Genomic DNA, 246,060 nt, shown 5'->3' on the forward strand with positions numbered 1-246,060 from the left:
GAAAGAATAAATCATGCAAAAAGTATGTGGAATATACCAACTGGATAAAAGATCAATGTTCTCCAGGACTGACAAAAAAATGCTTATATCTACTCTGTTAGACTGATAAGCAAATAGAGGTAGTAAGTAATAGAGCAATTAAGGTATGGTACATTTATAAACAAAGTGGCAACAGTGTTTGGGCAACATAGACTAACACATATGAATGTGACATAATGCTCCTGCAGTAATATACCTGTAGGTATCTGAATAAATGTAAAAATCAATGACAATAGGTATCATCAAGCAAATGCAGATTAATGGCTTAAACTGATTCATTGTTGACACGACAAATTAAAAGCATAATGAATGGAGGAAATTCCAGAATATTTAGCTGGCCAGTATGGGTCAACATACCTTTCATTCACTGTATCTGTAGCTTGCTCTTCTTCTAGAGAGCAGGGAAAAAAATAATACATAGTTTAGTAGTGCAGTTTGATAATTTATTTTAAAATAATGAGATTGCAGCCACTTTAAGAGTACAGCAAGAAGAGATGCTTTCATATTTTCTGAATTTCAAAATGCATGAATCTAATCATTTCAAAAATAGTCTATAACATTATTCTACAGCTTGAGACTATTAGGATTCTCAGGGGCTTGTACTAAATAATTCAATATTCCTCATAACAAAGTGGATAGCAAAGCTTAGGATCCATTTGAGCAAATATGTGAGCTGCTGCACAAATGAATGTGAGGTATGTATATGGGTGGGTCGGTGGGTGTGAGAGGGAGAGAGGGAGAGAAAGATGAAAAGACAGAGAAAGAAAAATAGTGTGCAGAAGGAAGGATAGTTGACTTACAGAAATGTTAAAAAGAGAAGCCGAAAAAACTGACATTCCATTTTAATTTGCTAAAGAAACTCAAAATATTAGAGTAAATAGGTCATGAGAGGAAATGTATGAAAATAATGTATTAAGTAATGGGGATGGGAGTATGGTAGTCCATAAAAGTTTTTGTTACAAAAAGACAAAACTGAGATTTAGTGGCAGAGTTTTTCTTACTTAGCACGGGCATTAAGATTTTGACCCCACTGGGGAGTTCCTGTCGTGGCGCAGTTGTTAACGAATCCGACTAGGAACCATGAGGTTGCGGGTTCGATCCCTGGTCTCGCTCAGTGGGTTAAGGATCCTGCATTGCCATGAGCTCTGATATAGGTCGCAGACTGGTGTAGGCCGGCAGCTAGAGCTCTGATTAGACCCCTAGCCTGGGAACCTCCATATGCCGCAGGTGTGGCCCTAGAAAACACACACACACACACACACACACACACACACACACACACACAAGGACTTTTGACCCCATTGTATTGGGGTTGCAGGAGTTATTTTAGAGTCCCTGTCATCCAGCCAGTACAATATACTGCACCTAGAATTTTGAGCAATTCTAGTTAGGCTCTTTCAGCCAAGATGAATTTATGGGCAACTAACATACAAAAAATATATTAGAATAGCTGTTCTATTTTTTCTTTCTTTTTTTTTTTTTCTTTGGCCTTCCCTGCAGCATGCAGAAATTTCCAGGCCAGGGATGGAACCTGAGCCACAGCAGTGACCGGAGCTACCGCACTGACAATGCCAGATCCTTAACCTGCTGCACCACATGGGAACTCACTGCTGTGCTATTCTTAACCTGCCGAGCCACAGTGAAAACCCTTTCCACCACGTCTATCACAAGAGATTGGGTATAGTTCCCTGTTGCTATACAATAGGACCTCATTACTTATCCATTCTCAATGTAAAGTTTGCATCTACTGACCCCAAACTCCCAGTCCATCCCACTTCTCCTCTTTGTTTCTTTTTGTAGATAGGATCGCCTGTGCCATATTTTAGATTCCATAGATAAATGATATCATATGGTATTTGTATTTTTCTTTCTGACTTACTTCACTTAGTATGAGAATCTCTAGTTCCATTCATGTTGCTGAAAATGGCATTAGATTGTCTTTTTTATGGCTGAGTATTATTCCATGGTAAATTTGTAGCACATCTTCTTTATCCATTCCTCTGAAGATGGACATTTATGTTGTTTCCATGTCTTGGCTATTGTGAATATTGCTGTAATGAACACAGGGGTGCATGTATCTTTTTGAATTATAGTTTTGTCTGGATGTATGCCCAGGAGTGGGATTGCTGGAGCATATGGTCATTCTATATTTAGTTTTCTGAGGAAACTCCACCTACAAATTTACATGCCCACTGATAATGTAGGATGGTTCCCTTTTTTCCACATCCTCTCACCACTGTGCTATTTTTAAAGAAACAGGAAGTAGGGGGAGGATACATTTAGTTGTCTTATCAAATGAACACACAAAGCCGAACAGTTACTTCATGGTTTTCTGGAATTCAAATAAAATAAACTGTTGAGAATATTTTTGGCATGTCTTACAGTAAAGATAATGACTTCAACTGTGTAATTTATTTATACTGTATTTGCACTGTGCTGCCAATGTCACAAATCACTTATGTTTTTATTCCACCTTAATGAAGGGAGTGTAATATATGTATATATCAAATGAATCTATTTCAGTATTATCCACATGGCTCATTTCATTCATAAAGTATGGAAAAAATGTAAATAATAATTTTCCGCAACTAGTAAGCTCGTTGATTATTCCTAATAAAAGGTAAAGTTGTTACAGATTGCAAGTCCATGTGCCTGATGCACAGTGAGGCCAAACAATACCAAAATGTTGGAGTTTGGAGCAAGGATAGGCGTTGTTACAGCACCATTCAAGAAGACATGTGATTCATGCCTTAAAACCCCCAACTCTTCAAAGGCTTTCAGCAAGGCCCTTTTATATAAAAGGTGAGGGAGGGGCCTTAGCTGTTGCAAACTTCTTGGCGTAGGATCTTTTTTCTTTCAGGTGTCCATGTAGGTCAAGTCATAGTCAGGTCAAAAGGTTCCTATAAAACTCCTTCAAAACAAATGTTATTCTCTGTTCTGAGGTAAGCAGTATCATTAACCCTTCATCTTACTTGTCCAAGGTGCAAGCTGGTTGCCCTGCCCAGAAGTGATCATCCAGCACCCAGTCTGGGTCCTCCCACCAATTCCCAGGCCCAGCCGAAGAGATATCTCAATGAGGGGTGCTCTCTAGGCCAGGTCCCCAGACCCTACCCAGCTGTCATCACCGAGGGAGCAAGGTGCCAGGACCCTGCCAGCTCTTAGGCTCCTTAGGCCAAGCAAACCACAGCTGGGTCTCACGGACTGGGATGCAGGGAGACTGCCACTGCCATTAGGGCACAGAGGTGCAGCCTGGGCCCAGCCAGTGGGTGGCTGTGGCCAGTGCTCTGGAGCTCAGCAGGACACTGACCTCAACCTGTTCCTGGGCCCCCTACCTCACCTACTGACCTGAGGCTAGAGGGTGGGGAGGCTCCCTGCTTCTCACTGCACTCTGCCACAAGGACACTGCCTGACCCACTGTTGGTCAAGTGTGACCTCTAAAAGTACCACACTAATGCAGTCACTATAATGTGCTAATGATCTTGCACTAACCGCCACCCATACACCCACAGCTATGCACCCACCCTGCCCCTATTACAAAGTTATTAAAATTAATTTGGAAACCATTTAGTATTGGCTTTTGTACCAAAAATGTATGGACAGGAAACAGAAGAGTTATTTCTCAAATCTTATGGAACATAAAAATAACTTGAACTTTCTAAACTGCAAATTACTAACTACCAGCACTAAGAAATTCTGATTCAGGGAGTTCCCATCATGGCTCAGCAGTTAACGAACCTGACTAGCATCCATGAGGGCACGGGTTCAATCCCTGGCCTTGCTCAGTGGGTTAAAGATCCGGTGTTTCTGTGAGCTGTGGTGTAGTTTGCAGATGTGGCTGGGATTCCACATTGCTGTGAATGTGGTGTAGGCTGGAGGCTACAGCTCCGATTCGACCCCTAGTCTGAGAACCTCTGTATGTGGTGGGTAGGGCCCTAAAAAAAGACAAAAAAAAGAGAGAGAGAGAGAAAGAAAAGAAAAGAAAAGTTCTGATTCAGGAGATCCAGGTTATGGTTCTATCTTCTTCACCATTAAAAAGTATTCCAGGTAATTTTGATGTGAGTTTCCCAGTGTAGAAGTTAGTTTGTTATATGTAGTTAATTTGATCAGTTTTTCCTACCAGTCAAGACTTTCTAGGCCCCAGAATTGATTCTCTGGCCTGATTTTCTGTTTAAAATATGTATGTATAAGCTTATACATAATCTTTTAAAAAGAGTAGTTTTAGGTTCAGCAAAGTTGAGAGGAAAGTGCAGAAAACTCCCATATCCCCGCTGCCCCATGCAGGCAGAGCCTCCCACATCAACATCCTGCACCAGAGCAGTGTGTTTGTTATAAACAAACTAACTTTTATACAACCAAAATTTACAGTTTACTTTAGGTTATGTTCTTGGTGTCATAATTCTATGTGTCTGACAAAGGTATAGTGACATGTATCATTTACTATAATATACAAAATAGTTTCACTGTCCTAAAAATCTCCTGTGTTCTTCCTCTTTGTCCTTCTCTCCCCCCAAATTCCTGGCAACCGCTGACACTGTCACTGTTTCCATAATTTTGCCTTTTCCAGAATGTCATATAGTTGGAAGCACAGAGCGCGTGTAGCCTTTTCAGACTGGCTTCTTTCACTTAATAACAAGCTTTTTTTTTTTTTTTTTTTTTTTTTTTTTTTTTTTTTTTGCTTTTTAGGGCCACACCTGAGGCATGTGGAAGTTCCCGGACTAGGGGTCAAATTGGAGCTGTAGCCACCAACTTATACCACAGCTCACAGTGACGTCGAATCCTTAACCCACTCATTGAGGCCCAGGATTGAACCCACATCCTCATGTTACTAGTCGGGTTTGTTACCACTGAGCCACAATGGATACTCCTAATAACAAGCATTTAAAGTTTTGTGTGTGTGTGTCTTGATAGCTCATTTCCTTTTAGCACTGAATAACATTGTGTTATCTAGATGTGCCACAGTTTGTTTACCTAGTCACCTACTGGAGGACTTCTTAGTTATTTCCAAATGTTGGCGATTATGAATAAGGTTGCTCTAGTCATCTGTGTGCAGGTTTCTGTGCAGAAATCAGTTTTCAACTCTGTTGAGCAAATACCAAAGAATGTGATTGCTGGATTGTACCGTAAGAGTATGTTTAGTTTTATAAGAAACTGCCTAACTGTCTTTGAAGATGGCTGTTTTCCCATCAGCAGTGAATGGGAATTCCTATTGCTCTACATCCTTGCCAGCAATTGGTATCTTCAGTGTTCTGGATTTTCTCCATTCTAATACGTCAGCAGTGGCATCTCATTGTCTTAATTTGCAGTTTCCTGACGACATGATGTTGATCATCTTTTCACCTGCTCATTTGCTCTCTGTGTGTCTTCCTAGGTAATGTATCTTCTAAGGTCTTTGGCCCATTTTTTAATTGAGTTGTCTTGTTTCTTATTGCTGAGTTTTAAGAGTTTTTTGTTTAGCTTGGATAACAATTTCTTAACAAATATGGCTTTTCCAAATATTTTCTCCCAGTCTGTGGATTGCCTTCTCATTCTGTTAAAGGTCATATCATTTATAGCATTTATATTTAATATGTTTGCTGTCTTATGGATGAGAATTATGCCTCATTCTTTTTTAGTTTCTTAGCTGAGTGTCTGGTACATGGTAGAATGTTTAAGGAATGAATGATTGTGTCTTTGAAGTGTCAGCTATTCCTTTGCTATTCAAAAGGTGGCCTTCAAATCAGCAAGATAGGCACCTCTTGGGAGTCATTAGAAATGAAGAATCTCAAGCTTAACCTACTAAATAAGAATCTACTAAATAAAAATCACTCAGGTGGTTTATGAAGCTTGCGATCACTTAGCTTTTATGAACCCACATCTCCCTACCAGCAGCCAAGAATAGCAAGAAGTCAAATCACATTCTTAAGACAGACTCTTATTTGAAAAATTCTCTTTCAGACCTAAACAGAAAGACATCTCCACCCAGCTCAGAAATTAAAAATAGCAAGTGAGAAAGAAAACTCTACCCTAATACATTTGTGATGAACTTGAGAGCACAGGAACTAAAAAATTCTGTGCCTAAAAATCAAGTTATAGGTTCAAAAGCAAGTTTGGGAAACTGTTCTTTCTTTCTTTATGTATGTATTTTTATTTATTTATTTATTTATTTATTTATTTATTTATTTATTTGTCTTTTTGCCATTTCTTGGGCTGCTCCTGTGGCATATGGAGGTTCCCAGGCTCAGGGTTGAATCGGAGCTGTAGCCGCTGGCCTACGCCAGAGCCACAGCAATGCAGGATCCGAGCCGCATCTGCAACCTACACCACAGCTCACGGCAATGCCGGATCCTTAATCCACTGAGCAAAGCCAGGGATCAAACCCGCAACCTCATGGTTCCTGGTTGGATTCGTTAACCATGACGGGAACTCCAGGGAAACTGTTCTTTAAAGCCAGGGCCTAGGAGTTCCTGTCATGGCTCAGTGGTTAATGAATCTGACTAGTATCCGTGAGGATGCGGGTTCAATCCCTGGCCTTGCTCAGTGGGTCAAGGATCCAGCATTGCACTGAGCTGTGGTGTAGGTCACAGACTCAGCTCGGAACCTGCGTTGCTGTGGCTGGTGGCTACAGCTCCAATTTGACCCTTAGCTGTGAACCTTCATATGCCACTGGTGTGGTCCTAAAAGGGGAAAAAAAAAAAAAGTAATACAGATCCACCTTTTAGTATTTAATATATAAGTAACGTGCCTTAGGCACATATGTATTAAGAAATATGTAGCAAGAATCAAAAAACTCCACAAAAAAACAAACAACCTTAAAAATTCTACTAAGGACTTCTGCCTTGAGCACCAATAGAGAAACCTGTACTAGACTAGCTCTTACATAGTAAAAAATTATAACTGAGCAGATATTGGTCAATAGAATAAAAAGCTATGAATCCCAAAAAGACAGAAAAAGCAAGAATTGAGCCTTATGATTTTCTGATCTTAAGGTAGTTTTCAGTCTGTAACACAGGGTGGTGTAACCCAATCTGAGCATGGCGGTTTCACTGATTTAAGGCAGCAGAGATTGATGTTTGGGACATCTGTAGAGGCTGGGAATTGTGAGGCAAGGTTTGGAAGAGGAAAGAGTTGTGTAGAAAACAAGCTCCAGAAATCCAAAAAAGTTTTCCTCAGCTCTATGGTTGAATATTAAGTATGAGGCTCCATAAGGTCATGCCAAGGACAAATCCTGGAGAGTTTTGGGTGGAAATCATGCATTTTTGAAACATAATAATTCTGACCCACCAAATAGAAATAGCTTGCTGAATAGCCCCAGAATTCAAATGAGATCCGGCCAAAAATTTAAACCTAGAGTAAGGGCTATCCTAGTTCCACACCAATAACACTTTAAAGCCAGCCCCAAAGTGTCGAGCTGATCAGCCAGTAAACTAACTCCCTGCTAAGAACAAACTTAAACATTTTTTCAAGGAAGCCAAAACAAATTTGAAACTCAACAAGGTAATATTGACAACATTATATGTATGATAAATAATTACTAACATGTAAAGAAGCAAGAAAATGGGGACAACAACCAAAAAGGAAAAAAAAGTCACAGTAGAAATAGATACAGAGCTCTCTTTAGCTGGATTTAGCTGCTAAGGCCTTTAAAACTCTCTCTCTCTCTCTGTGTATATGTGTGTGTGAGAGAGAGATAGAGGTTATGTTATAATATACTTAAGGATTTAAGGGAAAAAAATGAGCACTTACAGTGAGTAAATGGAGAATTTAGTCTCCATTTATAGTCTCAGTGAGACTGAGACAGAAAAGATATATTTGAATAATCATCAGTTTTTTCTAAATTTGATGAAATACATTAACACTTATGTCTAATAATCTCTCAAACCCCAAGCAAGACAAACAAATAAACAAAAAAACTACGCTTAGGCACATCATGGCCAAATTGCTGAAAACCAAATATAAAGGTAAAAATCATGTGAGCTGGAAGCAGTCAGGAAAAAAAAGCCATGTTAGTTGATCCTGCTGTAGCAAAACAAGATCTGTGGCATCTCTGCAGTGCGAGGACACAGGTTTGGCACAGCCAGATGGGTTAAAGGATCTGGTGTTGCCAAAGCTGTGGCATAGGTTGCAGCTGTGACTTGGATCTGATCCCTGGTTGAGGAACCCCATGAGCTGTGCGGAGGCCAAAAAAAAAAAAAAAAAAAAAGTCATGTTATAATCAAGGAGTCAATAAAAATGACCATTGACTATTGACCAAAAATGATGGAATGTAGTTTTTGAAGTACTGGAAGAAAAAAAAAAACTCAACTCACAGTTCTATATTAAGGAGTTCCCATTGTGGCACAGCAGAAACGAATCCAGCTAGGAACCATGAGGTTGTGGGTTCGATCCCTGGCCTTGATCAGTGGGTTAAGGATCGGTGTTTCAGTGAGCTGTGGTGCAGGTCACAGACGAAGCTTGGATTTGGCATTTCTGTGGCTCTGGCTTGGGCCAGCAGCAACAGCTCCGATTAGACCGCTATCCTGGGAACCTGTTGCCTCGGGTGTGGCCCTAAAAAGACAAAAGACAAAAAAAAAAAAAAAAAGATTCAGATAAGCAAGAGCCAAAAGAACTTGTCACCAAAGGAAAGGCATCACTGAAATGTTAGAAAACATTCAGACTAAAGGAAAATGGTACCAGATGGAAACTTGATTTCTCACAATAGAATGAAAAGTGTCAAAAATAGAAAATATGTGGATAAATATAAAACACATTTAAAATCCTAGTTTTAATTTCTCTAAAAGATAATTGACTGTTTACAGAAAAAAAATAATAATGTATTAAGGACTTTATAGAATATGTAGAAGTAGGAGTTCCCGTCGTGGCTCAGTGGTTAACAAATCCAACTAGGAACCATGAGGTTTCGGTTTGATCCCTGGCCTTGCTCAGTGGGTTAAGGATCTGGCATTGCTGTGAGCTGTGGTGTAGGTTGCAGACATGGCTCAGATCCTGCATTGCTGTGGTTCTGGCGTAGGCTGGTGGCTTCAGCTCCGATTCGACCCCTTGCCTGGGAACCTCCATATGCTGCAGGAGCGGCCCTAGATAAGGCGAAAAGACAAAAAAAAAAAAAAAAAAAAAAAAAAAAAGGAATATGCAGAAGTAAAATACATGGCAATAATATCCCAGAGAATGGGAGAATAGTAAACGAAAGTGTGGTAGACGGTGTAAGTTAAGGATGCAAATTGAAATCCCTGGAGCAAATACTAAATTTTTATTTAAAAGGATTATAGCTAAAGAGCCAATAAAAAGATAAAAATAGAACGTTAAAATAAACACACAGTAGAAATCAGGAAAGAGGGAAAATAGGATGGAAAACCCATAAGCCAAATTAAAAATATTAAAGTTATCTTAAGCTCGATCATATAAGTAATTTCATTAAAAACAAATGAACTATAAATTTCAATTCCTAGAAATCATCAGGTTGAAGAACAAAAGCAAGACTCAAGACTCTTATGTTGTTTAGACATAAGTACACAGACAGATTAAAAGTAAAAGGGTAGAGAATGATAAATCACACAAACATCAACCATAAGAAAGCTGAAGAGAATCATGTGGACTGTGGAGGGCTGGCAGCATGTCTATGGAGCTGGCCGGGAATCAGATGTGCCCTGCGGTCAGTGAATGAGCCGGTGCAGCAGGCGGTGGAGCAGCGGTTGCCGAACTCCTGGCCATCCAGCCCGGGCTCGTAGCGGTCAGCGGGACCAAGCCTGCAGACATGGTGATGGAGGTCCACAGTCATGGCCAGCGCACTTACAGGGAGAACTACTTTCAGGAACTGCTCAAAAAAGCCTCAAACCCTAAAATTCTGTCTTCGTGTCCTGAGATCAAATGGCACTTCATTGGCCACCTACAGAAACAAAATGTCAACAAATTGATAGTTGTCCTCAATCTTTTCATGCTGGAAATGGTTGGTCCTAAGAAGCTGGCTGACAAAGTGAACAGCTGGTGGCAGAAAAGAGGTTCTCCTGAAAGGTCAGAAGTCACGGTCCAGGTAACACCAGTGGAGCAGAAAGCAAAGGTGGCCTGCTCCCTTCAGAGACAACGGCCATGGTGGAACATGTAAAAGTCAAGTGCCCCAACCTGGAGTTCATGGGGCTGATGCCCATCGGAGGCTTTGGACGTAATCTTAGTCAAGGACCAAATCTGGACTTCCAGGTGTTATTGTCCCCCTCAGGGGGAGCTGTGTCAGAAGCCGAAGGATCGCTGTTGTGGCACAGTTTCATCCCTAGCCCCAGGAACTCCACATGCCGTGGGCATGGCCGAAACAAAAACAAAACTTGGTTACTGATGCCTATCATCACCAAAGTCAGAGAGAATCCCCTTTGTCATCCATTTCAATAGAAACTTGCCAACTCCATACACACTCCAATGAGTAGTCATCTCTGCTTCTCTGGGGTCACCATGGCTTCTGCCCCCAGTTTCCACCCCACTCAGTAAACATTGGTCTCTACTCTGGAATAAGCATTCCAGGGTACTTCAGGAACTGGCTCAAGTTAATCTTCCAAACACACATTGTGGCTGATGAGAGTTGTGTCATTGGCCACCCCTGTGGTGTTGACCCTGAAAATTACTGGTCAACCTACAAAATCAGGGCCTTGGGCCTTTCTGACATCCTCCTCGAGAGGTGGGACTTCTTGCTTCTCCCCCTGGGCTCTGCACTGATGGAAACTGAATGATGGGATTCCTCTGCCACCATAGTCCTCATTGTGGTGACTGCTCATCAAGACCAGTGATTCTCATAGTTCCCCAAAAATGAGAGTTCTTCCAAGCCAGTTGAGGCTCACAGTTTCAACAAGGCCTGGCTCTGAGCTTCCTGTTCCCAGGGAGTAAGTACTTTTTAGGCACATTTACAGCTTCCCCTCCCCACCGTATTTTTAAGCCAGGACTTTGCAACCCTCAATTGTTAGTAGAGTAGCAAGGTCTTCAAAAACCAGAAAGCACAATTCTCAGAGAGTAACGACTGATGACTGTAGTCTGGGCCATCTTTTGTTTTCTAGATGGGTTTTTCTTATTCATCCAAGCCCCAGTCTTTAATTTTATGAAACAACTTCTGGAACACAATACTGCTGCTGAATGTAGTTTTGTAAAACTCAAACCATTGTCATTCCTGTGCTGTTTGAATCAAAGCTAGAGTGTGGTATTTCAGAGTCTCTTAAATAAAAAATGTCAGCTTGAATTATGCCATCTGCGCCAGTTAAAAAAAAAAAAAAGCTGAAGAAGTATATTAGTATCATTGAGGGTAGAACTCAAGGAGTTTATCAGAGTTAAAGGATATTTCATAGTAATATGAGAGTCAAGAACTCAAGAAAAAAATGACAATTCTAAATGTGAATGGATTAATAAAAGTGCTTCAAAATACATGAAAGAAAAACTGAGAAATACATATGGGGAGTAATTAGACAAAGCCACAATTTAAACCCCAGTTGAGAAACTTTGGAATAGATAATCGATCAATGGAACAGGAGAGAGCCCATATGTAAAACATACATTTATGAAAATAAATGTTTTACAAAGATGCCAAAACTATTCAAAGGAGAAAAGAATATATTTTTTAAATAAATGGTGCTAGATAAGTGGATGTGCATAACGAATAAAATAAATCTCAATTCTTACTCCACCTCACATAAAAGAAGGAATTCTAGATGGGTCAAAACTTAGAAGTAGAAGATAAAACTAAAAAGGTTATAAAATAAAACTTCTTTATGACCTTTGGTAGGCAAAGATATCTTAGATTGGACACAGATAGCACTAATCATAAAATTAGAATAGATAAATTTCACCAAAACTTGAACCTTCTGTTTGCCAATGGAAGTGGAGAAAAACTGAATTAGAATGAGTACACATTTGCATATTTGAAGCAAAAGATGAGAGAAGCCTTGAGGGAAACTGAGTTTTGAGGACATAGTAAAGATGTGCATCTCCAGAAGATTTATACTCAAGTCCCAGAAATTTGTAGATTTTTAGACTCTTCGCCATTAGGCTCTATTCTCCAATTTAAATGATATCTGAGGACAATGGCTTTCAGTTCAGAAGGACATTTCCAATGAGATCGGGGTTCCTGTCATGGCGCAGTGGAAACGAATCTAACTACGAACAATGAGGTTGAGGGTTCGATCCCTGGCCTTGCTCAGTGGGTTAAGGATCTGGCATTGGCCATGAGCTGTGGTATAGGTCGCAGATGTGGCTTGGATCTGGCGTTGCTGTGTCTGTGGTGTAGACCGGCAGCTAAAGCTCCGATTAGACCCCTAGTGTGGGAAAATCCATATGCTGTGGGTATGGCCGCAAAAAGACCAAAAAAAAAAAAAAAAATTCCACTGAGATCTCACTATCTCACTTTGATAAATTCACACACTGCCCATGAACAGCAATCAGAATGGGAGAGTTTTTCCTACTTTCAGTTGGGTTTTAGAATCCCATTGGCTCTGCCATTTGTCCTTGGTTAAGGAGATGGCTATTTTATCTTGCCCTGCCTGATAGCTTCAGTCTCTCTGATTTGCATATCCAAAGCCACAGCTCTACTCTTCTTGCCCACATAGCACACTGTATGGGTAAATATATCTAGCGAGACAAGAAGTGTTTGTTTTGTAATGATCTGGATTTGACTGAAGATTCTCAGTAACTTTGCCATGGCTATCTTCTCTGCCCTGGTTGGTAAATAGGTTCTTCTAGGTTCTTAATAGATGTTCTCACTAAATAAATGTTGTTATGTATAGGAATCTATTTTGTCAAAGTTTTTCATTAAACCTTCATGTTTCTCTCAGATCATTGGGCTTTTGAGCTTTCTCTCTCTCTCTCTTTCTTTTTTTTTTTTTTTTTTTTTTTGTCTTTTTAGGGCTGTACCCTTGGCATATGAAGGTTCCCAGGCTAGGGGCTGAATCAGAATCAGAGCTGTAGCTGCCATCCTACACTACAACCACAGCAACATCAGATCCAAGCCATGTCTGCAACCTACACTACAGCTCACGGCACTGCTGGATTCTTAACCCACTGAGGAAGGCCAGGGATCAAATCCGAATCCTCGTGGATGCTAGTCGGGTTCATTAACCGCTGAGCCACGAAGGGAACTCTCTGTCCTAAGTCTTGTCTTCCCTTAATGTCTTAGTCCTGTTTCACACTCCAGACTTATATCCCTACAAACCTATCTCCAGGTTAACCTATCCATCTAGGTATGTGTTGGGAAAAAGCTGATTCAACATGTTAGGGCTATGCCTCTGGCTGACAGAGTAATGAGGTGCCTAGAAAGGACTCTGGAAAAAAAAATTAAGAGAATAAATGAAATCCTTACTGCTAAAAATAAAAACTAAGGTATTATTGGACCTCCTATATCTCTAGCACTATAAAAGCTATGGTGGGTCTTAACTGCCATGCTACCAGTTTGGAATATATTTAATAGACATTAGGGAAACCATTGATGTTTTGTGAACAAGGAATTTACCTTAACCTTTCTGAGTACCAACTTTTCAGATGAAAAATGAATATCAAGATATACAAAAAATGATTTATAGAGCTACCCTTCTTATTGTGCCCATGACAATCATTTGTAATCTATGTGACATTCTAAGAAGCCAGTTCTGTTGATAAGAGTTTGTTGTCAAGACAAAAGCTATATGCCATAGCAGGGCTGGATGTTCATTTACTTTTCTCCTAAAGCTTGCATTCCAAGTCTTTGATTCTATAACAAGCCTGAGAAAGGACATAAAAGATGGGTAATTTGTGATTTCTGCCTTGAAGGAACATGCACTTTGGTTGGGAATATTCCTGAAGGGAATGTTCTTGTTTCCTCGCAGAACGAATGCAGAAACGAGATGGAAATTGAGAAAGTAAAGTGAAGATTTATGTAAGTGAGAAATATACCTTTTAAAGAGAAGTGGGCAGAGAGGCGAGCAGCTGCCCTGTTTCTTTGGCAGGCCTATTATGAGGGGCATTCAAATGAGGTGGTGGAATATTCACTGGGAAGGAGAGATTCGGGTCTCCTATTCCCTGATTTTCATTTCAGCTCCACATTTCCAAAGGGAGGAGGGATTTTTGTCATTATTTAACTTTGATTGGAAGTGTCATGGCCTCCATGCATGATGGGTACTTCTCATCTGCATGGCTAATTTTATTGTAATAAGGGCATAATGAGCAACAGGTTAAATTCAGAGGCTGGAGATTCATGCCCTTTTCCTCCTTTCTTTACTTCCAGGGCACTTACTGCAAAATGTGTGGTTTCCTGTCAGTCTGGAGGTTCCTGCAAGGACCCCGCTGTTTACATGATATGTGGTTTGCTTCCAGATAAGCTAGAGACTTCGGAGCAGTCAGGCAAGAGGTGGTACCAGGGTCTTACGTCTATTCCTGGCTCACAACTCCAACAGTAGCAAAGATTCATTCTCAATCTAGTAGATTTCTCACTCTGAATGTGTAGCATAATCTACAATTTATGCTACTAAAGGTTTAGTTGAAAGCCTAGCACGCAGAAATTCTGTCAGAGAAAATACTATATTGTTCCATGCTTAATGTTACCATCTCTGAGTGATTCATAACCATATTAAAAGTAAAATACTCGATGCTGTGTTAGTGGCTTGTTGTGAGAAACAAAATATTGCCTGCCATATCTGTAAACTAAGGATGTCACCGTTATCAGCATTGCAGCCTTCTCTAAGCCAGTGAGCCCTGAGGGAACTCAGGAAGGAAACAAAGAATACCTGCCATCTAGCAGCCATCAGACAGCAGCCACTCCCCAAACTGCACCCATAGGAAACTCAGGATGTGAAAACACAGGATACTGGCCCCAAATAGCTGGGGTGCTTATCAGGAACGATTCCAGTAAGGGAATCAGAAACAGAAAAGCATCAACTTCCTTAACTTGAGATACCTAGTTTTCTGTTATTAACGCTAATATTTTATGCCTACTAACTGCCTTTTGTTGGTAAACAACAATATATCCTAGCTCCCCCATCACATCCTTGGAGCATTTTTCTCAAGGTTACTTGAGATGCTGCCGCCCCAGCTTAAGTCCTCATTTTGCCCCAAATAAAACTTAACTCCTAACTTTTAATTTCTGGGTATATGTTTAAAGTTAAGAGCTGTTTTCTCTTCTACATGATGTCTCCCTGTTCTTGGATGTTGATTTAATTTTATTTCTTAGGCATCTGGAATATTTCTTTAAGTATTTTATTCCAGTAAGGTAAGTTCATATATTTTTTAGTCCATCCATAACTGAGAGTGTATTTATCCTACCATTACATATAACTTCACTGAATACAAAATTCTTGATATTTTTTTCAAAGTGGCAGAGCTCCTTTTTTAGTACATGTGCTGCCAAAGTGAGCATATAGCTACTTTTTAAATTTTATTCTGATATTGAGCATTACAGAAACAAATCTGTTTAAATATGATTTTCTTTCATTTTGGGTAACTTGTGTATTTGTTTTTTTTTTTTTTTTCTTCAGTAGATAATTGCAGAAATTATTTTGGTGTCCTTGAAATTCTGAATTTCAAATAGCATAGATCCAAATTTTTCTTTCTTTTTTTTATATATATAATGATTTTTACTTTTTTCCATTATAGCTGGTTTACAGTGTTCTGTCAGTTTTCTACTGTACAGCATGGTGACCCAGTCCTCTGGTCTCCCAGGCCTCCCCTGAGACTTAAAAAGTCTGGCTCAAATGGGAAGGTGAAGGAAATGTGAAGATATAGAAACAAAGAATAGCTAACAGGGTGAGAAACTGGTGACAATTTAGACTATAAACACGATACATAACAGACTCACCGAACTCCCAGTTACCTGAAAGTTATAGATAAAGCCTTTTACACCTTCCTAAGTTGCTTTTATAGGAAGTAGACCCCCACAAGATGAAAACTGCTGGCTGCAATCATGTAGACCCCAGATCAATTGAAACCAGATGATTGGTGATTCTTGAAATTTCATCTTGATGCCAACCAATTCAAGAATTTTGTACAAACTGCTCACAGGTTCAATCCCTGGCCCAGCACAGTAGGTTAAGGATCTGGCATAGGTTGCAGCTGTTTGGCATAGGTTTGGATTAAATCACTGGACTGGGAAATTCCATATGCCCTGGGTGAGGAAAAAAAAAAAAAAAAAATCAACCAACCAAACAAAAAAACCTTTCCCTGAAAGGTGTTGGGAAGTTTAGGTCTTTTAAGCACTAGCTGCTTGAAGTCCTTGCTTGGTGTCCTGCAGTAAATGCTGTACTTTCCTCCACCACAACCTGTTGTCAGCAGATTGGCTTTGCTGCACACAGGGAGCAGACCCAAGTTTAGTTCAGTAATGATTTTGTCACTCCAAATAGGATGGCATACCAGCTTCTGGCCAGTGGTGGCTCTTGGATCCAATACAGCAGCTGCCTGGGCACCTACGCCTCAGGGACAGCCCAGAGGACTGGCCACTGACCAGGTGTAGCTGGACCATGGTGCTTTCAATTCTGTGAAGGAAACAAGGCTCTGGTTTTTGTCTGTCTCTGCTCATGAACACAACAGATATTTGGGAGTTGACAGTCTCAGTGGAGGAAGGTAAATTGCTTTGGTATGAACAACAAAAGACTCTCTCCACCCTCGGCTTTTCCTCCCCAGAATAAGCCCATTTGTTTTGCATTGGTGTGGGGTACCCTGTTGGAGACAGGAATAGTTGTTGGGTTTTTATCCTGTTTATTAACAAGTTCTTTGTTTCTAGGATGCTAGCATTCACTTTTGTGGGTGCCATTTGTATTTTGTCCTTTTTGTTTTTAAAGGATAGAAAACATGCCCTCTGGGGCACATTCTGAAAAAAATGTTCTCATTATAGCTATGAGCCTATGACTGAGGAAAAAAAAAAGATTAAAAAAAGTTTGTTTGTTTGTTTGTTTGAATGGCTGCACCTGTGGCATGTGCAAGTTCCTGGGCCAGAGATTGAGTCCAAGCCAGATCTGTGACCTACACCAGATACTTTAGCCTACTGTGCTGGACTGGGGGTCAAAATCACACCTCTGCAGTAACCCAGGGTGCTGCAGCCAGATTCTTAACCTACTGTGCCACAGCAGAAATTCCAAAAAATTATTTTTTTAGCACTGTGTGGCCACAATATTCTTTAGACCCCACAGTAAATTGGCTCAGATGAAACTCTTGAAATTCCAATTTTTTTTTTTTTTTTTTTTGCATATGCAGTTAGAGACAGCTGGCTTAATAAATTTTTTTTTCAGAATTCTGACCCTGAGACAACAAAAATATTCCTAGAAAAAAAATTGGAAGTTACAACTCTTTATCATGTCCCTTTAAAAAAAAAATGTATTTATTTATTTTGCTTTTTTTAGGGCTGCACCCCCAGCATGTGGAAGTTTCCAGCCTAGAGTCTAATCAGAGCTACAGCTGTCAGCCTATGCCACAGCTCATGGGCAACTCTGGATCCCTGACCCACTGTGGGAGGCCAAGGATGGAACCGCATCCTTTTAGATACTAGTCAGGTTCATTTCCGCTGTGCCACAACAGGAACTCCTATCATGTCCTTGAAATGCAAACACAGCCGACATTGCCTGAGACCATGACCTTCAGTTAATTAGCAGAACTTTAAACCAAAAGTAGAAAAGGGGGGGAGAAGCTTTTTTTTTTTTTTTAACTTAAGTGAAATAAGTAAATTTAACTTATTCCAACTGTTATTTTTGGTTTCACATTTGCTGGGTAAATTGCCAGGACTAGTAAAGATTCTCTATCTTTCCGTTTGCATGTTGTTTCTAATTGAAAAGAGAGATGGAGTTCCCGTAGTGGTGCAGCAGAAACGAATCCAACTAGGAACCATGAAGTTGAGGGTTCAATACCTGGCCTTGCTCAATGGATTAAGGATCCGGTGTTGGCTGTGAGCTGTGGTGTAGGTTGCAGATGCTGCTCAGATTTGGTGGTGTTGTGGCTGTAGTGTAGAACAATGACCACAACTCTGATTTGATCCCTGGCCTGGAAAACTCCATATGCCCTAAAAAGACATAAAATAAATAAATAAATTAATTAAAAAAATACAACCTGAAAGTTGAGAGTTAAGTTTTATTTAGGGTGAAATTAGGACTTAAACCTGGGAGGCAGCATCTCAGGTAGCCCTGAGAAACCCCTCTGAGGGGCAAGGGAGGATGCTAGGATATATGAATTTTTGCAACAAAGGGAAGGTAGTAGGAACAAAAGATTTACAGATAATAGGTTTTACAGAAAACCTGTTTCTATGGGAAGAAGTAAAGGTCTGGGCTTACTGGAATTATTCCTTTTATATGCACCCCAGCTGTGGGCTGGTTTTCTTTGTTTCTTCCCTGACTTCCCTGAGGGCTCACTGGCCCGCTCTTGAGATTGGCTGTTCTTAAAGTCGTCTTGCCCATTAACTACAGCCCAGGAGGCAGTATTTCAGAACTAAGAGGGGAGGAAAGAGGGAATACCAAGATATAAGTCATAGGAGTTCCCATCGTGGCTCAGTGGTTAGTGAACCTAACTAGCATCTATGAGGTCGGGGTTCAATCCCTGGCCTCTCTCAGTGGGTGAAGGATCAGGCATTGCAGTGAGCTATGGTGTAGGTCACAGATGAGGCTCAGATCCCACATTGCTGTGGCTCTTGCTTAGACTGGTGGCTACAGCTTCGATAGGATCCCCAGCCTGGAAACCTCCATATGATACTGGTGCAGCCCTAAAAAGATAAAAAGACCAAAAAAAAAAAAAAAAAAGAAAGAAAGAAAAGTCATAAAGATGAAGGGGGATGTGTCTGCAGCCATGCACATATTTTTCAGAGGTTTGCTGCTGGTCTCATGAAGGTCACCACTAGTCACAGATATTAGTCAACATTGACAGATTTTAGTGTTTTTCTAGATATGAGGAGATGCAAGAAATGGGCTCATAAAATATTCTTCTAAAAGTATCTGACTATCTGAAGACCTGTTCTTCCAGTTTTCCCAGAGCACAGAGTGCCTCTCTCCTGGTCTCCACCTGAGCTCCACTCAGGGGGTGCTGTGGGGTCCGTAGCAGGGGCGGCTCATGGTTTACTCCACGTAGAGGCTGATGGCAAGTGCCAATCTTCAGTTCACAAGATAAATGGGATAAAACCTTTTGAATGAACTTTTTAGGAATAATTATGTTTTAGAAATATTGACTTAAAAATAGCTTTTTCCAGATTTTGGTAACTTGAAAATTTAGAGTTTAAATTAGGATAAATGATAAGAATTCATGTATGTCTGAATCATTTTGAAAATAAAATGCTAAAACATTTGCTGCTAGACAAGTCTACTTTCTTTTTCCTTCTTATGAGACAAAAATTAAAAACGTTTGGGTTTATTAGACACATGTCCTGTACCACATTAAAAAGAGAAATTATGCTCTGAGAAAATGTATGTTTTTAGAAGTTATGGAATATGTTATTAAGTTTATTAATCAGGAAATACTGGTATAACAAACCATCAATTACTTGGTTCTTATGCTGGAGATTAAGATTTTTAAGGGTTAAAAATTATAATATATATATTTAAAGCTATGAAAATAATAAGGAAAGCATTTCAGTGTGTAAAGAAAGTAGGATATATGTTGTCAATGATAGAAAGTATAAAGAATGGAAATATATTTGTTTAAGGGGAAAAGAAAGAGAGTAATTTTGTCCTAGAGTGGGTTGTTTCTGGATGAGGAAATAAATGGGACAAACTAAGATGGATTCAGAAAGTGATGGGTGATTTGTAGAAAAGGAAATTTAAGAAAAGAAGTTTGTGTTTGGGCAAGATTGACTAAGATTAGATTGAATTTAATTAATTGAATTTTTTTACTAACCATAATCTGGTACAAGACTGAGTTTGGTTTTCTCTCTCTGTTAAGAGAATAAAGTTTTCTTGGGATGTTGCTTCTGACAACAGGTTGTGTGAGTTTCTTTGCCTTTAAGTAATCTGTATTTGTTTTTGAAATCTTTTATCACTTTGGTTAAGTGAATAAGTGTTGTTTCACTGTGACCACTTTTTGATATTTTTGACTAGCTTCCCAATTATCAAATTCTAATTAAAATTCTTTTGACATCCAGCTAAATTTGGGATGTTTCAGAGAGCCCCTGGGGCATTTCAGAAAAAATGTTCAACTAACTAGGATTATTTGGTAGGTTAAATTACATAGAAAGTATTATCAAATAATAATTGTAAACATTCTTAGGTTATACTGTATAGGTAAACACCATTAGTATAAATGTTCTAAAAATTACATAGGTTCCTGAAGCTTGAATATTTCCTGGTACTATGTAATTAGTTATATTTCTAGTTATTATCTTGAAATGTTATTTGTCACAGTAACCTGGTTAAGCTCATTTATGACATACGTTGTAATCATATCTGTAGCTGTGCCTTTAGAAGTGTTCTGTCATTCAGAGACTGTTAGCGTTTCGCTCTGATGCTTTTGCAACAAAGGCTTCATCTTCCAGAAGAGGCATAAAAAGGACTTTTCAACAAGTACAGGTTTCCGATAACTTTCAGATCAGACAGCTGAACTGGGTAAGAAATTTAAAAATTCCAGTGGAAACACTGATGGTTTCATAAAACTGTTAACAAAAAAGATTACACGGGACTGAGTGAAATGATAAATATGGTTATAATTTTATGCACTTTCCATAACATATTACTGGATTTAAATCTGTATTTTCCAGATATAAGGAAACCTTTCCCCTTAAGCTGATTATGATTTATAACAACTTGGTAAATTATACTTTTGTAAGTAGAATTGAAATATTTATCTTTTCTCTCTGACCCCTCCAAAAAATGAAAACTCTTATGTTTTCAGCAGTATTTTCAGGTAAATAAAGAAGGTCCCCTCCTGATCGATGCAAGAATTTCAAGTTATTTGGGGACCTCGAGAAGAGAGGAATTCACCCAAATCTATAGATGTTGCATATGGAATCTGTGACATGTGCTTGGCATGACTTTCCTGGTCTTGAGAGGCCTTCTAAAAGTTCAGTCTGAGAGTCCTTTGAAAAGTTCCAGCATAGCCAAGTTAAAAGAGCCTATGTGGTCAATTAACCAGGCTTATTTTGGAAACAAGTTAGTCTGAATTTAGCAATGATGGCAAATATATTGATTATGCTTTATGCAATCAAAGATTTGTAATCAAAGGGAGAAAACAATGTAGGAAATTTTCACATATTGAGGTATGGGGAAATCATTCTGGCTTATACTTTAGGCTAACTAAAGCAGCCTATTTTTGGCCCATTAAACATACATTGTACAGCTGCTCTAACCATTAAATGAAAAAATACATTTAAAAACAGAATGGAGTAACTATTGTTCAAATATCTAAAATAGAGCTAGGTGGCCATTGTAAACATTGTTTTAGATATATTTTTGTATTACTAAAATCTTGGATTTTCTAATCCATATCAGACTTAATGACATCAACAGCCATTCCCAAACAGTATCTGATAGCAGCTGCCAACTACAACCTCATGGCTTCAAGTTTTCCTCTTGTAAATATGAAATCTTTTCTGACTTTAGGAATAGTAGCTGCAGATGAGACAGCTCACACTATACTAGACAATAAAATTACTTTAGGATTTCCTGCTGTGGATCAGAGGGTTGAGAAACCCTGTGTCCATGAGGATGCGAGTTAGATCCCCGACCTTGCTCAGTGGTTTAAGGATCCAGTGTGGCCGCAGCTGCAGTGTAGGTCACAGATGCGGCTCTGATTGACATTGCTGTGGCTGTGGCATAGGCTGGCAGCTGCAGCTCTGATTCTCAACCCCTAGCCTGGGAATTTCCATATGCTGCAGATGTAGACCTAAAAAAGAAAGAGAGATAAATTACTTTAAATAAAATTTTAACAGAGAGAGAGACAGAGAGACAGATGGAGAGAGGGAGAGAAGGCATATGTATAGCTCTTGTTATTAATATTTCTGGAAGAGTTAAAATCAAAATACAGAATAATTCAAAAGGCTATTTTGTTACTGGATTATGTACACTCCCAAACTTATTTTCCTGGTTGCTATCTAAAATAGGAGGACTTGGAGTTCCTGCTGTGGTGCAGTTGATCAAAGGATCAACTGCAGTGGCTTGGATTGCTGCAGAGGTGTGGGTTCAATCCCTAGATCAGTGGGATTGCCACAGCCATCACACAGGTAGCAGCTGAGGCCAGGATTCAATCCCTGGCCTGAGAATTTCCATGTGCCTCTGGTACAGACAAGGAAAAAAAAAAATAGGAGGACTCTTTTGGGCAGTATTATAAGGGTGCATTTTGATCATTATCCTAATTGTAATATGTCTACTAACTTTCAAATATTTGTCCAGGTGCAATCAAAGAGAGATAATGATTCAGTAAGTCCACTTCTGGGTACATAATTGAAGGAAACAAAGTCAGTGTCTCAAATAGATAACTGCCCTCCCACATTCACTACAGTATTATCCATAATAACCAAGAGATAGAAACAATTTAAGTGTACATAAATAGGTGAATAGATAAAGAAAACATTATATGTATAAAATATACCAAACAACATGAGTGAGCCTAGAAGGCATTATGCTAAGTGAAAGAAGCCAGATAGAGAAAGACAAGTACAGTGTGAAATCACTTTTATGAGGAATCTAAAAAGTAGAACTCTTAGAAACAGAGAGTAGCATGGTAGTTGCTAGGGGCAAAGGGTGAGGGGGGGGGACCTGGAGAGCTATTGATGAAAGGATACAAAATTTCACTTATAAGATGAATAAGTTCTGGGACTCTGAGGTACAGAATGGTGACTGTTGCTGAAACTCAGCCTCTGTCCACAGTGCCAAATAGAAAAGCAGAGACAGTTCTGGATGAAAGGGGAAAAAAAGCTTTATTGCTTTGCCAGGCAAAGCTAATGCCCTATAGACTGTGCCATCCTTTGAGAGAATAGGAGGTGATCTTACAGCTTTGAAGTGGAAAATGGGGTCACAGATAAGGATCAGAGTAGATGCAAGTTTTCATTCTTCCTCAGAGTTGGTGTTGAGTGGCCCTGGAACTGGTTCTGGTGGTCTTCCTTTCTGGAATAAAGAATGCTTTATCAAGTAGTTAACATCTTTCATTTGTTGGGGGTCAGAGATGTTGCTATGTGTATCTCTTGAGGAGGAACCAGGACTCTGCCCTAAGGCTGCACTACTGTTTCTGGACTTTTCTTCACTTGTCTCTGCATCCCCTCCTTTCCCTGATGAGCAGCTGTTTGAACTTGCCCTTTGGAACTCAGGGAAGGTCAAGGAGGCTGAATGAGACCTATTTGCTAAAAACAAGAAATGGGGGACAGAGAAAGTATTGTTGTGCCCAGGAGCACCACAGGGCCCTGTTTAGTTTTATAACTAGAGTTAATAATACTGCATTGTATACTTGAAATTTGCTGAGAGAATAAATTCCAAGTGTTCTGATCACACACGCACACAGTATCCACACAAGATAACGGTTGTTTTAATTAACTTGATTGTGATAATTCTTTCATAAATTATACATATACCAAATTAACACATTATATCCCTTAAATTCATACAATTTTGTTTTTCAGGAGTTCGTATCATGGCTCAGTGGAAACAACTCTGTCTAGCATCTATGAGGATGAAGGTTTGATCCCTGATCTTGCTCAGTGGGTTAAGGATCTGGCATTGCTGTGAACTGTGGTGAAGATTGCGGATGCAGCTTGGATCTGGTGTTGCTATGGCTGTGGTGTAGGTTGGAAGCTACAGCTCCAATTCGACCCCTAGCCTGGGACCCTCCATATGCCACAGGTGCAGCCCTAAAAAGAAAAAGAAAAAAATTTGTTTGTCAATTATGCCTCAATAAAGTTTGGGGAAGGTATTGTTATCAGTAACCCCAACTTTATTTTCCCAGGCATTAAAAACAGCTGACTGTCACACTCACAAGACATCACTGTATTTTGGCTGTTTGTCATTGTTAAATTGTTGGATAAACTTTTATACTTTGAATCATGCATAAATGGAAAGAAGAGTAATCTTACTAGTTACAGTAATAAAAACAGCTTTAGTGGACATTTTCATCATAGAGCAAAATATCTTTCTGAGAAGCTGCTCTCACTATGAACATAATTTTGACTCTTCCTTTTGTCTTAACTGAGAACTGCAGAACTTTGGGCATACAGCAACTCTGCCCAAGCCTCTGATCTAAGAGATTAGTCAAACTGTAGCATGGCTCCTGCATCTTAAGGCCATGTCCTTAGCCTCACACCAGCCACCCTGAAAAAGCTCAATGCTGCCAGAATTTACTCTGTGTGCCACGCTAACCTTGGTGGTAAGTAGATATGCCTCTGAACCTCTTCTCAGAGCAATTGCTTTAGAAAACTTGAAATTCTAAATTCTTCCTCTGACCTTTATATATGTTAATTTATCTTTAAAACTATTTTTGTCAAAGACCTGAGAACCATCTATTTGAAATGCAAACATTCAAGTAGAGAACTCACTCTTATTCTCAGTCCCTGTCTAGTGTCTGATTTTGATGGTGACCTGGCCCTGCCTTTAACCTCTGCCTCTTGTCTCAAAGATAGAAGTTTGTTTCTCCTTTGTGTAAGCACCAATTAACAGACCCAGAGGGCCAGGTTGCAAGGACCAACCTCACTTAATATCCTTCAGAGCCTTTCCTCATACCTTAAACTTGTCTCCAGCCCTTTGTTTCAGTGAAGTTTAGTTGATGCTGAATCCTCTTCCCTATCACAGTAGTTATTGAATAAAATCTATCTTCACCACTTTAACTAGTGTCTGGCCTTATTTATCTTTAACAGCATCATCTTTACAGTATGAATTTAATGTGGATTTATTACCAAACCAAACTTAGGTCCTCTCAACCCACATGCAATAAAACCTATCTACTGACACTGGTTGCGGTGAAGGAAAGTTCAGTGTTTATTACAAGGCCAAGCAAGAAGCATGAGTGGTCAATGTTGAAAAGGCCTGAACTCTCAGATGGCTTTCAGGAAAGGATTTTATCGACAGGGTGATGGAGATGGTTATGAGGGTATGTGGACATTCTTCTGATGAGGTCATCAGGAGTTAACATCATCAACTGCCTGGTTCCAACTTGTCTAGGATCTAAGTTAACTTATTCCACCTATAGGGGTTTTGGTATCATAAATACAGCTCAAGGATATTGTGGGACTTCAAGGTCTCTTTGAGGAGATAGAACTCAAAGCCTCTGGCCATGACAAGAATTACCAGACCCTTATCATCACCCCACCCATCTCCTGTGTAAAGTTCCCTCTCCCACCTTGAGTAAGATATCCTACTCCTTCCTACCCCTACTAGGAAAGGTATGTATCCCACTCCTCATCCTGCACCTAGAGGGGCCTTATATGCTTCCAACAAAACAGTAAGACTCCTCTTCCCCAACCAATCAACAGGTCAGCAGGTGTATCAAGGTGCCTCTTCTCCCTGGGCTAAAAAAACAGACACAACCATGCACCTGGGTTGGCTCTCCTAGATCATCAGGAAGTTATCTGCTGTGCCATCAGCAGCTCTCATCTTAAACTCCTCTCTCTGCCTTGGGCCAGCTCTCCCTGATCATCATGAAGTCATCCTGCTGTACTAGCAGCATCTCATCTCAATAAACTTTTCTTTCTCTTCACCTTGTTATGGTGGGAAAGTCTTTTTCTCACCTGCATGCACAGAACACAAAAGATATTATCTATAGCTCAGAATATTATCTATAGGTCTTGAGGGGGAACTGAAAGTCTTGACTTTGTTTAATGGCCAAATTTGTTGTCAAAACTTGGCCTCTGTCCACACCAGTGCTGAATAGATATGTGAAGAAAGAGTTTGGAGGGAAAGAAAAAAAATAGCTTTATTGCTTTGTCAGGCAAAGGAGGCCACAGCAAGCTAATGCCCTAAAGACTGTGCCCTTCCTTCAGGAGAGAATAGGAAATGGTTTTACAGGTTTGGAGTAGAAAATAGGGCCACAGGTAAGGATCAGGGTAGATGTAAGCTTTCATTCATCAAATTTGGAGTTTAGTGGCCCCAGGAGTGGTTCTAGTGGTCCCCCTCTCTGGTTTTCATTTGTTGGGAGTTTTAGTTTTTCAGAAAAACTCAAAGATATTGTTATATATTCCTTGAAGAGGAAACTTGACCCTGTGCCAAGGCTGCACTATTGCTTCTTGTCTGTTCCTCCCTGATCTCTGCATCTCCCCTCAACTTTTTGAACCTGCCCTTTGGAACTCAGGGAAGGTCCTGGAGGCTGAAGTTTATTCACTAAAAACAAGAAATGGGAGACACTGAAAGCCTTGTGGCCAGGAGTCCTACAGGGTCCTGCTCAGTTTCAAAACTATTATTATTTTTTCTTGTTGACTGTTTTTCTTTGCTTTTGCATTTTCTCACTTCTCTAATTAAACTCATTCTAGGGCTGCTCTCATGGCATATGGAGATTCCCAGGCTAGGGGTCTAATCAGAGCTGTAGTCACCAGCCTACACCACAGCCGCAGCAATGCAGGAACCGAGCCACTTCTGCAAGGTACACCACAGCTCATGGCAGTGCTGGATCCTTAACCCACTAAGCGAGGCCAGGGATCAAACCTGCAACGTCATGGTTCCTAGTTGGATTCATTAACCACTGCGCCAAGACGGGAACTCCATGACTTATATCTTGATATTTCCCCTTTCCTCCCCCCTTAGCCACTAGTGTCCTATCTTAAAAAAATCTATTTCTTGCCTATCACTTTTCCTCTTACTGAATTCCTTTGCACTGAGACAAAAAGAACCTGAGAATTAGTAAGTCTAGATGCTAGGAGAGTGACTCAAATTAGAAGAAATTATACAGTGAAATATAAAATGCAAAAAAAAAAAACCAACCCATAAGTGACAGGTTGGTAAAGGATTGGGGCAATATAATGATTAATTTTAATCTCATATATCAATTTGTCTAGGCAATGATACTCAGGTGTTTGATCAAATATTAATTTAAAACTTTCTAGAGTTCCTATTGTGGCTCAGCAGGTTAAGGACAAATTGTCTCTGTGAGGATGGAGGTTGAAACCCTGGCCTCAGTGCCTTAAGGATTTGGCATTGCCACAAGCTGCAATGTAGGTCAAAGATGCAGCTTGGATCTGGCATTGCTGTTGTTGTGGCATAGGCCAGCAGCTATAGCTCTGATTTGACCCCTGGCCAGGGAACTTCCATATGCCTCAGGTACAGCCATAAAAAGAAAAAAAAAGTTTCTGTGAAGGTCTTTTCTAGATAAGATTAATATTTAATCAGTAGACTTTGAGTTAATTAGATTGCCCTCCATAATGTGAGAGTGGGCCTCATTCATTCAGTTGAAGACCCTAATAAAAAAAGACTGACCTCCCCAGAAGAGGGATTCCAATACCAGATGGCTTTGGACAAAACTGCAATGCCAACTCTTCCCTAGGTCTCCAGCTTGGCAGCTCACCCTGGAGATTTTGGACTTGTCAGCCTCCCCAACTGTGTGAGCCAATTCTGTGTGTGTGTGTGTGTCTCTCTCTAACAGAACCAATAGGAGATATATATCTATGTATTCCTCATATAGGTCTGTTTCTCTAGAGATCCCTGACTAATACAGGCAAATTTCCAAAAATAAATTACTTTTCCCCTTTAATTAAGTTTCTGCTTCACTTGAGGAAAAATATAGTTGGTTGTTTTAAAACAACAACAACAACAAAGAGTTGCTGTCATGGCGCAGCAGAAACGAATCAGACTAGGAACCATGACGTTTTGGGTTTGATCCCTGGCCTTGCTCATTGGGTTAAGGATCTGGCATTGCTCTGAGCTGTGCTGTAGGTTGTAGATGTGGCTCGGATCCCAAGTTGCTGTGACTGTGGCGTAGGCCAGCAGCTGAAGTTCTGATTCGACCCCTAGCCTGGGAACCTCCATATGCCTCTGGTGCAGCCCTAAAAAAAAAAAAAACCAAAAAGCAAACCCCACTCAATATTGCTTTTTAATATCTTAAGCTGGAAGTTTAAAATCCTTGATTTTTTAGGCCTATTCAACTATAATGCTAGTCTATCATAATTATATAAATAATCTTATTTTCATTTCCTATTTTTTTTCATGAAGGAAAAAATTAAATATTTTTATATGTCCAAAGAATTTATTTTTGCCTGGGCTAAGTCCCATTGACTTATTTCCTGGCTTTACATATTTCCCTTTTCATTTGAGAATTAAGCTATAGTTAGAACTCAACCTTGCTCTGATAATCTTGAGGGAGTGGAAAATGACATAAGCCAAATAAACTTGAAAACAGAAACTGCCTCCATGAATTATGATGGATAGTTTCTGGAAGAGAAGAAATCACTCTCTGAGAAAACTAAGCATGTCCTGGGATCCCACACATCCCCAAAGTAATGATGACTCTTTGCCAATGGAACTAGGATCCTTCAAACATCTCCACTATTCATCTCTTCATTTATGCAACAAAATAATACCGACTTTAAACTTGGACGATGTTAAGATGGGCCACCTAGTTTTAAGGAGGTTAGATTCCAAGAGAGGAGGAGAGATATGGTGACAAATTAGCATTATAGCGCTAGAGGTAGAGTGATGGAAGCACTCATAATATATAGCAAATGTATTTATTGGAGATGAATTCTTTCATCTTAATGTGGAAATAAAGAAATGCCGCCAAAGGTTTTATTCCAAGGTTATCTCTGATTAGGGCTTTGGAACAATTGTTCAAAAGGAATGGCTGCTAAAACACTCAAACAATACAAGTTTCTTGCGACTTTTTTTTTTTTTTCCACCAGAACTTTTTTTTTTTTTTTTTTTGCTTTTTAGTGCTGCATCCATGGCATATGGAGGTTTCCGGGCCAGGGGTCGAATCACAGCTACAGCTGCTGGCCTACACCACAGCCATAGCAATGTGGGATCCGAGCCACATCTATGACCTATACCACAGCTCACAGAAATGCCAGATCCTTAAACCACTGAGTGAGGCCAGAGATCAAACCTGCAAACTCATGGTTCCAAGTCAGATTCCTTCCTGCTGCGCCCCGATGGGAACTCTTGTTTTGCTGCCAGAACTTTAAAAATTCTGCTTTAACTGGTGAGCTCCCACACTTGCCCTTACTAAATCTGTGTGAATCCAACTTCTCCCATGTTATACACTCGTCACTTCATCAACAATATTTATAAATTATTTTCAGTTTCCTCTTTAACGCTTTTTTAGAGTTCTCAAGCCAATTATGTGTTTGAGAAATAGATGGAATAGAGATGCTATTGCTGCCCCACCCAAGTTGCCTTCCCAGCAGTTACAGTACAGGCTGTTATGGGTGTGGACAGTTAATGGCTCACAGCTGCCTACCTACCCAGCCACTTGCTTGGAGAATTACCCTCTTTATTGCTTTGCCAGGCAAAGGAGGCCACATCAGGCTATGCCTCAAAACTCTGTCCTGATTTGAGAAGGGATAGCAAGGGGTTTTATAGGTTTAGCTCGAAAGACAGGGTTATTTGTTTATTTATTCACTTTTTAGGGCCGCACCCATGGCTTATGGAAGTTCCCAGGCCAGGGGTCAAATCTGAGTTACAGCTGCAGGCCTACGCTACAGATCCAAGCTGAGTCTACAACCTACACCACAGCTCAAGGCAATGCCAGTTCCTTAACCCACTGAGGGATTGAACCGGCATCCTCATGGATCCTATTTGGGTTCATTAAGTGCTGAGCCATGAAGGGAACTCCAAGACAGGGTTATTGATTAAGGTGTCTACATTATTTTCGCTGTGTAGATCATTTCAGAGTCACCAAGTCCAATGTCAGCAATGGTTTCTGGTGGTTTTCGAGGTTATTATTCCTTGACATTTTTTCAGGAAGGAAAATTGCTTAGAAGGAAGGGGTGTTAGGGAGTGTTCCAATTACAAAAGAAAGTGCTAGGTGCAATATAACTCTAACTAGAAAGTAAATATTAGTTAAGTTAGTGGGCCAAGGCGGGGCATAACATAATGGAGACTCTTTTCACTAGTTTTATTTTGTAGCTGTAACAAAATTTCCTAATCATTAACTCTTGAGTCAGCCTTTTGAGACTGAGGGGAGGCCTAGGAGGCAAAAGGAAAAGTCTTTTACTTCAACACACAGGGACGCAGGGGCTTATACAAGGCTTTATCACCTGTTGGGGAGATTACCAACGCCTCCACCACAGCCTGCATTCAATGACTGGCTAGTTGATACCAGGTCTGATAGAATAGCCCCTTACTTCAAAAGGGAACAACTCTGTGGTGCAGTTTATGTTCTGTGCACCATCAACTCCGGAGATTCAGCCACCTGAAGTCCTGTTTACCCCTTTCTACTTCCCTCTTCTGCTCCACACTCCTCTTAGAAATTCATTCTGAAGAGTACTTCCTCAATAAATCTTGTGATAAGAATCCCTTTCTTGTAGTTCCCTTCGTGTCTCAGTGGTTAACAAACCCGACTAGGATCGATGAGGATGTGGGTTTGATCCCTGGTCTCACTCGTTGTGTTAAGGATCCAATGTTGCCGTGAGCTGTGATGTAGGTCAAAGACATGGCTTAGATCCCATGCTGCTATAGCTGTGGCATAGGTGAGCAGCTGTAGTTCTGATTCGACCCCTAGCCTGGGAATTTCCATATGCCATGGGTGCTGCTCTTAAAAAAAAAAAAAAAAAAAAAAAAAAGAGTTCTTTTCTTAGGCTCTATTCCTAGAAGATCCAGCCTAACCCGGTTAATGTCATAATTGATGGCTATGTGTTTTATTTATTTTTATAGAGGAGCAGGATGAAGGGGAAGAACAACTCATGATTGTAGTTTAGGAAGGAAGTAGACATATAAATCCATATTCTCTTTTTATTGGTGGACCCTTAAGAAAGAAGATGGTAGGCAGCACTAATTCCCTGAAAATCGCAGGAGACAGAAAAGGTGCAGCAAAAGGCCTGAAGGCAAAACTGGAAGGGTGGAAAGATACATAGAGAGAGGAAACTAATATACGGGGAAATTTACTTATTGGAAAAGCATGACTAGAGAGATTATTCGGTAGTTATCACCATAACCTGAGTATTTGACTCGGACATTATGAAAAGTGGTACCCTCATGATGCCCTCAAATTTGCCCAGTTTTAGTTGGTCTTGCTGCATGTGAACCTGCAATTACTCATTCCTAGTAAGCATTAAGCAACACAGAATTCCAGAAAGCATTAAGAGATAATGTCTCTGATAAAGAAAATGATGGAGGAGGGAGTTTTGATTTCTACTAGCTCCAATAACAGTCTTCTCTAGCTCCAGTGAATGAGGCAGGTTATTCCTGGGGGTTAATTGTAGGCTGTGGAGGATTTTAAAAAGCCAGATTGTCTGACAGCTTTAGCAATATCTGATATATGGTAACGACTCTGTAGAAAGGCTAAAGGAGATTGGTTTGCCATTTTAGGTCTTGCTAATGATTTCTTTTCAATCTCAATTTCAGATTCAACCAAACACCATGGCATTCTCATGCATGTGAAACCCAGTATGTGTTTTCGGTTTGGCATAGAAATACTTGAATGTGCTTACATATCGTCATAATCTAATAAAATGAGATTAGACTTGGTAATCATTGGCAATTTAGGCCACCATCCTCCTGAAATTGTGAGAATTGCCTCCTTAGAGGATGCTCAGGAGGCCCTACAGTCTATGGTCACCTTTATAACAACTAAATTGTGGTTGATAGCTGATGCTAAAATTCAAAGCTCAGTCCAATGAGAATTATGTGGCCTGGAGCAACTAGCAACTATTCTTCAAACTGTGAGAAATAAATTGTCACTCAGAGACAACATTCATAAGCAAGAATATCAGAGGCAAGAAGGAATGGCTACTCAGGTTTGGGCAAAAATCATATTCCTCAGCTAGAAAACTTATTAGACCTAATTAACAAATCACCAAAAGAAATCTGAATTTCCTGAGTTTCTGAACAGAAAACAGGTGTTTAAAATTTTACAGAGGGCAGCAGCATAGAAAGCCTCATTCAATTCTTATGAAGCAATACTTATGAACCTTTCAGATGATATTGGAGACCTTTATAACCACAATTTATACACAGTTAGAGCTTTTGGCAGAAATCAAATGCACTACTTAATGGATACCTCTCAAGTTTTAGATTCAAAAACTGGCCTTTTGAAAAACAAATGATAGCTTATTACTTGGCCTTTTTTAAAACTGTCTTTACCATAGACAGTCATCAACTCATTTGAGGCCAATAATTTGGATCATATCATGGATGATGTGGAGAGACTGACCAGGAGGGAACAAACCCAGCAGCCTGAATCATAAAGTGGAAGTGATATACTTAAGAGCATGCTGAGAGGGAGTGTCTGGGAGTGTTCAGCTCATAGAAGAGGGTGTTTATTATTGCTTATAGGAACAACGATAGGGGCTCTGAGGACCTCCCCAGCCCCATACTTGTCTGAACCTTAGGATTTTTCTCCTAGTTGAGGCAAAGTCTTGTTCACTGGCCTTGTTCACTGCACATTGATTGGCATTCCTGGGTTGGGAGCCATGTTGCTGTGGAAATCAGCAGAAATGTGAAGAGGGTAACCCCCGAGGGAAGAAGGCAACACAAATCTGCACAATGGACAGAGCCGGGGGTTGTCTATCAAACATTAGAAGTGGAGTAAAGCTCCAATCCTAGGCAATTGTTGGATAATTACAAACTCTGGCTGAAGATAGTGGCCTTGCTCTATTGTCAAGGTATATAAGACCTACATGAATGAACATAAGGAAAATCCCTGTGTGAGGAAATTAATTTTTGAATTCCCTCTAGAAATTTAGAGGAAAAAAATAAAGTGAGTCACTATGGTAATTGAAAAACCCCAGTTGCTTGCTCAGAAGGGCACTGGGAGACTAAAATGGTTGCCTTAATCACATCACTAGCTAGAAGTTACCCTGAAATGAATGGTCATAAAGGAGCTCAGGTCATGTGATGATGGGTTTACAGAGTACTTTTGTACTTGCTGACTCAAGTGGTTAGAAACTTTGTCCAAAAAAGAAATTCTTTGAAATGGCTCAGGTAAGATTGCTTGAGGTTAAGGGTGTGTGCATAGCTGGAAAATGGATTGCATTCTATCATTGCTGGTAGATCCAGGGAGCTACAACTGGGTTTCAAATGGGATTGAGACTATACTGCAATGGGTTTGCTTATCTTGTAATAGAAGCAACTTTGGAGAAAATTAAAGGTCTATAAGAGGAAATTATCCATAGATTTGGCTCAGCTGGATACATTTCTTTTGATTAAGTTACATATATTTCTTCTACCAATGTACAGAAATGAACAAAGAAAAATAATATTTCATGGCTATATGATATTTCTTTTCATTCTTAGAGCAGTGGTTTCATTGCAAAATTGGAATGGAATTTGAAACCCTTGTCCCTGTTGGATTATTCAAATGAATGAATATGAGGGGATGTAAAGTAAGGGCTCCACTGGCACTATTTCTAAGATCTGGAGATGGAAGTGATGAGTACGGGAGAATGTAATTATAACATTTTATAAATCACACTTCAATAATAGTTTTGCTTGATGTGGTAGATTATATTGTTCAGCAAATATTCATGCCTTCCCCTAACTTATACGGAAGGAGGACATTTAATCCATTGACGTTGGACTTGACCATGTGATTTTCTTTTGCAATCAACGGAATATGGGAAAAAAATTTCCCATCTCACAGAATTTTTCTATTTCGCTTATCTGGTGATATCAGGTCTGGGTTTAAGTGTACATGTTCCCAAGAAAGGTGATATCAATAAATAAGACACAATGTCAATGCTATTAATTTTGACAGTGTGTATTCCCCAAGGTACTTTTGGGTAGATTATAACTTCATCCTACATAACAAAATTTGGGCTAACTATAAATATGATTTCATTTCCAAGCAGCAGGACTAGTCTTATATTTCTTTACCTTTTAAATACCATGATGTTGGGAACAGATGTTAAAAAATTGGTGACATAAGTTTTTCCCAACTTCATTCTTCCTTATAAGAAAACCAAGAGCAGCTCTCTATACACAAGACACCAAGAGGAGTTCCTGCTGAGGCACAGTGGGTTAAGGATCCAGCGTTGTCTCTATGGTGGTGCAGGTTCGATCCCTGGCCTGGGGAATTCCATATGCCGTGCATATGGAAAAAAAAAAACAACAACAAAAAACAAATAAACAAACCCACCCCCCTAAATCACAGAGACCTAGAAGGGCCACATTACAAGGGTAAGAGAAGTGGTTACACTCTGACCACATCTCCCCTCCCTTGGTCTGGCACTAAACCAGAAATCAAATAGGTATTTTGAAGAGATTACCTCTGACTCCATGTTCATTGAAGCATTATTTACAATAGCAAGACGCAAAACAACCTAAGTTTCCACCATTGGATGAATGGACAAAAGTGTGGTATGCCTATATGATGGGATATTCTTCAGCCATAAAAGATGGAAATATTGCCATTTGCAACAACATGGATGAAACTTTAGGGCACCGTGTTAAGTAAAATAAGTCAGACAAAGAAAGATAACTGCTATATGATCTCACTTACATGTGGAACCTAAAAACAAACAAGCAAACAAACAAAAAAGTGAACTCATAGAAACCAAGAACAGATTGGTGGCTGCCAGGTGGAAGGGGATAGGGTTGAGGAAATGAGTGAAGGCAGTCAAATGTGTAGATACCAGGAAATCATGCAGTCGTGCTATTTCCATTAGCGCATTTCAGAGCAAGAAAATAATACTCTTAACTATATCTCTCAGAGCCAGCACTGGCTGGTGTTGGGAGGATATAATGCATAGATCTCTTTTATTAAGTAAAACTTTCCTGGAAGCCACTCAGCAGAGTTCCTCATAGCTGGTGGCACAAATAAGCACTGTGGCTATTACTTAGTGTGAAAGACCTGGGGGAACACAACTGCCTCTTCAATTGGGAGTGTTGAGGGAAATGGGAGTTGAAGATGGCTCTGGGTTTACCTCATCAGCAGCATCTTCCACTGGGGGTGAACAGAGTGAAGGTCGGATTTTATTTTATTTTATTTTATTTTATTTTATTTTATTTTATTTTATTTTATTTTATTTTATTTATTTATTTATTTATTTATTTTGCTTTTTAGGGCTGCACCCGCAGCATATGGAAGTTCCCAGGCTAGAGGTTGAATCAGAGCTATAGTTACTGGCCTACACCACAGCTCATAGCAATGTTGGATCCTTAACCCACTGAGAGAGGCCAGGGATTGAACCCAAGTCCTCGTGGATACTAGTCGGGTTCGTTACCACTGAGCCATGATGGGAACTCCCAGATTTCTATTTTTGAATCGTTGTTATATCTATAGAGTGGAATCTGGGCAAAAAAAGGTAGGGTTCTAGAGCAAGGGAAATTAGTTAGTAGGCTTTAGGGAGAGGAAAGGGGATGAAGGTTGAAACCAAACCTATGGGTCAGGCACCAAGGAGGAGGTAATATACGCAAGATAAAATGGAGGTATGACATGGTCACTAGATGGGAGAAATTAGGAAGAGGAAGAAATTACTTTCAGGATCTGGCCAGGGTGAGTATTGATGCTAGAGGAAGAGAAGAATTTCAAGTATGGAGATGATTGATTTGGTTTTTTTGTGTCTGTCTAATTCCACATATTTTGCATCGTCTGCTTTTTATGCCTCTTTTAATTTTGGACTCTCTTGTCCTAAACTAAAATGTCTCTGAAATATGACAACTGTGACATTTATTTAATTCCAAATTTTATAACTGTTGTGCCATGGAAAGAAGCTATGGGCAGATCTTAGAATTTCAAGGCTCACATTCACTTATGAAATTCCTGTTTTGAGCCTCCAACTTACTACATCCCAGAAAAATCCTATAGGAGTCAAATGAGATAATTTTGGAAAAAAATTCTTTTTTTTTTTTTTTTTTTTGTAAGTTGTAAAACATCATTTGCATACACACCATTGCAAGAGATTATTCTGAACAGACTGGCTTTGTTTTGTTTTGTTTTGTTTGTTTGTTTTTGTCTTTTTAGGGCCACACCCTCAGCATATGGAGGTTCCCAGGCTAGGGGTCCAATCGACGATGTAGCCGCTGGCCTATATCACAGCCACAGCGACACAAGATCTGAGCCATATCTGAGACCTATGCTACAGCTCACTGCAATGCCAGATCCTTAACCCAGTGAGTGAGGCCATGGATTGAATCCATGTCCTTATGGATGCTAGTCGGGTTCATTAACTGCTGAGCACAAGGGAACTCCTGGACAGATTGATTGTCTAATGAGAACCTAATATCTGATTCTTCTGTTTTTGAAAAAGGAAAAATGAATTTTTACTTCTGAATTGGTTCTCACTTTGGATCTGCCTGGCTGTGGACAGGCTCATTCTAATCTACTCTCCTGCTCCTGGTGGTGGGGCAGGCCTGGATTCTATGAGGGAGGTTGATCATTTTTATAACTGTGTTAGATTTTCTTCTTTTAAGCATACTAATTATGCTTTTTTTTTTTTTAAAGAGCTCTATTTAGCTTGCTCTATTAGCTCTAATTTTCCATCGTTTGTTCTTTCATCCACTGACCTTATGTTTTGGCTTCCTCAAATATCTTGTTATTCCAGATTGTTTATTCTTCTTGTAGTGGAATTTTATTTTTGATTATCTGGTGGTACATGTTTAAGCACCCTGTCAAGACACTGTTATGCAGAAAGTTCGGGGAAAGCATGGAATACTAACAGAATGGTACCTCAGTGTCTATGCTTTCTGAGTGTAGGTGCTCAGCATTTCTCCCAGGCACCGAAGTTCCATGGACATTGTTTATTGTTGGTCCTCTCTAACTGAATCATTCCCATGCCTTCCCTTTTAAGCAGTCACTCCTTAAAAGGAATGAGTCAGCAGGGCAGAGTTGATCAGCTCTCCTGCTTCTAAGGGCCACCTCATTTACTGCCTTTGACACACATCATTCTCTGGGTATGGAGTTTCCTGGTATCCATTCCATATTTTCAGTAGCTTATTTAAGCATGTTTGAGGTTGTGGCTTTTAATCAGTTCAATCTATATAATTTTTGTCTTTTAGTGAATCCTCCCAGTTATTTTTCTCTTAGAGATGGTTCCTTTGTCTTCTTTTCAAGTTCAGTGATGGTGCACATACTTAAACACATACTATATGTTTTTTTTTTTTTTTGATGGGTATTTATATTTTTGCCATTGTTGTTGTAACAAATGACCACAACTTGGTAGCTTAAAGAGATAGGAATGTCTTTTCTTACAGTTTTGGAAGTCATGAGTCTGAAATCAACTTTAGTGGGTCAGTATCAAGGTATGAGAAAAGCTGTGCTTCCTCTGGAAGCTCTAGGAGCAATCTGGTTCTCGCCTCTTCCAGATTTTGTTGGCTCCTGGCAACCCTTGGCTTGCGGCTACATCACTTTAATCTCTGCTTCCATGATTTACATGGCCCCTTCCTCTTCTGTCTATGTCAGATCTCCTTCTACCTCCTTCTTATAAGGATACATGGGATTGCATTTAGGGTCCACCTAGATCACCCAGAATAATATCCCCATCTCAAGACCCTTAACCTTATCACACATATAAAGATCCTTTTCCCTTTTTTTTTTTTTTTTTTTTTGTCTTCTTAGGGCCACACTTGTGACATACGGAGGTTCCCATGATAGGGGTTGAATTGGAGCTGTAGCTGCAAGCCTGCACCACAGCCACAGTAATGCACGATCCGAGCTGCATCTGCAACCTACACAACAGCTCATGGCAACGCTGGATCCTTAACCCACTGAGCAAGGCCAGGGATCAAACCCGAGACCTCATGGATATTTGTTGGGTTCGTTAACCACTGAGCCACAATGGGAACTCCTTTTTTCTAAATAAAGTAGTATTTACAGGGTCTGGAGATTAGTACCTGATACCTTTGGGAGCCATTTTTAGGCTATCTATTCACATTTGCTCCTAACTCTCTTTCTGCACAGAAGGATAACATATATATGTGTATGCATGTATATATTCTACAAATTACATGGTTCATACAGATATAGATTTATACATACATTTGTCTGAACATTTAAAAAGATTTCCAGGGTGTTTCCATTTTGGCTTCATGGTAACGAACCTGACTAGTACCCATGAGGTTGTGGGTTCAATCCATGGTCTCACTCAGTGGGTTAAGGATCTGGCATTGCTGTGAGCTGTGGTGTAGGTTGCAGATGTGGCTCGGATGTGGCAATGCTGTGGCTGTGGCGTAGGCCTGCAGCTGCAGCTCCAATTCAACCCCTAGCCTGGGAACTTCCATATGCCATGGGTGCAGCCCCAAAAGACAAATAAAAATAATAATAATAATGTAAAATAAAATTAAAAAAAAGATTTCCATAGGTGATAGTTTTTATCCCAGAGGTATCAACCTACTCCATATTAAATAATAGGTAAATTTGATATAATGCATAATAAAAAACCTTTAAAATCCAGAATGCACAAAGTACTGCACAGTTTGATCACTAAGTCAGTTAATTGATAAGCAAACCTCACAGAACAGTTTCACTGTCAGCCAAGGCCACAAACACCGTGTAAAACACAACTGCCAACATCAACTGACACTACTTGAAAGGTGTATAAAACTGCTAAATCAGACCATGTTTTTCTTCAATCATCTTAAAATAATGCATATTGTGAAAGTTCAGAATTCTAAGAATCCTCAGGAGTAGCTTAGGCTAATTAATATACAGTAAATCATGCAAGGAGTGGAAAGAAAGGCTCATTCTTTTGGCAGGGGAAAAGAAAGTAGGAGAAAAACAATTTATCTTGAAAAGGGCAAGGACCCAATGCACACATGAAAGCTCTGCTGCTTAGTGTGGATCTTTGGCAATGTCCTTAAATAATTTTGTAAACAGTTGGTTTGTTTTGCTTTTAGAAAAAAAGTGGTGATAGCAAGTCTGAACGTAGTATATGCATATGTGTGTACATAGACACACATATATGAATATATTTTTTAAAAGTCTTTAAATAATTGGTTGATCTGCAAGCCCAATTGAAAGCTACTGAAGAACAAGGGGCTGGTGGAATTTAGGCCTCTATTCCTCCTAATAGAGGAAGGGGCTGAGAAAGTATTTGATTTGGTTTGGTTTGCTTTGGATGGTTTTGGTATATACCACAAGATTGTGAAGGATAAAGAGTACCCTGTTCTTTGTTGTCATAGTACTTAGCATAGGCCCTGCCAACTCAATAAATTCAACAAATATTTTTGCAGGAGTAAAGCAAATGAATACAGAGCACCAAGGAGATTCATGACAGAGGGTCTTTTGGGGGCAGTAACCACATCTCTTTCATCTCACTATTTCTACTTTCTACCACAGTGGATTCTCAAAAGGTGATTGTAAAGTTCTCTTGTAGTGCAGCAGGTTAAGGATCTGGCATTGTTACAGTTTGCTGCTGTGGCTCAGGTTTGATCCCTGGCCCAGGAATTTCCACTTGCTGTGGGCATGGCCCAATCCCTGCTCCCCCCGCCCCACCCCCTGCCAAAAGTGGTTGTAGATTTGTATTAGGTATATTTGGGTGGCTCAGTTATTCTTTGTTATGGGACATCGGGCCATTTATAAGAAAAGTGTTCTCAGAGTTCCCGTGGTGGTGCAGTGGTAAAAAACCTGACTAGTATCCATGAGGATGTAGGTTTGATCCCTGGCTTTGCTCAGTGGGTTAAGGATATGACATTGCTGTGAGCTGTGGTGTAGGTTGCAGACTCAGTTTGGATCTGGCATTGCTGTGGCTGTGGTGTAGGCCTGCAGCTGCAGCTCCAATTTGACCGCTAGCCTGGGAACGTCCATATGTCATGGTTGTGTCCCTAAAAAGACAAAAAAAAAAGAAAGAAAAGAAAGAGAGAAAGAAAGAAAGAAAGAAAGGAAGGAAGGAAGGAAGGAAGGAAGGAAGGAAGGAAGGAAGAAAGAAAGAGAAAGAAAGAAAGAAAGAAAGAAAGAAAGAAAGAAAGAAAGAAAGAAAGAAAGAAAGAAAGAAAGAAAGGAAGAAAGAAAGGAAGAAAGAAAGAAAGAAACAAAAGAAAGAAAGAATGTTCTCATGGAAGTTTCCAGGTTTAATCCAAGTAATTTTCCCTTAACTGTCCAAGCATCTGTCTTTTGTCCTCCGCACACAAGGACCACCTGCAAAATGCATGGAAACCATGTGGCTCCAACATACTTAGTATATCCTTTCTACAGGAGTTAAAACCCTAACTCACATAAGTAGGATGTCCATGGAAACTCAATTGAACTGAGAAGAATTTTTACTGGCTGAGGCCAGCAAGGGTTGAGAGATACCATGGCCATCGCAGAAATAAATACTTCTATCATTTACTATGTTGTTCTTACCAGCATAATTCATTAATGTGGATAAGAATTTGAATGACTCTTGCAAAGTTGTGGAAGGAATGAAAAGAAAAAGTATAGAGAAGGGGAAGGATGAAAAATTGATACTAGGAAAATAAATCTATTCTTTTTCAAACTAATGAAAGATCTCAAAAGCTTAAAATTGTGTAGTAGTTCCCCTAACACTATCTCATCTTTTTTTTATAGATGCTTAAATTATGAGATTTAGTGAAAAAGTTAATCTTTTTTGGGGGGCCACACCCAAGGCATGTGGAAATTCCTGGACAAGGGGTTGAACCTGCATTACAGCAGTGACCCATGCTGCCAGAGTGACCACACTGGATCCTTAACCTGCTGTGCCACAAGGGAACTCCTGAAAAAGTAATCTTGGGAGTTCCCATGATGGCTCAGCAGTAATGAACCCGACTAATATCCATGAGGATGAGGGTTTGATCCCTCGCCTCACTCAGTGGGTTCAGGATCCTGCATTGCTGTGGCTGTGGAGTAGACTGGAAGCTCCAACTCCAGTTTTACCCCTAGCCTGGGAACCTCCATATTCTGCAGGTGCAGCCCTAAAAAAAAAAAAAAAAAAAAAGAAGAAAAGAAAAAAGAAAGAAAAAGGTAATCTTAGCTGTTTTTCTCTACTAGAGGGTTATTTGGTTTTGTTTTGGCTGAGCCTGCAGCATATAGAAATTCTCAGGCCAGGGAATGAACCCAAGCCACAGGAGCAACCCAAGCCACTATAGTGAAAACACTGGGTCCTTAACCTGCTGCACCACAAGAGAACTCCTCTAACCAGTGGGTTTGTCAGAGGTTATAAGAGGCCAACTTAGGAGCATCTGAAAATATTAAAAAAGGAATAAAAAGTGTGTTATCTATATTTTAGTCGACTATAATAAATTTAGAAATTACTGTCATTGACTTCATGGAAGTCTCGGATGGTTTATTTCTGAATTTTATTCATTTATTTCTTGTTTTCCTCAGCTCTACCTGCATTATATTCTGAAAGCTAGCACTGTCTTGGGAACTTCCTGGAGATCCATGAGGAAGGTGATGCTCTCTGATTCTTAATCATTGCTAGGTAATCTTGTATTATTTTTCTCCCCTTCTCCCTCTGGTATTTTGAACTTCTATGGGAATATGGATGGGTTTTTAATCCATTCATTTTCCATGGCATTCAGTGGTACCTTTCTGTGTCATCTTTCATGTGTGAGAGATTATCTCCTGTATTTTTTGTTGATTTCCTCTTGATAATTTCTTTCTCTTAATTCATCATTTTTAAATCTCCTTTAGACTGCTGTTGGATCTCCAGAATTTATTCTTTTTTTTTTTCCTGTTTCCCTAAGACTTTTCACCTCCTTTTTTCTTCTCTTCAGAGATCACCAATCTTTTCATTGACTTTTTGTTTTGCTGGCTAATCATACTTTTAATTTCCAAGAGGTCTTTCAGGATAATTGGTTTTTCTTTTTTCACGGTCTCCCTATGCTTCTTTTATGTAAATAATAATGTCTCAAATATCTCTACATACACTAACTCAACTTTTGCCTGATTTTAAATTTCCTTTGTTCCCTAAATCATTTCTCTTCTTTCTAAGTTAAACTATTAGAGTTTGTTTACCTTTGTTTTTATCTTGATTTTTCTTTCATGTTCCAACTTCCTGAAATAGTTGGCAGAAATTCAGGACTCTTGGCTGCTCTGGGAATGTAGGTGGAGCTTATCAACTGAGTCTGTGTTGTGGAAACAAAAAGAAAGCAGGCCAATGATGTTTCTGGACGCTCAGTGCCCCACGGAGAGGTCTTTGCTCTGGAGGAACTGATGTCCAAATACTCTGCCTTAGGTAATCTCAGAAAATTTATTATTTCCTTGTGGAAGTATTCCTTGTGTGTGTGTGTTTCTTTTCTGTCACCTAGGGTGCAAATGACTGGCTGCTCATGAAGTCTGCATGTGGTTGGCAAAATTAGAGAACGTAGTATGAGGTAATTAGCCTGGATTTAGAGTTTCAATTAGACAACTTCTGTGTCTGGACTGCAAGTCTGTCCAGAGTTCTGCCTCAGGATTCATTGCACTCCTCTCTTCAGGAGCATCTCTCTTCTGACACACTTTCTCCATCCTGCATTGTTTTTTGCTCCTACATTCATTTTTCATCTTTCATAATTTTGTTAAAACATCCTGGCTTTTAACACAAGCTCACCCTTTCTCCTTCTTTTGGTTGCATATCTATAATGTTTTGAGCTATTTTGTTATCATTTCTGTGGGATTTTCAGGGGGCAGAAGAGATAAGCATGTGTGGAAAGTCTTTTGTGTTGATGTAGAAGTCTGTAATTAAGTTTCTCTGAAACCGTAACACTTGGGAAAATATCAATACGATTGTACATGGAGGAGTTCCTGTTGTGGCTCAGTGGTTAACGAATCCGACTTAGAACCATGAGGTTGCGGGTTCTATCCCTGGCCTTGCTCAGTGGTTTAAGGATCCAGCGTTGCTGTGAGCTGTGGTGTAGGTCGCAGACGTGGCTCAGATCCTGCCGTTGCTGTGGCTCTGGCGTAGGCCGGTGGCTACAGCTCCGATTCAACCCCTAGCCTGGGAACCTCCATAGGCTGCAGGAGTGGCCCAAGAAATGGCAAAAAGACAAAAAAAAATTGTACATGGATACTGCACATGTACATGGATATTGATGACTTCAAAAGAGGGGCAAAGTATCATGTTTAGAGACACCTGCTTAATATATACTATTTTAAAAAGCATGACTTTATCACCATGATATAAATGTTTCATTGAATATGTGATTTATCAATATAAAGATTTTCTTCTATACTGTTTGGCATTGTGAATCTGCAAATTGGTTCCCCTCCCCAACTGTGTCATCAGAGACTCTCTTCTTTTCATCCCTTTCCTTGCTATTATGTAAGAAATTACCTTCAGGGGATGAGAGCCTCTAATTATACTTCCAGGGAGGCTATCTCAGACCAGAGAGGCTTGCAGACTAGATTAAAATGCTGGAATTACATGGTTTATGAATTCAAACTTAAAACAGAAGCAAGGAGAAAGAGTTGGGTCAAGTTAACATACTTAAGTCAGAAATGCCCAAAAAAGCAGCTACAAAAAGAAAAGGTGTGTTATTTTCAGACCATTTAATGATACAGAAAATGATCTTAGGTAGAGCACTAGGATAACACTATATTACAGTTTAAGGCAATCACTAATACTCATTAGTCTGATGATAAATTAAAATTAAAATGTAAAATTGTGTTCTGTAGGTTGAGAAGAGGGCAAAATAAGTTTGATTCATTTTTAGAAAGATTTCTGTTCCAAAATTTTGATGTTTTTAAAATGTAGGTAACTGAAATTTTGACTTTTTTTCATAGCACTGCAGACTTGTAGTGTGTTTTCCAATTTTCCACTCACTGTGCAACTATGCATAATTTAAATCATATCTCTGAGCTTTCATTTCCTCAGAGATCAGATAGTAAGGGTAAATTTACATATCTGATATATTATCATGACAATTTGTTGAAGTAAGATATTATCACAATATGAGTTGCTATTAATATTATAAAGCGAGTTTTTCTCGAGTTTTCCTAAATTTTTTTCCTACATTTTTTTTTAATTTTCCCACTGTACAGCAAGGGGGTCAGGTTATCCTTACATGTGTACATTACAATTACATTTTTCTAAATTTTTTTATATGTGTAATTTTAATGATCACAAAATTTTTTTCCATGTTCCTAATTTAAACTATCAAACCAATCTCAATCTAATGCTGGCAGGTTGTTTGCTTGCTTTTTGCAGAAACTGACAAGCTGAACCTAAATTTTATATGGAAATGCAAAGGCTTAGGTGTGGCTGAGGCAATCCTGAAGAAGAAAAAGCTGGAGGTGGTACTAATACCAAGAAAACTGTATTTTAAAAACTGTATTTAATTAATTATATCTGAGCCTACACACACTCTCTGAAAACAAGAGTAACAGCAACACTATATAGCTTGCCCTCAATGCAATAACTAAAAGAAATAAAAGCTTTCCAAAACCTCAAACTTGGATGGAATAATTTAAAGATGAATGAGTCTGAGAAAAATATTTAAGATCAGCTTATAAATATCTCTTTGTTATTTATTACAAGTAGTATAGAAGCAGAAAAAGTTTTCTAACAGTTGGAAAATTTTTTTTACCAAAAAAAAAAAAAAATCACTCCATGTGGCTGACATGAGATTCATTGTCATGGGATCAACTCTTTTTGTAGATGATCAAATATTTAAGTATTATGTTTTCATAATAAAGTTAAATTTATTTAATGTAGTTTTAGTGTTTCAAATAATCGTTTTATTAAATTTTATCTGGTATTAATTTAGATAGAATTAAATATATTTAACATTTATAGTTTCTATTCATTTATTTATTATTATTATTTTTTGTCTTTTGAGGGCCACACAGGTGGTATATGGAAGTTCCCAGGCTATGGGTCAAGTCAGAGCTACAGCTGCCAGCCTACACCACAGCCACAGCAATGCCAGATCTGAGCCCCATCTGCAACCTATACTATAGGTCAGGGTAACGCGGATCCTTAACCCACTGAGAGAGGCCAGGGATTGAATCCACAGCCTCATGGTTCCTAGTTGGATTCGTTTGCGCTGCGCCACGATGGGAATGCCAGCATTTATAGTTTTTAAAATTGAGATAAAATTTACATATTATATATGAATGTATTGATTTGATACATTTATATATTGCAAAACAATGTCCACTTTAGCTTTGCTAATGCTTCTGTCACATCACATAATTATTTCTTTTTTGTAGTTAAAACATTTAAGATCCAGTCTTTTAGCAATCTAAGTATATAATACAGTATTATTGACTCTAATCATTACGCTATACATTAGATCTCTAAAACTTATTCATCTTCTAGTTGCAAATTTGTACCTTTTAACATCTTCCAAGTTCCCTAACCTCTCACTGCCTGGTAACTACAATTCTACTGTTTCTATGAGTTCAACTTTTTTTTTTTTTATTTTTTTATTTTCCCACTGTACAGCAAGGGGGTCAGGTTATCCTTAGATGTATACATTGCAGTTACAGTTTTTTCCCCCACCCTTTCTTCTGTTGCGACATGAAGAGTTCAACTTTTTAAATTCCACTTATAAGTGATATAATACAGTGTTTGTCTTAATCTGACTCACCTCACTAAGCATAACGCCCTCATGGTTCATCCATATTGTAGTAGATAGCAGGATTTCCTTCTTTCTCATGGCTGTATAATATTCCGTTATACACTATATAATCATATATGTATACATGAGTTATATATATCACACCTTCTTTATCCATTTACCTGTTGACGGACACTTAGGTTATTTCCATGCCTTGGCTACTGTAAATAATGTTGCAATTAACATGGGCGTATAGATATCTTTTCAATATCCTGTTTTCATTTCCTTTAGATATACACCCAGAAATGGGTTTGCTGAATAATATGGTGGTTCTATTTTAACTTTTTGAGGAACCTCCACAGATTTTTCATTTTGTTTTTCATTTTAGAATAGTATTCAATAAATTACATGAGATATTCAAGACTTTATTATAAAATAAGCTCTGTGTTGTTAGATGATTTTGTCCACCTGTAAGCTAAAGTAAGTGTTCTTAGTGTTTTAAGGTAGGCTGTGATGTATGGTATAACATTGAGGTAGGTTGAGGAATAATGGTGGGTAGGTTAAGTGTATTGAATACATTTTTAAAATATTTTCAACTTATGATTTTTTTGTCAGAATATAACCTCATTGTAAGTAAAGGAAGAGCTATAATATAGTTTGAAATCAAGAAACATGATGCTTCCAGCTTTTTCTTTCTTTCTTAGTATTGCTTTGGTTATGCAGGGTCTTTTGTGGTTCCATGTAAATTTTTGGATTTTTTTCTATTTCTGAGAAAAATCCATTGGAATTTTGATAGGAAATGCATTTACTTTACGGATGGCTTTGGGTAGACATTTAACAATACTCATCCTTCTGATCCACAAACATGAGATATCTTTTCATTTGTTTATGTCTTCTTCAACTCCTTTTGTCAAATAAATTATTTTAATTATACAGATCTTTCAGTCATGTGGTAAATGTTATTCTTAAATATTTTATTCTTTTTGATGCTATATTGAGTGGGACAGTTTTATTTCTTTTTCAGATATTTTGTTGTTAGTATATAGAAAAAAACTGATTTCTGTATGTCGAGTTTATATCCTGCAACTTTACTGAATTTGTTGAATAGTTCCAGCATTTCTTGTTTGAATCTTTAGGGTTTTCTATTCCTAAGATCATATCATCTGCAAATAATGATAGCTTTACTTCTTCCTTTCCAATTTGGATGGCTTTTATTTCTTTGTCTTATCCCATTGCTCTAGCTAGGTCTCCTAGAACTATGTTGACAATGGGCACCTTTGTGTTGTTCTTGATCTTAAAGGAAAAGCTTTCAGTCTCTTGAATATGATATTAGCTATGGATTGTAGTATATGACCCTTATATTTTTAAGGTATATTCTCTCTACACCCAATTTGTCAAGGGTTTTTATAATGAAAGGTTGCTATATTTTGTCAAATATTTTTCTATATCTGTTGAAATGATCATATGATTTTTTTTAATCTTTCAATCTCTTGATGTTTTATATCACACTTATTGATCTATGTATTTGAAGCATCCTTGCATCTCAGGGATAAATACCACTTGGTCCTGATGTATGATCCTTTTAATGTGTTGTTGAATTCAGTTTGCTAATTTTTTGGCAATGCCCATGGCACATAGAATTTCCTCAACCAGGAATCAAACCCACGCCACAGCAGTTACCTGAGCCACTGCAGTGACAATGCTGGATCCTTAACCCTCTTCACCATAAGGGAACTCCCAGTTTGCTAATATTTTGTTGAGAATTTTTATATCTATATTCATCAGGAATATTGGTCTATAGTTTTCTTTATTTTTAGTGTCCTTAATTTAGCTTTGCTATGAGGGTAATACTAGCTTCATAGAAAAGTACCATCTCTTTAAGTTTCTGGAAAAGTTTGAGGAGGATTGGCATCATTCTTCTTTAAATATTTAGTAGAATTTATCAGAGAAGACATCCAGTCCTGGGCTTTTCTGTGTTTAGAAGTTTTTGATTTCTACTTCAATCTCCTTACTAATAATTTATCTCTTCAATTATTCTATTTCCACATGATTTAATCTTGGTAGGCTTTATATATTTAGAGCTTTATGCATTTTTTCTAAGTTGTCCAATTCATTGGCAAAAAATCATTCATGGTAATCTCTTAGGATCCTATGTATTTGTGTAATGTCAATTGTAATGTATCCTCTTTCATTTATAATTTTATTGACTTGAAATTTATTTTCCTAGTCTAGACAAATGTTTTTCAATTACGTTTACCTTCAAAAAAACCATTTCTTATTTTCATTGGTCATTTCTTTTGGTTTTCTGGTCTCTGTTTTATTCATTTCTACTCTGATCTTTGTTATTTCATTCTTCTGCTAACTTGAGCTTAGTTTGTTCTTCATTTTCTGGTTCCAGGAGGTGTAAAATTAGGTTGTTTATTGAGAATTTTTCTTTCTTTTTTTTTTTTTTTTCTAGGTCCACACATGCAGCATATGGAAGTTCTCAGGCTAGAGGTCGAATCAGAGCTATTGAGATCTTTTAATTTTCTTATTATATGCATTTATTGCTATAAACTTCCCTCTCAGAACTGCTTCTGTTGCATTCCATAGGTTTTGGTATGTTGCGTTTCCATTTACATTTGTTTCATGATTTTTTTATTTCTTATTTTATTTTTTATTTCTCTTTCTCTCTCTCTTTTTTTTTTTTTTTGGTCTTTTTTAGGGCCACATCTGCAGCATATGGAGGTTCCCAGGCTAAGGGTTGCATTGGAACCATAGCCGCCAGCCTATACCACAGCAATAATAGATCCAAGCTGCATCTGTGACCTACACCACAGCTTACTGCAACTCTGGATCCTTAAACCACTGAGGAGACCAGGGATAGAATCTGCATCCTCATTACTTGTAGGATCCATTTCTGCTGAGCCATGGTTTGAACTCCCTTGGTAGTATTTTAGTCTTATTAAATTTGCTAAGACTTGTTTTGTGCCACACTCAGTAGTATGCAGAAGAGCTGGCTACAGAATAGAGGAAGTATGGATTTGGAACTTGGGGCATTTGCAGTGTCCACAGGCCTGTGTGTGTGTGTTGGGGTGAGGGGGGAGGATTCTTGGGTGAAGTTCTTCCAAAGGCTCATGGGTGAATTTCCTGCTGAAGTTCTGAGCACAGTCAGCAGGAACCATAACTCTTTAATGCCCTTTGATATTCTTATCTGCCTCTTTATTCAACTACCCCCTGCCCCCAGTTATAGATGTCCCATCTCAACACTTTTGTGCTGCTGGAGAGAAATGGGCTCCTCCAGCAGTGTCCTACACAGCTGGGATACTCACTCACCACCCTTCTTTTCTCTCTTTGGGAAGTCATCACAAGCTAGTTTATTCTTATGCTCTGTAGGAGGAGGAATGGCACCGGCAATGTTGCTCTTACCCATCCAATACCTCCAAACATATTCTAATTTTGCTCCAGTCATATGCCGTAATTTCCCCTTGGGAAGACTGGATTTCTACAAACTCTTTCTTGTCTGTGGGTATCTGCCATGTCAGTACTCTCCAGGTTTTCCCTGCTTAGGGCCAAGAGGGGTTGGGGAAGTTTTGCTGGCTTCTGGTAGTTGCATAGACTGTACTGAAGTCTGTCTGCTTATTACCAAATGCATAAGTGGTAGAAAATCTTGGCTTGTGATGCTGGATCCACAACTTCCACAGAGGTACTTTTGTTTGTGGATGGATGCCTAATTAGATATTTAGAAGGAAAATGAAAAGAAAATATCTTATGCCATGATGATGCTGACATCACTCACATTTATAGTTTTATAGGCAGACTTAAACATGTCTAGAAGTTGAAAAGAAGCCATTAGAGAGACTGGTATAAAACCCAGAAGAAGAAATAGTGAGTGGTGTGAAGTCCTGGGTAATGGAAAGTAGGAGTGAACTACAAAAGGAGGAGGGGCATCCTTTGAGTCATGAGGGAAAGAAGAGAGGGTAGAAGAGGGATAAGAGAAAAATGGAAGACTGAATCTATGTATGAGTGTTTCTATTATGATATTTTTCTGTATCATGAACATAAATGCCCTATTTTGCATTCCTCTGTGTGAATGATAGTGTCAGAGAAAAATGCCACTGTGCTGCAAGACATATAGAAGCCTCTATAGTTAGATCCTAAGCCATGAAATCATTATATTTTTGGAAGTTCTAGTCAGAAATGTTTGAAATATTTACCTGTTTCTACAAGCACCTCAGGCATTGCAGACAAACTGAAAGGTGCAGGAATTAGTTTAATAAACCAAAGCTTTTCAGGGTTAGGGTTAGGATTAGGGTAATAGCATTCAAGGAAGGCAGGTGCTGTTCTCACATTGGGGGTTGGCAAAAATGGTCATGGGAAGTATACCTCTCACAAGTGAGTCTTGGGCATCAAATATCAGTCTCAAAGGACAAGTGCTCCTGAGCACATCTGAGAAAATTCCTAGAGATGCTTCAGGAGATATTTTGATGGAGACACAAGGAGGCAGGTCCTGACCAAGGTCCTGAGTTGGTTAGGAGACAAGCTGGCAAAATTTGGATCATCAATGTTAATATTACATTATTTATACCCACAGGCTCATGAGATTTGAAGACATATAGACAACATGGATTTTGGCAAGTCGTTTTTATTTATTCTTAAATAGTATAAAAACTGAATAACAGAAATCCCAATTATATAAAAGAAATAGGAAGTAGAAGCCCTCACAAGTTCTTTCTTGGCAATAACTCAACCAATGAAAAGCCATGGACTCTGTTTATTTCAGCCCTCCCCAATTCCTTTTTTTCCCTATGAAAGAGCTCTTCCCTTGCTGTGTAGGAACTTGCACTTGACTTGCTGTGGTTGTAGATCCTGAATTACAGTTCTTTGCTGATCCCCATTAAACCCGTTTTTGCTGTGAAAATAACTAGCAGTCTATTTGTTTTAGGTCAACAATAGAAATCACCCTTAGTAGTTTTAGTCTTTAGTGATAGTGGTTTAAGTGCTAAATTAGAAACAGGAATACAGATAGCACAGCTCATCTCAAGGGTAAGAGGTGAAGATGGTTCCTTTCCAGGAAAAGATGCTGTCTCAGCTGGAGCCCTGGGGACATGTGGACTCTCTGGGCTAGGGACAGATGAGTATCACTGAAAGTGAAGCCAAGACTAATGTTCATATCATACATGTATGTGTATGTGTTTCCTTCTGTCAAAATTATCAATATACCTTGCCTTTAATTTCATCCTAAATTGCAGTGATCAAGTACTTCTCATGTTGTCATTATATTGTCCAAAATGCCCTAAATAGCCGGTTGAGAGATAACTTGTTCTAAAGAATCAATGTCTAAAATATCTTTTTTTTTTCCTTTTTAGGGCTACACCTACTGCATATGGAGGTTCCCAGGCTAGGGGTCAAATTGGAGTTGTAGCTGCCAGTCTACACCATAGCTCACAGCAATGCACAGCAATGCCAGATCCCTGACCCAATGAGTGAGGCCAGGGATCAAACTTGTGTTCTCATGGATCCTAGGCAGATTTGTTTCCACTGAGCCATGACTGGAACTCCTAAAATATCTTTTCATTTTAATTCACATGAAATGACTTCAAGTATGGTATGTGTACATTATTCCTACATTTTAAGAATTATATTTATAGTTTATGAATTATCCTAAAGGCATACCCTCCATATGTCAATAATTCACAGGCCAATAGAAATATCCCCCAGCTTCTATTTCTAGTCCTTATCTAAACTTCAGGTTCACAGGTCGAACTTTGTAACTGATAACTTCACTTAGGTATCTACTATAAATCTTAAGCTTGACATGTGTAACACAAAACTCTTAATTTCCTTCTTCTTTGAAGCCTGCTTTTGCTTTTTGTTTTAAGCAAATGACACCCTATCCATTTAGGTGTGTCAAAAACCAAAGAATCGCCCATGAATCTCTCATTCTTTCTATTCCTTCAACCCATCAGCTAGTGCTTTCTCTAAAATGTATCCTTATTCTTCCCATTCATCACCATATCTTTTACTACCAGCCCCATCAAACCCACTATAATTTCTTCCTGTTGTGGTAAGCACTTTCCCATCCCTCCTACCTTCCCCCCTTGACTACCTAAGATACATTTTTCACTCAGCAGCCAGAATTATCTTTTCAAAAACATAACATGGAGTTCTTGTCATGGCTCAGCAGAAATGTCAAACTAGTGTCCATGAGGATGTGGGTTCAATCCCTGGCCTCCCTCAGTGGGTTAAGGATCAGGCATTGCTATGAGCTGTGGCGTAGGTCATAGATGTGGCTTGAATCACGAGTTGCTGGAGCTGTGGAGTAGACTAGCAGCAACAGCTCCTATTTGACCCCTGGCCTGGGAACTTCCGTATGCTGTAGATGTGGCCCTAAAAATAAATAAAGAAATAAAATTTTAAAAACCCACCAAAAAAAAAAAAAAAAAACGTAAACTATCTTATGTCAATTCCTTCTTTAAAATCCTCTTATTGAGATTTTAGGGAGATAATAAACTGCTCCCCGTTTTCAGCTCCCAAGTCTGGATTCAATAGAGAGATAGACAAATTTGGGTAAATAAGAACGAAAACATTTGTTTTGTCATTGATAAATTCTTGGATTATTGCCCAGTAGTGAGCATGGCCATCAAGACCTCAGTAATATTCAATATCTAAGTTAACTACTTCTTCATTTTTCCTCTTATTTTTTTTCTTCTTCTTCTTTTTTTTTTTTTTTTTTTTTTTTTTTTGCTTTTTAGGGCAGCACCTGCGGCATATGGAAGTACCTGGGCTAGGGGTTGAATCGGAGCTACAGCTGCCAGCCTACACCACAGCCACAGCAACGCTGGATCCAAGCCATGTCTGCGAGCTACACAACAGCTCAAGGCAATGCCGGATTTTAAACCACTGAGCAAGGCCAGCAATCGAACCTGCAACCTCATAGTTACTAGTTGGATTCATTTCTGCTGTGCCACAACAGGAACTTCTATTTTCCGTCATTTTAAAGTGTGGCTAGTATTTGGGGAAAGCAATATCATGAAGGAAGAAACAAGATCATCCTTATAAATTTCTGATTTTCTTCCCCAAGAAAGGAAATACCCCTGGTTGCCCATAGGCTTAATTATTAAGTTTGAAGAGAACTAAAACCATTACTCATGTTTTAAGTGTTCTGGCCTCTGCTCCTTCTCATGGAGATATGTCAGATCTGATTTGTGAGTTTGAGAAAGGGATGGGACTTGGCTGGCTCTACCTCTTCTGGAACATCTTGTTGTCTTCCATCCCCCAGAGACATTAGGTCTGTTTTCTGCTTCGTTAGAAGCCTCCTCTGTCTGCCCTGCATGGGGCCCTACAGCTGTGTCTCTGTGCTGGTGAGTGGACTGGTACATTTTCTGCCTCGGAAACTCCTACTCGATGATTAATTCCAGCTTGAAAGTCACCACCTCTATGAAGTCTTTTCTAGACAGGCTTCACTTCTGTATTTTACTAACTTAACCTACTATATATAGATTATTTTTTGTCTTCTTCTTGTTTTTATGCTTGTATTTTAAACCACACTCTGCTTCTCAAAGGTAGAAATTGCTGTTTGTTTTTGATTGTGTTTTTTGACTTCATGTTCCCAGGACATTGGTACAAATAGGTACTCAGAAAGTATTTGCGGAGTAAATTAAATTTTCTTTTCTTCCTTCCTTCCTCCCTTCCTTCCTTCCTTGTTCCTTCCCACTTTCCTTCTCTTTCTCTATCTCTAGCCCTCTATTTCTCTTTTTCTTTCTGTCTCCTACTTTTTAATTCACCTAAACAATATTTTATACATCATTTTCTTGACAGACACATATCCATGATGCTGTAGGCTGAATGTTTGTTCCTCCTCAAACTCATATGTTGAAACCTAATTCCCAATGTGATGGTCTTAAGAAGTGTGACCTTTGAAAGGTGCTTAGGTCTTGAAGGTGAAACACTCATGAAATGGGATGAGCACCCTTATAAAAGAGACTAAAGATATCCCCCTTATCCCTTCCACTACATGAAGACATGTGAAGACATAGCAAGAAGACAGCCATGTGTGAACCAGGAAGCCAGACACCAAATCTGCAAGTACTTTGAACTTGGACTTCCAGTCTTCATAACAGTACAAAACAAATGTTGTTTAAGTCGCCCACTCTATAGTATTTTTGTTGTAACATTACAAAAGGACTAAGACACGTGTATTATTCAATACTATTGTCTGTTGATTAGTCTTAAAGAAACAAGGTAGATTTTAAGAGTGGCATGGGTCAAATAAATGTGTCCATAATTGCCCTGTTGTGTTGTAATATCAATGAACAATCTATTATATTCACCTACTTGAAGACTTTATGGACATCCTATATTTTGATATCTCTACTGTCTCTCAAATCTTGCAAAACCTATTTTAAGTACTAAAAAATGATTGCTATAAGCATATCTTAATACCAGATCACTATTTATTTTTCATTCTATGTGACTAAAATTTATTTTCTGTCTCTCATCTATTCATGCTCATCAGTTTTCATCTGAAAAGAGCCGGACAGATCTTCACCAAGATTGAAGGATACATTTAACATGGTTAATTGATTAATCAATAAGTGAATTTATGAGCCCCCATAACTGCAAAGTCTAGAATATCTCAATTTTGGAGAAACTTGATGAGAAGCTAATATTAAAACTGTCAGAACTTGATTGTCTTTGCCTATCTTCTGGTTCTACTCACCTCTATTTTGGATCAATCCCCAGTCAGGCTCTATCTGCAGCAGCTCCAGAATGTATATGCTTGAAATTCCAAGTGCAACAGGAAAGACAAAGTCCATGTCTCAGGAAGCTCAGAGAGAAGCCTCAGAACTGCATTTGTTCAGACTTAGACCCTATGCACATTTGTGAATCAAATTGTGACCAGACCCAACTGTGATACATAAATGTATTGTCTGAATTAGAACTTGGCCACAAGGGCATTCCCAGAGCCAACTGTGAAGTCAACTTCACTCCACACATATGGACGGAAGCATATGGGAAAGGGTGACTCCCCGAACCAAATTAGGATCCTGTGACTTTGACTTTGACTTTGGGTGGCAAGACCAACAAATGCCTATTATGGATGTCCTGCTATACAGTATGGTCTCAGTATAGTCCCAAACTTACTTTGGGAGATTCATAGAAAGAAGCAGTCATTCTTCAGGAAACATCAAATTGATGTTTGAAAAGATGCCCATAAACTGCTGATCAGGAAAGACCACTCATATTAAAAAGCCATTAACAGATAAAGAAAACCCTGGCTTCCAGTATGAGCCCGAAATAAAAATCCCATAAAAGTAAATGCTTTCCTGTATTGATCCATGACTGGGCTGCCTCTTAAGCGAGCTATCTCTTGACTAAGTAGCAACAGAATTTATTTAATTTTACAGTTGTTAGCATTGTGAATTGCAATACCTGGGGGTGAGCAAGTGATCAATTAAAATTATGCATTTTGAACTTGTTAACTCTGAACTCTAAGCCCTCTCCAAAAGTTTTCCCAGATTCATGTAATCTGGCTATGTTCCACTTTCCCAAAAGTCTGACAGGAAAGAAGAGACCCTCTTTACTCATTAGCCCAAGGAGGTTGATAGAATGTAAATCACTTTCTGAAGCACTTTTCTGTCATGGTACAAGGGAGTGCTGTCCAAATGTAGGAGGAAACATATTTTCCTCCCATCAGCTAATAAAGTGTTTATCAAACACCTAAAACATTTTTAGTCCTACAAGATGAACTTCTCTAAAAAAGAGTGATACGTGCTTAAATTTATATTCTCTGTCTATCCCATTCATAGCTACTGATTTTTTCATTAATAAAATTCACATACACGTATGATATATATATATTTTTTTAAAAAAATCAGGGTTCCTGTCTTGGCTCAGCAGAAACGAATCTGACTAACATCTATGAGGATGCAGGTGACCTGGCCTTGTTCAGTGGGTTAAGGATCCAGCATTCCTGTGAGCTATGGTGTAGGTCACAGATGCAGCTTGGATCCCATGTTGCTGTTGCTGTGGCATAGGCTGGCAGCTACAGCTCTGATTCGATGCCTAGCCCGGGAACTTCCATATTCCACAGATGTGGCCCTAAAAAGACTAAATAAATAAGTAAATAAATAAAAATCAGTATTCTGAAAGCCTGCTATGTTGTCCCAGGCATTGCGTTAGATGCTAGAAATACAAGAAAGATATTTTTTCTGTCTTTATTGACCTTCCATGATAGTAATAAAGCTATTATGCAAATAACCATACAATCTCTAACTGTGGTCATAGACATTACAAACAAAAGAGAAAGTATGATATGTAGTGAGAACTAGTTATTGTGGGGATCTAACCTAGTCTGGAGGTTAGAGGACGTTGGCTAGAGAAAATGAGATCTGGAATATGAGCAGCATAAGGAATAGGGGGTGTGTCATCTGAGTCCCACCAGGAGAGAGTAATTGAAACAGGGGAACTTTAATATAAAAGTTATCAAGCTAAGATAACTACATAAATGGAAAGAGAACCCTAAAAAGAAACTCAGGGCTGGGTAGCATACCTAATGAAGGACAAACTGACAAGGAAGGCTCAGCTCTCGTTGAAAGAGATGGTTGAAGGCAATGTGGTTGTGGTACGCTGGAGGGTGGGGAAGTTTGCCAGATTGCCAGATTGCCTGGGTCTGGCCCATCTTGGCAGGAGGTGGGCAGGCCAACTTGTAGGAAGCTGTGGGGAAAGGATGGGATGCACAGGAGGAGTGGGGGTACCAGTGAAGTGGAGAGGATTCCCTCTACATGAATCCACTAGATTCCCATGGCCAGCTCAGGATAGGGCACCTCGGGGCCAGCATGTGTAACATGCGATTGAGAGAGAGCACAGAGAACAGTGACCTGAGCTGAAAAAGAGGCCCACATTATCTGAGCCACCGCTCTAGTCAAGAACTGAAGAAAACATGTGGCTAAATGCTGGAGAAAGCTGTGCCATGCAGACACCTAGGACTGGTGAAAACTATATGGGCCAAGCACTGAAGAAAAAATATCATGCTCTGCAGGAGCCTGACAAAAGAGCCACTGTAACAAGGAAGGAAACCCTTTGTTCTTACAGTATCTCTCTAATGCCCTCAACTGATAAGGCTTAACATTGGGTCGGCTGCCAAAAGGCAAATAGTTGAAGGGGCAGCCCAGATCCTTTTTTACATATCCGGCAATGAGGTGAATTTGGAGCTGAGAGGCAATAAACTGATAATGGCACAGGGGTTAAGAATGTTTCAAGCATAATGAACAATACGTAGGAAGATCTCTGGTAGACCTAGATGTGGTCAAGTTGCTGAAATAAGCCCATGTGCCCAGAAATCTCATTCAGAGGGTAAGAGGAGACTATAGAGGCTGGGAGAGGACAGGAAACATTTCAAATGGGCTAAGTCATAAAAAAAAATCACTGGCTCTCATAATAAAAAATTACAGTGATAATGTGAGCTTCAGGCAAGGGTTTATCAAGCAATTCAAATATAGACAAAAGGAATTAATTTATTACCTGTCCCTCTGCAGATGTTTTCTGCAGATGTCTTACAGTGTTGTCAACAAATCGTAGATCCACCCCCCCCCTTTTTTTTTTTTTTTTTTTGCATATAATAGCTGTCAGCATCTTCTGAGATTTGCCTCTCATGGAGCTGGTCCCTCCAAGCATCAGTATTACCATCCTGTGCTCTCCTCAGCTTTGGCCCTGTACTGCAGGAATTTTTACTTCTCTTCCTTTCAGCCTTGTCCTGCCTGTGTTCTAAACCCACCCCTTGCTTAGAGGAGAGATTCCCCCCACTTCATATGGCATCTTACCTGGGCCATATTCAGTCATTTTTCTTTAGGGGAGATGGGGCAGGCAGAGCAAAAGGAAGATGGAAGAGAGGGCTAGGGGACTGCATACTCAAGAGGACCTGGCAGGGTTTGCAGTGAGGGCAGTAGGGATGGGGATGGAAAGAAGGGAGTAGAGGATTTGCCTGAAGATAATCCACCCTCTTCTCTTCTTCAGCCCTCTATTAGTCTTCAGTATTCGAGACTTCTGGAATTCGGTTTATGTCTCTGAATCAGTTTCTAAATCAAAATGATTTTTCCTGTTTCAGGGTAAATCTGAATTCAATGTTGATGGACTTCTTTCAGTAAATGAACAAAAATAAGTATTGAGAAATTTCTCTTAGTAAGAATTCCGGGTCAATATGAGATTTGAATTTTAACAGGAAGCAATTGCCCTTTGTTAACATCAATAGCATCATTATTCATTGGATTTTCCATGAGTCTCTTATCCTATTTTTCCTCAGAAGATTAACTCAATGAATTAAATGGAAAAAAGCACACAATTCTAATTAAATCACAAAGATTGCATAATATGTGTTGGATACAAAAATAGACTTTCAATGTAGGAGCCAAAGGAAAATTTAGAAAAAAAAAAACCCAACATTGTCCAAACACAGAGAAAAACTGCAGTTCAGAGAGAGAGAGGGAGAGAGACAGAGAAAGAGGAAAGGAAGAGAAGATGTGATCTTGTATAAATTACATGTATGTGTTTTTCCTAGAAAACCTACTTGATATCTAGAGATAGCCTCTGCCCCAAGAATGGATTGTGTTCCAAATGTCCATTTTGCGTTTTTTTTTTTTTTTTTAGGTCTTGGAGCAATGTTAGTAGGACAATAATGTCCTCAAGCATTGATAATAACCAATTTAACCTTCACTATGCCTGAAGTTCTGCAACAGCAGTGATTTGCCTGTCAACAGGACTGTGACACTGAACAGAAATGTACTCAAGTTCACAGTATCAGATTCCGGGAACACACCTCTGCATTCAGGAAAGGGATCAAGTTCCTCATGGTCTATAATACCAGTAGCAGGGAAAATCTCTGGGTGGTGACTTCATGGCTGGGACAGTCTTTGGAGTGAGAATGGGAAAGGAGCTAGAAAAAGGTGAGGCTTCTACAAGAACAGAGTATGGCTAAAGAAAGACTTGAGGAGACAAAATTTTGGGAGGTTTTGGGATTTTTTTGCCTGTTGAGGGATAAGTCCACAAAGATAGTTTTAGTTTTGTTTTGTTTGGCTGCACTCAGGGCTTGCAGAAGTTCCCAAGCCTGGGATTGAATCCAGCACCAAGGCAGCTTCCCTGAGCCCCTGTAATGAAAACACTGGGTCTGTAACCCACTGAGCCACAAGAGAACTCCAACAATTTTAGTCTTTGATTGCTTTTTCTTTTTTCCTTCTTTCTTTCTTTCTTTTTCTTCTTCTTTTTTTTTTTTTCCTTTTTAGGGCCATGCCTGTGGGATATGGGATATGGAGGTTCCCAGGCTAAGGGGTTGAATCAGACCTATAGCCACCAGCTTACAACACAGTCACAACAGTACCAGATGAGAGTCACATCTCTGACCTACGCCTCAGATCATGGCAATGCCAGATCCTTAACCCACTGATCAAGGCCAGGGATCAAACCTACATCCTCATGGGTACTAGTGGGGTTCTTAACCTGCTGAGCCACAACAGGAACTCCTGATTGCCTTTTCAATTATCCAGTTTCTTTTGTTCCTTTAGCACAACAGTTGTCAACCAGTTGCCCCTTGAAACACCCGTGGGAACATTTCCCACCAGCCATGCCATTACACCAGAGTTGGCACATCCTTAGTCTTTCACTTAATAAAAACACAAATTAGGAGTTCCCGTCGTGGCTCAGTGGTTAACAAATCCAACTAGGAACCATGAGGTTGCAGGTTCAATCCCTGGCCTTGCTCAGTGGGTTAAGGATCTGGCGTTGCTGGAGCTGTGGTGTAGGTCGCAGACGTGGCTCAGATCCTGCGTTGTTGTGGCTCTGGCGTAGGCTGGCGGCTATAGTTCCAATTAGACCCCTAGCCTGGGAACCTCCATATGCTACAGGTGCGGCCCTAGAAAATACAAAAAGACAAAAATAAATAAATAAATAAAATAAAAATAAACATAAATATTACATTAACATATATTAAAGCACAAATTAACGGGAATGACATGGCACAGAACACTGGTTCTCAGCCAAGGTGGATTTGTCTTCAGGGAGCATTTGTTAATGTCTGGAGACAGGTCTGATTGTTGCAACAGCAGGAGGTGGGGTTGCTACTGGCATTTAGTGGGAAGAGGTGGGGAATCCTGCTAAACAAGTCCCCACCCAGACTTAATGAAGTAGAAACTAAGGGTGAGGGCCCGTATCTATGGTGTAAGAAGTCTTCCAGATAATTTTGCATGTTTCTCAAGTCTGAGAACTACTGACAGCTCAGTTGGACTGTAATTTTCAAATAACGTAAATTTTTTTTACCAATGTCACTACTTTATGATATTCAAATTCACTGTAAAAATTGTTTTTGAAACACTTCATAATCTACAGAGACCATGATTGAAAACAGTTGCTTAGTTTTAAGTTTCAGGGAGGTGTGGCCCAGTGCATAGCCTCAGGTAATGATAACAAACTGAAAGGGAATTTTTTTAAAGGCAAATTTCTGATGGCTGCACAGCCTGTTAACAATAATGTACTTATAACAGGGCGATCAGTCATACTCAGGTGGGATGTCAGAGATTTCCTAACCTGATTAATTTGAATTTCTTAATGATGAAAAACTCGTAATAATTAGATTGACTAATAAGAGGTGGTAACCTAAGTACAACCAGTGATACAAGAAAGAGGAAGGATCAATCCAGTTTCACCTAAAGGATATCACAGACCTTTATGTTTAATGTTGAGTATATATTAATATTGAGATGATAAGCTTTTAGTGAAGAAGAAAGAAAATATGGGAATCCCCCCACCAAAGTAAACAAAACACACACTACTCAGACTGTGACTTAGGGATGAGCAGTTTTGGCAATATGTGGGAGCTGTTAGCCACACAGAATCTCAGGCCAGCTGCAGACTCATTGCATTAAATCTATAAGCACTATGTTTTCGTGAGTTCTCCCGGTAATTCATACACACATAAGAGTTTGAGAAGCACTGGAATAACTCAAGAACAGTGTGAAGTAGATCATTTCCTTGCTGTTTTTGTTTTGCTGTACGGCAGAAACGTCTTCATGAGTTCCATTATAATAGCATTCGAATACACCAGGAAACTACGGTAAACTTTTTTCTCTGCTTTCTTTGGAAATGAAGCGTTCTATTTTTGAAATAACAGAAAATTTCCTAATCAGGTTTCTATCGTTGCCAAAACTGGGTAATTTTTTGTTGCCAACATCCAGGCAGATAAAAGAAAGAAGGTCATATCCATGATAGGCAGTCTTTTCCTCTTTTCTTTCATTACTCCTTCTCAGCCTCCCATCACCACTGCACAGTTTGTAATTTCATTCATTCAGTAAATAGCTATTAGGAATCCCGTGTGTGCCAGGCTCTGTTCTAAGTGTTGGTGGTTTACAGAATGAAAAACAGCTCATGTCTATATTTGAGGGCATAATTTCTAGTAAACTATATACAAGTGAGATAAATAAGACTCTCAACTATTTGTTTTCAAGTGTCAAGTAAATTTGACAAAAGTTTAAAACATTAAATAAATGAAGTAAGAGACAGAACTATAGTCTACTCTTCTTTGATCATATTTGGCACATGTTTTATAAATATTTTCCTATATGAACTTTCTATTATAGTTTCTTACCATTTATTAATCTTTGAGATAAATGACAAATAAATGAGCAAGGATAAAGCAATAGAAAGAAGTCTAGGATGAAGGTCTTTTCTGTTTGGGCCCCTGGGTTGGTCATTTGTCTTGGACTAAAGTCACTTTCTATTCTATCAACTCAGCCAATGAGTCAGGATGTCTCCCCCATACTCAAGGGAAAGAAAAATGTGATTTAATTTTTTTCACTTATCTGACATTCCTTCAGATAAGAAACACTGGAAAGGGTACCATTTGGGCGTTGGGAGAAGGGAATTTGAGTCATGGCTTTGTCACTAACTAGCCATGAGACTTTGAGTTCATTCTATCACATCTCTGAACCTCAGTTTCCTAATATGTAAAATGGCAATAAACATAATAAAATTTATGAAAGTGGTTAGATATAAAAATATCATTAATCATGTGGGAAAGAATTATTGTCTTTTGGGTCTTGCATTATTTCAGAAATAATGATCTCTCTGGGCTGTTATCCTGAAAGAGGAAGTAAGCTGAAGTAGATGGAATTCTGAATAACAAGGGTGATTGCTGTAAAACATACCTGCTGAAATTTGTTTACGATAGACCACTAAAGACCCAGACTTATTTTGCCTAATCTTATCTAGAGTTTCTCTTGAAAATATCTATTCATTTAACTTTACCAGACTCTAACAGGTGTCTGTCGCTTTTAAGTCCAGGTTGAGGTATCACTAAAGAATAGAGGTTATTTATATACAGTCCCTGCTGTTGTTCTCTTGCAATAAGTATGTATTAACATACCAGGTGAGAGTGAGTGACCAATCAGAACAAAGGAACAAAATTTAAGGCAGATATTCTCTCTTGGGTAAGAGAAATCATTCTTCATTATTTACTGATGTCATCATTATTGATTAGAATTGTTTCATTGCACATATGTAAATAAGTAAAACATATGTGCAGAGATGAGAAAAGGGGAAAAGTTTACATAAAGTGAGATATTCTTCCACCTTTGTCATTAAAACTCATAGTTTTGTTTTTCTCCTTTTGTGTGTCCTCTCAATCATTTTTTTTTTCTTTTTTGCCACCATCAGATGTGGGTCATGGTTGCATTGTGGCAATGCCAGATCCTTAACCCACTGTGCCAGGCTGGGGACTGAAGCTGCATCCCAACATTCCAGAGATAATGCCCATCCTATTGGGCCACAATGGGAACTCCTGTCCTCTCTATCTTGTCCAAAAATTTGATTGATTAGCACTTTAGGAGAGATCATTTGAGAATTTACTTCCAGTCTTTGCCCAATTTCATTCTTTTTTTTTTTTTTTTAATGCCAGAAATATTATTATACATGACCAAGCAGTTTCTGTGTCCTCAGCTCCCCTTTTCTTCATGCCCGGGCAGTCAGAACTTCTCCATTATTGCTTCTCATCTATGTAAAGAGAAAGAAATCTAATCTTATGTTCTGCTGTGCTCTCATTTAATCCTGAAAACAATGTCAAGAATTATTCACAGGTGAGGAGATATGGGCATGAAAAGTGACAAATTATGATTATGTAGTTAATACATTGCAGACCCTGGATTTTCACTGAGGTTTGACTCCAAAATTCATCATATTATCATACTATTGTCTCTATCCTGCTGGAGATCTTTTTTTAATACTCACACTTTTTTGGACTAAAAATCCAAATTTTCTTTTTAGCCTGTATCATTTAAATCACAAATACTATGAACACCATAAGTCCGAAAATATTAAAAGACATGATGCAACTTTAAAGTAATAGGGCACTTTAGTGTTTAATAATTCCTTTTTATATAATACCTCATATTTCTCTCAACAATAATATGAGATGAATCTCTCTCTCTCTCTTTTAATGGGGAAACCAAGATTTAGAGGGCTAACTAACTGACTTGTGGGAGATGGCACATGACAATTGTCACTGAATGTGAATTTGGGTCTTCTGGCTCCAAGTCTAGAAGAGCTGCATTACTCTTTTCCGTTCAGAGGGTTTTGTTGAGGCAACATCTGTAACTTTTCTGCCCCATGGGGCAGACCATTAGAGGAAGGACAACAAAGACCTCAGTAATTCTTAACAGTGGTTTCCCTCCACTAACGATTTCAGGAGTTGCCCCTCCCCCATTTCCTTTCTATTTTTCAGCGAAGAGCTAGAGTCTTTATGTTTGCAGTGGCAGGCATTTGAGCTTTCTTTTCCTAGAGATATGCTTATCCTCTTTCCTTCCGCATGGCCTCATTCAGTGAGAAGTTCAAGTACCATTTGCAGTGGGGGTATAGGAACTTTGTCGCTAACTGGAAAGCAGCTGAGCCTAACTCTTGCAAAAACCAGTCCCACTGGCATTCATCATTGCCAAAATGGGGAAAGCTATTGGTCTCACTTGCTACTCCTATGGAGAGAGCTCTTGTTCTTCTTGGGTTAACTTTTCTCTCTTTTTCTTTAGTTTTCTTACAACATTATCCACATTTGAGTTCTTTTCCTTAGCATGTAGGGGCGTGAGTGCTTTGTTCTTGCCTGGGTTTCTGAAGGCTGGCATGGAGTTTGCTAAGAACATGAAGCTTCACAAAGGAAAACATTGTAGGGCAAAGGGAAAGCAAAACAGAACCTTGGGGAAAGTGAAGTTTTAAGTCTAGTAGTCCAAACAAAGAATTCATTAAAAAGGGTGAGTGTTTGTCATGGGAGAAAAATCAGATGCAAGGTCAAGAGGCCAAGACCATGGTGAGGAGAAAAGCAACGGCTAGCTTGGTTGGGCCTACAAAGACAGAGCATGAGGCATTTTATCAAAGCACCCAGAATAGGGATTAGATTACTTTAACATAGTCCAGGGACATGACTTTTGTTCTAATTCCTTTCCTTTTCAGTTGAGATCCTGATTCCAAGTGAGATGGAAGGAATGGAGGTTTCAAGTCAGGTCTAAGTCAGGTTGAATACTCCAGTGAGGAACTTGGGGAAAAATTACCCTGGGCTCAAAGGACATTTTGGGACATTTAAACAATACCATCAGGGCTTCACTTAAAAAAAAATAATAATTTTCAATCAATCACAAACTATTATCTTATTGCCACAGAGGCACTTCCCTCCCTTCCCAGCCATTCTATTTCCTACTATCTAGTGCTTGAGTTCAAGTTTTACACAGACCTTACAACTCCCCGCTCTTGTTAAACTAGTATTTTCACTTATCTCCTCTGACTCCTGCAGGCATCTGAGGTTATACTCTCACTGTAGAGGCATCAATAAACTTTGCTCCTACTCCTTTCTTTTTCACTTAGGAATCTCAATTCCAGTGCCTTTATACCTCAAGTAACCCTCAAATAATTCCTCTCCTCCTTCCAAGTTTTCTGGAGAATCTTCTTGGTTCTTGGAACCCTTATGAAGTTTCTAAACCAATAAACTATTGAACAACTCTACAGACATTAACTTACATGATATAAATTATCTCATGGGGCAGTATTTGATTAATTTCCAAATGTGCAGCTAAGTTAGGAAAGTGAGGTTAGAAATGATTGATTTTATATATATATATGTATATGTATATACACAGAACCTTTTACTTTTCCTTTTATATATGACTTTGGAAAATGTAAAATCACATTGTTTGGGGGCACAAAATTCTAAATTCTATTATGCAATACTTAGGGTTGCTTATTTAAACATTTCAGTCTGTTTTATTTAGTATAAGAGATACACTTGTCTTATTGAAAGACTATGGGAGAAAGTGGTCCCCTTGCCCTGGTCCCCTCATTTTTCTTTTGAAGAGGTTGGGAAGCAATAGGAACAAAAGTCCAGAAAAAAACAGTCTAAATTTTTCTCTTTTTATTCCCAGGTCTTTCCATGTCTAGTCAAGGAAAGCATCAAGACTGGTCCTATGGAAATTTCCTTGGAGAATTGCCTTTGAGGGGTGGGAAGAATTTACATAAGTGGAGTAGAAGTGGAAAGACAGTTTGCCTTAGTCATAAAAGTGTGTGTATAAGCACAAATACAGCAATGTGAAAGACTGTAACAGAGACTTCTGAGTCGAAGATGGGCAGAAGTAAAAGTCTGATGTGATAAGGGTCTTATTTTCCCTTTAAAAATTCTCCAATATAGCTGAAAATAAGTGCAATATATTTTCCCCTCTGATAAATTCTGTCTCCATTTAAAACATATTTATCAATCAACACATATTTATAGAATATTTTCCCTCATGTGATAAATATATAGTATATGTTCTCAACAAAGACAAGTGCAAAGAAGCTATTTACACCTAACTTTATGAGCCAAAAATTAAGACAAAAACTTGAACACAGAACTGCCCTTGAAAATCCTGAGCAGAAGTTCCCATTGTGGCTCAGCAGTAAGGAACCCAGCTAGTATCCATGAGGGCGTGGGTTTGATTCTGCCCCCGGCTCAGTGGGCTAAGGACCTGGCATTTCCATGAGCTGTGGTGTAGGTCAGAGACATGGTTCACATCTAGTGTTGCTGTGGCTGCAGCATAGGCCAGCAGCTGCAGCTCTGATTGGACCTCTAGCCTGGGAACTTCCATATGCCACAGGTGCACCCCTAAAAAAAAAACTAAAAAAAAAGAAAAGAAAGAAAATAAAAGAAAATCCAGAGAAGACAGTAAGCATAAAAGATACGAAGGTTTAGGCAAAAACAAGGAGGCTCCATCTACCTCAGAGAAGAACAGAGTTGCACCAAACTTCCATCAAAGATGAGGTTGAAAGAAACCCAAGACAGACAATATGGCACAAGGAATAAGCTACTGGAATCATTTCACTTAAAACTAAGAACACCATAATTAAATGTCAAGTAAAACACAAACACCCCTCATATAACAGAAGCTCAATAAATATTTATTGAATAGATGAGTAAAGGAATCAAAACCATTACTGCACATATTACAAGTGTTCTGGTTTGGCAGTAAGTACAACATTTGATGGCACACACCCTAAAAATAAGCATCTGGTTCCCACATTGAATTTTATTTCCAAAAAGTGTCAAGAAAAAACAGAACTCTAATAATATAGAAAAATAAATATGTAAATAAATGCATAGAAATAAATAAATGACCTCCTAAGACTTTAAACACTATTGGTAATTAACAATGATCTATTCCTTAAACTTTGTGGGGGTGTATTATATGTTTATTATATTAACCTTTATTCCTTATAAAGCCCTTTCTTAATACATTGTAGTTTAAAATAAAGAGAGACAAATTTTATGAGTTAAAAAAAAAAAACTCATTATCCCGTCCCCTGCCAATCTGTAAGTTTGGGGAGGAATTTAAGCTGAAGTTAAACTGGTCATGGAGCCTATTCTGCTGGCATTTGATAGGATTTTACTAAGCAGCTCATTTCTCTGTTTTTTTGTTCATAATAAAATTTTGTAAAGAAGTCTGAGCATATGATAAAATACATATTTTATATATATATACACACAATGCCCCTTAGGACCCAAGACACTAAAATGACTCTGTGGAAGTGAATGTGGAAGCCACTTTAAGCTGACTCATATCTGCCACTGAATTCAGTACTGGGATTTCTCTTTTCTTTTCTTTCTTTCTTTCTTTCTTTCTTTCTTTCTTTCTTTCTTTCTTTCTTTCTTTCTTTCTTTCTTTCTTTCTCTCTTTTATTGCATTAGCTAGGATTTCCAGTAAAATCTTGAAAAAGAGAGGTGAGAGGGAACATTTTGGCAAGACCTCAAGGGGATCCTCTGCCCCTTGGTGAACTAAAGCAGAAATTGCTGACGAAGAAAGAAAGAGTGAGAGAAAGAAAGCGAGAGAAAGAAAGAAAAGAAATATAGAGGGAAGAAATAAAATTGTCTTTGTTAGTAGATGACATATGTGTCCAGTTTGCTAGAATTAACAAAAATATTGGAAATAAGAAGTGATTATAACAAAGTTGCAGGAGTCAAGATTAATATACAGAAGTCAATCACTTTCTTACGTAGCAGCAAAGAACAGTGGAATTTGAAATGAAAAAGACAAGGCCGTTTATATTACTGCTCCACAAGATGGATACTTAGATATAAATCTAACAAGATATATATGAGGAAAACTACAAAACTCTGAGGAAAGAAATCAAAAAGCTAAATAAATGGAGAGATATTCCATGTGCATGGATAGACCCATTATTGTCAAAATGTGAGTGCTTCTCAACTTGATCTATAGATTCAACACAATCCCAATCAAAATTCCATTGTTATTTTGTGGATATCATGAAACAGATGCTGAAGTTTATATATGCATTGGCAAAAGATCCAGAATATCCAAGACAATAGAGAAGGAGAAGAACAAAATCAGAAGACCAACACTACCCAACTTCAAGACTGACTTACTATAAAGCTGTAGTATTCAATACAGGGGGGGTATTGGTGAAAGAACAGACAAACATATCAATGGAACAGTATAGAGATCCCCAAAATAGACCCCCATAAATATAGTCAACTTTATCTTCAACAAAGAGCAAAGACAATGCAATAGAGCAAAGAATAGAGACACAGACTTTATCTCCTTCAGAGAATTAAGCTCAAAAATGATCTTGAACCTAAATACAAAATGCAAAACTATGAAAGCCCAGGAAGACAAAATAGGCAAAAAATGTCAGCAATCTGGAGGAAACCTGATGATTTTTAGATATAACACCAAAGACATAATACACCAAGAAATAATTGGTGTTCATTTAATAAAAAAAAAAACAACAAAACAAAACTTATGCCTCCTAGGACAGAGTCAAGAGAATGAGAAGATAAGCTGCAGACTGATAAAAATATTTGCAAATGCGTATCTGCTAAAGGATTGCTACCCAAAATATAAACAGAACTCTTAAAAACTCAACAGGCTCTAAACAACCCTGTTTTTTAAATGGTCAAAGACCTGAACAGACAACTCACCAAAGAAAAAATACACAGGTGGCAAATAAGAATCTGTATAAAAAATGAGATACCACTATACACTTATTAAAATGGCCAGAATCTAAACACTCCCAGCAATAAAAAATGCCAGCAAGGACACAGAGCAAGGAACTCTCATTCACTTCTGATGCGAATATAAAATGCTACAGCCAATTTGGAAGACAGGCAGTTTCTTTCTCTTTTTTTTTTTTAGGGCCACACCTGTGGCATATGGATGTTACCAGGCTAGGGGTCTAATCAGAGCTACAGCTGCCTGCCTACACCACAGCCATAGCCATGCAGAATCCAAGCCATGTCTGCCACCTCACCACAGCTCATGGCAACACCAGATCCTTAACCCACTGAGCAAGGCCAGGGATTGAACCTGTAACTCTGTGGTTCCTAGTCAGGTTCATTTCTGCTGTGTCATGATGCAAACTCTTGGAAGACAGGCAGTTCCTTGCAAAACTAAGCATATTCTTGGAATTCTCTTGAGGCACAGTATGTTAAGGATCTGGCGTTGTCACTGCAGCAGTTTGGGTCACTGCTGTGGCGCAGGTTCGATCCCTGGTCCACCCAGACAAACTGTAGTCCACCCAGACAATGGAATATTATATAATGCTAGAAAGAAATGAGCTACAAGCCATGAAAAGACAGAAGAAACTTAAATGTATGTTACCAAGTAAAAGAAATCAATATGCAAAAGCAACATACTGTATGATTCCAACAATATGACATTCCAGAAAAAGAAAATCTATGAAGAGAATAAAGAACCAGTGATTTCCAGTGGCTGGGGGGAGAGAAAGAATGAACTGACAGAGTACATATGATTTTAGGTTGTGAAACTATTCTATATGATACTATGATAGTGGATACATATCATTATACATTTGTTGAAACCCATAGAATGTACAATACCAAGAGTGAACCATAATGCATAGTATAGATTTTGGGTGATAATGATATTTCAGTGTGGGTTCTTTGGTTATGAGTGTTCCACTCTGGTGCAGGATGTTGATAGTTGGGGAGGCTGTATCTGGGGGGCGGGCAAGGAGTACATGGGAAAACTCATACATTCTGCTCAATATTACAGTGAACCTAAAACTAAAGTCTATCAAAAAATTAAAAAAAACAATAACTAAAAAGTCAAATCTACTAAAAAAATAACATTAAACATTTGTAGAGCCTGAAACGCCTTATAGAAACTTTCAGTCATCGGAAACGCGGCTGGAAACCTGCCGAGACCATCCTTCATTTGATAACTAATAACATCATTGTTAAAAACCACAGTAAACATAGATTTGAGAACAGACTTCCTGAGGAACTTTACTAAATCTTTGCAAACATTACCTTTGTTGTTCCTCACCACAACCTTATGAGTCACGAATTATCTTTAATTCCTTTTCTTATAAGGAAAAAGATATAGAGATCAATGAGTTGCTCGAGATCACGGAGCTAGTAAACAGAAAAGACAGCATTGATCCAAAGCCCTTGCATACCAGCCTGGCACACTCATATTCTGGTCTCTCATTCTGTGGAGTTGGGCAGGATCTAGGATACCAGTATGAGAAAAAAAGGACCAAACATACGTGTGCCTCTGAAAGTCTTTGCTTTATGAGTTTTCCAGAAACCTACCTGTTTCTCTCTTTTGAGCCCCTAAGAACAATAGCAAGACTTTATTTGTATGGAAGACTGAAAGCAAGACCTCAAGGGAATCCTCTGCCCCTTGGTGAACTAAAGCGGAAATTGCTGACGAAGTCATTGAAAGGTCATTCTCATACTTCCTGTTTTCCATTCAGGTTGTCCTCACGTGCTCTTAGAGTGGTTCTTCTGTGAAGATACTCTTCTGGACACTGGAAATATAGGTGTGGACAAGACAGACAACGTATGTATTTAAGATAAAGGAAAGACCTAATACAGACAAAAACCCTGATCTGAAAACCAGCGGATGCCTGCCAGCAGCCAGGCTCTGTCCGGTTTAATCCTGGTGAATCTGCCGAAGGCGCGCTGTAGGAGAGGAGGAGGGCAGGAGGAGTTTGGGGAAGTGCCAGCAGCAGGGTGGAGGTCTACCTGGTTTACATTTTATTCCATCCAAACTTGTTTTCTCCTGATTTGCTTTCCTTTCCGCTTCCTCCCATTCACACCCAGGTTTTGATCTCAGCGCAGAGATCCTTTGACTACAAGGGGTGAAAGTCTGACGTGGAAGCTGCCTGCCAGGAAAGTGTGTTTAGGTGAAAGAGAGAGGGAAGGGGAGGGAGAAACAATTGACCTCTGTTTCCTGAGTCACAAAGTTGGCAACAGGCTCTGCTGAGGGAAGAGAGAACAAATCAAAGCCTTGTTCCCAGCTGGCACTGCCCACCAAAACCTCTTCAGGGTAAAGAGTTCTGGAAGAAGCTGTTCAGATTCATTTTTACTATACCAAGTATGTGTGTGTGCTTTGGAAGTGGGAGGCACTTGGAAGAGGGTTTTTTTTTTTTTTTTTTTAAGCTGCCTTTTCCATAGTTTTCCATTTAAGGGCTTTTGACATCTACCTTCCTAGGGATTCCTAATTCATTCTTTCTGATGTTCTACTGCACACTGTCCTTTCTCTCTCCTGCTCAGGCTCCTTCTAGTTTGTCTCTCTTCTGGATTCCTTATGTTTGGCCTCAGAGTCACTTTCATCCAAAAAGATCTTTTTTTTTGATCCATCCTAGGCTGACATCAGTCAGGCCTTCTTTCTTTTTTTTTTTTTTTTTTTTTTTTTTAATTCTCATAGAGGCTTTGTGTGCAGAAAACAATACTTACAGTAGCCTGTGTTACCACTAACGTTCCATCTACTACAGTTATAAACTGAAAAACTTGCTTTTCCTAAACTATTAAGTACAATTGCAAAAATCTAGTAAATTAAGAATTTTTAGGTTAGAATTAAGCAAAGTGTGCTTTAACGTTAGGTTAGCTTAGTACGCTTTTCATTTACAAAAAAACGTGCATAGTTCTTCAGACACTACATGTAAAAACACTTTATACTTTAAGCATATATAATTCAACAAATGGATGTATAAATCCAATAATTTGACATCGCTATATATTTGAAGACATTTTACAGACCTGGTGACTTACAGTCCTGTAAATATTTCCACCATAGTCTCATGTCAAATGATGGATTTCCTTAAGAATCATAAGCAGCTAAAAAAGAAGACATACAAACCCCATAAACAAAACCTTTCTAAACACATATACAACTATAAATCAAATAATAATAAAAACATAAACAGTTGATCCTTGAACAACCCATACTTGAACTGCACAGATCCACTTACATATGGATTTTTTTCAGTAAATACATACTACAGTACTATGCATGGTTGAATTCATGGATACAGAATGGCAGATAAAAAGTGGTGGGCTTGGGGGTCAGCGACCCTAATTCCCGCATTGTTCAAGGGAGGCTGTACATTTACATATGATTCTCATGAGAATTTCAACATCTTAAAACCTAAACTCATAAATTAATAAGTCAGATTATCTTAAGTATTGAAAATTGACTGCAAACATAAATGGGTAAAATCCCCTAAATGTTTCAGTAAAAATCATTTGTCTACTATGTTAGCATCTCTTAAACATCTTTAATATAAAGCATATACAAAGCAGTAAAATGATGTTTTTATTTTTTGCTTTTCAGGGCCACACCTGTGGCATATAGAAGTTCCCAGACTTAGGGGTCGAATGGGAGCTACGGCTGCTGGCCTACACCACAGCCACAGTCATGCCAGATCTGAGCCATGTCTGCAACCTACACCACAGCTCATGGCAACGCCAGATCCTTGACCACCTGAGCAAGGCCAGGGATTGAACCTGAATCCTCATGGATACTAGTCCAGCTCTTTACTGCTGACCACACTGGGGACTTCCTAAAGTGATATTTTTAAATTTGATATGTTTGCATTAAAAGAAATTTTTGCAAAATTTATAGTATCATATTTAGTTTTTCATCATCTATGTGTTTATTTTTTGTACAGTCTCAGGTTTGCAAAGTCATTTACTTAACTAAGTAGAATAGAATCATTATTTCAGGTCCACGGTAGTAGCTAAACATTATTTGCTCAGAGTCCTCAGTCAGAGATTTGATACCAACGCTGTAGATTTCTGGTTATTAGTCATTGGTCAAGGAATTAAAACTTGGAAGAAGTAAACTAAAACAAAGCACTTCCCAAGAAGATTCAGCTCAGGTTTACAGGGAAAGCCACTTTTTAAGAGTACCGCTATGTCAGGAGTTCCTGTTGTAGCCCCATGGGTTAAGAACACAACATAGTGTCCATGAGAATTCATGTTCAATCCCTGGCCTTGATCAGTGGGTTAAGGATCCAGCATTGCTGCCAGTTACAGCAGAGGCCACTTGGATCTGGTGCTGCTATGGCTGTGGTGTAGGCTGGCAACTGCAATTCCAGTTTAATCCCTAGCCTGGGAATTTCCATATGCCACAGGTTTGGCCATTAAAAACAAACAAATGCATGGAATGGAATGAAGTTCAATGAAACAATGCGTACTAGCTTCCTACAACTGCTGTAACAAGAAGCCACAAAACAAATGCTTATTCTTTCACAGTTCTGGAGGCTAGAAGTCCAAAATCAAGGTGTCAGCAAGGCCATGCTCTCACTGATACCTGTAGGGAAGAATCTTTTCTTGCCTTTTCTCTTCCTAGCTTCTGGTGGTTTGCTAGCTATCTTTGGCATTCCATCACTTACAGACGCATCCCTCTGGTCCTTCGTCTCCACAAGGTGTTCTTCCTGTGTCTCTTTACATGGTATTCTTTTTATAAGGTCATGAGTCATATTAAATTAGAGGCTCAAAATAGTTCTCTGTTGAGAACTACAGGTAAAGGATAAAGAAAACTACGGATAAAGGATAGCTGGAGTTGGAGTACCTGAGGAAGAAAACAGGAAAAATAAGAGGTTGTCTTATGGCAGCAGGAAGTGTGACATGTAAGGAGGAGATGATGAAGGGTAGTAGTTTTGTAATAACAAAGATTAGGATATGGTCAGAGGAGTGAGTGCCTGAAGTAGGGTGGGAGCTAGGCTAGTGGAAGGTAAGAGGCCAGGGAATGAAAGAATCATCTGTGTACATACTGAAATAACCAACGACTATGACAGAAGTAGTTTTAGAAACTAGGGACAGCCAAGAACTAAAATCTTCAAGGAATAATGGAGCTCCCATTGTGGCTCAATGAGTTAAGAACCCAACATAGTGTCCAGGAGGATGTGGGCTTGATTCTTGGCCTCGCTCAGAGGGTTAAGGACCCAGCATTGCCACAGGCTGCAGCATAGGTTGCAGATGTGGCTCGGATCCATTGTTGCTGTGGCTGTGGCATAGGCTGCTTGCTATAGCACTTATTTGGCCCCTGGCCCGGGAACTTCCATATGCTGCAGGTGTGGCTGTAAAAAGAAAAAAAAAAAATCTTCAAGGAATGAAGGGTAGTGAATTGGGAAATGTAATGACTATAAAAAAGCAGAGAGGTTAATAATAAGTTATCTGATGATTTGAGACTTAACAAGAGGACTTTTCATTGAATCAGAAAGGAAAATGGCCTAGAGGTGGGAACAAGGAAATAAAAAACAACCTCCCCACACCAGAGTCTAGTCCAGTGGTACAAGGAAAATGACTTTAGGTATCTTAGAAAGAAATAATGTTTTTATAAAGGGATAAAGTCTTTGAACCCTGTAGGCAAATATAGAATGAAACACTCACCCCCCTCAAATAATACCTCTTATATTTTGCATTATCTTCTGTAATTTGTATAATCTCTTCATGGTGGTGGCAACTCCAAAGAAATTAATCTCAGAATAATTCTGTCAAAGTGGCTCAAAGAGGGACCAGGAGGGAAGCAAAAACATGAAGTAGAGGAAGTTTCCTTTTTATGACCAACACTTCACTCCCAAAGTCTCCAGAAGACCCTAGATATTCACACTCCATATGCTGGTCTCTGAGTGTCAGCAGAGCACTCAACTCAGGCCCTATCTTCCCCATGCCCTCAGCCTCCATGCCCCAAATATCTCTGTTCATACTCTTTATCACATCATCTTCAATAGTGGTTCTTCACTTTCTAGAGGATCACAAACCCGTTTGAGATTCTTTTTATTTTAAGTGACTACCCCCCCCCGGCCCGTAACCTCACAGGGTTGCTATGAGCCCCAAATCAGATAACACTGTGCTCAACTAATTTTTACTCCCTGCCTTTCTGTTCCTTCCTTGAAACGGCTGCTAGGCTGCACTTCCTACTAAAGCGCCTGGAGACCAAAGCCATCAATAACAGGACCACTTCACTTCCAGATTGAGATTCTAATAAAACCCAAGGAATTTCTTCTCAGATGTCAGCATTCAATCGCATATTTGAAAAATATTTACAAGGCACTCAGTCTGTGCAGGGCACTATGTTTGTTGCTGGAGGCATAAGGTTAAACAGGGCAGATATCCTTTCTTTCTCCCATGGAGCTTATGTTCTAGAAGGGTAGTCAGACATTCAATAGCAAGTTATACAATTAATTATTCATTTTTGTTGAGATACTGGTTCAAGGAGAAGACATATGAGGCACAGTGAAGAGGTGTGGCTATCTGAACTAGTTTGGAGGGTGCAGTTCTGGAAGGTTTTGTTAGGAAATTTTATCAGCTGATAGCTAAAGTTGCAGTAGAATTTATTTTTTATTTGTCATGGCCCCACCTGCAGCATATGAAAGTTCCTGGGCTAGGGGCTGAATCTGAGCTGCAGCTGAGGCCGAAGCTACAGCCACAGCAACACCAGATCTGAGCTGTATCTGCAACCTACACCTCAGCTTGCAGCCATGCTAGATCCTTAGCACAAGGAGTGAGGCCAGGGATCAAACCCACATCCTTACAGCCAATATGTTGGGTTCTTAACCTACTGAGCCACAATAGGAACTCCAAGTTGCAGTAGAATTTAGCCAGTCAATTGGAGTGTTGATGTTAAGGTAGGGAAAAGTTGGCAGGCAGATCAAAGATCATATATCAAGACCCTGAGACAAAAAAGAAAAAAAAAACATATTCAAGAAATGAAAGATGAGTTCTGTTGCAGCTCAGTGGATTAAGGATCTGGCATTGTCACTGTTGTGGCTTGGTTACGGCCGTGGAACAGGTTTGATCCCTTCCACATGCCATGGGCATGACCAAAAAGAAAAAAAAAGAAATGAAAGATCATGATGACGGTCCTGAGTCTTTACCCTTTATCTCCTCCTCTGCTTTATAGGTTTGAAGTTCCTTTTACTAAAAAAAAATATACCATCGATTTCAACACTCTTTGAATCTGCTTTGATTAATAGAATGTGGTGGAAGTGACATGTATCAGTTCCAAACCTAGGCCTGTGTGCTTCCATTTGCTTTCTTTTATACCTTCTCTAATTGCTACAGGAACATGCCCAGGATTGCCTGCTGGAGGATGGGAGACATAGGGAGTGAAACCAAGTGTTCCTGAGTGACTGCTAATTAACCCCTGTGAACCAGGTTAGCCAAGATCTGTAGAACTGTCTAGCCAACCACAATGAGTCCATGAGTGATATATGATGGTCACAGGCCCCTGCCATTTGATGGTGGTTTGCAACACAGTCATGGCATTAGATATCTGGTACAGCTAATTTGGCCACTATGCATAGAGTCAATGAAAACATTACAATATGAAGCTGGTAATGTACCTAAGGACCAGAGTGCCAATCATATTATGGGCCTCAAATTGTATTCTAACAGCAATGGAAAGCCATTAGGATATATAAATCAGGGGCTGTCATAATCAGAATCTAGAAAGATTACTTGGGTCCATTTTCAGAGAATGGATTAGCAATATTTCAGACAAGTGATGATGATGTCTAGAATAAAGGTAGTAGTAGTGGGATTCAGAGATGTATATTTAACTTTCATGATGTAACAGTAGTTGGACTTTGAGTAAATGGATATGAGGGCAAGTGAAGAGAGAAGTGTCAGGTATGCCTGTCAGATCATGGTCGATATGCCTGGATGGATGATACTATCTGTTGTGATAGGAAAATCTGGAGGAGGATGAGCTCTAGGACTGCAAAAGACTAGAGTTCAGCTGTGGACCTGTTCAATTCGATTTTCTTATAAAGTAGAGATGTTTTGGTAGACAGTTACACACACGTATATAATGCTCGGAGGGGAGGTTTGGATTAAAAGCAGTACTTTTGGAGTTGTGGGTGCATGGATCATAGTTGAAGCCATGGACAGGATAACTTCATACAGGGAAATAGTACAGAGTGAGAAAATGAGAGGTTCTATATCTAAGCTTTCAAGTATGGCAAAATGTAAAGGTTAGGTACAGGAGAAAGATAAAAAGAAAATCAAGAGCACATAGTATCACAGATGATAATGGGAGTTTAAAGAAGGGAGTCTAGTGTGAGATGCTTAAGAAGAGGTAAAAAAATATTCATTGAACTTAGTGATATGGAGATTGCTAAAGTCCTTCCAGAAAGCAAAAATTTGCTTAAAATTTTAAGAGGATGAAAGAGTAATACCATCACATACCCCTGGAGCCCAGGTTAAGAACTCCTATCTGTGGCTTCCTAAAAACTATCTAATCAGATAACCTAATTGGATTTAAAGTATTAATTCTTTTTTTTTTTTTTTTTTTTTTTTTTTTTTGGTCACATCAGCAGAATGTGAAATTTTTTGGGCCAGGGATTGAACCTGTAGCACAGCAGTGACCAGAGTCAGAGCAGCGACAATTCCAGATCCTTAACCCTCTAAGCTACTAGTGAGCTCCCTAAAGTATTAATTCTTTACTATCTCAGAGACAGGGACAATTATTTAGTTACCTTTAAATTCAACTGCAATTATGTGAGTTTTGTGTCCCCAGGTAGGCTAGTGGCTCAAAGAAAGAGATTGCAATAATATAATGAAGGCATATTTGCCTGTAAGAAGGTCTGTTTCTCTACAAGTGTAGAAGGTGTCAGATGAATCAACTTCAGGGAAGTGGTTGCACAAAAATGCAGCTCTGCCGGGTATTCCCAATCTGTTTTCTAGGCATGGTCGACATCGGCTTCCTCCTGCCCTGGAAACTAATCTTCCTGTTTGGATTTAACCGTATTATTCTTAACTGAAATAGAGATAATGGACAATGATCTAGATAAAAGCTGGGGATTCCTGAGACAAGATACCAGAAAACTGTAGTCAGATATGCAGATCCGACTGTCAATTCCAGTGAATTCTCCCCCTCCCAACCTTTCAACCACTGAACTACTACTCCAGTGGTCAGAAGCCAAAAATTGAATAATTCTGTCCTTCATACTCTTGAGCAATTCCAGTAGTTAGAAAGTTCATCCTTTTATTTTCTCCCCGTGGTTCTAGTTCTGTTCTCTGGGTCTTTGTATTATTTTCCTGGAGCTGTCATAACAAATAACCACACATTTGTTGGCTTAAAACAAGAGAAATGTATTCTCTCACAGTTCCGGAGGCTAGAGGAGCAAAATCAGCATTGCCCACACGGCTACACTCCTTCCAGAGGCTTTGTGGGCAGTCTGCTCTTTGCCTATTCTAGCTTTGAGGGGCTCCAGGCTCCTTGGCTTATTGCCACGTTACTCTGATCTCTGCTTCCATGATCACACTGCTTTCTCCTCCCCTCTATGTCCCTTATAAAGACACTTTTCATTAGGTTTAGGGTATGCCAAAATAATCTGGGGTGACCTCATCTCAAGGTCCTTATGTTAAATTATACCTGCACAGACCTATTTGCCAAATAAGACCACATTCTCAGCTTCTACGATCTAAGACGTAGACCCCATTATCTTTCAGAAGACTGAAGTGGACTGTTTAATAACACCAAAGGCTGGGTTTTAAGTATTCATTCCTGAAGAAATTCTTTAAGAAGTTTGGATCAAAACCACTTCAAAAATTGATATCACATCAAAATTCTTTTCACCTAGTCATATGAAGTTGTTCCAGTTTATAACTGGAAAAATTACTTAGCCTTCCCAAGCCTCCAAGATTTTTGATGTAGTTGAAGTCCTTGTTGTTTTGTTGTTGTTGTTGTCAAATAGAATAAAGGTATCCTTTCATAGAGTTGTTGTGAATATTAAATGACATAGTGTAAGAACAGCAATTAGCACTATGCCTTGCAAAATATCAAAGGGCTTAATAAATGTCAGTTGTTGTTATTGCTATTATTATTCTTTTATATTACTTTTTTTTTTGTCTTTTTGTCTATTCTAGGGCGACACCCACGGCATATGGAGGTTCCCAGGCGAGGCGTCTAATTGGAGCTGTAGCTGCCAGCCTAAGCCATAACCATAGCAACGCCAGATCTGAGCCGCATCTGCGACCTACACCACAGCTCACGGCAATGCCAGATCCTTAACCCACTAAGTGGGGCCAGGGAGCGAACCTGCAACCTCATGGTTCCTAGTTGGATTTGTTAACTACTGAGCCAGGACGGGAACTCCTACTTTGAAGTTTTTAATGTGTTACCTGTGGCTCATCTGATTTAATATTTATAATCCCATAGTTGGGTAAGTATTATGTTAGGAAACCTAGACTTGGCAAGATATAACCACAATATTAGTTTAAGGTTTAATTTTTATTTGCCCCCCTCTCTTCCTTAAAGTGACTTGAAGCAGTATATGTATATATATATATATATAAGTATATAAGTTGTAAATTGGGAAAATCAACCAAGTGAAATAGAGTATTCATATCAACCATAATAGTAAATGCAGTTCCATTGATTGAATGTCATATTTGGCTCCTAAAATGTTAACAGGGGCTCTGGCTCTTCTGGATGGTGTAATAATGGGTTAATTTTTTAATCTCTCTCATTCCCCTGTTCTTACTCTTCTGTGCTTTATAATTTTTCTATAATGAACATGTATTCATTTTCATAATCAGAAACTTCTTATTTTTTAAATTTAATTTTACTGGAGTATAGTTGACAACGATGTTGTATTAGTTTCAGGTATTTTGCAAAGTGAATCAGTCATACATGTAACTATATCCATTCTTTTTTCCTATATAGGTTATTACAAACTACTGAGTAGATTTTCCTTTGCTATAGAGTAGGTTCTCATTAATCATCTATTATACAGTAGTGGGTGTACGTATTCCTCCCTTCCCCCAACAGTTTCACCTATTGTATCCATAAGATTGGTTTTGAAATTTGTGAGTATGTTTCTGTTTTATAAACAAGTTCTTTTGCATCATTTTTATTAGATTCCACATATAAGTGGTATCATATGCTATTTATCTCTCTCTGTTTGGCTTGCTTCACTTAGTATGATAATCTCTAAATCCATACATGTTGCTAAAAATGGCATTACTTCATTCTTTTTAAGGCTGAAAAATATTCCATTGTATATATGTTGTACATCTTCTTTATCCATTCCTCTGTCGGTGGACATTTAGGTAAATTCCATGTCTTAGCTGTTGTAAATGGTGCTGTAATGAACATTAGGGTTCATGTATCTTTTCAAATTATGGTTTTCTCTGGACATATGCCCAGGAGTGGGATTGCTGGGTCGTATTATACTTCTATATTTAGTTTTTAAAGGAATCTTCATACTGTTCTCCATAGTGGTTGCACCAGTTTTCATTCCAACAGTGCGGGAGGGTTCCCTTTTCTCCACACCCTCTGCAACATTTATTGTTTGTAGACTTGTTGATAATGGTCATCCTGACTGGTATGAGGTGATACCTCATTGTAGTTTTGACTTGCATTTCTCTACTAGTGATGTTGAGCATCTCTTCATGTGTTTTTTTTTTTGTTGTTGTTTTTTTTTGTCTTTTTTGCTATTTCTTGGGCCGCTCCCGCAGCATATGGAGGTTCCCAGGCTAGAGGGTCTAATCGGAGCTGTAGCTGCCGGCCTACACCAGAGCCACAGCAACGCGGGATCCGAGCCGCGTCTGCAACCTACACCACAGCTCACGGCAATGCCGGATTGTTAACCCACTGAGCAAGGGCAGGGACCGAACCCGCAACCTCATGGTTCCTAGTCAGATTCGTTAACCCCTGCGCCACGACGGGAACTCCCTCTTCATGTGTTTTTTGACTGTCTGTCCTCTGTGGAGAAACATCTATTTAGATCTTATGCCAATTTTTTATTGTTTTTTGAGTGTTTTTTTATATAAAGCTCCAGAAAGAAACTTCTTCATTGGACTTTGCCTTCCTGATAGTCATGGCAAGAGAGAAAATAAGTCACCTATGTATTAAAATCAGAAAGGAGGGAGTGTGTCAATTCCTTTGGGAAATAGGTTTTTCTAGTATTGTTTTTTTTTACTTAGAGTGCTAATCAGTATAATGTACTTTGAACTCAGCATTACTTCTCAGCAAATACATTAACAATGCCCACAGGTGCTTCTTGCAACATGAATCAAAAAGAGCAGAAGGTGTATGTGAATATGTGAGGGACTAAGATTATGTCGTCCTTAGCCAATTACTCCTAAAGATCACTTTGAAGTGAGCCCAAGGGTGAGTAGAAAGGCATCACTCCTGGGTCTGGCTCCTCAGCACCAATTTTGAAAGTGTGGGGAGTTCCCATTGTGGCTCAGTGGTAAAGAACCAGACTAGTATCCATGAGGTTAGATCCCTGACTTCCCTCAGTGGATTAAGGATCCAGCATTTCTGCAAGCTGTGGTGTAGGTTGTAAATGCAGCTCAGAACCCAAGTTGCTATGGCTGTGGTGTAGGCCGGCAGCTGCAGCTCCAGTTCCACCCCAGCTCGGGAACTTCCATATGCCACAGGTGCAGCTGTAAAAAAGAAAAAAAGAAAAAAAAAAAAGAAATGTGCCCAGAGCTGGTTATAACAGCTTGGAATATCTGAGGATGATAAACATGTGTTTAAAGTTTTCTAATAATACTGTGTATACTATAAATCCAGAAATGAAGAGATACTTGGCCTAGGGGGGTGGCCTCTAGCTTGTATCTACTTTAAACTAAGAACAGGAACACTCTAATCATAGAGGAAGACCCAAACAGGACCAGAAGATGTGAAGTCAGTATCACTCCAACTCTATCACGTGCAACAATAAGTATGCCCTTTGATAAAAAGCACTGGAGGCCAGGAGAATCATCTAAATTTGTCAAAGAAACTATTGCAAAACTCCCTGCCATATATCTTTTTTTTTTTTTTTTTTTTTTTTCATTTTTGGCCACCTCTGCTGCATATGGAGTTTCTGGGCCAGAGATCAGATCAGAGCTGAAGTTTTGACCTAAGCTGAAGCTGCTACAATGCCAGATCCTTAACCCATCATGCCAGGCTTGGGATCAAACCTATGTCCCAGCACCCCCAAAACACTACCAATCCCACTGTGTTGCAGCAGGAACTCCCTGCCATGTATCTTGATCAAGATGATTTTCTTTTAAATTTAAAAGTAAATCCTGGCTGATTACCCAAACTGTCAGTGCCTGATCTTTCTGCCAATCCTTTCCTACTATGACCTTGGTCAAGAGTGATTATATAAATCATTTCAATGCCTGGGCTTTGATGCAAGATTGAACGCAGAGCATTTGGGATGATATTTCCATTGATAAAGGTCTGCAGTAATGGAATCCAAGGTTGTTGATCGGGGAAAGATTTTATCTGGAAATCAAATGAGGATTTTTCTTTCTTTTTTTTTTGAAATCTGATGAAGATTGTGAAAACAAAGGAGATAATAGTGGTTTTACTCAGAGGAAAGTCAAGTAGCCTATTAGTAGCAAAGTTGGAACACAGTTCTTTTTTTAAACTTTGATTTATAAGCTTTTCAAACAAATGAAAAAATAAAGAGAAGAGTATAAAGAATCTCGATTTCAGCAGTATCAACATATGGCCAATCTTATTCCCCATCATCCACAACCAACATATCATATCCTTACATACGTAATGATGTGGAATCAAAATACAAACTGAATTATAATAAACCCATTTGTAAATTTTATTTCCCATTCATGACATTACTACATGAATTTTCACAAGTTGTTTTATTTTTTTTTTTAATTTTTATTTTTTTTTGCCTTTTTTCCTTTTCTAGGGCCTCTCCCGTGGCATATGGAGGTTCCCAGGCTAGGGGTCTAATCGGAGCTGTAGCCGCCGGCCTATGCCAGAGCCACAGCAATGCAGGATCTGAGCCCCGTCTGCAACCTACACCACAGCTCATGGCAACGCCGGATCCTTAACCCACTGAGCAAGGCCAGGGATTGAACCTGCAACCTCATGGTTCCTAGTCAGATTCATTAACCACTGCGCCATGAAGGGAACTCCCACAAGTTGTTTTTAAATACATGCAGGTAGATTTATTTTGTCTGTCTTTAAGTGCTAAATTTCTCCGGAGGAAGAATTTTTTCCATGGCTCCCTCTGCAACTATCTTTCAGGACCCAGTACAGTTGGGTGGTTGAAAAGGTGCTTGATAAATGCTACCCATTGTAAGATTCATGCTGCTATTCTAATCATCAAACACAAGTAGCAGATACACTTGTGTAAAATAGTAAAGATACATGCAGAGTCTCTAACAACTGTATGGCCAGAAAATTATTACATACTTAATTGGTCTTAAAGCCAATTATCACAAACTTCATCTAATGATATCATCTCTTTGTTCAAAAAAACAAGACAAACATGAGCCCCAAACATGTGAAATCACTTGTTTGTTTGTTTTTTTTCATCTTTTTATCACTTTTGAAAAGTTCTCTCTGATCTGCTTTTCTTTTAGAACTTGATGAGAATTAGCAGAAATTCATTTAAGTCTGGCTTTAGAAAAGTTAGTTCAAAAAGTGGTTCTTGAGTCTTTTTGTTTTCATTTTTAACCTGATATATCAGGAAACTTTCCCTTCTCTATCCAAGAAAGTACTTGTTTGCTTTCTCTCTCTCTCTTTCTCTCGTCAGAATTCCCCTCAAAAATATACCTTTGCTGAAAAAAAAACAAAACTCTTCTAACCAAGGGAAAGAATTTTCCAGATTTTAAGCATCAGTTCCAAACGACATATTATCTATCAAACTAGATGTTAACCTGTTCACTGTCAAAGAACCTGGAGGTACATCAAAAACCAGTGATGGAAACAGCTTGGAATCTTACTCAGAGGGAGGTGCCAGCCGTTCAGGAAAGTTTTGGGTTCCAGTAAGCTCTGTGGGACTGCAACTATATTTAAAGTTAGGAAATGGTTTTTCTTGGCTGAGCTAGTATTGCTAACCAGATTCCATCAGGGTAAATAAGACTGTTTTGTGTGTAGCTATGCTGGGAATTCCTGCTGCCTGGTTCTCGGTTGTGTGACCTGGTAAAGCTGTGAGGTCTGTGTGATTTGAATGAGTCACTTGGCTTTCTGAGGCCTGTTTCCTTATCTCTGAAATTTCTTCTAATACTTAGTCTCTTTCCCATGCCTCTTGATATACATCAGGAAGTATCAGTTTACCCAGGGGCATAAGTTCAGTCACCTTTTTTATACAAGGTGATGACTTCTGATGGCATTTTGGAGATAGGACCCAGTCAAAGCGATACAGCCTGGTAGGCCTAGAGTTCCCTCAAGGAATACACTCTTTCCAAGGTATTTGTAAATTAAAATTAGCTCTATGGTCAAGTAGAGAGAAGCATTTCCTTTCTCCACGTGGTTCCAGCCATGCACAGGCAACTGCAGAATTGGCTTCATCTCTTGGACACACACAGGGACAAGTAAAAAGGGGGAATAAAATTCTAAGCTATTTTTAGGCTATATTTCACACACACACTGGTCTAGCCCAGTGAGTGCTACCTGCCCCTGAAGGTAACAGTGTATTTTCATCTGACTGGGCACTGTTGCTGAAATTTTAGTGCTCCCTGATATTTCTGAACTAAGAAACACCTGGTGTATTATTAATCAACACAGTACTTAAGAGCATGTAATTAAAGGCACCATCTGACTTATTTTTACGTGAGATATTTACAGTATTGCCTTTGATTTATAAGAAGAGAACCAATGTGCATACAATACAAGTCAAGGGAATTACTGGACACAAACCTAAACAGCAACACCAGATCCAGCACCATTTGGTACCTGAAGTGCATTATCTGAGTGGCTGGGCTTCAGTGACTTTCTGCTGTTGGACTAGAAAGTGAAAGTTACTTCCAGAAAAACACAACTCCCTTTTTTTTTTTTTTTCCTGTCTTTTTTAGAGCTGCACCCAAGGCATATGGAGGTTCCTAGGCTAGGGGTCTAATCAGAGCTGTAGCTGCCAGCCTACATCACAGCTCCCAGCAATGCCGGCTCCCCAACCCACTGGGCAAGACCAGGGATTGAACCCAAAACATCATGATTCCTAGTCAGTTTCATTTCCACTGCACCACAACAGGAACTCCACAACTCCCTTTCTGAATTCCAACTCTTTGAGCTGAGTGCTCCAGTCTCTAGGCTAATATGATTTAGGTGAAAAGTATCTAAGTTCTGTTGAGTTCTCTGGAACTTTCATGTTCTGGCAAGTTCTTTCTAGCATGACATATTATTAAATCTAGTAGAGCAACATAATTCTAGGAAGAACTTTCAGGAGTATCAATTTTTGTATCCTCTGTAAGTATCTGGAGGTCTCTCTGCCATCTCTAATGGCAGGTGGTGGCTGTTAATACTCTGGAGTAAGCTGGCAAAACTATTCAGAAAGCTAATGCTGGAGTTCCCACTGTGGCACAGTGGGTTAAGAATCTGACAGCAGCAGCTCAGTTTGCAGCAGGGGTGAGGGTTCAATCCCTGGCCCAGTGCAGTGGGTTAAGGATCTGGCATTGCCGCAGCTGTGGCAAAGATCACAACTGTGGCTTGGATCTGATCCCTGGCTGGGAACTCCATATGCCGTGGGGTGACCAAAAAAGAAAAAAAAAGAAAGCTGATGCTCAATAAAGAAAGGACTTTAATTGTTGTGGGGGTTTTGTTTTGTTTTAATAGGGTGCCAGCATGGATGGTTCTGGTAGGACTCTCTTCCTGGCTTACAGACAGCCACCTTCTTGCTAACCAGGTTCCCATGGCCCAATATGAAGTAAGTCAAAATTCTGAGACACCAACTTTTGTGTTTTATTCCTTTGGTCTTATCCTCAGCACAAGGAAAGTCCAAATCATCCTGGATGGTGCCTCAGGGTCCCTGCTTCTGTTGACGCAAAGCCCAGCAGGTTTCCTCTCTGCTCAGCCAGAGAGCAGCCCCCACTGCCAACACCCCTATCCCTACCTCAACCCCGCATCCACTTCTGGGCAAGAGTGGGGCTGACTGTGAAGGTGAGGAGGAACTGAAAAGTAACTGAGGGCATGTGGCTTGTGCTGCTTCAAGTGGGGGTTTTTGAGAAACCCCCACTGGACAGATATGTCTCAGCATACAAACTTGCGCATATTAGGAGATACACCCCTTCTCACCTGAGCCTTTACAGCCACTCAGAAAGACAGACATGGTCCACACCCAGTTCATAACTAAAGACATGTAAATTTTGAGAGATTAAGTAACTGGCCGCAAAACAAACATGTGTCAGGGATGGAACTGAAACCCCATTCTTTCAGTTCTAAATCTATTATGTTTTGTCTCTAGGCTTCATGGCTAGCAATTTCTAAAAGTCCTTTTCTGCTCTCTAGTTCAAGCCTGCTCTCTCATCAGGCAGGAGAGATGTGTCAGTGCAGTTGTATGAAGAGCTCCTCCCTCCCATAACGGATTAGCATAACATTTATTTGTTCAAGAATATAAAGCAGGAGTTCCCGTCATGGCTTAATGGTTAATGAATCCGACTAGGAACCATGAGGTTGCAGGTTCGATCCCTGGCCTCACTCAGCGGATTGAGGATCCGGCATTGCCATGAGCTGCGGTGTAGGTCACAGACACGGCTCGGATCCCTCATTGCTGTGGCTCTGGCGTAGGCCAGCAGCTACAGCTCCAATTGGATCCCTAGCCTGGGAACCTCCATATGCCACGGGAGCGGCCCTAGAAAAGGCAAAAAAGACATATATATATATATCTCAAGCAAGCAAGCAAACAGGTGAAAAACCTCTATCCTCATGAAGCTTGCAGTCCATTGGAAGGAGACAGATAATAAATAAAATAAACAAGTAAAGCATGTAGGATGCTAGATGGTGGTGGATGCAAGGGAGAACAATGAAGCAGGAGAAGGAGAAAGAGAGTTTTTTGATGGGGAAAAGGCTTACTTGGCCACTCACAAGAAGAGCATCCCAGGCATAGAGAGGAGTAAGGGGCTAAGGTACTGTGGTGGAAACCTGTTTAAATGTTGGTGAAATAGCAAGGAGGCTGGTGTGGCCTGCAGAGCATGAGTAGGAAAAAAGGTGGTAGGAAGTGATTTCAGAGACTATCAGGGAGCCCAACCATGTAGCACTATCTACCCCACATACAGACTTGGCTTCTATTCTAAATAACATGGGGAGCACTTGGAAAATTTGAGCAGAAGAATGGTATGATTTGTCTTGACCTATATTTTAAAACAGATATGAGAACAGACTAAACAGGGGAGGAAGCAGAAGCAGGAAGATGTATTAGAAAACTATGGCAACAATCTAGGAGAAAGATAATGATAGTTTGGGCCAGGTGGAAAGCTTGGGGGTAAGCATTAGATTCTAAATATACTGACAGAGCAAATAGGATATACTGATGAATAGGATCTGGGATGAATGACAGTGTGAGTGGAGGGAACAGAGAGAGCACCAGGCAGGAGTCCAGGATTCTGAATTGGAGTTTTAGTCCCATCTCAAATTTTCAGTGTTACCCAAGGAAAGGCACTGAAAAGCTTGGGGCCTCATTTTTCACATCTATAAGTATGGGCTTAGATACCATCCTGATCTCACAAGGCTCAAATGAATGTGATAGCTATGCAAAAGTTGGCTTGCTTATGATTGAATCTCAGCTGTCTGTGACCTTGTTCAAGTTCATTAGCCTAAGTGACTGGTGGGGAAGCTGAAGTCAAATCTGGAACATCTTGAGAGCAAATATAAAAAACAAAAACAAAAAAACACTACAGTTCTGAAGAATTACTTTAGGGAGTTTTCTTTTTCTTTTCTTGTCTTTTTAGGGCCGCACCTGCAGCATATGGAGGTTCCCAGGCTAGGGATTGAATTAGAGCTGCAGTTGCAGTCCTATGCCACGGCCACAGCAACACGGGATCCAAGCCACATCTGCGACCTATACCACAGCTCATGACAACTCTGGATCCTTAACCCACTGAGTGAGGCCAGGGATTGAACCAGAGTCCTCATGGGTACTAGTTGGGTTCATTAACCCCTGAGCCATGACTGAATCTCCTGAGTTTTATTTTTCAAATGTTAAATCTCATTCTTGATGAGCCAAGAATAACCATAGAAAGTTGGTCCAAAAATATTTTAACCAAAGCTTCATAGTCTCTAGTCATAATATGGATTTTGTCCTCTTTGTACTTATATTTGTGACGTGTCACCTAATTGGCGATTAATAAATTCCTATCCCTCCTACCAATCCTGACCTTCAGTTTCAGTTCCATTTTAGCACAAAAGGTTCCTTTTGCTTTCTATTGTCTCTGAACTCATTTATCACCACCCTGGAAATTTTCTAAATTTTTACTACCAAGAAAATTGTGTGCTTGAGTTATTATAAGTGACTCAAATGTTTACAACTTCCCCAACCTTGGTTAAATATGCAAAGCGCAAACTGTCACTTTCCAATTCACAAATTTGATAAAAGCTCCCTTAAGTGAAAGGTTTAGGATGAGTTTGGAGGAGTTGGTGAGCCTCTCCCAGGGGTGAGAGAGCAGATGTCACAGGGCAAGACTGGTGCTCCCCAAAGATCTGCCTTCTCAGACAGAGCCGCATGCTCTGAGTTATACCTTCTTCCTCCTCTCTTCATTCTCTCTCACCCTCCCAAGTCTGGAGGTCCAAGTCAAAACCTACCTATTCTAAGTCCAAGTCTGTCAATAGCCTGCAAGGATAAGCCATTTAATAAGTCAATTCAAACTGCATTATTGGAGTTTCCATCATGGCTCAGTGGAACGAATCTGGCTAGCATTGTGAGGAGCAGGTTCGATCCCTGGTCTCACTAAGTGGGTTAAGAATCCGGCGTTGCTGTGAGCTGTGGTGTAGGTCACAGACACAGCTCGGATCCCATGTTGCTGTGGCTGTGGTGTAGGCTGGCAGCTACAGCTCTGATTCAGCGACCCATAGCCTGGGGACCTCTATATGCTGTGGGTTCAGCCCTAAAAAAAATAATAGTAAATAAATAAATAAATAAATAAATAAACTGCATTATTAATGAAGAAGAAGGACTAGTGCCAGAAGTCTCTGAAGTTTAAGGGGGACTCCCAGAAAGGTAGTGGTCCAACTACAATTATGGTGGGATGGTGGAATGCTTGGGTACTGTGAACATAGCTATTTAGTGAGAGGTGCCTCTGGGAAAAATTCATGAAATCTCATAAGGTAATTTCTCTCTTTGCCTCTACTTTGAGCAGTCCTCAGTACTGTCCCTAAGACCATTTCAGGGGATCCACAAAGTCAAAACTACTGTCATAATCATACCAGTTACTTATTTTTTCTCTTCCTTCTCATTGTCTTGCAAGTGTCCTGCAGGATTTTCCAGGACTACATGATATATGATGCTGATATCACTCTGATGACTAACAAAATGCATACTTATCGATTTTTGTTTTTAAAATTTATGTTTTTTTCCCCCTCTCCTGTGGCACGCAAAAGTTCCTGAGCCAGGGATCGAAACTGAGTCATGGCAGTGACCTGAGCCACAACAGTGACGATGCTGTATCTTCAACCTGCTGAGCCACTAGAGAACTCCACAATCTATCAGTTTTAATCTCAAATATGGTAACTATCAACAGACATAATTTTCTTTATAAGAAAATACTTTGGGGTCCTCAATAACGTTTTTAAGCAGGTAACGGGGTCCTGAGTCCTTTAACTGTTTGAGAACTGCTGCTTTAAGTTATTCTGTCTGATCTGGCAGCTGAGATACCAGAAATACAGCAAAACCAGAAGCAGGGTGGTACTCCCAACTAAATTCAAAACTGTGTGAGCTAATCCCTCTGCAAAGGTTGGCATCTGGAAGCAAAATCAAAACAGCACGTATAAGGAAATGCTCCAAAATTGACCAGGTCATGTCAAAAATACACAGGTACCAACATGAAGGAGCTCTCACTGGTCAGATCAAGGACATCAGATTTGTGATGAATCAGAAATGTCAATGGCATCTTTAAGGGCTAAGATATGGAAGAGGAGGAGAGAGTTTCCTAAACAGAGGAAAAATATATGGATTATCATAAATGTCCACATTTTCCACATTTCCTAAGAGAATATCATGACCCAAATATTTGGGGTTGACACTTTTAATTATTAGGTGTATTAATACAAATATATGAAATAATACAGAATTAAATAACATATGAAAAGCTTACTAAATATATAAATATTCAATTCAACAATGAAAACAAGTTTTAGTTCTTACGTCACTGATAGACAAGAAAGCAAAAGACACGGACAAAGCCACTAACTTGGTCTTATGATTATTTAAGAGTTGAAAACCGTTTCACTAGTTAAAACAATACGTTTACAACAAACAGATTTATACATCCATACATGCTTCCTCTGCTACTGTGAGACTCATGAGAAAAGAAGCTGGGAGACACAACTGGGGACTGCTATTCAGAAAACTGTCTAAGTGCCTGTTTTCATAATGTGTTTTCATTATGTGATTTATAATGGCTGAATTTAGAATGACTAAAATACGGCTAGGTCACATTATGGGACAAATGGATGAGATACGCATGCTTTTTTAAAAATGTGAGCTGCTAGCTACAACTAACAATATTTACTCTGCTATAAAAACAGATAAGTAAAGTCAATATTATTTCACAATAAATTCAGTTCTATTTCCATCGCGGTAAACATCACAGAAGTACATGAAGAACAGCAGTGAAACTGAGGGTTCTAGAAAGAATGCTTATTAGCAAAACGGTAAGCAGGGAATGGCCTAAACGCCAAGTAATGAGGAAATAGACTTAAGGACCAAAGAAGAAGGGAAGAAGAAATGGAACATCAACAGAAAGGCAAAAGTTTGTCTCAGAAAAGTTCTTTGGTCCTTAACCTTCCTGTGTTCTCTCTCTTTTCCATTTCTTTTCTCTTTGTTTATTCTTTTTTCCTGGAATGAGATAGTTTTTTTGAGCAGAATGGCAAATTATCTGGTCCAACTCCTTAATTTTCTGGATGCAAACGGGGAAGCTCATTGACATAGTGATTAAACTCGAGTTGCCACCAGTCAGAGTCAAAGTCAGCCTCTGAGCAGTGGCTCCTGATTCTAAGTCCAGTAGCCTCACAACAGCACAAAATCAAGTCCTACAACAGACCTGACAGGTAAAGTAACTTCCTCTTGGAACTCACATAAGCACTAGGTAGCCTAGATGATATAAAGTTTTGAAATTCTTAGGCCTTGACTCCCACTTCTTTTGCTTCTTTAGGTTCCATGGAGAATGACCCTTTTTTCCTCCTGCTTTCCTAAGTCAGATTCAAGTAGACCAGGGAATAACTTTCAGGGCTCTGTGTGACTCCTCTAGGGCTCTGAGTAAAAGAAAGAACAAGATATTAACTTTGAACATTTATAATTTCTCTTCTAAAAGATTTAAAGAACAGAAGGATTAATAAACACAGAATTCCCCAATGCATATTTTCTTTCTTTTTTCCTTTTGTCTTTTTAGCCCCACCCCCACCCCCACCCCAGGCATATGGAGGTTCCCAGGCTAGGGGTCTAGTCTGAAGTGTAGTGGCTAAGCTGTGCCATAGCCACAGTAATGCAGGATCCGAACTGCATCTGCGACCTACGTCACAGCTCACGGCAACCCACTGAGTAAAGCTAGGGATCGAACCTGTGTCCTCATGGATATTAGTCAGACTTGCTTCCTCTGAGCCATGACGGGAGCTCCCCAGAATTCCCCCATGCATATTTCATTGGTGAAGATAAGGAAGTAGACTTTCCTGATCCAATGTGATATGAGAGGCCTGTAACTCTCTTCAAAAGGACATGAGTAATTTTAGGAAATAATAGTTTGCTATTATTCAAGATTTTTTTTGTCTTTTTGCCATTTCTTGGGTCGCTCCCACGGTATATGGAGGTTCCCAGGGTAGGGGTCAAATTGGAGCTGTAGCCACCAGCCTACACCAGAGCCACAGCAACTCGGGATCCGAGCCATGTCTGCGACCTACACCACAGCTCACGGCAACTCTGGAGGCTTAACCCACTGAGCAAGGCCAGGGATCGAACCCACAGCCTCATGGTTCCTAGTCGGATTCGTTAACCACTGAGTCATGACGGGAACTCCAAGATTACACTTTCTTAATAATACACTTAAGACTACAAGTAAAAGAACACATTCAAGAATTCCAAATGAATTACATGTTTTTTGTTTGTTTGTTTGTTCTTTAGGGCCACACCCACAGCATATGGAAGTTTCCAGGCTGAATGTTGAATCAGAGCTGTAGCTGCCGGCCTACACCACAGCTACAGCAACTCAGGATCTGAGCTGCGTCTGCAACCTACACAACTCTTGGCAACGCTGGATCCCCAACCCATTGAGTGAGGCCAGGGATCGAACCCCCATCCTCATGGATACTAGTCGGATTTGTTTCCCCTGCACCACAGGGGGAACTCCATTTACATGTATTTTATTTATATGACCTTGAGCTTTGTTTCCTATGCATACTCACTTGCTGGACATTAGGATGGGGACAGTCACTAAGTAGACGGATGGAGGCTCTTTCCAGGGCTATTAGCTTCCTACCACTTAAACTGGAAGGATGTGGGCCTCCCTACAAGGCACTTAAACAGTGAAGTAAAAGACCTGGTATTTTATCATGGCCCCACATCTCACCCTCTGTGTAATCTTAAGCAATGCTTTACCAGACTGCAAAGTTCTGCACGTTTTAACCTTGCCGGTATTTCCAGTATAAGTGATCTGTGGTGAAAGACACAGGCAAGAGTGCTCAGGCTTATGGGTCTGTTAGCCGCCTGGTTTGTGATGGGGTTTTGCTATGACATTTTGATATGGTGGGTGGCACTCGCACCCATTTCAAGGGTAAAATTTTATAGAAAAATAGCCTTGGAATGCAAAATTTCTCCCAGTAATTCTAACCTAGGTAGTTCAATAAAGGTTGCTTCACACTCTTCTCATATAAAGCACCACATTTCTTCTGCTTGAACTATGAGGAAACTGGGGTGGGGGTGAGGATTCTCACTCATTCAGCCTTCATCTGGGAAGCTTAAGTACAATTATTTGGCAAAGCAAAGATTCTGAATTTTTTTAAACAAACATCCTTTGTATTATTCTTCCAACTAATCACCAATTTCACCACCATGAATCATTTATTGAGCAGCTCTGTTATTTGACATAATACTAAGCTTAAAATAGGAGAAAGTGACCTGATTTTTTCCAAAATATAGTGTTTTACTAACATTGTCATTATTATTGCAAAGAGCCCATTTATAGGTTAGGTTATTGTGAAGCAAAATGAAAAAAAATCAGGTTTAAAAAACACTTCTACTTGAAAGAGTCAGACACTTGAAGAAAAATGAAGTTTGGAATATGTATTTCATATGATTGTCGAAATCTTCTATTGGTTTCTAATTCAGCTTGATCCAATTAAGCAAAAGAAGATTGCTACTCAAAATAAAGATTTCTAAAAATTAGGTTATTGTCTATGATAATCCACCCCAAAGTGAAGCGTTTGCTCTTGAGAAGCTTATAATCATTGTTGGGTTGACTAATGAGAAATAAAAAATTATTCTCAACCTCAAATTTACCTTCACTGTAGTATAAGTGGAAGGGGCAAATTTATGACATCAACTGGGTTTTAAGAGAAAGAACTATCATGAGATGGCAGAAAATTTCCCTGGGAAATTTAATTTCTTTCCAGTTTTTATTTCAGTAATAAAGTACTGATTCATGAAACAAAACAAACAAACAAACAAACAAAAAAAAAGAATGTTCTTTGAAAACCTATTAACCCATTGTCACATTGTTGTAGTCTCATGGAAAGTCACTGTGACGATTCCATTAGGAGTGGTATAAAGAGAAGCTGCCTCTAACTCGTCATCCCTTCCTTCAGAATGTAGCTTTACGGCTGAAAAAAAAAAACATCATTACCCTCTGACATTACACAGACTTGCACGAACATGCAGAAAGTCTGATTTCTCTACGAAAATAACATCTGTCATTAGAGATTACCCCTCTGTCCACAAACTATAAATTTTCTTATGTTTGTGTGGTCAACGAATCAGGGATTTTAATCTAAAACAATTTTCGTGGGTCATTTATCTAACAAAGAGTTGAACTTAACAGATTTTTCTTACTACTGGGCAGCTGCATGGAAATGACTCTGTCTGCTTATATGCAGTAAGCTCAAGAACTAATTCATCTCTCTTTCTTCCATCCTCACAAACTCTGAACACACACACAGTCAGTTCTCTTCCCACTCTCATTTCTGTTCACATCACCACTTTTTTAGGTCACCAGGTCCAGAATTTTGTCATTTTTTTTTTCTTTGCCCCCCACATCCACGGTGGAAGTTCCCAGGCCAGGACTGAATCCAAGCCACAGTTGTGACTTATACTACAGCTGCGGCGATGCCAGATCCTAATCCACTGCACAGACCAGGGGACAAATTTGTGCCTCAGCAGTGACCTGAGCAGTTGCAGAGACTGCTGTATCCTTAGCTGACTGTACCACAGTGGGAACTCCATTGGATCATTTTTGACTGATCGTGTTTCTCTGCCCCCCAAAAGTTTTATGTTTCAGAAGATAATAGAAAGAAAAAGGAAAAAAAAGGGTAAAGAAAAATGGAATGAAAATATGGTAAGACTATTCACTTTCATCACAAGCTGACAATCAAAATTTGTTATTCAAAGACATAAAAAATATCACTATTTTTGATTATTTTCTTCTCTTTCTCCCAACTTTTTTATAACTTAAGTTTTGGTCTTTACAAACCAGTATTTCCTCAGCCTTGCAGGTTTAAGTCTCCAGTATAATCAACACCTGGAGAAAAAAGAAAAAAGGAGTTCCTGTCGTGGTGCAGTGGTTAACGAATCCAACTGGGAACCATGAAGTTGCAGGTTCAATCCCTGGCCTTGCTCAGTGGGTTAAGGATCTGGCGTTGCCATGAGCTGTGGTGTAGGTCGCATGGATCCCATGTTGCTGTGGCTCTGGTGTAGGCCAGCGGCTACAGCTCCAACTGGACCTTTAGCCTGGGAACCTCCATATGCTGAGGGAGTGGCCCTAGAAAAGGCAAAAAAAAAAAAAAAATTAACACCCGATTTTACTAGCTATTTAAGTATACGGGACCAAATAATCTGACTATTAACATTTTTGAAACCAGCCAGAAAATATCTAATCACTCAAAATAACCACTGCACATTCAGTGTAATTAACGGAATTGGCCATATATCATGAAAACATAATCAGTAAATGGCAATCCTAGGGTTTATAAGATTCAATTTAGGTCTGGGTGTTTATTTTGTAAATGAGAATAAGAGGGCTTATTTTATGAATAAGAAAACAGAAATAAGCTGACTCTTCAATTCAGGAATGGAGTAAGACATTGAACAATTATATTTCCCAGAAAATGCAAGACTTAATGAACAAAAGACAATTATTTTGCAAATGCCTCTTTCTAGTGAAATTTACCTTGGGCTTAAATAGAATGTATGATAAGATCCTTGTCCAAGAGGGACTTTTTAAAATGAATTTGATTACTTCATACTTTTCTGCTTGTACTTTACAAAATAATACAGGAATACCTGTTGCTTTTCTTATAAAATCACAAGAATTAATAGGGTGCTTTTATAAGGCTTATGCAAAATTAAATGTTCAAGAAACCTAGAAGATGAGAGATATTCATCTATGAGACATTAAAGAAAAAAAAGGCAGCATTTGAGTAAGATTTTTAATAGAAATGTAAAATAACACTCAAAGCCAACTCCCCCCCCCCGCCCTTTCAGTCACCTGACATGCAGAAAACTCCCATATCACCTCTTCATCCTAGGAAATCCCCATTACATACAACATAAACTGAAGCTTTGCATGCATTAGCTTTAATAAATTATACACTGTCTTAAAATCCAAAGAAATTTAATCCTCTCTCTCTAGCTGAATCCTCTTATTGGATAGTGTCTCTTGCTTTATATTTTCTCACAACATTTTAGACTCGGCATCTATGAGGTACTGAACTTGCAATTTAAAAAAAAAATGGAATTGAAAAAATCACCTTGAAAATCCATCCATTCATTCATTCATTCACTCTTTCAATGAACATTTATTGAGCACCAGGTATACATAAGACACTGTGATAGATGTTGCAGGGAACAGAGGGAAATTAACAGTATATAAGGGCAGCACAGTTATTATGTGTCACCTGTATGTTGCCTACAGTGTCTGAAACTGTTCGAGAACATACCATAGAAAGCACTCCTTAATTAGTGATCATATCAGACATATTTGTCTGATATGATATACCCCACAGTCTCTTAAGTGGGGTAGCTGACCTGGGGAATGCTGTAAAAAGAGAAGAGACTGTCCTGGGTAGAAAGAACACAGCCTGGGTACCAAGATTTCTCTGGCTTTGCCATCAGCTGATTCACAGTGATGGAATAAGCATTTTTCACGCTTCCTCTCATCAATCCTTACTCTTAATTTACAAAATAATGTGCCCTTAAGAGAGCCTAGTAAAAGAGGAGTTCCCGTCGTGGCTCAGTGGTTAATGAACGTGACTAGTATCCACGAGTATGTGGGTTCGATCCCTGGCCTTACTCAGTGGCATTGCCATTAGCTGTAGTGTAGGCCGTAGATGCGGCTCAGATCCCGCTTTACTGTGTCTGTGGTGTAGGCCACCAGCTACAGCTCTGATTCAACCCCTAGCCTGGGAACCTCCATGTGCTGTGGGTGTGGCCCCCCAAAAATAAAAGTTTTTTTTAAAAAAGAAGAGCTTAGTAAATGAGGAGTTCCCCTTGTGGCTCAGGGGATTACGAACCCAACTAGTATCCATGAGGATGTGGATTCAATTCCTGGCCTCGCTCAGTGCGTCAAGAACCCAGCATTGTAGTGTTGCCATGAGGTGTGGTGTCAGTCACCGACACGGCTTGGATCCCGGGTTCTGTGGCTATAGTGTAGGCTGGCAGCTGCAGTTCTGATTTGACCCCTATCCTGGAAACTGCCATATGCCTCAGTGCAGCCCTAAAGAAAGAAGAAAAAAAAAAAGAAAAGAGTTAATAAATGAGAAGCAGAAAAGTTTAAAGTCCAATTGCAAGAAAATTACACTGAAGTGTTTTAAAATACTATCAACACCTACGTATTCCGAAAACACCAAACCAAACACAAAGTTGTCACCTCTTTATTTATAACATCATGTGACCCCCACATTGCCATTAAATCATCATGTCTGTCCTTCTTTATACCTCTGTGGGAACTCACCTCGGTCTTGGTTTCGACGACGTTTCCAGTATAGTAAGATTGAGATTAAGACCAGAAGAATCACCAGAGAAACGATACTTAACAACAGGGGAACTGAAAACCAAAAGCCTGTGGGTTTTGAAAGGAGAAAAGGAAAAGCAAGTCATAAGTGGATGCTGCAGAGTTTAAGTAAAAAGTGATAAATCGACAGTTATGATGAGTTTTTACTGGAGCTGAGCTTTTGATGAAAATTCTTAAATACGTACATATTGAGGTCTGTAGTCATGAGTTTATATTATTTGAATAACATTTAGATAATAATTGCTAACATGTTTCACATGGTTACTATGTAATAAGAGCTTTGAATCTGTTACCTCATTTAATCCTCAGAATAGCCCAAGAGTTAGGTATTATTATCATCAAACAGACTTTTTTTTTTACAGAAAACAAACCTGAGGCTTAGGGAAGTTAAATAAGCCCAAAAATCAGGGTAATAAATGATAGAACAAGGCTTGGTCAGAGGTCTGTTTGCCTACAAAGTACATATTCTTTGCCACACTGTCCATTAAAGTAATATGTTTATTGAGGAATTTTTGGAAAATACAGAGAAATAGAAAGGAAAAAAATCTAATGAATCTCATGATTCCAACCCCCAGGAATAACTCATCTCAGTGTTATCACCATATTCCTTCTAATCTCTGTCTTTGTTATTAAACCTCTTTCTGATAGTCAATAAACGCAATTTAACCAGAACATCAGCTCCTTAGTGTCCCTGTGTGATACAAAGGCAGAAGGGCATGCCCCAATTTTGGCATCTCCAGAATCTTCTCCATTCCTTTATAGTGGGATCTGTCAAGTCACAGTTTAACTGAGCACCTTCAGATTTCTCTAACTTCAGTAGTTCTAGTGCTAGACATAAAGCTCTCAGCATGGAAGAGCCTTCATATATGTTTGCACACTGGACAAACATTATATAAATGATGTATAAACATTACAAATAAGTCAATTTTGGCTTTTTTTTTTTTTTTTTTGTCTTTTTAGGGCCATACCCAAGGGATATGGAGGTTCCCAGGCTAGGGGTTGAATCAGAGCTACAGCTGCCAGCCTACACCAGAGTCACAGCAACCCTGGATCCGATGAGCGTCTGTGACCTACACCACAGCTCACAGCAATGCTGGATCCTTAACCCACTGAGCGAGGTCAGAGATAGAACCCTCATAGATGCTAGTTGGGTTCGTTAACCGCTGAGCCAGGATGGAACTCCAATTTTGGCATTCTTGGAAGACACATTCCCTTCAGGTTCTTGTTTTTCAGCAAATTTACCTTTCACTCTGGCTGAATATGATGTCCAAATTCAACACCACAAACCTCTTGACCAAGTTTACCTAAATGTTGAATTTTTTAAAATTTTGATTAAGTCTACTTTTTCAAGGGCCCCAGAAATGACTACAGGAGATGTCTTTGGAGGCCACCGTACCATCAAGACATAAGCTTTTCCAAGTTATAATGTTCACAATGTCCGCAGAAAAAACCAGCAGTATCTTTTTTATGAGGCTTATCCAGAGTTAGTGTTTCAAAACTACCTAGAGAAAATCAACTGTGGCTGTGATCATTGAAATGTCTCGTCCCTAAAATCTTGGCTCCCTTTATTCTCTTCCATAATTTTTACCTCTTGTATTGATGAGGCCCAGAGATAGTAGTTTAGATAGAAACGCAAGAGAGTAAAAGGGGTCTTGAACAGAATACAGTTTGTTTTCAAAGGAGGTGAGAAAAACACCTCAGATCAGCCCCTTTCCCACAGTGTAGACTATGCAAAGGTTTCATCATAGATGTGGCTTCTTGCAGGAAAACATCTCAGTCTCACCAGGTTGAGCAGATGCCTCTTCTCCACAACCTCAGTTCTACCACAGCTTCCTGCCTTCCTCCCTCCCTCTTTCCTCCCTCCCTCCCCCTTTCTTTCCTTCTTTTCTTTCTCTTTTTCTCTTTCTTTCTTTCTTTCTTTCTTCCTTTCTTTCTTTCTTTCTTTCTTTCTTTCTTTCTTTCTTTCTTTCTTTCTTTCTTTCTTTCTTTCTTTTCTTTCTTTCTTTTCTTTCTTTCACTTTCTTGCTTTCTTACTTTCTCTCTTCCTCTCTCCCTTTCTTTCTTTCTTTCTTTCTTTCTTTCTTTCTTTCTCTTCTGCACCTGCACTATATGGAAGTTCCCAACTGAAGATCCACCCCAGGCCCCAGCAATGACCAGAACCTCAGCAGAGACAGTGCTGGATCCTTAACCCTCTGTGCCACAGTGGCAACACCTACCACAGTCTTCTTTCTTTTTTAAAAAGTCTTTTTAAAAATTTTTATTGTGAGTTCCTGTCATGGTGCAGCAGAAATGAATCAGACTAGGAACCATGAGGTTGCGGGTTCGATCCCTGGCTTTGCTCAGTGGGCTAAGGATCTGGCGTTGCCATGAGCTATGGTGTAGGTTTCAGACGTGGCTCGGATCTGGCTTTGCTATGGCTGTGGCACAGGCTGGCAGCTGTAGCTCCAGTTAGACCCCTAGCCTGGGAACTTCCATTTGCTTTTTGCGGCCCTAAAAAGCAAAAAAAAAAAAAAAAAAAAAAAAAAAATCATTGAGATAATGTTCATTTACAAGGTTGTGAAAATTTCTGCTGCATAACAAAGTGACCCCATCATACGTAAACACATATCCATCCTCTCTCAGATTCGTTTCCCACATAGATTATCACAGAATACTGGGTAGAATTCTCTGTGCTATACAGTAGGTCCCTTCTGGCCAATCACAGCTTTCTTACTGAAGCATTAACATGCAGTTTTACCACTGCCCAGCCCCTTCTGCATTCCTGGGTAGACCAGAAGCTCCCCGTGTGTAGGGACTGAGTCCTCACTGTTGAATTTCTGGCATAACAAATGCTCAGTTAGTAGCAAGGAAGAATAAGTCAATGGGTGGATCTCAGCAAAAGCATGTGGTATGTGGGCAGTGCACATTTGCCAAAGTAAAACTGACTTTATTGGCTTCCTCAGCTCTGTTTTTCTTCCCCTACTTACCTCATTCTCGTCCTTATCAGCTCCTTTGCTAACAGGCCGCTGAGAGGCTCTTTCACCACCTTCCAGGTGTGTGTCCACAAATGTGACCACAGCAAGCTTTGCCCACCCTCTCTTACCTTTGTTCACAGTTTCCCTGTAGTCAGTCACAGTCCCCAGGTGCAGCACCTGGCAGATCACCTCCTTCCCCACCTGACTCTTGGGGTCTTTGATCTGGAGGATGCTGGTGACAGACGTTGTCCCATTGGGGTGTACGAGAATCTCAGTACTGTTCTCAATCCCTGACCCAGATATCTTCCAGGAGATCATAGGGGCTGGGCGAGCATTGGCAGAGCAAGTGATATTTAGTTGGTCTTCAGATAATTTATAGTGAAGGGATACTGTGGGCTGTACTGGGACAAAAAAAAATGGTCTGCCATCAGTCAAACATCTGGAATGAGTCCCACGCTCTCTTCAGAGAGATGAGAGAAAGATCTTTACAGAAAGACAGTGGGGCCTAGAAAATAGCCTGGCACATCCAACCTAAACCAGGGCCTTCACAGTTCTTCTCGCATCTAATTCTCTAACTTACAAGATGGAGATGGGCCTAGGACAACCCTGTGATCCTCTCTGTAGTTTGTTTTTGGGAGAATTAGCTGCATGGACAGAGGGCCCCTTCTCCCCCAAACAGTGCAGAAACTAATTATTCTTTTCTCCTTTTCCATGAGCAGTGCAACATCTCTGCCTTCTTCTCAATATTCCTCTCAAAACCTACCAATCAGCACCTCCACACAAGGAGTCTACACTTCTCAGAAGCACCAGGGCTGTTTCAGAACAGGGAGCTTGTAGAGGGGCCGCCACTTAGAGACACCTTTTTCATTCACTGGGCCAGTGAATGAGATGCATGAAGCAGGCCTGGAAAGGTCCTGTTTGAAAGATCTATTCAAAATTCAATTAGGAATTCACAACCAGTAGTCTGAAAATCACAGAATGACAGTGGTAAGGACCCTGGAGATCACCTCACGAAGTTAAGAGAAAATAACTAGCTTGTGAAAGAAAAGACATTATTTTTAGGTCAGCTGTACTCTGTTCCCTTTCAAAAGTCCCTTGACTAATGAGTTCATTTTCTTTGGAATATACAGTTTATCTCTGCTGATTAAACGCAAGCTTGCCTTTCTGTGGCTGGCTTCGGAGCCCACAAGATAATTAAAGGGCGGTGCTAAATGAAAGGCTGCCTGAGCTCAGAGGTTCAAGCGGTGGGTAAGTGGCAGGAGGTTGGAGGAAATGAGCCTCTAGGACTGTAGCTCAGTCTGGAGTACTCAGATTACTAGCATCAATGAGCCCAGGAGGAAGAGAGACAAAGTGAAGGATGAGAAGTATGGTTGACATGGATAGACTGACTGGCAAGGCTCCACAGTCTATCAAAGAATGACATAGATGCAAACTATAAGGTATGACTGGAAAGGGCCAGTGTGGAAAAGAATTACAGGATTACTAACTAGAAGACTCAGAGAGGTCTGCTTTTCAGGCAAAAATAAATGAATCAATGAATGAATAAATTAATTAATTAAATAAAATTATGAGTAAAGAAGGCAGGGAAGAATAAAGAAAGACAAACAAAAAAAAAAAGAAAGAAAAGGAGTCCCCTTTGGGGTTAAGGATCTGGCACTGTCATTGCAGCCAGCTGGGTGGTTGCTATGATGCAGGTTTGATCCCTTCCACATGCCATGGCGCATCCAAAAAAAGAAGAAGAAGAAGAAACAGGAAAAAAAAAATGAGAAAAGTATGATACAAGAAGGAAAAGGAAGAAAACATGAAATGGAAGGAAGGGAGGGAGGGATCCAAAAATATTAAAGCTGTTAGAGACCCTAGAGATGATCCATTTCCCATTTATGCTACAGACAAATAAACTCTGGTATAGAGAGTGGACAGGACTCTTTTAGGGTCACATGACTGCTCATGGCAAAACCAGGTCTGAACCATATCACTATTCAGGGAGAACTTGTCCTCTCTGTAGTCCTTAAGTTATTCTTATTGACAACAGGATTCTTCAGAGCAAAGATAACCCAAGACAGATACTCACCATAGCCCCACGAACTCTCCAAATAACTATAACCACAGTTACACTAGACATGAAAGGCCAAGTGTCCTCCCATAAGCCTTTCTGGGGTTAGAATCCTGACAAACTGGGTGCTACCACTATGTCCCAAACACTCTTAAAAATAACATTTCTAGTCAAGGACAATGTATTCTCAGAGACTCTCACCAGAGAGGGTGAGGCAGGCTATTCCTGAGATCTTCCCGGCACCAAAGGTATTGAAGAGGCACTTGTAACAACCCTCATCCTCCAAGGTGGTATTCCAGAAGGTAATGGTTGAGTTCATGAGTCCCAGCTGGGTGATGTTTATCTTGTCCTTATAAGCAGGCTGAACTACAACCCCATGGTTCTTGCTGAAGGTGATCATGTTTTCTGGGCTCACAGCCTTGATTTTTTGCCATGTCACAATCAAAACTTCCTGGGGATTTTGCAGAGAGCATCTTAAAGAAGCAGGTGTGTTCAGCCGCTCTCTTACATCTTGGGTCACCACTTTCACCATGGAATCATAAAAGAACATTTACATTTTAGATATTAATACATACGAAAGGTATGCTTTTTTCTTATTAAAAAACGCACCTTCAAAGTTAGATTTTAAAATACTAAAAATGCAAAAAAAAAACCCACCAAAAACATTTAAGTACATTTCTGATGTTACTAGACAAATATAAGTTCAAAATATGTTTGTTCAGTCTTTAAGAGGCGCAGAGTATAAAAACAAGGAAGCAAATTCCCAGTGACAGGAAATTACATGAAGAATCCCTGCAAGTGGCAATTATGTGAAGTGAGCTTCAAGATGGAAACTGTCAGATAGGATAGAAGCATCATCAAGTGAATTTGTGCCTAGAGCAGTTCAGGAACAAGAAAGAGCCAATGGACAATAGGCACAATGATTAGTTTAAGTGAAGAAGGTATAGCAACCCTATACATTCCACATACACACACTGCAAAGGGAAGGGGCAGCATAGTGATGTTTGCCTTCAGGAAGCAGTGCTGAAGATAGAGAGATACACAGGACAGTGCTCTGGGAGGCTGACAGTACCAGAGAGCAGACAATCTATATATCCTCCCATTTTTACTGAATGCAGTGCAGAATATAAAGCATGGCAACAATTTCTTCCCCCTCCAATGCTGGCTACTCATATTAATATGATAGAAAACCCAGTGGGAAGTCTCAGTATAATAACAAACAGCCAAACATTTAAGAAAGCTAACACGATGACAGAGGAATTATAAACCCTTCAAACCTAAGAACTCATACAAAATGAATAAAGATATCACAAATCAATAAACACTTTCACATGAATAAATGTGACATGTTAAGTGTGAAAATGAACCAGCACTGTAAATAGTAGGAACTAGAGATATAGAAAATGAGAAATATAGGAGTTCCCTTCGTGGCTCAGCAGTTAACAAACCCAGCTAGGATCCATGAAGATGCAGGTTCAATTCCTGGCTTTGCTCAGTGGGTTAAGGATCCAGGGTTGCCACGAGCTGTGGTGTAGGTCTCAGACATGGCTCAGATCCCACATTTCTGTGGCTGTAGCATAGGCCGGAGGCTACAGCTCTGATTTGACTCCTAGCCTGGGAACTTCCACATGCCATGCGTGCAGCCCTAAAAAAAAAAAGGAGAAGAAAATGAGTAACATAAAAGTGTAATAGCTTGGCTGACTTAGCAGAATGAACACCACTGAAGAGTAATCTAGTAAATAGGAAGACCAGTTCATGGAATTCTTCTAGAATGTAGCATAATGATGTAAAGATATAGAAAAGATTAAAGAAAAACTCAAAGAATGGAATGTTTCAGCATCAGTCTACTAAGACTTTCAAAATGAGAGAAAAGGGAGACTGAAAGACAAAAAAACTCTAAGGGACAAAAATATATTATTCAAAACGATAAAGGGAGGAGTCTAAAATTAAATATATCTATCGATCATGAACCTTCATGCACCTAGCAACAGAACTGAAATATGTAAAAAGCTAATAAAACTCTGAAGAAAAATGCATAAATCCACAGTCATAATGGGATTTTCATAGTTTTCTCAGAATCTTCATCTCCATATGCTTAAAAAGCATATGGAGCAAAATATCAAATATGCAGATATAAAGTATTTAAGGAGTTCCCATCATGGCACAGTGGAAAGGATCCATGAGGTTGCGGGTTCGATCTCTGGCCTCGCTCAGTGGGTTAAGGATCTGGCATTGCCGTGAGCTGTGATGTAGGTTGCAGACACAGCTTGGATCTGACGTTGCTGTGGCTCTGGCATAGGCCACAGCTGTAGCTCCGTTTAGACCCTTAGCCTGGGAACCTCCATATGCTGTGGGTGTGCCCCTTAAAAAAAAAAAGGACAAAAAAGACAAAAAAAAAAATAAAGTATTTGAAAAAAAATGAATATAACAAATGCATGTGGATATGAGCATGTATTATTAAATTTTCATCCAGAAGAAAACATACAATTTTTTTCAAACAACACATGGAACATACTCCAAAACTGAACTTGCAAAAGCATACCAAAAAATGATCTTGAATTCTGTCCACAATGCAATAAAATTAGAAATTTACATACTTCCTTCAGCTCTTATGGTGTCATAAATCATAGGAAGAATTATAAATTACTATGAGTGACAATGAGAATATCGTATATTAAAATCTGTAGAAGTCAATGAAGTTATTCTCAAGGGAAAATATTTACTGCTAACTTATAAGGAAACAAGAAATACTGAAAAATGAGTACATACATGTATCCAAAATTTTCACCCCCAAAAAAGTAATAAAAGGAGTGAATTAATAAAGTTGAAAGCACAAATTAATAAAAAGGTGCACCAAATGTAGACTTAATCAAAACCACCAAAATCTGGGTTTTTTTAAGACTAATAATACACATAAAAGGGCTAGAGTTATTAGAAAAAAAGAAGGCAGCACAAAAACAAACAATATCCTCTCAACAACCCTCAACATCAGGAATGAAAAGTTGGGCAGAGCAACAAATAGAAATTGGAACCCCCAAGTGTTGCCTAAGTCCAGTTTTAGTGAGGTAGATATGAAAAGTTCTGGGGAGAATACCTGCTGTTAGGACTGGGGTTTCCTCAAGTTAGTTGAGATTTTACAGAGCAGAGATTTAAAGAAATCACTGCTTTTAGAATAAAGAAGGGAAAAGGGATCCAAGCTAGAGTTTTAACTTCTTGGGTGATTTCTCTCTATGGAAGAAATCATTTCGTGGAAAATTTACAATTCTTTGCCGCTTAAGTGAAATTCCAAATTCCACTTAAATTCCTCCTGTTGATAAATCCTGTGCTGCAGATGGTGTGAAGCTTCCCTTTCCTACAGCTGTGAAGACTGATGGAGAATATCACACAGAAGATGGTAGAAGGCCAGCAGCAAAGTGGGTGGTCTCCCATGGACCCAGGGGAAAGGTCTGGCACAGTAGGACATTCAGCAGGGAAGTGGACAGCACAGGCTGCTTTACTTAATAGACCATGTGAATCTAGGTAACCTCTACATTTCATTGTTTTTAAAATTTTTCTATAAAAGAGAGATATACCCAATTTTAAGGCATATTGCCAAATTACCTTCCCAAAAGGCTATATGCATGTATACTCTCCCCCAAGTATTCCCAAACCTTTACAAACATAGGGACCTACTATTTTAAACATTATTCAATCTGACAGGCAAAATGATACCTTAATTTAGAAAGAGGTTTTTCATGCTTGGTTTTTTCTGTGAAAAGATTTTTGTTGTTGTTGTCTTTAAGGCTGTACCCATGGAATATGGAAATTCCCAGGCTAGGGGTCAAACAGAACCGCAGCGGCCGGCCTATGCCACAGCCACAGCAATGTGGGATCCGAGCCATGTCTGCAACCTACACGACAGCTCACAGCAACACTGGATCCTTAACCCACTGAGCAAGGCCAGGGATCAAACCCACATCCTCAAGGATACTACTTGGGTTCATTACCGCTGAGCCACAACAGTAACTTCTGAAAACAGTTTCTTAATATCAAAGTCTTTGAAAACAAAATTGTGGAAAGCAAAAAGGACCACTCCCACTCCTCCAAAGGAATTACAGTTTTAAATAATTCATGCAGACAAATGAACTAATATAGCAAATGAACACACAAGAGTGGCCAGAGGTTTCCACTCCAGAAACTGTTCCTGGATTCCAAGCAGGGGAATTGAATATCTTTACCTTGTGCCCTGCACAGCATCCCTGCTGCCATGAACCAAATCAGTTGGAAGGTAGAGAGATGGCAGAAGAAGCTCCTGAACACCTGAAGACAGAAAGCAAAGTACAGAAATGGGCGTTTGGAAAAAGCTGAGGAAGCTTCAGTCTAATTGCTCTTTCAGGGATTGCAGCTCAAGTTTAACCACTGGAGACCTTTGGTTTTGTGTAGGCAGAACCAGAGACTATAAATGGAAGAAATAACCAAAGGTGCTCAGGATATAGGGAGGGAAAAGCAACAGAGTGGCTCCTTTATTACAGCCATCCCTAGCAATTTGAGGCCGTGCTGCCCAAGACACCAACAGTTAAGATTGCTAGGAAAACAAACTGCCATAAATATACCCAAAAACCACAGATGCCAAATGTAAAGAAATCAATCTCCAAATAACCCACATCTATTAATATTCGAAATGTGACTCAAATGGAACCACTTTTTAGGACGTGTGACTGCCTTGAAGTTTGCTGAGGTAGATTTTCCTAAAAATTCTGCACAATTTATATAAATTGTACCTTTTAAAAAAACCAGTAATGGCTTTATTTTTTTCTTCATTGCTGTATTTTCACGAGTCTGGGCAGAACTCCTTGGCCTTTTTAAAATCATAGTGGTATTTAAGAGAATGGCATTCTAGATATCATTTTGTCATAAACGGAGAGTGGAATAGAGACAGATTAACTTCACTCAGCAGCAGCCCCATGGCTGGTCTTGGTCTCCATCAGTGTGTTCATTATAAGAGTGGCCAAGCAAGGAATGGAACTTTTCCCTATATTTTTTCTACATTTCTATATTTTTATAAAATATAAGTAGATAAGAAATGCAGGTTTCTTTGTAGTTTTCTTTAACTGGACCTCATTTTTATTTCATGGTGCCATTCCAACGAGAGTTAGAGACGTAATTTTAGTCAATGTCACCTACTCTCTGTCAGTTCAGTCCACCAACACTTGTTATCCCAATCTGTGGCATTGCATCCACAGTCCTGGGAATGCCAAGCCATGGGACAGGGCTATTAATCCTTGGTTGCAACCACTCTATCCACGCTGGCATTGTGTTCCTTTCAAGTCATCCAGGTCATCGATTTGTGCAATTAAATTTTGTGCTTATGGGCTATTCTCTCACAGCGCCCGATTCTCCTGATTCTGTGTCTCAGGGTTCTTCCTGTGCTAGACAAAGGAGAATTCTACAAGGCTCTCTGCCTAGACTCCCATTTGTCCACCCAATGTCTGTTTTACTGTTCCCTTGCCATGTCAGGTAGGCTTGCCTCTTCCACAGTTCCCCCAGGAAAGCAAGGCACTGGTGCTTTCTGTTCTTGGATTTCAACACCTACATGTAAGTTCTATTCACCATTCTCCCGAACTCCCCACTCCCAGGGGTCAGGCACAGAGCATCCTTTTTAGGCCACAAACAGACACCAGTCAGTCCCTCTTTGCTCCCCCAGCCTAGGGTCAGAAAGCTGCTTCCTCTGTCACCTTGTATTCTTCCTATCAACTTGTTTTGGGGATGAATGTATGCCCTTGGTCTTTTAGTATTCAGGCTTTTAAAACCCAAATGCTTAGGCTCTTGCTATTTCAAGCTTTGGCTTCTAAAATGAAAAACATTTTCTTTGGCGTTCTAATTCCACACCATTCTTTTAAAGCCCTCATGCCACATGGAAATCCAGGGTCTAGCAAAGGCTATAATGAAGAAAGCAGAGTGAAAAGCTGTGTTTTAGGACAGGAGAGAAAGCAGAGGTACACTAAAACATAAGATGGGTGAACTGTGAGCCTAAAACATAAGATGGGTGAATTGTGAGCCAGCAATGTTTAAGAAATAGAAGCATGGTGATTGAGGCAAAGGGAATCAGAAAGAAAGCCTTGCTATTAAATATACACATGTTTCGGGCTAGCACAAATACTAGATGTGTAAGCTAGGACAAATCATTTTACCTCTCTGAGATACAGAAAAAAATAATAGTACCAACCTTCTCCCTGTTAAAAAGACTAAATGTGATAGTATGTGTAAAGCTCAGTGACATACAAATAAGCACTAAACCAATGTTGCTGCTATCTCTTCGGGTTACTAAGAGAATTAAGCATTTAGGGCCTTTAATACAGAGCATAAGATATAGTAAATGCCAATATGCATTAGGTAGCTTAAAAAAAATTCATTGACCAGATCAGACAATAATGGAAATGGAGAAGTCCAGTTACAGCCTCTGCCAAGAGGACCAGGGTTCAAAGGCCCAGGGTCTTACCTGATAGTTGCCCACCTGGCAGCTACATTGCCCTTATACATACCTCTTTCCTTGAAAGTTTCTAGATCGAAATCCTGTTCCTGCCACATATAGTCACACGGACTCGGAAAAATTAACCTCTCTGCCTGTTTCTTTACTTGTAAAATCAAGTAATAGCTACTCCTTTGAGGGATAGCTGTGAAAATTAAGAGCACCTAACACACAGTAAACACTAGCTCGAAGGCCACCATTCTCCTTTGTTAAGGAAGATACTGAAATAACTGGCTGTGTGGTCTTACCAATAAACTGTATACAAAAGAAATTACCTTGAGGTATTCCTCATATTTAGATTTTATTTTTTATTGTTTTTTAAATTACTTATACCTATGTAAATGAAAATCCTCTCCTTCCTTCATTTTGTCATGTACACAGATCCTGAATAAACAAAATGTCTGTCTTTCATGGATACCCTGGGTGTTAACCCTCATTTATCCCATCCTTTATGGCTTCCCAAGGCAAAGGCCTAGAGGATGGAGAAAGAGACTGGAGCATCACTGAGGGAGCGAGATCTCCTGGAGAAAGTGAGCCCCAAATTCTGCAACCTCACCCTAGCTTTCAATGCCCAAACCGAGCAATACAAGCACCTTCCATACTCGCCACCAGCACCTGCCTCCCAAACCAGTTCCTCACTGAGGATGTCAGTGATCTTCGGAGAAGCATCTCGTCCCTTTTCCAGAGCCGAGGGACAGAGAATCAAAAATCCAGGAATGGCCTGAAAGCCCCCACTTCAGAAGGCAAAATCCGCCCCTCCACGCGGTTAAGTGCCGAGAGGAAAGCGCTAGCAGAAATACCAGCTCCAGACCAGACTAGGGAAAGCCGCAGTCTGGCGCTCTCTGCCCGCCACCGCCCCAGGGCCATCGGCGCGTTGTAGCCCACCCGGAGCCCTCTTTCCCACGCCTGGCCCGGCTCACCAGTCTCTCCATCGTCGCTCCTGGCCGCGCGCGGTGGCTAGCTTCACCCAGAAGCCCGGAGGAATCGCAAGCCAGACCTAGCAGCGTTCCTCTAGTTCGGTGGAGCAAGGCTACCCAGGTCTAGTTCCCCCGAGCTGCCTCACTGCTCCGGCTCAAGCCCCTTCCCCACGCCCCGCCCCTTATGCAAAAGAAGGCGGAGTTGTAGACAATAAAATAAAATAACACATCTTTTTTCTATCTTCAGAACATTCCGCATTTTCTCAGAAGTGGCAACTGGGGAGACTGAAAAAGTGTTTGAAAAAATATGCACGTTACCATTTTCATTACACAGAGAGAGAAAAAGAAGGGGAGAGGTGGGAAGACATGAACTATTTCACTGCGTTTATGCTTGGAGGAATGGCAATCTGCGTTGTGGAGCGGGCACGTAAGGAAATGATTTTTGAGAAATACTATACAGTTTCTCCGATCACCACTGCTGAAAAATGCAAATATTTTAAAGCTGAGTTTAACTGATAGACACTTTACAAAATAAATGTATATTTACTTTTATTCAGAAACAAAGTATATATTTAAACCATCAATGTTGGAATGAGCTCTCCTTTCAGGATGTGACTGGGTTTTTTCTTTCCTGTGAGAGAAAAATCTTTTTCTTCCATTTGCATTGAGGATGAGGATTCTTCTTTTTCTGACAAGTTCCAGAGTCCTCGGATCTTAAAACAAACAAAAAAGCACAAACAGGTCAATGAAGTGTTCAATTCCTAAAGCCTTTTCTGTTTTCCTGCCACCACCTCTCTGATAAAGAGCTGGGACTGAGCTTTTACTCAGGGATCCGTGGGGTTGCAAGTCCCAAGTCTGTAAATAAAATAATGACTGATTTTTTTTTCCCCCTAGAAAAACAGACACATATTGAAAAGATTCATGGAGTGGCAAACAGGATACATAAGAGAAAGTCAGTTTATAGACATATTATGGTAAAATTAAGATCAGATTAAGGAAATCAAAGAAAAATTCAGAAAATTTCAAAAATGACAAGTAGAGACATCAAGGAAAAAGAATCAAAGTGACTTTAAATGTCACAAGGTAGTGACGGATGCAAGGAGACGAGTTCATTTTCAAATATTGAAGAAAAATAATTCTGAATTCTACTTTGTCTTTTATAAATATTGCTACAAAGGTATATTTAAAAATACCTCAGGCGTTCCTGCTGTGGCATAGCAAGTTAAGGATCCAGTTGTCTCTGTGGCAGTGAGGGTTCCATCCCCAACCCAGGCACAGTGGGTTAAAGATCTGCTGTTGAAGCAGCTATGGCCGGGATTCAATCCCTGGCCCCGGAATTTTTGTATGTTGTGGAAATTCCATAAAATATAAAAATAAAACCCCTTTAAATATTCTGATTAAATGTACTATTCATAGAGGAAAGTGCATAGATCATAAGTACTGCAATATGAATTGTCATAAACATACTTGCATTGCCAGAAGCAGATTAAAATCGGATCATTCTTATCTCTCCAGAGCCTGTCCTGCTGTCTTTGCCTACCCTTCCTGTCACTACCACTGGCCAGTCACCCTCTTACCTTTAATATTATCAACTAGGCTTGCCTGTTTGTCAACTTTATATTAATGATATCATAGGGTATGTCCTCATTTATGTCTTGGTTCTTTCACTCAACCATAGAATTTAAAAATTCATCCATGTTGTTGCATGTGGTTGTAGTTCTTTCATTCTCACTGCTATATTCTATCCCACTCTAAATGCTACAATTTATTTACTGTACCGTTACTAGACATTTGTTTGTTTTCCATTTTGAGGTTATTTTTTGTACTGGCACTATAAACAATCTTTTTTTTTTTTTTTTCCTTTTTAGGGCTGCACCCATGGGTATATGGAGGTTCCCATATGAGGAGGTCTAATCCGAGCTATAGCTGCTGGCCTAAGCCACAGCCACAGCCACACGGGATCCTTAACCCTTAACCCACCGAGTGAGGCCAGGGATCAAAGCCGCAACCTCATGGTTCCTAGTTGGATTCGTTCCCGCTGGGCCACGACGGGAACTTCTAAACAATCTTTTACTTGCTTTTCCTAAACATATGTACACCATTCTGTTAGATTATTATTTTTTGGTTTTTCCCAGTTTTATCTTTTCCTATCACTTTATTTTTAATCTTTCTCTATTCTTTTTCTCCCCCAAGTTTTTAGATAATATTTCGCTGGACACCAATTTTAAAATCTACTGAAATATTCTGTCTTAAATTTTATAAGCAAAATATTATAAAATGATAGGATTAAAAAAGATTTTCTTAAGCACATAATCTCAGAACATTTATTACATCAAAACTCTCCTTAAAAATAGTTTCAGGAGTTCCCATCGTGGCGCAGTGGTTAACGAATCCGACTAGGAACCATGAGGTTGCGGGTTCGGTCCCTGCCCTTGCTCAGTGGGTTGACGATCCGGCATTGCCGTGAGCTGTGGTGTAGGTTGCAGACGCGGCTCGGATCCCGCGTTGCTGTGGCTCTGGTGTAGGCCGGTGGCTACAGCTCCGATTCGACCCCTAGCCTGGGAACCTCCATATGCCGCGGGAGAGGCCCAAGAAATAGCAACAACAACAACAAAAGACAGAAAGACAAAAAAAGAAAAAAAAAAAAAATAGTTTCAAAAAGAGTATTCTAGAAAAAAAGAAAAATTCATCCAGGAGAAGTCTCCATAGAAAGAGATACAGAAAGGGTAAATAATATCAAAATTTATAATTGCTTAAAAAAAGCCAAGATTCCCCCAAATTGTATCTCTGTAATAAAATAATTCAACAATTCTAAACTACATGGAAGGTTTTAGGTAAGGGGCTGGGTAGTAAGATTATGAGAGTAGGTGAGAATCATGCCAAGATGTATATGTTTAAGAAATAGACATAAAAATTTAGGTTATTAGTAAGGGGAAAATATCAGAAGAATAATGTAAAATATGACTCCAGCTAACCAAAGAACATTTAACTTAATGAAAGACAGCATAGGAGAAAAGGGAAAAATGTTACCAATATGAAATATGAAGGTAAAAAAGTGGAAAAAGTCCTGTTATATTAGTAATTATGACATGTATGAATAAGTTAAAAACCCCAAAGATAGCCACTTGGGATATGGAAGGATGATCAAAAGTGGGGAGAAAAAAATCCTTACCATCATGGAGTATAAACACTGCTAATAAAAATTCTTTGGAGAAGTTCCTGCTGTGGCACAGTGGGTTAATGATCTGGTATTGTCTCTGTGGCGGCATGGGTTTGATCCCTGACCTGGAACTTCCATGCACCATGGGTGCAGCTGAAAAAAAAGTTTATTTGGACAAGAAGAAATGTACTTATACAATTTAATATTTTGCAAAAAAGGGGAAAATAACATTTAAAATTCTTGGACAAATTTAAAGGAGCACTCAGAGCTAATTTATCACTTTAAGTAGATACATCAGATGCTAATGCTGGACAAAAGAAGCAAATAGTGAACTCAGTGAAATAAGAAGGACATAATAAAATTACAGGCAAAAATCAATAAAAAGGAAAAAATTGAATAAATATAAAAGGATCTTTTTCTAGAGATTTATTGAACAAATCTATGCTAAAATTTACAAAGAAAAATAGAAAATAAAAAGAAACAATATAGAATAAAAGGTTAGAAATAATACTGATAAAATAAATAGAAAATAACAAGATATTATAAACAATCGTATCAATTTGAAAACTTTTGTAAGATGCAAAAAATTCTGAAAGTTACAGATTGCTCATAAGAATTTTAAAATTGGTGTTTTAACAATATAAAATCTTCCAATTCATGAACATGGAATGCTGTTCCATTTGTTTTATCTTCTTTAATTTATTTCAGTCATGTTTTGTAGTTTTCACTTTACAATTCCTTTTCTTAATCTTTTTTAAAAATTAAGGTATAGTTGATTTATAATGTTGTGTTAATTTCATGGATGCTAGTCAGGTTTGTTAACTGCTGAGCCACATGGGAACTCCTGTGTTAATTTCATACTAACAAGGTTTACAGCAAAGTGATTCAGTTATATATAATATATATTTTAATATATTCTATATACATTCTTCTTCAGATTCTTCTCCATTATAGGTTATTACAAGATATTGAATATAGTTCCCTGTGTCTTACAGTAGGTCCTTGTTATTGATCTATTTATTTTAGTAGTATGTATAAGTTAATTCCAAACTCCTAATTTATCTCTCGCCCCTCCACTCCACTATCCTCTTTGGTAACCACAAGTTTATTTTCTATGTCTATATTCTGTTTTGTAAATAAGTTCATTTGCATCATTTTTTTTTTAGATTCCATAAGACATTAGTGATATCATATGATATTTGGCTTTTCTGTCTGACTTACTTCACTTAATATGATAATCTTTACAATTATTAACCTCCTTACATATATTTCTAAGAATTTTATTCCTTTTGATGCCATTATAAATTATTTTTCCTAATTTCCTTTTCATATAAGGAAATTGTTGTTGGTGTAAAGAAACACAACTAATTTTTGTATGTTAATTTCATATCCTGTAACTTTACTGAATTTGTTTTAACGGGTTTTTTTTTTTTTTTTGAAGTCTTTAGGGTTTTCAATATAAGATCATGTCATCTGCAGAGACAATTTTACTTCTTCCTCACTGATTTCTATGCCTTATATTTCTTGTTCTTGCCTAATTGCTCTAGGTAGGACTTCCAATATTATACAAGTGGCAACAAGGGCATCCTTGCCTTATTCCTGATCTTAGAGGTAAAGATAAACCTTTTAGTTTTTCATTGTTGAGTGTGATATTAGCTATGGGCTTTTCATATATGGCTTTTATTATGTTGAGATACTTTCTTTCTATTCATGGTTTGTTCAGAGTTTTTATCATGAAGGTGTATTCAATTTTGTCAAATCATTTTTTTACAATGTTTTGAGATGATCATATGATTTTTATTCTTTATTCTGTTAACATAAAGTATCACATTAATTAATTTTCAGATATCAAACCTTCCTAGCATCCCAAGGATAGATCCCACATGGTCATAGTACATGATCAATTTACCTATTTATTTTTGTTTAGTTTATTCATTTATATATTTATTTCTACATATTTTCTTGAGATATAATAGACATACAACATGTATACGTTTATGATGTACAGAATAATGATTTGACTTACATGCATCATGAAATAATTACTACAATAAATTAGTAAAGATCCATCATCTCATATAGATAACAATAAAATAAAAAGGAAAAAAATTTTTTCCTTGTGATGAGAACGCAGTATTTACTCTCTGAATGACTATTGTATGTAACATAGAGCAATGGTACTTATATTTATCACATTGAGTATTACTTCGCTAGTATTTGTTTATCTTATAACTGGAAATTCATACCTTTTGACCAGCTTTATCCAATTCCCCTCCCTCCACCTCCCTACCTGTGGTAACCACAGATCTGATCTCTTTGTCTATAAGCTTGTTTGTTTGCTTATTTTTGGTGTCTAATAGACCCACAACAGTTCCTAGTGCACAACAAGGTGATTTGTTCATTCATTACAAAATGACTACCACATTATGTCTTGTTACCATCTAGACCATACAAAGATATTACATAATTATTGACCATATTCCCCTCACTATACCTTTCATACCCTATGAGTCTTTATTGTGTAACTAGAAGTTTGTATTTCCTAATATCACTCAGGTATTGCTCTCATCCACCTACACTATCCCCTCAGGCAACCATTTGTTTGTTCTCTGCATCTGTGACTGTTTCTTCATTATGTTCTTAAGTTTTGTTTGTTCTTTTTTTTTTTTCAGATTCTACATATAAGTGAAGTCAAATGGTTTTTCTCTGTCTGACTTATTTCACTTAGCATAATACCATCTAAGCCCATCCATATTGTCACAAATAGCGAGATTTCACTGTTTTATGGCTGAGTAGTATTTCATTGTGTGTGTGTGTATATATATATATATATACATACATATACAAATTCTTCTTTATTCATTCGTCTATCAATGGGACCTTAGGTTGCTTCCATATCTTGACTATTGTAAATAATGCTTTAATGAACATATGGGTGTATTCATATTTTCAAATTAGTGTTTTAATCTTCTTTGGATAAATACTCAGGAGTAGAATTTATTGTTCATATGGTAGTCTTATTTTTAATTTTTTGAGGAACTTATATACTATTTTTCATAACGGCTATATGAACTTACATTTCCACAAAGGTGCTTTTTTTCTCTACATCCTTGCCAACATTTATTATCTTTTTGATAATAGTCATTCTAACAGGTGCGAGTTGATATTTCACTGTGGTCTTGAGTTACATTTCCTTAATGATTAGCGATGTTGAGCTTGATGTCATGTGCCTGTTGGCCATCTGTATGTCCTTATTTGGAAAAGTATCTATTTCAGGTCCTATGCCCATTTTTAAATATGGTTGTTTATTAATTTATTTATTTTGATGGTGAGTTATATTAATTCTTTGTCTATTTTGGATATCAACACCTTATCAGATTTATCGCTTGAAAATATCTTCTCCGCAAATGTAGATGTCCTTTTCATTTTGATAGTTTCCTTCACTGTGCAAAAGCTTTTTAGCTTTTTAGTTTGATGTAGTTCCATTTATTTATTTATTTTTGTTTTGTTTCTCTTGCCTGAAGTGACAGATCCAAAAAAAAATTTGCTAAAACTGATATCAAAGAGCCAACTTCCTATGTTTTCTTATAGAAAGTTTTATGATTTTGAGTTTTACATTTATATCTTTAATCCATTTTTTTTAGTTTATTTTTGTATATGGTGTGTGAAAGTAGTCTACTTTGATTCTTTTGAACATAGCTATCCAGTTTTCCCAACACAATTTATTAAAGAGGCCCTTTTTTCCCTATTTATATTCTTGCCTCTTGTGTCATGGATTAACTAACCATACAAATGTAGGCTCATTTCTGGGTTCTGATTCTGCTTCATTGATCTATGTGTTTGTTTATGTGCTTGTACCACATTGCATTCATGACTATAGCTTCATAGTACAGTTTGAAATAAAGGAGTGTGATACCTCCAGCTTTTTTCTATTGTTTCATAAAAAGTAACTATTTGGGGTTCTCATGTTTCCAAACAAATTTTAGCATTATTTGTTTTAGTTCTTTGAAAACTGCCATTAGTATTTTGATAGGCTTTGCATTGAATCTGTAGATTGCCTTGCATAGTATGATCATTTAAACAATATGAATTCTTTCAATTCATGAACATGGTACTTCTTTCCGTATGTTTGTGTCATCATGAATTTCTTTATCAGCCCCCTATAGTTTTTCAAATACAGTTTTTTTTGCCTGCTTAGTTAGATTTATTCCTAGGTGTGGTATTCTTTTTGATGCAGTTGTAAACAGAATTGTTTCCTTAATTTCCCTTTTCAGTAATTCATTACCAATGTAGAGAAATGCAACAGATTTCTGTATATTAATTTTGTATCCTTAAACTTTACTGAATCCACTGATGAGTTTTAATAGTTTGTTGATGTCATATTTAGCATTTTCTATATATAGTATTATGTCATCTGCAAACAGTGACAGTTTTACTTCTTCCTTTCCAATTTGAATCCATTTTATTTCTTTTTCTTGTTTGGTTGCTGTGGCTAGGACTTCCAATAATGTGTTGAAGAGAAGTGGAAAGAGTGATCATTCTTGTCTTGTTCTTAATTTTAAAGGAAATGCTTTTAGCTTTTTACCATTGAAGATGATGTTAGCTGCGGGCTTGTTGTATGGTCTTTATGAAAAGTGTGTTCCCTCTTTGCCCACTTTGTTGAGTTTTTATCATAAATGGATATTGAATTTTGTAAAAGCTTTCTCTACATCAATTGAGAAGATCGTATGTTTTTTATTCTTTGATTTGTTAATGCAGTGTATCACATTGATTGATTTGGAGACATTGTACCATCTTTATATCTCTGGGATAAATCCCACTTTATCACAGCATATGATATTTTTAATGTTGAATTTGGTTTGTTAATATTTTGTTGAGTAGAAGTTCCCATCATGGCTCAGTGGAAACAAATCTGACTAGCACTCATGAGGAAGAAGTTCGATCCCTGGCCTTGCTCAGTGGGTTAAGGATCCGTCATCGCCATGAGCTGTGGTGTAGTTCACAGATGCACTTGGATCCTGCATTGCTGTGGCTGTGGTATAGGCCAGCAGCTGTAGCTCTGAATCAAACCCTAGCCTTGGAGACCCCATATGCCATGGGTGTGGCCCTAAAAAGACCAAAAAAAATTTTGTTGTTGAGTAAATTGCATCTACGTTCATCAGTGATATAGGTCTATAATTTCTTTTTATATGATATTTCGTACCATTTAGGTATCCAGGTGAAGCTGGCTTCATAAATGAATTCAGAAGCATTCCTTCCTCTGTAATTTTTTGAAATAATTTGAGAAGGATAAATGTTAACTCTTCTGTAAATGTTTAGTGGAATTTACCTGTGATGCTGTCTGGTTCTATTTCTTCTTGTTTCAGTCTTGGGAGATTGCACATTTCTAGGAATTTGTCAATTTTTTTTTTTAGATTGTCCATTTTATTGGCATATAATTGTTAGTAGTAGTCTTTAAGAGCCTTTGTATTTTTATGGTGTCCACCTTTATATCTTTAGTTGTAGAAGATCTTTTCTACTAGTCTTTAGTGATCCTCATTGATAGCTGCTTCTAGATTGTCTTAATTTTGGTGTGCCCTTGGGAGGAGCTTGAGGTCTTCCTCCACTACCATCTTGGCCAAGTCTAAGCCTGTTTGAGCCTTTAAATGTGATGCTAAATTCAGTTCATTGGTATTTTGTTGAGGATTTTTGCAATATATATATTTGTTAAGGATATTATCCAGTAGTTTTTCTTATCTTGTAGTGTCTTTGTCTGGCTTTGGCATCAACGTAAATCTGGTCTAATGAGTTTAGAATTATTTCCTCTTTTTAAATTTCTTGAAAGAGTTTGAGAAGTATTGACATTAATTCTTGTTTAAATGTTTGGTACAATTGTATAGTGAAGCCATCTGGTCCCAGATTTTTTTTGTTGGAAGGTTTTTGGTTACTGATTCAATTACCATACTAATTATAGGTCTGTTCAAACTTCCTACTTCCTCATAATTTATTGTTGATAACTTTTATGCTTCTAGGAATTATCTATTTCTTCAAGGTTTCCAGTTTTTTGGCATGTAGTATTTCACATGATCCTTTTTATTTCTATGCACCGGTCCTAATATCTCTTCTTTCATTTCTGATTTTATCTATCTTCTCTCTTTTTTTCCTAGTCTAATTGTTTTTCAATTTTGTTTATCTTTTTAAAAGCCAACAATTAGTTTTGCTGTTTTTTTCTGTTACTCTATTTTCTATTTAATTTAATCTTGTAACCTCATTCTGTTAACTTTGGGCTCAGTTTTTTCTTCTTTTTATAGCTCCTTAAGGAATAGAATTAGCTTTTTTAAATGTAATACCTACCAAAATTCCCATGGTATTTTTTTACATAAATATAAAAAGAAATTATATGATTCATTTGAAAGACAAAAACACTATGAATAGCCAAAGTCAATCTTAAAAAAGAAGAAGAAATCTGGAGCATAATACTTCCTAATTTCAGAATATAGTACAAAATTACAGTAATCAAAACAATATGTAACTGGGGTAAAGACAGATATACACATCAATGGAATAGAATAGAGAACTCAGAAATAAATGCACATGTATACAGTCAACCAATCTTTGACAAGGGTTCTAAGAACATATGATAGGGAAAGGATTGTATCTTGAACAAATGATTTTCATGTGCAAAAGATTGAAATTGGACCCTTAATTTACACTATAGAGAAAAGTCAACTCAAAATGAATTAAAGACTTATATGTAAGACTTGAAACTGTTCAACTCCTAGAAGAAAACATAGAGGAAAAATTTCATGACATTGAGTCTTGGCAATGATTCCATAGATGTGATGCCAAAAACACAGGCCACAAAAGTAAATCCATGGAACTATATCCATCTAAGAAGCCTCCATAAAGCAAAGAAAGCAATCAACAGAGTGAAAGGGCTACCTACAGAATGTAAGAAATGCTTCCAGGAGTCCTTAAGAGTCATAAAATCCATCACAAGCATGAAAATGTTATTTGTCATTGTCATTGATGACATTTAAAACTATAACTTATTCATGTGTTTTCCAGATATAGAACAGGAAATAATTGCTCAGATATACAGGCAAGTAGCTCCAGGATAGGCAATGACATTTGGTCAGTGTCAGGGTTTGTCCTCCACCTGAATCTTGGAAGTCTTGCCTCAGCCCCAAAGTGCTTGCACGTGAGACTGTTCTGAGCCCCTGATCCTTATTTCTTCCAATTATAGTCACATCAGCTGGCTAATGAGTTTTTAAAACTAGTTTTCATTTTATTTAGGGCATGTTTCCAGACATGTTTTTAATTTAATAATGCTAGTAATAAATGATAACATGACCTTGGAAAATATCTTTTTGCAGACCATATAACTGGTAAGGTTAATCTCCAAAACATACAAATGGCTCCTACAACACGCACAAAGAAGCAAAAAAAACAAAAAAAAAAACCCAAAAAACCCCTAATAATCCAATGAATAAACAGGCTAAGAATTTGAACGACTACTTCTCCAAAAAAACGATACTGTAACAGGTATGTGAGAAAATGGTCAATATCACTAGTCATCAGAGAAATGCAAATCAATGCCACTGTGAGATATCACCTGACATCTATCAGGGTGGCTATTATCAAAAATCCAAAGACTATAAGTGTTGGTGAGGATGTAGTGAAATTGGAACATTTGCTTGCTATTGTTAGGAAGGCAAAACAGTGCAGCCACTGGAGAAAACATTATGGAAGTTTCTCAAACAATTTAAAATAGAACCACATATGACCCAGTCTCACTTTTGGGCAATTATCCAAAAGAATTGAAATTAGGATCTCAAAGAGATACTTCTGTGTTCACTGCAACACTATTCATTAGCCAAGGTGTAGAAACAACCTAAATATTCATCTGCAGAAGAAAGGATAATGTAATATTATGTATATACATACTGGAATACTATTCAGCCTTAAAAAGAAGGAAATTCTGCAATATGTGACATCATAGATGAACTTCATGGGCACTATGCTAAGGAAAATAAGCCAGTCACAAAAGACAGATCCTGTGCTGTTCCACTTATGTGAGGTATCTAAAACAGTCAAATTCATATAATCAGAGTGTGAAAAGGTAGTTGCCAGGGGCTGGGGACAGAAAAGAATGGAGAATTACTAGCCAGTGGGCATAAGTTAAACAACATGAATTAGTTCTAGAAATCAGCTCTACAACATTGTACCATTAATCAACAATATTATATTGCACACTTAAAACATTAAGAGGGTAGATGTCATGTTGTGTTCTTACTACAGAAAAATAAAATGTTAAGAAATAGAAATAAAATGATGACAATCATAAAAAATTTAAGTTTGAATAAGCCAATAATTTTGAAAGGAACTCAAATGAAATCAAAGAATTCCCCTGCCAAAAAATCCATAGATCCAGATGGTTGTTACAGAATAGAAATCTCTGATCGTATACATGTTTCTAAAAGGAGAAATACTATATGACTAGGCTCTTTCTTTGAGTGTTAATTTCAAAATCTTAATTTGAAACTTCTATTTAAAAGCCAAGGAAAGAGGAGTCAAAAAAATAAAAATATAGTGCTGTTTTACTTATAAAGCAAACAAAAGGAGTTCCCATTGTGGCTTAGTGGGTTAAGAACCAGAACCATACCATACATGAGTATGCAGGTTTGATCCCTGGCTTTGCTCAGTGGGTTAAGGGTCCAGCATTGCTGCAAGCTGCATCATAGATCATAGAGGTGGCTCTGATCTGGTGCTGCCATGGCTATGGCATAGGCCAGCAGCTGCAGCTCTGATTTGACCCCTAGCCTGGGAACTTCCATATGTCACAGGTGCAGCCCAAAAAAGAAGGAAAGAAGGAAAGGAAGGGAAGGGAAGGAAAGAAGGAGAAAAAACTCCCAGAAGGGCTGAGTATTAGAAAAGTCTGTAAAAGTAATTTATCATATAATGAACTGCTTTAGAAAGTTCATGTCACTATCTCAGCAGGTACAAAAAATTACTTCTTATATGATAAAACCACAGAAAGTGGAAATAATGAAACATCTCCTAAACTTGATAATATGCTTAACGGCCAAACACTACAGCAAATATCATACTTGGAGAAATTTTAGACATGATTAGTAAATTCAGAAATGTTTTAAAGCAAATAATGTCATTACCTACAATGGAAAAATCTTTAGAACAACACAAAAACTTTGAATTAATAAAGAGTTTAGCAAGGTTTCCGGCTACAAGTTAACTTGCAAAATCCATAACTGTGCCTAAGCCAGTAATAAACAGCTATACAATTTCATTTAAAAAATAAGGTATCATTCAATATAACAAGCAAAATAAAAGTATCAAGGAAATAACTTAGCAAAAATTTCACCAAACCAACAGAGAGAACATTTTAAAGCTTTCCCAAAAGACATTCAGAAAGACTTGAATAAAAGGATAACATATTCATGAGTAGAGCAAATTACACTGTAAAGATAGCAATACTTCCAAATTTAAATTAATTTACAAATTCAATGTAGGACCAACCACAATTCCAGCTTTATTTTTTAAGAACTTAATAATAAACTTATTTCATGATATATGTGTATGTTTGTGTATTCCTGAATTGAAATATCCAGTTAAAAAAGAAAAAAGGGAAATCTCTTCTTACCATGTGTTAACAAATAACAAAAGATGATAGCAATATAACTATATATATTCATGAAAAAACATTAAACTGTGGAACAAAAGTTCTACCTGAGAGAGCTAGAAATAAATCTCATCAGTAAGGAAAGGAAAGATGGTATAGTAGTTGACCTTAGGAAATCCAGATCATTATATGATGAAATCAACACTATGGTATCATCTACCTTATGTATAAAGGTTTAAGGATCTAAACAGAAAATAGAAAAATATGAAGCTAATAAAAATGATTATATTTTTGTGAATTTAGGTGGATGAAGACATTAATAAGACCCCACTGATTCATGAAACTGGATATATAAATAAATCTTTTTTATTTATTTTTAAAATAGAATTTTTAAAATAATAACTGCTGCCTTTAAATGGATGGTTTCATATAGAAGTATACACAATGACAAAATCATACATCTTCCAGTTACCTGTGTCCATTAGGGTGTGTGGTCCATTAGTGCGCCCATGTCAGGCTGTTTCAGCTGACATGTGGTTTCACTCCCATTCTCAGACCTAGAGATACAAAGACTGATTTTATCCATAAGATGAATATAACCCAAACTCTCCCCCTAACGGCAGTACATTGTAAGAGCATGCTATGAATAAAAAATTAGGAGATTCAGACTCTTTTGACAGATCAAAATATCCTTTCAATAATTTTTTTTGTATTTTTTTTAGGACCATACCAGCACATATGGAAGTTCCCAGGCTAGGGGTCCGATGGAGCTGTAGCTGCTGGCCTATGCCATAGCCAACAGCAACACTGGATCTGAGTCTTGTCTGTGACCTATACCACAGGTCACTGCAATCCTTAACCCACTGAGCAAGGCTAGGGATCAGACCCCCATCCTCATGGATACTAGTCAGGTTCATTACTGCTGAGCCACAACAGGAACTTCCTCAATAATATTTTTGATCATTGATTTTTTTTTTTTTTTTTTTTTTTTTTTTTTTTTTTTTTTTTGCTGTACCCACAGTATGTAGAAGTACCCAGGTCAGGGGTTGAATCAGCACCAAGCCACTGCAGTCACAGCACCCGATCCTTAATCTGCTGAGTCACAAGAGAACTCCTGATCATTTATTTTTAATAACATTTTGATATGGTTTGTCTTCTTGGGGAACATGCTCACTATACAGCCAAATTTATACCTCTAGTCCTTATCTACTCTGTAAATTCCAGATTCATAAATTTGGATTCTTGCACTCTCTTGTTTTAAGTACTTCAATGGATTGATATTGCAGACAGTTAAAAACCCAAATGTCTTTCCAGGCCTGTGGGTCTTACCTGTTCAGGCCCCCATTTCTATTTCTAAACAATTGTTGTAGTCACACTGACCTTCTCATTTTCCTTGGGACACTCCAAGCTCATTCCCACTTGGGGACTATACTAACTCTTTTTTTTGTTCTAGAACACTTTTTGCCCAGAATTTTACTCACAACTTTTTTTTTTTTTTTTTTTTTTTGTCTTTTCTAAGGCCACACCTGTGGCATATGGAGATTCCCAGGCTAGGGGTCTAACTGGAGCTGTGGCTGCCAGCCTACATCAGAGACACAGCAATGTGGGATGCGAGCCTCATCTGCGACCTACTCCACAGCTCACAGCAATGCTGGATCTTTAACCCACTGATCGAGGCCAGGGATTGAACCCACAACCTCATGGCTCCTAGTCGAGTTGGTTAACTGCTGAGCCATGACAGGAACTCCGCAAGTTTTTTTTTTTTTTTTTTTTTAACCCAGTTCTCAGTTTAAATATCACCTCCTCAAAAAGACCACTCAACATAAATTAACACATAATCTCTTTCAAATATATCACCCTACTTTATTTTCTAAATAATACTTATCAGTACCTGATATTTTCTCATTTCTTTGTGTCTTTCCTTGACTGCCTCTCCCTACTGAGACATAAGCTTCTGAAGGCAAAGAACTTGTTGGTTTTAGTTGTGACTCTGTCTCCCACATTAAGAACAATACACAGCAATATATGGATAACTGAATCTATATTTTATTATATTAGTCCTATAAGGTAAGATTGCTGCCATCTTACTATGGCTTTGTTGAGTAGATTTATCTCAGGTTTCCAATCTCAGCCTTTTTTTCACCACCTAGTGGTCTTCTGCCCACCAGCTGCCTGAAGTCCATGTGTTCTCTCCTGTAAAATCTGCTCTCAAGAAAAAAATCTTAAACTCAATTTTTGTAAGCATAAATGATTATTAACAGCCTACCTTTATAACAATCCAAGTAGGGTATCATTTTAATAAGGATAAATCCCTGACTGCAAAAATTGCCAAGGATATGGAAAAAATTTTTCCGTGATGAATTTTTCCAGAGCTGTTGGAATTGTCTTTTCTTTTTAAATTGAAAACAAGTCCTATTTTATCTACCTTCCCTATCGAAACAAGGAGCAATACAACTTACTTTTTCTTTCTCTGAATAATACAGATGATGATAAATGAACTACATAGAACAGTGATGAATGCACCAACTTTAGGCAGCCAATTATAAGAAAAACCAGCAGTACCTGAAAAACAAAAACCAGAAACATGTTCTTTGGGATTATACTTCTTTTTATACATGGTACCACAATTTTGGTACCTTTAATCTGCCATGTTGTTGTGATTTACCATTGCTTTGTTGACATTCAAATTGATACTATAAAATTATTTGCCATATTCCTTTTCATAAAAGAATATATTAATATATATTCAAATTGAAGACAGATAATATTTATTATCATCCTAAAAGAAACATAAATTTGGAGTTCCCACTGTAATGCCATGGGATCAGAGGCATGTGTGGTTCTGGGACTCAAGTTCAATCCCTGGCCTGACAGAGGGTTAGGGATCCGATGATGCCACAGCAACAGCAGCTCAGATCTGGTCCCTGACTTGGAACTCCATATGCCATCAGGTAGCCAAAAAAAAGAAACATGAAATTAAAATAATGGTGGTAGAGGCAAGTGGGGGAATTGTTGGAGTTAAAGATTTATGGCACCTCTAAATTATTATTCTAGATTTGAGAAGATATTATTTCCTTAAAATAGGAAGAGAAAGGTCTGAATTAAAGCAATTTTACTTTATTTTATTTGCTTTTTAGGGCCACACCCATAGCATACGGAAGTTCCCAGGCTAGGGGTCAAATCAGAGCTACAGCTGCCGGCCTACACCACAGCTACAGCAACACAGGATCCGAGCCGAGTCTGTTACCTACCACAGCTCACAGCAATGCAGGTTCCCCGACCCACTGTGCGAGGCCAGGGATCAAATCCACATCCTCATGGATACTAGTTGGATACACTTCTACTGCACCACAATGGGAATTCCAGAATTAAAGCAATTTTAATTTGTAAAATTAATTTTAAATTGAAAAAGCAGTTCAAAATTATAACTCTGATTGTCAAAAGAAGAAAAAATCTAATGAAAGCGTTTGAAGACAAATTTTAGAAACTCTTACAGATAGCCTAAAGAAAACGCTAAGTATTTTAATGCTTATGTAATTGAGATTTATCAAAAGAGACTATTAGATCGACAAGGTAAAGTCTCAAAGAAATGAGAAAATAGAGTTGAAGGATTTGAGTCTCCAAATTGAATGAGCTCCTCAAATGTCCATCATGTTAGAATATTTTTAAAAAGACAATAAAAACAGCACTAAGAAGTTTTGAAACTCTAAGAATAAAGAGAAGACACTATGTTACTAATAGGATACAGTGATACTTACTCTTACAAGTATCAGATTGACCTTTGACTTCTCATCAATAGTAATAGTAATAATAATAATAGTAATAATTGCTTTGCTGGTCAAAGCAATGGAGAAGTACTCTAGAATTTCTGAGGTCAGAAGGATGATTAAACTAAAGTTGTGTAACAGGCAAGAAAGACTTTCTATGGTGAATGAAACAAAAAACAGGTTTAACCTTGCTGTTGAAGGTTTCAGAGTTAAGCAGCAAAAGAACTATTTTGAGAAGAAAGGAATTATATTGAGAGGGGCAAAAGTTGAAGGAGCCTTAACATTGACTGTGGCAGAAATTCAGTGGAAGCACGTAAGGGAGATCAACTAAAATTTTGCCATGTAAGAACAGTTACGCCTGGAAGCAGGGCTGGGATATGTGATTCTTTTAACCACGTGTATTACCTTGATTTACATTTTTAAAGATAGGTGACTACGGGAGTGAATGTTAAAGATAGATATCCACCCTTGTTGACTGTTACGTCTACTTACATTCTTGTTTGACTGACAGAGGAATGATCTTCTCTTCATTCCTTAGAGGATGATCCATGTGCACAATCAGGTGTTGGATTCCTAAGGACCTCACAGTCTCCAAGGAGACGTTGTACATTTTAGTGATAGTAACTGTGCCATTGGGGTTCAGAGCAAGGGATTCCTCTGGTGGATTCATCAAGATTTGTAATGGGAACAGAGATATTTGAGGAGCAGGTTTTCCCACAGCTGAGTAAGTAAATCTAAGAAAATCTTCAGAGTCAAGATTGGACTGCAGTTCAGTTCTTAATTCAGATACAGCTGAGGCAAAAAAAGAGAAACAAAATTAACTATAAAAATGTCACCCTAGATTTCTACGGTGTTAAAGCTGGACTGCCCAAGGTTTTTATATAAAACTAGAATGTTGAAAACATGTCCATCTCAAATATCTCTCCTTGCATATTAAAAAACTTTCCATTTCCATCTTCTATACCCACTATCCTCCAATTTGAGAGGAACAGTTGGTATCTCAACCTTAAAATCATAGTATATAAGCTCCTAATACTTGAAGTTTATAGAAACACAATGAGGGACCACTATGATAACATCACCAGCCCTTCATTGTTTTGTTAATTTGAAGATTGGGAAATCCTTATTCTCTTAGCATCCTCTTTTCCTCTCTTTCTCCTTCTCCACTGTTTCTTTTTCTTCTCCTCCCTTTCCCAATGAACATCCTGATGCCACTCATGAGATTTATCCAATGGATTAAAGCCAGTGCAGTGTAGTACAAAAAAAAAAAAAAAAAAAGAAAAAAGAAAAAAAGGTAGATGAAAGGGCAAAAGACCTACATGCCATGCCTGGTCTTGCACTGTGTAAAAATGGGCAAATCATGTAACCATCATTGTCTTCTGTTTTTCTCTCCTGTATAATAAAAGACTTGGCCTGAATGACCTCTATTACAGTCTTTCCTTCTCTAAAATTTTTCTCTGGATCTTATACAAAGACCACAACCCCATGATTTTGACTCCACATAAAACATTTATATACTTATAATGTTAAGGCAGATTTGTCCTCCGTGGCTTCCATGTGGGAATACATTGAATAGACATTTGTAGCAGGCTTCATCTTCAAATGTCACTTCACGGATAGTAATGAAGGAGGAATTGGGTTCAATGGCCTCACAGTGCAGCCGATCTGTATATGGGGGAAGAATCTTTTCTCCATATTTACTGCTATATGTGCCAATATTTTGCGGCAAAGAATCTTGGATCTTCTGCCAGGTAATTTGCATAACATCTGCTGGAGTTGTTAAATTGCAGAAAATTGTCACATTTTCTCCCAATACAGCTGTCTCATTATTATTGTGTTTTATCCTATGTAGATTACCTGAAAATAAAACCCAGTATGAATTGAGAAAAATGTACTTTCATATGAACCTAGACTTACTCCTATCATAGCACTGATCTCTTTATTTTATAATTATCTTTCTATTTGCCTCTCTTCCCCCATTAGAAACTAAACTCTCCTATCTTCTTATATACATATAAGAAGAAAACATAGAAGGAAATCTAGGTAACCTTGGGTTTGGTGATATTATGAAATACAAAACCAAAAGTATGATTCATGAATGAAAAAAAATTCACGAGTTGGACTTCATTAAAATTTTGTTTAGGGAAAGACAAGGTTATGAGAATATAAATATAAGCCACAGATTGGAAGAAAGTATTTGCAAAAATACATGTGATATAGGACTTTGTCTTAGGCCTTTCACACTGCTATAACAAAATATCAGACTGGGTGGCTTATAAACAACAGAAATTGATTTATCGCAGTTCTTGAAGTTGGAAGTCTAAGGTTAGGGTGCCAGTATGGTTGGGCAAGTTCTCTCTTACAATTTCTAGACTTCCCACTGTATCCTCACATGGTGGCAGGGACTAAAAAAGTTCTGTGGATCTTCTATAAGAGCACTAATCCCACTCATTAGAGCTCCACCCTCATGACTTAAACACCTCCCAAAGGTCCCACCTATAAAACCATTACCTTTGGGGATTAGGATTTCAGTATATGAATGGGGGTGGGGGTTGCATGAACATTTAGACCATAGCAGACTTGTTATGCAAAATATGCAAAAAAATAAGAAAACAACTTAATTAAAAATTAGGCAAAAATCTGAGCAGACACCTTTCCAAAGAAGATATACAAATGGCAAACAAGTACATTAAAAAATGCACAAAATCTTTTTGTCATCTGGAAATTGCAAATTAAAACAATAATGAGATCCTATTACATGTTTATTGGAATGGTTAAAAAAATTACAACCCCAAGTGCTGATGAGAACACGGCCAAAAAGAAGAACTTTCATTCACTGCTAATAGGAATGAAAAATAAAATGGTAGAGCTACTTTGGATGATAGTTTGACAGTTTCTTATAAAAATATCCTACCATATGATTCAGCAATTATAGACCTATGTTTTTACTCAACTTATTATAAAACTTATATCCACATAAAAATCTGCATGGACATGTTTATAGCAGCTTTACTCATAATCACCAAAAACTGAAAGCAACCAACACGCCTTCAACAGGTGAATGAGTAAACAAACTATACATTTATACAACAGGATGTTTTTCAGCCATAAAAAGAAATGAGCTACCAAACCACAAAAGACATGAATAAACCTTAAAATGCATATTGCCAAGTGAAAGTAGCCAGTATAAAAAAAAAAAGAGATACATACTATATGATTCCAATTATATGCCTTTCTCGAAAAGGTAAAACTATAGAAATAGCAAAATAGCAGTGGTGGCCGGGGCGGGGGGTGTTCAGTGGGGAGGGTTGAATGGGTGAGGAACAAGGGAGTTTTAGGGCTCTATTGTGTGTGATACCATAGTGGTCCACAAATGACACGCATTTGTCAAGATTTATAGCACATAAAGCAAACTCTTTTTGCCTTTTTTTTTTTTTTTGTCTTTTTGCCTTTTCTGGGGCCACTCCCATGGCATATGGAGGTTCCCAGGCTAGGGGTCTAATCAGAACTGTAGCCACTGGCCTACGCCAGAGCCGCCTCAGCAACGAGGGATCAGAGCCGCATCTGCAACCTTCACCACAGCTCACAACAACGCCAGATCCTTAACCCACTGAGCAAGGGCAGGGAGCGAACCGGCAACCTCATGGCTCCTAGTTGGATTTGTTAACCACTGCGCCACTGGGAACTCCCACAAAGTAAACTTTAATGTGCATGATTTTAAAAAATTTAGGAGACTGAGGATCCCAAGGAGTGAAGGCTATAATCTGAAAATCTAATTTTATCATAAATGTATCCTATGTACACATAAGAATTGATAGTGTATACACTTAACATTATGTAATTAAAATGACATTTTTACCTCTGTGGTCTTCTTCACCAAAATTCATAACCACAGTCCAATCAAGAGAAAAACATCAGACAAATTTCAATAGAGGATAATTCTACAAAATACTTTACCAGTACCTCTCAAGATGAGTTTATCAGAAACAAGGAAATCCTGAGAAACTATCATAGTCAAAAAGAGCCTAAGGAGACATGACAGAGAAATGCAGTGCAGTATCCTGGATGGGATCTTTAAAGAGAAGAAGACTTTAGGTTAAAAACTAAGGAAATTTGAATAAACTGTGGACTTTAGTTATAAATAATATATCATATTTAATTTACTAATTATTACAAACGTACCATAGTAATGCAAAATGTTAATAATAGGACGAACTGAATAACAAGAATTTGGGAACCCTGAACTATCTTCTCAATTCTTCTGTAAGCCCAAGATTCTTCTAAAAAAATAAAACATTTTAAAGAAACAATCATAGTTCTATATATGTATCTTCAGTAATTAAATGGAAAATAAAAACTTGAAAGCAGCATTTACAATACCATCTCTGAATAAAAAGAAAAAAAATTCACAGAAATAACTCAATTGAAAGATACATAAAACTTCTCCACTAAAATCTATATAACATATCTAAAAAAACACCACAAATGAGTGGAAAGATACATTAGATCATAAGTAAGAAAAAGCATAAAAATATAAAACCTTTCCAAACTACTTCTATATTTATTTATTTATTTATTTATTTATTGCTTTTTAGTGCTGCACCCATGGCATATGGAGGTTCCCAGGCTAGGGGTCAAATCGGACCTACAGCTGCCAACCCAACTTACAGCACATCCATGCAGAAATGCAGGATCCAAGCCACATCTGCGACCTACACCACAGCTCACGACAAGGCCAGATCCTTAACCCCTGAGCAAGGTCAGGGATCGAACCTCATGGTTCCTAGTCAGATTCATTTCCCCTGCACCACAATGGGAACTCCTCCAAACTGCTTTTAGATTTAATACAAATCTAATAAAAATTCAAGCAGTTTTGGAGTTCTTATTGCAATTTAGTTGGTTAAGGACCCAATATTGTCTCTGTGAGGATGTGGGTTCGAGCTCTGGCCTCGCTCAGTGGGTTAAGGATCTGGTGTTGTTGTAAGCTGCAACGTAGGTCACAGACGCAGCTTGAATCTGGTGTTGCTGTGGCTATAGCATAGGCCTGCACCTGCGGCTCCAGTTTGACCCTTAGCTTCGGAACTTCCAGATGCCATAGGTGTGGCCATTAAAAGAAAAAAAATTAAAGCAGTTTTTCAAAAAAGTTTTAATTCCTGAAATTGAAAATCTGATTCTAAAAAAAAAAAAAAACAAAAAAAAAACAAAGCAATAAACTGAAGACATAGTATTCAGACATAAAGCTAAAGTAATGCGATGTGATATGGATTCAAGGATAAGCAAATAGATTAAAATGATAAAATAGAGTCAGAAACAGACCCACACATATGTGGTCATTGGATATTTATGACAAATAGGACAGACACTACATAGGAATGGGAAAAAGATGATCTTTCCAATAAATGATAATGTGTAAATTGAATAACTCTTTGGAAAAATTATATATGGACTCTCATCTAAGACCAAAGACAAAAGTCTATTTCAAATGTATTCAAAGTTTAAATGTGAAAGATAAAGTACAGCTTTAAAAACAAAATATTATAGAACATTTGTTTGGCTGGATTAGCCAACGATTTCTTAAACAGGACACTTATCAACAGTTATTTGATGACTTATGAAGCTAAATTCAAATGACACTTCCCCCTGGGAAAAGTCCTTAACTAGAAGTTATCATGATATTTTCCTCTGCTGTCCCTGTAGAACACCAGTTATTGCCTTTACCATGAACCAACCTATTTCAGATGGATCTGAGTTGAATATCTTTAATCAAATTATTTTTAAATGACTAAAAAATAAGAGGACTTGAATATTTATTAAATCTTTAATGGGTTTCAGGTGTACCTCAGTTTGTACTGATAATCAACCCCACAAAAAACCCCAACAGATTTGATAACAAAAATGAAAAACTTATTAATGACCAAGAATAATCTCAAAATAAGTCAAAATTCAAAAGCTAAAGGGCTGCAAGGAACACAAAACTAACAACTAACTAAACTTGCTCACTTGCTTTCAGCAGGTTTCTGGTTCTCTAGTTAGAGATACTTGGGCTCACTTCAGAAACAGAGCTCATTAAATTTCTTTCATTCTCTGTTTATGAAATCACTAATTTAAATATGCTCAACTTAAATGATTTGCTAGTTGCTGACAACTTGGATAGCTACCTGATTAACAAGCAAACCCAAATATAATATTAAAAAAAAGACCTGCAGCCTGGCATTTATTTGCCAAACAAATTTGAGAGAAAAAGTGAAAATTACCTGATCCTTGTACCCAGAGGGGAAGCATGAGGAGCTGGATAATAGGATGGAGTGGAAAGCCCATGAAACTTGACGATAAAATCTTCACTAACTTTCAGAATATTTCATTTTCTAACTGAACTTTGGAACTGAAATGGACCGTTTGGGTCCTTCCTGCTAAATCGGTTACTCAATAACTGCTTGTAAAAGTATATTAAGATATCTTGATTTTTTTAACTTCCTTGTCTGCCAATTCTATTTAGAGTCTTAAGTCTATGCATAGTATTTTACATAAACATATTTGTCTGTTCTGTAGTTGTCACACGATTCATACACAGTCTCAAAACTTACCTGCTAACTTGCAAGAAAATTTAATTTTAGCTCTCCTTTTAGGAGTGTTACTAACCTTTTCCCAGTCTTTTATGTCCTGTTATTTTGTACATAATGCATATCGAACTGGTGTATCCACAGTGAGGTCAAGTGAAAAGACCTCTTTTCACAGGGGTATGCTGTTTCTAAAAATCACCCCTCCTGTCCATCTCCTCAACAAAAACTGGAGTGGGAAAAATAAAAAATATGTTTCCTGTAAGATCGTTAAGCATTTTCAAAGTAAATACTATTTAGGAATTAAAATGAAAAAAAGTCATAAATCACTTTCATCTTCCTATAAATTTCTCTTTATATATATATTTTTTTAAACAGAGGAAAAGTACTCCTTGCCTTGTGCTTTTGGTTTCTTTTCTTTCTTCCTTAAATTCAAACACAGCCACCTGCTTATTGACTTTTTATACACATGAACTCATGCCAGCTTCCCCAGAATGTCTTCCTCCTGCTGGAATCCTAGAAAAGCAGTGCTCATTCTTTACCAGTTCACTGCATAATTTAACATGAACAATTCATTTGAGGTGAGGATATTTTTTTCCTCCAGCACTTCCATTATTGCTAGTTTAATGATTAGTTTCTTCTGGGCTATATGTCTTCTTTTACAAGTTGCCAGTAGTGATCTTTACCCAGAATTGCCCAGAAATACACCTAATTAGCCAAACCCACCCGGGGTGGGGAATTGAAACCAAGGACAGGACCTGGGTGGGGCAAACATTGTTCTCAAAGAATAGCAGTTGGACCTAGCTTCTCAGGAGTGAGAGCTTTAACCAGCCTCCAGTTAGTACACACATAGCCCTATATCTCCCACCCCCCACACACACAGTGCCCCCCCCCAAAAAAAAAACCATACCAATATGTACACACACAGAACACATTTTAGGCACTAAGCTATCTCTTTTCTATTTTGTCGTTCATATATCCCTATAAAAATTGCCTCCTCCTCTTATAACTTCTCCCTCTGCTCCTGTCTCAGGAAAACAAAAGCCTCTATTGGCATGGATGGTCGCCATCCCCCACCCCATATACCAATATTCACCTCTTTCCTATGACTCTAAGTATTGGAGGTATTTCTTCCATGAACTCTCTTAAGACAAACCATTCCTCTAAATTTCATCTTCTAAGCCCACATGCTAAGTCCACTCCCCACCTGAGAACTGTTGCCTTTGTTAATGAGAAAGAACATTCAGTTTTCAAAGAGAAATGGAAACCGATACTATGAATATACTACCTCTGGTTTTGGGAGCCATTCCTGAGACAGACAGAGAACTCATTGTGAATAAAATGTATTAGGATCAGATGACCAACAAACTCTGAGTCAGTGAGAAGTACTGCTGCTGTGTTGGGGGACAGGAAGTTCTATTGAGGTAAAAATTTCACCCCTGATTCTTTCATTATGAGCATTGTAATTTTAAAGAATTGCTGGGATCCCAGCAAATTACTCCAGTGGAAATTATGTCTAAAGAATGAAAATATTTAAGAGTGATGTATCACTGAAAATAAGATATTAGTAAAGGGATACAAAATGAGAAAAGGAATGTATATAAATTCTGGATTAGGAAAGTATAGTAACTGAAATGAAAAATTCACTATAAGGGCTCAATAACTGGTTCGAGGAGGCAGAAGTTAGAATCAATGAACTTGGAGATAGATCAATTAATATTATCTAGTCTGAAAACCAGAAAGGCAAAAGACTAAAGAAAAATGAACAGGACCTCAGAGACCTGTGGTACACTGTCTGAGCACCATCATACTCATAATGACAGTCCCAGAAGGAGAGGGCAGACAGAAAGGGGATAGAAAGAATATTTCAAAAATAATGCCTAAAAACTTCAAATTTTATTTTTATTTATTTATTGATTTATTTGTCTTTTTGCCCTTTTCTAGGGCTGCTTCCCATGGCATATGGAGATTCCAAGGCTAGGGGTCTAATCAGAGCTGTAGACACCGGCCTATGCCAGAGCCACAGCCATGAGGGATCCAAGCCGTGTCTGTGACCTACGACACAGCTCAAAGCAACACCAGATCCTTAACCCACTGAACAAGGCCAGGGATCGAACCTGCAACCTCATAGTTTCTAGTTGGATTCATTAACCACTGCGCCATGACAGGAACTCCTCCAAATTTAATTTTTAAAAGTTAGCCTATATATCCAAGAAGATCAGCAAACTCTACTTAGAAAAAATACAAAAAGATCCACACAAAGACATGTCATAATCAAACATAATCAAAGACAATCTTGGAAGTAACAAGAGAGAGAGAAATTCATATATACAAAGGTTTTTCAGTAGCATTAACAGCCATTTTTTTATAAAAAACCACAGAGATTAGAGGCATATTAAAAATGCTAAGATGAGTAGCCAGCATGGAGTACGAAGACCCTGAGCTCACCTCTCCCACAGGCACAGCAAAATTACGGCTATTTACAGAGAAACTTACTGATGCGAAAAAACTGGAAGACTAGCAGAAAATATCTTCCACAACCAAAGATATAAAGAAGGAACCGCAATGATATGGGTTGGAGGAATGGAAATATGGTATAGTCAAGATCCCCACCCCTGGTGTGGGCAACCCACAGAAGGAGGATAATTACAATTTCAGAAGTTCTCCCAAAGGAACAAGGGCTCCAAGATCTAAATTGGGCTCCTCACCCTGTGGTGCTGTACCAGGAAGATGATTCCTCCATAACATTTGGCTTTGAAGGCCAGTAGGACTTGCTTTCAGGAGAGCCAAAGGGCTGTGGGAGATAGAGACTCCACACCTCAATGGCACATATAGACTCTCACATGCTCTAGAAACCAGGGAAGAAGCAGTATTTTGAAAGAAGCCTGGGTCAGACCAATGTACTGATCTTGAAGAGCTTCCTGGAGAGGTAGAATGTAGCTGGGGTTTGTCCCAGGACATAAACACTGGCAGCAGTGATTTTGGGAAGCTCATTCTGCCACATGGACGCTAGTGCTAACAAGTGCCATTTTGGAATCCTGCCTCTAGTTTATTAGTGCCAGGACCCAGACTCATCCATCAGCCTGTAGTCACCAGTACTGGGCCACCTTAAGACAAACAAATGACTGAGTTGAGACACAGCCGCACCTACCAGTAGGCCCCCTGCTCTAATAACCCTGAGCCCACAGCTGCTTCGGGATCTGTCCCTGTCCATCACAGGTCCCTGGATTTGGCCCTAAACAACAGTACACTAGCATTACCCCTGCAACCCAAAGTTCTGCAGTCAGAGACTCTGAGACACAGTTCTACCCACTACTTAGCTTGCAGTAGTCCTAGGACCACCTACCAGGAGGCATCAGTTCCTGGGCCTCAGAAGATCTGCAGCCACCCCCTGACCCCCAGGTTCTGGTCTCACCCATCAGCAGGCAACACCAGCTCAGAACATGACAGATACTGCAGCCAGCCATGTCAGAAACCAGCCCTGCTTACCAGCAGGCCTATTCCAGCTGAGACCTTCAGCATCCTATGGTTAGAGACTTGGGAACCCAACTTCATCTACCCAGCAGCAGCTCCATCCCTGGGGTCCCCTGGCCCCAGCCCAGATCCAAGACAACTTGGACAACTATAATAGTCAGCCACATTAAGAATCAAACCTACCCACTAGCAAGCCAATAGATGGGGGACTGCTAGCACCATCACACCATTCCCAGACTGATCTCTGTGCACCAATAGACCGGCACTACACACGGACCTCCTGGGGCATTGCAGCCAGCAATCTTGTGACCTGATCTTGCCCTCTAGTGGCCTGGAGCCTCCTTGCAAGGAAAGTCTGCAACCAATGAAACCAGGGGCCAGTCATATCCAGCATACCACCTATAGGTCATCCTGCCATAGCAGAAGGACACATATAGCCCAGATAGGGAGTATCTCTAGAGCATATATCTCTGGTGACCAAAGGGAAGTGTGCTGCTGGGTGGCATAGGACATCTCCTACATAAGGCCATTTCTTCAAGGTCAGGATATGTAACCAACCTACCAAATATGTAGATTTTTTAAAAAAGTAAATTAGGCAAAATGAAGCCACAGATGAAATAATCCTCATGATAAAAAACACAAAAAGAAGAATCAAGTGAAGTGAAGACAGGCAACTAACCTAATAAAGAGTCCAAGGTAGTGATCATAAAGATGCTCAAAGAACGTGGAAGAAAAGTAGACGAATACAGTGAGAAGTTTAACAAAGAGTCAGAAGATATAAAGAAGAATCAAACAGAGTTAAATATGATAATGAAATAAAAAATAAACTAGAAGCAGTCAACATTAGATTAGATAATATAGTAGAATGAATCAGTGAGCTGGAGGACAAAATAGTGGAAATCACTGACACTGAAAAGAAAAAAAAAGAGCAAAAAGAAATGATGATAGGTTAGGAGGCCTCTGAAAGAACATCAAGCATACTAGAATTTGCATAAAATGGGTCCCAGAAGGAGAAGAGAGGGAAAAAAAGGGACAGAGGACATATTTGAAGACATAATGGCTGAAAACATCCCTAACCTGGGAAAGGAAGCAGATATAGGTCCAGAAAGGACAGAGAATCCCAAGTAGGACTGACCCAAAGAGAAACACAAAGAAAACACATTGTAAGTTAAATGGCAAAAATAAAGATAAAGAAAGAATATTAAAAGCAACAAAGGAAAAGCAACATGTTACAAACAAGGGAACTCCCATAAGACTGTCAGCAGACTTTTGTTTGTTTGTCTTTTGTCTTTTTAGAGCCATGCTCAAGGCACATGGAGGTTTGCGGGCTAGGGGTTGAATTGGACCTGTAGCTGCTGTCCTACACCACAGCCATGGCAATGCTGGATACTTAATCCCTTGATTAGGGCCAGGGATTGAACCCTCATCCTCATGGATACTAGTAGCCACTAAGCCACAACAGGAACTCCATTTTTTTTTCCAGCAGACTTTTCAGCAGAAACTCTGCAGGCCAGAAGGGAGTGGCATGATATATTTAAAGGGATGAAGGGGGAAAACCTACAAATAAGATACTCTACCTAGCAAGTATTTCATTCAGAGTCAATGGAGAGATCAAAGGTTTTATAGATAAGAAAAGCTTAAGAGTTCAGCATCATGAACCAGCTTGACAATAAATATTTAATGGACTTTTCTAAGCAGTAAAAGAAAGTCACAACTAGAAATATAAAAACTTACAGGCCAATTTCAAAAGTAAAAATCTCATTGGTTAAGGCAAATATACAGTAAAGGCAGTAAATCAATAACATATAAATGTATAAGGAAGGTTAAAAGACAAAGGTAGTAAAATTATCCATATCCACAACAAGTAGTTAAGAGGTACACACACACAAAAACAGATGTAAAATATGTCAAAATCAGCAAGCATGGTGAGGAAAAATGCAGAGTTGTTAAAATGCTTTTGATGAGTTCCCTAGTGGCTCAGCCACTTAAGGATCCAGTGTTGTCACTGCTGTGACATGGGTTTGATCTCTGGCCTGGGACCTTCTGCATGCTGTGGGTGCAGCCCAAAAATAAAAATAAAGTGCATTTGAATTTAAAAGATAAGCAACTTAACCATGTGCACATATATATATTGCTATATATAAACCTCATGATAACTAAAAAACAAAAATTATGGTAGATAAACACATACAAAAAAGAAAGGAATCCAAACCAGACCCTAAAGATGACATCAAAGCATAAGGAATGAGAGCAAAAGAAGACAAAAGAACAACAAAACAACCCCAAAACAATGAACAAAATGACAATAAGTACATGTCTATTAATAATTACTTTAACTATAAATGGACTTAATGCTCCAATTAAAAGACAAGGTGGCTGCATGGATACAAAACCGAAGTATGTATATATGCTGCCACCATGAGACACACTGTACAACTAAAAACACCTATAAGCTGAAGGTGAGGGGTTGGAAAAAGAAATTCCATGCAAACTGAAATGAAAAGAAAACCAGGGTAGCAATAATTACATCGGATAACATAGATATTAAAATAAAGACTGTAACAAGAGACAAAGAAGTACCTTACATAATGATCAAAGGATCGGGCTAAGAATATTAAAAAAATTGTAAATATACATGCATCCAACATGGGAACCCCTAAATACATAAGGCAAAATTTATAGACATGAGAAAATTTTCTACATAATAGTAGTAGGGAACTTTAACACCCCACTTACATCAATGGATAAATCATCCAGACAGAAAATCAATAAGTAAATGCTTGTTTTAAATGACACTTTAGCCAGATTGATTTAATAGAACTCTGTAGAACATTCTGTCTAAAAGCAACAGAATACTCATTATTTTCAACTGTCCGTGGAATATTCTCCAGGATAGATCACATTCTGGGACACAAACTAGTCTCAGTTAATGTAAGAAAATTAAAATCATAACAAGCATCTTTTCTGACCACAATGCCTTAAGACTAGAAATCAAATACAGAAAAAAAAAAAAAAAAAGCACAACCAAAAATATGTGGAGGCTAATATATATGATACTAAACAACCAATGGATCCCTGAAGAAATCAAAAAATATCTGGAGACAAAAATTATCCAAGGAGTTCCCATCATGGCTTAGTGGTAACCAACACACTAGGATCCATGAGGATGAGGGTTTAAGTCGTGGCCCAGTGGTTAACGAATCCGACTAGGAACTATGAGGTTGTGGGTTCAATCCCTGGCCTTGCTCAGCGGGTTAAGGATCCTGTGTTGCCATGAGCTGTGGTGTAGGTTGCAGACGCAGCTCAGATCCCGAGTTGCTGTGGCTCTGGCATAGGCCGGCGGCTACAGCTCCAATTGGACCCCTAGCCTGGGAACCTCCATATGCCGCAGGAATCGACTCTAGAAAAAGACAAAAATAAAATAAAATAAATAAATCCCTTGCCTGGGTTAAGGATCTGGCATTGCTGTTAGCTGTGGTGTAGGTTGCAGATATGGCTCAAATCCTGCATTTCTGTAGCTGTGGCATAGGCCTGCAGCTGTAGCTCCTGTTCAACCCCTAGCCTGGGAACTTCCATATGCCATGGGTGCAGCCCTTAAAAAAAAAAAAAAAAAAAAAAAAATCCGAAATCCATGGGACACAGCAGCAAAAACATTCTAAGAGAGAATTTTATATGATCATTCATAGTTGATACTATAGAAGCAAACCATGACTATTTGTTTTCCACTGAACTCCACCCAAATAAATCAAAGAAAAGAAAAAATAAACCAATATGGTTACCTGTTCCTTGCTGTTATTGTGGTGGAATTAAGTGAGACTTAAGAAAAAGATGAAACAACAAAAATTAAAATAAAATAACTTTAAAATAAATGTCAATATCTTTCTCACAAGTGAACAGATAGTGATTGCTTTATTTACTAATTTAATTCTAGCTCTAATAGAAAGCACCTTGTCTGTGATACTTAATATTTCCATCTAAATGTTATACTCAGAAAAAAGTCTTAACTTTTATTTCATTAAAACAGTATGCAAACTTTATCACTTTTAAAAGTCTTACTTAGTTTCCTTTGACTGGCCATCCCCCAAGTGGATTTACCTTATCAACTTTGTGAAGATAATTTCCTTCAACAAAGTCTATTATATTATGGCCACTACAAGTCCACATCTGAAGGCTCTGAATGCTTCTCTGACAGCCAGGAGGGTCATCTGATCAGTGATTCTTTAGCTTTTACTTCCATCTAATGGGTTCACCTTTCATTTCCCCACTCTCTGACCTCTCTGCTCTGCACATTCCTTTTTGTAGCCATCAAAATGGCTTCAGAGGCTTTGTATGAGTAGAATTATAAAGAAGAATCACATATGCCAAATAAGCACCTATATTTCAAAATCATTACAAATTTTCTCCCCAAATATTTATGATGAGAGTGGGAATACAAAAAATGGCTCAGGAGTTCTCTTGCGGCACAGCAAGTTAAGGATCTGGCATTGTCACTGCAGTGGCACAGGTTGCTTCTGTGGTGCAGCCTTCTACCCCTGGCTGGGGAGATTCTACATGTTGTGGGCCTGGTCAAAAAATTAAAATCGAAGTTCAAAAAATTGTCTCTTGATAATGCTACTAAGTAATTGCAATGAAAATATCCTTTTCTTATTATGTTTAGAAAAAGAAATGAGTCTATCATTACTCCTAAAAATTTCCTCAGATAAAGGAATCAGAAGCTAAAATCTGCCTTCCCTGTTTGTCTTGATTGCATTCTCCTACATGGCTAGAATAGTTTCTCTCTCTCTCACATACATACACACATACACAAAGACCTCCTAGCAACCCACATCCTCATGTTGCAACATCTCTATCATTCTACCTTATCCAGGAAACTCACTCCTACTAGAATTCTGGAAAAACAGTGCCCATTGGATCTTTGCCAGAAATCTACTGTTCCTATGCTTTAAATTGGTGTAACAATACAATTTCTAGAGGTTGCTTTCCAGTCTTGTTTATTTAAAACAAACAAACCAGGGCCTTAAGACTTCAAAGGTTGCCATATATGTGCAAGGGCAGCAAATGCTTGAGAGCGCCTTCTAGGACTGTATTTTGTCAGCCAATCAATTTGGGGGTTGCAAATCCTAAGCCAATAGGTGAAGACCAGGGGCGGGGCTTAGAGCAAGTAACTGTCAGTAAGGTTGCAGTTGGTTGTGGCTATTCTGGGGTGAAAGGTTAATTAGCTTTAGCTTATCACTTACATATTACACAATGCTCCTCCCGAAGCTGTGGATGGTGAGTCCTCCTCTAGCCTCCCCTTCAGAAAGTTGTTCTCCTCTGGTACTTTCTTTCTCAGCCTCTCATTAGAGAGGAACAAGCACTCCTCAGTATTCCAGCTACAGATTCAGCCAGCCATTCCTTCTTGTAGTTTCTACCTTTCCTATGGAGCCAATCAAGAACTTTGTTGATCAACCAGCTTCTCAGTCTGAATTTCTGCCCCTCGGTCCCTGCCGCTCCTCCATTACACTTCCCATATCAACTTCCAACTGCTCACCTGCCCGGTGTTTGTTCCCTTTGCTTTTTGAAGCCCTGAGAGGAAAGCAGGATGGTGCCACGGTGAATTCCCTCAGGTGTACGAAGCTGAGAGGGAGGAAGGGCTCATTCTGAGTGAAGAAGCCTTAGGAGGACAGCTGATTGCCCACCTTCAGAGTCTGTGAGTAAGCCGCTGCTGTGCTGTGTGGTAGGAGAGTTTTCTAAGACAATCCAACCCCAGTTCTTTATCTGTCATAAATCATTAAGCACTTTGCAGCTAGTGAAGATTACTGGGAGCCCACAGCGCCCTTTTCAGGATACTTCTGTCACCTAATTCCAGTAAAATGTAGTGATTAAAAGGAAGAAAAATTTCCCATTTTCGGGGACAGAGTGAATCCACTCCCTCAGAAAGAGAATTTCCCAAAGGTGGCCGTTGTGGACATATCCACATGCCATTTTTGAGATGACACTTTTTAACTACACACAGAAAGAAATTGGAGGCATTAGCTAATTTACTGAAAAATTAATGCAGGAAAACTATGTGGCACTTTCAAGACAAACCAGTATTTTTTTCTTAATGAGACATGGACTCATAAACTTATTCAAAATTGTCAAAAGTCAATGTAATGAGAGGAAAAGTTTTAATTATATTGAAAATCTGTTTAATCTAAACTGCTACTTCTTTACCCATATTTTTAAAGTATCAAACTAGAGTAACATTTGCGTTTATGTGGTAACTTAATATAAGATCACTTCTTGGGAGAAAGATCTGTTAGGAGAATTTAGAGTAGAGGTTGAAGAAACCAAACTGAGTATTTTTCACATATTCACAGCCAGACTGTGAAATTCTGTTGAACTTGATATATATGATCAAGTTCAAGAGATAAAGGATAATTAAATTTGGAGTAATTTTATTCTTTTGTGAAAGGGATTTATTAGGACTGAATGTGTAAACACTTATTAAAGTTTTCAGAGAACCTTCTAGAAATGAGAAAAACATTTGGATCCTCACTTTTAGTTTGGAAAACAATAGTTTCTTAACTGTATTAAATTCTGAGAGCATATAGGAATGTCTAACTATGACTTTTTTGGTCAGTCTGATTTGTTCCAGGATGCTTAGTCCTGGAGTAATAGTGGAAAAATTAATAAGTGAAACTGACTGTATTTTCCTAAACAGTTTGTTACTGAGAGAAATACCACCAGTCTATCACAATGTTCTTCCTGAATGGCACAGATTTCTCCTTGAGGAGTGCTTCTAAATAATGGCTTATCATTAGAATCACTGGGATGCTTTTAAGGTCCACAATACCCAGGCTGCACCCTAGAACAATTAACTTCTGAGGTGCTACCCAGGCATCTATTTTTTAAACTCTCTCAGTGATTCCAATATGTAACCAAGGTTGAGAATCTCTGTCTTAGATGGATAGCTGAGCTTGTTCTGCTCTAGCACTTCTATTACTATCAAGAGGCCCTGGGGAGTTCCCGTCGTGGCACAGTGGTTAACGAATCTGACTAGGAACCATGAGGTTGTGGATTCGATCCCTGCCCTTGCTCAGTGGGTTAAGGATCCAGCCTTGCAGTGAGCTGTGGTACAGGTCGCAAACATAGCTCGGATCCCGTGTTGCTGTGGCTCTGGCGTAGGCCGGCGGCTACAGCTCTGATTAGACCCCTAGCCTGGGAACCTCTCATATGCCGCGGGAGCGGCCCAAGAAATGGCAAAAAGACAAAAAAAAAAAAAAAAAAAAAAAAAAAAAAAAAAAAGCCCTGGTCTACTTCCACTTTTTGACATGTAAAAGTGAGACTAAGGAATATAGAAATCCTTTGAGGAAAAACAAAACATACAAACAAAGCAACCCCTAGACATCAGGGAAGTGGTCTGACATTCAGAGCTAGGTCTCCCTCAGCATTACCACAAGCTGGACTGATGCTCGCAGTGCTTCTGTGTTGGACAATCTCACAGAACATCTACATCAGATGCAGTCACTCTGGGACCATGATAAATTGAGGCAAAAACACGTCACCATGCAAGACACACAGTACCAAATATCCCATCCCTCATCTAAAGTGAGGGTCTGCTGCTTCTGTACTTATCACAGATTTATCCCTGTTCTAGTCTGCTTTCCCTATAGATTTATTGAGATACCTAATCACAGAATTGTTCTTGCTTTCTGACAGCACCTGTGTTGCAGTAAATGCTCACTTCCTTAGACCCTCTCCAAAATTACCCAGCTCCATAATTAGTTTTTTCTAACATCTTTTTTCTAAACCCCTGCCCTTGTCCCTTCCACACACACACACACACACACACACACACACACACACACACACACACAGATGCACACACACACACGGATGCACACAGGCACACAGTTCACCAGGGTGAATGTTCTCCCTCACTGAGACGTATAATAAACCAAACTTGTCAACTACAGATGTGTTTCTGGAATCTTTGCTGGAAGCGCACTGATACCCTCTCAAAAAACCTGATTCAAGAATATTGAAAAAATGCTGTGTTTGAAAAAGAAGTGAGCAATGCTGCCTTTGAATTGGGTGAACTGCAGTGGTTGCTAACCTTAGCTTCATATTAAAATCCCCTGGGGAGACCAGTCTGCCACCTGGACTGATTTAAATAGGAATCCCTGAGGAAAAGACTCAGACACCAGTATAATCATAGCTCCCCAGATAATTCTAAATACAATTATAAACACAGGGAGAGAAATTACACAGACTAGGAAAATATACAGATTAGAAAACTAAGGTCAACAGCAAGTTGCCCATAGTCTTTCACCTTGCAAACAGCAGACCATCAGGCCTTTGCACACAGGCAATCTGACCACAGAGTTGGCACTTTTACCTCAGTGCTAAAACAATACAACATCTGTAAACTGTGTTTGCAATACTCTTTGATGCTGGTGATATGATACCAACTGGTGAAAAGCTTAAAAAATGATTTTATAAGGATGAACCCAACTACGTAAATAAAACATCTAAGAGAACTAGATGACATGACATGCATAATTTTTTTTCTGCTTTTGAAATGTTTGTTTACATATTTATTTCCAAAATGTCATCAATAGGCATGTATTCATTTATTTTTCTTTGAAATTATTTTATAATCAAAAAGGAGCATATAAGAAAGCATATGTATATGAAGTATGAAACTGAAAAAAGACATTGGCTGAATTATGAGAGGAAGTTTAGTAATAACTGATTGCTTAGCAAGGTGGCCAGATGAGATGCTAATAGCAGACACTAGAAAATGTTAAGTAAATATTATGAGAGACAGAACTGGAAGAATTCCCTGCTTGAAGTTTAAGACTGCTATGCAAAACTTTCCTCACCATGGAAAGCAAGTGGGGATTGGCATACAGCAGCTAATTACCTATTTCATCCAACCAAGATGCATCAGAGCCCTGTGGTTCCTCTTCCGAAAAGTAACAATGGGAACAAGTAACAACCCCCCATTTTATTTATTTATTTAGAGCTGTCCCCATGTGGAGGTTCCCGGGCTAGGGGTTAAATCAGAGCTACAGCTGCCGGCTTATACCACAGCCACAGCAACTCTGATCCAAGTCGTGTCTGCAACCTATACCATACCTCACAGCAATGCCGGATCCTTTAACCCACTGAGAGAAGCCAGGGATTGAACTCTCATCCTCGTGGATACTAGTCAAGCTTGTTACCGCTGAGCCACATGGGAATTTCCCCCCTATTTATTTTTTATTTTTTTATTTTTTGTCTTTTCTAGGGCCGCACCTGCAGCATCTGGAGGTTCCCAGGCTAGGGGTCCAGTTGGAGCTGTAGCTGCTGGCCTACTCCATAGCCACAGCAATGTGAGATCCGAGCCTCATCTGCGACCTACACCACAGCTCACGGCAACACTGGATCTTTAACCCACTGAGTGAGGCCAGGGATCAAACCCACAACCTCAGAGGTTCCTAGTTGGATTTGTTAACTACTGTGCCATGACAGGAACTTCCCTCGCCCCCATTTTAAATCATTTGTTTTCAATATTTTTCTTAGGTTCCTGGGCTATAAAATATATATAAAATTTGGAGAAAACCTGACCCATCAGTATCTCAAAGGAGATGAAAGAAGGCTATTATTGAACATAATCATGGTCTATTAATTTCTGTCTTCATGGAACAACAAAAGAGAGCAGAATATTTTTTTCCTGCTACTATCTCCCACTTTGGAATAGTTGCCAGAACATGCTTCCAGAGGTTCAGATAAGCTGAGGGCAAATCGCCCAGTGGTTGTCTCTAGAGCTAAGTAACCTGCACCAGCTTGTGGTTCTGATGACTGGTTAGAGGAAAAAATTCTCTTTTCGGTGGGGGTAGATACTGGATAGTAATAGCTGAGTAGTGCTTGGCATCATAAGGTCACAGGATAACACTGGCTAGTTTCTAGCACTTGGGGTTGTATCTTTTCTATTTCATTTAAATAGAAAACATCATAGAAGAGGGAGGCATCCATAATATGGCAGAGCCTCAAAAATCACTAGAAATAACTAAGGAGAGATATAGGGGTGTTTTTTGTTTTTTGCTTTTTTTTTGTTTTTTGTCTTTTTGCCTTTTCTGGGGCTGCTCCTGCGGCATATGGAGGTTCCCAGGCTAGGAGTCTAATCGGAGCTGTAGCCTCCGGCCTAAGCCAGAGCCACAGCAATGCGGGATCTGAGCCACGTCTGCCACCTACACCACAGGTCACAGCAATGCTGGATCCTTAACCCACTGAGCAAGGCCAGGGATCAAACCCGCAACCTTATGGTTCCTAGTCGGATTCGTTAAACCCTGAGCCACGATGGGAACTCCGAGATATAGGGTTTTTATGGATTTTTTAAGAGAAGCTTTAGAAGTCTATCAAAAGGCAAATTTTACCTTCCTTTAATCTTAGGTGAGTTTGCAGAGAGAGTCATAAGATTTGGATTCAGACAGCCTGCGAGAAACAACAGGATGGATTCCCCTGCTTCTAATGCCACTTTATTTAAAAAAGGACTTACTAGCACATGGCAGGAATTTATCAGGAATATGTTCATGACAAATTCTAAGGAACTCCCTGAAATCATTCTAATATTGTCTTTGATCTGTACAGTCGGAGGTAGGTATAATTCTTTTTAAGTGTATGCTGTGGATATATTTTGTAAATGTCATCATATAGAATTAAGGAAAGTAGCAATAATAGGAAATTAGATTTTTGTTTCTAAATTCATACCTGTATCCCAAGTTTTTCAATCAAATGACTCCAACAGTAATTTGCCCCTGAGAAGAAACATGGCGAATCTGATCCATGTTCTTAACCTTGGTTGAGATCAAAGTATTCATACTTTTTTACTTGCTAGGCCATTGTTAGATGTGCAATGTGAAGAACTGAAGCAATTAAGCAGAAAATCAAGGGTTAGGGGATTTTACTGTTACCTGCAATATCATCAACTATGGTTTCCTCCATATTTTATTTGTGTGTGTGTGTGTGTGTGTGTGTGTGTGTGTGTGTGTGTGTCTTTTTAGGGCCAAACCCGGATACTGGTCAGTTTCATTATTGCTGAGCCGCAGTGGGAACTCCTTCCTTCATACTTTAAAGATAGCTGTCCCACAGCTTTCTTCACTTGGACAAAGAATTTTTAAAGTGATAGGTTTTCTGGATGATTCAATTCCTTTTTATCATTTTGCTGGGGGTCCCTTAGGTTTTGTCCAAATGATAAATTATGCCCAGATTTTATGAGAAGAAAAGAACCCTGTAGATATCAAAAGAAAGCACATTTTTTGCATTCTTTGACCTGATTAGGAATAGTATTACAAAGAATCAGAAAACATTATACTGAGGGAATGCTGTGCTATTGCTCATTGCACTTTGAAAAAAATGATGAACAAAGTTAAACAAAGTTAATTATTCATTATAGGCTTTCTGATGGGTAGTAGGTAATTAGAAATAGGTAGTTTTTCTCATTGTTAAATTATTATTCTAACTCCTCATTGTTATCTTGGGAATCAGCCAGGGTATTTCCTGTAAGTTCAGTTATTATTAATCCTTCATTGAAAGATTGCTAAAGAAATGAATATCTGATTTATAGCATGTACAAAATTGCTATAAATTTTTTTTAGCAACCCAAGAGCCAATGGTTGCTAGCAATATTTACTAAAGAGTCTAAGGAAATGATATACTTCATAAACGAGGTAAAGCATGAATTTAGTGGATTACCAATTATACTGATTCTACATGCTTAAGTGTAAGAGAGGGTTTCAATTACAGGAATATAACAAGTAAGTGGTGGAGCAGTATTCATTGTCCTTAGTATTAATAAATCATATCAGGGAGCTCCCCTGTGGCTCAGCAGGTTAAGGATCCAGTTTTGTCACTGCTGCAGCTTGGGTCAATTCTGTGATGCAGGTTGGATCCCCAGCCTGGGAACTACCACATGCCATAGGTGTGTCCAAAAAGAAAAAAAAAATCATATCAAAGTTCTATAAATGTGGCATTTCATTGCTTTTCAATAAAGACATATTTTTGCAGCATTTTTGAACCTACACTTGAAAGACTTTCCTGTTCCTCTCCCTGTGATATTATTTTTAATTGGATGCAGTTTTGAAATGTTAAGTTTTACATCTGACCGGGTATGTATACTAAATATGTTTTTATATATCTGAGTGTATCTAAGATTCATACAAATACAAAGATGGCTTAAGAAAATTTATAAACATATCTCATGCTCTGCCAGTTGATAGATGCTTGCGATGTGGCTAACATCAGATTAGCTGTGTAGAAAAAAGGAACCAGACACGAAAGAGCTGAAATCCAGCTAACTGTAGTCAAAATGGAGCCTAGGTCTGAAATGCAGTACTCCTGATTCAATATGAGTACAGCTCCTGGGAGTGTGAATAGCTGGGTATTTAAGCAAAGTTCAAAACCTTAGACAAGAAATTAGTAACAGGATAGAAGCCCAGAGAGACTTTGAGCTTCTGATACAGTACTCTAATAGTAAGACAGTTCTGACATTGAACCAGTCTATTGCCTTAGCAATGTTTCATGGGGTTCTCATAAGAATAGAGGCCACTCTAAGTGTCCCTGGCTTAAAATATATCAAGAAACCACATTGAACCTCTTACATAGAGTTAGAATTGAGGAACAAAGCAAACTGTATAGTCAAGGCAACTACACTGTTAGCATGGGAAGAGCAGGAGGCAGGTGGAGGACAGAGAATATGCTTACCACAAGTCATATAGAATGCGTTACTAACAGAGTAAATAGTCTTCTAGCCAGGGATTGGTGGCAAAATTTTTTCTGTAATAAGCCATATAATGAATGTTTTAGATTATACAGGCCATATGATCCCTGTCACAACTACTCAGCTCTGCCATTGTAGTTTAAAATTAGCCATAGACAATACATAAGCAAATTGGCATGGCTGTATTCCAATAATACTGTATTTACAAAATCAGGCATGAGTTAGATTTCACACAGGAGCAGTAGTTTGTCAATACCTGCCTAGTTTTTATCAGTATTTAAATGGAAATGTGTATGGAAATGATTGACTTTCCCAAAGAAATTTAACCAGTGATGTTAAAAAACATAATGGAAACCACATATCTGTACAAAAACCAGATGCAGAGTACAGCCTCATTTGTCATGAACAGGTTTTATAGCCATATGATTTTTGACATAAATGTGATTTTAAGTACTTAGAAATCTTAGTATTTAACAACAACTCTTTAAAGGAAGAGCCCATATGTCACAAACAGTGAAAAGCCTAAGATTTTATTCAACTTTCAGTCTAATATGTTAGCTTGCCACATTTTCATGGTCCTGGCAAAAGACATGGGACTTTATAACTCACAGCAACAGCAGAAGCCAGAGTATCTGCATTTTCTTTCTTCCTTTCTCTCTTTCTTTTCCTTGCTTCCTTCCTTCCTCCCTCCCTCCCTCCCTCCCTCTCCTTCCTTCCTTCCTTCCTTCCTTCCTTTCTTTTTCTTTCTTTCTTTCTTTCTTTCTTTCTTTCTTTCTTTCTTTCTTTCTTTCTTTCTTTCTTTCTTTCTTTCTTTCTTTCTTTCTCTCTCTTTATTTCTCTCTCTCTTTCTTTCTCCTTCCTTCCTTCCTTCCTTCCTTCCTTCCTTTCTTTCTTTCTTTCTTTCTTTCTTTCTTTCTTTCTTTCTTTCTTTCTTTCTCTCTCTTTATTTCTCTCTCTCTTTCTTTCTCCTTCCTTCCTTCCTTCCTTCCTTCCTTCCTTCCTTCCTTCCTTCCTTCCTTCCTTCCTTTCTTTCTTTCTTTCTTTCTTTCTTTCTTTCTTTCTTTCTTTCTTTCTTTCTTCCTTCCTTCCTTCCTTCCTTCCTTCCTTCCTTTCTTTCTTTCTTTCTTTCTTTCTTTCTTTCTTTCTTTCTTTCTTTCTTTCTTTCTTTCTTTCTTTCTTTCTTTCTTTCTTTCTTTCCTTCCACACCCCCAGCATATGGAAGTTCCCAGGCCAGGAACTGAATCCAAGCTACAGCTGTGACCTACATCACAGTTGTAGCAAAGACAGATAGAACCCACTGCACTGGGCCAGGGAGTGAACCCGCACCTCCACAGCAACCAAGCCACTGCAGTCACATTCTTAACCCACTGTGCTACAGCAGGAACTCCTCTGCATTTTCTTGTCCCTGTTCCATAAGCTCCACAGGGAGAAGCAAAGAGGACAAGATGAAACCTGCATACACAATAGGTTACATTACAGGAGAAGAAATCTGAGCTTAGAGAGCTTGAATATTTTATAGTTTTGGCATCTAGTAAAATAGCTCAGGAATTGTGAATCAAATACTGTTATCTAGGAACTTCAGAGAGGCACTAAAGCAGAGGATATATGAGGGAGGGGTCTGTCCCAAGAAGGCCACCTAGGGTCCTGGTTGGTTACAGATGTCCATAATAGGTTTTACAAATATCAATAAAATACTTTATGGTAAGCCCCATTAACTATGTCATGAACTGCATTAACATACTAGTCTCTATCCTTACTATTTTTCCATACACGTCTATATAAGCCATGGCTAATTATGCAGTTTCTGGAATTTGATCCTATTATTTACTCCTTTGTGGATTTTGTGTATCATGGTCCATCTACCTGAAATCTCTTTCTTTCTCTTATATGTCTGAAAATTTCCTACATATCCTTTAGTACTTATGTCAATGTGCCCCCTATATCTGTTCTTTAAAAAAAATAAAATAGGCATAAAGATTTCCTTTAACCTTTGCTCCAGTTAGCAATGATCTGGTGGAAAATTTGAAAGTCCAACATAGTTAAAACTTTAGCACTTATTATATTGTCATGTATCTTTTTATATTTTGCTAGAGATAGGAGTGTCTGACATATATTCCATGCTAATAGACCAATGAATAAATGAGAAAATAACAAGTTTTTATGTTATTAGGTCCAACAATATGTAGAGGCCATACAATGGATAGAACCACATTTATTTTTTGATCTATTTACACCAGTAATTATCTTCAATGTTGCATTTGACATGGATGTTTACCTGCTCCACAAGTTATTTTGGCAGGTAAGAAGTATTATTTTCAAAAATATTTTTCACTCATGAACTACTATGTGTTACCTATGTTCAGTTTTTTTTTTTACATTTTAAGAAAGCAACATATTGAGATATAATTTGCATGCAGTAGTTACGCATACATTTTGAGCATATAGTTTGATGAATATATCTGTTATATATACCTGTGTAACCACTATCCAAATATGTATACCTGCATAACCACTACCCAAACAAGATATAGAAATTGCTATAACCCTAGAAAATTTCTTCGAACTTCTTTTTTTTTTTTGCCTTTTCTAGGGCCGCACCTGCAGCATATGGAGGTTCTCAGGCTAGGGGTGTAATCGGAGCTGTAGCCACCAGCCTATGCCAGAGCCACAGCAACATGGGATCCAAGCCACATCTGTGACCTATACCACAGGTCACGACAACGCTGGATCCTTAACCCACTGAGCAAGGCCAGGGTTCGAACCCATAACCTCATGGTGCCTAGTCAGATTCATTAATCACTGAGCCATGATGGGAACTCCTCTTCGAACTTCTTTGGAGTCACTCCTTCACCAGTGCCTCAGAAAGACAACACCTGATCCATTTTTTTTTTCTTTATGATTCAATTTCATCTGATATACTTCAGAAATTCAGCCCAAATATTGACATGATTTTTAGCACAGATAGTCATTTGCAAAGTTATCAGGTACGTGTAAAAAGACTTTCTCATTACTTGTCGTTTCCATATGGCATATGTCATTTAAATATTAATTAGTACTCAGGAAAAGTAGGAGGTCATTTCTATAGTCTAATTATTAAAGTCTCAAATAAATGCCAGGTGAAAAAATTTGCAGACTAGTACAGACATTATTTTCAAAAGTCATTCCTAAGCAAGATAAATTGTATTCAATTAAATCGATTTTAAAAATCCATTAGGTATTGTTTTTAGCAGGTTTGTCAATATTTACATAACACTTTCATTGTCTGCCATGTATGACTTAGAGTCACAATCAAAAAGATTAAGTCTCTGCTTTGGTACCATTGTAGTTTCTTCTTCCCAAAAGTTTTTGCTTTTTATGAAGTCATTCATCAGTTTTTCTTTTAGAATTTATGTTGTTATGTCCTATTAGAAAATTGTTTGCTTAAACCAAGGTTACTAAGATTTTCTCCTGTGTTTTTTTGCTAGAAGTTTAGTTGTTTTAGATTTTAGTTTAGATTTATGATCCAATTTGATTTCACTTTTTTATATGATATGAGTGTTCAGATTCATTTTACTTTTTCATATGGACATTCAATTTTTACAGGATCATTTTTCTTCTCCCAGTTTTATCAAGAAATAGTCAACACAGAGCACTATATAAGTTTAAGGTGTGTAGTATAATGATTTGACTTGTGTACATCGTGAAATGATTATCATAAGTTTAGTGAACATCTATCATCTCATACAGATACCACATTAAAGAAATAGAAAAAAAATATTTTTTCTTGTAATGAAATTCTTAAGATTTACTCTTTTAACAATTTTCATATGTAACATACAGCAATGTCACTTATATTTATCATGTTGTGCATTACATTCCTACTACTTATTCATCTTGAAATTAGAAGTTTGTACCTTTGGACTGATTTCATCCAATTCTCCCTCTTGTAGGCACCCCCCCCCCCCGCGCGCCCCGCCTCTGGTAATCACAAATCTGATCTCCTTTCCTATGAGTTTGTTTGCTTGCATGTTCACTTTTGAAATATAATTGATCTATACCACTACATCAGTTCTTTTTATACAACATAGAGATTCAATATTTTTACACTTTTCAAAATGATCATGATAAGTCTAATTACAATATGTCTCTGTATAAAATATATTGCATAGTCATTGACTATATTCCCCACACTGTACATTCATACCACTGGCCTTCAAAGCCAAGTGTTCTGGATGAATCATCTTCATGCAGTGAACCTCTGCAATTGTAACAGTCCTCCTAACTGTGGCTCACTTGCTGTGGGTACGGGTATGACTCTACCCTATCTCTGCCCCTTCTATCCATCTCAGGGTTTGTTCTTTTCATTTTTATTTTTTTGTAGTCTAGTTGATTTAAAATATTATGTTACTTTCAGGTGTACAATGTAGTGATTCATTATTTTTCGAGATTGTACTCCATTATGTTATTATAAGATAATGGCTTTAAGCCCCTGTGCTATCTATACAATACGTCTTATTTATTTTATACACACTATTTTGAGTCTGTTAATACCATACACCTAATTTGTCCCTCCCCTCTTCCCTTTCCCTTTTGATAACCACTAATTTGTCTTCTATATCTTTGATTCTGTTTCTGCATGTACATTCCTTTGTATTATTTTTTTAAGTTCCACACATAAGTGATATTGTACATTATTTGTCTTTTCTGACCTATTTCACTATTCATAATTTTCTCTAGGTCCATCCACATTGCTGCAAATGGCAGAATTTCTTTTTTTGTTTTTTGTTTTTTGGTGGCTTGAGTAGTATTATTTTGAATATATATGCCACATCTTTATCAGTTCATCTGTTGATGGGCACTAGGGTTGTCATGGTTCTTGATACCTTCAGTTATAGATCTTTTCCGCTACTTTGTAATTGTAATTTTGATGTGCCTGCGGGAGGAGGTGAGCTCAGGGTCTTTCTACTCCCCCATCTTTGCCACTGCCCTTTATATTCAAAAATTTAAAAATATTACTCCAAATTATAAAACAAAGAAGACAAGGAAAAAGTATGAAGTGTGGGAGAAGTAAATTAAGCTTTATATTTTAGTGAATAAACCACATCTTGGTAACTGTTTGGCATGTTGAAGACTCAGAAAAGAAATGATGTTGTGAGCCCCTTGGGAAGTCCCAGGAAAGAAATTATGGAGGAAAAAGTAATTCAAAAAAATTTGACTGAAAGAACCTAAAGCTAGTTATAATTTTAACTCAATAATTTTAACTCAGAGATACTATCAGAGAACTATTAAATATACTAGGTCTAGTAAAAGGAAATTGTTGATAAAAATCATGTTTTAAATACCCACCTTCTGAAACTTTCCACACCCATATATGGAGAGAGAGAGGGAGAGAGAATACTCACAGAAACAACAATAACCCCCAATTCACAAACTATTATGATTTTTTTCTTTTCTTTCTTTTTTTTTTTTTTTTTTTTTTTTTTGTCTTTTTGCCTTTTCTAGGGCCACTTCCCAAGGCATATGGAGGTTCCCAGGCTAGGGGTCTAATCAGAGCTGTAGCCACTGGCCTACACCAGAGCCACAGCAATGCGGGATCCCAGCCGCGTCTGCAACCTACACCCCAGCTCAAGGCAACGCCGGATCATTAACCTACTGAGCAAGGGCAGGGATCGAACCTAATCATGTTTTTTGAGCCCCTCAAGACATTTGGAAAAATATTCTAGATTTAAGCAAGATGTGTATTTATTTCAGAGTAATCAAAACAATTTTGTAAGCATAAGGCCATTACCTAAAATACATTAGAATCAAAACTCTGAAAATAATTTACTCTTTAAAAAGAGTCCAGGCAAATGAAATTCAAACAAGGGACAAAAGAAATGAAATTGAAAAGAAGAGAAATACAGTTTGAGCTGGTTCTGGTGTTCCCTGCTGAGCTGTCTCCTGAGTCTGTCTGCATTCATCTAGGGGTCAGCTGAAGTAGAATAAGCTAGATGACCACTCATGTGTCTTTTGGTTGCTACTGTTAGTATTGGCTATAGGCAATGGGTGTGACTATGATGCATATATCTCATGATCCAGGCAATTATTCCAAGCTTCTTCACCAGTGCTTTCAGAGTCTTAGACATCTGGGAGAGGGAAGGCTTGAATTTGCCAGTGCTTTTAAAAACAATTTTTTTTAAAGAGGTATAATTGATGTACAATATTTTATAAGTTACAGGTGTACAATATAGTGATTCACATTTTTAAAAAATTACTCTTCATTTATAGTTATTACAAAATATTGACTATTCTCTGTGTTGTACAATATTTCGTGGTAACTTGTTTTATGCATAGTATTTAGTGCCTTTTAATCCTCTACCCATATATTGCCCCTACCCCTTCCTTCTCCCCACTTTTCAAGTCTCTACTTGCATCATATTTGCTCTTGCTCCTTTTAGCCAAAGTGAAGCACAAGACTAACACAAAGTGAGCATGGGAGCTAACTACTCAATGTGGTGGATTTAGGGAGCAGAATTACTGCAGCCACTTTCGCAAACAATATACCATTTGATTTATTGAGGTATCAATAGCTATTTGGTGGAAAAACAAGGATTTGGGCCTCCTGACCCTGAGTCCTTCTATTTCCAAGCCTCATTTTAATTTGTTTCTCTGAACAGTTGTTAGTAATATAATTCTCTTGATCACCCAAACTTTAAATTGAGAATTCAGCCATCCTAGAGGTAAATTACCTAGGAGACTTGATTTTCTTTCACCATCCTGATGCTACTGTCAAGCTTTAACCACCAAAAACTCCTTGTCAATAGTGTCAGGCCTCAGTAATGCCATATAAATGCTATCATTGTCCTGCTAATTCTAAGATTGGGTTAGAAATCTATGATTATGTAACTTAACCAAATCACTCAGGACTAGCACCCAGGCCTCCTGAGTCAGAGTCCAGACCCAACTCATTCTGTATGAATATCGCTGTACAAATAAAAGAGCAAAATAATCAGAAGATAAGTTTTAATATTTTAGCTCTTCTAATTTTTTTTTTTTTTTTTTGCTTTTTAGGGCTGCACCCATGGCATATGGAAGTTCTCAGGCTAGGGGTGGAATTGGATCTGCTGCAGGCCACAGCCAAATCTACAGCCACAGCAACGCGAGCTGCATCTGCAACCTACACTGTAGTTCATGGCAAAGCCATATCCTTATCCCACTGAGCAAGGCCAGGGATTGAACCCTCATTCTCATGAATACTAGTCAGGTTCATAACCTGCTGAGTCACAATGAGAACTCCTGAATTATTTTTTTTTATTAACTGATTTTGGGTTTATATTTCTCTAGTACCTACTGCAACTCCTCATTGCATAGCAGGTGGTGAATAAATGTGTAATAAATAAGAGAGTGAAAACTTGTGCTTTTTTCATTACAAAAATATATGATTTTTCTGATGTAACAAAAGTTGAGATGGAAATCTGGGGTTATTATTTGATTTTACTTTTCTGGAGAATTTTTTTAAGTGGAAGTGATCAGTAATTATACTGCTGGTGGCTCTGTTTATTGGTAAATCTTTTCAGAGGATATATTAGTAATCTCCATGGAAAGCCCCCAAATGATGCATGTCTTTAATTTTCTTACTGAAATTCTAAGGAAATAATTAAGGAAGAATGATAAAGTTTAGTCATAAAAATCCATCTTTCTTTTATATTACTGTTTTTATTTTGTATTGGCAGTAAGAGCACTTTTTTCAACATCATTATGAATTTCTTTTTTTTGGTCTTTTTGTTTCCTTAGGGCCGCACCTGCAGCATATGGAGGTTCTCAGGCTAGGGGTCAAAAGCCACAGCAACACGGGATCCAAGCCGCAACTTCGACCTACACCACAGCTCGGGGCAATGCTGGATCCTTAACCCGCTGAGCTGAGCGAGACCAGGGATCAAACCCATGTCCTCATAGATGCTAGTCGGGTTTGTTAACAGCTCAGTCACTATAGGAACTCCATGAATTTCTTATAGTTATCCTTTTTTTTTTTGTTTTTCTTTTGAGACATAATTGACTTATAACATTATATTAGTTTCAGGTGTGCAACATAATGAATTGATATTTGTATGTGTTTCAGAATGATCAGCAATGTAAGTCTAGTTAACGTCCACCACCCCACAAAGTTACAAATTGTCTTTCTCATGATAAGAACTTTTAAGATCTATTCTCTTAGTAGCTTTCAAACATGAAATGGATTATTGTTAACTATAGTCACCATATTGTATATTACATCCCTATGCCTTATTTATTTTATAACAGGAAATTTGTACTTTTTAATCCCTTTTACCCTTTTCACACCACCATTCCCACATCCCACCCACTGCCTGTCTTTGGCAACCATCAATCTGTTCTCCATATCTATGAATTTTTTGTTGTTGTTGTTGTTTTAGATTTCACATATAAGAGAAGTCATATGATATTTTGCCTTTCTCTGTCTATTTCACTTAGTGTATGCCCTCAAGATCCATCCATATAGTCACAAATGGCAAGATTTCCTTCTTTTTGTTATGGTTGATACTATACCATATATAGAATTTGATATATATGAATATATACACACACACACATATATCAGATTTTGCTTATCCATTCATCTGTAGATGGACATCTAGATTGCTTCCATATTTTAGCTATTGTAAATAATGCTACAGTAAACATGGGGGTGTAGATGTGAATTCTCATAGGTACTTTAAGCTGGAATCACCACATTTTCCCAAGTCCATTGGTAACAAAATCTTAATAAATAGCCACCACAGGTAGAAAAAGAGAAAGTAGGAGGCAATGTGAATTCTCATAGGTACTTTAAGCCAGAATCACCACATTTTCCCAAGTCCATTGGTAACAAAATCTTAATAAATAGCCACCACAGGTAGAAAAAGAGAAAGTAGGAGGCAATGGTGGGAAGGCCGAAGGCCAAGTTCCTGTCCTTGAATAACAGAATTTCTCTTCCCATCTTCCTTCTGGTCCTCTGCCATTTCTATACATTCTTTCTATTATTTTGTTTTCTCTTTTTTTCCCCTCCTCTGTAACTTCTTTCTTTTTTTCTTTTTTCTTTTTTTTTATTTGTCTTTTGAGGGCCGCACCCGCAGCATATGGAGGTTCCCAGGTTAGGGGTCTAATCGGAGCTGTAGCCGCCAGCCTACACCACGGCCACAGCAACGCCAGATCCAAGGTGCGTCTGTGACCTACACCACAGATCACAGCAACATTGGATCCTTAACCCACTGAGTGAGGCCAGGGATCGAACCTGCAACCTCATGGTTCCTAGTCGGATTTGTTTCCACTGCACCGTGACAGGAAATCCTGTACCTTCTTTCTAAACTTGTGGTTTTTTTCCATGTTAATATGCTATCTCTCAATTTTCATGCATCTTTAAATATGTGTATATATATGTGTGTGTGTAAGTATATATATTGTATATATGCATATACCTTTACACATAAGCATCTATGTTCAATGGCCTTATCAAAAAAATTAAAAGTTCCTTTATTCTCTGTTATGTTTCTCTGTGCTATATAGTAGGACTTTGTTGTTTATCCATTTTATATATAGTAGTTTGTATAAAATTTCCTTTTAAATTATAATATCGTATTTTGCCGAGACCAGCTCAGCAGGATGGGGCTGAAGAACGGGTGCTATGGAACTTAAGGAAAAAAAGTTAACATAAAACAAGACACAGAGACATTTATCTTAAGTAAAGGTGGGAACCGGGGGACTCAAGTTCTCAGGGACCAAGAGCCCTGCTTCAAGAAACCACACTGGTTTTATTGTGCTCTTGAGGATTATGTCAAGCGAAAAAGGGGGTTGTAGGTGCAGGATATAGGTTTTTTAATAATTTTACAAGTCACTTAGCTGGTAAATGGTTAAACTTTTTACTCTAAACTATAGGCATTTACGAATCATTAGCATTTGAGTTAGCTATCTATGCATAGCATTTCAGAGAATCCTCACTGTGCTTAGGCAAAAGGGCATGCCTATTTGTGGCAACCCTGTGTGCCTACGTTTGCACCTTGGTTCTCTTTTCTAATGCATATTCTGTTAACAACCACTCATAAACCACTTGGTCATGAGGTTCCTCTTTCTCTTATTCTTTAGAGGACATATCATGCTTGTGCAAATGGCGTGCCATTCTGCACAGGTCCGGTGCAGACCATTGTATTATGTCCTCATTCAGCAGAAAAACTCATCCCCTTAGGTCTTTGTTCTTAGGCTTAAGTCATTTACCATCACCGTGACTGTTTGTCAAGCAGGAAGACAGGACAAAGTATGGAAGGACAAGATGGAGTTTTCATCAAAAAGGCTAAGAAAATATTATAAAAACATGTCTTGCAAGAGTATTTCCTATAACTGGTGTGTCTTAGGTCCTAAGACTCTCATTGTAATATTTGTCCCTTATATCCAGAGTTAAAAGCACATAGCTGTTAAATAAGGTAACTTAAAATTTCACTTTGATGGACTGAATGTAATTCTACATCCCCAATATCCTGATTATCTGCTTTTAAAAATGGAATACAACTGCAATCTGATTTTTCTACCTGTAAAATTTCTTTGCAGATACTTTTAATTACAGTTCCTGGCTTTTTGATTAATTATACCTTAATTCTTTGGTATCTGGCATCTGTGAATAAATTATTTCTGAAAACTACCCCATGGTTATTATTTTCAGCTATCCTTGTGAGTTCAGATCCCATGCTGACTTCAGCTGCTACAAGAGACCTTGGTAAGTCTATTTTTCTCTTTTCCTATATTTCAAATATATTCCTTGTGTAAGTTGTCTAGTTTTAAGATCTTTTGCTCACTGTAGCTTTTCACTATGTGAAGTAAGATGCTGGGACACTGGGAATTGAGCATAGAGATTCAAGTGGTGATGCTTGGAACAGAATGAAATGCCAGTGATAGGCTTATTTATTATTTTCAGTCTTGCATTCAGTTGTGAAATAGAGAAGGGCATTGTTTGGAATCCTTGGCTTTAAACATGCTTCTACCCTGAGCCAACGGAACAGCTTGGGGGGGCATTACAATATTGTGTATACACTGTGGTGACATTTCTATTTCTCAATATCTCTTTTCTGTTGAAAACACACTCCTAGAGGAAAACATAGGCAGAACGCTCTTTGACATAAATCACAGCAACATCATATTTGATCCACCTCCTAGAATAAAGACACAAATAAACCAATGGGACTTAATTAAACTCAAAAGCTTTTGCACAGCAAAGGAAACCATTAAAAAAATGAAAAGGCAACCCACAGAATGGGAGAAAATCTTTGCAAATTATGCAACAGACAAGGGTCTAATCTCCAAAATATACAAAAACCCATACAACTCATCAACAACAACAACAAAAAAACCCAACAACCCAATTGAAAAATGGGCAGAAGACTTAAATAGACATTATTCCAAGGAAGACATCAGGAGGGCCAACAGGCACATGAAAAAATGCTCCACATCACTAACTAATAGATAAATCAAAATCGAAACTACAGTGAGGTACCACCTCACACCAGTCAGAATGGCCATCAGTAACAAGTCAAAAAATATCAAATGCTGGAGAGGGTGTGAAGAAAAGAGTACCCTCCTTCACTCTTGCTGGAACGTAAATGGGTACAACCACTAAGGAAAACAGTATGGAGGTACTTCATCAACCTAAATATAAAACTACCACATGATCCAGCAATCCCACTCCTGGGCATATATGCAGACAAAACATTCATTCAAAAAGACACATGCACCCCTATGTTCTTTGCAGCACTATTCACAGTAGCCAACACATGGAAACAACCTAAATGTCTATTGACAGATGAATGGATTAAGAAGATGTGGTAATATACACAATGGAATATTATTCTGCTATAAAAAAGACAAACTAATGCCATTTGAAGCAAAATGGATGGAACTGGAGAGTCTCATGCTGAGTCAAGTAAGCCAGAAAGAAAAAGACAAATATCATATGATATCACTTATTTGTGGAATCCAAAATATGGCACAGATGATCCCATCTACACAACAGAAACAGATCATGCCGAGGAGAACACACTTGTGGTTCCCAGCAGGGAGGGGAGAGGGAATGGGATGGATGGCAATTTGGGGTTTCGGGATACAGATTGTTATATTTGAAATGGATGGGCAATGGGGCCCTACTGTATAGCACAGGGAACTGTGTGTGATTGGGTCACTTTGGTGTACAACAGAAATTGAAGAAACACTATAAATCAACTATACTTAAATAAGTAAATAAAATTAGTAATAAAAATGAGTAAAAGTAAAATACCAAGTCAATATAACCCAGGAAAAATCCAAGAGCTTCATTCAGAAAGAAATAATAACTTAATTTGTGTTCCCTCAGTTACTATTTTTCTTTTTTTAGGGCCGCACCCATAGCATATGGAATTTCCCAGGCTAGGGGCCAGATTGAAGGTACAGCGCTGGCCTACACCACAGCCACAGCAACGTGGGATCTGAGCCATGTCTGTGACCTACACCACAGTTCACGGCAATGCCGGATCCCCCATTCACTGAGCAAGCCCAGGGATCGAACCAGCATCCTCACGGATACTAGTTGGATTTGTTTCCACTGCGCCACAACAAGAACCCCTTTCAGTTTCTTTATAATAATGAGAACTAGAACATTTATTTTAAAGTAGAACTTTAATATGGCACAAACATGTGCACTCTCTCGCGCACGGTCTTTCTCTATTTATAGCCTGTTAAAGAGGAAAGAGCTATCTGAGGCAAGTAGATATAGGGTAGGGGAGAACTATCACATGTACCTATACAAATAAAGAAAAGCCAGCTCTTCAAGACAAGGAGATTACGTTTGAAAGGTAAGATTTTAGAAGAACATGCCAGCCTCTATCCCCCAACCTTGCTTTTATGGCACTCTGTCAATGCCAGCCTCTTTCCTACTCAAAAGATTCGGGGGGGGTTCTGTGTTATCTGAGAGAATGACATACTTCTCAACTTTATAATCTCAGGATCTAGTTAGTTATTCCACTGGTTTCCTGGCCTGCCATTGTTGAATTTAAATAGTTTCTTTGGATTAATTTGCAAGATTATTTTCATAAACTTTGGCCATCTTACCATTATTTTTGGAATTTTATTTTTCTCGTCAAATTTCATCTTTTAAAAATTATTTAAATAAAATATTTTTTTCTCGGCAACATTTTTGTCTGAGTTTTCAATGCAAGAGTTTTATATATTTTTTATTGAATTCTCTAAAATAAAATCTGCCCAGGTCAATAAATAGAATACATCAGTACAATCACATTGTCTGGAGTTTAATATGGTCTGTTGACTCCTCTTATGATCCTTGTCTGTTATTTATTTCCAAATACTGACATTTTGTTATAGCTCCATTTTCTAAAATGGAATCGTTGTACAATACTATCAGTTAGATTTTGTTTTTGTTTTTGATTGGAAAAAACAAAAACAAAAACCCTCCAAAGCACAGTGGCTTGAAACTATAAACATTTTTTCATTTCTTATGAGTCTGGCAGTTCTGATGGTATAGGTTCGGCTTCACACATCTTGGCTAGTCTCACTAATGAATCTAGAGTCAGGTGGAAGGTCACCTGGAGGTTAAGTGATATAGGATGGCTTCAGCTGGGAAGATCTACCTTTCTTCCATGTATTTCTCACATTCCTCTAGAAGGGTAGTCAGGGAATGCTGCAATGATGGTGGAAGAGGTCCAAGTGAGAGGAAGCAGAAATGTTTCTAAGCCTCTGCTTGCATCAAGTCTCACAGCAAAATGAATCTCATTGGCGAAAGAAACTGCTGGTCTTACAGTAGAGGGTATGGATGCAGTGAGAGGTGAAGAACTGGACTAGCAAGGCAACTGAACTTCCACAGGAACAGACTGCCTTGGCTTTTCTTTTCTTTCAACACCGTATTTACTCTGTTAGATTGTGATCATAATTATAGTGATTGGTTCACAAAGAGGGCTTTTACCATTTCCTTCATACTATTTCCTTCCCATGGACACTTTGAAAATCATTAATGATGCTCAAAGTAATAGTTTTGCCCCTTCAGGCACATTGAATAGAAAGAAAAAAAAATGATAATTGATGGATATCTAAACTTAGAATATCATCATAAGTGGAGGAGAATTAAGATGGGAGTAGATAATATCAAAGTGCTTTCCATTCATGGATCTTGATTTCTAAAACCATTGAAAGTGATGTATGATAAAGTCAGACAAGTCCTAATTATAGTGAGATGATGTGGACAATTTTCTTAATACTTTGCTTAGGTACAGTGGTATAAAACCTGGGTTTATAATTTACTTTATCCTTCCACCATCATTTTTTGTCTTATCCTAAGTGCATAATGTAAGTATTTAAATAGGCCAAGTCTCATAATTTAAAAAATAATAAATTTCATTTTTTCATCTACGCTTTGAAATAAGAAATGAGAGGTCTAGTTGATTACCTTGCTTATATAAACTATAATCAACCACAATTAATTTGGTTGATAATTATGATGGTCTAGACTTAATTTGTCATTGATACATGATGAAATTCCCTTGAAGGGAGTTTACAAACATGACTAAATAATTTAAAGTACTTTATTTTTAATATATATTTAAATATGAAAGAAAAGAATATGATATAAATCCATAGCTAAGAATACCCTTCTACTTGCTAAAATTTTATTATTTAATATTGAAGAAGTTTTTCCTACCTTAAGAGAGATATTTTTTTCCTTCTGTAGGACTTTCTAGAGGCCTCGTCAATTTAATTAATGGAGAAAGTCTGATGACTTCTGTAATGTCTTTAATTATGTTTACTAGTATTGTGGATATTAATTCTGGCATGCAAAAAATGATAAACAATTCCTTAGGTAAGGACTTATTTTTTTTCTTAATTTCTTAAAATTAGAATCCTGTATTTTCTGAAAGCTGACATGGACTTTGTAATACCTTGCATTAAGTTATGCTTGTACACACATAATCATGATTTACTCTTTACAAAGAATTACCACACATCTCTTATTTTAATATTGGTTTTGTCGTGAGGCTGAATTGGGACTTTTTCTGAGGATGCAGCATTGTAGAAGAAAGTATGTTTGACAAGAATGCAAGATGTTGCTTTTCATGTGTTGAAGATAACTTAGAAGAAAATGCAGACAGTTCATCCACAAGTGGTGAGAGGAGGTGACTTCCCTTCCTTTCACCTTTGGACTATCTTCCTGCAGGCAACACAGAAAGATGTCAGCTCTAGGAGGAAGTGTGAATTATATGGCCATCTACAAGTCCTGAGAGCAGTACTTAGAAGTAGAGAGATTGCAAGGTGCCCATGAGCTCATTTTCAACATTCAGATATCCCTGAGACATAAGTGGTTTTTTTTTCTTTATCATATGTGTATGTGTGCATGTGTTTCTATAAAATAAATGATATATGCACACTATAATGAGTGATTATAAAATATATAGATGAGTAATTATCATTCAGGACAAGAAATATACAAGCAATCCCATGAGCATTTTAAAACCCCTTCATGATCAAAACCCTATAGTTTCAGTGGTTCTTAGAGTGCAATCTCTGAGTTATTGGTGGGAAGGGTCTACAGGATCTTTTGAGGGTGTCCATGAAGTCAAATATTTTCAGAATAATACTCAGAAGTTATTTACCTTTTTTTTTCAATTTTTTTATTGCTCGAATTATCACATCTGTAGTTGTATAATGATCATAACAATCTGATTTCACAGGATTTCCATCCCACAGCCCAAGCATATCCCCCCCCAAACTGTCTCCTCCAGAGAAGTTATTTACCTTTTTAACTGCGCACTGCTTCTCACTGATTTTGAAAAAGCAATGATTACATTCTTCTTGAGAAAATTGCCAGTGTATATTCTTCCGCTCAATGTATGTATTCTGTGTTCTAATGCTTTCTGCAGCATCATCTCATTCCACCCTCCTATCCAGCTGAAAAGGGTGTTTAGGAGGTGCTTGTAGACTACATTCTAGTACATTAAGGGGTCTCTGTGATGCCAAATAATCCACTGTTAACAGTAAGATCTTCTACTGCCTCCTATGCTGCAATCAAGCATAGCCCAATTACCTTTCCAACCACTCAGAAGAGGAAGTTTTAGCCATAGTTGTTTTCCCTATCCCTAGAGAGTGCTTCGTTGTTGGGCATCCAAGGACTCTGTTTACCTCTATTCTGACTCATCCATGCCTTATATGCTCAGAAGCAATACCTAAAACTCAAAATTGAAGACTATTCATTCCTGAAAAGACTCACCCCTCTCATGTCTTCCTCAAGGGAGCTTGTCCAGGTAGAAGACAATCACCCTCCTCAGGCATAAGAAGCACTTGCTTTCAGCCTTGTTTTGGAGCCAACTACTTTACCCAGGTCATGGCAGCTTGGAACATTTATGGTAATCCTAGGACCCCAGTTTAGCACAGGAAGGTACATCCTCTTCAAATGCTTCATATATGCCATCTGTGGTGTATGGGAAAACCACACCAACTACATAACAAACAGCCCTTTCCAAAATCCAGAATACAAAAGAAAGTGACACAATACAGCACTAAGGCAGCTTTTACCATAAAACTTGCTGCAGAAAAGACCTTCATAAATATGATTAAGGTGAGCAAAAATGGAAATGTTCATATTCAGAAGTATGTTAAAAACTTGAGAAACATACTTGGAGGAAATGGAAAAATACAAAGTCTAGTATATATGCTAATCAGAAGGATCCAAGTGCAGCCTCTATATATGATCTATTATTCTACTAGATGTCATTTTCTTAAAGGGATTTGCTATCTTTAGTAAATACTGGCCACAGAATTTCAGGGAACTTTATCAAAGATGACATCTAGATCCTCATCAAAACATCTTTCCTGATATTCACTAGGAAGCAAAAAAAAAAAAAAAAAAGAGAGAGAGAGAGAGAGAAAGGAACATCTAGAAACCAAGGCTCTCTTTCAGGCATGGGAATGAGACTAAGTAGAGAAGGAATCTAAATCACCTCAGTACTCTTTTGTTTTTGTTTTTGTTTTTGTTTTGCTTTCTGCTTTTGCAGGGCATGTGCAAGTTCCCAGGCATACAGAAATTCCCAGGCTTGGAGTCAAATCAGAGCTGCCGCTGCCAGCCACAGCCACAGCAAAGCTGGATATGAGCTGTTTATGTGACCTACACCACAGCTCAAGGCAATGCTGGATCCTTAACCCACTGATCCACTGAGTGAGGCCAAGGATTGAACATGCATCCTCATGGATACTAGTTGGGTCTGTTACCACTGAGCCACAACGGGAACTCCCTCACCTTTGTATTGTTATTAGTGCCCTCTCCACCAGTGGACGTTTATAAATAAGGGTTCATAAAAGGATTTTTTTCTCTTTCATTCTACTTCCTCAGAGCACATTTCTAAGGTTTACTTCCTCAAATTTAGCCTTGTTTTTTGATATGGTTGCTGTTACTGTTTTCTGTTGGCCATTCTTGGTTCTAGTTCTGTTCTTGCTCTTCACATATTCTGTTGAAGTTGACTCTTCAGGCTTTTCAGACCCTAGGACTACTCTCAACTATGATTCAAATTTTGCTCCTCTGTTCCTCACCCTGTATGGGAAGGAGGGATTCCTTACCCACTAGCGTGCCTGGCTCCAGCAATCAAGGCTAGCAAGAGCTTACGCTTTCTGTTTTCCTGGGAAGGGCATCACACTGACTGTAGAAAATAGTTTGGCAAAATATAATAGTATCCATAAAGGATTAATTATGCCTTAGTAATTCTATTTCTGGGACCTAAGGAAATAATCAGAGAAGTACAAAAAATTATACACCCAGAGGCATTCCTTTTTCTATGTTTCTTGTGTGTGTTGTATTAGACCTAGAATATAATTTCCATGAGTTTACAGACTTTCTATTTCTTGTTCATTACTGTTTTTCCAAAATATATTACATTATTTGGCACTGAGCAAATAGCTGTTCCTTAATGGGGACTGAAAAATCTCTTAAACTAAACTGATGAAATTTTACAAATTTAAGTGTGACTTTTAACATTTGAAAAGAAACTCTTTCAATTTAGGAATAAGAAAATACCCTACATTTACCCCAAAGGCTATGAGCTTTTTTTTTTTTTTTTTTGTCTTTTGTCTTTTTAGAGCCGCACCCACAGCATATGGAGGTTCCCAGGCTAGGGGCCTAATTGGAGCTGTAACCACCAGCCACAGCCACAGCCACAGCAACGCCAAATCCGAGCCTTGTCTGAGACCTATACCACAGCTCACAGCAATGCCGGATCCTTAACCCACTGAGGGATGCCAGGGATCGAACCCGCAACCTCAAGGGTGCTAGTCAGATTCGTGTCCGCTGTGCCACAGTAGGAACTTCCTATGAGCTATTTTTAAAGATAATGACAAAAAGAAAAGTTGATCCAGATTATCATTTAAAAATAAGAACAAGTAAATTCTTTTAATTGTTTTCTCTTTACTCCCTTTTCTTGTAGCCTATAGTATCATAAATGAAATTTGGTCATATTGTATAGCAAGTCTCTTGTTTGGAATTCTAACTTCAAAACTGATTCAGCTGTGGATGTCTACTGTTTTCGGAGATGATGTCAATCATATAAGTCTTAGCCTTTCAATTCTGTACCTCATCTTTTTTACTTGTAAGTAAAGAGCTATGCCTAAAATTAAAAGACATAGAAAAATTAGAAATAAAGATGTGGGAAATATATACCAGGCAAAGAAAGAGATCTAGGAGTAATATTTCTGAAAATAACATGTCAAAGGATATTAAAAATATTAATGTTTATACAACAGAAAATAGTGTACCAGGATAAAGACAGTTATAAAAAAACAAGAAAACTTTGACAAAATCATAATTAAAAGAAATGCCTTAGCATGTCTTTCCTAGATAATTTCATAACCAACTGGACAAAAAAAATGACTATAGCTATAAAAAGATTTAAATAAAAACTTAAATACTTGAATTATAAGATATATAAAGGGTTTTATCTCCCCAAACAGAATGCTTACCCTGTAGACATTTACAGAAATAAACTAAACTAGAAGAAATTTCAATAAAATTCCAAACATTGTTCAACTATGATACAATTGCATGCTAACTACAAAAGGAGGGTCTTTAGGAGTTCCTGTTGTGGTTCAGCAGTTATGAACCCAACTAGTATCCATGAGGATGAAGGTTCGGTCCCTGACCTTGCTCTGTTGGTTAAGGATCCAGCATTGCCACGAGCTGTGGTGTAGGTCACAGATGCTGCTCAGATCCTACGTTGTTGTGGCATGGTGTAGGCTGGCAGCTGCAGTTCCAATTTGACCCCCAGCCTGGAACTTCCATATGTCACAGGTGCAGCCCTAAAAATAAATAAATAAATAAAAATAAAGGAGCATCTTTGAAAATAAACATTCTAACTGCATGAAATTAAATAAACTTTTCTTGGTGAATTGTATATCAAAAAAAAATAAGAATAGAAGCTACAGATCAAGTAAATCTAAATATTACAAACTCTATCAACATTACTAATCCATTTACTACAACTCCCCTTTCACAGAAGTATGGCAGACATTGATAACTAGCCATATCACTGTTTCCTGATGTAGCCTCACAATCACTTTCATTCCATCCCTTCAGACAGCTCTACAAATAATTTGAAGTTAGCATGTGTGATAATACCAACTTCCCAATTTACCTAACAATATCTTTCCATTACATTTAGGAATAAGACAATGTTGCCTAGCTACATATCTGTGATTTAAAATAGCCTTGGAGTTCCTGCTGTGGCACAGTGGATTAAGGATCTGGTGTTGCTGCAGCTGTGGTATAGGTCAAAGCTCCAGCTCAGATTCAGTCTCTGGCCCAGGAACTTCCATATGCTATGGGTATAGCTGAAAAAGAAAAAAAAATAGTCTGGAAGCTATAGCTAATATAATAAGAAAAAGAAAGAGAATAGTATATAAGAGAATAATATAAAAATAATATAAAAATATTATATAAAATATAAATATAAAAATATTATATAAAAGCAATATGTATATAATATAAAAATAATTAAAATAAATAATATGAAAATAATTTAAAAAAGAAAGAATAATGTAATAAAAAATTTATACATATTTTGAAAGAGAAAATGGTTACACTAATCACATTTTGGATTATATAGAAACCCAAGAGAATTCATTAATAAACTAAGACAGCAAAGTCTTTAATAGTTTGATATAAAATAAATATCCCCCCAAAATAAATCAATAGCATTCTTATAAACCAGCAGTAACTAGCTAGAAAATATATTGAAAATTGATTCTCTTTACTATGGCAAAAGTTATAAAATATCAAGGAATATACTTAACAAGAAATTTGGACCTAAACAGAAAATTGCAAAAGTTTTTTGAGAAGTTTAAAATTTAAATAGAAACAAAGAAAAATTATTCTTCTTATAAATTCTAGAATAACAGAATTCCTTATTTTCATGTCTGAGGTAAAGAAAGGCAAAATATAGATATTTGAGGTTTTCTAACTAATCTGGATTAAAGCCAATTATAATCTAGTGAGGTTAGAGAATCAAGTTAATGAATTAATAGAGAAGGTAATTCAGTACAAGTATATTCATCGTGTACTAATTTAATTGCATATACCTAAATCTAAAAAAATATATATTCCAGCAAATATAATTTCCTCTAACATCAAGTAAGCAAGCATAGCCTCAAGATTAAGGGTTATACCCAAGAACATAATTTTATTTATTTATTTAATTTTTAAAATTGAAGTATATTTGATTTACAATATTATATTGTTTTTGTGTGTACAACAGTGATTCAGTATTTTTATATTTTTTACTCCATTTAAATGGAGTAAAACAAAACAGTAGCTATATTTCCTTGTGCTGTACAGTATGTTCTTGTTGCTTTTTTTTTATACAGTAGTTTTTATCTCTTAATCCCCTTCCCCTATCTCCAAGAAATAATTTAAGATTTTTAGAGTTAAGATGTCTCTAAGGAGTTCCCGTTGTGGCGCAGTGGTTAACAAATCCGACTAGGAACCATGAGGTTGCGGGTTCGGTCCCTGCCCTTGCTCAGTGGGTTAACGATCTGGCGTTGCCGTGAGCAGTGGTGTAGGTTGCAGATGCAGCTCAGATCCCGCGTTGCTGTGGCTCTGGTGTAGGCTGGCAACTACAGCTCCGATTAGACCCCTAGCCTGGGAACCTCCATATGTCGCGGGAGCAGCCCAAGAAATGGCAAAAAGACAAAAAAAAAAAAAAAAAAAAAAAAGTCTCTAAACATTTAAGGAGGAAAAAAAAACAAACTCTAGAATTTAATAAAAGAAACAAGATAAAAAGTAATATAAGTCTAATGTAAAACACCCTGACCCGACTTAATGTCTGTATTATTAATATCTTCAAGGTGGTCATAAATTTAAAATTTTCCACATTTCATCATCACCTAACAAGTTACAATGAGTAGTCCAGGACCTGATCTCCTCAAAGCATTTACGTCCGCAGTTCCCTCTTCTTTCATGTTTCAAAATAAGCTACTAGGAGTTCTTGCTGCAAAGTTGAAAGTTCAATCCCCAGTCTGGCACAGTGGGTTAAGAATTCAGCATTGCCACAGCTGTGATGCAGGCTGCAGCTGTGGCTCAGATTCAGTCACTGGCCTGGGAACTTCCACATGCCACAAGTGTGGCCAAAAAGAAAGAAAAAAAAATTGACTAACTAAAGTGTTCACTTCTGGCTTAAGTACCATTCCTAGACAAGACAAAAATAAAGAACATAAAACTTGTAATTGTCCATCTCTAGAAGGGAAGACAGTAGTGTGATAATGATATTAAGTTCTTCATCAAATTAAGATTTTCACAATCTAAATCAAACAATGATAGAAATTTGTGGGGGGACTGAAATTATACAAAACAATTTTAAAAATTCATCTGTATGTATAAATTGTGAGACGATGGGAGTTCCTGCTGTGGCTCAGCAGGTTACAAACCGGACTAGAATGCATGAGGATGAGGATTCAATCCCTGGCCTCTCTCAGTGGGTTAAGGATCCAGGACTGCCATGAGCTGTGATGTAGGTCGCTGACTGCAGACATGGCTCCAATCCCACGTGGCTGTGGCTGTGGCATAGGCTGGCAGCTGTAGCTCCAATTTGACCCCTAACCTGGGAACTTCCATATGCCACAGGTGTGGCCCTAAAAAGAAAAAAGAAAATTGTGAGACCATGTATGACAATTTTTTAAAGAGAAGAATTGTTCCTACAAGATAGGTACTACAATATAGGTACATTTAATAAGCCTGCAGTAATTAAAATACAGCTGCTGTAGCAAGAATATACAGTAAACCAAAGAAACAGAAGGGCCCCAGAACTGATCTGTGTATGACAATTTGATAAACACTGCAATATGATAAATGTAGCATATCCACAATATTCTTCAGTATTAAAACAAAAATTTTAATCCATATTTGTCAACCAGAACAATGTCTATTAAACAATAAGAGAAAAAGAAGCTTATTACAGAGCTATATTACTATATATCCCTTTGTACTTTTTCTTAATGTGTGACTTTATGTATGTGTATGTTTCATGTGTACACTGGGTACTCCACTCTGCTCAAAGATATTGATCCAATTATCTTCAACTTCCAATTCTATAGACTATGGAAACCCAAAGATATCTCCTTATAATTTCTGGAAATTTCTGGAGTGTTCTTCCTCATATCTCTGCTGCCTCCTCATAAATATAGAGCAGTTTCTGGTTCTTAGTAAACTCTACTGAAGTTGGGGACAAGGGGAGCTCCCAGGGAAAATTATACTGTGTAGTTTATGGTTCTATGAGATCTAACAGCTACCCCTATTTCCTCACTTCTCCATGTTTTCTGCTTAATTTTTGACATTTGTCTCCAGTATAGAGACAAGCAACTTTTTCAACAAGCAACTTTTAATGCTTGGAGCTGCCTTTTGGGTCTCATTCTCTATTCTCAAATAGCTGATCAAAGGCTTTTTTTTTTCCTAGGCAAATTTAATCCTCTCCTCAATAGAAATTTCAATAAAAACTTTCTTTAAAATTATACTTGAAGCCTTGAGAATGGAACCGTGGGTGTTCCCTTTTTCTAAGAAATATAGTCTTGATACAATACCACATTATTTGAAATTTTCACAGTGATAGTATAACACTTTCACAAGCTACTTTCAAAATTATTTTCCCCTCTAGCTTATGAAAGCTATGAGAATATTTGAATATTCCATGGTGTTTTACACATGTCTGCCCCTGACAGTAAATGCACCAAACCAAAATTAAACTGGGGAAGAAGATCTATACTGGGTTTCTACCGGCTTCACTCCTTTAGTCCTGTCACAAAAATCAAACCATTTCTATCTCCTATTCTCTCCCAAGAAGAGGTATATACAGGCAGCTAGTCCATAAGACAGCTCATCAGCTCACTCCCGTTTAATTCATCCAGAGCCCCTCTGAAAAAATTAGACCTATGGAGGGTGCTCTAGGAATGAAGCTAGAGCTTGGTGAAGCATTTTGTGACTGTCATGTTGCAGCCATTGATCAGAAACCAAGCAGATACAAGGATGTCCAGTATAGAGTTTTCTACACCATTGGGTATGACTCCAAGGTGGAAGAAGGACAATGGGTGGTGGTAATAACTTGTAATATTATCCAGTGGAAACCAACTGAGACAGCCTCTCCATAAAGTCACCGTAGTGTCAGATCCTGATGTTCTCATCACCAGTAAACTTTGTGCCAACTTTAACTGTTGATATCAAAATAATACTTTATATTTATTTCTTTTAAAAAATAGGTGAAATAGTTGGAATGTCTGGAATATTTACCCTTGCTATTATGGGACTTCTTTTAAATTCTACAAGTTTCAAACCAGGAGTTGAAGCACTTCTTCTCGAGTGAGTGAGGGGCATATTTTCACTTTGTTTCATGCATCAGAAGTTATAATATTATAATAGTATTACAGTACCTCTATAGGAGTATTCTAGTACATCTACATCTACATGGTCAACATACATTACTAACTTGAAAACTAGCCAACTAAAATCCCTTTCTAAAAACCCTATTGCCTGTGTCTTTTAAACCTCTAATATTAGGCAAAATTTACAACCTCACCTTGAGTTCATGTTGACTCTGTTTCATCACTAATTCCCCCAAGTCTCTGACCATATTACTCAGTAATGTTCAGTCTAGTTCCCCCAGACAGGGCCAAGATTAAAGTAAGGTAGGCGAGGCCCTCATCTCAGGAGCAAAATTTAAGAGGGTGCCAAAAACTCGGTAATCAAGATAAATAATGTTTTAATGGGGTATTTTAAAACTGAAATTAATTCAAAAAAAGCCATGGTGAAAATACAACATTTTAAAATAAAGATAAGATGAATACTGCTAATAGTTCCTTTTGTCTCAGGGCTAATGTATGGATGGGTATGGGACTGGCACTAGAATAAAAGACCTATATTTTAAGGACAGTGAGGAGGAATTCCCCTCTTAGTTTAGAGGTAATGAACCTTACTAGTATCCATGAAGATTCGGGTTTGATCTCTGGCCTCGCTCAGTGGGTTAAGGATCTAGCATTGCCATGAGCTGTGGTGTAGTGTTGGAGGCTTGCTGGATATGCATGTATACAGGCCATAGTGAATCAAAGAAACTAGATAGCACTTGAAGAATGATGCTAATCTAGGCTTGCAAAATATATAAGACTTTCTCAGATCCCTGGAGGAAAGGGAGTGAGACTGGAAATGTACATCATAGGAGGGGCTGCTTGAAAGCAAGTTGCCTAATACTCCAGATGTCGTTGGTGGAAGGCCATTGACATTCTTGTTCCCATGACCAGAACCCTAAGGGAGTTGGAGGAAAGGGTGAAATAGCCTTAAGCATAAACAATATAATCTTTCTCTGGAGGGTTAATCATTTATAAAGGGTCTGTGCCTTACTTATCTGTAGCCTTGATCGGTAACATTGTAAATGACACATGTGATTCTGTATGTACAAGGAAGTAGAAAATAGCAAATAAAAATCATGACTTGGCTCAGAGGGTTGCTATTGCCTCTCGAAGGCAGTAGCCCCCTGATCCCCACTCTATTTCTTTGTCTCTTCTTTCTTAAATCTGCGGCACCGCTGACTTTGGGACCTCAGTTGATGAGCAGGTCTCATCAGTGTAGGTTGCAGATGTGGCTCAGATCCCCTGTTGCTGTGGCTGTGGTGTAGGCTGGTAGCTACACCTGGGATTTGACCCCAAGCCTCAGAACCTCCATATGTCTTGGGTGTGGCCCTTAAAAAAAAAAAAAAAAGGAGGGTGAAGAGAGCCCATACAAAACCGATTAAAAGATTAAATAAGCTAGGGCATTTAAAAACAGCTGGAACTGTTATAAAAGAAAATCTAAAAGTACAAACTATGCCTTGTATGGCGCACCCACCTGAGGGGTGAGTGGACTCTGTGTAAATCTCGAAGAAGTGTGCTTTCTGTAATGTTCTAATACATGGGCTGGGAACATGGTCTAAATCATAAAAGGCAACATATGTGTTCATAGAGACCCTGAAACACAGTCAATGATTCTTTTGCGGGGGGAGATTAAGAGACTGCTATGGAAGATGAAGTGAGTTCAGAAGTCAGTAGCTTAAAAGTATAGGATTTGATAGGATTTGCAGGCATGTCACTAAAATTTCATATCAGTTGCAATGGGAGCCAATTGTGCTAGCAGCTGGACAGACTTCATTGGGCCACAATTATAGGAAGAATTAAAAATGTTAACCGAAGTATTTATATCTGTGGGAAGTAATTCTGAAGGCTCCCCTTCATTCTTATTTTAGCTGAAACTGGATTTCTCCTGGAGACAGTATTTCCCTAGTGTGGGAAGTAACATAATGTCTTTTCTATCAAAGGAAATCTTGGTTACTCCATTTTGCTAAAATGCCTTCCTGTGACCTCCACCCTTCCCCTTTCCTTCTTCTCCCAGTAACAATGTGTTTCAAATTAGCCAATGGGGAAGAGTGTGTGCCCTGACCTGACCAATGGGAAGGGGAGAGGTAAATCACCTGCATTAGGGATAAATAGGGGAGGATCCTTTGTTCAGTGGGCACAATTTTTGGAGTGCCTGCGCCCTTCTGCATAAGTAAAGAGCCTTGTCGAGATTTCTCCTTGTCCATGTGTCTCACTTTCTGACACTGATGACCTGAGCCAGAGTTATTGTAATTTCCAACGCTAGTATTCCTTAAAAGTTGTAGGACCTTTCTCAACTGCATCCCTGATACTATAAGCCTATTGTTGATGTAAGTGAGCTTTCTGCATCTCTGCCCTTTCTGTATTATTCTCCTTCCCCAGAAGAACCCAGTTTTGAAGGTCATGCCATCAGACTATACCATCTGCTACTTTCTTGGTTGAGGTTATCTGTAGAACCCCAAGTCACACTCTCCAATATGTGAAGATTTTGGCCCCTCTCTCACTGTTACTCTCACCAACATCACTTTATTTGTAGTGATGTCAATCGATATTCACACAGTTGATCCTTCTATTCCTTCACCTTTCAATTCCTGGACTTCATCTCCTCCTCTGAGCATGTGTACCACTCTGCTTCAGCCACCCACTGTCATGCTCAATGATCACTTCATAATCTCAATTTCAAGAATCTTACTATCTAACATATATCTACCCACTCCTACTCTCCAAGATAGTAGATATCTAAGACAATAATCATAAACCCTACTAAATCCCTCAATAGTTTACCACCCGATTCTCTAAGAGAGAAGGTGCACCATCTCCCATCTTTTCAGCTTATCTCCCCCAGAACCCCAATTTTAACAATTCTGCACTGAGGCTGTAGTGCATAGATCCTATGATACTTTGCTGATCCTCACTCACTTTACTTCCCCCTTACCCAGATCATTCCTTTTGTTTAAAACCATCTAACAAATTCTCATCTATTAGGCTACAAGTCAAAGTTGTTGTATTGGCAAACAAATGATATGTTTGTCCTCCTGTTACCTCTGGGATTCATGTCTACTACTATTACCCCACCCACTCTGCTGTAGCCACACTTGCTGGTCCTCAGACATGCCAAACATGCTCCCTGTTTTCCTGTGTACTTGTGCTTCTTTTGAAATGTGCTTTCTCTACACTTTGGCAGAAGTAGCTGCCTTACTTCTTTCCTGCTTCCATTCATACTTCACCTCGTTAGAAGGAAATTCCCCAAATAGGAGACATGTCCTTGCCAGACTGTATAATGTTTTGTCCTGGCAAATTGATGTCCCTAAAATGTCCAGGCCATGAGGTCTTATCATTCCTCTAGGCTAGGGGCTGTGCAATCTTGAGCTATAAAAATAACACAGAAGGTAGTTCCCATCGTGGCTCAGTGGTTAACAAACCTGACTAGCATCCATGAGGACACGGGTTCGATCCTTGGCCTCGCTCAGTGGGTTAAGGTTTGGCATTGCCATGAGCTGTGGGGTAGGTTGCAGATGTGGCTTGGATCTGGCATTGCTGTGGCTGTGGTTTAGGCTGGCAGCTACAGCTCTGATGTGACCCCCTAGCCTAGGAACCTCCATATGCCACAATTGTGGCCCTTAAATTTAAAAAAAAAAACAAACAAAAAAAACACAGAAGCCTAGGTCTATAGTATCAAAATCTGTGAGGGTGAGAGCATAGGATGTATGATTTTTAAAAACTCTTTCCAGATGATATTAAGATACAAACAGGGTTGGGCTGTGACCCTTTGCTACCAAAAAAACATCTAGATTTATTAGGATAACTCATGATCACCAAATAAAGGAGAGGAACTTAAAAAAAAAAATTCAGAAGCCCTTTCTCTGTGTGCCTGACTTATTGCATTCATGCACACAACAAGTGCATGTACACATCTATTAGATACATGCACACATTTATTAGATGGGTTTGGAGCTTTGTTGTTAGGCTCATAGCCACTCTGAATCTGATGGGCATTGATTCCTTAGAGAATCTTATTTTCTCCTCATTAGGCTTCTCCCATTAATTTCTACCATCTATAAAAGAATCTTGATTTAGTATTTGCTGCCTAATTTCTACCACCTATAAACGAATCTTGATTTAGTATTTGCTGCCTAATTGATATGATTACAATTGTGCTAATTAACAAGATGGGGATTTTTGATATTTGGAGGCAATTTCCACAGTGAAAAGGAGAAAATTTTAATTATATTGTTAAATGAATAGTGAAGGATGCTAGTATTTCATTTTCACCTTTCATCTGACTGAATTAGCTTACTCAATGGTTTACTAGTGATTTCATTAATTACATAGGTAAGTTGGCATAATGTTTGAGGAATTTTTGTTGTTGTTACCTGTGTACATGGTACAATTGGATATGCTTTTGATAGTGTAGTCAAAAGAAGGATTAAAATGCAAAAATTACGCAGTTGTCATAAAATGTATTTTAGTGAGTTTCCCTTCAAGTTAACATTGAATGTGATACTTAAATCCAGAAGCTAATAGAATTAAAAGAATGGCTATACATCTAAAAGTGATAGTTCACAGCTTAGAGTTCACACCCTAAGTTTAGTCATAGAAAAAATATTTTAAATGATTTAATTTAACATTTCCTAGGTATTTGTGATTTAGGGACAGGCTGGCAGCATATGGGTAAAACCAGACTATTTTCCTCTCATAAAATGGTACTCATGTGCCCTTTTAATCTTTTCAATTTATTTTGCTACAAATATAATGTTGATATTAAGGACACAAAGTATATAGAGAGACAACAAGTAAGTTTTAAATAGCTATGGGCCCAACACCCCAAAATGACCAGTAATGGTGTTTTAGTATATTTTTCAAACTGCTTTGCCTTCAGTTGATGAGAACATGAGCTTTGGGGAGGATGCAGAGATTTTCTGGGCTCTGGGGTACTTGAATAAGCACAGGCTCTGAAATCACATAAGGAGACTCTACAAAGGGTATTCATGTGGATAAAAGATCCATTCACATCATCTAAGAGCTAGCTAGATTTTAGGCAAAGACTTGATTCTTTCGCTATGTAAATCAGGCTAGCAGGGGAATACCCCTTTCAAAAATAGATGATTTTAGCTCTCCCTAATGATACCAGGGACTTTACAATCAATATTTTTGAACCTCTTGAACTCTAGTGCCTGAATGAGTTTTGTCAAATAGTATAGGTGCCACCTAACAGGTCTTTCAAAGTCAATCCAGAAAGAAAGATACTAATTTACATTCGGTGTAAATTGGTTAAAATTGCATTAAAAGTATTTGTTTACCTGCCTTCGAGCTCCTTTCTCCTCAGTTAAAATTTTTTTTATAATGCCGAGCACAATGCATCATATAGATCAGCCTTGTGTTAAATATGTTAATTAACTATGTTTAAATTATTTTCTTAAAATACAGGTTCTGGAATTGTCTGTCATTTGTTGCTTTTCTTATGGTGTTTACTTTCATTGGACTTCTAATTCCTGCACATACATATTTATATATATCATTTTCAGATATATATTATACATTAAATATCTACTTAACCCTTGTTGTTTTCAGGTAAGAATTCCATTTGGATTTTTCTATTTATAGGATATTGACTAAGCCTGAAGATACTCTTTAAAATGACAGAAAGTTTTTATTTTTTAGAGTGAAAAACTCACTCAAACTTTCTAAGAAATTATCAGCATATTAGTGTGCTCAATGTTTTCTCTTTTTCTTTCTTTCTTTTTTTTTTTTTTTTTTTTGACTTTGCCCATGGCGTGTGGAAGTTCCTCAACCAGGGATTGAACCAAGTGACCTGGCTGTTGCAGTGACAACACTGGATACTTAACTTCCTGCACCACAAGAGAATTCTGTGCTTTGTTTTGTTTCAATTTGTAATTACATTTCAAAATGATATAAGCACTTTGTAAAATTTTTGAAAATTACAAAAAAGAAAAAACATTTCTCATAATTTTACTACTTAGAGCAATCACTATTAACATTTCATACACTTCATCCAGTGTTTTTATTCTATGAGGTTTCATGAAGTTAAACACTTGTCATATATAAAAATTTTTTCTTTCTTGGAATTCCCATTATGGCTCAGTGGTTAACTAATCCAACCAGGAACCATGAGGTTGCAGGTTCAATCCCTGGCCTCACTCAGTGGGTTAAGGATCCGGCATTGCCATGAGCTGTGGTGTAGGTCACAGACAAGGCTCAGATCTGGCGTTGCTGTGGCTGTGGCTGTGGCTGGTGGTTACAGCTCCGATTGGACCCCTAGCCTGGGAACCTCCAGGTGCCCTGGGTGCGGCCCTAGAAAAGACAAAAAGACAAAAAAAAAGTTATCTTTCTTTGCTTAATATTATATAACAATTTCTTATTATAGTTGGAAATATCTTTTTAAAAATCATAAGGAAGTCCTCCTTGTAACTATCTTTTTTATCTAAACAATTTTTGTAGTCCCTTTCCCAGTGTTAAAAGGCAGTAAGTAGTCTGTCCATGTAATTGAAAAAGAGATGACATGGAAGAGGAAGACCACCATAACAATTCTTGAATCTCCAACACCCCGAATTGTTAATATTCTACTCCCAGCTAGGAAAATTAGCTAGGAGTCAGCACCAAGTCAGCCAGTGCCACATAAATGGAAACTAGCCCCAAATTAGCAGGTACAGTTGGCGTAAAATATTAGAATGATATGTGACTGAAAGAAGAAATAGAAATGAATTAGCCAATTCTGGGCAGATTCAGTAAGGTTGAAATCTACAAAGAAAAAGTAAAAGAGGACATTACTTTCTCTCTTCTTTATTAGATTTACTTTTATTTATTTTGGGGATCCAGAAGATAGTGTATCTATAAAACATCTCTAACATATTCTTTTTCACTTGAAGAAGCACCACTCGAGGATGATGCAGTGTTACCCCACCACTTACCCAACAGAAAGAAAGAAAGAGAATAAATACCATCCTCTTGGCATCTCTCTGTATGGAACACCTTTCTGCTTTCCTTTGATGCCATGCCTTTGTCTGTGATTTGGCAATTTCACGGGAAATAGATTGGAATAGTATAGAATGAAATGGAAGGACATTTCTATGACAAAGATAACTTTTTAAAATGCGTTTTGTCTTTTAGACTTCTGGTCTTTCTATTATTGAGCCCTCTTTTGTCTCGACTTGCTCATGGTTTCAGCTGGCGCTGGGCATTCATAATGGTCTGGAGTGAAATGAAAGGTATTCCTAATATAAACATGGCCCTTCTGCTTGCCTACTCTGAATTTTCTCTTGGATCTGAGAGGGAGAAGTCTCAGGTAAAGAAAGATAAGGATTTTTTTTTTATTTGAATACTTTATAAAAACTGTTTCTGTGTACTAAAATATGTCTTTGCAGTGAGGTCGCTCAGTCCTGCTTGGACTGTGGAAGTGATTTAGCTACAGTGGGAAAATTGGGGCGGGGAGGAGCAACTGTGAACTTTTCTCTTTCCATCTAACTTATCCCCAGCTCCATTCATCATGCTCTTAAAAGGAGGTTTATTGTGAAAGGTAAGGGAATTAAAACCTATAAATCATTTTCAATAGCCCCTGATACAGAGCATGCGCTCAATAAGTGTTTCTATTTTTACTTATATACTAAAGAAAAGCAGAAACCTACTTATAATTGGCTCTATTGCCTTCTGCAACTTTATGAGGCCACATTTAGCAACGCTAGGAACCAAAACATTTTCATTATTAAGGGAAATTCTTCTTTTTTTTTTTTTCTTTTTAAGGCTGCATTGTGACATATGGAAATTCCCAGGATGGGGGTTGAATCAGAGCTACAGCTGCCAGCCTACACTATAGCCACAGCAGCACAGGATCCTAGCTGCTTCTGAGACCTACACCACTGCTAATGGCAATGCCAGATCCTCGACCCACTGAGCAAAACCTGCGTCCCTGTAGATTGCTAGTCAGATTCATTTCCACTGAGCCATAACAGGAATTCTAGGGGAGTTATCCTTTTTTTTTTTTTTTCCGTTTTTTTTTTAGGGCAGCACCCTTGGCATATGGAGATTCGCAGGACAGGGGTCCAGTCGAAGCTGTAGCCGCTGGCCTACGCCAGAGCCACAGTAACATGGGATCCAAGCTGCGTCTATGTGACCTACACCACAGCTCACAGCAACATCAGATCCTTAACCCACTGAGAGAGGCCAGGGATCCAACCTGCAACCTCATGGTTCCTGGTCAGATTCGTTTCCGCTGTGCCACGATTGGAATACCATGGGGAGTTATTCTTAAGATAGGACTCCCAAACTCTGCTGAACAGAACAGAATGGGTATGACTCTGCCTCTACCTCATCCCAAAATAAGACAATTAGAAGGAACTCTTTAAGAAACTTTCTGTGCAGACATCACAATGTGTATAATACTTCCATTGTGCTTTGGCAGGGTCATTATTATGTGTCTAATTAAATTATAGTCCAAACATTAAAAAACTAAATATTCAACCATTGCTTTTAAAACCAAAGTACCTAATATTACATAATTTCCTCCTTTTTAATTTATCTCCACCTGCCTGAATAATCAAAGTCAATATCATCACCATACATCCTGATGGGTGGATCTGAGTTCTGAAATTTTTACCTGGCTGCTGTTTTACTGTGTGGTCATCCACAAGTTATTTAATTCTCACCCTAGCACCCCACTTGTTAGTTTCTTCATTCCAAATCAGATTATAATACCAGTGGTTTACTAGTTAATATTTAACAAGCAATTTTCTTGGAGAGGGGGAGACCCTAAGTTGTGGTGTTTGCCAATTTCTATTGTGTAATCCTGTCACCAATAGAACATCAATCACCTCATAAACTTCCTGAAAATTTAATGATCAACTCTCACAAATTGGTATGAGCCAGGTCTATCTGGCTATCTCACTATCTCCACTATCTCAAAGGATTATTATGAGAAATTGAAAATATATAGAGGAATTTCCATTGTGGCTCAGTGGAAATGAATCTATCCATGAGGATGCAAGTTTGACCCCTGGCCTTGCTCAGTGGGCTAAGGATCTGGCATTGCCGTGAGCTGTGATATAAGTTGCAGACGTGGCTCAGATCTGGCATTTCTGTGGCTGTGGTGTAGGCCAGAAGCCACAGCTCCGATTTGACCCCTAGCCTGGGAACCTCCATATGCGGTGGGTGAGGCCCTCAAAAGACAGAAAAAGAAAAAAGAAAAGAAAATATACATAAAATTCTTGATACACTGTTTAGCATATAGTAAATGTATAGTAAGTCTGAACTATGATGATTATGACTACATGTAGATCTGCTTAGAAATAAAACTGTAATAAATATAATCATTTCAAGAGATATCTCACTAGTCGTAACTTGTTGAGAAGAAATAGTACTCCTTCCTTTATTTAATTTGGCTGAAACCTCAGCTAATCTATTAATACCCACAAGGAGGCACTACAATGAAGGAATAAAAATACTGGAGTTCCCATTGTAGCTCTGTGGGTTAAGAACCCCACACAGTGTCCATGACAATGTGAGTCTGATCCCTGGCTCATGGCTTAAGGCTCTGGCATTGGCACAAGTTTGGTGTAGGTCTCATATGCAGCTCAGATCCCACATTGCTGTGACATAAGCCAGCAGCTGCAGGTCCGGTTCGACCCCTACCCAGAAACTTCCTCATGCTGCAGGTGTGTCCATAAAAAGAAAAAAAAATTAACTTAATCCTTCTCTACTCCTCACAGTTTCAGTGACAAACAATTTGTAAAAATATGTGAAGCAAAAACTGAAAACTAAGAAGAGAAATAGACAAATTATGGTTGGAGACTTTAAAACTCCTCCCTATAATTTCTTCAGCAAGTTGTAGGGCAACTAGACAAAAAAATCAGCAAAGATGTGGAAGAACCAAACAGCACCATCAACCTATAGGATATAACTGATATTTATAGAATAGCATCAATTGATACAGAAAAAGAACATAACAAAAATCAATATCATTTCATGATAAAATCTTTCCAAAAATAGAAATAGAAGGGGACTTATTAATGTTGATAAGGAACATCTACAAAAAAAAATCTAACGGTATCATTGTAATTGATAATGAAAGACTGCCTTCTCCCTATGATTGGAAACAATCCAAGAATGTCATTCTCATTCTTTTAATTAAACATCATGGTGGAAGTTCTAGCTTGCTTTATATGCCAAAAAAAAACAAAAAACAAAAAACCCACATTAACATTGAAAAAAGAGGAAATAAAACTCCTAAAACTCCCTATTTGCAGATAGAACAATTATCTATATAGAAAATTCCAAAGATTTTCAAAAAGAAAACCACACACACACACAAAAACCCTCTTAGAACTAATAAGTGAATTTAGCTTGGTTTCAGGACACAAAATAAGTATAAAAAATCAGGCGTATTTCCATATGTTAGCAATTGATATAAGGAAACAAAAATTAAAGATAAAATATCACCTACAATTATTCAAGAAATAAAAAGCAAAGGAACTAAAATAAAAAACAATTTTGAAAAAGAAGAATAAAGTGGGAGGAATCATTATATCTAATGTTAAGGCATTATTACAATTATAGTAGCAGAGATTATGTAGTATTGGCAAAGAGAAAGTCACATGGAACAGAATAGAGAACTCAGAAATAGATCCATAGAAACATTCCCAACTATTTTTGATAAAGGTACAAAAGCAGTTCAATAGAGGATGTCTTACAAATGGTGCTGAAGAATTGGTAATTCAAAGAAAAAAAAAAAAAACCCAACCAAGCAAAGAAAACCCTTGACCTAAGTTTCACATCTTCTAAAAAATTAATTCAAAATGAATCACAGAATTAAATGTAACATTTAAAACTGGAAAACGTTTTTTTGAACTTGGGATAAAATCTTTGGGACCAAACAGAGATACCAAAAGCATAATCTATAAAAGAGTAAAAAGATGAAATTATACTTTATCAAAATTAAAAACTTTGGGAGTTCCTGCTGTGGCACAGTGGGTTAGGAATCTGGTTCAGGTCACTGCAGAGGCAAGTGTTCAATCCCCAGACCAACTCAGTGGACTAAACGATCTGGCATTGTCGCAGCTGAGGCATAAGTCGCAGCTGCGGCTTGGATTTGATCCCTGGCCTGGGAACTCCCATATGCCGCAGGTGTATGGATATACATATACCAGTGTTTGGAATGAACCCTTGCAGAATTAAATTAGAATATTCAGTGGGAGCATCCTGGGCACCAATATTGTAAAGTTTCTCGAGTGAGCCTAGTGTGCCCCCTTGAGAGCCTCTAGTGTGTATCACACTCTGTCTCTAACTAACCTTCGTCTGTGGCCAAAGAACAGAGGACTGGCAAAGAGTTTAAAATAAATTCTAAAAGTTAGAATTCCATAAATCAATGGAAGTATGTCGTATCATATTAAAAGTTGTTGCTTCTCCATTTATGGGGACCAACTTGGAATATAAGTAGTGGGGTCGGGAAGAAATATGACACCAAAGGCATCAATTGCTCCTCCCTGCTGGCAATACAGGGATGCCAGGGAAGCAAAGGATGAAGTGGAGCAAATATACCAAGGCCTCCAGGTTCTCTTTTCCTAAGTGGGGAGAATTATTTGACACAGATGTGCTGGTAATGTTGAGCAGAATACAGTGTGCACATGTGTACCTACCTGGAGGTGCGTACAGTGAGTAAGAATTGATAAAGCACAGGCTTATTCCCAGGGCTAAAAATGTGCAGTAGTAGAATTCAAGAACAAGTATTTTTTTTTCTTACTGTCTCTATAAGCATATAAATACTTGTCAAACCATGTGTCCTGATTTGGGGTTTGGTTCAAAAACATGAAGGATGTGCAGGAAGACAGAATCCCCAGGGTACGTTCATCATGCCTGACATACATATTCTCCTCTCCCATGAGCATTTACTGACATAGTAAAACCTAGCTTAATCTACTTCAGTAAATAAAGTACATTATAGGAAATTGTCATGAATACTTACTTTGAATTTTTTTTCAATTCCAGATATTATTTCATGGAGTGGCAGTATGCTTAATTAGCCTGATTGTCAATAGATTTATTTTGCCCATAGCAGTTAGTAAACTAGGTAAGCCCTGATACGTCCTATTCTGAGTAAAGAGAAAGATATCCCAACTATGCTAAAGACTTGCTAATAATGAAGAAAGAAGCCATATAAGTACAAATCTACTCTAATTGAAGTGGAAACTGCGTCTCTATGTGAAGTTATATGAATTGTTTAGCCCAATAAGCTTGTTTATTTTAAAAGATTGCTTATTTACATTAGTCTCATTTAAGCAAAATAATACAATAAGTTTATTCAATCATTTGACAAACTTCACTAAGAGCCTGCTATAGGCCAGGCAATATTCTAACTGATAGTGATACATGAAGCCAGACAAGATTTCTGAGTTGATGAAGATTTCTGAGCTTACATTGGAGACAGAACACAGTAAACAAGTCAAACAAGGTGATATCAGAGTCATTTGTGCATCAAAGTTAAAAAAAAAAACACATACAAATAAAATGGAAAACACAACAGATGATCAATTCCTGAGGATGTCAGAAACTGCATTCAGGGAGGGCAAGGTGTTGGAACCTTCTAGAACAATGCCAAGAGTGGAGGAAGGCCAGATGGGAGTGGTAGGGAAAGAGATAATGAAGGACCTTGAATTCTAAGATTTTATTTCAGGAGTTCCCATCATGGCCTAGTGGAAACGAATCTGACTAGGAACCATGAGGTTGCGGGTTCCATCCCTGGCCTCAATCAGTGGGTTAAGGATCTGGCGTTGCCGTGAGCTGTGGTGTAGGTGGCAGACTCGACTCAGTTCTGGCGTTGCTGTGGCTGTGGCGTAGGCTGGAGGCTACAGTTGCAATTAAACCCTGAGCCTGGGAGCCTCCATATGCTGTGGGTACATGGAGATTTTATTTCGAAGGCAAAAGGAATTCCATGATTGGTTTTAAGCAGTAAGTGTAATTTTATGAACAAGGTCTTAAGACAATTCTAGCCCTGCGGTGGCTTATGGGTGCTATGAAAAGTGTAGAAACAGAAAACTGGAATAGTTTTAGGAGGCAATATGCCTGTTTCAATCCCCTACTTTTTAACAACTGAGAAATTGAAATCTAAAGAGTTATAATTTTTTTGCCTAAGGTCACACAGCTAGGTAATGGTTGTTAAAGAACTAAAAACAAATTGTTCTGGAGTGTTTAATCCATTATTCTTAACCATTCTATCATCCTTTCTGTTATATGCAGAGTATTCCCTCATATGGCATTCTTTAAACTAATCTTAAATTTCATCTTTATGGATAATATTGCACCTTCATCCTCATATTTGCTACAAAATATTTTCTTTTCTTTTTTTTTATTCACTGAGCCTTATAGTAAAATGGGAAGAACAGAGTAAAGAGTCAAAATTTTCCAGAGTGGGAGTTCCCGTCGTGGCGCAGTGGTTAACGAATCCGACTAGGAACCATGAGGTTGCGGGTTTGGTCCCTGCCCTTGCTCAGTGGGTTAACGATCCGGCGTTGCCGTGAGCTGTGGTGTAGGTTGCAGACGCGGCTTGGATCCTGCGTTGCTGTGGCTCTGGCGTAGGCCGGTGGCTATGGCTCCGATTCAACCCCTAGCCTGGGAACCTCCATATGCCGCAGGAGCGGCCCAAGAAATAGCAACAACAACAACAAAAAGACAAAAAAAAAAAAAAAAAAAAAAATTTCCAGAGTATCAGATGTTCTACTTAGTAGCTAAATAAACTTAAAAATTTATTCTAGATGAGTAGGAGATATATGTGCAGGAGGTATAGATACACATATATACTTCCTAATATATCCTATGCATGTGAAAATGTACATACATTTTCTCTCTTTATATGTGTGCATATATATGTCTATACACACATATATACATATGTATTGAAAGAGATTTACTATGAGAAACTGGCTCACATGATTATAGAAGCTAAGTCCCAAGATCTGCAGGCCTAAGAAACAGGAAAGCCAATAGGATAAGTTCCAGTCCAAATCTAAAGGCAGAAGAGGACCCAAGTCCCAGCTCAAAGATCGTCAGGCAGAGAGAGTGAATTTTCTTTTGCTCAGGCTTTTGTTCTTTTCAAGCCTCCAACGGATTGGATGAAGCCCCGCCCCCACTGTGGAGGGCAATCTTTTCTCAGACTACCATTTAAATGTTAATCTCATCCAGAAAACACTTCACAGACAGAGTCAGAATGATATGTGACCACATCGTTATTACTATTATTATATACCTCAGCTTTTGTGAGAAAGAGTATGAAAGCAGAAATGTTTGAAATTGTTAGTATTCCCATCATGAAAAAAGCTGAGTCTTTGACTTAAAAAAAAATACAGTGACAGTAAGAATGCCAAAAAACTTTGTAATTCATATGAAAATAATTGAGTGTCAGTTATTTATAATATGTACTCTTTGTATCAAAGGTCTTCACGATGTCACATCAACAAAGCATAAATCGCTGTATTGTACGTTTCAACACTTTCAGGAGCTAACCAAATCTGCAGCCTCTGCGCTCAAGTTTGACAAAGATCTTGCTAATGCAGATTGGAACATGGTTGAGAAAGCAATTATACTTCAAAACCCATACGCAGTAAGCAATAACATCTTTTGTTTATTCCTTCAAAGTGGATATGATTGCCCTTAAATGAGTATAAATGTTATAAATATTCACAGTTCTTAAGGAATGTTGTGATCACTGTAGGGCAAAGTAGAAGTGACAATCCCTTTGAGTATACAGGAAATATATATTATATATTCAAAAAGAAAGAGGAATGGGAGTTCCCATCATGGCCCAGTGGAAATGAATCTGACTGTTATCCAAGAGGATGCAGGTTTGATCCCTGGCCTCCCTTGGTGGGTTAAGGATCCAGCGTTGCCATGAACTGTGGTGTAGGTGGAAGACGTGACTTGGATCTGGCATTACTGTGGTGTAGGCCAGTGGCTACAACTCCAATTTGACCCCTAGACTAGGAACTTCCATATGCCACAGGTGCAGCCCTTAAAAAAAAAAAAAAAAAGTGTATTGGAGCCTCATTTAAAAGATAGCATAAAAAGAGGAGAGGGAGGCTTAGAAATGGCTAATTTTTTATTAGTCTGAGGATGGACAGCATTTATTCAGCATGTATTTAGACTACTAAATAACAAAGTACTTGCCAGGACCTAGCTTATGGTTAATACTATTTTTTTAATATAAAATAGAAGTCAAAGCTATCTACGTGGTGAAATGTTACCTCCACTTCTGAGACATGTGTTGGACTCTCCATGGTCAGACTTCTTATTCATTTATGAGTGCATAATTCATCAGCAGTCATGACTGTCATAGTAGAAATAATAAAAGTTGTTTTGGGATCTGCTCAGTGCTTCTTGCTATTTGCAATCCCACGTATTATGTCCAGTTTTTGTTGCAACATTTTGTTGCATCACACAATACGTGGGGCCAACTTCTAGGAGTGCAAACATAAGATAATTGATTGCTATAAATAAGGATTTCCAAAAATCCATTTTATATCCTCTAACAGGTGCTTGAAGCTCCAGATGGGGGCTCCAGAATCAAGCCCCGTGTCTGCAGCAATACTACCAAGATTTCTGGATAAGAAAAGTACCAAGTCAATTCTAAGAATTTTCTGTACAATTTTGCCAGTATCTGTGGCCTGTTGCTAACCTGCTGCATCAGAATCACCTTGAAAGCCTATCACAAATATAAATTGATTTCCCAGCCTCTACTCAGGAAATTCTGATGTAAAGGGTCAGAAGAGAATATTTTTAATCTATTTACCCTACTGACTCTGTGCAAAGTCAGAGTTGAGGCTACCACTCCTGCTTGATCTGTTTCAGAAGGCAGAGAATAAAACAACTGCATTCTCTGTTGTTTTTTTTTTCCCTTGGTCCCACCCCTGGCATGCAAGGTGGAAGTTCCCAGGCCAGAGATTAAACTCCAGCTGCAGCAGTGACAACACTGACTCCTTAACCACCGCTAGGCCTCCAGGGAACACTCCATGCATTCTCCTCTTTATGATGCAGACAGGAGGGATTTTTCAGCATTATAGACAGAACATTGGCCTTGGACTCAGAAAATCTGGGCTCAGATCCCAGCTTTGTCACTTAATAAATAGCTTCGTGATCTTTTGTATACTTCTTATTTTATCTAAGCTTCAAATTTTCATCTATATAATGGAATCATCCATACACGTATCTCCTAATAGCCATGGTCACTTTTTATTCTACCTTAAGTGATTAGTTTAAAGTGGCGAGTTTACCTATAGCAGAACTGTAGATTGGGTTTGTAAAAACACAGATTGCGGCCCAGTTCCCCACAGTTTCTGACTCAGCAGGTCCCACGGTGGGGTCTGAGAGTGTGCATTTCTAACAATGCCCAGGGGATGCCAACACTGCTGGGGGACCACACTTTCAGAATCATGGGTGCTTAGAAATGCAGTAGTTTCTATAAATGGTTACTAATACCATGTAAAGGCAAAGGTATGATATAACGCCTTCCCCCTCAAAACTGGCAATGATTTTACCTTCTACATGACTGTGTTAGGGGAAACTCATTTGAACATTTTTCTGTATCTAGCAGACTTTCTATAATTTTTCAAGCCAAATTGGTATGTGAATTAACTGAGGTTTATGCTAAACAATGCATTGATGTTTCTGTATTATTTTTTTTTGGTTTTGTGTTTTACTTAGTTGAGCCAAGAAGAAGTAACAGAACATCCAAAAGTGAGATGTCTAGACTGTAACAAGGAAATAGATGAGACCCTGAACATTGAAGCAATAGAGCTGGCCAACAGACGTCTCCTATCAGCACAAATAGTTAGTATTTATTATATATCTATAAAATTATTGGACTATTGGTCATATCATTTGCAAATATTTTCCCCTTTGTTTATTTTATCACTTTATTAGGTCCCATTTGTTCACTTTTGCTTTTGTTTCCTTTGCCTTAGGAGACAGATCCAAAAGTATATTGCTACAGTTTATGTTAAAGAATGTTCTGCCTGGAGTTCTCATAATGCCTCAGTGGTTAGCGAAACGGACTAGGAACCATGAGGTTGAGGGTTAAATCCCTGGCCTCACTCAGTGGGTCAAGGATCCGACACTGCCGTGAGCTGTGGTGTAGGTTGCAGACGTGGCTTGAATCCTGCGTTGCTGTGGCTGTGGCATAGGCCGGTGGCTACAGCTCCAATTGGACCCCTAGCCTGGGATCCTCCATATGCCAAGGGTGCGGCCCTAGAAAAGACAAAAGAAAAAAAAAAAAAAAAAAGAAGAAGAATGTTTTGCCTATGTTTTCTTCTAGGAGTTTTATGGTTTTTTGTCTTAAGTTTAGGTTTTTAATTCATCTTGAGTTTATTTTTGTATGTGGTGTGAGAAAATGTTCTCATCTCATTCTTTTACTTGTAGCTGTCTAGCTTTCCCAGCACCTCTTATTAAAGAGACTCTTTTCTCCTTTGTATATTCATTGTATATTCTCCTTTGTTGTAAATTAATTGACCACAGGTGCATGGGTTTATTTCTGGGGTCTCTATTCTGCTCCTTTGATTTATGTGTCTGTTTTTGTGTCAGTAATAAAATGAAAAAAATAAATTAAATTATTGGATAAAATTATACTGCAAACTTTGAGATGTCTTGGGTGTGCTCATCTGCATAGCTTTAATAGATTCTTTACAAAGACAAAGGGAAGTTTGACATCATCTCAGGAATCTGCTTGACTGCAAAAAGAAAAAAGGAAAGGAAAAACTAAGAAATCCACCTAAATTAGCTTAAGTAGAAGGTGTTTTATTTTGCAGAACTGGGAATTTGACAGATGCCCATGGCAGGAATTACTACTGAGCTCTATCTTGAGTTGTATCATCAGTCAATTCCATGATACTGCCCATCTCAGGGTCCACATCAATTTTTTATGAAAGAATACCTCCACGTTCACTACTATCTGCAGGTGTAGGGTTGTATGTTTTCATACCAAATCTTGGGTGCAGTTTAAAGAAGTCCTGTAGCACAGCAGCATGTAGTACCCTGTGAGAGACTACTAATAGCCTAGTTACCATTTTCTCTCCAGGTCAGAATCATGCCTAGTTAGTTGCCATGATGCATGCTTTCAAAATGCTCATGTTGGGCCTTCCTCATTGCCTGTGGATCCACCATGCTTATTCCATGCATACAGGATTACGACTGCTGAGTCTAAATTGGGGAGTGGAATATCTTTGAGATATGCTTGTTCCCTCTTCAGCAGTAGTCCTGGCAGACAAGCTGAGTCTCAGACACAGTTTCACAAGGACCTAAATAACTTCTTTAAGCCATCAAGGCAGTGCCATGAAGAAGGAACTGATGCCCATATGGTACTTGGTTTCATCAGTAGATTTTATGAGATCATGTCTTTGAGTCACTTGCAGATTTTTAGCTTATTTCAGGAAAATGTATTATTTAGGAGCCCTTAAAATCAATGCACGGGACTCCATTTTGAGTCTTGCTTTCATTGTTAATGTGATATGTGACTCAGAACTTATTCTTTTTAGTCTTTATTCTCCCTGTCTTTAAAAGGATAACTGAATGACCTCTTAGATTCCTTCCACTTGCAATATCCTGTGTTTTCTGCAGTACAGACTCCCTATACCTTTTGATTTATTGCCTCAAATGTTTTGTTTTCTATTTGTGCTGTTATGCCTTTGCTGCTTTGTGTTATGCGTTAGTTTAGGTCTTAATCAGGAAATCCTATTTTTCAAATTAGGTTGGAATTCTCTGTTGGGTTTTCCAGATCTTCATGTCACCTCTTGGATTTTTAGTCCTTCTTTGTCCTGGATGTATTTTTATGTTTATTTTAGTTTTCTGGTTTTATTTCTGCAATCTCATGTCTAATGTTCACTGTTTCAAACAGTATTATTAGTTGGTTATTATGTTTGTCAAAGCTTTGAGAGTTTTTATTTAAATCTCAGCCAGTTCTTATTATTGGGAGCAATATCTTCTCCACTACTGCACATTATAAGAAGAAACACAGCATGGCAAGACAGGGGTACAAGCCAGGCAGCATAACATAATGAGGGAAGGTGGGAGAGACTTTAAATTCTGAGAGAATTGAGTTTCTAATGTGATCTTGAGAAAACTATTTAACTCCCTGATAAGCCTCCGCTTTCTCATCTGTAAAATACAGATTAGAACACCTTTCTCATGAAGCTTTTCCAAGAATTAAATCATGTTATGTAAAACATAAATTATTGTATTAATTCCATGATATATTGGACAGCTCAATAAATGGCGGTTATTTTTAGGAATCAACAACCATTCTTTAAATTCTTCTTCCACTTTGGTATGAATGATCATTGAAGAATGAACATTTTTCTAGTCTCTAACTGCTTTGTCATTTGTGTTGCTAAACTTTCATGAGGTCTATATTATTTTCAGCTTTCTTATTTTTCCCATAGACTACTGCATTTATCTTTGGGGATACTGAAAACATTTTAATTTCACATTATTTCATAAGTATCCTAATGAAGTTTAAGGAAAAATTGATTCTCTATTTAATTCCTGTCATTACAAACAAATAGCCTTTTGATCGTCCATCCTTGAATTTTATTCTATCCTTTTCTAGTACCCTCCAAGAGCAAAACCATGTTTCATGCCCATAAATGATTGTGCAGACAGAAAGTCTTCTATGAAACCCAGGGCTCTTTAGCCATAGCTTACATTCCAATTTAGAAGGTTGATTCTTAACAATGTCCAGCACAATGAAGCAGAATGGGCTCTCAATACTTGAAGGACTGAATGAATGAATGTCTGTGTTCTGCCCCATAGGAGCAGATTCTGCTGTATAGCCCAAGGAACTACATCTGATCACTTGTGATGCAACATGATGGAGGATAATGTGAAAAAAAGAATGTACATATGTGTATAACTGGGTCACTTTCTGCTGTTCTGTACAGCAGAAATTGACAGAACATTGTAAATCAACTACAATAAAAATTTTTTAATTGGATTAAAGACATAGCCAGAATCCTATACTGTAGGATTTTTCAGAACCTTTAGTATTCTAATATCCATTATAAATGTTTAAGATGGGGATAGTTTGCAGCAGTTCTCACACTTAGCTGGCCACTGAGCTCCCGCCACTTATTTCTGAAAATCTAATGGACACCTGGTGGGAAACTAGTTTCCTGCAGAACCAGTTTCATTCCATCCAAAGCTAGAGACCTACCTTCTGCACTGACCTTATGGTCTGACTCCATAGAAAGAAATTTTTTTATAAAGATAGTATATTACTTGGGGATTTTGACTTCTTTCTCACAGAGTATTTTTCCATAAAAGGCACAATAAGTTGTCATTGTTATCCATATGCTGTAATGATTTGGTTCACCATTCCTTTTAGGCAAGCTACCAGAGACAATACAGGAATGAGACTCTGTCCCAGAGTGCAGTCCAGGTGCTGGTTGGTGCAGCAGGAAGCTTTGCTGAGAAGGGAGAGTAAGTTGACTTTCAAGAGATAGCTTCCATCCTAAGTCACTGCACTTAGGGAATTGTGCAAGGGAATTTCTTGCTTTTGTCTGGTAACTTGAGATCATTTAGTATTATGTGTGGGAGCCACTGTCTGCTCTGTACCCCCCAACCAGCCCAAATCACTCATGTCCAGTTTCCAAAACTAGCTCTATGCATTCACACCTCTATGCATTTGAACAAGTTGCTCCTTCTGGCTGAGATGCTCTTCCTTTTCTCTTTTTGCCCCGCAAAGCTAAGCTGTAGTAAGCCACCCCTCCTCTTAGACTGCTCGAATACCTCACTGAGGTCAAAGACTTCCCTAATCCCTTCAGGCACATCGTCCCTCTGCATCCTCTCTTGATACACTCGTTCGTATTGATTTCTTTAGCTGTCAGCCTCCACAGTCAGCAGTGAGTTCCTCAAAGTCAGCGTGATAGGGCATACCCTCAGATCATCCCCTGTAGAAGGATGGAGGATGTATGTATGATTGGGCAGAGGGAGGAGTTAAGGTGCAATGCAGTTGCAGCAACATCAACCCGAAGCCCAGGCATACCTGCTTGTTCTAGACCACCCTCCTGGGACCATGGACACCAACATCCCCTGCTCAAACGGTCCTGAGCTTGTTTCTAGGATTGCTTGCCCCCCACCCATGTCCTCATCTTACAAGGAAACTGCTCCTTTGGTGCACACCCTTCAAGAATGAACAGATGTTCCAGTCTGCTATCTACTCATGTGCACTGGCCTGAGGTACAGAGAGAGATAAAATGTATGGGAAGAGAAGCAACCAGGCATTGGAGCATGTTCTCACTATAGTGAGAGTACAGATTTTCCAAGGGCCTAAGAGTTTTAATTTCAACCCTAGCCAGCCAATCATTATGATGTTTTATTTCCATATATGGTACATTTGTCCTTGTCCTCTCACTCTAGGCTCTTCAAATGCTTAAGGGACATGAGCAGTGTTAGCAGAGTAGACAGGGCTGGGCAGAGGTGATCGATTTAAAACAATACAGTGTTCCCTGGTAACTCAGCAGGTTAAGCATCCCAATTGTCAGGTTTGATCCCTGGCCTGGGTACTTCTGCATGCCATTGCATGGTCAAAAATGTATACATGTATATATATGTGATTTGTACTTTAAAGACAGATGTGCGTAAAAATGGCCATACTTACCAAAGCAATCTATAGATTCAATACAATCTCTATCAAATTACCTATGACATTTTTCACTTAACAAGAACAAACAATCCAGAAATTTATGTGGAACCATTAAAAGACCCAGAATTGCCGAAGCAATCCTGAAGAACAAAAACCAAGCAGGAGGCACAACTCTCCCAGACTTCAGACAATATTACAAATCTACATTAATCAAGGCAGTGTGGTACTGGTACAACAACAGACATACAGGCCAATACCATATGATTTCACTTATATCTGGAATCTAATATACGGCACAAATGAACTTTCCATAGAAAAGAAACTCATGGACTGGGAGAAAAGACTTGTGGTTGCCAAGGGAGAGGGGGAGGGAGTGGGATGGGAATCTGGGGTTAATAGATGCAAAATATTGCATTTGGAATGTATAAGCAATGAGATCCTGCTGTATAGCACAGGGAACTATATCTAGTCACTTGTGATGGAGCATGACAGAGGACAATGTGAGAAAAAGAATGTATATGTGTACGTGTGACTGGGTCTCTTTGCTGTACATTAGAAAATTCGCAGAACACTGTAAAGCAGCTATAATGGAAAAACAAAAATCATTAAAAAAAAACAAAAAACAAAACAGATGCAGAGTTCCCTTGTGGTGTGATGGATTAAGGATCTGGAATTATCACTGCAATGGCTCTGGTCACTGCTGTGGCATAGCTTTAATCCCTGGCCCAGGAATTTCCATATACTGTAGGTTGCCAAACAAACAAACAAACAAACAAAAACCCAAAAAAAGACATATGCAATATGTACAGTGGAAATTTTAATTTTTCTTTCTTTCTTTCTTTCTTTCTTTTTCTTTCTTTCTTTCTTTCTTTCTTCCTTCCTTCCTTCCTTCCTTCCTTCCTTCCTTCCTTCCTTCCTTCCTTCCTTTCTTTCTTTCTTTCTTTCTTTCTTTCTTTCTTTCTTTCTTTCTTTCTTTCTCTCTCTCTTTCTCTCTCTCTCCCTCCCTTCCTTCCTTCCTTCCTTCCTTTCTTTATGCCACCCCATGGCATATGGAATTTCTAGGGCCAGGGATCAGATCCGAGCTGCAGTTGCAACCCACACCACAGCTCTGGCAACATGGGATCCCTTAACCCACTGTGCTGGCCTGGGGATCAAACCTGCATCCTAGCACTGCAGAGATGCTGCTGATCACTTTGCACCACAGCAGGAACTTTGGAAGTTTTTTAATGAATGAATAAATGACATGCTGAGAAGTATTATCACTGATTGTTCAGAAAAGGTCATATAAAACAGTACCTGTATAGAGCAGTTTGGCCCACTGTCTGGATTTTTCCTCTTTAATTCCTCTGTGAAGGCAAAAGCAACATATGCCTCTTAGGACCCAGAGTAATTTGGATATTAAAAGGAGGTAAGCAGTGGAAAAGGGGGTTAAGGGTTGAAAGGACTCGTCATGAACAACAAAGGCAAAGTTTGGAACGTTTTACATTTTCATTCACACATGCAAGAGATAAATATTGAATTCTAATGTGTGCAAAGATATATGCCAGGCACTGGGTAATATTGAGATCAGTGAAAGGGTATTCAAATCCCAGGATTACACTTGTTTGTGTTCAGTACTTGCTTCTTTACTGGGCTGCCTTGGAGTTAATTTTACCATTTGCTGATCATTCCTATTAGTAGCCCCGCATTTGGGATATCCTGTGGCAAGAAAGCAAGTCTAAAGATAGACAAGGGGTTTAAACAGAGGTACCAGGACCTGTGCTAAGTGCCTGTATAATTGCCTAAGAAACAATACTTTGAATAAAGCTCATAGTTAATTGACTTCTGTGTCAGACACAGTTTAAAACATAATTACATGTGTTAACCATTCAATGTCATAAGAATTCTATAAGTGTTATTATTATCTTCATTTTGCAGATGGGGAAGGTGAGGCACAGAGATAAAATAATTTACCCAAAGATATTTGATTAATGAATTACAGCACCCAGATTCAAAACTAAGCCATCTCACTATCCAGTTAAAGAGATCCTACCGGTTTCCTAAATCGGGTCTAAACAGTGAACATGTTGATATAAAATAGGAATTCGGGCGCCTGAAATACCCAGTAATTTGGCTTGTAAAATGTCACACACATTGATATCACAGAATTTTAAGATTCATAATAACTTGCAAAATGATCAGATCTTAGCTTAGGTATTAATTTCTTCTGGAAGGTTTGCTGATTCTCCAAGTCCGTGTTAAACACTCCCCTTTGTGGGTCTAGAGCACCCTCTTTTTTATTGCCTCTGCAGAATACTTACTGCACTTAACTGTAACTGTTGTTTCTATGTTTTACTCCACCAGTCTGCCTGGATTCTTGGGGGCAGAGACCCAAACCTTTTTATGGTTTACCCCTCACATATATTAAGCAAAATAGGTGCTCAATAAATATTCTAAAAATCAGAAATGAATCAACTCATATATACATATTTGATTTTCTGTGTAATTACCACATTATTATGTGGAATTACAGAGAACTTGATAACTTCCTTCTTTTAATTATGTCAGTATCCCTGTAGCAGGGGAATTGCCCAGATTTTAGAGTGAGAATATTTTAATCCATAGGAAGAACAAGGTCCACCTTTGAACTTACGTCATCAATGCCCTTCCATTTAAGCCACATTTTAAGGTAGGGCCTCAAATTCAAGGATGGAGCCCTGTCCTCCTTCTAATGAAGACAAGGAAAGAACCTGGTCAACAGCAGAGAAGTTCCTCATAAGATGAAGGGTATTTGCTAAGCAAAACCAAATCATAGCACATATATCTGAGCCGTCTCTATAGAAAATCCAGCATAAATTTATAGGCAACTTGAGACAAATATCTTTAAAGCACTTATGAGCATTGACTTCAAGTAACCATTTTTACTCTTTTCTTCATCACTTGTATTTTCACCATAAATTCCCTGATTACTTGTCCAGAAAGTTAAATAAAAGATATGGGAGGATATGTGAGATGGAGTGGATGCCTCATATATACTTTTTCATTTAATGATCCCTTGCTGGCCTAAGTAGTTTTACCCCCATTCTACAGAGCCAACAGGTTAGTGATATAATACTTTTTTCTTTTTAGGGCCACACCTGTGACATATGGAAGTTCCCAGGCTAGGGGTCAAATTGGAGCTTCAGCTGCAAGCCTACACCTCAGCCACAGCAGTAACAGATCAAAGATGCGTGCAACCTATAGTGCAGCTTGCAGCTATACTGGATCCTTAACCCACTGAGCAAGGCCAAGGATGGGACTCACATCCTCATGGACACGATGTTGGCTTTTTAACCCACTGAGCCACAACAGGAACTCCCAGTGAGATAATTTGTTCATTGCCACATCAGTTAATGGAGGATCCAACATAAAACCCAAATATATTTGAATCATGGTATATTTTCTCTCCCTGAACTTTGAGTGCTCTCCTATTTTGACCCATTTATCTCCAGTTTTTTATATTCTTTGTTTAATGGTGAGCCCCACAACTTAACTTCATAATTATATATTCACTTGTATCTACATCTTTGTGAACTGGACCTAGGGCCATGAAAGCATCTTTTTCCCTGTCATCACTGGACAGAATAGTCTTCCTGCTGATAATTCTGCTCTAAATTTATTCCCAAAATTTTAAAGCATGTTTAAAGATTTCTTCTTCTTCTTCTTTTTAGGTATATGAATGCTGAGACAGTAAAGAATTATTCTGAAAGCAAAAAACTTCTTACCTTTACTAGAAAAGTGTTGCTCAATTGGGTGTATAATACAAAAAAGGAGAAAGGGATCCCATCAAGGTAAGTGCTTTTGAACCTTTCTAGAAATGCTATTAAATTCATTTGAAGTCTTCTTTTTATTCATTTTTTAAAACTTATATCCTGAATCCTTTGCAAAATATTTTGAGGTAGTTTATAACTAAGTTACTTACATACATAAAAAGTTATTTAAAAAAAAGGTACAAAGTAATAAATTTTATTTTTGAGGTAAATTTCATATAATAAGATTAATCATTAACCAGTTTTAAGTGTGCCTTTCAGTGTTATTTTGTATATTCACATTGTTAACCATCACCTCTATCAAATTCCACATTTTCATTGCCCCAAAGATAAACCCGTTACCCACTAAGCATTCATACTCCCTCACCTCTCCCCCTCAACTCCTAGACAGCACTAATCTGCATCCTATCTCTATCAATTTATCTATTCCAAATGTTTCATGTAGATAGCATCATACAACAGGTAGCCTTTGGTTTCTGGATTCTTTCACTCAGCATGTTTCTTATAGTGTGTATCAGTAGCATGTGGTTCATCTACTTTGTAGCATGTATCAATACTTAGTTCCTTCTTTGGCTTTAGTTCATTGTATGGATACATTATATTTTCTTGGTCCACTCATCAGTTGATGGATATTTGAGTGGTTTTCACCTTTTGGCTACTGTGAACAGTGCTATTATGAAAATTCATGCACATGTATGCACGTTTTAATTCCTGCTTTCCATCTTTTGGGTATGCATGTAGGAGTAAAATTGCTGGATCATGTGATAATTTTATGTTTTATTTCTTGAAGAACAATTAAAAAATTGTTTTCCACAGCTGCTAGGTAATTTTGAAACCAGGAAATGTGAGTTCATCAACTTTACTTTTCTTTTTCAAGATTGGTGCAGCTATTTACAGTCCTTTGCTATTCCATATGAATTTTAGGAGTAGCTTTTCTATTTATGCACATAAAAATGTCATTGAGATTTTCATAGGGATTGCTTTGAATTTGTAGATTTCTTTAAGTAGTATTCCTACCTTAATAGTATTAAGATTTTCAATTCATGAAAATGGGATGTCTTTTCCCTTATTTAGATATTCTTTAATTTCTTTCAGAGATGTCTTATAGTTTCCAATGTATATGTCTTTGGTTAAATTTAATCCTAAGTGTTTCTTAATGCTATTTAAATAAAACTGTTTTCCAAATTTTATTTTTGTACCATTCATTTCTAGTGTGTAGAAATACAACTTATTTCTTTATATTGATCTTGTATCCTGAATTCATTTTTTCTAGTTTTTTTTTTTTTTAATTCTCTGGGATTTTCTGTATGTAAGATCATGTCATCTATTAATAGAGACAATGCTACTTCTTTCTTTCCACTTTATTTCTTTTCTTATATTCAAGAGAAGGAAATATAGACCCCCCTCTTCTCAATAGGAGTATCAGTAAATACAAAATGGATATTTTTGTACTATAGTTCTTTTAAGCCTTCAATAATGACTTAAGCTACAACTTTCTGATAATTATTTCTGTTGCTATAACAAAAAAATGGAGATTTGAGAAACTAGGAATGATAGTCATTCTATCCTTTAGGCTGTCTGTTAAATATTATTCTTCTCAAAATGGATAGTATAGATTCTGAAGTCAGATGGCTTAGTTTAGAACCCTAGTCTTCATCATTTTTTAGCTAAATGAGATTTTTAGGTCTCAGTGTTCTCATTTGAAAAAAATGGTATAGTAGTATCTGTGTCGTATTCTGGAGGCTAACTGGTATATGTAAAGCATTTGACAAAGTAACTGGCACATTGTAGGTATTAGTATATGCTAGCAGGGTTCTCCTCTGCCTACTTTATGGGCTTGTTATAAAGATTATATAAATTGTGTGTGTGGAAGGACTTAGTCCAGAGACTAGTGCTGGGTAAGCACTTAGCAAATGTTTAACATTTATTACTAAGTGCTAAATAGTATTCAATTCAAAATCGAATTCTCTGGCCAATGGATGAAGTCACCATAAAAGATAAACAAATGCACAAGGAAACAAATAACCATGAAAGCGAATCAGCAGAAATAACAGCAGGAGATTTATATCCCTGACTTGAGTTAGTAAAATTATTCAATATGGACTATAAGTATTACTGAAATTTTGAAATTAATAAGTGATGGAATTATAAACATGAACAAGGCCAATTACCAAAAGAATGGAAAAAACATATAATTCTTAAAATTAAAAATTATAGTTTTCAGAATTGAATTTAAAAATAATATAGTATATATAACTGGCAGAACGCAACTAGAGCTGTTCAAAGAAGAATAAATGCATACATTTACAGGGCTTCTGTATCCATGTCAGGGATCTGATGGGAAAAGATCAGGACCCTGAGATCTGAAGTGGTAACACTTGGGTGAACCAACCTGAGGCTCTTGAACCTTCACATTCTCATGGATATTCTAGCCTCCAGAAGTAGCTGCATCTTCTCTGCTAGAGAATAATAACCTTATATGACCTTCAGATGCTACAAAGACATCACAATAAGAAGCTTGTCTGTTTCAGGGTTACCACTTTTCATTGTTTCCAAAGTAATTGCCCAGGTCAAGTGTCAACACACCTGAGGGCTGGGGATGAGATATAGTGGAGGCTGCTTCAGGAGATAACTTATCTACTGAAGGAATTACAGGACCTGACTGATAACCTAGTAGAACATATAAGAGAATGGATTTTGAGAATATTAGACTGAAGGGCTACAACATAAGGCCAGACTGGGGAAGAATTTATTGGCACAGTGATCTTATCCATGATCATTCAGGATTCAACATTCTGTCAAGAACACTTGGAGCTGGTGCTATTACACTCCTGAGATGGTTCTTTCAAGCTTGACCAGGCCAAAGATCTATAATAAATAAAGAGCAAGTGATAAAACTGAAACATTTAATTAGAAGTTTTATATAGGAATGAAGAACCAACCATATAATTTTGTTCATTGCACTTACCATTACATCAAAAAGAATAAAATTCCTAGGGAAAAAAACTTACTTAGCAAGGAAAAAACTCTGAAAACCATAAGGCACTGTTGAAAGAAATCAAAGATGATACAAATAGATGGAAAAATATAGCATGTTCTTGGATTGAAAGAATCAATATTGTCAAAATGACTATACTACCCAAGGCAGTCTACAGAGTCAAAGCAATCTCTATCAAACTACCAAAAGCATTCTTCACAGAACTAGAACAAAAAATTTTAAAATATGTATGGAAAGACAAAAGATTTTGAATAGCCAAATCAATCCTGAGAAAGAAATGTGGAGTTGGAAGAATCAAGCTCCCTGACTTCAGACTATACTACAAAGCTACAGTCATCAAACAGTATGGTACCAGCACAAAAATAGAAATATGGATCAATGGAACAGCATAGAAAGCCCAGAAATAAATCCATGCACCTATGGTCAACTAATTTACAGCAAAGGAGGCAAGAATATTCAATGGAAAAAATACAGTCTATTCAATAAGTGATGCTGGGAAAACTGGACAGCTACCTGTAAAAGAATGAAATTAGAGCACTCTCCTAACACCTTATACAAAAATAAATTCAAAATGGATTAAAAACCTAAATGTCAGACCAAGTACTATAAAACTCCTAGAGGAAAACATATGCAGAATACTCTTTGGCTTTTAAACCAGAGCAACGTCTTTCTTGATCCACCTCCTAGAGTAATGAAAATGAAAACAAAAATAAACAAATGGGACCTAATTAAAATTAAGACCTTATGCACTTAAAAGATAATAAAAAAGACAACCCCCAGAACTGGAGAAAATATTTGCCAAAGAAGCAACCAACAAGGGATTAATCTTCAAAGTATAAAAACTCATGCAGCTCAATTTAAAAAAGAACTCATTCCAAAAAAGTAGACATTTCTCCAAATAAGACATACAGATAGCCAGTGGGTACATGAAAAGATGCTAAACATCAGTAATTACTAGATAAATACAATGGTACTACCTCACACAGGCCATAATGGTCATCATTAATAAGTCTACAAATAGCAAAAGCTGGGGGAGTGTGTGGAGAAAAGGGAACCCTCGTACATTGTTGGTAGGAATGTAAATTGGTACAACCACTATGGAAAATAGTATGGGGGTTCCTCAGAAAACTAAATATAGAACTACCATGTGATCCAGCAATTCCACTCCTGGCATGTACCCATACAAAACATTCATTCAAAAAGATACATGCACCCCTATGCTCATTGCAGCATTATTCCCAATAGCCAAGACATGGAAACAACCTAAATGTCTATAGACAGATGATTGGATAAAGAAGATGTGGTACATATATACAATGGAATATCATTCAGTCATAAAAAGAATGAAATAATGCCATTTGCTACAACATGGATGGACCTAGAGATTATCATATTAATTGAAGTAAGCAAGACAGAGAAAGACAAATATCATATAATATCACCTGCATGTTATATATATATATATATACACACACAAAATATGGCACAAATGAACCTATCAACAAAACAGAAACAGACCCACACACATAGAGAACAGACTTGTGGTTGCCAAGGGGGAGGGGGAGGGAGAGGAATGGGGTTAATAAATGCAAACCATTACATTTATTTATTTATTTTTTCTTGCTGTACAGCATGGGGGTCAAGTTATTCTTACATGTATATGTTTTTTTTCCCCCACTCTTTGTTCTGTTGCAATATGAGTATCTAGACATAGTTCTCAATGCTACTCAGCAGGATCTCCTTGTAAATCTATTATAAGTTGTGTCTGATAAGCCCAAGCTCCCAATCCCTCCCACTCCTTCCCTCTCCCATCAGGCAGCCACAAGTCTATTCTCCAAGTCCATGATTTTCTTTTCTGTGGAAAGGTTCATTTGTACCTTATATTAGATTCCAGTTATAAGTGATATCATATGGTATTTGTCTTTGTCTTTCTGCCTCATTTCACTCAGTATGAGAGTCTCTAGTTCCATCCATGTTGCTGCAAATGGCATTATGTCATTCTTTTTTATGGCTGAGTAGTAGTCCATTGTGTACATATACCACCTCTTCCAAATCCAATCATCTGTCGATGGACATTTGGGTTGTTTCCCTGTCCTGGCTATTGTGAGTAGTGCTGCAATGAACATGCGGGTGCATGTGTCTCTTTTAAGTAGAGTTTTGTCTGGATATACGCCTAAGAATGGGATTGTAGGGTCATATGGAAGTTCTATGTATAGATTTCTAAGGTATCTCCAAACTGCTCTCCATAGTGGCTGTACCAGTTGACATTCCCACCAACAGTGCAGGAGGGTTCCCTTTTCTCCACAGCCCCTCCAGCACTTGTTATTTGTGGATTTATTAATGATGGCCATTCTGACTGGTGTGAGGTGGTATCTCATGGTAGTTTTGATTTGCATTTCTCTTATAATCAGCCATGTTGAGCATTTTTTGATGTGTTTGCTGGCCATCTGTATATCTTCCTTGGAGAACAGTCTATTCAGGTCTTTTGCCCATTTTTCCATTGGGTGATTGGCTTTTTTGCTGTTGGATTGTATAAGTTGTTTATATATTCTAGAGATTAAGCCCTTGTCAGTTGCATCATTTGAAACTGTTTTCTCCCATTCTGTAAGTTGTCTTCTTGTTTTCTTTTTGGTTTCCTTTGCTGTGCGAAAGGTTTTCAGTGTGATTAGGTCCCATGGGTTTATTTTTGCTCTTATTTTTATTGCTTTGGGAGACTGACCTGAGAAAATATTCATGATGTTGATGTCAGAGAGTGTTTTGCCTATGTTCTCTTCTAGGAGTTTGTCTTATCTTTAAGTCTTTCAGCCATTTTGAGTTTATTTTGTGCATGGTGTGAGGGTGTGTTCTAGTTTCATTGCTTTGCATGCTGCTGTCCAGGTTTCCCAGCAATGCTTGCTGAATAGACTTTCTTTTTCCCATTTTCTGTTCTTGCCTCCTTTGTCAAAGACTAGTTGGCCATAGGTGTCAGGGTTTATTTCCGGGTTCTCTATTCTGTTCCATTGGTCTGTCTGTCTGTTTTGGTACCAGTACCACACTGTTTTGATGACTGTGGCTTTGTAGTATTTCTTGAAGTCTGGGAGAGTTATGCCTCCTGCTTGGTTTTTGTTTCTCAGGATTGCTTTGGCGATTCTGGGTCTTTTGTGGTTCCATATAAATGTTTGGATTGTTTTTTCTAGTTCTGTGAAAAATGTCATGGGTAATTTGATAGGGATTGCATTGAATCTATAGATTGCTTTGGGTAGTATGGCCATTTTTACAATATTGATTTTTCCAATCCATGAACATGGACTATCTTTCCATTTCTTTACATCTTCTTTGATTTCTTTGATTAAAGTTTTATAGTTCTCAGCATATAGGTCCTTTACCTCCTTGGTCAGGTGTATTCCGAGGTATTTGATTTTGTGAGGTGCAATTTTAAAAGGTATTGTATTTTTGTATTCCTTTTCTAATATTTCATTGCTGGTATACAGAAACACGACTGACTTCTGACAAACCATTACATTTAGAATGGATAAGCAATGAACACAAGGAACAATATCCAGTTTCTTGGGATAGACCATGATGGAATATAATATAAGGAAAGAATGTATATATACGTGTGTGTGTGTGTGTGTGTGTGTGTATGACTGGGTCACTTTGCTGTACAGTAGAAATTGGCACAACATTGTAAATCAATTGTACTTTAATAAAATTAATTAATTAATTAAACATTTTTTAAAAAGAAAGAAAAGAAAAACAGTCTGAATAGAGGCCTGAGAAGGCACAGGCTGTGTTACCATCAAGTTAACAAGGCTTACTCTCTATGGCATTGACCCTTGCACTGGCACTGCCTGGGGCCTTGGAGGGATTTTACAACTGAAGATCATATACATATTCATAATTTCTTTTTTTTTCCTAAATAGGGCTCAAATATTATAAAATTTTCAGGTCCTACATAACCTGGATCTACCTCTAAGAATAGCAAAGCAATCCAGTACTTACCCACTCTTCAATCAATAGTTGATTAGTCATTTCATTTGAGTTTTAGCAATAAAAATGCATCATTATACTATTTGGATATTTTTAAAATAAAATTTAAAATACATTAGATCAATCCTCTCATCCATGATTCCACTCCCTAGAATTTTAGGTATGGAAATAATTTTTCAAAATCTTATATACATTGATTTAAATTTTTTGATAAAATGTGGGCCCATCCTCTTTCACTATATGCCTTAACAAGGAAAAATGCTCATGAGACATTATGAAGAGGAAAAAAAGTTGTAGAACAATATGTATGATCTTATTTCTTTTATATTTATAGATAAGGATTATATAAACAAAAAGATTGGAATATTCGAGATGGTAATAGTAGTCATCTCTGAAAAGTAGAATTATTAGCTTTGTTTTTTTAATATTTCCAGTTTTAATTATCCCTGTCTTATGACCTAAAGTATTTCTATTAAATATATAAGCAAAAATGAATGAGAGGTTAGGAAACTGAGAAAGAAAGGGGGGAAACCAGCCTGAAGACATTTAGCAGGGGAGGAAATTAAAGGAACAATATCTGAAGTTGGATGTCAGAAAGTGTTTGGTAGTGATGGCTACTTCTCAGAATTAAGCTGGGCTCTGGAGCTATTGATGATTAGAACAGAACTGAACATATAATGAACAAAATTCAGGGTAATTCTTTTATCAGGTAAAACTATCTTTCTTTTACAGATATTGCTTTCTCCGTATGTGCCATAAAATAGTATTTATCGATGAATTTGAGTGTGTTGGATACCTTGTGATTCTAATGAATATGTTTCCTATTATAATTTCTTGGATATCTGTGTTAAACAATATCTATGAGAATGAATTAAAACATGCTAACTACTCTTTTCTTGCATTTTATATTATGGAGGCGCTACTTAAGGTAAGTTAAAATGTGATTGTATGTGTGTTGTGTGTTATATGTCTACAAAGGAGATTTCCTAATTTCATTTTTCAGCACTTGCCACAGACAGTTTTCTAAAGGATTGTATGAAATTCTCCCTCACTTCTCAAACAAATAAACTTAAATTTTTAAAGTTGATTTTTAGGGTGACAATAGAAAATATTCATACTTTAAGGAAGAATTTTGTATTTGCAAAAGTAAGTTTTAAAACAGTGTGTATCGAAGGACAGCAGAGTGAGTTACAAAGGTATTGGGAATGTTCTTCAGTTTAGCAAGCTGGTGAGCACATGGGTGTTCATTTTATTGTCTTTATACTAGATACATAAACAGATGGGTAGGTAATTTCATAGAGATTCATTTATACTTGACAAACATTTCATAATTGGATTTTTTAAAATCCAATATAATGATAGTTGTTAAATGATAGAAATGTATGCCCACAAACTGATGATAGTATTGTGTCATATGGGTCAAGTTGTAATACAAAATATTTTTACCCGGAAGATTTAACTAGAAGAACTATATTTGATTTTTGGACAAAATATATGAGCTTCAAATCATTACTGGAGAATTAAAATGCTCCTACAGAGCTGTGATTGGTGGAGAGAGAGGAACAGATTCACAGTCAATCACATTGTATGTAATAAATTCCTGGTTAGTTGGAAAGACCATAGGAGATGTCACACAGTTAGGAAGAAACAAAGAAATTAGCGTTAGGCTTAATACTCGGGTAAGGGTGAGAGTAGAGTTCCCTAAAATCATTTAATATGTCCTACAGTGATGGGGTGCAGCAAACTTGACTCTGGTTTGGGTTTTCTCTTACAAATTGTTAGCCGTTCACCAAGTTTCTAAGCTTTTTCCAATTTCAATTTCTCCTTCTATAAAATGTCAGTGTTGGCCCAAATGAGAGATAAGAGATTACCCTAATTCTGTTGTCTTTGCACTTCGTCAAGTTTAAGCTGCTGTCATAGCTGTGCATAGCCATTGCTCCACTCATTCAGGTCCACTTGAGACAGCAGAACAGGACTGTGGACACATGGCTACATTCCAGAGCTGAGACAATACTCCCAGTGGTGCAATTCTGCTCTTGTCCTTCCCTTCTCTTTAACTCAAGATTCATCTTCACTACCCAGTTTGCAAACCTGCCTTCCCTTATCATGTCCTATTTAGTTTTGTTCTCCCCCTTTGTATTGTGCCTTTTAAAATATTCATTATGTTAATAACAATAATAAAAAATGATCTCCTATAAGGAATCAGTCGTTTTTATTATATTTCAAATCCCTGAATTAATCTTTTAATGTCAAAACTATGCCTTGCATTTTACCGATGAAAGTCGTTATGAGTCTCTCTTAAGTTGTGTAACTTACTTGAAGTCACACAGCTAGTAGAGTTGAGATCCAATCCCTAAAAGTTTGTGTTCTTTCTAGTATACAGTTGTCCTTTAAATTTTCCTTCTTGTATTTCCAACCTTTTCCCAAACACTACCCAACCTATTAGAGTAATGGATCCTTAAGATCCATTTCAATGGATAATTGAAACTTTCTCAGATGAAGCACAATCACTCTTCTGCATCTGAGTGCCAGAGGCTTCCATTACCTGAATTTCCAACCTTATATTCAACAAACCCCTCTTCCTTTGAAACCTACACAATCCTCTTACACGGAGCTCTTCCTTTCCTGTAGCTGTGTTCTATTGATCCCCAAAGAGCTTCTTCAAGTTTCTGAATACTTGGTATCTGGACAAAGTCTTACTTTTATACCAGTTCTTCCAAGATTCTAAGAGACCTATATCCTGTTTCAATAAGAAGGAAATGAGACATCAACAGTAGCTAAATGGTGCCATGAGCAGGATCTCACAAGACTAGGATCTGATCTTCTGCTTGCTTGATTCCCACACTGAATTTCCTTTGTCAAGCCACACATAAGCAGACGCAAGACTACACACAGTCTGTTTATAAACAATTTTGACAGTTTCTTAATTTATAATGGAGGTGTGATTTCCTTGGCATAAACATGTCTTTCTCCTACACTTTCTCTGAATCATAGTGAGTAGGGGGATCAGGCTACTAAAAAAAGACAAATTAATCAAAATTACAAACCAGTAGCTTAAGTATTATAATGGAGAAAGATAAAGGGTGATATGGGAAAAATGCAGATGCTCTTTACACAAAATAGAAGGGTCGTAAGAGGAAGGCTATTAAGGAAAGAGATGTTTAAGTTGAATTTTTAATACTAAATAGGAGTCAAAGTAGAGAATGTGTACATTGAGTCTGTAGTGTAATGGATGAAAAGAACCAGGGAAAACTTAGAAGCAACAAAGTGAAACACACAAGGAACATTATTCCTAATGGCAGAAGCTTAGACGTGGGTTGGTCAGGATGGGGACTGGAGAGATGTTAAATACGTGTGAAGGATATGGAAAATGAGACAGGAGACAAAGACAGGAATTAAATAATAAAGGGCCTTGTGGGACATGATATCTCAACCACTTCCCTGGCATTAACTACCATTCATAGTCTAAGGATTCCCAAATTCACATCTCCAGTTCAGATTTTATTCAGAGCCTCAGATCATTATATACAACTGATGACTGGATTTGTGTAAACATCTCAAACTGCATCTCTGAAACAAATTTATCATCTCTAAACCTACTCACGCTTCAAAATTCCACTGGAAACCCAATTTCCCAGGCTGGAATCGACAATCATTTTTTACTGTCCACACTCTCTTAATTATAGTAAGTTTTTAAGAAAAGATTTTTTTATAGAGAATGAATGAATGAAATAGTAGGTATCTTGAATATTTTCTCCCTTGGAATATTTGCTTCAATAGTTTAACCATCTAATTTCAATTTTATATGATCACTTACTGGTATTTCAGACAAGCAGAGTCTTAAGGTAGATCAGAGAAAAACAACTTACATAATGTGTCAGTTATTATGGAAAATGGTGTAGTAAAAGCAAAAGCAAATAAGATAATGTAATTTCTTCTTAAATCAACAGATAGCAGCAATGAGGAAGGAATATTTTTTACATGCCTGGAATCTGTTTGAGTTAACAATTACATTAGTTGGCATCGCAGATGTAATGCTTATTGAGACAGATTCCATTAATTATTATACTTTTGATTTGATTCAAATAGTGGTCTTTCTGAAAGTTGTTCGATTTCTTCGTGTACTACGCATTTTGAAGGTAAAGAACTATTAAATCATACAGTTTCAAATTTTCCCTGACTGCTTCATAAAGTATGAACTAAAATCAGTTTACTAGTTTTATGGTTTCCACTCTCTGTTGGGCTGATGTTTATATTTTAAGTTTTAGATTCCCTTTGACAAATTAAGTTTTATAACATATTATATTATGAATATCCAAATGACATTAGAAGTTCATTTAGCCCATGCATGTATAGAAATACTCATCACAGCTTTTCCTTTGAATAGAGAGCACACAGAAAATTCCATATTAAGTACAAATTAACTCCAAAGTAATGTTTATTCTTATGAGTACCTGAAATAAAAGATGGAAATCAACAGAACAAACATGCAAACCATTCATATTGACAAAGTAAATAGTATACATCATACGAATTAAGAAACCACAAAATACACAGTTTGCATCATATAAATTCATAGTATTCTAGAACCACAACATCAAAAATGATCTTTGATTGTTTAACAAATCTTCCTAGAACAAGTGTAATGAGTAGTTACTTATTTCCTATGTGAGTGTGGAGATTGTGGAACACAAAAGAAAATATAGGAATCAGCCAACTCTGCCAAAGTTAGGGGACTATACAATTGTAACAGATAACCTGGGGACTTAAACCATCAGCAAAGAAACAATAGAGGTTAATTGTGGGGTCAAATAAGGAGTATAGTTGTGGTGGGCTCTAACCCAAAAGATCAAGAGAAAAGTTTGGTTGGCGGTTTAGCAGGTAAAAAGGCAGTACCTTACAGATAGTCATTTTATGACCTAAGCCTGAAAGAGTAGTCACATTGTTTTCCAAGAATTTAAACCAGTTGAAAGTAGCATGCAATTCTTTGTAAGGGAAATAAGTAAGGAATAAGGTTATAACTTCACACAGGCATATTAGTTTTGAAGAGGTAGCTCTAGCCATGAAGTTACAGAGATACCAAAAATAAAATAACTAAGAATCTTGACAAGTTACTAGAGTAACCACTGAGAGCACGCCATTTCCTATTACTCCCTTCTTGAAACTAACCAAAGTCAACTAAAATGTGTACAATTTATATTAAATTGTAGTTCCGTTTTTTCAGCTGGTAACACCAAAGTTGCTGCAAATAATAGATAAAAATATGAGCCATCAGCTGTCCTTTAGGTATGCTATACTAAAAGGATATGTCCAAGGCGAAGCAGACATAATGACTATAATTGATAAGATTGCAAGTTCTAAACAGATTAAACAGGTGAGGAAAACTTTAAATACTAAGAAAAGGGTTTATTTCCCCTACCTTTCTGATGTCCTCACCCAACATTTCTTCTGTATATATATTTAAATGTAATCTTTGATTCTTGCCTTGCTAAGAAATTTCTTTAAAAACACACCAATCTACATTTACATTCCTCAAACAGCTCCATGCTGAAGTGTCTGTGCTATATTAACAAGTTATGAGACTCTTGGAACACACTTTTTGGTCCTTGTGGAGCTATCGTGAAATCCATGTGCAGTGGCCAGCTTCTCTCAATGCAAATTCCAGGATCGCCTCAGTCAGATAGTGAAAGACAAATATCATATATCACTTATATGTGGAATCTTTAAAAAAAGAATACAAATGAAGTTATTTGCAGAACAGAAACAGACTCACAGACTTTGAAAACAAACTTGTGGTTACCAAAGGGGACAGGTAGACTGGGGTGGGTGAGTGGACTGGGGGTTTGGGATTGGCATATGCACACTGAGGTATATGGAATGAATGGCCAGTGGGGACCTGTTATATAGCACAGGCAACTCTACTCAATATTCTGTGATAATCTATGTGAGAAAACAATCTGAAAGAGAATGGATTGTGTACATGTATAACTAAATCACTTTGTTGTACAGTAGAAATTATCACAATATTGTTAATCAATATACTTCAATAAAATTTAAAAAATAAAAAAATCTTTCAGGATACAGATGCATTAAATAGGAAGTATTGGAAGATGAGAATAGTGGCAGAGTTAAGCTTAATTCCCAAAGGCTCCTTACATTTCTCTCTAGCCCTGATTTACCCGCAGTAAATAATAAAAAATAATAATAATAATAAAGGATGGGAATCTGGCAAATGGAAAAAAGTACCAATAACTTACTTAGAGGGAAACCGTATCTAATTCTCTCATTATACAGATGAGAAAAAAATGAAGCTAAGAAAAGTTAAATAATTATACCAAAAAGTCACATACACAGCTGGTAAACAACAAAGTGGATTCTATGGCCTAAATTCTAGATCTTGTTTCTTATTTTCTCAACTGAGGCAGATTAACACTGATATGTGCCCACAAGTTTGACAGCTATATGCAATTAAATAGTCACCTTTCAGGGTAATTTAGAACATTTGAATGCTATATGTTATATCCTCAAAGCTTTGTAGTTGAGAACATTGAACAGTCAGTATGTGATAGAACACAAAGAGCAGTATCTTTTCGTTCTTCACCAACTCAACTTTAAAACTATTTTCCTGAATTTTGTTACCTTTCCTAACCACTCATATTAACACTATAACTTGAGGATGCATAGTAGAAAATACAAAAGAACTGACCAGTTTTAGTCCTCATTTCTATTCTCACACAATTTGATTAAAACCTTCTACCTCATTTAAGTTTGACAGTCACTCCTGTTTCCAAATTTGGAAGCTCTAAAAAATTGAATGGGAAAGTACCTGGCATGGCTACATTTTTTTCAGAATTAATAGCATCCTAAAGTAAGTTACTTGAAGAAAAAATGTGTGACTTACCTTAAGGCTTCTCAGAATAAGTCTGAGTAATGCAACTTCTTATCCTCTCCACCACTCTTGGCAGAGCAAAGTAAAATTCATTGCACAATATTCAATTCTAATTCCTGAAAAGTCCTCCATCATATTTTTCTCCAAAGTTATGAATTTAGGTTAAAATTTCATCATGTACAAATGTAAGAACATTTGGAACAATTTGTTTTCCAATGAGGATAACATTTCTTTTGTTCCATAGATGTTATTAAGGAGAGTAACAAAGAATACAGGACATGCTATGAAAGAGCTTGGTAGGTACCTCTCACCCTACAGATCCAGCATGACCATCTCTTATCATCACTACTTCATAGAAGCAAAGGTTTTGATACCTACACTGATCTTTGAGAAATCTACTTACTATCAATAATAACGTGAATAACTTCAACAATCAACATGATTGGATCTTCGGCTGTATGGAAATAGTATAATACCACCTCTCCATATTTGTCCTCTGCCTTATGCTACAATGAAGTCCTTTTAATTTCTGTTTAAAAAACATGTTAGCATGCCATTATTATGCATGTTTTTTATCACTTTATAAGTTTTATTTTCTTCTAAACCAGAGGTATACATACCTTCCTGAGCAACACAGGAAAGAAGTTATTTTTTTCCAATATTTGCCACAGAATTGCCATCTGAGGATTCAGGCTTTAAAATGAGTTGGAAGCAGAACAGACTCTCACAGATCACTGGTGTGACTGCTAGGAAGCTCAGTGCCCAAACATGGCAACAGCCTCTTCTCTGAGTCGCATTCAGAGAAGGTCATGGTCCTAGCACAGGACCTATCCTGGGAGTAAGACAGACATATCCTTATAGCATAGTGTTCATGTGTATGGAGAAGAAGGGAATTTGTTACCAGATGGTTTACAGCAAAAGAACACAGCAAACCTGGGAATGAAGCCAAGCTTGAAGATCTTGCATGGCAGATAGTTGTCAAGCCAGACAAGAAGTCATGACCAAGAAAAAACCCTAAGTGATTAAAACTTGCATGGGCATCCAGGAAGCCACATCAGACAGGCATAAGAACATAGATGGAGGAGGTCTGCTCATGGCTCAGTGGTTAACGAATCTGACTAGGAACCATGAGGTTGCAGGTTCGATCCCTGGCCTCCCTCAGTGGGTTGAGGATCCAGTGTTGCTGTGAGCTGTGGTGTAGGTTGCAGATGCAACTTGGATCCTGCATTGTGGCTGTGGTGTAGGCTGGCAGCTATAGCTGAACTCCAGACCTAGAGCCCAGGAGGGCCTCTGTGTCCAGTGAAGGTATAGCAGTAAAACTGTCAATCCTAGATCAGAGGTTGGCTGTCCTTATTCATGAGCTTAGACACAAGTATGAGCAGCTGACAAGAAAATACCAGGCAGAACTTTGCTACTATTGGTGAATTTTGATTGATTGCAGAGATCTCTTCAGGGAGACATATGTTTCCCTGTGGTGAGGGTTGTACTCCATGGGTTTAGAGAAGAAAGAGCTTATTGTCCACATAAAATATTTAAACAATGTCCTTATTTCATTTGAAAATATTTTATTTTTTCCAGGCTACTTAGAGTATGATCATCCAGAAATCGCTGTCACTATGAAAACAAAGGAGGAGATTAATGTCATGCTCAGTTTGGCTAAAGAAATTGTTAAAGTCTTCAGGTTAAAAGGAATTCTTCATAAAATTGAAGGATCTGAAATTAATAAGGTAAGGTAGAAATTTTCAAGGCAAATATACTTACTTGATATGGAGTCTTTTATGATTTTCACACTTACTTTTGGATAAAGAATATCTATTAAAAATCTGAAATAAACATTGTTTTAGATGACAAAACATTTAATGTTCCCATTAAAGTCAGGAACAAAAGAAGAATGAACAGTGTCATTCCAAGTAGTGCATGCTGTGCTGTATGTCTTAGCCAGATCAAGAAGAAAGAAAGAAAATTGAGAGATGGAGGTTGTATAAAAAAGAGAAAACTGTTATTGCTTGTTGATTGTTTAAAACCTTAGGTAATTAAGTTAAAATCAGTGCTATAGGACCAATAAGATAATTCAATAGGATATCCAAAAACAAGATCAACATTCAAAATTATTACCCTACTAAAGGAAATATAAAAAAATATTGTATTCACAATAGCAATTAACATCCAAGAAGCTCAATGAACTTCAAATAGATTGAACTCAAAGAGACCCACACCAAGACACATTATACAAATTGCCAAAAGACAAAGAAAGAATTTTGACGTTAGCAAGACAGAAGGAATTCATCACATACAAGAGACCCTCAATAAGATTATTAGCAGATTTGTCATAAAAATTTTGGAGACAAAATGCTAAAAGAAAAAAAGTCAACTGAGAAAAGCATATTTAGCAAAATTGTTGTTTAGAAGTAATAAAGAAATTAAGATATTCTTAGACAAACAAATGCTAAGGCAGTACATTAACACTATACTTGCCCTAAAAGAAATGCTAAAAAAAATGTCATGCAAATTGAAATAAAAGGACACTAGACAGTAACTCAAGTCCATATGAAGAAATAAAAATTTCAGTAAAAGTAAATACATTGACAGTCATTAAAGTTAATATTATTATAATAATGGTGTCTGACTCCACTTTTTGTTTTCTACATGACTTAAACTAATACTTTAAAAATTTAATTATCAGTCTAAAATTTAGAATTATAGCTTTGGCTTATAACTTCATGTTTTGTTTTTACATAATTTAAGAGATGAATGCATTTTAAAAATTATTGTTCATGTTTTGGACAAACAATATATAAAGATGTAATTTCATTACGTCAACTGCAAGGGGAGGGATGAAGCTGATAGAGGAGCAGAATTTTGTATTTTACTGGTATAAATTCAAATTAGAGTGCTATGTTCTAGTATGCTGAATGTAATCCTCATGGTAATTTAAAAAAAGCAAAAGAAATACAAAAGAGAAAGGAATTTTAAATATTTTACTATGAAAAATCAACTAAATACAAAAGAGGACAATAATTCAGAAAATGAGAGACAAAAAAAACTATAAGCCATGTAGAAAAAATTAGTAAAATGATAGGAAGTATTCCCTTATTAGTAATTACTTTAAATGTAAATGAATTAAACTCTTCAAACAAAACACAAAGAATGGCAGAAAGGATAAAAACATCGTTCAACTATATGCTGTGTCTGGAAAAACTGGCTATCTACATGCAAATGAATATAGTTGGATCCTTACCTAACACCATACACAAAAGTTAATTAAAACTGAATACATTATGGAGTTCCCATCATGGCACAGTGAAAACAAATCTGACTAGTATCTGTGAGGATGTGGGTTCAATTCCCAGCCTTGCTCAGTGGGTCAGCTATCTTGTCTTGCCATGAGCTCTGGTGTAGGCTGCAGATACAGCTAGGAGCCCCTGTTGCTGTGGCTGTGGCATAGGCCAGCATCTGTACCTCTGATTCCACCTTGGAACTTCCATATGCCACAAGTGCAGCCCTAAAAAGCAAAATAGGCATATATATATATAAAACCTTAAAAAATATAAAATTCTTTGGAGTAAACATCGGCTGAAACTGACATGGATTTGGCAGTGATTTCTCAGAAATGACACTGAAGGCATAGACAAGAAAAGAAAACATAGACAAATTACACTCCATGAAAATTTATTTAAAATTTTTAAATGCACATGATATGCTTCTTGTGTATCAAAAGAAACTACCACAGAATAAAAGGCAACACACATAATGAAAGAAAATATTTGCAAATTATATATCTGATAAGGAATTGATATCCAGAATATATAAAGAACTTCTAGGAGTTCCCGTCGTTGCGCAGTGGTTAACGAATCCGACTAGGAACCATGATGTTGCGGGTTCGGTCCCTGCCCTTGCTCAGTGGGATAATGATCCGGCGTTGCCGTGAGCTGTGGTGTAGGTTGCAGACGCGGCTCGGATCCCGCGTTGCTGTGGCTCTGGCGTAGGCCGGTGGCTACAGCTCCGATTCAACCCCTGGCCTGGGAACCTCCATATGCCGCGGGAGCGGCCCAAGAAATAGCAACAACAACAACAACAAAAGACAAAAAGACAAAAAAAAAAAAAAAAAAAAAAAAAAGAACTTCTAAAACTCAACAACAAAAACCAAAAACTTAATTAAAAAATGGGCAAAGAACTTGGATAGATATTTCTCCAAATGATATATACGAATGATCAAGAAGCACACACAATGATGCTTAACATCACTGATCATTAAGGAAAAGCAAATCAAAACCACAATGAGATACCATCCTCATGCCAACTAGGATGACAATTACCCTAAAACAAAAATAAAAACAAAACCCATATGCACTATTGGTGGAAATATAAAATGGTACAGCCATGGTACTGTTGAAAATAATATGACATGTCCTCAAAAATTAAAAATAGAATTACCATAAGATCTAGAAATCCTGCTTCTGAGAATATACTTTTAAAAATTGAAAGGAGGATGTCCAAGGGATATTTGTGCACTATGTTCATAGCAGCATTGTTCACAATAGCTAAATAAGGAAGCAATACAGGTGTCCATCGGTGGTTGAATGGATAAGCAAAATGAGCTATAGGCTTGCAATGGAATATTACTCAACCTTAAAAAGGAACATAACAGTAAAGGTAAAACACTAAGCTTATAGAAGGTAACATCAAAGAATTTTCATGACTGGCTTAAGCAAAGGTTTCTTTAAATAACACTGAGGAGTTCCTGCCATGGCTCAGTGGAAACAAATCTGACTATTATCCGTGGGGACGCAGGTTCAATCCCTGGCCTCACTCATTAGGTTAGATCACAGACACAGCTCAGATTCCGCATTGCTGTGGCTTGGAGTAGGCCAACAGCTACAGCTCTCATTAGACCCCTAGCCAGGGAACTTCCACAAGCCACATATATGGCCCTAAAAAACAATAAATAAATAAATAAATAAATAACATTGAAATTGAGAATTTTTTATTAAAAATTAAGATAATGAAAAGACAATCCACAAAAAAAGTCGATGATATTTTTAAAATAAATATACCCAACAAAGGGCTCTTGTCCTGAATATATAAACATCAATAAGAACAATCAATAAGAACAATAAACCATGCACCTGTAGTTAATTAATCTATGACAAAGGAGACAATAGTGTAAAATGGAGAAGAGCATATCCACTTTAATAAATTGTGCTAGGAAGACTGGACAGCTACATGTAAAAGAATGAAATTAGAACACTCTCTAACCATGCACAAAAATAAACTCAAAATGGATTAAAGACCTAAACATAAGACCAGATACTATTAAACTCATAGAAGAAAACATAGACATAACACACTTCAACATAAACTGCAGAAATATCTTCCTTGATTCACTTCCTAGAATAATGAAAATTAAAAAAAAATACACAAATGGAACCTAATTAAACTTCAAAAGCTTTTGCACAGCAAAAGGAACCATAAACAAAATGAAAAGACAACCCATGGAATGGGAGAAAATATTTGCAAATGATGCAACTGATGATGGATTAATCTCCAAAATATACAAACAACACATGCAGCTCAATATCAAAAAAACAAATAAAGCAATCAAAGAATTGGCAGAAGATCTGAATATTTTTCCAAAGACATACAGATGCCCAAAGAACACGTGAAAAGATGCTTAACATCGCTAATTATTAGAGGAACTCAAATCAAAACTACAATGAGGTATCACCTCACACCAGTCAGAACAGCCATCATCAAAAATTCTACAAACAATAAATGCTGGAGGGGGTGTGGAGTAAAGGGAACTCTCCTACACTGTTAGTGGGAATGTAAGCTAGTACAACCACTATGGGGAACAGTATTAAGATTCCATAAAAAACTAAATACAGAGCTAACATACGATCCAGCAGTCCCACTCCTGGGCATATATCCAGAGAAAACCATAATTCGAAAAGATGTATACACACCAATGTACATCACAGCACTATTTACAATACCTAAGACATGGAAGCAGCCTAAATATCCATCAACAGAGAACTGGAAGATCCCTTGTGGCTCAGTGGTTAGCAAACCCGAGTAGCATCCATAAGGATGTAGGTTTAATCCCTGGCCTTGCTCAGTGGGTTAAGGATCTGGTGTTGCCATGAGCTGTGGTGTACATCGCAGACACGGCTCAGATCCTGCATTGCTGTGGCTCTGGTGTAGGCAGGCAGCTATAACTCGGATTGGACCCTTAGCCTGGGAACCTGCATATGCTGTAGGTGCAGTCCTAAAAGACAAAAAGACCAAAAAAAAAAAAAAAAAACCCACACAGAGGACTGGATAAAGAAGATGTGGCGCTTGTATACAGTGGAATATTACTTGACCATAAAAAGAAGGAAATAATACCATTTACAGCAACATGAATGACCTAGAAATTATCATACTAAGTGAAGTAAGTAAAACAGTGAAAGACAAGCATCAAATGAGATCACTAGTATGTGGAATCATATATCATTCCAAAGTGATATAAAAGAACTTACAAAACAGAAGCAGGCTCAAAGATTTTGAAACCAAATTTATGGTTACCAAAGGGGAAATGCGGGGTGGGAAGCATAAATTAATGGGTTGGGATTTATATACACACCACTATTTATAAAGTAGATAGGTAACAAGGGCCTGCTGTATAGCAGAGGGTGGAATTCCCGTTGTGGCTCAGCAAAAACAAATCTGACTACTCTCCATGAAGACTCAGGTTTGATCCCTGACTTCACTAGGTGGGTTAAGGATCTAATGAGCTTGGTATAGGTCACAGATGTGGCTCAGATCTGGCATTGCTGCAGCTGTGGAGTAGGCTAGCAGCTCAGGTCTGATTCGACCCTTAGCCTGGGAATGTCCACATGCCTCGGGTGCTGCTCTAAAAAGACAATAGATGGATAGATAGATAGATAGCACAGGGTAACTTAATACTGTGTAATAACCAATATGGAAAAAGAAACTGAAAAGGGATGGATATATGTATCTATATAACTGAATTACTTTGCTATACACCTGAAACTAAAACAACTTTCTAAGTCAACTATACTCCAATAAAATTTATTTAAAAAAAATAAGAATAAGACACAAAATTCATTTTTAAAAAATCAGCAAAAGATTTGAACAGGCACTTTACAACAAAGAATATTGTACCAGCCAATAAATATAAGAAAAGATGCCAAATATCACTGTCATAAGCTTAATGCAAATTTAAACCAAAATGAGATACTAATACACAACCACCAAAATATCTAAATTAAAAAAAAAAAATTCTGGCAATACCAAGTGTAGGCAATGGTGTGGCCAACTGGAACATTAGAGTGGGAGTATAAATTGATGCAATCACTTTGGAAAATTGTTTGGTAGAATCTACTCAATTTAAATATATGTGTATCTTAAGGCCCAGAAATTAGATTATATAACCATATACACAAAAGAAATATGTACAAATATACAGCAAACAAATACACATAGCAGAATTTTAAAAGTCCAAAAGTGGAGCAGCACAGGAAGTTCCCTTGTGGACGGCAGGTTAAGGATCTGGCATTGCTGCAGCTATAGTACAGGTCACACTTGCAGTGAGGGTTCATCCCTAGCTGGGGAATTTCCATATGCCATGGGTGTAGAATAAAAACCAAAAACCAAAAACAAAAACAGAAACTGAAATAGCCCAAATATCAATCAGCAATAGATAAATAAAGCTGTGGTATATTCATTAAACTTAACGCTCTATAACAGTGAAAATGAAATGAATGAATTTTTGCTCCTTGCAACATTACAGATGAATCTCAGAAACCTAATGTTGCATAAATGAAACCAGATACAAACAAGTATGTATTCTTTGATTTCATGCAGATAAAGCTCAAAACCAGACAAAGCTAAACTGTGGTAATAGAAGAAGAGTGATTAATTTGGGGTAGAAGTAATGACTAGAAGAGAACATAAAGGGGAGTCCATGGTGCAGTAAATGTTTTATTTTTTAACCCAGGTGCTGGTTATGCAGAAGTTTTCATGTTGTAAATGTTCTTTGAGTGAACCTTTATAAATTGTGCACTTTTTTCAGACCTGATATACTTCAGTAAAAAGGTTTACTTTGTAAAGTTATCTATGACTTCAGAATAATGATAATGTAGAAAAATGCTCTAATAGGGAAGAGGTTGGAGGTTTCCATGGAAGAACAACAGCCTCAGGAGAGCAAGAAAAGGAAATAGTACAAAGCAACTGTTTTAAACATTCTGTGCACACCAGTTTTGTTCATCTCCTTTCTTAAATTTTGTGATTTTAGTTAATAATGGCCAGAAAAAGAGAGATACTAGATTTTCAACATATATACAAACCTCTTACTGTTGATGAAGCACTTTGTCATATTCCATGGCTAGATAAAGACCAGGATCATATAAGCTTTATTCAGGTAATATTTGTATTTCCTAGTAACACTATCTTTACCAACAGAACAGCTTCTTTAAAGGACAGATTTAAGTATGATACTCTTCAGTTTAAATTTTTTAAATATCCTTAATTGCCTCTAAGACAAAATCAAAATGACATGCAAAGTTCTCCCACAGTCTACCTCTTGCCTACCTCTCTATCTTTATCCTAGATTACCCATACATCATATACCCCATAAACTATTTATTCTGAACTGGTGCCCCAAGAAATTTACTCTGTTGTTGTTTTTTTTTTTTTAATTCAATTCCTCTGTGGGTGCTATTATCTTGAAATGCCTTTTCCTTTCACTTTTTTTTCCCAAAAACATTTTCCATTTATTGCTTCTTTGGAAACATCCCCACCAAAGGTACCCTGAAAGCAGGCTTTGGAGCCAAATAGCCCACCAGTAGAAGACCATCCTCTCTCCATCCAGTGTTTGGAGGGCCAAAGTTGACACCAGTGTATCCAACATATACCTTTATTATAGCATAATTCCATTACTTTACTATTTTATCATTACATCTGTCTCCCCTACTGTATTTTTAACCTCATACAGCTTTTGAATACTCAACACCTACCATGTTGCATCTCTCATACTTAGTGCTCAAAAAATATTTGTGGGATGAACAAATAAATAGGTTTAACCTGTTCTAATAACATCTTTTTCTATATCTAGTAAGTACCAAAAGACCAATTATATTTTTTACCTGCTTAAAATATTTTGAACAAATGATTTTTTTATTTACTTCATCAGCTGTTTAGGGCATAAGTATGTATAAGACCTATATTGCCATTAGCTGGCATCCATCCTGATTGTTTTGCATCCAAATGAAATATTTCCATCCTTCCATTACATTCTTATTCCTAGATTAGATTGTTTTCTAATCTATGTATAAATATCCTATCTGAAATTGCAAATACCCATGAATATCCACCTTTTTCTCTTTGTTAACCATAATTCCTATTTTCTCTTACAAACATTACTAACAATATCTCAGATCTTTTGGGTAATATTTAAAAGTGTAAAACTTTTCTTAAAATGTAAGATCCAGTGACTGCTAAAATATTATTTATAGTTTATGTATTTGGTGATTTTTTTTCAGGAAAGATCCAAAGTTGTAACATTTGATTGTGGAAATGATATATTTGAAGAGGGTGATGAGCCCCAAGGAATTTACATAATTATTTCAGGCATGGTAAAGGTAAGGCAGAGAAATTTATACATGCACTTGTGAGCCTTAGTTAAAAAAAAATTACGTAATTGAGAATAAATACTTTCAATATAAAGAACTCCATTATTCCTTTTTTAGGACAACAGCTACCATCCACACAATGGAGGACACCAGCCACCACCTTTTAAGCCATACTTTCCCATAGATAACAAGAAACCTCAAAAGAGGGAGTTTCCTTGTGGTGCAACAGGTTAAGGATCTAGGGAAAAATCCATAAATTAGAGTTTTGGTAAATTAACTGACATATGTATTTTTTTCTTCCTTTGTTGCTGAACAGCTTCAAAGATCAACACCAGGTTTGGGAATTGACCAAATAATCTGGGAGTCAGAAGAGAAAGATTATCAGATAACTTACACAGACTTTGTAATCACTGGAGCAATAATAGGAGAGCTAAACTGCTTGACTAATGAACCCATGAAATATTCTGCCACCTGCAAAACTGTAGTGGAGGTCAGAAAACATCACCTTATCTCTCACTGTTATATCTTGTTAAATACCTAGTATCAAATTTAAGGTTACCTTTGTACTTACTTGTATTTGTTTGCAAATTCTTTTCATGTGCACATGGAATGTTCTCCAGAACAGATCACATGTAAGGCCATAAAAAGTCTGAACAAATTTAAGAGGATAGAAACTATATCACACATTTTTTTTTCCAATCACAATGATATGAAACTAGAAATCATAGGAAGAAAACTGGGAAAAACACAAACACGTGGAAACTAAAAAATGTGCTACCAAAAAACCCAATAGATCAATGAAGATATCAAAGAGGAAAATTCAGAAAGACCTCAAGACAAATAGAAATAAATATGCAGGCATTCCCGTTGTGGCTTAGCGGATTAAGAACACAACTAGTATCCCTGAGGATGTGGGTTCAATCCATGGCCTCCCTCAGTGGGGTTAAGTATCTGGCATCACTGTGAGATGAGGGGTAGATCATAGACGCTGCTTGGATCTGGTGTGGCTGTGGCTGTGGCTGGGGCGTAGGCTGGCAGCTGCAGCTCCTATTGGACCCCTGGCCTGGTAACTTCCATATGCTATGGGTGTGGCCCTAAAAAGAAAAAAAGAAAATAAAAAATATAACTTTCCAAAGTCTATGTGACACAGCAAAAGTAGTTCTAAGAGGGAAGATTATCAGCAATGCATGACTAACTTAAGAAACAAGAAAAATTTCAACAACCTAACTTACCATCTAAAAGGATTAGAAAAATAAAAACAAAGCCCAAAGTCAGCAGAAGAAAGGAAATAATAAATATCATGGAAGAAATGAATAAAAAATCTAGGAAACAATGAAAAAGATTGATGAAACCAAGAGCTGTTTTTTCGAAAAGATAAGCAAAATTGATAAGCCTTTATCCTGGCTCATAAAGAAAAAAAAAGAGAGAGAGGATCCAAATAGAAAATACAAAGTGAAAGAGGAGAAATAACAACCAGTATCACAGAGATGCAAAAAGTCACAGGAGAGTATTATGAACAACTGTGTGCCAAGAAACTGGAAAACCTGAAAGAAATAGATAACTTTCTTGAAACATACAATTTTCCAAGACTGAATTGGGAGGAAATAGACAATCTGACTAGATTAATCAGTAGTAGTGAAATTGAATTTGTAATTAGAAAAACTCCAAGCAAACAAATTCCAGAATTAGACAGTTTCACCAAACATATAAAGAAGGACTAATACGTATCCTTCTCAAATTATCCTAAAAATTGAAGAGAATACTCCCAAATTTATTCTATGAGGCCATCATTACCCTGATTACCAGAACCATAACAAAAGTACTACCAAAAAGGAGAAAATTACAAGCCACAGTCACTGATGAATATAGATGCAAAAATCCTTGATAAAATATTAGCAAACTGAATTCAACAGTATATAAAAATAATCATACACCATGATCTAGTGGGATTTATTCCAAGGATGAGAGGATGGCTAAATTACTGCAAATCAATCGATATAATACATCACATTAACAAAATGAAGGATAAAAATCACATAGTAAAATAGTAGTACTTATCCTATTCCCCAGCAATCTCACTCATAATTACTTACCCAAGAGAAATTAAAGCCCACATACACAGTCTTTTGTAGTCATAGCAGCTTATTCCTAATAGCCAATAGTCTGTTCATTGTTAGTATTAGCATTTTATTAGTAACCAAAGTGTTTGCTCCCATCAAATATGCTTTTAGAAATACCTATGCTTTAGTTTAAAAAGGTTAAATGATCTTTAATACTTTGTTTCCTTTTTTTTCGGAATCAATAAGAATAAAGAACCTTTCATTGGATCATGTAGACTTTCAATATTTAGTGTATAACAAGATCACACTACACACTTTTTTTTTTTTTTTTAGGGCTTCACTCATGGCATATGGAAGTTCCCAGGCCAGGGGTCAAATCAGAACTGCAGTTGCAGGCCTACTCCATAGCCACAGCAACCTGGGTTCTGAGCTGCATCTGCAATCTACACTGGGACTCACGGCCAACACCAGATCCTTAACCCACTAAGCAGGGACAGGGATCGAACCTGCGTCCTCATGTATACTAGTTGGGTTTGTTACCACTGAACCAAAACAGGAGCTCCCAAATATACACATTTTATTAGGTTTCCAGGCAATAACATGAATCTACATAATTTATTAGCTTTAATGTTACTTATATAAATGAGAAAAACTTATTTCCTTAAATCATGGCTGTGCATAATGAAATATTTTTTTTAATTGAGATCCTCCTTTTTCCAGGCATATTTTATTCCCAAAAATCACTTGTATGAAGCTTTTGAACAATTCTGTCCTCACATAGAATATAAAATGTGGCTAAAACTTGGACTTTCTATTACTGCCAAAAAAATCAGGGAACATTTATCTTATGAGGTAAGAGGTGTTCAAAAAAGTTGCCCTTCTCTCTGAATGAAATTCTAAAGTGATGTTACAAATTACCTGTTAGAATTTATGTTAAACTGTATAAATAGTACTATGAAATTGTTTTTCTTATAGGATTGGAATTACAAGATGCAGTTAAAACTCAGTAACATTTACGTAAAAGATATATGGAAGAACACTAAAACTGATATCTATGATGAAACTGTAATTTATGTCATCCTTATCCATGGATGTGTGGAAGATTGTCAGTTACGAAAAGTTTATAAGGCTCCTTTCTTAATTCCTATAACATGCCATCAGGTAAAGACATTATTCATGTCTTCAGATCTTCCAATTGACCAACAATGTGTTAATATTAGAAAAATGGTCACTTTTCCACCTGTCCATTCTCTCCCTTCCCCCTACCACCCATAAACATACACACAATACACACACTCCAAGTTCATTGGTTACTTTGGCACTGGGTAGCCCAAATACCAAGCCATTCCTATTCACTGCCAATGAAGCACATCAAGCTATACATTTTGGCCACAGTTAGGTTTTGGTGCAGTTGCAAATAGCAAAAGAGGGCACATTAAGTTCTTATGTGTAGTGAAGAAAAACCACTATTTCTGGACTATATTGGCAGTGCTCTAAAAAGGCTCTGCCAGTCCCATGCTGAGGTGAGTATCAGTGGTATATTCCCAGCTACTTTGAAAGTGAATGTAAAAATGATGGACTTCTTGTATTTAAGCTGTTGAGTTACTCAGTTACAATTACAATGAGAAGCTGTGCCATGTGAAGAAAGAAGACTGTATTATGTATGTATGTCTGCATGCATGTGTGAGTGTGTGTGTGTGTGTGTGTGTGTGTGTGTGTGTTGGGGAAGAGTAAGATAAGAATATATCAGGAGGAATCAGAAGTCACATAAAATACAGCTACAGAAAGTGAATTGAAAGAGGGACCTAGGAGTTCCCGTCGTGGCGCAATGGTTAACGAATCCGACTAGGAACCATGAGGTTGCGGGTTCGGTCCCTGCCCTTGCTCAGCGGGTTAAGGATCCGGCATTGCCATGAGCTGCGGTGTAGGTCGCAGACGTGGCTCAGATCCCGCGTTGCTGTGGCTCTGGCGTAGGCCAGTGGCTACAGCTCCGATTCGACCCCTAGCCTGGGAACCTCCATATGCCACGGGAGCGGCCCAAAGAAATAGCAAAAAGACAAAAAAAAAAAAAAAAGAAAGAAAAGAAAGAAAGAAGGACCTAGAGTCAATTAAATTAAGCACATAATTTTTAAGCAACTAATATATGACAGCAACAGTGCTAGATGCTAAAGTGATCAAGACAGATGAGACTTGTAACTGTCCCTCAAGAGATCTCTCAACCAAGTGAAAGGAAACATACATAAATAGATTAATAAACATGTACAGCTATGATAGAGGTACTTAAAATGTAGATTGGGAAAGAAGAGGAAAAAATGAGGGGAGGATAAGAGGAATCCTGAGCTGAGAAATTGTCACCAGAAATTTTCTAGGTGGATGCCACTAGCACCAATGCGATGCCGAGCGAGAAGTGAAACTTTTTCTTAATTATGTTGCTCCCTACCTCTATTCTTGAATACGTAACAATAGAGCTTAGTTGGAGTGCTGGCTGGAAATTTAGAGAGCCAAGCAAGAGATTCTTGAGGCAGCCCAGTTCTGTCCACTCTCCCAGGCATATGTATTTGGGTACCAATATATGTATTCAGGTACCAATATAACTGAAAGCATAATGAAAAAAACCCACAAGGTTAGAGGATTTCTTGAAATCCATTGATTTTTAAACTTTCTGACACATAGAAAACTCTCTCTGGGTGATACTTTAATGGGTCATAATTAACTCGATTATTTGTCTCATTTGTAAAAAAAAAAAGGAAAATATTAAAAATCAGTGAAAGAGTATGGAATATTAATTCTCACAAAATTAACATATCCAGGTATTTAAAGATACCTATCTAACATCTATTGATATTGTCGGTTTTCAGGCCCAGATATTTAGAGAGGGCCTGAGAGAGTAGCTTACCAGAGTCACATTTAATTGTATGATATTTATTCAAAAATTAGTTTGTCATCTCATAACTTTCAGATACAAGGCATTGAAGATTTCACGAAGGTAGCAATTGTTCAAACTTCAATTGATGTGAAAAAATTCAGGTGGAACACTAGCAAGTATAGAGCTGCACATAAATCAACTCGTCCAGCAGCATCAGGTATGTGAGTTACTTTTCTTTTTTTTTTTTTTTTTTTTTTTTTTTTGTCTTTTGTCTTTGTTGTTGTTGTTATTGTTGCTATTTCTTGGGCCGCTCCCGCGGCATATGGAGGTTCCCAGGCTAGGGGTTGAATCGGAGCTGTAGCCACTGGCCTACGCCAGAGCCACAGCAACGCGGGATCCGAGCCGCATCTGCAACCTACACCACAGCTCACGGCAACGCCGGATCGTTAACCCACTGAGCAAGGGCAGGGATCGAACCCGCAACCTCATGGTTCCTAGTCGGATTCGTTAACCACTGCGCCACGACGGGAACTCCTACTTTTCTTTTATAAAATAGTCATATAAACATTTGAAAACTTATATGCACTCTGCCTAGAGTATTGAGGAATCCTTTTAACTGCCATATTTGATATCCAATGTTTGACTTAAGACTGAGGACATCTAAGTTATAGTTATAAATTATTCTATATTTCATCTATAAGAATAAATTAACAATTATGATATACACTATATAGTATATATGTGTGTAAAAATAACATCAAAAAGGACTGGTGAGCAAATTTCTCTCTCTCTCTTTTTTTTTTGCTTTTTAGGGCTGCATTTGCAGCACCTGGAAGTTCCCAGTCTAGGGGTTGAATTGGAGCTGCAATTGCAGGCCTATGCCACAGCCACAGAAACGCCAAATCCAAGCCACGTCTGTGACCTACACCACAACTCACAGCAATGCCAGATCCTTAACCCACTGAGCGAGGCCCAGGATCAAACCCAAGTCTTCATGGATACTAGTTGGGTTTGTAGCCCACTGAGCCACAATGGGAACTCCTTTTTTTTTTTTTTTTTTTGCTTTATAGGGCCCAACCTGCAGTATCTGGAAGTTCTCAGGCTAGGGGGCTAGGGGTTTAATTGAAGCTGCCTACTCCACAGCCACAGCAACACGGGATCCAAACCACTAGGATCAAGCCAGCATCTTCATGGATACTAGTTGGGTTTGTAACCTGATGAGCTGCAATGGGAACTCCAGTGAGCAATTTCTAGCTCTTGCCAAAAAGTTAAAATATTTTATATGCAGTAATAATGAAAATGTTGTATTGTTTAAAAAACAGAGATCTATATCATGAAACTGAAAGAATCTTGATGCAAAGCCTATTCTTTATACAATTTTTGCATGAATAAAATTGAATCATAGCATAAATGATTATTTAATAACTACTATTAACTTATTGATTAAAATTTGGGAAATAAATTTGAGGTAGATTTAAAAATTGAATAGTAAATAATTAATTTATGCAATAAACAATAATATAATGTAATGCTTATCATCTCACTGAAGAGGATATAGTTTAAATTTAGAAATATAGGAATTAATTTTTAAATTCTGTGCTAATGAAAATATTACCAAGAGACCAGCAAGGGAAAATTCATGGAAGAAAACTTATATTGAAAACAGTATGTTGAAAAAAGTTGAACACTGCTAATTTTTGAAGAAATAGAAATTAAATATTGGTCTTTTTAATTAGTGAGATTTTTAAAAGAATTATAATTCTGAAAGATTAAAAAGTGTAGTAAATCTGATATATATTCTTACCTTCATACCAGTACAAATTGATAAAGTAAATTTATCACAAGATTCTAAAAGCCATAAAAAATTCTGCAAGAGAGTAATGGATATGCATATATGTATGACTGGGTCACTTTTTCGTACAGCAGAAATTATTACAGCCTTATAAATTAACTACACCTCAATAAAACTTAAAAAAATAAATAAAAGCCATAAAAGTGTTTATATCCTTTACTTAATATAATTTCTATGTATGTCAATTACACCTGTTTTAAAACAAATTAATAATAACTTCTAGGCATTCAGTGTAAAGAAATAACATAAAAAGATGAAAATGGAAATTGAGCATTGTTTATAAAAATTAGACATAATCGAAAAGTTTAATGATAAGTAAATGGTTAATTAAATTAACACTTTAGTCAACACCACTGAATGGTAAATAGGCATTAAACAATTTCAGTGTAGGAACCTGGAAAAGACCAAAGACATATGTCAAATAAAAATACCAATGATGTAACATTGCATTGCTAATTTTACATAAATTTTATCTTTATTATGTTACAATTATATAACTTTGAATCCATGTGAACACACAATACTGTCATAGCATAAGGGTCCACTGATCTTTAGATTAAGCCAAAGCAGGGCATGGTATTGGAACCTTCACCATCTGCTCCTTCATCAGCCATCTCCCCTACCCTCTCTCTAAAACATAGCCGTACCAGACCAAAACAAACAAACAAACAAACAAACAAAGACAGGAGTTCCCATTGAGGCTCAGTGGAAACAAATCTGACTAGTATCCATGTGGACACAGGTTTGATCTCTGGCCTCGCTCAGTGGGTTAAGGATCCAGCATTGCCATGAGCTATGGTGTAGGTCGCAGACTCGGCTCGGATCCGAAGTTGCTGTGGCTGTGGTGTAGGCCCACAGCTATGGCTCTGATTCGACCCCTAGCCTGGGAACCTCCATATGCTGTGGGTTCAGCCCTAAAAAGACAAAAAAAATTAAAAAATAAAACGTAGCCATACCAAATCCCTAATGGTTCACATAATATGGGAGACCTAGCGGTCTCTTCTTCCTGAACCTTTGCATATTCCTTCTCCTCCTCCTGCCTGGAACCCTGTAAACATGCCCCTCTCCACAACTCCCCATCCCATGAAGCTAAGTCCTTCTTATCCTTTAAATTTCAGCATCACTGATACAGCCCAAATTCACAAAACTGCACTCTCCCATAGCCCGTTATGTGCACAGTCCTATTTTTCCCTCTTGTATTTGTTTGTTTTTATGTTTGCTGATCCGTCTGCTCCATGAAAGCGTGGATCATAACTCATTTGCTTTCTTATGTATCCCCCTTGCTTACCAAAGGACCTAGCACGCTCAATACATATTATTATAGAAATATTTTGAGGGATGGTAGGATACTAGATGATTTTGTTTTCTATTTTCCAACTTTCTACACATTTTTTCCACAATCTTTATGATAAAAGGCTTTTAATCCCTTTTTTTAAAAGTGTCCCTACTTCCAACCAGCTGAAATTACCATCTGTTTCAGATCACAGGCCCTGGGTGTAAGTGATTTGAATCTGGTTGAGTTTGATAGTTGGATTAATTGATGCAGGCCTTTGTTTCAGTGCTTAAACTAACAGCAGTCTTTTTTTTGAAGCCGCTGCAAGCAGAGCGAATGAAAAACACCCTCAGACTGAGACAAACACTCAGGTAAACTGAGAAACAGAGTGAAAGTACAGCTGGCCTTCCATTTCCTAGAATGCAGCACCCGCAGATACTGAGCACCAAATGTGCTATGCCATGTTATCTAAGGGATTTGAGCATCAGTGGGTTTCAATATTTGGAGGAAGCCGGGAGGCTGGTCCTAGGACTAATCCCCTGCGGATACCTAGGGAGGACTGTACCTCACTAGATTTATTATACCAGCCTCCCTGTAGACTGGATTTTAGGGAGTTCCAAATGGGATAGAGAATTTTTATTTATTTATTTATTTTGTATTTTTAGGGCTGCACCCACGGCAAATGGAGGTTCCCAGGCTAGGGGTCGAATCAGAGCTGCAGCTGCTGGCCTACACCAGAGTAGCAATGTGGGATCCAAGCTGCGTCTGCAGTCTGTGACCTACATCACAACTCATGGCAACGCCAGATCCTTAACACACTGAGTGAGGCCAGGGATCAAAGCCACATCCTCATGGATCCTAGTTGGGTTCATTAACAGCTGAGCCACGAAGGGAACTCCAAGAATTTATTTTTAATTCTAGTCTTCCAAGCTGGTGGTATTATTCCAGGAGATGCTGATTATTATACCCAGACTCTGAGAAATATCTGCTACAAATACATCAGAAAATTGTATATTTGATTGTTAAATATGTTTTATGTTAAGTACATTTGCTCTATTAGCAGTAGGCATAAAACTCAAAACATGCACTCCCTCTCCCTAAAAACTCTTCATAAGTTGAATAAAAGAGGATTATAGGCTCTGCGGGAAATGATGAAGGTGTCTTTCTCTTGTCTGTCCTTAACTTAAATGTGTCCAAGTTCTCAGCTTTCCAAGAGGCCAACGCACTTCTTTAATACACATGTTCTGATTCTGCATAAAAACAGGAAGTTTCTTTCTCCCTAGGTATTTTGGAGTCCTCCTGGGGAAGCTTTTCCTCAGACCTTCCCTGGTTGTTGCTTGTTGCCTGGAACTCCTGACCCAATAGCATAGGGGCTAAGAGTATGGGCTCTGGCATGAAATTTTCTGGTATGCCCTCTGGTTCCATCACATATAGCCATGTGAACTTGCACAAATTTCTCAACCTGCCTAAGCTTCACTTTCCCTGTGATAGTAATGATGCCTCTGTCATATAGTGCTGCTATAGGGAGTAAAGAAATAAGTACATGGCATGCTGCTTGATGGATAACAAGCAGTTCACACACACAGCATGTCTATTGTTCTTTGCTAACCCCTTCTTAATATTGCAAACTACTTCTCCAAACTTTTGCTTTCCTCATATTAATTTTCTGAAACAAAACAAAACAAAACAAACAAAAACATATATGGATAGTCATCTTCTCTATCAGCTGCTACTAAAGGCTAGGAAATCACAGGAAGATTATAATTAAAAAACAAAAAAGGGAGCTCCTGGTGTGGCACAGTGGGGTGAGACTGTAGCAGCTCCAGTTGCTGCAGAGGTATGGGTTCAATCCCCGACCTGGGCACAGTGGGTTAAAGGATCCAGGCATGGCCACAGCTGCAGGGTAGGTCACAGCTGCAGCTGGGAGTCAATCCCTGGCCCAGGACCTTCCATACGCCACAGGTGCAGCCATAAATAAATAAATAAATAATAGGATGAGGAGGACACTTAGGATACAATATTAGAGGGATTCTAGAACATACCAATTGGGCCATATTTCTCCTTTGCCCTGGCAAGCTGCCAAGTTTGTAGGATTCACTTTAACAGCATTATTTTAGAAAATGGAAGGAGAAGTCAGGGAAGCTAATGCTCTCCTAGTGCCTTATTGCCCCAAAGTGGTGCTTTATCTTAATTTTTGTAAAAAATGATTGCACAGTGGTTGTTACTATAGAAACAGTACTAGAGAAAGTGGTATGTAAGTGGGAGACTTACATTGCTACAACACAACAATTGTGTTGTTTAGTAGATGCTTTTTCTCCCTGATGTTAGATCTCGGCTCTGTTTCTGGGCCATCTCCCTTCCCACTCCCCTCAAACAATTCCCCACCACCCCCATCGCCCCCACCACCCCAGAATTGTGGCTTTACCTCTATATAATGAAAACGTCTGTCACAACATCAAAAAGTGTTGTGGTCCCCACACAGTGCTGCCACTGCTTGAAGTCCCAGTTCTCAGTCCCCTGCTCTATAGACCAGATTTGACACCAGCTCTGCTTTATAAATCTGACCCTTATTAACAGTATCAGACTTTGGCTCTTATCACTTATCTCCATTTCTAGAATCAAAAGCCTATAGAAGAAGCCGATAAAAACCAAGGAGAAGAACATCTATAAGAACATACCAGAATAAGCCCAAATGAAAGTCTGGTAAGCTACCTCAGTTTCCACAGCATGATCAGGAGCATACTGCCCCTGGCAATGTAAACCGAAGCCAGTGTATTTGCCCTTTGTGCCACAGTATGAAGTATACCACCTTCCACTAGCCAGTTGATTCTTCTAATGACACTCATTCTAAATTCAAATCTGGAAAATAGTCTTTAAAATGAGTCTCCTTTATCTGGATTTCCAAAAACTTTATAGTCTTGTGGTTCCATCTCTATATTCTACTTAACCTCACATGCCACACTGGTTGCTCCCAAGCTGGCAGGTCATTTTTCAGGTAGCCATGTACTGTGGAAGATAAATAGGTAGTAAGCTCTGACTTCATTTTCAAGAGTATGTTCTAGTAAAGGACAAGAAACATATAAGAAGGCAATTAAATAACAGTATAAGACACACTATGGATAGTGCCAGCTAAAGCTAAATGAACTCAAAAGAGAAACAGGTACCTATCAAGTATAAACAAAGTCTTTGTAGAGAAAGGAAGCATAATTTGGGGGGAACAAAATTTTGGGGGGACAATGAATGAGTAGATTAGCCTGGCTGTTGGCTGTTCAAACTGTAGTGTCTATGGGGTGTCTATGTTTATTTAAGCACTTTATTTGGCTCCAGTGTTACATTAAGAATATCACTGGGTTAAAAAAATGACCTTCAGATAAACCACTTAATCTCCATTTAAAAAATATTAACTCTTGGAGCTTCCTGTTGTGGCTCCAAGGTAATGAGCCCAACTAGTATCCATGAGGATGCAGGTTCGATCCCTGGCCTTTCTCAGTGGGTTAAGGATCTGGTGTTGTTATGAGCTGTGGTATAGGTTGCAGACGTGGCTTGGATCCCGTGTTCCTGTGGCTGTGGCATGGGCCAGCAGCTATAGCTCCAATTGACCCCTAGCCTGGGAACTTCAAAATGCCACAGGTGCAGCCCTAAAAAGCAAAAAAAAAAAAAAAAAAAAAAAGCTACCTCTTGCATGCCACTTCCTACGACAAAAATCATATTTTAAAATAGATTTAAAGGCTAACAATACACCATGAAAAAGGTATTTGCAACATTTGCAATGTAATGAATGTCTTTAACTGGGAAAACTGTATGCAAAATGAAAGCCCTATGATTCCAACAGGCAAACTTATGAACAGCCAGTTCAGGGAAAACACAATACCCAGTATAAGGAGAAAACAAAAAATGCAAAATTAAACAACAATCAAGTACTAACATTTGTTTTTTTAAATAGACAATTTTTTGATGATAAAATAATTTCAATTCTCTTGACTCCAGATTAATTTTCTGAAAGTGAGTCCTTTCAGCCTTTCCACATCTGCCATATCTTTTTTTAGGTTTTTATTTTTTCTATTACAGTTGATTTACATTGTTCTGTCAACTTCTGCTGTACAGCAAAGTGACATGGTTACACACACATATATATATTCTTTTTCTCACATTATCCTCCATCATTTTTCTCACATCATTCCATCACAAGTGACTAGATATAGTTCCCTGTGCTATACAGCAAGATCTCATTGCTTATCCACTCCAAAATGCAATAGTTTGCATCTACTAGCCCCAAGGTCCCAGTGCATCCAATTCCTTCCCCACCCCTCCCCCTTGGCAACCACAAGTCTGTTCTCCAAGTCCATGAGTTTGTTTCTTTTCTATAGAAAACTTCATTTGTGCCATATATTACATTCCAGCTATAAGTGACATCATATGATATTTGTCTTTCTCTTTCTGTTATTTCACTTACTATGAGAGTCTTCAGTTCCATCCATGTTGCTGCAAATGGCATTATTTTGTTCTTTTTTATGGCTGAGTACTATTCCATTGTGTATATATACCACATCTTCTTTATATACACATATTTTTTTAATTGTTATTTCCCCAATACAATTTTTTTCTACTGTGCAGCATGGTGATCCAATTACACATACATGTACACACTTTATTTTCTCACATTATCATGCTCCATCAAAAGTGACTAGACATAGTTCCCAGTGCTACACAGCATAATCTCATTGCTAATCTATTCCAAAGGCAATAGTTTGCATCTATTAACTCCCAAGCTCCAAATCCACCCCACTCCCTCCCCCTCTCACTTGGCAACCACAAGTCTATTCTCCAAGTCCATGATTTTCTTTTCTGTGGAAAGGGTCATTCGTGCCATATATTAGATTCCAGATATAAGTGATATCATATGGTATTTGTCTTTCTCTTTCTGACTTACTTCACCCAGTGTGAGAGTCTCTAGTTCCATCCATGTTGCTGAAAATGGCATTATTTCATTCTTTTTTATGGCCGAGTAGTATTCCATTGTGTATATATACCACATCTTCCTAATCCAATCATCTGTTGATGGACATCTGGGTTGTTCCCATGTCTTGGCTATCGTGAATAGTGCTGCAGTGAACATGGGAGAGCATGTATTTTTTTCAATGAAAATTTTGTCTGTATATATGGCCAGGAGTGTGATTGCTGGGTAATATGGTAGTTCTATATTTAGTTTTCTGAGATACCTCCATATTGTTTTCCATAGTGGTCGATTTTTTATCCAGTGGTTTATTTCCTTTGAGGTAAATGAAAATATAGGGATACTTGCTATATTTTCATTTTTACTCATATTTTGCTGGTAGATAAATAAAAGTAATTTGTTAACAAAAAGTCATAAAAATGCTCACACACTTTGACTCAGTGATTTTTTCCTGAGAATCAATCCAAAGAGAGTAATCTAAGACATTCAAGTAGATAAATGTAAAAAACGTCAGGTACACTACTACTTCTAGTGGCAAAAAATTTAAAAGAGTCCAACTGTTCAATAATGAGAAGGTGTATAATTTCAAGACGGAACAACCATACAGAGAATATCATACAACCATTTAAAAGATTGGTTAATTAGTCCAATGTAAAACATAAAAGGGGAAGGCAAAACTGTAATCCAACTTTTTTAGCATAAAACAATGCCAGAAATGATAAATTCAAATGATGCAATTGTTAGAAAGATGGGGGTGGGGAGGGTCTTGTTTACTTCTCTTATTTTATGTGGTTTTATTACTCCTATAGTGAAAAATATCAAGCATCATTCAAATATAAATGATTTGAGTTGTCTGTTCTTTTCTACCATCCATAGTGTTAGGAAAGGTGGTGGTAGTAGCCAGGGCAGAAACTCATGAGAGATCATAACTGCAGGCAGTTATTCGTACAATGAAAAACCCTCCTCCTGGTAATCCATAAACTAACTTGTCCCGTTCAGCAGCCCCCATTGGCTTCTTCGATCTGGACTCCCAGCTGAAATCGTACTGCCACCATTTTATGATGGCAAATGATTCACATTCACCTGCTCAACTTCCTTCCTTGGCCTCATCCATAATGACCAGGACCAGCAAGGACCCACTATATAACACAGGGAACTATACTTAACATCTAGTAATAACCTATAATGGAAAAAAATCTGAAAAATAATACGTACATACATATATATATTTAAATCACTTCTCTGTACACCTGAAACCAACACATTATAAATCAACTATATTTCAATTAAATTTTTTTAAAGTAATAAAGGGATAATCAAGTTAAAAAAATAATGACCAGGAATTGTTTCTTGTGGGAATGAAACTGACCATCCAGCACATCTTATTCTGGGTTGTGGGTCAATGTTGAAAGATTGAAAATTCTTTTGCATTTGTTGTTGTTGTTGTTTTCCTTTCCATTTCTGTTAGGAATGGTTGACAAGGCTCTTTCGAAGACGGGAGCATGGTTTGGCAATGCTGTTCTGAGATGCCTCCTGTTTTTGAAACGCATTTCCCTACCTCAAGAGGGAGCAACTTCCAGTTGGATCCTGTGTGGATGAACTTGGTGCCATAAGGAAAGAAGTTTGGACCTTGAAACCATTTAATATTTTTTTTCTCAAAATTTCCATGATTTAAAATGTCTGTTATTTTAAATATCTATTAGTCAAAATATCTAAAACATCCCAGAAAATCTTAGAGTAAAATCCTAGAATAAATCTTTAGTTTTAGAGCCAGAAAACAAGCTTATGCCTCCTAGCTACTTTGCATATAACTTTTAGAGCAAAAATATTTTGATTCACTTTATGAAAAAGAAAATTCTATTAAAATGTAATTTAAACATTGCTCTTGAACCAAGCATTGCTCTTTGTCATTCATGGAACTTCAATCATCTTGGAAGCCCACTCACCTCCTTAAGATAGTAAAGAATGGAAATGGAGTTAGACCGAACCATGTACCTCAGTCCCAGATGAAACTTCCAGCGTCCACTTTGTTCACCGTTACATTTACAACAATGAGCACAATGTCCAGCACATAATATTTAAAAATAATTTTAACAGTGAAGAATCATTGCATGCTTTCTGTATGAGGGTGTACAACAAATGCTAGACAGTTACGAACTTATTTAATCTTCACAACAACCATATATCTTAGGTACTATCATTCCAGTTCACAAATGAGTAAATTGAAAGAGTATGAGTTATTTGCTGAAACCCTCACAGCTAGTAAGAGGTAGAGCAGAGATTTGAAAACATGCTTGTGATTAGCTATTTTACCATATATCACTCCAGCATGGTGAGTTCTAACTAAATATCTGAAGAATTAATTTAAAAGTACATATATTTCTTCAGGATCATGCTTCCACCCAGGGGTTGGGAAATGCTACTTATACTTTGTTCTTGCTACAACTGGTGGTGGGCGCATTTTCAGAAGCCACATGTAGAAACTCCACTCACGAAATGTGCTTGTGGAGAAGACAGTATGGTTTGTGGCTGTTGGGAAAGTCAAATCAAAATGCTATCACGGAGTTCCCGTCGTGGCTCAGTGGTTAGCGAATCCGACTAGGAACCATGAGGTTGCAGGTTCGATCCCTGCCCTTGCTCAGTGGGTTAACGATCCAGCGTTGCCATGAGCTGTGGTGTGGGTCGCAGATGCGGCTCAGATCCTGCGTTGCTATGGTTCTGGTGTAGGCCGGCAGCTACAGCTCCAATTCAACCCCTAGCCCGGGAACCTCCATATGCCGCAGGAGCAGCCCAAGAGATGGCAAAAAGACCAAAAAATAAAAATAAAAAATAAAAATAAATAAAGAGCGGCTACAGCTCCGATTCGACCCCTAGCCTGGGAACCTCCATATGCCGCGGGAGCGGCCCAAGAAATAGGAAAAAAAAGACAAAAAATAAATAAATAAATAAATAACAAAACAAAACAAAACAAAAAATGCTATCACTTCTTTCTCAAACTAACGCAGGTTTTTTTTTTTTTTCCCAATGATAATACATGACAGATGTTTTAGTGTCTGAAGGATATTTTTAACTATTGAGATGTAGTTGATGTGCAATATTATGTATGTTACAGATGTGCAACATATGTTACAATGATTCACAATCTTTAAAGGTTATACTCCATTTATGGTTCTTATAAAATATTGGCTACATTCTCTGTGTTGTACAACATATCCTTGTAGCTTATTTATTTTACACATAATAGTTTGTACCTCTTAATCCTCTACTCCTATTTTGTCCCTCTCCCACCCCTCTCCTTAATGGTAACTGCTAGTTTTTTCTCTACAACTGTAAGTCCGTTTCTTTTTTGTTATATTCACTAGTTTGTTTATTTTTTAGATTCCACATATAAGTGATATAATTTATACTTATTCCGCAGTGTTTGTTTTTCTCTCTCTGACTTATTTCACTCAGCATAAGACCTGAGGGATCTTATTAATGAGTACACTTCTTCCGAGTTCTGAACCAACTTAAAATTAAGACAAAGGATTAAGGCAGTTAGAACCTAACACACACACACACACACACACACTCTCTCTCTCTCTCCACACACTTTTATGAGTGACTGAGCTGACATAGAGTGTACAGTTGCCTTTGACCCCCAGATTTGGACAGATTGATCACTGTAAGCATTTATCATTAAGCTTACCACATAACAGAGAACTGTAGAAATAAGATTTCTACAGGCAGTTTCAATCACAAAAGAAATGAGGAAGAAGGGGCTGGACAAAAACTGGCCAGATTCTGCTTCCAAATTCATCAACCAGGTAAGCCACTCCACTTCAGCAGAATGAATGAGGAAGTGGTGACAGGCCAGGGGTGTTAAGGCAGTGGAGACGGAAGCCCTCAGTCTGGAAAGAGACACCAGGAGTTGTAACTGACTTGAACAAGGGCTCTTCTGAGGGCTCTGCCCTCACTTCATCTTGGGCAATCATTCTGCGAACTTTAGGAAGTAGGTATTATTCTCACCCCATTTTAAAGAGAAAGTAGGTTAAAAAAAATAAAAAATAGAAGAAAATAAAAATCAGAATTCCCTTCGTGGCTCAGTGGTTAATGAACCCGATTAGTATCCATGAGGATTTGATCCCTGGCCTTGCTCATTGGGTTGAGGATCTGGCGTTGCCATGAGCTGTGGTGTAGGTCTCAGACACGGCTCAGATCCTGAGTTGCTGTGGCTCTGGTTTAGGCCAGCGGCTACAGCTCCTATTCAACCCCTAGCCTGGGAAACTCCATAAGCTGCTGCTGTGGCTCTAAAAGACAAAAAGATTAAAAAATTAAAAATGAATAAAGAGAAATTAATGACGCTTAAGGAATTCACATAAATAACTAAAAGTCACAGCTAGACATGATGACCCTGGGACTTAAATCCCCCAAGCATATTCAGAATAATTTACAATGCTTTTTCTAAGTCCTCTAGACTTGGTTTTGTAAATCTAGATCATTGGAAAAGAGAAGAATACACTCGACAAGTGTTAGTCATTGTCAGTGTCTGACTAGGTCCGTGTCCTCAAGTGTAAACATTTCCATGTGGGGAAAGACGCCTCAACAAGGCACTGAAGTATGAAATAATCCCAGCACTTTGCATGGTCTCTCCCCACCCTCGTCAGTTGGGTATGGTGATGGTATGAGTCCAGGATCCTACCAATTCGCCCTAAAGAATGCAATGATGTAATGCAGATTTTTGCCTGAGGGGGGGCGCTTAGAGCACACTTTCATTTGACTTCTCAGAGGAAGCTTACATTTAAGGACCAGAATATTGTCTGCTTTTAGCGTTTTTAGATAGGGGCTCTCTTTGATTCTTCGATCCTTGGAATTTTATTTTTAACTTATAACTGCTACAGTTTTTTTTGTTGTTGTTTTGTTTGTTTGTTTTTTGCTTTTTAGGGCCACACCCGCAGCATATAGCACATGGAGGTTCCCAGGCTAGGGGTCTAATCAGAGCTACAGCTGCAAACCTCACCACAGCCGCAGTAACGCATGATCTGAACCATGTCTGGGACCTACACCGCAGCTCACTGCAATGCCGGATCCTCAACCCACTGAGAGAGGCCAGGGATCAAACCCACAACCACATAGTTCCTAGTCAAATTCGTTTCCACCGAACCATGACAGGAACTCAAACTTTTACAGTTTTAAAACCTTTTTTTTCCCATTTTAGGGCCGCACCTGTAGGTAGCATATGGAAGTTTCCAGGCTAGGGGTCAAATCGGAGCTGTAGCTGCTAGTCATAGCCACAGCAACAGAGGATCCGAGCTACATCTGTGACCTACACCACAGCTCATGGGCACCAGATCTTTAACCCACTGAGCAAAGCCAGGGATCGACCCCAAAACCTTATGGACACTAGTTGGATTCGTAACCCACTAAGCCACAACAGGAAATCCTACTATGTTAGTCTTAATAATGAAAAACAGGGAACTTTGCAGATGAAGGAACATTCTTCCCAAGGGTCATTTATTCCCAAATAATGGCCCAAATAATGACAGGGAAGTGCTATACCATCCATCTGCCTGGGTATATCATAGAAGCACTCTCAGTGAGCTGCACAAACTCCCATTTTGTTTCCAAACCGTCCTCTTCCCATTAAAAATCTGTTTGATTAGTGCTGCCAGCTAATCACATGTTAACATCCCTCTTCCAGAAAGCAAAATCCTAGCCCCAAAATTCACTTGGAGAGGTGTTGGAACTGTGTTGCTACCTCCTTTTTAAAGCCAAATACCCCTTAATGAGGAAGATCAGCAATTAATAGCGTAGTTTTCAAAAACATAACTCTCTGACATTGGCCAGAACTCCTACTCAACTCAATTCTGTAACACGAAGTAAATAGATCTATCAATATTACCCCATCACTTAGCTGTCATCATCTCCATGAGACATTTTGCAAGAAGCAGAATGGGGAAATGTTAACTAAGCTGTTCCATTTCTGACTATAAGAATTTTTAAATAAATCAGTTCTTTTTCTATCAGAAAACGCTCCAAAATGATTTTCCTTAGCATAAATAGCTCTCCCAGCTCCCATCTCTAATCACAAGAGTCTACAAAGACTAGGCTAGTGCTAGATTTATACCATCCAGTTCCCTGAGACTGAGAAATTCAAAGAATTACTCTTACCCAAAAAGCCTCTAACCTGCCTTGGCAGCCAAAGTCAGGCCGCAGTTGAAAGTGCCAACTAAATGTCACTCACCATCTGGTTCTACAAGAATTGAGTCATTAGCCACTGCACTCTCTGATCCTTAGCACACTGTGAAACGAGTTCAGGAATGAGGAGATCAGGAATGAGGAACTCTGTGCTCTGGGGAAAACTGGCAGAACAGGCCTTTGTGTACTTAAATATTTTCAGGAGAAAATTTTACAAACCTAATTTCTTATATCTTCCTGTACCTAGAAAACCAATAAAATCACTAAGATCTCTATTCTGTGAGACCAGCAGCTGCATTCTACTGAGATGTGTGCTTGATTACAATACCCCTTCTCCAGAATCACTTATGTGCTGATCTCCCCCCTCAGCTCCTCCAAGAAGATCCGAAGGACTCTCTGAGAGGCTGTAGTCCTCAGTAGACGCCCAGACTGAACTCACAGCTCTTACACTGTGCTTTTCTTTTTTCAGTCAACAAAAGCCACACAAGAACTTGGAAGCCATAACACACTCCAAACATAAATATGTCGCAGCCCCTCCAGACTCACTGCAGTGACATAGACCTCAATTCGAAGTCAAGCCCATCTTTCCACAAGTACTTGTTGAAGAGATAAAGTCCACACCCTGTTTGAACTTATATCTGAGGTTACTGCTGGGGTGTCTTTTTTCAAAATGATTTTAGTTTTTTCCATTACAGTTGGTTTACAGTGTTCTGTCAATATTGGCGTGTCTGGAGCAAGCTCCAGGCTTCTATGAACACAGTGTCCTCACCCATAAAATAGAGGAAAAGCATTTATCTTGTAGAATTCCTGCATGAACAAATAAATTGCATCTAAAGCATTGAACCATTTAATACTGTGTGTGGATTATAGAAAGCTCTCAACAAATGGTTATTCTGATATTATACTATAATGTTGGAGGGACAGCTTCACATTGGTCATTAATTCTCTTAAATAATGACTAAAGATGAGAAAGCACAGTTAAAGAGTCCAACTCCACCTTCTTCTGATTTTACCATCACCTGCTTAGAAACACCCAGGCTTTTATGTATAATTCTATTCATATAATTTCTTACATGTATTAGGCACTGGAGTGAGCACCAAGAAGGATAACGTAAGAATATATGATTCGAAGATTTGTTATTTGGGCCTTTTTGTGTGGACATGTGTGTTGTTGTACTTTCATTTGTGGAGCCAAGGTAGATTATTTAGTCCAGAGTCGTTTTCACAGCAATGTTTGTGGATAAGCGTCCTGCTCCTTCCTGCTACTTTATACAATTGTAAGAAATTTTCATGATCATGATTTGATGCTTCCACAGCCCAGCTTCTCCATCTAATGGCCTGAGTAAAACTGAAAGTTGAAAGTTAGGGAGCAATCTCCAAACTTTTCTTAAATTACAGTGGCAGATTGGTTTCAGCCCTCAGCCCTGTGGTGTTGACTCTCTGGACTCACCGAAAGTCTTTGCTCAACATCAGAACTAATTGAGCCACCCCAGGGGCAGCATCCAGGCTGTTTGCTCAAGCTGCAGCACCCAGGGTCTGAGATATCTTCATTCACACTGATGAGGGGTCAACCACAGCTCTTCTCATAGGCTAGGCTCCCTTGTCTATTTTGTCCTTCCTCCAGGATGCTGAAAATTCTGGTTGCCTGCTGCTGACCTCTAGGTGGTGCCACAGGTACCACTGAGGGGGCCATTGAGGAGAAGGACTTTTAAACTGAATTTGTAATTTTTTTTGTGAAGGTAAGAATGAAGAGAAAGGTTAATTATAATGGTTTGTCAAGACTTCTTCATACTCTCTCTGTCTCCTGCTGTCTCTCTCTCTGTCTCTCGCTCACACACAGAGACACACACACACTCCTTTCTTTACACAGGAAGTGGCAGACCATTGACTGTTATCTCAGTTTTCCTATATACAGTGTACAGTGTCAGGAACCAAAACTTACCACCCCAGAATGTCTCTTTGGCTTGAGGATTATTGACAGCAGATTATTTTAAAAAGTGGAGGGGAGCTCAATAACTCTTTATTTATACCCACCTCCTGAGACAGAATAATAACCCAGGTAGTCACTGTAGGAGCATGGGCTTTGATGCATTCTTGGATAAGGCTGATTAACATTTGAGGCTTAAGGGCTCCTGGGAGTAATATCCCCACAGGCCTTGTTTACTATAGGGAGTGTACCTAATCCCCTGTGACTCAATTTACGAGAAGAAAAGGACAAAGAAACTCTGACCCTTATGAGACATTTCCACCCCAAGACCCTACTGGACAAAGACTGATACAGGAAGTTGAGCAAGGCCAATGGGAGAAAACCACGTCTTTCTGGACTTCACGTTGGTACCCCCCTCATCTTTAAGGGATTAAAAACCCCTATGAGACAATAGAGAAGGGGGCTCTTCCCCCTCCCCCAGCCGTCCTGGGAGCTATTTGCTTTCCTTTAGTAAAGACTTTGCTTGCTTGCTGCCTGTTTGTTCACAGAGTTCATGCTTCAGCTGCTGTGAATAAGATCCAGAATCCAGTATCATCTTTCCGGCATCACTCCCACTTAACTGCCTAAAAGAATTTTGCTAGAGAGCTGGTCCAAGAAGAGCTCTCTTCCAGAATACAAGCTGGCTGTGGGATGGGAGCTCAGCAGGGCCTGGAGACCAAAGTCCACTTTGTGTCCCATCATCTCTGCAGGGCCTGGCAAATGTCTGTTTACCAGACATTTGTTCTTCCATCTCCAAGTGAATTGCTTTCTTCCCCTCTAATGTCTCAAGCCCCTACACCCTTCTTCTCTCAGATGGCTTATAAGCCTCAAATGCCTAATTTATCTTTGGGCCTCCTGTTCTAATGGAGCCCCCATGTGTACCTAAATTTGGCTTTTCTCCTGTCGATCTGTCTCCATGGATTTAATTCTTAGACCAGCCAAAAGAACCTAGAAAGGTAAGAGAAGTTTGTTCCCTCCCCCCCCAACCTCCTCCCCAAAACAGAGTAGAAAGCCTTAGATAACTTGGAACACAATCCTTAAAACTGTAATTATCCAGCCTGGGAAAGGAAGTGGGTCTGATAGAGGAGAGTGGAAGACTGGGCCACCCCAGAAATCCTAGGCCTGTTTGCGGTGGACACACCTAATTTTTTTTTTTTCTTTTCAGGGCCAGATTATGGCATATGGAAGTTCCCAGCCTAGGGGTTGAACTGGAGCTGCAGCTGCCAACCTACACCATAGCCTCAGCAACTTGGGACCTGAGCTACGTCTGTGACTTACACCACAGCTCACAGCAGCACTGGATCCCCAACCCACTGAGCAAGGCCAGGAATCAAACCCGTGTCCTCATAGACACTAATCGGGTTTGTTACTGCTGAGCCATAATGGGAACTCCCTACACCTAATTTTTAATATGTGCTTAAGAATTTTCTTTCTTCACTACTTCATCTAATTTACTGAGGAGAAGGTTTCCAGAATTTTAGATAAACCCTAACATCTTTCCTAGGCTTAATTACCTTAGGGATTAATGAAAAATTGAATGGTATTTCTGCTGGAGAAATATAATTAAAAACAAAATCTCCTGCCACCCCAGAAAATCTCTCCACAAAAGTTGAAGAAAAAGAAAGTTGTCTTATTGAATTAGCATGAAACCAAAATGTAATGAGAATCATAAGCAATCCATTAAGGAGATGACAAAAACAAAAAAAATCTTACCCTTTTGTACAGCCAGATGCAATCCATTGTATACATTTTATCAAGATAAATTCTAATCCTCAAATAAGAGCACTTGGCTACAATATTTGTCACAGATTATTCATCTTAAATTCATTTGGTGATAGGTCTGCTAATTGTCCTTAAAAGAGAAAATTTCCTCTTATCGTTTTTGTCTGGAGATAGGTTTGCGGTTGGGAACCAGGGACAGCTGAAGTCTAGCTGCTACCCTCCTAGGAAAGATGCAAGATAAGGGCCCTCTCTTTTTGGACAATTACATTTCAAAAAGATGACACCCCCCCCCCCCACCTCCACCCCCAGGTCCTGGAGCAAATAGTCCTGGATAGCTTATTCAGCTTTTAAATAGATCTACCATGCGTTTTAAAGATGGAGAGAAAGAAGTTCAAGTTTTCTAAAAATAAATGCTCCAAGAAAAGGGAGGGGAGAGAGTTCCCGTTGTGGCTTAGCAGTAACAAACCCAACTAGTATCCATGAGGATGTGGGTTCGGTACCTGGCTTGCTGAGTGGGTTAAGGATCTGGTCCAGCGACAGATGCTATGATTCCATGAACAGTGGGGTAGGTTGCGTAAGTGGCTTGGGTCCCGAATTGCTGTGGCTGTGGTGTAGGCCAGCAGGTGCAGCTCCGATTCAGCCCCTAGCCTGGGAACTTCCATATGCTGTGCCCTAAAAAAAAAGAAAAGGGAGGGAAGAAATTCTCTGATCTTTATTTCAACAGAGAGAATTAGGCTTCTTTTTTTTTTTCCTTTTTTTTTTTTTTCTTTTTAGGGCTGTACCTGAGATATATGGAAGTTCCCTGGCTAGGGTTTGAATTGGAGCTGCAGCCACCAGCCTACACCACAGCCACAGCAACACCAGATCTGAGCCACAGCCAGAACATATGCCACAGCTTGCAGCAATGCCAGATCCTTAACCCACTGAACAAGGCCAAGGGTCGAACCTGCATCCTCATGGATACTAGCCTGCATAGGTTTCTTAGACTGTTGAGAACAAGAGGAACTCCATAGAAATGAGCTACTTATTTTTCATTCGTATTTGCCCTTACAGTACTAGAATGTTTTATGTATTATATTTTGCTTCAGGCATCAAGCCCTCCTAGGCTGGCATTGTTCTCTTTCCCCTCTCACTGGCCCTCATTCCAGCATACTTTCTCCTCCTAGGCAAGAGTGATCCACCTCTTAGCCCATTTGTCACAAAGTCCTCCTGAAACCCCCCACAGAGATGGCCTGAAGTCTGGAGAGCAGCTACAGGTGTAAGAGTGATTGATGGGCGAGGGGTCCAGCATTGCACAGCTAGTGCCCTGTTTCCTTGAACATGGTTTCTTCCAAGCTGCCTCCCCACTCTGCCCTGCCTGTTGCAGGTATGACCTCTATATAACTCTAGGACAAGCTATACAGTTTTTTTGCACTTTGTTTAATTTCATTTGACATTGTTCCACAAAGGAGCCCTGTATCTGCTTTGTTCACTACTAAACCCAAGTTCATTTCTTTAAAAAAAAAAACAACAACTTTCTATTGAGATACAATTCATATACAGTGATATGCATCCTTTTGGTTTACAGCTCTACCAATGAGAAATGCAGTCATGTCACCATCACCACAAGATACAAAACAAAAATTCCCCCAGACCCTTGAAGGTCAACCTCTCCCCCACCTTCTCCTGGCCACCATGAATGTGTTTTCTGTCCCTACAGTTTTGCCTTTTCCTAAATGTCACAAAAAGTAGGCATTAAGTCTGGTTTCCTTACTTGACCTAACACATTCAATATTCATCCATATCATTGCATGTACTAGTAGTCCATTCCTTTATCACTGGGCAGTATCCCATCACGTGAATGTGACAATTTATTTAGTCATTTTCTACTTGAGATCATTTAGGTTATTTCCAGGGATTTCCCGGGGGCGGAGGTGTGGCAATTATGAGTAAAACAGCTATAAATACATGCATATAGGTTCTTAAAGGTCTGAATTTTTTATTTCACATAGGCAAATGCCTAGGAATTGGTTGCTGGTTTGTATGGTAAGGCTATGTTTATCTTCCTAAAGAAACTGCCATACTGTCTTTCGAAGAGGCTGAGCCCTTTTGCTTTCCCATCAGCACTATGCGAGATTCCAAATGCTCAGCTTCCCTCATCAGCACCCAGTATTAGCAGTTTTTGTTTCCGATGTTAGCCATTCCAATGGGTGTGAAAAATATTGCATTGTGCTTTTGATTCCTGTTCCTCTAATGACTATGGTGTTGAACATATTTCATGAATTTGCCATCTGTCTGTTTTCTTTGATGAAAAAAATTGCTCAGGTATTTTGTGCATTTTGTTATTGAATGTTTGTTTTATTCTTG

The 246,060-nt window shown here is 38.1% G+C and overlaps 3 protein-coding genes and 1 pseudogene across 37 annotated transcripts; 2 read left to right on the forward strand and 2 right to left on the reverse strand.

The window, feature by feature from the left end:
* The first annotated feature begins 9,613 nt into the window (after positions 1 to 9,613).
* LOC100736570 (pyridoxal phosphate homeostasis protein pseudogene) lies at positions 9,614 to 14,408 on the forward strand (annotated as a pseudogene).
* A 27,595-nt stretch (positions 14,409 to 42,003) lies between these two features.
* On the forward strand, positions 42,004 to 235,739 carry SLC9C1 (solute carrier family 9 member C1). Of its 21 annotated transcripts, none has more exons than XM_021070387.2 (30): positions 140,449 to 140,586; positions 140,879 to 141,004; positions 145,717 to 145,920; positions 147,331 to 147,431; positions 150,213 to 150,341; positions 158,597 to 158,762; positions 162,753 to 162,881; positions 166,489 to 166,650; positions 171,800 to 171,899; positions 177,368 to 177,511; positions 179,069 to 179,243; positions 183,935 to 184,016; positions 186,376 to 186,542; positions 188,639 to 188,764; positions 192,309 to 192,403; positions 197,258 to 197,377; positions 205,056 to 205,251; positions 208,274 to 208,462; positions 209,548 to 209,697; positions 211,457 to 211,508; positions 212,791 to 212,939; positions 219,509 to 219,634; positions 220,755 to 220,853; positions 221,161 to 221,334; positions 223,625 to 223,756; positions 223,880 to 224,065; positions 225,864 to 225,987; positions 229,214 to 229,266; positions 231,512 to 231,598; positions 235,318 to 235,739. In XM_021070387.2, the coding sequence occupies exons 3-29, from the start codon at positions 145,776 to 145,778 to the stop codon at positions 231,563 to 231,565; spliced, it is 3,525 nt and encodes a 1,174-aa protein (XP_020926046.2). In that variant the 5' UTR covers positions 140,449 to 140,586; positions 140,879 to 141,004; positions 145,717 to 145,775; the 3' UTR covers positions 231,566 to 231,598; positions 235,318 to 235,739. The 21 variants fall into 21 exon arrangements, 15 of the variants coding, with proteins under 15 accessions (XP_020926046.2, XP_084847474.1, XP_084847482.1 ...); XM_084991352.1 differs by having other exon boundaries at positions 140,495 to 140,586; positions 158,709 to 158,762; XM_084991348.1 differs by lacking the exon at positions 209,548 to 209,697.
* On the reverse strand, positions 89,103 to 108,890 carry CD200 (CD200 molecule). 15 transcript variants are annotated; one of them, XR_014824857.1, is made up of 6 exons: positions 108,742 to 108,890; positions 105,531 to 105,612; positions 101,515 to 101,835; positions 99,389 to 99,656; positions 96,247 to 96,354; positions 89,103 to 90,346 (listed from the first exon to the last, which is right to left on the reverse strand). XR_014824857.1 is itself a non-coding variant. In XM_005670230.4 (6 exons), exons 1-6 carry the CDS (start codon positions 108,751 to 108,753, stop codon positions 90,339 to 90,341), a joined length of 804 nt encoding a protein of 267 aa, XP_005670287.1. In that variant the 5' UTR covers positions 108,754 to 108,890; the 3' UTR covers positions 89,103 to 90,338. The 15 variants fall into 15 exon arrangements, 4 of the variants coding, with proteins under 4 accessions (XP_005670287.1, XP_020926044.1, XP_003358857.1 ...); XR_014824858.1 differs by having other exon boundaries at positions 99,273 to 99,656; XR_014824860.1 differs by having other exon boundaries at positions 96,247 to 97,298; positions 98,806 to 99,656.
* Positions 109,275 to 131,655, reverse strand: LOC100517427 (OX-2 membrane glycoprotein). The gene is made up of 6 exons (XM_003483321.5): positions 131,539 to 131,655; positions 126,803 to 127,141; positions 125,777 to 126,076; positions 123,977 to 124,079; positions 121,990 to 122,074; positions 109,275 to 109,451 (listed from the first exon to the last, which is right to left on the reverse strand). The coding sequence occupies exons 1-5, from the start codon at positions 131,600 to 131,602 to the stop codon at positions 121,999 to 122,001; spliced, it is 882 nt and encodes a 293-aa protein (XP_003483369.1). The 5' UTR covers positions 131,603 to 131,655; the 3' UTR covers positions 109,275 to 109,451; positions 121,990 to 121,998.
* Positions 235,740 to 246,060: the final 10,321 nt, after the last annotated feature.

This window comes from Sus scrofa, chromosome 13 (assembly GCF_054392235.1).
Source record: "Sus scrofa isolate SSC_HxYL_T2T_F1_AM1 chromosome 13, Sscrofa_HxYL_maternal_Yorkshire_Landrace_v2.0, whole genome shotgun sequence".
Taxonomy (NCBI): domain Eukaryota; kingdom Metazoa; phylum Chordata; class Mammalia; order Artiodactyla; family Suidae; genus Sus; species Sus scrofa.

Excerpts from the sequence above, each read along its gene's own strand:
- SLC9C1 (XM_021070387.2), top strand. The coding sequence starts at position 145,776 with ATGGATTCCCCTGCTTCTAATGCCACTTTATTTAAAAAAGGACTTACT. Across the intron at positions 158,763-162,752 it reads AGCTGCTACAAGAGACCTTG|GACTTTCTAGAGGCCTCGTC; the intron begins GTAAGTCTATTT and ends TTCCTTCTGTAG. Across the intron at positions 208,463-209,547 it reads GTGTACTACGCATTTTGAAG|CTGGTAACACCAAAGTTGCT; the intron begins GTAAAGAACTAT and ends CCGTTTTTTCAG.
- LOC100517427 (XM_003483321.5), bottom strand. The coding sequence starts at position 131,602 with ATGGGCTTTCCACTCCATCCTATTATCCAGCTCCTCATGCTTCCCCTC. Across the intron at positions 127,142-131,538 it reads CCTCTGGGTACAAGGATCAG|GTAATCTACATAGGATAAAA; the intron begins GTAATTTTCACT and ends TTTTATTTTCAG. Across the intron at positions 126,077-126,802 it reads AATCTGCCTTAACATTATAA|CTGTATCTGAATTAAGAACT; the intron begins GTATATAAATGT and ends TTTTTGCCTCAG.
- CD200 (XM_003358809.5), bottom strand. Across the intron at positions 101,836-105,530 it reads GATGCTGTGCAGGGCACAAG|TGGTGACCCAAGATGTAAGA; the intron begins GTAAAGATATTC and ends CCATGGTGAAAG. Across the intron at positions 96,355-99,388 it reads CAGGGAAACTGTGAACAAAG|GCTTTTGGTTTTCAGTTCCC; the intron begins GTAAGAGAGGGT and ends CAAAACCCACAG.